A 243793-nucleotide genomic window follows, 5' to 3' on the forward strand; every position below is an offset into this window, starting at 1 on the left:
GATAATAAATACAAATAAATAAGGGCAACAACAGAGCAATGGAGAAAACAGTTAAATAATAAAAATAAATAAGGACATACAGAGGCAGTGCAGCCAACAAGCGGCAAGTGCTAATTAAAAGCAGCAGCGTGGTATAGTAACCCAACGTATGAAACCCCTGCTTATAGTAGCAATGACAGTCCAGAAGAGAGCAAAAGGAAGGAAGATGCCTGTAAATGCATACGAGATAAAGAAAAAAGAGGCGAGAGATGGAATATATCAACAGATATAGACAGAGAAATTAAGAGATGGAAAGGAGAAAGGGAAAGGGCTGATGAGGTAACGCTTGTACAGAACGAATGGATGGGAGGACAGATATCACTCAAGTTAGATGGGACAAAGAGGATCAGGAAAAGAAGGATAGGGATTGAGAAAAGCAGTTGAGGGAGGATGAGCAAGGAAGAAAAAGCAAGGTACAATGGGAACAGATATATAGAGAAGAAAAAGAGAAAGACGAAAAACAGTCAGAGGAACAAAGGAAGTAGAACAGTAGAAAGAAATAGAAGAAAGGGATAGGAGAGAAAGAAAGGGGATGAAGAGGCACTATGTGCGAAGAAAACAAGATTACAGAGAAGAGAAGAACGAAGGGAAGAAATAAGAATGGAAGCACGAAAGCAAGAAGACGAGAGGGCAAGGAGTGATGCAAGAGAGCGAAGGGAGGTGGAAAAAGATATAGAACAGATTAGAAGACAGCAAGGTCTTAATACCAGTCTCATTCTTAAGGAACGAGTAAGACCGAGCAATGAAATACAGGGACGATGGGACACTATAAGCGAAGTTCTCCCAATGAGAGAAAAGAGTCAAGCAATACTTAAAGTAGCACAGGAAGAGGAAGGATATGATGCAGAAAGTATTGGAGAGAGAATTGATAAAATATATCAGCAAACAAGGCAGAAAAGTGAGTGTGGGACTTCAGAGGGCGGCAAACGATCCCCGATACCTAAACCACGGGAGGAGGAGGAAAACATGTTCAGTGATGAACACAGAGCATTGTTGTTAAGTAGATTATATTTAGACAGAGAAGAGGAGGATGATAGTCACACCAATTGGGGTCTAGCAATATCAGATGAGAAAAGAGAGTCAGGTCTTGAGATTTAAGGGGATGGTACATGCGTCCCCCTGCGAAGTTAACATTTGGATAAGGAGGTAAGATGGTCAGATCTGGAACGCCCTAAGGAAAAAACACCAGATCCCAAACCATATCCCAAACTTTCCCGAAAACAATCATGTAGTGTGGGGGGAGAATCGCCACCCTATGTGAGTAGGTTAAGGTCTTTACCAGCACGACGATGAATAGGGACGATTAGCCCCGCATTGGGTAAACAAATAATGGGATCCAGTTATGGGATGGGGTTCTCACAGTTCCCCTTGCTAGAGAAGGGGGGCAAGACTGCAATATATTCCATGGCCCCAGACGGATAAGGATAACTTAAAATGTAAGTTACCTAGTTTGACTTCGGGGACTGGGAAATGGATATACGAATTAGAGAAAATGACAAGAGGAAGTAAGCTGGCCATAGGAGACATAGGTCTACTGGCAGCTATTCTTGGGGAGAGAGCTGACGACATTTGGAGACAAGCAGAATATGCGAGTGTGACGGCTCAAAATGGAGCGCCATTTAATAATTGCAGGGTAGATGTTTGGAGGGCTCTCAGGGTACAGTATCCTGATACGTCCGATATGGGTGCAGTTATGACACGAAAAATGAAGGACGACGAAGACCTTATTGCTGATATTCAGGATATCCGAGAGATGGCAGCTTGCGACGCATGAACCGTGGGAAAAGACAGTGGCACTATCACATTTTCAGCCTGATTCATGGAATTATCTGCGCGTAAAATGCAGATTTGCGCGCCATTCTGCCCAAAAATCCATGTTTGAGGTATGGGGATTTTCGGGCAGAATGGCGCGCAAATCTGCGTTTTATGTGCAAAAAATTCCATGAATCAGGGGCTTTGTGTCAGGGGTACAGACACAAATGAAAAAACAAGTAGGAATGGAAGCGAAGCCGTGGGCTGTAATACAGTTAACTATCGTGCATCATTATCAGTTATTACAAGAGAAAAACAGAAAGAAAGATGAGAACAGGAAGATTAAGGAAGCTAAGTTAGTTCAGAAATAATTGTCAAAATTTGCTATAGAAGGAGGTGCTATTGAGCAGCCTACAAAATGGCTGCTTAGCCTTTGAGCTCCGTGCCCAGCCATTACCTATCCGCCACCATCAGCGGTTTCCAGCACTATCTGGTACCTGTACATTTCTCCTTGTGTAGCTAACGCCTGGGGCTGCAATCGTACGAAGTGTGGAGGAAAACCGGAGCCCCGCAGCCACAATACGACTGGTCTCCTGTTCCTCCGTATGTGACTGGCTCCTTGCCTACTTTACGCCGGGCCGCGTGGGGACGCCGGTCGCCCATCGGAGTGTCGCTGCCTGGAGCCGCACTTCGCTATCCGCAACTGGGAGCTGCTTGGGACAACGACCTTCTGTTCTGGCCCAATCTGCCATGTGGGGCTTGCCCGCCTCTGCTCGCCCTTGATCCGGGGGCTGCGTGGAGCCGGGCCCGCCTGTGCTCAGGTGCATGCTGCGCCAGATTCTTGCTGCGGTGGGGGCTGTGGCCACCTGGTGCGGAGCGGGGCCCCAGGTCGGCGCGCCTTCTGCCTGACTGTCCCGCCATGCCGCAACGTATGGGTGGCCCACGTCTAGCCTGCTACTCACTGCGGGACCCCCGCAGCCCTCCTCTCCACCCTGCATCGGAACCTGGACTGTCTGTGCCGCAGGTGAGGAGTTGGGGAGCCTGCTTTGCTCACTACACCCCCCCCCCCTCAGTTGCCTGGCCTAACTGTCTGCTGCCTCTCTATCAGGCTGCTGGTCCTGAGGTGATAATCGGGTAGAAGAACTAGTAGCGTAGCTGTAGAGTTCTTCCTACCAATGTACCCCTTTGTATTTCTAATCAAACTACAAAGGAATCAATTAGCTGAAAGATGGAGATTTCTGCATCCGTTGTTGGAATGTTCAGACACCGTTGGTACTGTAGGGTTGGAGATTTCAATACCGTTGACTGTAGAAGAGGAAAAACCTGAGATCAGAACAAGATAATTTCCCAAGGACCAGAGCAAGAACAGGACACCAGAAAAATGCGAGAGATTTACTGAATTTCCAAATAATTCAAGAAGAAAGCAATGAGATCAGATTATGACTTACCACTGTGGGTCTTTGGCGAAACACTACCGAGGAACTCTTACACCACCCAACCTAGCCCTAAAACCCTGCCGGCAAGAGGACGCTTAGGCGGAAAACAGTCTCTAGTCCAGGATGCTACCCTGATGAAACGAGGATGCCTGCCGGCCTATGTGCCAATGATCACAGTCTCAAGTCCAGGTGCTTTGGGATTTTGGATGGTGTAGGTTCGCTCTAGGCAGTAAGGAGAATGGAAACCATACCCAAGGTGATCCGGAGAACGGTCAGCAGCGTATGGACAATGAAGGTACTGTAGTCGAATAAGTAGAAGCAGGTTGTTAGACGATCCGGAGTCAAAAGCGTGTGAGCAATGATGGTAAGATCCGATAAGAAGAAGCAGGTCGTTAGATGGTCCGGAGTCAGCCGCATGTGAGCAATGCAGGTAGGGTCAGATAAGCAGAAGTAGGTCGTTAGACGGTCTGGAGTCAGCAGCGTGCGAGCAATGCAGGTAGGATCCGATAAGCAGAAGCAGGTTGTTAGGGGCAGGCTGGGGTCGAGTACCAGGGGAGGACCAACACAGACGAAGGGCAAGACGGGTCAAGAACAAGAGCAAAACTACGAGCAGACACTAGCCTTGATTCAAAATCAGAAGCAGCGAGTGCGGCAACCCGTAAGTGTTTATAACAGGTGACTGCGGCCTCGCTTGACTCCTCTGTGGAACGCGATAGCGTTGTGCTTGTGGAGAGGATGCCACAATCGCCATGGTAACAATGCTGTACGAGTTCTGATGCGGCTGTGGGTGTAATGGGGTACTGAATGTTGTGTAAGGTTTGGAGAGGTTTTGCCAAATGGTAAAGATGACAAAGAGCGTTTGGGCCAATCCTGACAGTTCCCCACCTCAAAGAAGACCTCCCTCTCTGGGACCAAAATTCAGAAACTAAGAGTGGAGCGTGGATGTTGTTTGTAGGTTCCCATGTTCTATCCTCAGGCCCGTAACCCTTCCAATCCACTAGATGCAGCCGAACCCCTCTCCTAACCTTACTATCCTGGAGGTGCCTAACTTCGTACTCATCAGAACCTTGCACGTTGAGCGGGGAAGGACGCAAGGGCAACCTTATAGAGGAAAGGCAGGATTTCAGTAGAGAAACATGAAAGACTGGATGGATGTGCCAATTGTCCGGTAATTCCAAACTTACTGCTACAGGGTTGAGAACAGCCTTCACCCGATAAGGGCCAACAAAACGTGGTAGAAGGAAACGTCTGCCCAGAATATGTAAATTCCGTGTCGCCAGCCAAACCCAGGAACCCACCTTGTAAGCGGGTGCAGGAGCCCTATGAGAGTCCGCCTGTATTTTGTGCTGCAACTTGGCTTTTTGTAGCTGAGAGAACACTCCATCCCGAGTCTTGTTTAGATCACGCAAACACGCATTCGCAGCAGGGCTGGAGACCGACAGGTTTGGATGTATGGGAAGTGTGCGTGGATGCTGGCCGTACATAGCGAAAAAAGGGGAGGTTCCTGTAGAAGTATGGACTGAGTTGTTGTAAGGGAACTCAGCCATATATAGTAAGGACAACCATGAGTCTTGATGTTGCACATTGAGACACCTCAAGAATTGTTCAAGTGTGGCATTTAGCCTTTCTGTTTGACCATCCGTCTGTGGGTGGTAAGCGGTGGGAAAACTAGCCTCAATGCCCAAGGATGTGGTCAGGGCATGCCAAAAACGAGATGTGAATTGGGATCCACGATCCGAAACAATAATATGGGGAAGGCCAAAAGACCTAAAAACATGATGCAGGAAGAGTTTGGCCAAAGCAGGTGCCGTAGGCAGCCCTTTGCAAGGAACAAATAGGGCCAGCTTAGTAAAATAGTCTAACGACCCAAATCGTATCATGACCATGGTCACAAGGCAGCTCAACTATAAAATCCATCGAGATCATGGTCCAGGGTTTTTTTGGAACCGGCAATGGGTGTAACAAACCGATAGGTTTCGTTGGAACCACCTTGCACTGAGCGCATATAGCACATGAAGCTACGTATTTCAAGATGTCTTTGGACATCTGAGGCCACTACGACCAACGGCGTAGTAACTCCAAGGTTTTCCGACCTACAGGATGCTCTGAGAATTTGGTATCATGACACCAACGCATAGCTGTAGCGCGAGTGTTTGTGTCAGGGAGGTAAACCATTCCATTATGGTAAGGAAGGCCATGCAGCAATGTTAAATTCGAGAGTTCTAGAATGGCTTCTGTGAGAGCAGCAGCTTAAGGAAGCAGCTCCTGCCCTCCACCCTGGCAACCATTTGAGGCCTACTTGGAAGATGTCAAGCAAGAAGAAAACCGAGGCTTTGGACAATCCTCTCTCTAAAAAACCAAAGCAGTTCACAGATGATCCAGAGGAAGATATTCCCAGTAATGCTGAAATTTTTAAACTATTGAAGCAGGTGGCCAGTGACATGAGTGAAGTGAAGGCAACGCTGAATGATTTATCAAGTAAAGTCAGTGGTTTGGAAAACAGGATGGTGGATGTTGAGAGCAGAACGTCTGGACTTGAAAGGGAAGCCTCTGGAAGTTACAGGGCTTATCGGGATATGCAGAAAGAGATGTCAAAGCTGCAGTTAACAAATATGAATTTGGAGATACAGGCTAGGAGCAGCAATGTCCGCCTGGTTGGCATTCCTGAGAAGCCGGATCAACCCCTGACTGCTTTGGTGATTGATGTGCTGCAGGGCAGTTTACCCAGGTGTAACATTCAGCCAATTGATCTGGATTTAACTTTTAGAGCTGGCAGAAATGAGGAAGGGAAACCCAGGCAAATCATTGTGAAATTTGCACGGACATCCACCAAAGAAAGAGTGTTCTACATGGCAAGGCAGCAGGATGCACTAATGTGGCAGGGGAAACGTTTTCATGTTTTCCCCGATTTTCCAAAAGAGGTGGCGCTTAAAAGGAAAGCATTTTCTGAAGCCAAGCGCCTGGCTAAGGAACGTGGATTTAAAACAATTCTGATGAGGCCAGCAACTTTGAAACTATTCCTTCAGGATGGTGTAAAGGTTACTGACAACCCTGAACAAGCATGCGCTTGGCTTCAACATTTGCCACCTAAAATGTCTTCACCCCCATAGGTTTCGTTTGTCTGTCACCGTTTGGTTATCTCTGTTCTTTGCTTTTACATTTATTGTTCTGAGTTTCAGTTATATTCGTGCTATTTTACTGTTTAAAATACTTATAAAATACTTATAAATATAGATACTGTTTAAAGGCTTTATTTCATTTATACCGTTTAACTGTCAGGATGCAGGCGCGCGCATTTGAATGTGTTCCTTTTTCTCTCCGTATGATTCGTATTATCATTATTGTCATTAGAGGAGAGCACCGTTAGACGTGCCCTTGCGTGACGCTTTCGTAGGCTGAGCGTATGGGAACGTTTTACGATGGATGGCCGTCTGATGTTTTTTCGGCCTGGAGTCTTGGTATGGCAGAGGTGCACTTTCAGCTTGCACGAGGTATTTGGATGGCACAATGGCACGTCGTGGATGTGAGCATAAGGTTGGTTAATATCTTATTGTCTCACTGTGTTACTGAGGAGGGTCTCTTTGTTTTCTTTGTTTTCGCGGGTCACTGCATCCCATGCTATGGGATTCGCGTGATGTTGCAGCACCATCAGGTCACTAGAGGTCCCCTTTTTTTTTTTTTGTGTGTGTTTAAGAGAGGGCACGCGCTGCGGGGGTGACGTGCAAGGGGACCTTAATTGGGGTTTCATGAAACAAGATACGAGGCCGGATGGTATTCCAATCTCAGAGACAGATGGGGACATAATCTTACTCCTAAAACGCCATGCACCTCCACAGGCTACTGCTGATTTTGGGTTTTGAGGCTGTGGTTTGGTCGTTGATTTCCCCGCAATGCCCTCAGCTATTACAAGTTTTCCCCAGTAAAGCTTGTGTACAGGCAGTTGGCATGCATAGCACTGGGGCGTGGGAAACGGTAGAAATAAGTAGGGGCAAAGAAAATACAGGGTGGATTTCCCACTGTGGCACTCCCGCCACGCACAGTGTCTAAACTCAAGTGTTGGCCGTTCAGCAAAAGCCACGAGAAGATTGAACCCTCCCGGAGCCTCGCTGATATGTTGCCGTACCCACGTAATACATCACGGTCTGATTGTGCACTATATCTCGTGTACAGTACTGTCGGATCTAGCATGACCTGTATTTTTGCGCCTAGTGGTGAGTGCTGTGGCGGAATTGACATGGTTTTGAACTTTTAGTGTGCATCTGTGCCAGACGTTTTCAGATATAATTCATTCTCCTGCATGCTCAATTCAAAACGTTATCAACAGTGCATTCACGTGACATCCTGCCTATAGAGAGCTATGCCCAGATTTCGTAAAGAGCAAGTTAAAGATCTTTGATGGTAGTGGTCAGTATGAATCCCTTGATATTGCCAATGTCTGTAGTTTGTATATGTTCATTGTTGAGGCCATTACCTCAAGAAATTTCAAAAGCCTTACTGAATGCACTGTTTGAATTATATGTTTTGCCTACATATTGGCAGGACCTGCTAAGGGTAAGAGGTGTTTGTTTATGTGATTTAGACGTGGCCATTGTGTTGGTTCTGCCAAGGTGTGGTGCTTATTACTGGGTGCATGAAGATATGCGTAATGATTGATGGAAACCCAGTTGCTGAATAAGCCATCCGATGATAAAAAGTTAGGTTAATTTTATGTTTGCCTCAGTTCTGTGGATAGAATTCAAGTGGGCTTATGTCTGGTTCCTGCATTCTGTGTCTTTGCTGATCTGGTAGGCTTTCTGTACGATTGCAGGATATTGGAAGGGATAGGACATTATGGTCCATTTGGTTAATGTACCTGATATGTACATGGCGTCTATGAAAGAACTATTGCAGTACGCCGGGATGTATGAGTATTACACGTGTTCTCAATTACCAATTACCTCTGCCTTGGTGTATTGGGGCCCTCCATCTTCCTTTTTGGGTCATACATTCTTGTCTCACTGGGGTATTTGGACTTTTTTCCACAATTGTGTCGGGCAGTCGGGTGTGTCTGGTCAACTACGAAAGAGATTACAATGTGAACGGGAGCATAGTACATGACTAGCTAAACGCCATTTTAGGTTGACTTCGGCGGGGGAGAGAACTTGTGGTTCAGGACAGGAAGGTGTGCCTGCTCGACTCGAATGCGGATGAATATGTCTTTTGTGCATAGTAGCTTTCCTGCCATATAGTTCTGTTGGGGTTGACTTGGACTATTATTCTGTTGCTGACTGTAGTGGCCATGCTGTAATAATTTGTGGGAGGGGTTAGTCAGAGGATTGGTAATGGTTTATGCTCTGCTTCTTTACTATGGTTGGGTTGTCCATGTTGTACACGGACATTGTGTTGTTATGGTTTTTTATACATTGTGTAGGAATTTTGGGTGGGGGGGTGGGGACTTGGGTTTGGAATTTACTGAAAGTTTGGTGTTTTGCGACATTATACCTTTAGTTACCTTGCTGCTGTACCTGTACAGTGTGCCATCTACTTGTTACCGTTGTTAGTATATTCTAGTGGTTTACTGCCCCTTCTGGGCATGTGCTTAACCTTTTATCTTTCCTTTCTTTTCTTTTTTCTGTTCTATCTTTCTATTCTGTTCTTTGACTGTAATTGCATATGCTATAACATGTCTCGTAACTTGAATTGTGCCATGGGTACTAAAATTGTGGATCATCTAAATATTGTCTCGTGGAATGTTAATGGACTCAACAATGTGGTGAAAAGGACTAAAATTCTATCTCACCTGCGTTCAAACTCTTGTGACATTGCATTCCTCCAGGAGACGCATTTGGAAGACCCTGAAGCTGAAAAATTGAAAAGAGGATGGGTAGGGGATACTTACTTCAAGAATTACTCATCTAGCAGAAGAGGGGTTTCTATTCTTATCCGAAAGAATCTGCCTATATCAGTCATCACAAGCAAAGGAGACAAAGAAGGACGGATTATTTGTGTTCTGGTGAGGGTTCAAGGTGTGGACATTCTGCTATGCAATCTATATGCACCAAATTTGGATGATCCGATCTTTTTTCATGAAGTGGGTCAAATGCTTCAAGGTTTTAATATGGACTCGATCGTAGTTGGAGGTGATTTTAATCAGGTCTTGGACTCTGCTTTAGATCGATCAAATGGGGATTGTACTAGAACCCCGCACAGGTGTAGACGTTCCTTGGAGAATTTAATGAGGGAATTCAACTTGGCTGACATCTGGAGGCTGGAACACCCGTCGGACAGAGATTATAGCTTTCATTCACAGTGTCATGACACATATTCTAGAATTGACTTCTTTCTGACCTCTGGTCGGGTGACTTCAAGTTGCTATAATTCATCTATTGGACTTATTGCCCTGTCGGATCACGCACCTGTTTCGTTGCAATTGTCCTTACAGTACTCTCTGATTAAATCACCGAGGTGGAGAATGAACTCTTATATACTGAAAAATGACCAGATTAGGCAAGAGGTGGCAGAGGAAATTGACAACTTCATCCAAATTAATAGAACTGCCGATGTTCGAATATCAACAGTCTGGGAAGCACTGAAATGTTTTGTTAGGGGGGTGCTGATTTCTAAAACTGGCAAGGACAAAAAATTGAGAACTAAAGAAATTCAGAGACTCTCTTCTGAAGCGAAGTGCCTAGATGTTCTGTTTGCAGCAAGCAAAGATGAAAATACAAAAAATGAACTGCGAAAAACTAAATATGAACTAAATAAGCTCATTTCAAGCCAGGTTGAATATGCACTGTTTAGACAAAAGATTAACTATTTTGAGAATGGTGAGAAAGCGGGGAAGTTACTGGCACATCGGCTGAAGGTGGCTGACAGCGATCGCTTCATTGCCGCAATCAGAGGTCTTGATAACTCATTGGAGACACAGCAAAAGTCTATTAACAATTCATTCCGTGGCTTCTATGAAAAACTTTACACCTCTGAACTATCCTGTGCAGATGCAGATATTGACAGCTTCCTTGATTCTCATGTTCTCTCTCGTCTGACGGCGGATGAGGCGGCAGGTTTGGAAGGGAAAGTGGAAATGGATGATGTTCAACATGCAATTTCAAGAATGTCAGTGGGTAAATCACCTGGCACTGATGGTCTCCCTAATGAATTTTATAAAGCCCTCCCTGATTCCGCACTACAGCTTCTGTGTGATGTTCTTAATGATGCCTTTGAGTCTGGTTCCCTACCAGATACAATGAGACATGCATTGATTACGGTGCTGAGAAAGAAAGACAGATCTACTACAAGGTGCGAGAATTATCGGCCGATCAGTCTGATCAACTGTGACTGCAAAATATTGGCCAAAATCCTGGCTGTTCGCCTGAATAAGGTCATTTCGACTCTGGTGCATGAGAACCAGGTAGGTTTTGTCTCTGGTAGGGCAGTGGCGGATAACATGAGATGCCTGCTATTGACAATTGAGAAGGGCCATAGTCAACCAGTTGCCAGTGCGGGCATCTCCCTAGATGCTGAAAAGGCATTTGATCGTGTTGAATGGAACTTTTTGTTCGCATGCTTGGGGAAAATGAACTTTGGACACGATTTCCAGCGTTGGGTTAAACTGTTATACAATAATACCTCTGCAAGTGTGCTGACGAATGGACTTATCTCTGATCCATTTGAGCTTCATCGTGGTACAAGGCAGGGTTGCCCTCTTTCACCTCTCTTATTTATTTTATCTATGGAACCACTTGCAGTGAGCTTGCGGGCAGACGTACGTCTTCTACCTGTTATTGGAAATGGTCGGGATAATTTGGTTTGGTTGTATGCTGACGATTTGCTGATTGCCCTGCAAGACCCAGCTGTTGGCATTTCGTATTTAATGCAAGATATTCAATCCTTTTCCTTGGTGTCAGGATATAAGATTAATTGGAGCAAATCAGAGATCCTGCCTGTCAATGGGTTGTGTCAAAGACATACATGTGTTCAGTTTCAATTCAGGTGGTGTGCTGAAAAGTTGAAGTATCTTGGAATATGGATTGGAGCGGATATAGTGAAGTTGCCAGCCATTAATTTTTCTTGGATCCTTCCGATTCTTAGATCGGATTTGGTGAGGTGGAGCCTTTTGAAATTGTCGACCTGGGGCAGAATCAACTGTTTGAAAATGAACCTGGCACCTCGGATAAATTATTTGTTAAGCATGCTCCCAATTAAGATACCTGGAAACATCTTTAAAGAGATCAATAGGATTATGCAGAACTTTATTTGGAATGGGAAACCTCCGAGGCACGCAATTTGGAAGCTTCAACTCCCATTGAAATTGGGTGGAATGAACTTGCCTAATTTCTCAGACTACCATTTGTCGTTTTCCACTCGTCATTTGTGCAGAGTTATTGACTCTGGAGATGTACAGTCTGAACATTCTGACCTCTTATCCTGGGAATGCAGTGCTGTTTCCCAATTGGACCCGAAAGCGTTGCTGACTACTCAGAAGAACAAATCAAAAAAAGTCAGCTCTCTTACTTCATTCTTGCGAGACTGCTAGTGTGAGCTCTCGAATCGTGTGAGTGCTGACCCATATTTACACCCAGATGCCTCCATATGGAATAATCCAGCCTTGAAATATCAGGGTAAACCTCTGTTTTGGGTGGAATGGTTTGTGGCTGGCATCAAATATATTAGAGATTTGTTTGAGGGGGACAACTGGTTGACGTACGCTCAGCTTGGCCAGATGTATGACATGTCAGAATGCTCGTTTGCTGAATATAGGAAACTGAAGATTATTATTTCAGCTTGTGTTGAGATGCCACAATTGACTGGTCAAAGTCCTGCTTGGACAGCTCTATCTGTATGCTTGAGTGCCTCACACCCTGCTTCTACCATGTATGGAATTATAAAAGCTAATCGGAAGGGTGATCCGAGATTGCCTGCAATTTGGGCGGAGGAATTGGGGGAAGATGTTAACTTCAGATGTTGGCGGAGGTGCTGTGAAAACACTCGTTTGGTAAGTTTGGATTGGTCCCTCAGAGCTTCTCAAACTAAGTTGTTGTTCAGGGCCTATTGGACGCCGGAGAAACTATTCAGGAGACGACTTTTAGACAACAATCTTTGCTGGAAGTGTAAATGTTCGAGAGGATCTCTGAGTCATTTGATTTGGTCGTGTCCCAAGACGATGCAATTCTGGGATAAGGTTCGGGAGAGGTTGAGTCTGGTCTTAGATGTCACAATCCCCATGAATGCTTCATTACTGATTTTGGGTGATGACTCTTCTCTGGAGGAAATTGACTTTGGTAAGAGAGTTTGGTTGCTTCGTGCATGCATGGTTGCTAAAAAATTCATATTGAGGTCATGGAAATCAAGTACTTCATTTAACATTGATGACTGGGTGGAGGAGCTACTTACTGTTTCAACATATGAAAAAGCCATTTACAAACTCACTGGTGACATTGAAAAATTTTGGGACATTTGGAGCTGCTTTCTTGATGCATATCGATAAACCTGATCTTTGATCTGGGGTATTATGTACTTACCCTTGAACACTCATAATCTGTATAATACCTATAGTTTGTGTGATGGTTTTTGTAATGCCCTTTTGTCTAAGGTATAGTATTTTGCATTGAAATTTTTGGTTTATGTCTTCTACTCCTACGCTCTTATTCTCTTTCTTCCTTTTCTTTTTCTTCTTTTCCTTTCTTCCTTCTTGTTCTATTTTTGATGTTTATATGTTTGGATTGTTTATGGCGAATTGATTACTTTGCTTTCACTAGGTTGATATGTGTGAATTTCATGGACAGCTGTTCATTTATTTATGTTTGCTTACTGTGAAAATAAAAAATTTAAATTAGCAATGTTAAATTCATTTTGTGAATGATTTGTGGATTGACCTTCACCCATTTGAATAAGGCAGAACGTAAAGGAGTGTGAATTCCACAGGCACATGCCACCTGAGTAAGAAGAAGAACGTTACATTCGTCCACGGGAGGCAGAGAGACATGCATCCTGGAAAGAGCATCAGCCTTAGAGTGCCGTGCGCCCGGCCTATAGGTTACTTGGAAATTAAACATTGAGAAAAACTCATGCCAACGAGCATGTCTGGCTGTGGTACATTTCACCGATTGTAATGCCAGAAGGTTTTGGTGGTCTGTATATACCTGAACCGGCACAGCAGTCCCTAGGAGGTGGTGGCGCCATGCGAGGAAGGCACCCCGAATGGCCAATAGCTCCTTTTCTGTGATAGTGTAGTGTGACGCGTATGTAGTGAGTTTCCTAGAATGAAAAGCCACAGGATGTAGTTCCCCGTTGTCCTTACAGTGCTGAGAAAGGATAACGCCAACTGCGATATTCGAGGCGTCCGCCTCTACCACAAAAGGTAGATCTGGGTTAGGATGCATCAATACCGGGGCAGTGGTAAATGAAGACTTGAGACTTTCTAAAGCTTCCTGGTCAGCAGAATTCCAACAAAACGAACGTTTTGAACTGGTCAAAGACATGAGAGGGGCAACTATGCTCGAAAAGGACTTAATGATGCGCCGATAATAGTTGGCGAAACCCAGGAATGATTGCAACTGTTTAAGATTCGTAGGCGTCGGCCAGTCTAAGACTGCTTTGACCTTGGCGTCACTCATTTTGATGCCTTTATCTGTGATGTCATATCCCAAAAACTCAACATAAGTGACATGGAACACGCATTTCTCTAGTTTAGCATATATGTGATTGTCACGAAGTCTTTGGAGAACTGTAGACATGTGTTCTATGAGGGTTGAGTATGATGGAGAATAAATGAGGATGTCATCTAGATATACCACCACGTAGGTATCCAAGAGATCCCGAAAAACATCATTGATGAAATGCTGAAAAGTAGTAGGGGCATTACACAGCCCAAAAGGCATGACGCAGTACTCGTAGAGACCGTATTTGGTTTTAAATGCGGTCTTCAGCTCATTCCCTGAGTGCATCCTAACAAGATTGTAGGCGCCCCTCAAATCGAGTTTCGTGAATATTTTGGAATTGCCTAGCTAATCTAACAGAACCGAGAACAAGGGAATAGGATATTGGTTCCGAACAGTGATGGCATTTAATTCATGGACGAAGATCCCCTTCCTTCTTCGGTACAAAGATCATGGGGGAGGCCGCAGGGGACTGAGATGGGCGGATAAAACCCGTACTGAGAGCCTTGTCGATGTATTCTTTCAGGATGGCGTTGTCTTTGGCTGTTAAGGAGTACACCCTACCACTCGGTATCTTTGCCCCAGGGACCAAATCAATAGGACAGTCGTAGGGTCGATGGGGTGGCAAGACTTCGGCTCCTTTTGCATCAAAGACATCTTGATAAACATTGTATTCTGGAGGTAAGGACGTAGCAACCAAAGCACCCACCAAGGGCGCAATGTTTATGAGGGTACGACAGGGGTTTTCATCAGGATGTTGATGATTTTGACAATGTTTACCACAGAAGGTAGAATCAAAAACCACGATGCCCTTGTCCCACTCAATGGTCGGCTTATGCCGCTTTAGCCAAGGTAAACCCAAAATGAGTCGAAACTGAGGTGCGGTGATAACATCAAAGGAAATGATTTCCGTATGCCCAGAATCAATAGTCATGGACAAAGGTACTGTTTGTTCAGTAACCAAACCTGACAAGAGTGATGTTCCATCAACAGCATTAACAACCTCCGTATGGCTTTTGGCATTGAAGTTAAAGCCATTTTCCCAAACGTAGCAGAGGTCGATGTAGTTCCCGGTGGCAGCTGAATCTAGAATTGGTTCCCCAATCCAAGAGGGACCTGACATAGGCTGAAAAGAAGCCTTAAGCGTGACTGGATTTATCGATACGGGGTCCTGAGACGTGTGACTCAGTAGAGGAACCCCATCTACTACTGAGTCATGGCGTTTCCCGACTTCTTGGGTTTCTTTGGGCACGCTTTTAGAAAATGTTCTGCGGACCTGCAATAGAAACAAAGATTATTCAGTCGTCTCCTCTCTCTTTCGCTAGGTGTTAAAGGCCCCTATACGGCCCCTTTTTGCATAGGTTCAGGAGGATTGGAGAAGGCAAGAGAATGAGTAACTAGAACAGGCATCACATCCCTTTTCTCCCACTTCCTTTCTGCTCACTGGGCATCAATCTGTAGAACGAGATCCAGAAGTTAATGGAAGGCCGTTGGTACCACTGGTACTGTACTTAAGGTGTCTTTAAGAGAGTCAGACAGACCCTTATAGAACAGCGAGGCCTTCTTATCCTCAGGCCAGCCTGTTTCTGCAATCAGCTGATTGAACCGGGCTACATAGTTCAGGAGAGGTGAATCGCCTTGTTTTATTGCCAGTAATTCTAATTCAGTTGCTTGGATTAATCTCCTGAAGTGATAATCCGGTAGAATAACTAGTAGCATAGCTGTAGAGTTCTTCCTACCAATGTACCCCTTTGTATTTCTAATCAAACTACAAAGGAATCAATTAGCTGAAAGATGGAGATCACTGCATTCGTTGTTGGAATGTTCAGACACCGTTGGTACTGTAGGGTTGGAGATTTCAATACCGTTGACTGTAGAAGAGGAAAAACCTGAGATCAGAACAAGATAATCTCCCAAGGACCAGAGCAAGAACAGGACACCAGAAAAATGCGAGCGATTTACTGAATGTCCAAATAATTCAAGAAGAAAGCAATGAGATCAGATTATGACTTACCACTGTGGGTCTTTTTGCGAAACACTACTGAGGAACTCTAACACCACCCAACCTAGCCCTAAAACCCCGCCGGCAAGAGGACGCCTAGGCGGAAAACAGTCTCTAGTCTAGGATGCTACCCCGACGAAATGAGGACGCCTGCCGACCTATGCGCCAATGATCACAGTCTCTAGTCCAGGCGCTTTGGGATTTTGGATGGTGTATGTTCGCTCTAGGCAGTAAGGGGGATGGAAACCAGACCCAAGGTGATGCGGAGAACGGTCAGCAGCGTATGGACACTGAAGGTACTGTAGTCCAATAAGTAGAAGCAGGTTGTTAGACGATCCAGAGTCAACACTGTGTAAGCAATGATGGTAAAATCCGATAAGAAGAAGCAGGTCGTTAGATGGTCCGGAGTCAGCAGCGTGCAAGCAATGCAGATGGGGTCTGATAAGCAGAAGCAGGTCGTTAGACGGTCCGGAGTCAGCAGCGTGTGAGCAATGCAGGTAGGATCCGATAAGCAGAAGCAGGTTGTTAGAGGCAGGCCGGGGTCAAGTACCAGGGGATGACCAACACAGACAAAGAAGGGCAAGAAAGGTCAAGAACAAGAGCAAAACTACGAGCAGACACTAGCCTTGATTCAAAATCAGAACCTGGAAGTGTTTATAATGGGTGAGCGTGGCCTCGCTTGACTCCTCCTCTGCAGAATGTGATAGCGTTGCGCTTGTGGAGAGGACACCACAATCACCATGGTAACAATGCTGTATGAGTTCTGATGCGGCTGTGGGTGTAACGGGGTACTGAATGTTGTGTAAAGTTTGGAGAGGTTTTGCCAAATGGTAAAGCCGACAAAGAGCGTTTTGGGCCAATCCTCATATCCTCTACGCGTGCAGCTTGCCCCCTTGTACCTGGGGCCGGGACAGCACTGTGGCCCGGGGGGCGTTGTTCTGCTGATCTGTTCTCTCCCTGCATTCCCATCCGGACCTGCATCGTGGCCCTTGGGCCCTTGCTCCCTGTGAGACCTCCAGGATCTGCACGGCGACTTTGTGGCGAGAGCGCCGGCACTCAACTTTGGCACTCCCTCTGGGTGCTCTGGCCTCAGCCCCCCAGCACTTCCGTTATAACCAGGATTTTGAGGGAGTAGGCTCACCACCTATGCAAATGGATACAGACATTGGCTGTGGGACTGAGTCAGGGGCTGCCTAAACCTATGTTGAATGTCTTTGTGGAGACCTGTGGTGAGCTTGCACCATCATTTGGCTCTACACCCGGGGTCCCTAAGGCAGGGCACCCTCCCTGTTCGCCCGGCTGGTCGGTGCTGCGCTGGCCCCCAGTAGTCTGCATCACAAGAACCTCAATACCCCTATCTGGATTCGCCCTCGCATACGTTCTACATTCATCTCGTCCCTGTACCCTTTTCTTGCGCCAGGTATTTGGTGGATCTCCCACAGCTCCACATTGGACTATTGAGCCAGGGTACTGCTCCCCTAATCCCACACTGTGACCTAATTGGACCACCCCCTGCCTGGGCCCCGGCGCCCGACTCTGTCACCCGGAGCACCTCTACCTTCCAACAATACAACCTGCACCCACTTCTTCTTATTGCTCCGTGACCTGCCTGTCTCACAGGCCTCACTCCCCCGGTGGGTGCCCCAGGTGTTGCGGCGGGGCTCCCCACCGCTAATTGTACACGGGTGACGCCGTGAGAACTTGCTCCCTCCAACTACACGGGCCACATCCGCCTGCTCCGGTCTACACCACCAACCACCCATAACATGTCGAACAGATCACGTGGGGCTACCAAGACTGGGACTATGGACAAATTCACCAAGTCGGCACCCAGGCCCAAGCAGGGAAGCTCCTCCTCGAGCCAGGACGACACAGATCCACCGCCAGACCCTCCTCTGCCCGACCTCATGTTGATGATGGAGTCCATGGCAAAGAACTTCGCCTCATTTCACGAGAAACTGGACGACATTAACGCCAATGTGGCCTGCCTGAGAACCAAGTTGGACCAGCACTGGACCAGGGTAACTGAGGCGGAGACCAGGATTGGGGCCAATGAGGACAGGGTGCTCACCCTACAGACCACAATCGCGGAACTAGTGCGAGATATGAAACAGGTTAAGGTCAAGTGTGACGACTTAGAGTCTAGATCTCGCAGGAACAATATCAGCATCGTGGGTGTTCCGGAGTCCACCCTCAAGGGCAAGATGGAACTGGGTGTGGAAAATCTCCTCAAGGATCTCTTGGATACCCCTCAGCTCTCCCCATTCTTCACTGTTGAACGTGCACACTGGGCGCTGGCCCCCCGCCCTAAACCTGGCGACTTTCCCAGGCCAATAATTGCTAAGATTCTCAGCTATAGAGATAGGGATCACTGAGATTAGATTCACAGATCATCAGAATCTTCCCAGACTTCTCCGTGGGTGACCAGATCGAGCACAGGCAGTTCAATGTTGTGAAAAAGATGATTAAGGAGAGGAAAATCGAATACGCAATGCTCTTCCCTGCACGCTGGAAGTTTACCTTTCGTAATAAACTCTACTTTTTACGGTCCCGGATGAAGCCGTGAAATTCATCGAATCAAAAATCCCGCTTGGGGTTCCGGTGGATGACCTAATGGACAATGACTAAGGCGATGGATACCTGCTACCTGTGACGGGGCCAACCGGGCGAAACCATGTTCACTGTCAGAAGATCCTCCTCCCCCCCAATCCGTCACCATGGTCAACCAACCAAGCCCAATGTACTATAGACTGGGGCCATCCCGGCCTGCGGCGGGTGTTGCCCCGCTCCTCACTGCCACAATTATGCTAACGGATGGAGCGCCTGGTTCTTACACCCCCCTGCAGGCTCCTAACTAGCATCCATATCGTAACCATCATGGCTTCATCCTTCGCCTGTTACATTGCATTATAATGTTTCTACTGCAATCTAGATATAAATGGCCATTGAATGAATTGCGGTGCCTTCTGTACCAAGTTATAAGCTAAGTTGGGTACACGGCAGCGGCGACCCCCACTGCAGCTGCATTGCCTAATATGGCGGTCTGTTATCAGTTGTGCCCCTATTGGGCAGGTGAGCATGCGTTGCCTAGTTGGGTCCGGCACGCTATTGCCCGCTACTTGGGTGGGTGTCACTACACTGTTGGTTGTGGGAGGGCAGTGAGGGCGGGGGGAGGTAAAGTTGGGGGTTGTAACATTGAAAATGGCAGGAAAATGGCGGCTGTGGTGCGACAGCGTGGTAGCGGTATGGGTGGCACTGAAAGGGGACGGATTCCATTGTTGGGATGTTCCATAATGCTATACCATGACTGTTAAACTAATGACATGGAACGTCTGGGGGTTAAGCAACTTTACAAAAGCCCGCAGGATAACCACAAACGCCCAGAGACATGGTATTAAAATACTCCTCCTCCAAGAAACACATGTCCTTGGGCACCTTGCACGTTCTACACAAAGTTTTCCACCCAATCTAGAGGAGTGCTAACCCTGGTCCACAAGTCAGTTGAATTCTTTCTGCGTACTAACTAAATAGACTCGGGAGGCAGATATGTAATCCTACACTGTCTCTTAGCCAATACAGAGTGTCTACTGGTGAATACATATGCCCCGAACATCGACACTTCCGAATTCTTTGATGCAGTAACTGCCTTACTCATGAAATACATCAGCATTCTGATTATATGGGGGGGGGAGGGCATGAACCTGATCCTAGATAATGACTCGCCGGGCTGCGTCCCGGACTGCCAACCGCTTACGCATGCACATGGACACGCTGGGTCTGTGTGATGCGTGGAGAGCACTCTACCCAAACACGAGGGACTATACTTTTTACTCGTCTGTGCACGATAGTTCTTCTAGGATAGACTTGCTCCTCATATCGACTGAGTTTATGGGAGGGACTATAGATGTATAGATACTAGCACGCACACTCTCAGACCACTCTGCAGTGATGTTGCGGATCAGATTGGGGCCTGGCCCGCTTATCCACTCCGCCTGGCGCGTCAAATCAGAGGCACTGCAGGACATCATTTTCAAGGCCGAGATACTTTCCGACATTAACACCTTTTTCGACTGCAACAAACATCATGGGACCCGTTGGGAGGCATTCAAAGTATTTATCAGAGGTATGTGTATCTCCAGGGAATCCTGGGTACTCGAAGACATACAAAATAGCCTACAACGTTCCGAAACCAAACTCAAAGAACTCATTGGGTATATACATTCGCACCTACCCCAGCCAACCTAGCACAGATAAGATCGGAACTTGAAACCTTTGAATCCCACGCCCTTAGAGAGGTCCAATACTACGCCCGACCCCGGGCGGCGTGGAAGTACAGCGAGGGGGACAGACCGGGGTGAACCCTGGCCAGGTTGGCCTAAGTGGAGGGGGGTAGAACCCGCATTGACAACATTAAGGATGTAAATGGCATCCAACATTGGTCAGACAAACACATCCTGGAGACCTCCGTGGAATTCTACGCGGCCCTCTACGCCCCCCAGCGGGGGCACACTGCCCGCGACATAGACCTCCTCCTTGACCAGATCCCCATGACCTATATCTCCCGAGCCACCAGAGAGCAACTGGACGCCCCAATCTCCCTCGAAGAGATTACTGAGGCTATTTCCAGCCTCCCGAAGAGCAGGGCTCCTGGCCCGGATGGGCTCACCTCAGAATTTGATCAGGAATATGTTGCTCTCTTGGCCCCGAGATTACACGAAGTCTGGTCTGAATCGCTTTGTTTGGCTACCCTCCCCCTATCTCTGCGAGAAGCCCTAATTACGGTGCTCCCCAAGCCGGGTAAACCCCTGAATGACTGTGGATCCTATAGGCCCCTACCGCTTATAAATACAGATACCAAAATATTCGCCATGGTAATAGCGAACAGATAGCGCCCCATAATGTCACACCTAGTCCACCCAGACCAATGCGGTTTTGTCCCTAGGCGCTCAACAGCCCTTAAAATCCATCGGCTCTTAAATGTCATGGACAGAATCGATTCCAAAGCTAATGCGGTTGCAGTTACCCTGTATGCCCAAAAGGCATTTGATATGGCGTCCTGGAAATATATGTGGGCAGTCCTGCGGAAAATGGGAATCGGCCCATGTATGCTATCCTATATTAAACTACTGTATACAAACCCTGTGGCTAAAGTTCTGGTTAACTCCCTAACGTCATCACCCTTCTCGGTCCATAGGGGCATACGCCAGGGCTGCCCGTTCTCTCCTATTCTATTTGCACTAGTTATTGACCCCATGGCTGACAGCGTCAGAGATAAACACACCCGCAAGGGTATTCGACTACTCGACACACCGGAAATAATATCACTATATGCGCATGACGTACTCCTCTACATCAGGGACCCCTCTGTACACTTAGACCCAATCATCCGCGATATAACAAAGATTGGCACAATCTCGGGCTTTACCATAAATTACTCTAAATCCAAGATATTCCCACTCACTACTGCAACCCACCAACCGACATGTGAATTCCCTCTCCGCTGGTCCCCAGAGGGCATTAGATATCTCGGGGTTCAGGTATCCCTACTTCGATCCTCGCTACTAGCCGACAATTATACTTCTACTGCGCAACTCGTGGAGGTCAAGGTGGCGTAACCTTCCGCTCTGCTTATCGGGTAAGCTGCCCCTAATCAAAATGATAGTAGTCCCCAAGCTTCTCTATATCTTTGCAAATGTTCCGATGTGGCCGGGGAAACGGTACTTCACGAACTTGCACTCTGTATGTGCCCAATTCCTATGGCACTCCGGTGCGGTCCACAAGAAGTGGCTACACATGACTCTTCCTTATGAGAGAGGGGGCTTCAATGCTCCTGACCTCACCCGCTATTGGATTGCTGCACAAGCCCAGCATGCCACACACTGGTATAAACACCCCAATCCTCCCCCCCATGTGAAACTTGAGAAACGTACAAGTGAGGAGGTAAATATCATGTCCCTAATGCTCTATTACACATACCACACCGATTCCCCAGCGGATCCTGTCGCCACCACGATCACGGCATGGATACGACTACTGCAATCCCACCCTGAGCATTATCCATACTATAAGTGGCTACCCATCTGGCACTTTCCAGGCCTTACCCCCACACATTACAAACTCCTCATGCGACACTGGGTGGACCTGGGTTACCTGGCACTATCTGACCTATACCCTGATGGCAAATTCATCACCCCGCAGACATGGCGCCCTATTCACTCGGGTTCGGCGCTGGAGCTGTTATAATATTTTAGACTTAGAGCGGCAGTTCGAGCCATGTGGCCCTCTTATCCTGATGAGCCCCCCGACTCACTCGAAATCTGCTACATATCCAACTTGGCCGATGGTAGGGGTATAACGTCCTCCCTGTACAAAATGCTGATCGCCAAGTCGGCAGTTGCACCTCAGAAACCGCGAGACATATGTGGCAATGAACTGGGATTGGAAATCACAGATGTCATGTGGGGGGAAAATGTGCTCACACACACGCAAGGTCTCCCTTAATTCCAGATTCAGATGCATGCAATACAAGCTCCTCAATCGACTTTATTACACACCTCACAGGGTGGGGAAATTCACACAGAACAAGTTCCACGCTTGCCCTAGATGCAGATGTGCTGAGGCTGACCATACCCACATGTTTTGGTCCTCTAGTGCGCTGGCCCCGTTTTGGGAAGCAGTGACCAAAGCCCTTTCAGAGATAGTGGGGATTCATATTGGCCCTGATCCACTTGCTATACTATTCGGGGTGTGGGAGGGGGCTGGGGCAAAGAAAGTGTCTAAGTTCCTGAATGTTGGAGCCATGGTTGCAAAAAAATGTATACTACAGCGCTGGAAGCGCTGATCTACCCCCCCCCCCCCTCCTTCGAAATGTGTTTGAAGGCCCTTACGTGGACTCAAATATGTGAGGAATGCTATATTAATTCCCTCCCCATGAACTCTCGCCCGAAAAATGTGTGGATGGATTTTTGTAGCTACCTGAACAGTAAGGATGATATAGAACTGCTCTCTTCTCCCCTACCTGATGGATAGATTGAATTACGAACTCGACTGTGAAATGACTAACGGGCTGCTAACCCGCACCCCTGTGTACAACCCCCAAATGTACTGCTTAACCTGAATGTGTAATACCAATTGCTGATGCACTGTGTTGTGTGCCGGCTGCTGCTGTTCCTTGCCAATAAAGAAAGTTTTAAAAAAATGACATACAACCAGTGGATCAAAGTGGGTATGGGTTTTGGCCACGAGGAAGAGGTGGAGGATTTAGAGGAGCTGGATTTCAGAACATCCAAGGTATGTTTCAAAATGCCCAGGGTGGGAGTCAGAATACTCGGGGATGATTTAATGGTGGGTTTGCCAGAGGGCCACCCCCAGTGTGTTGGAATTGTTGGATAACCGGGCATATTGCGAGTGTATGTAGAGGAAATACACAACAAAATGGACAACCTTCAAGGGGACAGGGGGGACAGCTTATCCACCGCCATAGAGTACATAAACAGGAGAGGGCTTTGCGCAGGATCACAGATCCTTTCAGACACGGGTGCCACAAACACAGCAGGCAGAGCAGCATGATTCAGTGCAAATGCACCCACCGCAAGGGCTATCGCAACAAACACATATGCAAACACAACAGAATGTGACTGCAGGGCAAATACTGACACCTAGAATAGGGGGTGTCACTGCGGTAGGAGGGAATCCTTTCATAGGGACAGGGATGCATTTGTACCCTAAATAGAACAGCTCACAGGGTGACTCCATGTGTTCAGTACTATCATTAACACTGGACTCCCAAGAGGGTCGATCTGATGATCGGAGGCAAATCTTTTTCTTTTCTTGTAGACACTAGGGCGACTCGCTCTTGCATCAGGGAGGGAAAGTACCCAATGTCAGGTATTGGCATGAATGCTCAAGGGTTCTCTGGAGCTACAAATTTAGTTATTTTTACGGACAAGTTACCTGTTTCTATAGGGGAAGGTGACATGTCTGTCCCCGTGTCATATTCGCGACAAACGCTTGTTTACATTCTGGGTAGAGATTTAATTGACGAAACTTAACATGACGATTTCATTCACCGATCAAGGAATAGTGTCCTCCACTCCGGGAATACACTATTTAACTGTAGGAGAGTTTATACTGGCATTTACAGCACAAGTGGCTCTATGAGGAGTCATGGTAGATCCGGAGGTCTTCATGTATGGGGTGAGCAATTTATTACCATGGCTACCTGCATTAGTAGGGAAGATTGTGAGGATAACTGATGCATCTTATTTAAACCACATGTATGAGGAAGAAGGGCAGACTATTCCTATAGAATTGGAAGCAGCTACAGTACAAGTAGATATAGCAATGTTCGAATGAGTAGATAACGGAGAACAGTGATAGATCTTGAAGAGGGATACAGATTGACTGACATAACAGATGAAGATAAGTTCACAGATGAAAGTATAGATGATGAGGTAGTGTTTTTTATAAGCATTACATATTGGATAAAAACGGAGAAAAGGGAAGTCCCACAACGAATAGCACTAATGCAGCAACAACCAGCGTTCTTTCAGGAAGACCTAGAAAAGATACCAAGTGTCGTTTGGACTACGGGCCCATGATGTTGGCCTATTAACGAGAACAGGAGAGGTTAAAATAAAACTCAAGCCAGGAGCAATTTTAACCAGAGCAAAACAGTACCCTATGTCTCGAGAAGCTGATGAAGACATATTTAAAACTATTTCAGCATTGATGAATCCTAGTTCCATCGGAATCCCTGTGCAATACTGCTGTGTATCCGATAAAATAATCAAAAGGGGGTTGTGGAGATTTTTCCAGGACTTGCACCCTCTTAATCTGATTATAGAAGCAGAATTTCCATTAGTTTGAAATCCTATTATGTAGCATCCCAGTTGAAGCTAAGTACTTCACGATGAACGATTTAAAGAATGCATTTTTCTTGATCCTGTTGCACAATGACTCACAAGACCTTACTTTCTTTACGTTCAGACAAAAGAGACTATAACATACTCATTTACCTAAAGGGTACTGTGAGTCCACATCAATCTTCAAAAGGGTCCTACAGATGGATTTAAGCAACATTGAACTCGAGTGCTGTAATTCAGTTTGTGGATGACATATTAATCTGCAGTGAAACAGAGGATGAATGTAGACAAGACTGTACAGTTGAGGACTATATTGGCAGACAAGGGATACAAGCTAAACGAGGAGAAATTACAGTATTGCCAATAAGAAATGTTGTACATAGGTCAGTTAATTTCACATGAAGGAAAGAAAGTGACACCTGAAAGAGCCAAGGCTATCATGAAAACGCCAAAGCCACATACAGTGAGGCAAATGCAGCAATTCCTGGGCTTATGCAATTATTGCAGGGTCTGGGTGTTGGATTGCAGTGCATACACAAAACCGCATTTGCTAGTGTTAGGGAGAATTCTCTCTTTAGGCTGAATTTCCTAACCTAGTGAGTCCCCCAGCAGCTTTGCTGGATTTCTGGAGTTTGTTTTTTTCTCCTGCCAAGAGTGAGACTCTTTTTCTCCCACTCTTGGACATGATTTATGGTGTTCCTTTGACTGTTAATGTGTTTTGTGGGCTATGGGGTCCTTTACTCCATAGGGTCTCATGTGTTTTTACTATGTGTGTTACACAGCACCCTCCGTGCAGTAACACAGGGATGTCATAGTGACCCCCCCACCATAGACTCCATACCCTGGGACTGACTACTGTCTCCCAGGGCATGTAAAGTCACCATTGGCGTTACTAGTCCCAAAATATTAACAGAAACCAGTACAAACCATCATATTGTGGACGTACTGGTCGGGGCAATTCAATTGCCCCGGGGTCTGTTAGTCGAGGGGGCACGTCTCCGTCCCCCCTGATCGAGTTTTGGCTGGTGGCAGTGGAAACTACTTTTTATATTCGACCGCAAATATTTCCCTATGGGATTTTCCCATTGTTCGAGGCTACCAACTTTAATGATTTAATTTTCATAGCCTCGAACATACCGCCGGTTTATTTAATTAATATTAATTCGCCGGTTGGTATTTTTTGGCAGGACTTGATTCTAAAATGGCGTTTGTGGGGGTGGCGCTGTTGAGCAGCCCAAGATGGCTGCCTAGCTGATCAGCTCCGTGTGGCTCGGCAGTAATCCGCCAACATCTGCGCAACACAGCAACTTTGCGGGTCACCATCGACTGGTGCTGTTGGGGAGCGTCCTCTGCCTCATCCCTGCAAGTTTCGACTAGATCTGCCCACTGGGACCCTAACTACGGAGCCTCGTCCTGAGGCCGCCTGACCGCGAGTGGCCTCACCGGGACGTGCCTGGCCGCCGCGGCGTGCAGACTTGCGGGACCTCGCTACATTTCTATAGCCCATAGCCGTGTGGGCTCGCGCACATCTGCGGGCTGTCGCGGGCGGCGCCGCTGGGGTGTGCGGCTGGCCCGACGCTGGAGCGCGGCCGCTCTAGCTCCCTCCCGCCCCCTCCCACCCCGCTGAAGCCGGAGCCCCAGGACAGACATGTGCCTCGGGCGATCCCCGTGAGCCGGGGCTCGGGCGAACACACGCACCACACGGGCGCTGGGCTGAGACCCAGGCTCCAACTGATCCCAGGTGAGGAGCGCGGGGGCGGGGACACATTGCGCACGCGGCCGCCGCCGCACTGATGAGGCTACGGGCCGCTCCACAGCCTGGGAGGGGGCGCTCACACGCACCGTGCCCTTGAACTGCCCTGGGCCCCTGCTTTTGTGCTGCCTGGCTGTTCTGAAGGCCAGTGCACACCTGCACCGCCTGGGGGAAAACTACGTGGCCTGGACATAGGCCCCCCCCCCACCCTATTCATCCCGTACTTCTGGCTGCCTTTCCTTGAGAGCGGGTGTGAACCATTGCCCCTTACCCTCTTCTGGCTTCGCCTGGACACCACCTGGAGCCTGCCTCTGCTGGGGGCCACACAGGTACCGGGCCTGCTCTACGGGCGGCCTCTGCACGCTAGCACCAGGAACTGCCATCCACCTCACCCAGAGTTACCAGTGTCATCTGCCCCTACACCAGCAGGGGCCCGGCAGGCTTGACACCATTAGCCGGGGGCTAACTGGAACCCTGTGGCCGTCACCATCTATTCTCCCCAAGTGCGCTTCCCACGGATCACTCTGACATTTAACCACATTCCAGCATGCCGAATAAACAGAGGGGGTGCGCCAAGGGGGGAGCCATGGATAAATTTGCAATGGCCGTCTCGAGAACTGGGTCATGCTCACCGCCAACCCTGCAGGAAGAACCTGGGGCAGAGGCCCACCCTGGAACATCGGGGCCTGACCTCACCACTCTCATGGAATCGATGGCTAAAAACTTCGCCTCCTTCCACGAGAAACTAGATGACATAAAGGCCAACGTTGCATCGCTTAAGACACGTGTTGATCAAGCCGGGACCAGAATTACAGAGGCTGAAAGCAGGATCTCCACAAATGAGGATGAAGTACGCACATTGCAGTCCACTGTTGCATCCCTGTCACGAGACATGAAAGTAGTAAAAGCTAAGTGCGACGATTTGGAATCCTGCTCCCGCAGAAATAATCTACGCATTATCGGCGTTCCCGAGAACGCACTCAAGGGGCGCATGGAGGATGCTGTCGAGAGCCTACTTAAAGATCTCCTGGGCAATCCAGCTCTGTCACCGTATTTCACAGTCGAATGCGCCCACCCTGCTTTATCCCCTCGTCCCAAGCCGGGTGACATCCCGAGACCCATCATCGCCAGAATTCTAAACTACCGTGACAAAGACCTCATCCTCCGCCTGGCACGGGAGAAAGGGGACTTGCGCTTAGAAGCCAACACCATCAGGATCTTTCCCGACTTCTCAGTCGCGGTTCAACAGGAGAGACGCCAATTCCTTGGCGTTAAAAAACTGCTCAGGGAGCGCAATGTCCCATATGCCATCCTATTCCCGGCTCGACTTAAACTTACCCACAACGGAAAACTCTACTTCTTCACGGTCCCTGATGAGGCGGTGAAATTCATCGAGTCAGAAATACCACTACACAATCCAAGGGACGAGCCCGCCGACGCCATGTAGCACCAGATCACCTCTCTCGAAGATGCCCACACTATCTGATGATCCTAGATTCACAACGCGACCATGGTAATGTTGCTTTTTACCCAATACTGATATCTCCCTGTAGCAAGCGAATGGCTGCCGACCATGCTCCGGACTGGGTGTAACCCATTCTTCTTGATGCGCAGGACCACCTCTTGCATTAAACTCTCCTACATCCTCATCCTTGTCCTCATGTGCTTATGCTTGCCCCGGGGGGCCAAGAACTGGATCCGCACACTGCAGAAACCTACTGTAGACAGCATCTGCTGTCCGTCTCTGATGTCCAAGAAGCCGACCACACGGCAACAGCGCACCTCGCTGCATTTGCAATGATTCTGTTTAGTTTTGTTTGGTTGCCACTACTGATGGGCCCAGTTTGGATCGTGGAGGGGGCACACCCACGTTGGGTGCTGCCTGCCGACCCACGGCGTAATGGTGGCATTGACTTATCTGAAGCCACCTGGGCCTGGAGAAATGTTGGCATTCATGTTGGGAGGGGGGGTCACACTGCGAGTTGTGGGTGGGCAGTGAGGGTGGGTGGGGTGGAGCAGGGGGGTGGTCGAATGGGTTTGTTTTATGTTATGGGAAAAATGGCAGAGGTGATTTGGCGGTCCACAATGCATCGAGAGGCCCCTGTGTGGGCGGCTTCCGCCCAGGATTCACTATACAACAACCGTGGTGGGATACTACTTGAATCACTGACATGCCGGTAACGGCGTTATCTTGGAATGTGCAGGGCCTAAGCAACTACACCAAGGCTCGTAAAATCATGGCGTATGCCAACAGACATGGGAGTAAAATACTGCTGCTGCAGGAGACGCACTCAACGAGCCCCCTGGCCAATAGTATTGCTCCGTCATGGGGCCCACATAGATATTTCACTTCATACTCCACGCGGGCTAGAGGGGTGGTCACCATGTTCCATAAATCACTTAAGTTTGTCCTCCACAAGAGCTACATAGATTCTGAAGGGAGGTACGTCATATTACATTGTGCCATAGCCAACAGGGATTATTTGCTGGTGAATACCTACGGCTCCAATGTCGATTCTCCTGAATTTATCGACCAAGTGGTAGCAATATTACTGGGATATGTCGGAGTGCAGATCGTCTGGGGAGGGGACATGAACTTCATATTAGATACCGCAATGGACAGGACTGGTACAGCCCCTAGACCCCTGTCTGGTGCGGCGCGTAGATTGTTATCCCACAGCGCGACACTTGACATACATGACGCATGGAGGGCCCTACACCCACAAGCACGCGAGTTTACGTACTATTCGTCAGTTCATGACAGCTCCTCCAGGATCGACATGTTTCTTTTGTCCGGCCCTATGGTGGGCAGGGTAGTGGAAGCGCGGATACTTGCGCGCACACTGTCTGACCACTCCCCGATCTTACTAACCCTGGACCTGGGGACACCCGCCCCCACTATTAACACATGGCGATTTAAATCATCCGCTCTGCGGGACATAGTATTCAAGGCAGACATCCTCGCCGACATTCAGACCTATTTCGAACACAATTTGCCCCATTCCACTTCTGCCGGGGACTGCTGGGACGCTTTCAAAGCCTTTATCAGGGGGGCGTCCATCTCTAGAGAGTCGGGAGTCCTTAAATCCATAAGAGCCGTCCTATCCCGCTCCGAAGCTAAACTGTGTGACCTGGAACGTGCCCACCCGGCCTCGGTCGACCCTAGTGTCCTCTCCCAGATCAGTGAGGAGCTCAAAACCTTTAATGAACAGGCTACTAGGGAGGTACAGTACTTTAGCCGGCCACAGGTGGCACGTAAATACGGTGAGGGGGACATACCCGGCAAAACGCTAGCCGCACTGGCGAGGGGGGAATGGGGCCAAGCCCAAATAACCTGTGTCAAGGACAGTTTGGGAGTTATACAGTGGTCCGACCAACAGATCCTTGAAGTCTTCACAGGCTTCTACTCGGAATTATACTCCCAGCCCACTGAACATGGAGACTCCCAGATGCGCGAGCTCCTGGATCAGATACCCACCACCATAGTCTCCCACGACACAAGAGACCAATTGGACTCCCCTATCACTCTGAATGAAATAGTCAAGGCGATATCTGGTCTTCCTAAAAGAAAGGCCCCAGGTCCCGATGGGTTAACAGCCGAATTTTATCAGGAACACGTGGCAATATTGGCCCCCAAACTGCTCGAGGTATGGAATGAGTCACTCCCCCCGACACTCCGTGAGGCCGTCATCACGGTCCTGCTCAAGCCCGATAAGCCTAGCAATGAGTGCGGTTCCTACCGGCCCCTCTCATTGATGAACTTGGATACAAAAATGTTCGCTAAGGTGATCGCTAACCGCTTCCTGCCTATCATGTCCTATATGGTACATGACGACCAGTCTGGCTTTGTACCCGGGAGATCTACCTCTCACAACATTAGACGGCTTCTCAATGTCATGGCACGAATTGACCAGGGGGTGAGTGCGATCGCGGTCACCTTGGACGCCCAGAAGGCCTTCGATATGGTGGCTTGGAAGTATATGTGGATGGTCCTCGAGACCATGGGCATCGGGCCGAGGATGATCGCTTATATTAAGCTACTGTACACCTCCCCGGTCGCCAGGGTCCGTGTCAACTCCCTAACCTCCGATCTGTTCCCTCTATTCAGAGGCACCCGTCAGGGTTGCCCGTTCTCCCCGATCCTGTTCGCCCTGGCTATCGAGCCTATGGCGGACTATGTCAGGGAACATCAATTACGTAAAGGGATACGGTTACAGGGGGACCCCGAAATAATCTCACTCTAGGCGGACGATGTGCTGTTCGTCAGAGACCCCGATATTCACCTAGACCCTATCCTGCGAGACATCACCCGCATCGGCACATATTCCGGCTTCACAATTATGCCAAATCTGAACTCTTCCCCATCACGCGCTCCACAGTATGCCCCAATACCGAGTATCCTCTTCGGTGGTCCCCTAACGGGATCAAATACTTGGGAATCCAGGTGTCCATGACCAAAGACACTCTCCTGGCTGACAACTACTTGGCTGCTGTAGAACAGGCTGAATCTAAAATAACGCGCTGGCGCCCTCTACCGCTGTCCCTAGCGGGAAGACTCTCATTGGTAAAAATATTACTCACTAAGCTACTGTATATATTCACGAATGTACCTATCTGGCCTGGTAAGAAATATTTTGCAGACCTCCATAAACTGTGCGCTCAGTTCCTGTGGCACTCGGGGGCGGTGCGCAAAAAATGGCTCGCTATGTCACTTCCCTACGACAAAGGTGGTTTCACCGCCCCCGATATGCTGCGGTACTGGATCGCAGCGCAGGCACAATTTGCCTCCTACTGGTACCCCGGTACCCCCCCCACACCCTCATGTGAAGTTGGAGGCCCTCGCGGCATCTAATACCAACATAATGTCCTTAATATTACACCGTCAATACGAACCGGACTCACCTATTGACCCGGTTCGGACCACTGTGCAGGCCTGGGGGCGGATATTCGCCACTGGCGCCGAGGAACGCCTGTACTACAAATGGCTCCCCGCCTGGCACTTCCCCGGGCTGGAACCCACAAATGACACGGCCCTGGCACGACACTGGCAGTCCCTGGGATACATGGCCTTGACTGAGTTCTACCCGGAAGGGCAATTCATCACACCGCACACATGGAGGCCTGGCTACTCGGGATCACCGTTGGAGCTCCTACAGTTTTATAGGCTCCGCGCTGCCTTCCGCGATGCCTGGCCTGGGTTTCCCGCTGAACCCCCGGACTCCCCTGGAATCTCCTACATCGCCAACTCTGGTGGGGCCCGCGGGGTGGTATCCTCATTGTATAAACTCCTCCTAGCCTCTTCTCCACCGCAGCCCCTTGGGGCCCGGGACGACTGGGCGTCCGAACTAGAATTGGAACTCACCGACCAACTTTGGACGAAAATGTGCACCCACACTAATAAAGTTTCCCTGAACTTCCGCTACTGTACCATTCAATACAAACTGTTGAACAGGTTATATTACACTCCACGCAGGATCTCCAGGTTCGCTCACTCCGACCCAAGGCTTTGTCCCCGCTGCAGGGCAGAGGACGTGGGCCATCTGCACATGTTCTGGTCCTGCCCGAGGCTGGTGGCATTCTGGGACGAGATCCTGAAAACTATGTCAGTAATATGTGACATAGTCGTCGGCCCCAACCCCTGGGGGTGCTGTTTGGGGTGTGGGGGACTGAGGTACCCAGAGATGCCACTAAGTTTTTGAATGTCAGCCTTATAATTGCCAAGAAGTGTGTGTTGCAGAACTGGAAGTCCTCCTCCACACCTACATTCCAGAAATGGCTGAACTTATTGACATGGTCTCAGAACTGTGAGGAGGAGTACCTCTCTACCCTCCCAGCCCACTCCCGGCCTAAAAACATCTGGACCCCCTTCAACAGCTATCTTAATAGCCTAGACGCATCTTCCTCTGGAGACAATTCTTCCCAAGCATCTGTGTAATGTGCCTCAGCCCTAGGCGTTTCTGTGATTCCACATCCATGACTTCTATTGTATTACTGTTTTTATGCACCACTATTGTCAGTTGGAATATGTATTTTGCTAATCCTGGCTACTCTGATGTCTGTGTAAGCTGTTCACCTCTGCCTTCAAAAATAAAAGTTTAAAAAAAAAAATGGCGTTTGTGTTCTCTTCTGTGACTCCAACCCAAGTCGAGCCCTTTGTTCCACTTTTTGGCGGACTTCTCCACAGAAGCCTCCAAAAGTGGTGCCACTCTGTCTGGGTACCACAGGGGGTGTGGGAGGGGGTTTAGGCACCCTGAACTGAGTTACCTTGGTAACTCAAGTCGCACTCTTGTGTGATTGGCCCAAGTGGTGAGCCGGCCGGCTCACCACTTAGCATGTTTGATTGACAGCTAGGCTGAGTGAATGGGAGTATGCTGCATAAAAGCAGGGCTTTGGGGACTGGAACTTCAGAAGTCGCCACAGGACCTGAGAATCCGACGAGGGAGAAGCTGAGCCGACCTATCACGACGACACCACCGGTGGAGCCCTGCGGAATCGACTCACCACTTCCCGACGACAATGAAGATCTCCCGGCTGGAGAGGCTTCTTCCCCTGACTGGTGGGCACAACCAGTCTACCTTCTTCTCTTTGCACCCCAGACTGGTCTGTGGTTGAATTGCCCGTGCCAAGCACCCCGGCAGCCGGATAGCCACTTACCACTGGACCGCGAATCAACGGACTGCTCCTTGTACCTGAGAAACGCCGTGGCTGGTTTCTTCCCTGGCAGTGCAACGGACTCCTGTCTTCCTCCCCGACGAGATCCTCTCTTCCCCCGGACGAAGTACCGACTTGCATCCGCTGCCAGGAACAACTGCCCCCGCTGGAGTATTCTCACCAGTTTAGGTACCGTGTCCGCCAGGCCTCCCTTTCTAAAGATTGCTACAAGGTAATAATAACCTCTTAACCTTCTGGACTGGGCTGGCCACCTTGACCTTCTAACTGGTCCCTTTCTTTGGTCCAACTCCTTTTTGAACCATTACAAGACTTTGTACACTGCAACCGTGTGACCTTGGACACATTTCGTTCTGATCCTCTTAAAGCAGGATCCGGCTTACTGACTCTGAATTCACGGTGTTGCTTTGCCTTCCTCTCTTGTTATGTTCGTGAAAAAGTGTTGGGATCTGTTTCAATTTATTCTCTGCTTTTCTCTCCCTTTTTAAAAACGAATTATTAGAGTGCCATCTACGTTAAGCGCTCACCGCTGTCTGAAAATAAGTGGGGCTTTACTTAAGACTCGTCTAATATTCTTTTAAGGGAGTGTATATCTTTTAGTGACCGTGTTTTTGAATTGCTTACTATTAGTGCCTGTGTGTTTTTCTAGATGTGGTTTTAAATAAATAATTATATCTCTTTTACACCAAGCCCTGGTCAGTGTTTACTTGTTCCATTGTGTTCTCTTGACCTATTGTGAATACTCTGTATACTGCCTAACTCTTCTTGAGGGAAGTCTGACTGCTCAGCCACAGCTACCAAGTGAATCTGTGTGGTACAGACTGCTACCAAGTGGGTTTACTGCCAAACACCTGTAGTCCTAAATCTTTTGCAGTGGTCCCAGAGGGAACTGCACAGGTTTCTGCCTAACAGCTAGCACTTAAGAAAGCACATGTTGGTAAGGAAAAGATAGAATGGACTGAAGAAACGGAGGAATGATTTGAGGAAATAAAAAGAGCAATCTATACAGCTGCAGTTTTAGGAATTCCCAATTATAGCGAACAATTTTATTTGTTCTCACACACCAATGGGTCAGTAATGACAGCAGTAGTCAGACAAAGAACAACCCTATGGTATAAGCGTTTGGCGTATTACAGTGGGATTTAGACACAGTTATGGAAGGACATTTTCCATGTGAACAATCTTTAGCTGCTCCCGCATTTGCAATTGAGAAGTCCACAAGTATTACCATGGGCTGTGCCATGACTATACGTGGAGCACGCCTTATTTGCTATTTTAGAGACACCCAAAGGTACATTGACGTCACAAAGAGCATCTGCTTACGAAGTGATTATTTCTAATCCAGCGATTCAAACTGTGAGGTGTAAAATAGTGAACCCAACCACGTTTGTAGCTCAACCTGTAGAAGAAGGTGATCATGTACATAACTGCTTTAATTATGTTGAATTTTATGATATACCCTGTGTGAAAGAAAATGCTCTAGCAGTAGGGGAGATTCTCTTTATAGATGGTTCTTAGAAAATTGACCAAACTAGTGGGGAGAGGCTTTCAGGATCCGCAGATGTAAGACTGTTATGATCACTTGCAGGGTTTCTGGTTTAGGTTTAGGTTCAGTAGTCCGGGCCAGGCAGGATTCTTTGTACAGATCTGTAGGCTCTAGATGGGTTTTAGCATGGCAAACATGGCATTCTCACAGTCCACAGTATCAAGTTAACCATGGACTTCCATAGAAACTCAATAGTGTCCTAATACCCCTAAAATGGCCGCCCAGTGGGTCACTGTTAAGTTATCATAGAGAACCAGCCATTGGGCATTGATTGCAATATAAGCCCCGACTCCGCAGTAAGGCGCGCTTCGCTCAACTCACAGAACCTGCAGAATAAAAGAAAAGTCATTTTAATAACTTGAATCGCTCACAGAATATCTACAGACCACAGACTAGTATTACCTGACCAAAGTTTCAAGTCATAGTCCTCCGACAGATGATTTCTTCCTTCGTAGTTCGCAGTTCAGTCAACAGTCTTCACCCGGAGCCGCAGCATCATTCCGAGATTTTCAAGACAAAGGTACCATAGTTAAATAAGGAACATTACAGAATAAAGGTGAAGGAAAATAACTATATGCGCATACGTACCTGAAGCTCCTACAAGTTTTTTTCCTCACATTCCAACGCTGAGCTTCAAAGAAGAAAGCTTTAGTTTCAAAACTAACTCACGCTGTGCAGCGCACCTTTCCCTAATATGCATGCTTACTTACCACAATAGAAAACCCATAGCTTGGTACCAAAGGCACTCCGTTTTCGGGCTCTTTCACTATCGCAAGCGCACCAACTTACCTCAAAAAAAGTTTCATGTTTTTTCCTCGATAACGCCCGAGTTCTTCAGTGAAAGCTCTTTCTTCAGAAAACCTGCAAAAGGAAAAGAGAATTATTAAAGTCAGCAGGAGAGATCTCTCCAACCTTAGAACGTTTTTTCTCAGAGACACCAGCCTCCTTTTTCTGACAAAATACTTCTATCAAATATTAAGACACTTACCTTCAGATGTTTACCAGTTTAACCAGCATCATTGTCTTCTGAACCTCTACATCTATGGGTCCTGCGTGAGTGCAGGATAGTGAGCTCCCAAACCACAAAACACAGGTGAGGAGAGTGTGGGCCTTAGAAGTAAAAGGGGAAGCCATTTCAGGGTGGAAGGCAGGGGAGAGCCCTAGTAGAATCTACAATTCATATTAATTACAGTTCCCTCTTTCTTGCTATCTCTCTTTTTATGACAAGGGGAAAACCCTAAAAAAACCAGTATAGCAGATCAACAGGGCCTTTGGATCATTACGCTCCTGTGGAGACAAGGTAAGCATTACAAAGACACAGACTAAATGGTGAATTTGAGTTAGTGGCGAGTGCAAGACTACCGTCCCATTTTTCAGCACAGGGAGCAAAATTGGTAGCGCTTATTGTTGCACGCGAGAAACACGAAGGTCAGGAAGTTCTCGTAAACTGTTGCCAGATCTCCATCACCCCTTTCCTGGGAAAACTCTTGGAGAAGCTGCCTATCACTCAATTTATCCTCCTCACTGAATCTGTTGGTTGTCTCCATGACCATCAGTCTGGCTTTACAGCATCCAGAGGCACGGAAACTGCTCATATGAACACCCGTGTAGACTCCAACTCTCCCTCTGTCCTCATTCTTATTGACCTCTCTTGTGCTTTCAATTATTGTAAACCACAACATCCTGATCACATGACTGTGATACTCTGGGCATCACAGATCAGGTCCTGCCGTGGCACGCCTCCTTTCTCTGACCACTCCTCCCAGGTGCGGCCTTTCTCTCCTCTATCACTCAATCTAGTTGTGGTGTCCCCAGGGATCTAACCTATCCGCCTGGTTCTTCAATATCTACATGGCCACCTTGGCCCATAGGATTGCTACCTTTACCTCTAACTTTCAATGTTATGTGGATGACACGCAGATCTTTCAGGCTTCCCTCAGCCTCCTCCTTGCTCATCCCTGACTGTCCATCTGCAATTCAGACTTGGTGTGCTGCTAATGATCTCTGCCTGAATGCCAGTAAGACAGATCATACTCATTGGGACCCTTGCTCTCGCTTTCCCAGTCTAACACTGGCCGGCCTCCCTTGGCCCTTCACCTACCAATGAGGCAATACAATCTAGGGGTCATCTTCGACTCCACTCTCTCCTTCTCTTCTCACATCTCTGACATCTCCAAAATGTCCCACTACCAGCTGCACCTCCTCAGAGGTATTCTATCTTTTCTCACTTTCCTCAGAGGTTGGACTATTGCAACTCTTTCTCAATCTTTCTACTGCTACTCTGTCTTCTTCAACTCATCCAGAACAGAACTGCAAGACTTATCCTTGGCCTCAAGCCCATGGGCCGCATCTCTCCGGCGCTAAAATTCCCTCCACTGACTACCCATGGCTGCAAGCATCAAGTTCAAGACCCTCTGCATAACACACAAGGCTTTCTGGGGCCAGGGCCCACACTATCTACTACACTCTCTTCCTTAATACTCTCCCTCTAGAGCCCTCCACTCGTCCTCCAACTCTCTGCGGGTGAGCCACTTTCACAAACAGAGATTTGGGGGTAGATCTCCAACCTCTGCAGGTGCCTCCCTCTGGGACATCCTCCCTGCCTCTCTCCGTCTTGAGCCTGAGCACATTAAGTTCTGGAAAATCCTTAAGACCTTCCTCTTCTCTTACTCCTTCTCTCTCCCTCTCCCCTGCTAACCTCAGGTTCTTTTTCTCTCCACCCTGCTTCTCCTCCCTAACTTTGTTTAGTGTTGCTAACTGGTTGCCTGGTTCACCATCAGAGGCTTGCTGGTCCCATGCTCCCCCCTGCCAGTCTTTTGCACTTGCCTCCAGGCCACAGAAAGTGCACTAAGCGCAGCTTACGGAGCATAAGCTGAAAGTGCAGTAATGGTGAACATAGCTTCACCATTACTGCACTTTAAGCTTACGCTGAATGAATGAAGATCATGATTGATGTGAAGGATGAAACAGAAACCAACGGGCAGACTGAAACTACCATTAGAGACTGCATAAAAGCAAGTATTGTGGTACCCGAAGGAACGAAATTCCTGTATCAAAGAGATTATAAGAATTATGTGGGATGTTGGGTCTTCTGTAACCCACGTGGCAAATGCAATTACATGGCCTGGCGTGTGGACGAACATGTGCGGGCACCCTGAGGGGGGTGACGAAGATATGGATACCAAAGAAACCTTTCTTCAAGAAAAGATCAAAAGAAGCATGAAAACTCGAGGAGATGGTCGAGGACTTGACCAGAGGGGGGAATGTAGAGGAGCAGACGTATATATCTGCAGGAGATCCTACCCCCCCAGCTCCACTATATTGGAGTCATGAGACCATGCCCTGTCTAACCTCAGCTACTTAACCAATAATACAGTGAGCATATGGGGGACGGTATCCATTAAGACGACCAGATTGAATGTATCCTCGAGTAGATGACAGCCTGCAGGAGGAACTTCCTGAAAGAATTTGAGAAAGAGCTAAGAAAATGACTGATGACGTTATAAGAAAGTGTGCATAACGTCCTGAGATACTGAATGAAGAATATGTATGGGTCCTAGAGGACAAATGACGAAGTAAAGAATCAAGTGAACCTTAAAGTGTGAAAGAAGATTGCACATTAAAGTGCTGCAGAAAACAGAAGTTTAATGAATGTACAGATGCTGAAACGCAAGATAGATCAAGTCATCATATAAGCTAGCTATAAGTAGTGAATAGAATGCAGGCGGAGCCGCCATTGTATAGAAACTGGACATTGGTATCATGAAATAGTAAGCCAAAGAATCATTGAGAAAGAATGAAAAGCTGTGCCGCAGTATAACAGCATGTTATTGGACCTGTGTTGGGAGGCTGTCTGACCTGAAGTCAAGAACTGAAAAGTTGAGGTCAGCTATCTACTCTGAAGAACAACTTGTGTGCGGAAGATGAATCTGCTCACGTTAAGGTGTAAGAAACAACAGAAAGGAAGCCAAGTCTTAATTTAAAAGCTTGCAGAACAAACAGAATCGTGGTCTCTTGTCACGTGAGACAAGGATGGAAATAGAGTTTGAACTTGGAGTTCCCGACACGATAGTGAGTGCCCTCACTCCTGTGCATTCCCAGGACAAAAATACTCTGCAAGGCCAAGTACAAAGAGAATTTCATGTCAGAAGGCATGGGTGATGCGAGATGCTAGGCTAATTGGGTGATAGGACAGCCACGTTTCCTATCTACTTGCACCTGGGTCTTGGCTTACGTGCTGCTAATTGAACCGAATGTTCCAGACATGGCACAATCGTGCCAAACCAATTGTTTTAGTCTGTATAATGAAGGACCTTATATGTATGAAGCAGTAGGCATAAGTTGTCCACCTGATATCGGACAGCCAATAACAAATCTAGCTCCTATATGATTGTATATCTAGATGTGTCACTTAATCCCAACCCTTGATAGGTTTTTCACTATTGCCACGTAGTATGACATCAATCTGACACATAATGAAGTATGTGTCACACAGGTGTTGCCTGTTTTGCTCGATTCTTCTACTCTGCTCTCCCCCTCCTGCCTACTTCTGCAGGAATCTGTATCACCCTCATCGTTTTGTGGCCAATGCTGCATTTGATTTTTATGGACTTCATGGATTCATGGTGTGTGACCCTTTCTGAACTCTCATGCTGGACTACCTTTGCATCTTGTACTCATGGTGGCCCTGAATTATGCTGTTCCCCCTCTTTGCAATGCCCTTGCCTCTCGCTTTATTTCTAAAACCCAGAACATCTTGGACACCCGCTCCTCTGCTCCCCCTCCTTTCCCCTCTGCTTCTCAGTCTGTTGACCCTCCCTCAGCTACCCCCTCCCTCTTTCTCCTTCTTTCCTCTTTTCTCCCCTGATAAGGTCGCTAGACAAGTACGATCTATGAAACCCTCATCAAAACAGGTCAGTCCCTGTTCCTCTAAAACCATTAAGGACCACATTGATACCCTTGCTCCGGCCCTTGCCGATTTCTGCAACCTCTCCTTTGCCTCTGGATCTTTTCCCTCCACTCTGAAGCACTCCCTTGTGCATCCTCTCCTCAAGAAACCCACAGCTGATCCCTCTTGTCCAGCTATCGCCCTATTTCCATTACTCCCTTTTTGGGTAAGCTCCATGAAAAGCTGGCCATCTCTCAGCTTAACCTTCATTCTGACTCTGTTGGTTCTCTCCATGACCACCAATCTGGTTTCAGAGCTGCTAGAAGCACAGAAACTGCTCTGCTGAACATCCGGGAAGACCTGCTCTCCAACCTTAACTCTAGCATTCGCTCTTTCCTCATCCTTCTTGATTTTTCCTCTGCTTTTGACACAGTCAACCATACCACCCTGCTCAATCTTCTCCGTGGCAACCTGGATATCACTGATCAGGCTCTGGCCTAGCTGACCTCTTTCCTTTCTGATTGACCCTCCCAGGTACAACTTAGGTCCTTCCTATCTTCCATCTACCTCTCTACCTGTGGTGTTCCCCAGGGGTCTAACCTCTCACCCCGGCTTTTCAACCAATACCTGGCAACTCTCACCTACTGCATTTCCATTTTCTGCTCCAACTTCCAGTGCTATGCTGAGGACACCCAACTAATTTTCAGGATTCCTTCAGCCACCTCCTCTCCTTCCCTCATCGGCATTCAAAATTGGTATGCCGCCAACAATCTTTGTCTAAATGCCAACAAGACTAAGATCCTCCTCATTGGTACACCTTCACCATCCTTTCCCCTCACTCTCTGACCAGCCTTCCTTGGCCCTCCTCCGACCCCTACCTGCGAGGCTAAGAACCTCCGAGTCATCTTTGACTCCACACTTTCCTTCTCCGCATACATCTCTAATGTCTCAAAAAAGTCAAACTTTTTACTGCACCTCCTTAGCGGTACTCTGCCTTTCCTCTCCTTCCCCAGAAGCTCACTGTCTCCCAAGCTCTGGTACTCTGTAGGTTGGACTACTATAACAGCCTCTTTCTAAATCTACCTACCTCCACACTACACCCTTTACAACTAATCCAGAACAGGACTGCGAGACTTGTCCTTGGCCTCAAGCCCTGGGATTGTATCTCTCCAGCTCTGAAATCCCTTCACTGGCTACCAGTTGACGCAAGGATAAAATGTGAAACCCTCTACATTGTCTACAAGGCTTTCTGGGGCCTGGGTCCAAAATACCTTCAACTATCCCTCCGTAAATACCTTCCCTCTCAAGCCCTTCGCTCCTCTACTTCTAACTCCCTCAGGGTCAGTCGTTTTTCAAAGAAACAAGCTTGGGGTAGATATCCATCTTCGGCTGGGGCCTCCCTTTGGAACAGCCTCCCGGCCACCTTGAAACTTGAGGAGAACCATCTCCGGTTCCGGAAGCATCTCAAGACCTTCCTCTTCGCTTCCGCCTTTGCCCCTTTTCTCCCCTGCTGATCTGTTTTCTCTCTTGGCACTGTACACATGGCCACACTCTGTCAATCGGACCCAGGTACCTGCACACCCTGCCACCCTCCTGCACTGCCTCCGGCACACCCCTTGCAGTGGGGTCTGTATCGGTACCCATACAGTCCCCCTCCCACTTTTCTGCCGCACTTATCAGATATACCCTATCTGATTAATCTAGCACTTGCCACTTGCTGGCTGCACTACCACTGTTTATCGCCTTTATTTATTTGACTTATTATTTATTCTGTTCTCTCCTCTGTTCCGCACTTCCCCCCTTTTCCCTTTTACATGCACTTGTGCGTTCTCAATGTCACTGGGCCTAGTAAGATTGTTGTTTTTGTTCTCCCTTGTGCCCCTCCCTTTGCCTGGTTGTGCTATGAAACACTTGTGTGCAAGCGTGATATAAATAAAGTATCATTTAATTTCATCTTGTATCCTGGCTTGGAACATTATGTGTTACCTCTGACTTCTGCAATTGTACTTGCTCTCCCATCTTGCTTCTCCACTCTTTTTCACTGCTTACTCTGTTCTCTCGTCCTCTCCCTTTTCCTATCTCCTCCCCTCTATGCACTTACTCTATCAGAATTGTCCCTGGACCTAGTATGATAGCAACCTCGCTTGTCTCCTCCCCCTTCCCCTTAATTGTTCCCCCACCCCTATCTGAAAAGTCATCAGGCCTAGTACGATAGTTGCTTGTTTTGTTCCTCCCCTCCCTTTCTGCACCCCTCTCCCTCACCTTTTTGTTTTTCTTTGGCTCTACCAGAAATGTTGTCAGGCCTAGTATGGTAGCCGCCTGTCTGTTTCCATTTCCTTCCCACTCGCCCCCTCCCTTCATTACCTATGTCTCAGCTCTTGCACTATCTGAAATGTCATCAGGCCGAGTATGATAGTTCATTTCACACCCTTACTGTTAATGGCCAGTAAGAATGTCATTGTATTTTCTAGTGTTCCCTGCCTTGCCTTAAAGCGCTTTGAGACACATTGTGTATAGACGCTATATAAATAAACTATCATATCATATAATTGTATTTTTTGTGGAAATCACTGAGACTGAGCGTATGTTCGTTGTAACCTCTCCATTTTAGATAATTGTTGATAAAAACAGTAACTTGCCATCTTCTTGAGTTTGTCTGGTTATTTGCACTCAGAATTATTCTGGTGTAATCCCATCCAGTAACAGATGCACGTTCCAAAGACCATACACTCTGTATATTTTGGAGGGCTTACCCTATAAAGGAGGTCAAATATTTGTTCCTTTAGCCCAGCTTCAAATGCATATTGTGAAATGGTTTCATAAAGGGCCATTAGTAGGACTTTTAGGAACAAGGAAAACAAGTCAGCAGATACAAAAGCATTTTTGGTGGCCCCAGCGGTCACAATACAATAATGGGCAGAGAACTATGAGGTCTGTGCCCGAAACAAAGTCTCATCAAAGACAGATGGGGTTGCTGGAGCCATTACTGACTCCAAGTATTCCATGGGAAAAGGCATCTATGGAGTTTGTAACAGAACTGCCCAGATTGGGTTAGGATAGCATTTGGATAGTAGTGGATTATTTGACAAAGGTGGCCCACTTTGTACCCTGTAAAGGGGTGCCGATGGCTGGGCCATTGGCTGAGTCGTTTCTAAAAAATGTGGTAAAATATCATGGATTGCCTTCCGTAGTGGTCTCCGACAGAGGAGCACAATTTATATCCAAGTTCTGAGCTTTTTGCAGCCAATTGGGGATTGTAACGGGTAGATGATTTAATTTGAATTCCCAAAACGCATGGCCAAAGGAACATGTAAATCAATCCATGGAACAATTTTTACCAATGTCTGGTGGTCCAGCATGAGAGTAATTGTTTGGAAGTTTTATGGTTAGCTGAATGGTGTTACAATAATTCGGACCATGCATCTTTACAGATATCACCATTCTTCTGTGTTTACGGATATCATCCACATTTGTTATCAGATAAATTGCAACAATGCCTGCTGTACAAGATTGAAGTGAAGAGATCCAGTTGGGGTGGTAAAAGGCTCACCAGAATCTGGATAAAGCCAAGGAGGAGTATAAGAGGCATGCAGATGTTAAGAGGAGATCTCCTCCAGAGTACCAGGTGGGAGATAAAGTATAGTTATCAACAAAATATTTGCGGTGAAGGAGCTCTTAAATTACAGCCCTGGCTTGTGGTACCTTTTGAGATCATTAGAGGTATTAAAACCGAATGTGTTGCATTTGCAATTGACAGAAGGTATGAACATGCATCCATTGTTTCATGTATCTATGTTAAAACCAGCAGCGATAGAGGCCAAAATACAGGAACCACCAGTATGTGATCAAGAACCAGATGTGTATGAGGTGCATCGAATTCTCGATTCAGAACAAAGAAGTGGTACATTGTGGCATTTCATTGATTGGTTGGGTTATGGCCCAGAGGATCGAGCCTAGGAACTGGCAAAAAAAAAAAAATGGGTATGCTCCCCTGAAAATGAGGCAATTTCATCAACGTTGCCCAGAACAACCAGGTCCTCTGTCTGGGAGGGGAGGTACTGTGAGGGTTCGGGGACAGAGAGGTGGACAGGAGAGGGCATGCCGGTGTGGGACTTCAATCCCCAGAGGTAATCCACAGGGGCCAGTGTGGCACATAAAGACAGGCAGCGTGCCTTCCCAGTTGCTTGAGATTTTCACCAGAAGGCATGCACACCAGATAGACACAGACGCACTGAGTGTGCACTTTCTGCAACTACGCTAGTAGTAAGTCCGAGGCAGCAGCGGTGAAAGAGGCAAGCAGAGGAGAATTCCTGGGTGGCGGTAGGGACCATAGTTTAGCCCCAGGCAGTGGCAGTGAGCATATTCGAGCCCCGCGTAGGGGCAGTGAGCATATTTTGGGGCCCGGGATGCAGTGGTGACCTGCATCAGACGGTGGCATTTCCGGATTGCTAAAAGACACTTTGCCGCCAGCAGAGTGGAAGGGCACGCTGACATCTGCCTCAGTGGCTATTACGTCATATTCTATGTTCATATGATAGTGTATCAATATGACAGATATTTCTTGACTATACACTATTGAGGCATGAGGAGTGGGAACAAGTCCTATATACCTTTGGCATGAAACAATTGTGAATGTGCAAGAAACAATTGTGAAACAAGGTGCTGGGGGCTGGGCATCCTATGACAGGTTGCTGACACAAGCAAGAAGTACTGAGTTGGGGTTTCTGGAAATGTATGGTTATGTGGTTAAATGTAATGCAGAAATGCTTTAGAGAAGGAGGATATGGTTGCTGGGGCAATGTGTTGATTTAGAATGCATGGATATGTACAGAGCCATAGAAGACAGGACATTAGGGTACAGGAATGTGTCAATTATGCAGAGGTGGACCATTTTGTGAGTTCATAAGATGTGTTACAAGTGAAGTTTGGTGAACAGGTATTAGGAGGACAGATAGTCGGAGCAGGTGAATTTATCCTAATTCTCTCCCCCCCACATATCAACAATGTCTTCCTAATCCTCTCCCCCACCCCCAATTGGTTGCATTGAGGTAGGTGGCCTGTGAATCCTATTAGGCATCTCTTGTCAATCAAGGTTGGACGGTCGTGCACATGCAGCTTTCGTGGTTTGAGGGTGCGGATAGCACATTTCACGCACTCAATCTGCTCCTCCCTTTTCTGTGGCCCTTGCGTGCTGCTGGACTCTCGCCCACCCGTTCCTTCTTCCAATGGAGCCATCTGCTTCGGTCAGTTGCTCTCTCCACTGTCAGCCGTCAGGAATTTGAAGGTCCAGCCAGGGCGTCACTCCTTCCAACAACTAGAGCATTTTGTTGGTTTTCGGGCTTTGCGGATCTTCATCACTCTATCCCCCTTCCCAGTAGTGAAGCTTGAGTTGTGAACATGCAGGGCATAATTGGTCGTGTTTGCGGTGTCCTTTGGCACCAACCTACAAATTCACCAAATGAAATATATAGTTCGACACACAAGAGCACTTGCATCTTCAGTTTCACACAGCAGCATGCGAGCTTCACACACAGGAGGTCCCCAGTTGATGACTCAAACAGCTACTCGTGTCTGGTTCCATGAACACTGAATCTATACATGCATGGTTTCACCAGTGTAATCAGTAACTTTGGGGCAATCTATTAAAGATGGGCATTGTTGTGCATTACGTTGTAGATTAGTAGCAGGGGCTGACGTAGCATCCAAACTCGGTTGTGGGGATGTTCCAATTCCATGTTTTTAAAGACCATATTCTGAATGATTGAACAGGTGTATGGAAACGTGTAGATGTCACTTCACCGTCTAAACAGGCATGACAGTCATACTGTAACAAGGACACACTGTTCAGAAGGGAATTGGCCAATTTGACCTAAAATATTTTACTGTATGGCCTAGTTGATGGAATATAGGCTGTACAAAATGATCAAACAACCAAAAATTCAGTCAACTAGGCCAAACTGTTCCATTATGGGCAACAAGGCGAACAGAGGTTGCAGGGGTGTCCCCCGGCTCTCCTTGCTCACTATAATGGGATTGGGGGGTGCGGGAGAGTCCCCCACTTCCGGGAGATTATAAGTGAGGGACTTTAAAACAAAAAAAATAATAACAAAAAAAAAACAGAAAGGGTCCCTACAGCATCAGTTCTGACCCACGTTGCATGGACGGAACCGACGCCGCAGGGTCAGAATGAAAGCAGACGCTGAAAGGTAAGTGGGGGAGGGTGGGGATGTATTTGGGGGTGTGGTGGGCATGGATGTGTTGATTTTGGCCATGGCAAAATTGGGTTCGCGGCAAAATGGACTAGGTCAATTCCGCCATGAACAGTTATGCCACGGTCAAATCATACCAATCCTTTGCGAAGACGTGGTGATAGAGTTAAGCCTGTCAAATTAGATCTGTCCAACAAAAAATTTGTAGCAGACAATTGACTATTACTTGATAGTCCAATATTTTGTAGTTGCTGCGCAGCTACATCTTTGGGAACTGCAACATTACACAGAGACATAAGCAGATGTATTGCTGTGTCTCAACTGTCCAGGTGAGGTAACAGAGGTGGGTTCTGAGGAAGGAATGTAGGAGGAATGAAGAACACTAGCCATCCTTGCCAAAAGACTTAGGCTTTCCAGGTTTGTGACCCTAATAGACAGTATCCACCCATCAGCTTTTACAATATAATTCTTTGTTTTCTTCACTGCACCTTCTTCTTGTAGTTCACGCAACACTAGTTTTCCAGCGCTTCCCTGATTGCCAGATTCCACCAGTAGCTGCTTATCTTCCTCTGCCTTTCTTTTTAAAGTCTGAATTAGTCCCTCTGCAACACCACAATATGTTTTAATTATTTCTTCAAATGTTTTCTGTGTCTTAATACACAGTTTCTTGGCTGCAGTTATGAAAAAGGCAAGTTAAAACTTCAAAATGTGACTATCAATACAACAGACTTTTTGCTTGAGCTGTACACTGGGGTGACTCCCCTTAAGCACAATCCTATCCCTACCTTGGTCGTTTCATTTTTATTGATTCTTGTGCTCCTTAGCATTTTCCCTCCTGCTCTGAAATCCTTTTCTTCACATACTTCTCTTTCACTTTCCATCAAGAAGCTCTATCAACCATTTACAATTAACTTCACCAGGAATTACCAATGGCTCAAATTCCCCATCCTTTTTAATACAAAGAGAATTGTCAGAATCAATGATTTAAATGAAAGCAATGATCAGGCTGCGAGCAATGGGTTGTTTGAGAGAACTAAATAGATGGGGAGCATCTGACCACTGTTGATTAGAGAAGCCTTGGATGGGTAATATCTGCAACCATTCTCTGTGCGCAGAAACAAAACAGCAAATTTAATTTGGAGCCATTGTAATGTACCAGCAAATTAATTGTGATTGTTCTTCGAAGCTCAAAGTGCCCTGTGCCACCAGAAGCAGGAAGGCAGGAATCAAAGAGCACGTTCATCAGGGCATTTCAACCATACCCGGCCTGAGACTACATCTGGCAGTGTGTGCAGCGCACGCCGTACCACACTGCAGCTCATAGTCTGCCAAACACTAGAAAACGTGGGCACCCTTCATGCCAGCCAAACAAAACTGCGCTCCTTGGCACCCTACTTCAGAATGAAGCAATATTGAATATGCTGGGAATGTCGCATATGCTTACCACATCCCACACTTCAACAAAAATGACGAGCATAGCGCCACCACGCAGACCCATTCTCACAGGGGTTACGCGACACTGCAATGTTTTTAAGCAGATGACTGAGTCAAATCTTGAGTATAGCTGGGCCCATGTGACTCTTTCCTTCACAGTAAAGCACTGGAATTAGTCACTGTACACATAGCAACGCGGCACACAAGGGCACCGCAAGCACATGGATATTGGACCACTTTCAAAAAGTAACCAGAGATTTTGCAAAGAAGGTTTGTTTAATACTTTTAGCTTCCACCGTTCAAGCCCGTACGTGCACTGTCCCCTAGAGACCAGGGAGGGTGCAAGTGTTTTTGCACCCTTGCAATCAAAATATATGTTAACATATAACGGTGATAGCAATTATGTTTTTAGCCTTAAACAAAATATGTTCTTTATAGCAAGATGGCCACTCTACAGTATGGCTAGTTTTAAGGGGAAATACTTAATTGTTATCTTCTTTCAGGCATGACTAGGTAGGCGTCTGAATTTTCACTGTATACTAGGATAGTATACATGAACATGCAGGCATCTAGTCAGTGAGACTACACAGGGAAATGAAGGAACTATGTCTTATATAGACAGACAGCAGAAATGCCGAGGGGGGAGGCAGTGAATCAAGAAAGTCATCTTGTGGTACAGACAGACTCTGGGCGGTACAGTTCAATGCACTGCCTGTCAGCACGGAGTGGTAAAGTTAGGCACATCGCCCTGCAATCCTTCAAGCCAGAACCCCTCACCTCGTAAAGGCAGTAAAGTTACAGAAATCATAGCAAGGTAACTTCATGCCATAGCTCTCACACCCGACAACCCCCCTCCCCCAAACACTCATCCCCCACTCTGATGGCAGCATATACATCACCACCAGCGCAGGAGGGCTTGGGAGCCCCAGAGGCAGCCAAGCCTGCGTGAGCCTGTGCAGCAAAAGAAGCAAGCACGCACATGCAGTTGTGGTAAAAAATGGGATTGACATGGGGCTTAATTTCCAACTGGGCAAGTTCATTGATGTTCAAACAGTGAAAGCCGTGTTTCGCAGCTAAGGGTGAAAAAAGGTGGCATATACACTGTACAGTTTAGTAGAAAGCCTGTGAATACAGCAAAAAGCCACTGCCATTTGAAGGTGAAAACATGAAAGTACGCTTAAGCAAACCAATCAGACTTGCTGATAGTAAAATTTGCAAACAACATCGCCCTGAAATTCCCTCAGTGTGCGCTGCACCGCCATAAATCACTTCGGCTTGGGGGGGGGGGAGGGATGAAGAAATACTACTTACCAGCCAAGAAGATACACCTGCCGTTGCTGCAACTAAAATAGGGGGGAAAAAGCTACCGCCAGCTAAATATACCTGCCTGTGCATGGGCTGATGCACATGTTCTGGGGGTGTGTCCATGTACAAAGATTCTGGGAACGGACAAAGCGGGCCTTTAGAAAAGCTGGGATAACAAGATATGAATGGACCCCGAAGGAGTGCTTGTTGGGAGCACACCCCAGAGTCGGCAAATTTAAACATGTGGTTACATTTATGGACATGGCATGCATACTAGCCAAGAGATCCATAGCAATGGCGTGGAAGTCAGTTAAGCGCACTGGCACAAAGAATTTGAGCATTGGGCAGAAGCAGAAACCAGAGTCTGGAGTGAGGGAGTAGCCAGGTCTGAGGAGAACGCTAGCAGGACACACGAGGCTTGGAAAACGCTGATATGGGACATGTTGCACCCCTCGGACGACAAACCATCAGGAACACACACAGGTTTTTTGATGAGTGCTAAATCACGATATTGATAGAAAAAAATGCGCAAACGGTTGTGCACAAACTCTACCACCCTAACACAGACAATGGTTGCTACAAATAGACCCATACCTGCCGGTTTAGAATGTTAAAGGGATGTATAGCAAAGGCATGTTGCCCGACAAGTGAATTAAGTTTTAGTTTGTTAGTGTGTTAACCAGTTACTAAAGACAAATCACTATGTAAACGCAACAGTGGTCTGTAAAATGTGTATTGCTTACTATATATGTAACTGTCTTATTATAAATGCTAATAAAAACATTTTTTTTAAAAAAGAAAATATCTGCCCGTGCATGGAGTCCTCTTTCCTACATTATTCTCTTCCTAAGCACGTAGACGTCCTACGTGAAAAACGTCCATACTTCAGGACACCTTCAAGACATTTCAGAAAATGTGGCAAACTTTTAAACAATCACACAATGCGATTGGGTCTCATAGGGACTTCAAATGTGTTTCAATTGATAATGAAAGCAACATAAGGCCTCACTTTACTGTCGACACTAGTTCCCATCTGAGAAACAGACCTTTAGATGGCTAGGGCAAATTGTCCCTTTTTGCCCCCTAGTGGTCAAGTCCTGCATAATACTGGGTTTTAGATTCTTCTCACTGACAACGCTAGTCCCCATTACAAAAATTGCCCTTTTTGCTCCTAGTTGTCAAGACCTGCATAAAATGGGGTTTAGATTCTTCTCACTGACAACGCTAGTTCCATTAGACCAGAGGACCTTTCTGCTTACCCGGGTTGGAGGTCCGTTTCTCAAATGGTCCTGGTTCCTGTGGGAAGGATGGTCATTTTTTTAAAGGGGTGTTTTTTCTTTGGGAAATAGATGCACCATTGTGAATAGGTCAGTTGCCATTAGACGAGAGGACCTTTCTTCTTCTACAGGTTGGAGGTCTGTTTCCCTAATGGGAAATAGATGCTTCACTGTGAACAGGCTAGTTCCCATTAAATGAGGGGACCTCTTGCTCTCCTGTTTATCATCAACTTGTCACAAACGTACAATGTTCACAAAAACAATGTATAGCCAACCCTCTCAGTGCTGTAGCAAGCTGCTCAATGGTCTTACAATGTTTGTTGTCTGATGTCAAAATGATAACCAGCCAAAATGTTATTCCATTCACCAGGTAAAGCGTGTCTATCTTGGCTGTGAATGTATCGAACTAAGTTGGTTGCCCATCTTGTTGCAGACAGGTAGTTTTAAGAAATTCTTGTCAGCCAGACCTCAGTGCCTCTTTCTTTTTACTCAAATAATTAGGACCATATGCTGCCAACATATACTTCTGGAATCCTTCTTTTCATTTAATAATTTAGGAATAACCGAGTGCTCGGTCAGTTTGCCATAATCTTTGAATTAGTTTGTTGCTTCCCTAGTTTCGTGCTCTTGGTATTTGTTACTTTGTTCACAGGGACAAATGCCTATAATCTCCCTTTTAAGGTCCAATGAAAAAAATCCTCTCCGAGTAGCTGGCAATTGTGTTATGGCATGCTCCCTTCTTTAGGTGCGAGTGTCCCTTTCCATCACTACTCTGTATGTGGGAGGGGCACACCACGGAGCATAGTGCCCACAGTGAGGGGCCTTGCTACATAGCTAAGCAACAGACTTGTCAACTTAACGTAGCTCACATTTCAAGGTAACTGGCAACACAGAATGACGCGCTTTTGGATCATGCATACAGCTATGCTGCTAGGGGGCTTCCTGTGTCCTCATACACTCACAGACAGCCCAGTTACTGCCCGATACAGGCCTGCAGAGTGCCAACGAACCACCATTTGACTCAGCAACTAACCCTGTACCTGCTCAGCCAGGTCAGTATCTCTATCAGCAGCCACAATCGATGGCAAGTGCAGGCTTTGTCATTGTCGTAACTCATCTGCTCACCAATTCTAAAGGAAGTGAACCAGGACACAGCCATTATGTGTGACTTCATTTCCTTTTAGTTCATCTTTATGCGTTAATGACTCTGTCCTCACCCTCGCACCAGCCACGTACTACTTGCCTTGCATTCTCTTCTAGTGTTCTCTGTTCTCATTCCACACCCATAACATTCCCTCCTCTGACATGCCTAACACTTGTGAGGAGGCACTCTTCTAGAGGACTTTATGCCGGTGTCCACTTTCCTTATTCTAATAATACTCATCTCAGGTTGTGTTGCCCAGTGAGTATGGTTCAGTTAGTCCCCCTGTAGCGCTCAAAGACACTTTTTTGGCTCCTCTCAACACTTTCCTAAACAAGCATGGGTTGGTCCTCCTAGGATTGACAACGCATTGGCCCTAGTAGGCATGAAGATTTGTTTGCTCTCCTGGACAGAAAGACCATTTGTCCGTCATGGGCTTGAAGATGCCCTGGCACTCCAAGGCTTGAAGACATAGTTAAGCTCTTTCAGGGGCCAGAAACCAAAGGTAGGTACTACTCACCTCGGTGCTGAGAGTCAAACCATGGTTAAGTTGGTTTACCCAGGATACTGCGCTCATCTTTCTATAACCTCTCTCTACTTTGACTTCTCCTATGGGATAGTTATTAGGTTTAAGATGTACAACCAAGTGCCAGCTAGCATGCTAAAGGCCGTCTTCCACAGCATTTACCTCATTTTCTGGGTCCACCTTCTACACTGCTTCCTTCCTCCACCTCCCAAGTCTTCCTCATTGCCTCTCCCAAAATGTTCCTCCATGGGTGACCCTCATCTTCCTACACTGATTTGGTCTGTACCTTTCAAACTGTTCTCCAAGTAATTTCCTCCTTCCTCTTGTATCTCCCATCCATCGCTCTCCTTTTCCCCCCTCCTTGCTAGATGTTCCCCTTTTCATGCAGATCTCCCCTTATCCTTCTTCACCTTCCTCACCCTTCCCCCTTCCACAACCTCTGTCTTACTCAACTTCCACTCCCTTTGCCTTCCGTATTTATTTATGCATTTGTATAGCAAGCGCAAGGCATCAGGGTGCTGTGGAGATTAGGTTACACAGAGGCCACTGGGGCCAGAAGGCAGTTACCAATGGTGCCTTGAAATACATAATTGCATATAGACAGGTAGTATAGACGGTGCATAAATATTGCATGGTTACAGGTTGCATAGCTACACCTATTGCATTCTTTCATATAATAGAAGCGTTATAAACAATTCATATAAAATGCAAAAAGGGTCCGGAAGTGGAGGGCAGGCAGGGACATATAGATTTAATTGAATAGCCAGGTTTTTAGGCCTTTCTGGAGAGCAGTGAAAGTGTCTTCTGACCGGAGGTTGAGTGGGAGGGAGTTCCATTGCTTGGCTGCAATGACAGGGAAGCTAGAGCCACCTGCTTTGGCGCGTTTGAAAGAGGGTTGCACTAGCCAGTGTAGATGTGTGGGGGGGGGAAGGTTCCGACGGGCCTGGCTGATAATGGTTTGGGGAATCTTTGGGCGAGGTGTGGTGGCACCGATTTGGAAATGCATCTGTGTGTAATGCTTAGGGTCTTGAAGAGAATTCTTTCCTGGATGGGGAGCCAATGTTCCTTCCTGCGGACAGCTAATGTGTGTTCTGTTTAGGGGAGGTAGATGGCAGCTCTTAAAAGGCATTATTTTGAATGACTTGCAGTTTTTAGGTTGTGGGAAGAGGTGCCAGCGAATAAAGCATTATTGCAATAGTCTAGTCTAGCACCACCACAGTACGAGCAATTGTCAGGCAACTATCTGGCGCAAGGAAGGGGTTTGCAGCGTTAAGGAATGTTTAGGTGTATGCAGCTGAGCAGCAGATAGTGTTGACTTGAGTGTGAGCGATGCATCTAGGTAAACTCCCAGGTTTTTTACTGAAGTCGAGACTGGGATTGGGATGCCATCAATAGTGAAGGTCAAGTATTCAGAGTTCAGTTTGGTTCAGAGCTGTTCTGGGTCCTTTGATGAGTTTTGTTTTGTCATCATTCAAGCAGAGACCATGGGAGGCTACACATGCTTAAACAATGGTGAAGGTTGAATTTAGTGTAGCAGCATCTTCTGCGTAGGTGAGGGGGAAGAGAGTTTGGGTAGCATCTGCATAATTTCTATATGCAATGTCATGGGAGTCAACAAGACCGTAGAGGGGATTTGTGAATATGTTAGAGTGTGGGGGGGAAAACACACGAGCCTTGGGGGGCCCCCACAATTGATGGTGAGGGTGTTGCACTGGCACTCTCAGAGAAGACTTTCATTCTTCTACCTTCTAGGAAGGAGGCTATCCACGCTGTTGCCTATGGTGAGAAGGAGGTTGCTTGGGTGTGGTGATGGTAGAGTATATTATGGTCAACTAAATCAAATGCTGCTGAGAGGTCCAGTAGCAGCAAGTGAGACACTTTACCTTCATCTCCGATATCGTTCATTTGATTTTTAAATCAAGGAGGGCAGATTCGGTTCCATGCCCGGGGTAAAAACCGGATTCCAAATATATGGTTTGTGTTGTATTTGGAAGTACGCCTCTCGGTCAAGTATATTTAAACAGGAAGGGAAGGTCATGCTGGGGCGGTAGTAGTTTGGGGAAGTTGGATAAAGGGTGTTTTTTTTTTTTAAAGCAGTAAGATCCATGCTTCTTTGAGGCTTGAGGAATGTACGACTGCCATGATAAACGGGCCAGAGTTTCAGCGCAGTCTTATCATCAGGTGGGCTGGGCATAAGTCACCTTTGCATCTGAAAGACTTGAGGCTTTTCAGGATGTTTAGAGCGTCTTGGTTGGAAATGGTATTGAATTTGAATAGCAGTGTGGACGTGGGTGGCGCAGTGTGTGTGGCCTCAGGGACGGTGTTGGTCAAGGTGGGTCGTTTGGTGATTTTGTTTTGGAATAGGCCAATTCTACTTTACATGGCACTTTTGATACTGTCGCACCATGCATGATCTTTGTATAGCTGCCAGAGTGGGGTCTCCAGTTCCTTGAGGAAGGAGAATATTTCGCTGGTGTTTGAGGTCGCATTGGCAATTCCGGAATTGAATGTGTTAGCTTTGGCTTGGATAATTGTATTTTTATATTGTTTGGATACAGTCAGGAATTCTTGTGTGTGGGTGTCAGAGGACAGGTTTTTCCTGGAGACTTCCAATTGTCTCTTTTTAGCTCAGAAACGTCATAGGTAAACCAGGAGTTGGATGTGCTAAAAGGATTCTTTTTTTGAGCTAGTGGAGCTATTGTATGATGGCTTAAGCTAGAGTTTTGATATAGAGGTCAAGCAGACTATGTGTGAAGGCTGGTTGGGATAACTAGGTTAAGGGCTTCTAGATAGGTAAGGAGGCTTTCCTTAGTGAGCGTGCGGGCACAGGAGGGGACATCATGGTGGGAGTTAGTGTGTTGAGCGGTAGGGATGGTTAACAGAACAATAGGATGGTCTGACCATGGGGAAGCAGTGTTTGGATAGCTGACCATCACTGCCACATCAATATGTCAGTCTACGGATCGTCCTTTGTCATGTGTGGGGCAGTGGATGCAATGATTGAAGCAGAGTGCGGATAGCAAGTTTGCAAGAGAGGTGGCTGGTGTGTTAAAGTCATTGAGGCCCAAGTTCAGTTCGCCAAGGAGGAAAATTTGAGAGGTAGGTTTGGTGTTTTCTTTTAAGAATTGGGGGTCTTCTTCGAAGGTAAGGATGGGGCCAGGCAACCGGTAGACTAGATGGGTGGGCATAGTGTTGAAGGTGATATAGGCATTTTTAGTGATAGAATGTTACAGTTGTTGAGGGAGGTTTTGGTTTGTCTGATGCATAGGTGGTCTTTGCTAATAAACACCCCTGGGTCCAGTCCATCACTCCCAAGTACAGTGTATCCTGGTAGTATGGCGAGGAGCGAGCTGGTCCTACAGCTGTGTGGAGCCAGGTTTCCATAATTGCTAGTGCATCAAGGTTGTTCATAGTTAGGAGGTCGTGGATTTCTAAAGCATGAGCTGAGAGGTCGGTTGTCGGAGTTGCGGATGGCACAGGGAGAGTCTGGAGCAGATTCTGAAATAGCGCAGTTGCATAGATAGATATCAGGCGGCTGATAATGGAGCTGGGAGGCGTTTAAGTTATGTATGGCCTAGTGGTGTTCTGGATGAGATTCTCAGGTAGCGTAATCATGTGGATATTGGGCGGCTGGTGTCGGAGTTATGGGCCAGGAGGCGTTTTAAGTTGCGTGTGGCCCAGTGTTATTCTTGGGCCGATTCTGAGATTGCGTGGTTGTAGGGGGGCTAGTGACTGGGCTCAGAGGGGCGTGCAGCATGTGATGCTAGGCAGGGTTAGACATCAGTTGGCAGGACGAGGGGTAGGTGTGTAAGGTGGGCTGTTTGGGACAGTCAGGGCATTGAGGGTGAACTCTTAAGCTAGGAGGGTAGGAAAGTAGTTGGGGGCGGTGGAGGGTGATGAGTGGAAAATGGGGGCAGTGCAGTGGCCATACTGAGAGAGTAGGATTGTCACTTTCCCAGCGAAGCGGGAGCACGTACCGTGTTATTCCAGTGGGCAGGTAAGGTGTGTTCATCTTAGCTGGTTGGAGCAGCGAACATGGTGGCTTGATTCAGCAGCGCCAAACCCCTGCGGAGCACAACACCACACCCTTGTCCTACCCGGGCTTTGCCACAAAAACGATCAGGCGTGTGGATTTTATCATACTCATAGAAAAGGCATTGAACGGAAGGGCAAGTGTTGTGTAGAACAAAGCTTTGGGCAGCGTCCTTCGTCCACCATATTTTACTCCACTCTTTACTGCAAAACTGGCTTCCAAACTCCCATAATAGACCCTTGACCCCAAACCTCCTTTATAATACTGCTTATTTTGAAACAGACAAAGGAAGGGTGTTAATGAATGTACCAAAGTCCTTGAGTGGATGTGGCAAAGTGATTGACTCTTCACAGTAACTCATCACCTTGTCACATCTAGTAGTTTGGACGGGTTAAACATTTTCAGCTGCCAAATTGAAGTCAAGCATGGCTGTCATGGTAGCTCTGACCATGGTGCCTCCTGCAGGCAGCTGCACATAACTCTTGCCAATCATGAACCCCCTAATCTGCCATCTTCATAGCATACCATCAAGCAGATCTTTTTCACTATCTATCCTGCCGACTGTGTAGTCAAATGTACTTTTAGTTGGATCAAAGACCACACCCGCAGATCTTTTTGCCTTCTAATCCAGAGTTATCCATTCTTCAAATCTCTGCCAGGTCAAAGTAAAAAGTGGATAGGGTAGACACCTTGGGAATACCTTGCATACTGGCTATTACCTTTCTGAAGGTACACCCCCACCCACCACTTGGTCGTATAGCTCTATTCCCAGGTGTCCACCTAGAAACATTATTACAGTTCCACCCTTTTGTTACGCATTCACTCAATTAATTGTTGTACTCAATATGTAATTCTTTTCATTACCAGTTTCATATTCCATGAAAGTATGTATATTGTTAAAGTAGAACTTAATTTCATTTATTATATAACTTGCGTTCTCAGTTCATGGTTCTTACGTATTTATCATATTCAAGATTATAAACATTTAATTGAACCAAAGCGTAAGACAAGATATCTTATCCATTGGCATCATTATGGATGTGTGTTCCAATTGAACCTGAACTAGTTGCATGGTTTCCCAAATGTTTTTTTTACCAATTGTGTTTAATGTCAGAATGTGGGGTAGGCTCCTCCTCAATATTGCTGACTCTCTCCCCCCCACCCACTTTTTGGTGGTAAAAGAAAAGGAGGTAGCGGGTGAAATATCGATCAGTTTGGGGGGGCTCAACCAAAATACATGAAGCCATAATTCTGTTAACTGGTGTTACGTTCACTAATATTCTTAATAAAAATCAACACAATAAAAAAAAGAATAACAAACAGTAACTTAAATAGACAATTGGGAAATGGAAGTGTTTTTATTATGACAAGTGCGTACACTGTAAAGCAACAAATAGTACATATGCATGCGCAGACTGGATAATTTACATTTGGCAATTGCCTTTTTAAAACCAAAGATCGAATTGGTGGAGCCATATGGAGTGCACCTGCTTTACCTGGGGGATTGGAAGAAAAAGAAGCCCAAGAGTGACATTTGTGGAAAAGTTCTTCTCATAACTGCACACAAAAAGCTGCAAAAATTTGAGAACAGAAAAAGGAAACTTTATTATTGCAAATGTTCACAATCTTTTCTCACAATAGATCCTTCAAGGAATGAACCGATATCACAACTTCATCAGGTGCCCGCTGATACACAGTGCCTGAAGATTGTGACGCAATTATCAAACTATAAATGATTTGCTTTGAATAATGGTGCTGTAGTTTGAAAAAGTACTGGTAAACTATAAACAACTAAAGATCTTAGAAAGAACATTTCCAAGTTAAAAATGTCACTCGAAATATGGATTTATGACACCGAGTTAAAATAACATGTAAAGCAACTTGCACTGCCTAAAATAAAAAATGATTAGAGTGCACTCAGAAACAAAACCTTACTCAGACATGTGGCACTTGAAACTTTTCTGAAGAGCACCTGGCACTTTTTGAAAGCGGCTATACTCATGGCACTTTAGACAAGCATTTCCAAGATTTACAATTTGCCCATGTGAAGTAATATGGTTCTGCATCGACTTTCTTACGACGCATTTTGTACTCAGCACTTTTATATGGATGTATTTGTTAGTACAGGTGGCTTTGTCAGTATTTAACATGTATGTGTTTCGATATGTATTCTTGTTTTTATGATGAGCTCTATGTGTTCCGTATGCAGCTAGTGTTTTGGAATAAGCCATTGTGAGCAGGGAAAAATATGAGTGGTATGCATTTCTACATTATCTTGCACCTACATATATTTTTCTGCCATTTAATGAATTACGCTTTTATGCATTTATGTTTGTCCACAAACCATTCACTTATTTATGCTCCACACTATCTGAAGTATTGAGGAAAAGGACTCAAAGTAAATCAATTTATTTTTTAGCAACATTTATGGCTGATAAGCTAGTAACGTTTAGTCAATTAGCGACACTATATCCACAAAGTTCTTTGTACATTGGGCTTTGTTGCCAAGCAAAACACACTGAGATTTTGCAGAAATTGGTAGTACCATTTCTTCTTTGATGTGGAAGGCAGAAACCACCTTTGGTCGTAAATTAGGGTGCATTCCGAGAACCACCTTTTCCCTGTGGAAGATAATAGAAGGTTTTTCTGCACAGAGCACTTAAACTCAATCAGGCAGGCCCGGGTGACAGCAACCAAAAAGACCACTTTAAACGACAACCAGAAACAATTGGCAGTTCAAACAGTTTTCACATAAGCGCAGACAGAATCACATGGAGGACCCACTCGTTGTGCAGTATTCTCCTTGGCAGGTAATCTCTTTAGACTGTTATGTCTCCAAATTATTTGATTTTCTAATGACAGTCCACAGTTAGGTGTTATAATATGTCACTATTTCTGCCAAATAGGTTATACACAAGACCACAGACACCACTTTCCACTAATTGTGTGATGAAGGCGATATCATCCAGGCTTGCCTGCAGTGGGTTGTCACTGCCTAAACACCAGCGGCAAAAACACCTCCATTTACTTGCATACTGTGACCAAGTGGAATCCTTCCTAGTTGCCCTAATGCTCCCCATGTTCTTTTGAAGGGTCACAGGTGACCGTCACCAAGGTCCTGTAATGATCCTTCAGATGGCGTCCCTTCTCCCCAGGGGCTAGGGAGGCGAGGTCACTAAATGAAAATCCCCATAGGGCTGGTAACATGAGGGAGGAACTCCCCACCAGGGGAGAAGGATGAGTTTAGGATATGGCACCATTAACTCCAATTACAAGGGATAATAACACCAAACACTTCCTTTCACATGATAAAATCAGAGAATGTATTACAGACAGTCTCCTTGCGATGAGGACTGAGATGAAGAACCCAAGAACGCTACAGTCTAGCAGGTAATATTCAACCAGCTGCTCTCAATCCAGCAAGCGAGGATGCTACCAAAAAACCAGCGAGTAGGAAGCAGGGTGGTCTGAGGCTGTAGCGAGACAGCAGTCTGAAGTGCTGTAGTTGAACTAAGGGATGCGAGGGAAGAGTCTTGTCCATCAGTGGAGAGCCAACAAACCTGAAGTCGACAGACAGTGCAGTGGTGGCATGACCTGTAATGGCTGGTTTGTGTGATCCAAGAATGATGCCCTAACCATTAGAACTACCCTACAGCAGAACCGCACTGGCGATTGCATGGAAAGTATGTGAAACTGTGGTGGTTGCAAGACCTGTAATAACTTCAGTCCAAAACTTACGCCCGGACCACCAGTCATAAAGGACCAGAAAGTCAAGCAGGCCGAAGAAGAGCGAAAGGCCAGGTTAGCCAGCTGATGGAGTGGAAGAAGAAAGTAGAAGATGGAACCCGTGACCCCTGGCAAAACCAGTGAACTGGAAACAGACAAAAGTAGTAAACCATTTTGTAAAGAAATTCCCTGGTTGTTTCCATAAGACTGCGGCATCGGGTAGTTCGAAAGACTCGAGGAGCCTCTCCCTTGTCGCAGAGGGCCAAGTTGAAAGACAGTGTGGAACTTAGGGAATGCAGAACATTACAAGACTTAACACTCCTGGGTTGTGATAAGAACACTATGATTAGCTTAGTTGTTTGTGTTGTAGTGACAGGGATACTTTGAGTTTGATTAGGATGGAATATCTTTTTTTTTAAACACATTTTCAGGTGCAAGTTATAGTTTTATGAGGTAGGGAAACCACCTCTTTGTAGAGTAGCAGTTACATGCCTCTGCAGGAAATCCCGCCCCCCTACCTCCAACATGGTGGAGGCCTGAGATTGTACCAGGTTTGACACCAACAGTTGTGTCAATACCGCAGCGGATATTCAAAAGGTAGTATCCATTGTGAAAACCCTAATAAATGTATCCTCGAAGAGACAACAATTTGAGGAACTCCCTGAAGGAATATGAAAAGGAGTGAAGAGAGAAGCTAGTGACATCACAAGAAACATGCGACGCCCAAAGAATAATGGCTGAAGAGAATGCATGGATCTTATAGAAAGTGATGACGAAGTTAAGAATCAAGAAACCTTTAATGTGCAAGAAGATTGCACGTGTGTGAAGTGCTACAGAAAAATCAGCCGTTCAATAACTGTATAGACGCTGAAACGCAAGTAGACTAAGACATCATAGAAGCTGACTATATGTGGTGAAGAGGCTGCAGGCGAAGCCACCATTGTATAGGAGCTGGACATCATTTACTAAGCCCGGAAAAGGCTGAGACTCGTGTCGCAGCAAGAATAAGCAGAGATCGTGGAAGCACCTGGTGAGGCTGTCTGGCCTGGTATCAAAACTGAAGCAGCCAAGGTCTGTTATCTATTCTTGAAAGCAGTGAATGCGAGAAGGATGAATCATCCCTTGTTATGGTGCAAAGAAAGAACTCCAAGAGTGACAGGTTTTATTCATTTAAGACATTTAAATGCTGCAAAATGGACCAAATTGTGGTCTCCCGTCACGTGAGCGAAGGATGGAAATAGAGTGGAGCTTGGAGTCCTAGAACAATGATATTGAGAGCCTGCACTCCCATATGTTCCCAGACAAGGATGCTTTGCAAGGCCAAGTTCAAAGACTATCTCCATTGGTGATGGGCTAATTGGGTGGGGAGTTAAGTCCACCTCCTGGCACCTGGGTCTGAGCTTACATGCTGCCAAGTAAACCGAATATTCCAGACATGGCACAAGCATGCCAACCAATTGTAGAGGGCCTTATAGTGTGAAGACCAATGATAAACTGTACTTAGTGTTAAAGATCACATGTTTTTAGATGGAGGCATAAACGGTCAACCTGAGAGTGGGCAGCCAATCACAATCCTAGTTTCTATAGAAATTACATTTAGACATCTCTCAACCAATCCCAACCCTTGATAGGTTTTCTATTTGCCACGTAGTATGATGTCACCTCTGACATATTTTTGTTTTCAAGGATATTTTATGAGAAAATCTTCGAGAGCCTGAGTGAATGTCCATTTTAACCTCCCCATTTTAGATAATTTTTAATAAAACAGTACCTTTGCCATCTTCTTGAGAGTTGGTTGGATTATTTGGACTCAATTACTCTGCGCTCCCATCCATTGCATGCACTTTACTAAAGGGCCATAAACTCACGTGTTAGCAGTGCGGAGAGGTGAAAAGGAGCCTAACTAGTTTGTCTCCAGTGTTTCAGAGGATCGGGCATCCTCCGCCATTAGCCGGAAGATCGCAGGGTTTCTTGTGGAAGGTGGCCGATAGAAATAAGCTTGCAAGAAGAACCAAGACAGTGGGCAGTTCCCCTTTGACAAAATCCCTGCCCGGTTTCCACGGGCACTCTACAGACAAAGGCGAATTTGCCGGTTTGAAGGAGTCTATACCGAAGGCCTAGAGTCAATTAACAAATGGTGAGTAGACTAAGGGGAATAGCAAATACAGGGGATGGGATTGTGATAATTTTTTTGAGTAACAGGAAATATTGTGAAGAAAAAAGGTGGCACCTAGAAGTCCTGACTCAAGGGAGTTTCATAAGGAGACGTCTCAAATCCCAAAGCAGAAACATAACGCGTAATCAGGATTACATAAGGCGACATCTCAAACCCTGTATAGGGTTTGAAATAAAGGCAAGAGATAAGGTGATCAGTGTTTGTAAATGTGTAATGTTGGAGTAAAAATAATCGACGAGTGGTAGAAGTTGTGAAAAAAATAAAAAGTCAAGAAGCAACAGTGATTGAGCTTAGTGAAGTGATTGGGGCCAATCAGGAATATAGATATAGCCAATTAAAGAAATAGACGTATCAAATAAGAAAATACATAAACTGTTGAAATTGGAGGCTTGAGCAGCGATTGATGGTGCATGCTCATGTTTGTTTTAAAACATTGAAAAGTGGCAATTTAAGCAAAAGTATAAAAGGTTAACAGTCTGGTAAGTATTGACAGTCTAGTGAGAATCGTCATTATAGGAGACACTTCTCTTATGCACTTATGCCAAACATTACCAAAGCACATGCCCAAACTCAAACATAGTGCGGAATGGGTGAAAGGCACAGCAGATAAAATGTTCATGCATTGGCCACAAAGGGGGGGTGGGGGGGGGGATCATTGTCAAAAGCAGTATTGCAACCCACATACTGCCTACACGGGGAAGAAATCAGAGACAAGATTAGCGATTCTAGGGCTCTGGAAGATGTACCAAGAAGAAAGAAGAGCCGCACCTGAAGAGTGGATGCTTAGTCAGCGAAAGGAAGAAGGTGTTGAGCCTTCAGCTCCCCTTACCTCACCCAAAGCAAAACGTGCTAGTACGGAATAACTAGGGTTATATCCTTTAAAAGAAGTTGAAAGCGACAACGAGGTATAGTAATTCGATATAGTGACGATAACCCAGAGGAGAAGAGAAAAAGAAAACTCTAAGATCATACAAGACAAAGAAGAAAGGAGTGAGCGGTCAAATTGGTCGACGAAACAGACAGGGAGATTAAGAAATGGAAAGGGGAGAAGGATAAAGCTGATGAGATATCGCTCGTGCAGATGGAAGGACAGATATTACTTAAATAGATAGAAAAATTATCAAGGAAGTTAGGCAAAGAAAAGATAAGGACGAACAAGAAAGAAAAAGATAAGGAATGAGAGTAGAGATTGAAAGACGATGAGCAGAAAAGGAAGAGCAGAGATTGATGAGAACAGATACCAAGAGTAGCAAGAGAAAAAAGAACAGGCAGAAGAACAAAGAAAGTATGATAATAGACAGTGATAGAAGATGGGGATAGAAGGGAAAGGAAGAGAAGGAGGAAGTGCAAAGATTAAGGGACAAGATTACAGAGATGGAGGGAAGAGGAAAAAAGGGAAGGAATAAGAACAAAGGCAAGAGTAAGAAAAAATTAGACAGGATGCAAGAAAGGGAAGAGAAATAGATGAAGAAATGGAACAAAAAAGGAGACTAGGACTTGATAGCAGTCTCGTTCATAAGGAACTAGTAGGGCCAAGCCCAGAGATACGATGGGATAGAATAGAAGAGTTCCTTCCGATAAAGGAAGCAACGCCAGCAGCATCTAGAGTAGTATTGGAAGAAGAAAGATTTGATGTGGTGAGCATTGGAGAAAGGATCGACACAGTCTATCAACAGCTAAAGGAAGGTAGCAAGTATGGGATTCAAGGGAGGAGTGATCAATCCCTAGCATTTCAATTACAAAGCGAAGAAGAAAATCTTCAGTCATTGATGTAGAGCATTGTCTTCAAATATACTGAACTCGGATAAGGGTGAAGGGGATGATAGTCACACGTTGGGGAATAGACATGCCGGATGAGGAAAGAGTCAAGTCTTGGGGTAGGAGGGAGCATGTGCACCCCTGAAGAAAGTCTGCCAAATGGATAAAGAAGTGAGATGGTTGAATCTGGAACAGCCTAAAGATAGGACACCACATCCCATAGCACATCCACAGCGTCCAGGACGTCGATCGTATAGTGAGAAGGGATAGAGGCCTCCATATGTGAGCAGGATATGGTTGTTACCCATGAGGAGATAAGAGACGATGTCAGGAAAAAGGGGGAGCACGACCACAGTATATCCCATGGCCACATATGGACAAGGATAATTAAAGTGTAAGCTCCAGATTTTGACTTCGGGTGCTGGGAAATGAACATACGTATTAAAAAAGTCCCCTGGCAGCTATTCTTAGAGAGAGGGCTGATGAAGAAAAGCAGTGTGACAGCACAGAACACAGTGCATGATGGAGCGCTGTTTCATAATTGTAGAGCAGATGTCCGGAGGGCACTCAAGGTACAGTATCCCGATAAATCAGATATGGGTGCAATTATGACACGTAAGATGAAAGAAAATCCAGACCCTATTGCTTACATTCAGAATAGTCAGGAGAAATGGCAGCTTGAAACTCACAAGCCATGGGAAAAGACAGTGGCATTATTTTACCACATTTTGTGTCATGGATTGCGTGAGCCAGTAGAGAGGCAGATGAAAAGTCAAGTAGGGATGGAAGCGAAGCCATGGGCTGAGATACAGCAGACAATCTTACACCATTGTCGGTTATTATAAGAGAAAAATAAGAAAGATGAGAATAGGAAAATTGAGGCACCAAGTTAGTTCAGATTTTTTTTTTTTTTTAAATATGCTATAGATGGGGCACTATGGACAAGCGGAGGAAGATTGGGAATGCAGGAAGCAATGGGTGCATCACAGGCGTGCAATCTGCACCTGATGGATCAAGGTGGGTATGGGTTTGTGCCACGAGGCAGATATACAGGCTTTAGAGGAAGAAGAGGTGATGCCAAAATAATCAAGGTGGGTTTCAAGGTATGCAGAATGAGAACCAGAGTACTCAAGGAGGATATAACGAGGGCTTGTCAGACGGGCACCCCCAGTATGCTAGACTTGTGGGATGATAGGGCATATTGTACGTGTATGTGGATATATTTAACATCTGTTAAATATACGCTAAGGTGAAAAACAGTTTAGTTGGACTGAACTGGGAAAGAGATACCGAAAGGTACTGAATAGGTTACACTACACCAATTGAGAGATTCTCCCCCAACACTGAGAACAAATGCCCAAAATGTGGGAAAGGGTCTGCAGATACCATACACATGTTCTGCGGCTGCCAACAAATATGGGAATTTTGGCAAAAAGTGGCTGAGGTATTTTTTTCAAGGGGTCTGTTTTTTTTCTATGGGAAATGGATGCTTCATTGTGAATAGGCTAGTTCCCATTAGACGAGAGGACCTTTGCGTCTGCTTGCATTCACTAGGTCCTGGTCCCTGTGGGAATGAGAGCAATTTGTTTCCAGGGGTCCGTTTTCTCTGTGGGAAAGGGATGCTTCATTGTGAATAGGCTATTTCCCATTAGACAAGAGGACCTTTATGTCTCCTTGGGTCAGGGGTCCATTCTAAGCTGAAATAGATGCATCATTGTGAATAGGCCACTTGCCATTAGACGAGAAGACCTTGTTTCTACAGGTTGGAGGTCTGCTTCTCTATAGATGCTTCACTGTGAACAGGCTAGTTCCCATTAGATGGAGGACCTCTTGCTCTCTTGTTTATCATCAACTTGTCACAAACATACAATGGTCACAAAAACACTTTATAGCCAACCCTCTCAGTGCTGTAACAAACTCAATGTTCTTACAATGTTTGCTGTCCGATGGCAAAGTGATAACAAGCCAAAACGTTATTCCTCTTACGTTAAGCGTATCCATCTATCAAACTGAATCGGTTGCCCATCTTGATGCAGACAGGTTGTTTTAAGAAATTCTTGGTCAGCCGGACCCCCAGTGCCACTTTCTTTTTACTCAAATAATTAGGACCATATACTAAAACCATACTTCTGGAATCCTTTCAATTTAATAACCTAGGAACGACCCAGTGCCTGGTGCGTTTTCCATAATCTTTGAATTAGTTTGTTGCTTCCCTATTTTCGTGCTCTTGGTATTTGTTACTTTGTTCACAGGAACAAATGCCTATAATCTCCCTTTTAAGGTCTAATGAAAAAAATCCTCAGAGTAGCTGGCAATTCTGCTATGGCATGCTCCCTCCTTTATGTGTGAACGTCCCTATACGTCACTACACTGCATGTGGGAGGGGCACACCACAGAGCACAGTGAGGGCCTTGTTACATAGCTAAGCAACAGACTTGTCAACTTAACGTATCTCACATTTCCAGGTAACAACTGCCAACACAGGATGACGCACCTTTGGATCACGCATTCTGTTGCATGCATACACAGCTATGATTCTAAAGGGGGGGGGGCATCCTGTGTCCTCATGGGCTCAGACAGCCCAATACAGGCCTGCAGAGTCCCAATGAACCACCATTTGTGTTCAGCCAGGTCAACATCTCCATTGGCGGCCACAATCGATGGCAATTGCAAGTGCAGGCTCTTTGTCATTGTCGCAACTCATCGGATTACCAATTCTAAAGGAGTGAATCAGGACAAAGCCAGTATGTGGTACTTCATTTCCTTACTAGTTCATTTTTATGCGGTAATGACTGTCCTCACCCTTGCACCAGCCACCGTACTACTTGACTTGCCTTCTAGTGTTCTCATTCCACACCCATAACATTCCCTCTCCTGACATTCCTAACACTTGTGAGGAGGCCCTCGTTCTTCTAGTGGACTTTATTCCTGTGTCCACTTTCCTTATTCTAATACTCATCTGAGGTTGTGTTGCCCAGTGAGTATGGATCAGTTAGTCCCCCTGTAGTGCTCCAAGACACTTTTTGGCTCCTCTCAACACTTCTCTAAACAAGCATGGGTTGGCCCTACTAGGCATGAAGATTTGTCTGCTCTCCTGGACAGAAAAACCACTTGTCTGTCACAGGCTTGAAGTTGCCTTGGCACTCCACGGCTTGAATACAAAGTTAGGCCCTTTCAGGGGCCAGAAACCGAAGATAGGCAGCACTCACCTTAGTGTTGAGTCAAACCATGGTTAAGTTAGTTTACCCAGGATCCTGCACTCATCTTTCCACAACCTCTCTCTACTTTGACTTCTATGGGATAGTTATTAGGTTAAGATGTACAACCAGGTGCCAGCTACCATGCTTGTTAACTGACAAAGGCCTTCTTCCACAGTATTTACCCGATTTCTGGGGCCCTCTCCTGCACTTCTTCCTTCACCTCACTGGTCTTCCTAGTTGCCTCTCCCAAAATGTCCCGCCATGGATGGCCCTCATCTTCCTACACCGATTTGGTTTGTACCTTTCAAACTGTTCTCCAAGTCATTTCCTCCTTCCTCTTGTGTCTCCCATACATCGCTCTCCCTTCCCCCCCACCCCTCCTTGCTAGATTTTCCCCCTCTTCACGCTGCTCTCCCCTTCTTCACCTTCCTCACCCTTCTACAACCCACCGCTCTATGTCTTACTCAACTTCCACTCCTGTCGCCTTCCTTATTTATTTTTGCATTTGTATAGCATGCAAAAGCCATCAGGGCACTGTGGAGATTAGGTTACACAGGCCACTGCGGCCAGAAGGCGGTTACCAATGGTGCCTTGATATACATAATTGCATATAGACAGGTAGTATAGAAAGTGCATACATATTGCAGTAGTTACAGGTTGCAAAGATACACAGATTCAGTTGTAAAGGTATGACAATGCATAGAAAATGCTAGAAGGGTCCGTAGGTGGAGGGCAGGCAGGGACATAGAGTTAATTGAATAGCCAGGTTTTTAGGCCTTTGCTGAAAGCCCAGTAAGAGCCTTCTGACCTGAGGTTGCGTGGGAGGGAATTCCATTGCTTGGCTGCAATGACAGCAAAGCTAAAGCCACCTGCTTTGGCACTTTTGAAAGAGGGTTGCACTAGCCTGTGTAGATGGGGGATTCTGATGGGCCTGGTTGATAGTGGTTTGTAGCATCTTTGGGCACGGTATGGTGGTGTCGATTTGGAAATGCATCTATGTGTAATGCTTAGGGTCTTAAAGATCATTCTTTCCCAGATGGGGAGCCAATGTACCTTCCTCCGGGCAGCTAATGTGTTCTGTTTTGGGGCAGTTGAGGGCAGCTCTTAAGGCATTATTTTGAATAACTTGCAGTTTTCTTTTTTTATGGTTGTGGGAAGAGGTGCCAGCGAATAAAGCATTACAATAGTCTAGCACCACCACAGTACGAGCGATTGTCAGGCAACTATCTGCCGCAAGGAAGGGTTTGCAGCATTAAGGAGTTTTGTGGTGTGTGCAGCTGGGGAGGCGATAGTGCTGCCTTGTCTGGGGCATGCGAGCAATGCATCTAGGTAGACTACCAGGGTTTTTACTGAGGCGAGACTGGTATTGGAAAGCCATCGATAAGGTTGCGTATTCAGAGTTCAGTTTTTTCCAAGCTGTGGGTCCTATGACGAGTTGTTTTGTCATCCTTCAAGCAGAGACCGTGGGAGGCCATACATGCTTGAACGATGGCAAAGGTTGAATTTAGTGTAGCAGCATCCTCTGCGTAGGTGAGGGGGGGAGGCAAGTGGGCATCATCTGCATAATTTGTATATGCAATGTTAAGGGATTCAAGGAGATCGTAGAGGGGTTTCATGAATAGAGTGGGGGGGGGGAGAACAACCCTTGGGGGACCCCACAATTGATGGGGAGGGTGTTGCACTGGCACTCCAGAGAAGACTAATTTGGGTGTAGAGGAGCACTCCTTAATTCTATGAACCTTAATGTAAACTCAAATGCTTACTTGTTAGAACTAAATACAAACTTAGGTGCTAAACAGAGTTTGATTCTGGGCTACAGAATCGGAATAAACAGTGGTTTGAAAGATCACTTCAGCAAAAATGATCATACTCTGTGCACACTTTTAGGCATAAACATGCAAAACACATTATCTTAGTGCAATTTTTGCTTTCACATTTTATTCTTAACCAAAAACAATGACCCTTGAAGGTCTGGGTAGTATCTCTATTCAGTTTTGTTAGTGATTCAAAAAAATACCCATTTTACAACAAAATGTTACATGCAGTCTCGCGTTTAAAACAATTTAATAAACCAGACAATATATCCATGTTTTCACAGCTTTTTCAATCCAAAGGTGTTTCTAATGTCTCTTTAAAACTCTTTTTCTTGTTGATCTTTACAGTTTAAAGTCCATAGTTCTCACATGAAATCAAGGGACTATTGATCAAATAGTCTCTTATCTTTTCGTTGATGCACAACGCGTTTCGGGCTCTCTCTTAGCCCTTCATCAGGTGCGACCAAATTCTATACTTCAATCTGATAGTTAAATATATATTTCTATTTAGACCCTCAGTTCATGTTCCATATAGCTTAACAATTTCTTTTGACTAAATAGACCAATGTACATGTAATGCTGTGGATCTCTCCCATCTGTCAGTCTCTAATACTTGTGACTTTCATTCCAGTATCGTTTATTCATCCACTCTTGTGTTTGTCTTGAATATTACGCCCGATCTGTAAAGAATGAATATGACGTGGTTTTTCTACATGAATTTTGAATGTTTATGAGCGGGTTTGGTGCTGGGAACAGTCGCTACATCATAGCGCTGTGCCCCAGTCACCCAACCCTAATTCAGCGTTTTTCATGCTTTACTTTCATATCGTGTCCCCGTTCTCACACCTGACTATGTGGACCGCTGTCGGCTACTTTCTTTGGCTTGCCGTACGTGCAAGCTCGTTGTCGTCCGCTCAGCACTGCCGCAAGCCGCTCGCGTTGCTGTCTCGTGCCGTTCACGATTTTAATTTTCTCCTTCCCTTGGTCCACGCTCTCCTGTCCCATTCACAGCATGTGTGTCTCCTTGAGGTAGCTCCACGGTTGCCTTGATTGTGTTTCTTTGAACTCCCTAGATGTAGTCCCTTCTTGCTTTCTACCAAGCTGTCAACTGGCTAGTTTTCCATGATTGCATGGCCACCATCTTGGAATAGTTTCAATAACTGTGGTTTAAATTCCTGTGGTGTGGTGGTTGCTTCTAGATCGTCGCTACAGAAGTCTAGGGATGTTGCTAAACATGATGTTTGTTATTTTAAGTGTTGCATGGCTCATTAGAGAGCACTCAAAAATGTTTTTTATTTATTTCATATGCATTTGTTTTGTACCAGCCCGATTTTTTTACAGATACAATTCTGTACGCGGGGAGCTATTTAGATTCTTGCTGTCCGGTTGGTGTTTCTGTGCTCTTTTATAGAAAGCAACTTAAATCCCAATCTGCGTTCTTACCATTGGGTTGCATTGAGTTCAATTTGTCGATCCAGTATGTTTTTCTTTGCAGAAGAATTTTGTTTAGATTTCCGCCCCTTCTTGATATTTTTATCTGTTCCAGAATGATGAATCTTATTTGAGAGATAGTGTCTTTCTTTTTTGAAATGTTGAGTAACTGGTGATTTTATTGCTCCTGTCCTGATGTTTGACTTGTGTTCGGACCACCTTATTTTCGCCTTCCTCATTGTCATGCCTACGTAATAAATTCCACATGGACATTTTATACCATAGATTACATTTTTTGAATCACAGGTCGAAGAATGATGCAAATTAATTTTGTAACCTTTATGGGGGTGAAGGATGGTGTTGCCCGTTATTAAGTTATTGCAATTGTGACATGGGGTTGTACCTTTGTAGGTTTCCTGGGTTCGTTTTTCTGCTGACAAATCTGCTTTTATGAGATGTTCCCTCATTGATTTACTCTTGGAATAGGCAAAGAGTGGAGTTTCTGGAAAGAGTCTTTTCATCATTGGGTCCAAGGTCAAAATTGACCAATTCTTTTTGATAATTTTTTTGATTTTCGGGCTCTGTTGGGAGAAAGTGGTAACATATACAAGTTTCTCCTGTTCCTCCTTTTCTTTTGGCTGTAACGCTCCTTGTCTATTGATGCTGTTGGCTTTTTCAGCACATGTTGTGATAATGGATGGTTGATAACCTCTTTTCTCAAATTTTTCTTTTAATTCTGCTGTTCTTTTGGTATATTCCACTTCTTCTGAGATGATGTGTCTGTATCTTAAAAATTGACTGAAAGGTATGCTTTCTATTGTCCTCCGCGGGTGAAAACTATTCGCATGCAGTATGCTGTTCCTGTCTGTTAGTTTCGTAAATATTGTTGTTTCCAATTTGCCTCCTTTCTTGTATATTTGCACATCAAGGAATTCAATGGATTCTTTGCTCGTTTTAGATGTTAATTCAATCCTTGGTGCCATGTTGTTGAGATGCTGAAAGAATGCCAACAATTCATCATTTGAACCATTCCAAATCCCAAATATATCATCTATAAAGCGGAACATGCATTACAGGTACATTGGTCTATTTAGTCAAAAGAAATTGTTAAGCTATATGGAACATGAACTGAGGGTCTAAATAGAAATATATATTTAATTTTCAGATACATCAGATTGAAGTATAGAATTTGGTCGCACCTGATGAAGGGCTAAGAGAGAGCCCGAAACGCGTTGTGCATCAACGAAAAGATAAGAGACTATTTGATCAATAGTCCCTTGATTTCATTTGAGAACTATGGACTTTAAACTGTAAAGATCAACAAGAAAAAGAGTTTTAAAGAGACATTAGAAACACTTTCGGATTGAAAAAGCTGTGAAAACACAGATACATTGTCTGGTTTATTGAAAATTGTTTTAAACACGAGACTGCATGTAACATTTTGTTGTAAAATGGGTATTTTTTGAATCACTAACAAAACTGAATAGAGATACTACCCAGACCTTCAAGGGTCATTGTTTTTGGTTAAGAATAAAATGTGAAAGCAAAAATTGCACTAAGATAATGTGTTTTGCATGTTTATGCCTAAAAGTGTGCACAGAGTATGATCATTTTTACTCCAGAGAAGACTTTCATTCTTCTACCTTGTAGGAAGGCGGCTATCCACGCTGTTGCTTATGGTGAGAAGGAGGCTGCTTGGGTGAAGTGACCGTAGAGTATATTATGGTCAACTAAATCAATCGCTGCTGAGAGGGCCAGTAGCAGCAAGAGCCAGTTTACCTTTATCTCGGATATCGTCCCATTTGATTTTGAAATCGAGGAGGGCAAATTTGGTTCCATGCCCGTGGCAGAAACCGGATTCCAAGTATATGGTTTAAGTGTTGTTGTATTTGGACCACGCTGCTCGGTCAAGTATTTTTTTTACAAAAAGGGAACAGTGATGATGGGGCGGTCGTTGTTGGGGGGAAGTTGCATAAAGGGTGTTTTCTTTTTTTTTGGAGCAGTGAGCCCCTTGCTTCTTTGAGGCTTGCTGGTACCACATCTGAGGTGAAGGAGGAATGTATGACTGCCATGATAAACAGGGCCAAAGTTTCAGTGCAGTCTTTGATCAGTGGGGCTGGGCATAGGTCGCCTTTGCATCTTGATGGCTTGAGGCTTTTCAGGATGTTTAGAGCGTCTTGGTTGGTAATGGTATTGCATTTGAATAGCTGTGTGGACATGGGCAGGGTATTGTGTGGCCTCAGGGTCAGTGTTGGTCAAGGTGGGTTTTTTGGTCATTCTGTTTTGGAGTAGGCCGATTTTATTTAACATAGCACTTTTGATGCGGTCGCACCATGCATGATCTTTGTATAGCTGGGATGGCGGGGAGACTGGGGTCTCCAGTTCCTTGAGGATGGAGAATATGCGGTTGCATTGGCAATTCTGTAATTGAATGTCTTAGCTTTGGATAATTGCATGTTTACACTGTTTGGATACAGTCAGGAATTCTTGTTTGTGGGCGTCAGAGGGTAGTTGTCTCCTGGAGACTTCCAATTGTCTCTTTTTAGCTCAGAGGCCATGGTAAAACAGGAGTTGGAATGTGCTAAAAGGATTCTTTTTTGGAGCTCCATCGTTTCAATGGCCTTAGCTAGAGTTTTGGTGTAGAGGTCAACCAGACTATGTGTGAAGGCTGGATGGGATAACTAGGTCAAGAACTGAGAGATAGGGCAGAAGGCTTTCCTTAGTGAGCTTGCAGGCACAGGAGGGGGCGGGGGGGAAGCGGGGAACAGAATATGATAGGATGGTCGGACCATGGGCAAGCAGCGTTTGACATGATATCGATGTGGCAGTTATGGTCGGCTATTCAGTCTAAGGATCGTCCTTTGTGGGACAGTGATTGAAGCAGAGTGCGGATAGGGAGTTTGCAAGAGAGGTGGCTGGTAGGTCATTGAGGTCTACATTCAGGTCACCAAGGAGCAGAATTTGAGAAGTAGGTTTGGTTTTTTCTTGTAAGATTTGGAGAAAGTCTTCTTCGAAGCCAAGGATGGGGCCAGGCGGCCGGTAGACTAGATTGGCGGGGATAGTGTTGGAAGGTGATATAGGCATTTTTAGTGCTAGGATGCCACCGTTGTTGAGGGAGGTGTTGGTTTGTTTGATGAATAGGTGGTCTTTGTTAAAAAGGAGACACCCCCTCCTTTAGCGTCCAGTCTATCACTCCTAAGGCCGGTGTATCCTGGTAGCATGGCAAAGGAGCGAGTTGGTATGGCAGCTGCATGGAGCCAGGTTTCCTTAATTGCATCAAGGTTGTTCTTAGTTAAGAGGTTGAGGAGGTCTAAAGCATGAGCTGGCAGGGATAGGGCATTGATGAGGGCTAGTTTGAGCGAAGTGTTCTTTGGGAGGGGGGGGGGGGGGGGGTTGGGTGCATCTGATGTGCAGTGGTTAGGAGTGGGTGGCGGGGTGTCCATGCTGGAAAGGGTGCACAGGTGATGGCCGTAGGTGTACTAATGGACAGAGGTCGGTTGTGAGAGTTGCGGGGTTGCATATATAATCAGACAACGGATACTGGAGCAGCGGGCTGGGAGGCATTGTTCAAGTTGTGCATGGCCCAGTGGTGTTCTGGATGAGATTCTGAGGTTGTATAATCATGTGGATATTGGTCGGCTGGTGTTGGGGGTTATGGGCGAGGGGGCATTGCATGTGACCCAGTGTTACTCTTCGGCAGATTGAGATTACGTGGTTGTAGGTGGGATAGTGACTGGGCTGGGGATGTGCGGAATGTGATGTTGGGCAGGGGTAGGTATGGTTTGGCGGGACAAGGGGTAGGTGTATAAGGTGGGCTGTTTCGGACAGTCAGGGCATTGAGGGTGAACTATTGAGCTGGGGGTAGGAAGGTAGGGGGGGAATGAGAGGAAAATGTGGGCAATGCAGTGGCTATAAAGAGAGCACGATTGTCACTTTCCCAGCGAAGCGGGAGCATGTACTGTGCGAGTCCAGTGGGCAGTTAAGGTGTGTTCATCTTGGCTGGTTGGAGCAGCGAGTGGTGGCTCGATGCAGCGGCGCCAAACATCTGCGGAGCACAACACTGCACCCTTGACCTATGTGGGCTTTACTGCCAGAGGATCGGGTGCGTGGATTTTATTATACACAGAGAAAAAGCGTTGAACGTAGTGGCAATCGCCGTCTAGAACAAAGCATTGGGCAGCGTCCTTCCGCCATCATTTTACTCTGCTCTTTACTAGGCTCTTGACCCAAGCCTCCCTTTATAATCCTGCCTCTTTTGAAACTGACAAAGAAAGGGTGTTAATGCCAAAGTCCTTGAGTGGATGTGACCAAGGGATTGGCTCTTCACAGTAACCCATCACGTCAAGATTTAATAAACATGTAATTGAACCAAAGTGTAAGAGAAGATATTTTATCTATTGGCATCATTATGGATGTGTGTTCCAATTGAACCTTAACTAGTTTCATTGTTTCCCAAATGTTTTTTTACCTAATCGTGGTTAATGTCAGAATGTGGGGTAGGTTCGTCGTCCTCTTCCATCATATTACCTGACCCAACCCACCATCTACCTTTTGGTGGTAAAAATAATTGAGGCACCGGGTGAAATTTCAACCAGTTGGGGCTCAACCAAAATAAATGAACCCTTAATTCTGTTAACTGGTGTTACGTTCCCTAATATTCTTAATAAAAATCAACAACAAAAAAAAATACAAAAAAAAATAAATACCAACAAACAGTACGAAATAGACACTTGGGAAATGGAAGGGTTTTTATTATGACAAGGACATGCACCGCAAAGCAACAAATAGTACACATGCATGCGCAGACTGGATAATTTACATTTTGCAATTGCCTTTTTAAAACCAACGATCCAATTGGTGGAGCCATTTGCAGTGCACCTGCTTTAACCTGGGGGATTGGAAGAAAAAGAAGCCCAAGAGTGACATTTGTGGAAAAACTGTTCAGATAACTGCACACGAAAAGCTGCAAGAATTTGATAACGGAAAAGGGAAATTTTATTATTGCACAAGTTCAATCGTTTTTCACAATAGTTCTCAAGGAATTAACAGATATCACAACATCAGGGGCACGCCGATACACAGTGCCGGAAGTTTGTGACGCAATTATCGATCTATAAATTATTTGCTTTGAATAATGTTGCTGTAGTTTGAACAACTACTGGTAAACTAAACAACTAAAGATCTCAGAAATATGGATTTATATGACACCGAGTTAAAACATGATAAAGCAACTTGCACTGCCTAAAATAAAAAATGATTAGAGTGCATTCAGAAACAAAACCTTACTCTTTGACCACTTCAGATGTTTAGGACTACGATTCCCATCAGACCTAGCCAGCATAGTGAATGGTGAGGAATAATGTTTTTCACAGGAGTGAAAACTTTAATCTTAGCACAAAAGCACTTTCCTCCATAATCTTGAGATGTTCCATGGAATTGGATCAGAGCCTGATGCCATGCTCATCAGTCTCATACACCACTTCATAGAGTGGCAAGAAGTTAACATTTTCCAAAAAACAATCTTTTAGATAGAATTTTCTACCCTGGGGAAGACCAGGCTCTGTGCGCTTCATCGAAACAATCCAGTCCCTCGTCTATATGATGGCTAGAAAGGGGATTTAGTCAGAGTGAACACTACAAGATTTAATATGGTTCTAGCTAGTTGCCACTTTTTGAATGACACGTGGCACCTTTTCAAACATGTGGCACTTTTCTGAAGTGTCCGTGGCACTTTTTGAATCTGCTATACTCTTGGCACTTTAGACAGGCATTTCCAATATTTACAATTTGCCCATGTGAAGTAATATGGTTCTGCGTCAACTTTGACGCATTTTGTACTCTACACTTTTATATGGATGCATTTGTAAGTACAGGCGTTGTCAGTATTTTAACATGAATTTATGTGTTTTGATCTGTATTCTGGTTTTTATGAGCTCTATGTGTTACGTATGCAGTTATTGAAATTAAGTCATTGTGAGCAGGGAAACATATGAGTGGTATGTATTTCTACATTACCTTGCAGCTACATATATTTTGCTGCCATTGAATGAATTACGTTTTTATTCGTTAGGTTTGTCCACAAACAATTCACTTATGTATGCTCCACACTATCTGAAGGATTGAGGAAAAGGACGCAAAGTAAATACATTTATTTTTTAGCAACATTTATGGATGGTTTCAATAAAGCTAGCAATGTTTGGTCAATTAGTGACACTATCTACAACGTTATTTGTGCATTGGGCTTTGTTGATAAGCAACACACTGAGATTTTGCAGGAATTTGTAGTGCCATTTCTTCATGGATGTGGAAGGCAGAAACCACCTTTGGTCGTAAATTAGGGTGCAGTCCGAGAACCACCTTTTCCCTGTGGACGATAATAGAAGGTTGTTCTGCACAGAGCACGTAAACGCACTTATCGAGCAGGCCTGTGTGACAGCAACCAAAAAGACCACTTTTAACGACAACCAGCAACAATTGGCGGTTCCAACAGTTTCCACATAAGCGCAGACGGAACCACATTGAGGACCCACTCGTATTCTCCTTGGCAGATAATCTCAATAGACTGTTAAAATGTCTCCAAATTATTCGATTTGCTAATGAGAGTCTGCAGTTAGAGGTTCTAATATGCCACTATTGCTGCCAAATAGGTTATATACGAGACCACAGACGCCAGATTCCACTAATTGTGTGATGAAGATCATCCAGGCTTGCCTGCAGTGGGTTTTTGTCACTGCCTAAACACCAGTGGCAAAAACACCTCCGTTTACTCACGTACTTTGACCAAGCGGAATCCTTCCTAGTACCCCTAATGCTCCCCATGTTCTTTTGAGAGGGCCCAGGTGCCTTCACCAAGGTCATGTAACTATCCTTGAGATGGCATCTCTTTCCAGGAGGCTGGGGTGGGGTGGGGCGGGGCAGGCCGCCAAACAATAGTCCCCATAGGGGTTGTGAGGAACTCCCCGCCTGGGAATAAGGATTAGTGTTTGGGATATGGCTCCATTAATTCCAATAACACCCAACTCTTCCTTATGCATGATAAAAATCAGAATGTATTACTGTAAAGTGTCAGACAGTTGTTCCTTGTGACAAGGACTGAGACAAAGAAGAAACCAAGAACGCTACAATCTAGCAGGTAGTATTCAACCAGCTGCTCTCAAATCAGGCAAGTGAGGATGCTACCACAAGCCAGCGAGTAGGATGCAGGGTGTTCTGAGGCTGTAGCGAGACAGCAGTCTGAAGTGCTAGAGTTGACCCAAGGGATGCGAGGGAAGAGTCTCGTCCATCAGTGGAGAGCCAACAAACCTGAAGTCGAAAGACACTGTGGTGTTGGCGTGTCCTGTAATGGTTGGATCGTGTGATCCAAGAACAACGCCCTAACCATTCGAAATACCCTACGGCAGAACTGCACTGGAGATCGCATGAACCTGGTGGTTGCAAGACCTGTAATAGGTGAACTGTTCAGTCTGGAACTTGCGCCCCGACCACCAGTCATAAAGGAGCGGAAGGTCAAGCGGGCCAAAGAAGAGCGACAGGCCACAATGGTTAGCCAGCTGGTGGATAGTGGAAGAAGTAGAAGATGGAACCCTTGACATGCAGGTTATCAAGATGGCAACATGTTCATCTTCACCAGTAGCCAGTGGGGAAGCAAAAAGCCTAAATGACCACTTAAGAAAAGATTTTCAGTTTGCTTTGCCAGTTGCAGCAGGCCTCCACCCCACCCCCTCCTCTCCACACGTGTGTTTGTGTTTGGTGGAAGCAAGGCATTTCAGTGGAAAGTATGTTGAAAAGCCCAATTCTGGCCCTGGGTGCCTGGTTTTGTTTGTGATGATAAATCTGTCAATTTATGACCTTTTAGAAAATATTTGTTAAGATCAGTTAACTCCACCTGCTATACCGCGATAACCATGATATACCGTCATTTGGAAAGAAGGTTATCGTACAGTCATAAAACGAATACCGTGACACCCCTACAAAGGTTAGCCAGCTGATGGAGTGGAAGAAGAAAGTAGAAGATGGAACCCGTGACCCCTGGCAAAACCAGTGAACTGGAAACAGACAAAAGCAGTAAACCATTTTGTAAAGAAATTCCCTGGTTGGTTCCATAAGACTGTGGTATTGGGTAGTTCAGAAAGACTTGAGGAGCTTGTCAAAGAGGGGCCAAGTTGAAAGACAGTGTTCAAGTAAAGAGAACACCAAAACATTGGAGGGATTTAAAGCTGAAGTATACTTAAGAGGAATGTGTAAACTGGGCATTTGCTAGAAGGGAACGGAACCATTCTCCTAGTTTTGTTACACGTGTGCAACTTTGGGACTGCAGAACATTACAAGTCTTACACTCCTGGGTTGTGATAAGAACACTTGATTAGCTTAGTTGGTTGTGTTTTAGTGACAGGGATACTTTTTTTTTTTTTTTTTAAAACAGATTTTCAGGGCAAAGTTAGTTTTGATGAGGTAGGGAAACCACCGCTCTGTAGAGGAGCAGTTGCATGCCTCTGCAGGAAATCCCACCCCCTATATGTTGGAGGCCTGAGATCGTACCATATTTGACACCAGCAGTTGCGTCAATACCACAGCGGATATTTGAAAGAAGGTATCAATTGAGAAAACCCTAAAGAATGTATCACCCTGAAAAGACGACAATCTGAGGGAGGACTCCCTGAAGGAATATGAAAAGGAGCGAAGAGAGAAGCTAGTGTCACAAGAAACATGCGCGACACCCAAAGAATACTTGCTGAAAAGAATGCATGATCTTACAGAAACTGATGACGAGGTTAGGAATCAAGTAAACTTCTATGTGCGAGAAGATTGCACGTATGTGTAGTGCAACAGAACTCAACCGTTCAATACCTGTAAAGACACTGAAACGCAAGTAGACAGACATCATAGAAGTTGGCTATATGTAGTGAAGAGACTGCAGGCAAAGCCGCCATTGTATAGGCGCTGGACATCAGTGTCATGAATTTAGTAAGCCTGGACCCATGGAGAGGAAAAGGCTGCGACTGTCGCAGCAAGAATAAGCCGAGATCGTGGCGGCGCCTAGCCTGGCATCAAAACTGAAGCAGCCAAGGTCTGTCATCTATTCTTGGAAGCAGTGAATGTGCGAAGGATGCATCATCCCTTGTTAAGGTGCAAAGAAAGAACACCAAGAGTGCCAAGTTGTATTCATTCAAGACATTTAAATGCTGCAAAATGGACCAAAGCATGTCTGGTCACGTGAGCCAAGGACGGAAAAGAGTTGAGCTTTGAGTCCCAGAACAATTATAGTGAGAGCCTGTACTCCCATATATTCCCACAGACAAGGATACTTTGCAAGGCCAAGGTCAAAGACAAATTTCCATGGCAGAAGACATTGGTGGAGAGATGTTGTGCTAATTGGGAGGGGAGTTAAAGTTAAGTCCACCTCCTGGGTCTGAGCTTACGTGTTGCTAAGTGAACCGAATGTTCCAGACAATGCATGAACGTGCCAACCAATTGTAGAGGGGCGTATAACGAAGGGCATTATAGTGTTAAGACCAATGATAAACCGTGCACTTAATAGGGCTAAAGATGACATGCTTTTAGAAGTAATAAGTGGTCCACCCGACAGTCACAATCCTATAGAAAGTATATTTAGATTTCTCACTTAGAAAACCTATTCAGGGTTGGGATTGGCCATTTGCCACGTACTATGACATTTTTTGCATACAAGGATGTTTATGAGAAAATCGTCAAGAGCCTGAGCGAACGTTCGTTGTAACCTCCCCGTTTTAGATAATTTTTAATAAAACAGTACCTTTGCCATCTTCCCGAGTTGGTTCGATTGTTGGACTCAGTTACTCTGCGATCCCATCCATTACATACACGTTAATAAAGGGCCATAAGCGCATCTCCTTGTGGGTAAGATAGGTTTTGCATACTTTTGCACCTCTATCCAGCCTCCTGATTGGAGGACAATCGCATCTAAAGAAACAGCCTCCCAGAGCTGGGAGATGAAGCCAGCCTGTTTTAAAGGCCCATCCCAGTTTCTGCTTGTCCCTGAGCGGACTGCAGAGCCAGCCACCCTGCTATTGTCAGCCGACAACTCCACTGAGCGCACATCGCTGAATCACACTGCAATCCAAATCAGTCCCAGCTTCACCCTCAGCTACCCGAACACCACCTGTGCTGCTGATATAGGCTCCGATCCTGGGTATACCCTTATCAAATGGAATTGCCTCCTCTGCCACCTGTATCCCTACTGCCAGAGTAAGGAGGGCAAGCTTTCATGCTCCCCATAATGTATATTTTGCCTTATTCCACTGTCCACTTCGTATGGACGAACATATGATATGCGACGAAAATATACTATGCAGTATTTTGCTCTTTATGGTCCTTGCACACTGCATCCAGAGTATGGACTTCCCTTACTGCGCACCTGTTGCCATTGCTGCATTTTTCCCTAACTTATGACACCTGTATCTGTATGCCTACTGCAGCCCCCGTGCCATGAGGCGTAGCTGTGCTGGACTATGCATTTACCCCAAATTTGAACCTTTCAAGTACCACCTTTACGCTGTAATGTAGGCATGAGCCTGCATTTTGCAATTACTGTAACTAGCGCCCCAATACCTGAATGTTTGGTGCACCGCTACAAATGCAAAAATAAATCCATAAATAAAAGGTTTGTAACCAAAACCATGCCTGCTTTTGGTCAGACTTCATTCCAGTTCACCACAGTCGTCCAGGACTAGGTCATCAAGGAAATATTTGTGCTTCGCTCCAAGACCACCATCACCCCCTTCCTGTTTGAGAAGATCCAACCTCAATGGTAAACTCTGCAGACTTTCCGAGCTCAGTGCCTTCTGGTTTGAGTAACACAACCTCTTGGGCCAGTTTGGTGAAATCAGGATTAGATGGCAGTTGCTGGTGTGCTTCAATTTGTGCAGGGCACTAGACGAGACTGGTAGAGTCCGGCCATCTCAAGGTAGGAGAAAGGCATCCCCATGAAAGTTCACCCCATTTCAAGATATAAACAGAGTACACATTTTCTTTCGAGTTGCAAAGAGGTGGAGAATCAGCATACCACCATTTCAGAAGATTGGCTAATGTTTCCCATGATGGTCCCTGTTCCACATTTGTGGGGATGGGGAGGAAATTATTGAACTCAGAACATCTGCCATACATTCTCCCCTTTCGCCAAGTGGGATGTTATTGGGAAAATATTGCAGGCGCCAGCCCCACAACTTGAGTGCGAAAATGCATTTTGCAGACCTCATGCAAACATAAAAATGTTCCATAAAAAGCATGATGAACTACACACCAGGCCTTGAACTGAAGGCGCTTGGCCACGGATAGCCAATGAAGATGTTGCAGAATCGGAGTAATGGTAGCACATCTAGGTGTGAAAGTGGCTGCAGAGTTCTGCAGGACTTGAAGGCACCATAAGCAGAAGACAGGATGTGCCAGAAACGGGGCATTATAGTAGTCCAACCCTTACTAAGTGTTTTCAGTTGAAGATAACCACTTTGACATACTGTACTCATCGGAGTTTCCGCAGAGAGAGGCTGGCATCTTTACCCCCAAATCCTCCACTAGCAGAACAGGGCCAAAAAGGGGTTGGGGGGTCCAAAAGGCAGTAGAGGAGGGAGGGCATACCACCAACACCTGTTTTTTCCTCATTCAACTTGAGCCAGTTATTACACATCCATGCATGCATGCATGCATGCATGCACAGATTCAATGCAGGCCATGAATCTGGTTGCTTTATCGACAAGTGAGACATCTAAACAGAGCAGAATCTGTGCCATCTGCAATGAGAGCAGATAAGCTTGGTAAGAGGTTGCATGTACATGTTAAACAAAACTGAAGAGGGAGGAACCCTGAGGGACTCTACATGGGCACAGAGTGAAAAGGGAGGGCAAAAGACGGTTAGATCGTAGAGAAATAAAGAAAACCAGGAAAGAACAGCACCAGAAAGGTTGGCCCTGTCGAAATGGTCGAGGGTATCAAGGCAGCAGATACGTCAAGTAACAAGTCCGTAACAAGACACAGACGCTGTCCGAGTAGCGCAGACAACCCAGATTGTCAACAGAGACCAGCACCCCCTACGTGCTGCGTTCTGGATTGGAAAGTGTGAAAGAAGATGGATTACTCAAGAAAGGAACACAGGAGATAGCAGGCCAAGGCTTCAAGATAATTCATAAGCAATTGAAGAAGCAAAATGGGACAAACATTAGCCACAAGAGGGTCTAAAGGCTTTTTCAAAAGTGGAACAACCAATGCCTGTTCGAGAGAAGCTGGGATCTGACCAGTGAGAAAAGTATTAACAGCATGTGTGACCAGAGAAAAAAGTTGTGGGAAGACAATCCTTCAAGATAGAGGAATATGATCTAAAGTGGATGCTGATGTATGTGTTGCCACCGATTTCATCAGAAGTAAACAGACCAGCAATGACCCAAAGCATGGATAGTGGCCACCACCCGAGAGGCCATAGAACAGAGTCCTGAGGGACAGATTTTTTTTTCTCTTGAATTTTGGTCATCTCAGTGAAATACGAGGAAAGTCAGAGATTAGGACAAGTGAATAGGCTGAGATGGAACCGTAAATGGAGAATGTTAGGCGAGTTAATAGAGTTGTCCACTCAAAGGGAGCAGCAGGATCATAATTTGGAGTGCCATGTGGGTTAGACATACCTGCGTTGGAGGCAAAGTGCAAAAAGTTAAACATTAAACCAGGGCTCTGAAACACAAGTGTTTTGAGAGGGGCAAGGTGGTCAGCTGTTGCAGTCAGTGCTACAGCAATGGTATTCAATTCATGAGCTACAGTGCAACAAGCTTCCAGCCAAGTAGAAATATCACTGGCCAGAAAGCGCCAATTCCGGTATGGAGAGGCTTAGATACAGACTTAGAAGGGACCAGTTTCCAAGAGAATGGTATAACCAGGGGATAGGGAGTGCAGCGTTAACATTAGATTTAGAACCAAAAAATGATCCAGTGTGTTAACCAATCGATGAGTAGGGACACTAATCAGCTGTGAAAAGACCAGTTCATTCATGGGAGAAATAAAATGTCAGCAGGATCATTAAACTTTAAGATCAAAATCACCAGCAAACAAGAGGTGGCCATGCAAAAGTTGTTAATCAGCTGCTAATTCTAGAAAAGGGTCACACAAAGAGGCTGACCCTAGAGGACAATAACACAACAAAAATGAATGGACATGGTTAAAAGGAAATAATAAAGCGTGCAACCAGTGCCTTCACTTGAATATTCTGATTATGAGTCAAAGTCCCAGTAAATAATAGCTACTCCACCACCAAGGCAGGGCAAATTACGGTCCATATGGAGAATGCCAACGCTGGTGGGCAAGAACTGAACAATGGCAGGACGCGAAGACTCACAGAACCAAGTTTCAGTTACACAAAATCAGGAAGATGGTCATATAGTGGCAATGATCGGCATGTGCAACGAGTGAGCAGGCCTTGAGGAGAAAACATTTCAAAGAATCAGAGGGAGGAGGAAGAGGGACATCCTCACCAGTGGGAGAGAAACTTATTGGAATGGGGCGAGTTACCCAAGCTGGTAACACAACTAAACAGGAGTAAGAACATTGGTAGGTTCTCCCCACCCCCCAAAGACTGGCTTGCCTTTAGCTCTCCTTCGGTTTTCTTCATAATGCCATGTGCAGCATCACAAATCCAAGGGGTGTTTCATTTTACTGCTGCAAACGTGGAAAATAGATATACTGCTAAAACAACTTTGTACAACAGCCGTAGTTTCAATATCCTTTCCGTCGGGAGGTAAACCCTCCCGTGCACTCAATACCGTAATGTAGCCAATATATTGGAACCTCTGAGTGGGCATGAGGGTAGACTTTTCCAAGTTGATTGTCGGGCACAGAGCAAAAGGCAACATGACAGTTCACTACTCGAGAAGTAGTGGATGCACAATTTAGCCAATTTTCCAGGTAGACGTGCATCCCCTGGAATAGCAGTTGGTAGATCACAGCATCAGTCACCATGTAACCCCGCTCAGTGTCAATTAGGCTGAATTACAAGACAATATCCATAGTCTGTGTATTGTGAAAATCGGAAGCGTAGAAATATTCTGTGTGCCTCCAAATAGGTATGGGCATGCATGCATCCTTCAAGCCCAGAGAGCAAAACCAAACTCACTAGATGAGAGATGTCAAGATTTGGCCATGGGTAACCATCTTGAACCTTTTGGCTGGAAAGCATTGGTTGAGCTATCAGGGATGGTCCTCCAACCAGACTTGCCCTTCTTAAGCGGGACAAAAAACAAAAAAACTTTTTGGGGGGATTTTTAAAAACACAACGCAAGAAATAGTCCTTTGGTGAGACTAGACATACCATCTCTTATCGCATCCAACTTCAAGAGTCTCCATTCTTTCCTCCAGATTTGATGAATACTTGAAGGGAGAAGGGTGGCGCTATCAGCTTGTCCAATGGACTGATGCTATCCCACCCCCCCCATGCTGAAACGTAGTCGGATACCTATACGCCCATTGGCGTATGATGCTGGGACTTGTGGGAGAGGAGGGGCTGTCAAGCTTGAGCTTTTCAGCCTGTCTAAACATGGTGCTCAAGAAATGTTTTCCTGTCCACTGATATTTTTTTTTACTTTGAGGTTCCGAGCTCCAGCTTGGTCTTACCCTACATTGAAACCATGCCAGGAACCCACCAAAATCCGATGAGGTCGTAGGGCCTCTCAACTGTTCCAGTGCTGCAGGCTTAGAGTAGGCTAAAAGGCTTCCAACCGCGAGACTTTTTAGTCAACTCTTCAGTCGTGCGGTGAAAGTATCAGGCCATCTAAGGGCAAGGCAGTGACCTTTTCCTGCACTTCTAAAAGTGAACTGTTCCTGAGACAGGCAACTCTGAAAATCCAGGCCCATTCACATTAATGTCAGGGGTAATCATACTAGCATCCTGAATGCCTGAAAAGAATTGTTGCTCCCGTCTCCATTTTGATCAAATGCAAACTCTTCCATCTTTCTAAAGAGAGATGATTGCACATCGCTAGTATGGTGTCAGTTTGCCTTCCTCCGATATTTTGAATGCACTGCCCAGGTAGATATTTCTTTCATCCGTGTCAAGGACATTCTCCACCTAGCCCGATAAGGTAAGCGAGGGGGGTGCCAGACCATGATAGGCACACTGACCTGCAACAGAGCAGCCGAAATACAGCAGTAGGGCAGTGACGGCACCAATAAACATTGTTGCGGAAGGCGTCAGTAAAGGGTATCCAAACGCCTTACGTATGGGACGTACATTGCAAAGTGTCAACCAGCTTTTCTTTGCCTCAGCAAGAATATCCAGCTGTTGAGGAATCCGTTTTTTCTGGCCCCTTTGCGAGGACCCTCTGCCAAAACCCTGGTCTGAGGCGGGGCCTCAGCAATGGGTAGTTCCAGAAATTCCATTATGTCCCCTACTTTCTTGTGGAATGCACGGATTGACTGAGGCATGTCATGTCCCTCTTACGCAAGGTCAGCAGAGTCTGGCAGTTCAGAGGGTGGTTGTTCTTGGGGATCGAACATCCTTTTTTTTTTATTAGTAATGTGCCAAAAGCCAACAGGCATTGGGGCGCAGAAACATTTACACAAAAGGACAAATCAATAACAGGATGATATAGATTCCAGAAGGCAAGTTTAAAGGAGAGATAAGTTAAACAACAAAGTTTTTAAAGTTTCCTTGAAAACTCGGGTTCAGTTCTCAGTACAATAGGTAGTCGGTAGCTGTTTTTACAGGGAAGGATCTTCCAAGTACATTTACACATCTGTGATCCAAGCAGATAATCTGCATTATGTTAGGAGAGCGCAGTGCTCTGGATCGAAAATACTGTGGAATTAAGGTAAGCAGGACCATGTCCATAGACACATCTGTGAACCAGAGTTCCTACTTTAAAGTTGATGCGTTCCTGGATAGGGAGTGTAATGAACTCATGGTGGCAACAGTAAAGAGACAAGTGATCACAGTTCAAGGGTGTTATTGAACTTTATAATGCGCGAGAAACACCTAATCTAAACCCAAATCTAAGCTGGGAGCAAGCTACGACCATCAAATAATAAAAGGCAGTCTCAGTCTTTTCAAATAAAAAGTGCATATACCAAAACAACATTTAGCAGAAAAGAAATACATTTTTACAAAACGATGATGGAAGGGCTGGGTCTCCCTTCACCACGTTTTTAGCATGGGAAAAGGCAGGACTTCTTGAGCACAGTACACTCCTAGTCCTCTCCAGCACGAGGTTCACAATTTCAGCTCAACAATACCAGAACATTCAGGGGCCAAGACTCTTCTCTGCAAAGCATCTTGCCATAGAAGGCCCGATGGATCAAAGCAAACCGTTCCTTTTGTATTCTTGCAACTCTGGGCGACTGCTACTCACCCCTAGGATCTCCCTCGGAAGGGCTCCGATCCTCTTTACAACAATGGGCCTCCCTGTATCAGGTTCACTACGTCCTCTCAAACATTGCTCTTAACAATCAGGAGCAATAATGTATTTTTAAACAAACACCACTGTGTACAACCCTCAAACGGGTTCACTCCCGTTGATGCACTGTTCGTGGGTGTATATACTTCACCCCTACTCATAAACAGCAAACAAAAATGAAGTTTTCTGTAATCTTGTACCTTGGCTGATTGATCTTCACCCCTTGGATCTCTTTCCGCCGGCCTCGGATCCTTCTTGCAAAATGGGCCTCCCTCCGTCGGGTTCACTACGACATTTCAAATGCAGCTTGAAATATTTAAGAAACTAACACCGTTCATGATTTCCCATTACAGTTCGTGATTTGCTTTGTCTCAACAGAAAATGTGCATTCCTTTTCCTAGTTTTCTTTTGGCATCGTGTTGGGTTCACACTTGCCAAATATACAGTTCACTTTATTTTCTCACAATGCAAGATTCATTTCCCTTAACTTTCTCTTGGTAATGGGTCAGACTTTCGAGTGTGCAAGGGATTTGATGTGACCCTTGTAGGACCACTCGACATATGTCACCACCCTTTCCTAGGGCCTTTTGGTACTTGCCGTTTCAAAAAGGGACCAGCTAGAGTCCTTCGAATGAGCACTCCTACTGCGCCCAACCACTCTGCAGCTGGCCCTTCTCTGGGTTTTCCTCAAAAGTTCAAACACACAAGTTATTTGTTAGCAGGTCTGAGTTGGCAAGGGCAGTTCCCCCTCAGTCGTCCTTTAAGGTCTTGCTGCCTTTCTCCTCTGTTCGAACGGCCGGTTTGATGTAACCGCGCCCTTGTAACATTCGGCCTTGCTCGTAGTGTGCCCTTGTGCTCTGCCTTTTATCCCTGTGGGGGAAGGTAAAGGCAGTAAAGTATGTGTGATTATGGTCAATTAGCTGATTCTGTCTGACCCTTGTGTTGGGACAGGTTAGGTAAACAGCCCTGGTGTTAGTCCATTCTGTTACAGTGTAAAAAAGTATTCTTGTTGGAAGGGACTGTAGAACTTCAATATCCTAGGGGATAGGATGGGGATAAGGGAGTACTGCATCTCAACCTTCGGCATCCCACTCCCACATCACGCCCCCATTCAGGTCATTCTCCCCCACTGGTCCGGATCCAGTTCGTCCACATCCAGGAACTGGATCCAATAGCGATGGCCGTGTCCTGGCCACCTGGATGACAGATCCCCAGGGGACTAGCAAGTGAGACGCCGTCAGGTGTCTCACAGGAGCCAGTGGAGATTTTGTCCATGATGAGATATATGGTCACGTCTTGAAACTTTGACTATGTGCAGCCCTTCAGATAAGCTGCATAATTGGCCATTTTACGCATGTAATTATGGCCATTACAGAGCATTTAATTTTCTTCTGCATACCGTTTACGCTTAATTTATTTTCATTAAAAAGCCTACTTTCCTCCACTAGATGGCACCAGAGTGCAAAAGGTGTCTTGGATCTGCACCAACAAACATTTTTTATCAGTGGCAGAGCTCTTCATATGCATGATAGTTCAAGTGAGCAACTCAAAGCGCCCACTTAATGATGTTTATATATATTAACACCATTAAATGGGCGCTTTATATATCTATGATGTCTGCTAGATTGACACGCAAAAAAATAAAGTTGCTTTAAGTCACTAATCAAATGTTTTCAACACCATGAATAACAACGAGCTGGAGGTTTGCGGCAAAGAATCTCCATATCCGAGTTTATTATATAACATTTTTATTACATGTCTTAAATCACTGAAATAACTATGGGGTTAACTAGATCTTTCACGTTGACATTATCTTGCATTCTGGGACTTATAGTATACCATTCAGGACGTAAAAATTAAAGCCACGATGATATTCTTTTGGCTTAACAGGATGTCGTGTGGCGTTATTATGCAATCTGTGTTTTTTGTAAGTGAACTCTATAAGACATCATTACTGTTTGCCTTGAAATCCAAACTATTTGTACCAAATAAATCTTGGAGGCTATGTGGTCAAATTTGCAGAGTGGATTAAAATCCCTACTTCACAGTTCAGGCAAGGTTTGTGATCCTGGTCCCGTCCCACACTCCCCCCTTGCCCACCCGCCCCATCTGTCTGGCCACCCCACTCCGTCCTTTTTGGATGCAGCCAGAGTACCAGTAGTTCCTTTCCCCCCCCCCCCCCACTTCCACCACTCTTTAATCCCCCTGATGTGATTAGTGATTACGGGCTAAATTGGATGTGATGCGTGTCATGCCAGAGATGCAGATTCTTGACTATCTTGGAAGAAATCTTGAGGGCAATAAAGACTGCTCACCTATGATGGAAGTAGAAGATGGGGGAGGGGCAGGGAGGTACAGGCGAGTTAATACTCGAGTAGTTCGTGTGAATTTGTAATAAAGAAGCAGCAAAATGCTCAATGAATTAGGCCCTTTGTCATGCGCATTATATAAATTGTCACTACTATCAATGGTATAGTTCAAACAGTGGAAAAGGGGTCAGTCAGGCTTTTTTGAGTAGTAACTAGTTGGCAATAAATCACTTGTTATAGACATTCCTGTTTTTGCTAAAGAAAAGGGCACAGTGGCAAAATTAGTTGCCCAGGATCACACACTTAGTGGTGAAGCAGGGATTTGGGACTTGTCTGCATTTCTTCCCAACTAATTGCCAGAATCATGTCTTTGGTTTTGTACACAATGTGGGGACCCACATTAATTTCCTGCAGCAGACAGCAGGGAAGGTAGCTTAGCAAGTTCCTGTAAGTAAATCATATGCGAACACTTGCTCACTCACACTCCCTCTGCAAGCAATACATTAGTCTCTATCTATAGTAGTTCTTAACAGTTTCTAGGGTCCAGAATTTTGAAAATTAAGCTGTGTATGTAGCACGTAGTTGCAAGTTATTTTATGGCAGAATATTTACCATAAGTTACAAATGCCATATCATATTCATATCATAATAAAATGGATCAAGGCAAGCCAGACAACTTTGATCTACAACTCTTTTGGTCTACGGGTCCGATTTTACGTATGCATTGCAGAGGAGAAAACTCATTTTTACTCTTATTTACTCTCTAATTTGAAAAATCATGCGTAAAATACTCCCACCTCAAAATCTTATCCGGAGCACTGACTATGTGTACTGCACTGTTTTGCAACACATGGTATTTTTTTTTTATGTGAGGCTCCAATCAATAGGGAATTACAGTAATCGAGCCTTGAAATTATTAGTAGCTCAGGCAACGCTGGAACTTTTCTGAAATATTAAAGGGCAGATGCTTCTAAGGTGAAGGTGGCAATTACAATTTTGGATCAGCTGTTTGATGTATGCATCAGTGTTCAAAGAGGCCTCCAGCTGACTACCTAAGGTTTACGCCTTAGTCTGTATGGGGATGATGTCTCCAATTAGAAAGTTCTTGAAATCAGGGCTCTGTTTTGAAACAAAAATAAGAAGTTCCATTTGGTTGCCATTAAGGCAGAGCCAATTTGTAGACAGCCAGGATTCTATATTAGAAAGAATCATTGAATGCGATGTATAATCAACCAGTAGTTTCTATAACCAACTGGGTGTCATCCGTGTAGTTTGAAAAGAAAAACACCGAAGTTTTCCAGAAGGGAACATTAAGTCCGGATGTATACGTTGAACAGAACAAGGAGATACGGTTACCCCCTGGGTGACTACACCAAATTGGGGTTGTTGGAGAGCACGCCAGACCCCTCTGGAGTTTTAACCCCCCCCCCACCCCATCAGGGATGGAGCAAGTTAACCACCCCGCTGAACAATGCCCTAGATGACATAGGGAGTGAAGGAGGTGGTTGTGATCCACCAAACCGAAGGCTGCTGACAAATCCAGTAACCCGGTTTTTAATTGCCTTGTGATTTTCAGAATATGTAAGTGAAGGTCTATTAATGCTGTATGTGCTGTAGCAGGGACAAAAACCTGATTGCCTATAGTGGAGAATGTTCTTCGATTCCATGAATGCTTGAAATTGCAAATAGGCAAATTTGTCAAGGATCCTAAGAAAGTTGCATTTTGTGATTGGTCTAAGGTTACCAGGATCCTTTGGATTTAAGTTCCATTTCATCAGCAACGGGGTGACAGAGTTTTAATTGAGCAAGGAATCCTGCCATCTCTAAACGATGATTCACAAATCTAGTCAAAAATGGAACCAATAAGTCGTTACCTTGGTCTGGCAGTCCAGTGTGGAGCCCCGAAGGGCCCGCTATTGGTGGATTTGTGGGCATTTGCGGTGGTTCGACTTGGTGTTGCCATATACAGCTTCCTGGTGAGTGCTGAACAGTGCACCCATGATTCAAAGCCCCTGTAGGAGTCATGCTGGGAGGTGCTGAGCTGGTCGGTACGGTTGGTGGAACGGTAATATTCTCTTGTACTGAAACCTGTGGCTGCACAGCTGGAACATGCCTCCTGCACGGTTTCCCCATCCTCTTTACACGCATGCACAATGCAGTCTCAGCAGAATTAGGGGATTCCTCTGGCTCCACTCCCAGCCACTCCAACAACAGGACACAAGTGTCAGTCTTGCCTGTTGGTTTGTGTCTCGGGACACCTGATCCATCCAAGGCTCCCAGTGAGCCCATCCATGTGCGCACAGGGCAGATGAATGAATGCCTTTGTTTCTAGTTTCTTTCTGTGGCATCTATGTAGGTAGCTGAATCAGCACGATGACCAATCTTAATACTGCAATAGGTGCGCCCTTCCATCTGGGGATCCAGCTAGTGGCAGCAAGCGCGGTTTCCCATATGCCAGTGACAGCCAGAAGCTTCTTTCTCTGCCATACCTGTGCTGCTAAGTTCGGGGTCAGATCATTGGGCCAACATGGAGAAGTGCGCCCCTCCCCCCATGTGTGCGTATTCCTCAACCCTGGCCTTGTGTTGGTGTCTAACTGCGCAGTCAGGAGTGTCCCCATCACCAGTCGTGGTGACTCACAGGTGCACCAAGCAAAGAAACGCTGCAAGCCTCTTCCAGGAACATAGTTTGGTATAGTGGTGCTGGGGGCATGGGCAATATACAACCCCTCCCACGTGGGTGACACCCCAGCAGGATGTCCCCACACAAGGTACCCTTGAGAAGAAGTTTCCTCATCTTTCCTTGGCTTTTGATGTGTCACTCTTCTACATCTCACGGAGGTGGCTCGCCATCTCCTCCAACCGTGAAAGCCACTGAATGAGTGTCCTGAGAGTGCACCACACACATCACAGGAGTGCCAGGCGTGACCGCCCAAAACGTGCAGGTAAGCAGAAGAGCTCCATGGACAACCCACAGTGCTTGCACAGTTGGGCATGTGACATGAAGAAGAAATGTATGTGCAACTTGGAGCCGCTGTAGAGGTTGGTTCCGTTATGTCAGATGTAGAGAAAGGGACCGATGGATGGGTGCCATGAGCAGGGGTGTAGTCTGCGTACACCGTCAGTGCTTGCAGAAAATTCTCAGTATGGGCTGCGTAGAAACAAAAGTATAACGATGCCAGCAAATGCAGAACAAACCATATATTAAACAATAAAACACCCTACTTTTAGTAAAAAATACCTGCAACCATTTTCCTTTAATTTCTTTTGGAAGAACAGGGATGTCACCTTCGTTCAGAAGTGACTTACAATAACACACAGATTAACAGACGGCTGAGGCATTCCCACGAAGGGCGTCTGTACAATAGAATAAAAAGGAGAACAAGTGATGTGCCAGTTTAGGAGGGTGTAACAATAGTGGGACATAGTCCAGGGACAACACAACCAATTATATACGAGAAAGGGGACTTTAAAAGAAAGGTGTATTAACCCAAGGGGCTAAGTGCTTTAAACTAAGGAGGAGTACTATTTAAACACACACAATACAATGTAGTACAGAAAAGCATAGCCCTCTAGCAAACACCGAATCCAACCGAAGGAAGAAACTCAGAATGAGTCACAAGACTCGAATAGCTAGGAGGAAAGACGAGTTTAACTAGGCTCTCCGAGTTTCCCCTTAAATACAGCTAATATATTTGCCTTTATGTGTATGGTCTGGAGTGAGACCAGAGTGATTGTATAACCAACACCATCTGCCCTACCCTCCCGCCTGGCATGCCTACTTCCAGTCTTCGTATTATACAGAGGTATTCCCCTCCACATCTCAACAGGAAGCCCCTGAGAGCCAGGAGAGAAAGGGGTATTCACATCTGGCACAAACAATAACCAAGTTTCCTCTACTTCTCAAGTTGAGAGGGCAATCTACTCACAATATTCTGGCAAAACCCCCAGACAAGATTTGATCCCATCGGACAGTTTTAAGAGCAATGTGGAAATGTGGGTCCCTTTTTTAACAAAGCTTTTTAATGAGGGTATTAGTCCGTACTCTGCTCCCCCACGCCCCCTTCCGGCATAGTTACAAGGGTTGAAATTACAATACTGATATACAAAAAGGGTGACCGCCAACTACCTTCGAACTATAGACCGATTTTTCCAATGGACTCTGTTAGGCAGAAACCTGTGCAGTTCCCTTGGGGAACACTGCAAAAGATTTAAGACTACAGGTATAGCAGTAAACCCACTTGGTAGCAGTCTGCACCACCCAGATTTACCTGGTAGCTGTGGCTGAGCAGTCAGACTTCCCTCAAGAAGAGTTAGGCAGTATGCAAAGTATACACATTATGTACTCAGACACAATAGCACAAGCAAACACTGACCAGAGCTTGGTTTCAAAAGTATATAGTTATTTATTTTTTTAAGAACACATAAGTTGAAAACACTCTAGCAAAGTATAGTAAAAACACTTAAAACACAGTTATAAGGAAAGCAGTTTCAACCCTTACTCCTATCTAGACAACTCTAAGTTAACCCCACATAATTAAAACAGAGGTGAGCGCTTAACGTTAGATGACACTCTAGTAGGTTTAAGGAAGGGATAAAAAGAAACAGAAATGGGTTAAACACACCACTCTAAGGTCCAGAACACTTGCAATAGGCTCAAAGAAGCACAAAGTCACAGGTGAGCAAAAGTCACTAGGCAGGGCCCACTCTTAGAGTAGCCGGAGCGAAAATGTGCCCAAGATCACACTGTTATTAGGGATTCAAAGTCTTGCAAAGAGTTAGAAAGAGTTTAGAGTGGCTTAGAAGTTTAGCCAGGGTATTCCAGGCACTCCCAGGTTCGAAAGCCGGGGGCTAAATCTACCCCGTACAGTCGGTGGCAAGGGAAGCCAGGCGGAACACGGTACCTTAAGCGGAAAGGATCCTCCAGCGGTGGCAGTTGTTCCGGGCAGTGGCAGCAAGGCTCGACGTCGGTCAGGGGAGAAGAAGTTCTCGCAGAAGAGCAGAAGAAGAAGGTCGTTGCACTGCCCGGGAAGAAACCAGCCGCGGAGTCCTCCGGTCAAAGGGTTGTACCGACTTTCGTGGTTGGGGTAAAAGTGGTGGGGTTCCGGTTGCCGGGGTGCTTGGCACTGGCAAGGCGGCCACGAGATACCTCGAGAAGCGAAAAGAAGGCGAAAACTGGTTGTCCCCACCAGTCAAGGGAAGGAGCCACTCCGTTAAGAGTTCTCCTCGGTCGTCGGGAAAAGTGGTGAGACGGTTCAGCAGGGCTCCACCGGGTGGTGTCGTCGAAGCAGGTCGGCTCAGCTCTTCCCTCGTCGGATTCTTGGTCCTGTGGCGACTTCTAAAGTTCCAGTCCCCAAAGCCCTGCTTTTATGCAGCAAACCCCCATTCACCCAGCCTAGCTGTCACTCAAACATGCTAAGTGGTGAGCCGGCCGGCTCACCACTTGGGCCAATCAGGACGGAGTGCGACTTGAGTTACCAAGGTAACTCAGTCCAGGGTGCCTAAACCCCCCTCCACCCCTCCTAAGTACCCCAGACAGAGTGGCACCACTTTGGAGGGCTTCTGTGGAGAAGCCCGCCAAAAGTGGAACAAAGGGCTCCACTTTGGGTCAGAGTTACAGAGGCGAACGCCAACGCCATTTTAGAATCAAGTTTTGGCAAAAGTCCCAACCGGAGTTATAATAATAAATATATAAACCGGCGGTATGTTTAAGGCTACCGTAAATAAATAATTAAATGTGTTAGCCTAAAACAATGGGAAATCCCATAGGAAAATATTCGCGGTTGAATATAAAACGTAGTTTCCACTGCCACCAGCCAAAACTCGATCAGGGGGGACGGAGACGTGCCCCTCGACTAACAGACCCTGGGGCAATCGAATTGCCCCAGCCAGTACGTCCACAATATGATGGTTTGTACTGGTTCTGTTCAGGATTCAAGACTAGCAAAGTCTTTGGTGACTTTACATGCCCTGGGAGACAGTAGTCAGTCCCAGGGTATGGAGTCTATGTTGGGGAGTCCCTAGGACACCCCTGGGTCACGGCACAGAGGGTGCTGTGTAACCCACATCACAAAAATACATGAGGCCCTATGGAGTAAAAGACCCCATAGCCCATTCAACACAAGGTTTAACCAAGAAAAAAAACACTCTTCAACATGTCCAAGAGTGAGGGTAAAAGAGTCTCACTCTTGGCAGGAGAAAAAAAGAAACCCCAGAAATCCAGCAAAGCTGCTGGGGGACTCACTAGGTAGGGAAATTCAGCCTAAACAGAGAATTCTCCCTAACACTCGCCCCCCCCCAGACTAAGGGACAGGAGGATTTAATCCACTCCTGGATGAACCTCATACCTCTAGTCGATGATATACATCCTAGAGAGTCCATCAGCATTTTGATGGTGACACCCTGACCTGTGCTCAATGGTGAAATCAAACCCTTGCAGGCAGATTGACCATCTCAATAGTTTTGGATTTTCCCCTTTCATTTGCATTAACCATCTCAAGGGTTGGTGGTCAGTCTGAATAACAAAAGTAGAACCATACAAGTATGGCCTAAACTTCTTCAGTGCCCACACAATAGCAAAGCATTCTCTTTCGATAGTTGCCCACCTTGTCTCAGGATCCTTCAGTTTTCTACTGATGAAGCAAATGGGGTGCTCCCTACCCTTCTCATCCAGTTGGCTTAGAACTGCACCTATACCTACATTGGAAGCATCAGTTTGTACAATGAAAGGTTGGTGGTAGTCAGGAGCTCTCAAGACTGGAGCTTGGCAAAGAGCTCTCTTCAGTTTTTCAAAGGCCTGATTGCACTCCTCATTCCATTTTACCTTTTTAGGGAATTTGGGAGAGGAGATTACATTCAGTGGAGAAGCTATGGTCCCATAGTTCTCAATGAAATTCCTGTAATATCCAGTGAGGCCTAGAAAAGCTCTCACTTGGGTTTGAGTAGTTGGTGTTGTCCAATTTTGCACAGCTTCAATCTTGCTGGGCAAAGGCCTTATTTCTCCACCTCCTACCTCATGTCCAAGGTAGACCACTTTACTTTGACCAATCTGGCACTTACTGGCTTTGATTGTCAAATGGGCCTGTTCCAGAGCCTGCAACACATGTCCTAGGTGGGTCACATGTTCTTCCCAGGAGTGGCTGAAGACTGCAATGTCATCCAAGTATGCCATGCAGAAGTCTTCCATCCCAGCCAGAACTTGGTTCACCATCCTTTGGAATGTGGCAGGTGCATTTTTTAGTCCAAAAGGCATGACCTTAAACTGGTACAAGCCAACTGGGGTTGAAAATGCAGTTTTCTCCTTGGCATGGTCTGTCAGGGCTATTTGCCAATAGCCTGACGTCAGGTCAAATGTGCTGAGGTACTTGGCTGCACCAAGTTTATCCACCAACTCATCTGTCCTGGGCAAAGGGTGGGCATCAGTCTTGGTGACTGCATTTAGAGCTCTATAGTCCACACAGAATCTCAAGTCTTTGGATCCTGCCTTTGGTACTAACACAACTGGGCTAGACCATGGACTAGTAGAGGGCTCTATTACCCCGAGATCAAGCATCTTCTTGACCTCTCCTTTGATGTGGGTTCTGACATGTTCTGACATTCTGTATCCTCTGCTTTTGACTGGCAGACAGTCACCAGTGAGTATCTCATGCTGACCCCAAGGGGTCAAGCCTGGTGACAGTGAGAACAGGGAGGCAAACTGATTTAACATAGATTTGCACTCCTCTTGTTGCTCAGGTGTCAGGTCTGAAGAAAGATTGACTCCTTCAACTTTTTCGTCTAAAGGCACACCTCTGAGGAGATCAGGGAGAGATTCACTCTCTTCTTCCTCTGCAGCTGAAGCTAGAAGCAAGGCTCCTACATCAGGTCTGGAGATGTATGCTTTTAGTCGGTTGGTGTGGAAGACTCTAGGAGCTTCCCTGGGTCTGCCCAGATCCACCAGATAGTTGACCTCTCCAAGTTTTCCCACAATCTTGAAGGGTCCCATCCATTTGTCTTGCAAGGCCCTCTGCCTTGTTGGGAGCATAACTAGAACTAGCTGGTCTTGAGTAAACTCAACCATGTTAGCCTTCTGGTCGTGCCAATGTTTGACCAGAGCTTGACCAGCTTTCAAGTTGTCACTTGCTTCTGCCATCATGTGTGACATTCTCCTCCGGAGACCTATCACATAGTCAGTCACTCTGACTGGCTTGAGGGGAGGAGCACCTTCCAATCCCTCCTTAATCAGGGCCAATGGACCTCTGACTGGATGGCCATAGAGAAGCTCAAAGGGAGAATAACCTACTCCCTCCTGAGGGACTTCTCTATAAGCAAAGAGAAGGCATGGCAGTAGAAGGTCCCACTTTTTCTTAAGGGGTTCTTCTAAAGCACCTATCATGCTCTTCATGGTTCTGTTAAACCTTTCAACCAACCCGTTTGTCTGAGGGTGGTAAGCGGTTGAGAACTTGTAGGTAACTCCACAGGTTTTCCACATGGCTTTCATGTAGTGGGACATAAAGTTTGACCCTCTGTCAGAGATTACCTCCTTAGGAAACCCAACCCTGGTAAAAATACAGAGGAGGGCCTTAGCCACAGCCGGAGCTGTAACAGTCCTCATAGGAATTGCCTCAGGGTACCTAGTAGCATGGTCTACTACAACAAGGATAAACCTGTTGCCTGAGGAGGTTGGAGGATCAAGGGGACCAACAATATCAATCCCTACCCTCTCAAATGGGACTCCCACAACTGGGAGAGGCACTAAAGGTGCCACATTCTTGGAACCAACCTTACCAGAAGTCTGGCAGGTATGGCAGCTCTTACAATATCTATCTACTTCAGCCCCCATCTTTGGCCAATAAAAGTAGAGTGAGAGCCTTTCCTTGGTCTTCTTGAAACTCAAGTGACCAGCCAAAGGTATCTCATGGGCTAGTTGTAAGAACTGTTGTCTGTTCTCTTGTGGGACTACAAGGCGTTTGTAGTCTCCAGGTTCAGACTCAGTGGGTTCACTGTAGAAGAGGCCATCTTCCCAGTGTAACCTATACTTCCCAGGCTCTTGCCCATCAGCTTGAGAAGCTGCCTGGTGGCGGAGACCCTCCAGAGTTGGACATTCTCTTTGCCCCTTACGAAAAGCTGCCCTGCTAGGCCCACCTTCTGCCAGTAACGACTGCAGCTCAGGATGGTCCTCAGGGTCCAAATCTCCAATAAGGTTGGGGCCTCCTTCTAGCTCTTCCTCAGAGTCTAGCTCAACCACAAAGGGTTGTACCTCCCTCTCAGCCTCAGCTAGAGGTGGAGTTACAGGTGTAAATTTGGACAACCTAGGGGAAGTCCTTGTTGGAAGCACTGGGGTGCTTGCTGCTGGCTTTTTCCTAGGAGTCTTGGGTTGCCCCTTTGCTCCTGATCTGGTAGTTACTGCAGTAAGTTGCTCCAGTGGGAGAGGAGTGATCTCTGTCATCATCTCCTGAGATAACCCTCTCAGGGTTTTCTCTCTTGCAGGTTTTGTGAGTTCCTGTAACCTTTTGCTAGGGGGTCTGGGGGTATGAGATACAACTCCAAGAGCTTTGAGGTCATTACCCAACAGAACCCTACCTGGCACTTCACATTGTACACTGACAGGTATTTTTACAGCCATATCATTACATTGGATGAGAACTGGTAACTGGGGACACATCTGCACAGGCCCACCAGCTAACTTGGTGAGGCATTTGGGTGCCTTAGCAACATCCTCTGCCTTGAAAAATGATTCATCCACCACAGTTATGCTGGCTCCAGTGTCCCTAATGGCAGGAGTCTCCTGACCATTCACCTGGACACTGTCCTTATAATACTCTTTAGTATTATCTGGGATAGAGTTATAGACATCTAAATTCTGTTGTTCCCACAACCCCAGAGAGACTAAAGAAACACTAGCTGAGACTCCAGTGGGTTCATCAGCTAGTAATAGAAAGTTTCCACTTGCCATATGTACTTCCTCTTCTGGAGCGAAGGCTAAGGAGGCAAGCTGGACCCCGGAAGGTTTACCCTTACATCTGGGATCTCCTTTCACATGGTCAGTAGCCTTACAAACAAAGCATGAGCCAAAGGCTCGCTGGAATGGAGGCTTGTTCTGACCTCCTTCTGGTCTGGGACCAGGAGGTATACTAGCCTGATTTGGTTTCCCTGGTGGCTTACCCTTATAGTTTTGTTTGGGGCCCTCTTTGGAATTTGTAGTATTAGAATTCTCTTTAGAGTCCTTTTTAGACTGTTTCTCCCCATCCTTCTTCTGAGTTACCCCAGAATCCTTGTGAGGGGCCCTGTTGGCAACCCACAAGTCAGCAGCCTTAGCTAGTTTCCGGGAATCCAATTCCCTGGAATCAGCCAAGTGTTGTCTGAGCTCAGGAGAGCAGGCATCATAAATAGTCTCCAACATAAACAAATTCTTCATACCCTCATAAGTGTTCACCTTGTAACCCTTAATCCATCCCTCTAAGTTTTTCAAACATTCATTCACCCAGGTAGCCCAAGGGGTACCATCATGCTTTTTGAGGCTCCTAAACCTCTTAAGATACTGGGAAGGGGTCTTCCCAAACCTAGCTATCAAAGCTAGTTTCACACATTCATAGTCCTTCCTATCCTCCTCCCCCATCTCCATTACCACATCAGTTGCAACAGGGGGAAGCCTAGAGAACAACCAGGTGAGTAAGTCATTTCCTGTGATGTTCTGGAGCCCATGATTATATTCAAACAGAGACAACCAATCCAACACATCCAATTTAGGCTCATACATACCAACCAATTCTTTAGGCATCCGGGGTCTTTTAGGACTGGAACTTCTAGAGGAGCCGGAGAGAGAAGCATTCTCAACAGATAATTTCTTCATTTCTAAGTCATACTTGAGCTCCATTTCCCTTAGCCTTAGTTCTTTGTCAGTTTGAGCATTAAGTTTCTTATACTCCAATTCTAGCTTCATTTTCTCCAGTTCAAAGTACTGAGGACTAAATGTGGGACCTGGTAAAGGTCCAGTAGGTACAGCAGGTAGAGCAGGCAGAGGCCTAGGGGGGACAGTCACAACAGCCTCACCCTCCTCTTCTGACTCTTCCTCAGAATCATCAACATTTTGCTCCATGTTAATTTCAATACTGTCATCTACAGTTACTGGAGTGGTAGGTTCCTCTGAACCATCACCCAGGCTTTGGTTAGCTAGCAATCTTTCAATCAGCTCCATTTTCTTGCCCTTAGTCAGGAGATCCTTATGTTTACAGAGCACTCTTAAACAATCAGCAGTTTTGGCTGCAAGGGACTCTTGACTATAGCTTTCTATAACTGACATGTTAGAGGATTACTTTTACAGTGCTAAGCTTTGTGGTTAGTTGCACTAAGGTATCTAAAGCACAATAAAATGTATACTCAATACAAATCCCACCGCTGTACACCAGTGTTAGGCAGAAACCTGTGCAGTTCCCTTGGGGAACACTGCAAAAGATTTAAGACTACAGGTATAGCAGTAAACCCACTTGGTAGCAGTCTGCACCACCCAGATTTACCTGGTAGCTGTGGCTGAGCAGTCAGACTTCCCTCAAGAAGAGTTAGGCAGTATGCAAAGTATACACATTATGTACTCAGACACAATAGCACAAGCAAACACTGACCAGAGCTTGGTTTCAAAAGTATATAGTTATTTATTTTTTTAAGAACACATAAGTTGAAAACACTCTAGCAAAGTATAGTAAAAACACTTAAAACACAGTTATAAGGAAAGCAGTTTCAACCCTTACTCCTATCTAGACAACTCTAAGTTAACCCCACATAATTAAAACAGAGGTGAGCGCTTAACGTTAGATGACACTCTAGTAGGTTTAAGGAAGGGATAAAAAGAAACAGAAATGGGTTAAACACACCACTCTAAGGTCCAGAACACTTGCAATAGGCTCAAAGAAGCACAAAGTCACAGGTGAGCAAAAGTCACTATGCAGGGCCCACTCTTAGAGTAGCCGGAGCGAAAATGTGCCCAAGATCACACTGTTATTAGGGATTCAAAGTCTTGCAAAGAGTTAGAAAGAGTTTAGAATGGCTTAGAAGTTTAGCCAGGGTATTCCAGGCACTCCCAGGTTCGAAAGCCGGGGGCTAAATCTACCCCGTACAGTCGGTGGCAAGGGAAGCCAGGCGGAACACGGTACCTTAAGCGGAAAGGATCCTCCAGCGGTGGCAGTTGTTCCAGGCAGTGGCAGCAAGGCTCGACGTCGGTCAGGGGAGAAGAAGTTCTCGCAGAAGAGCAGAAGAAGAAGGTCGTTGCACTGCCCGGGAAGAAACCAGCCGCGGAGTCCTCCGGTCAAAGGGTTGTACCGACTTTCGTGGTTGGGGTAAAAGTGGTGGGGTTCCGGTTGCCGGGGTGCTTGGCACTGGCAAGGCGGCCACGAGATACCTCGAGAAGCGAAAAGAAGGCGAAAACTGGTTGTCCCCACCAGTCAAGGGAAGGAGCCACTCCGTTAAGAGTTCTCCTCGGTCGTCGGGAAAAGTGGTGAGACGGTTCAGCAGGGCTCCACCGGGTGGTGTCGTCGAAGCAGGTCGGCTCAGCTCTTCCCTCGTCGGATTCTTGGTCCTGTGGCGACTTCTAAAGTTCCAGTCCCCAAAGCCCTGCTTTTATGCAGCAAACCCCCATTCACCCAGCCTAGCTGTCACTCAAACATGCTAAGTGGTGAGCCGGCCGGCTCACCACTTGGGCCAATCAGGACGGAGTGCGACTTGAGTTACCAAGGTAACTCAGTCCAGGGTGCCTAAACCCCCCTCCACCCCTCCTAAGTACCCCAGACAGAGTGGCACCACTTTGGAGGGCTTCTGTGGAGAAGCCCGCCAAAAGTGGAACAAAGGGCTCCACTTTGGGTCAGAGTTACAGAGGCGAACGCCAACGCCATTTTAGAATCAAGTTTTGGCAAAAAGTCCCAACCGGAGTTATAATAATAAATATATAAACCGGCGGTATGTTTAAGGCTACCGTAAATAAATAATTAAATGTGTTAGCCTAAAACAATGGGAAATCCCATAGGAAAATATTCGCGGTTGAATATAAAACGTAGTTTCCACTGCCACCAGCCAAAACTCGATCAGGGGGGACGGAGACGTGCCCCCTCGACTAACAGACCCTGGGGCAATCGAATTGCCCCAGCCAGTACGTCCACAATATGATGGTTTGTACTGGTTCTGTTCAGGATTCAAGACTAGCAAAGTCTTTGGTGACTTTACATGCCCTGGGAGACAGTAGTCAGTCCCAGGGTATGGAGTCTATGTTGGGGAGTCCCTAGGACACCCCTGGGTCACGGCACAGAGGGTGCTGTGTAACCCACATCACAAAAATACATGAGGCCCTATGGAGTAAAAGACCCCATAGCCCATTCAACACAAGGTTTAACCAAGAAAAAAAACACTCTTCAACATGTCCAAGAGTGAGGGTAAAAGAGTCTCACTCTTGGCAGGAGAAAAAAAGAAACCCCAGAAATCCAGCAAAGCTGCTGGGGGACTCACTAGGTAGGGAAATTCAGCCTAAACAGAGAATTCTCCCTAACAGACTCCATCTAAAAAATGCGTAAACTTCTGTTGCATCGACTTGGAAGAAGGAACAGACTTCATATACTCCATAGCCTAGGCAGGATTTCATAACAGGCCTTTCAGACGTTTCCGAATTCTGCAGGTTTGTGCAATGGGTCACTTCCATAGACAGACTGCCTTTGACACCTTCCCAAGAAAGGGACTGTTGCAGACTTTGGAAGAGCTCCAGCGACCCTCTAACCTGTCTTCCAATAACAAAAACTTAGGTTCAGGCACCAAAAACATAAGCAATTACTGTTCTCAAATTCAATTTTGAAAGCCATTACATGGTACCAAAAGCCACAGAAACAAGGATGCATTTTTAAAATGCCATTACTATGTACCTGGTCAAAACAAGTCACGGGAGTGTGATGAATTGGGCAACAGTCACTGATCCTCTGGAGAGGAGCTCCTCCTATGTGGCCATGGAACAGCAGAAGCTATCCGACTGAACCTTGGGGTAGCTATCCACCGGAGGACCATGGCAGGAGGGGGGTGGGGGAACTCCAGAGGGACAAGAAAATACTAGACCGAAATAATCTTGCAGCCATCCTTTCTAATGACATCCAGTAAACCGTACAACATACTTTTCTGGCTTATTGTAATGTAGATGAAGAACATCCAGGTATTTCCAGTCAGGGGGAGGGGCGGGAAAGAGGGACAGAGAATATTTTGTGATTGTTGGTCAACATGTTCTGACTCTGATCAGAACACTGGAAACAAGCAAGCCATAAGAAGCAGCAGTGAGGCTACCCCGAACGGCGTGCAGAGAAGCCAGAATGAACAAAGCTTGCTGCTTAAGAGGTTGAAGCAGTGGCAGCTGTGCACAGCAGAGGAAGGCAAAGCAAGGGCTAACTAGCTAATGGGACGCACATAGTCAGCAAACGTAGGACAGAGAGATGCAAGGAACACCAAAGCTGCCCGGTAAGTGCAGGGAAAGCAGACGGGGTACCGGGGTGCCTGAAAGTGTACACCTGTCATACATCGCTATTCATTGTGGAAGAAATGGAAACTTCATAACTAACTACATCCCTCCACCAACACGGCTTCTAACGAGTCTGCACTCCCATTCACCTTCTACGGTCCAGTTATTTCATCATGGCAGCCGTTACTCCGCTCTCTTTAAAAACACTCTGTGGATTACATTCTATGTGTTGCTACAACATTGACTTCATGCTACGACTTCATACTTCGCTGCCCAAATTCCTAACTAGTAAGTGCATTGTTCTTTCTTCCAGTCTCTCAGTTCCCACATTTCTTTCTCTCCCCGCCTTCTTTGTTAGATTAGCATTCACAGCGCTGCTGCTCTGTGACCATTCTGCCGCGGCAATAGTGATTACACGTTTCTTATCCCTTCCAAACATAACGCTGTATTACTGTGCTGGAAACTGGTTGTTCAAAGACTTACTTCACCGTGCTGAAAGGCTATCAAGTCTACCAATGAATCTCTTCTACATCCTTTCCCTGGACACCAGTCCTTTCTACTATCACAGGTTTCCTTCCCCGGAGGGTTTCCCCGGCCTTGCCCCTGCCGCCGTCTCACCACCTCTGGGCCAGGGGTGGAGACAGGAAAGCTCCCCACCATTCTCCAAGCATCCACTTTCCAGCAGGTAAGGGTTCCGTGAACCGATCCAAGATGAAATGTTGTACCAATTGTATATTTGCTCTTAAAAGTCAGACCAATGCTGTGCCAGCGAAACAGCACAAGAGAGACACACAAACTGCCTGGTAAGCCCAGGGACAGCAGACGAGTTACTAGGGCACCTGAAAGCATGTGTTGTGTCACAGAAAAGGGCGAGAGACACAAAGTGAAGCCTTTGAAGATATTCATACATTCGTGAATACCAAAAACCAGTCGATGACCCAATTCCTCAAAGAAATCAATGTGAATGCGAATAATTTTTGAAAAAGGGCAGCGATCCAAGGTTTGAAATAGGGAGTGAATATTGAAACGAACTGCGATAAGCAAGGGTCAGTGACCCAGTATTGGACAAATATGTCATGGATAAAAGGAAAAGTGATGAAGAATGGGGAAAGCTCTGGCAGGTTAGCGAAGCAGGAAAGCCATGAATCTGGGACTCAAATCCAAGAAGGAGACTCACTAATGTGATACCATGGCAGTAGAGTAAACCAGGAGTGGGAAGAGAAACAATTTGGGAAAATAGTGGCATGATATACTGACAGAGTAAACCAGGAGTGTGGTATTGTGATAAACTAATATTTAAGGGAAGAATCATACCCCTTCTTTGAGGATTGTTGAGAAAGTGGCAAATACCCAGGCAGCAGATTATACCTGGGGTTTAAGGAATAAGAACAATGGAAAAGGGGAGAACCATGCCCCTTTAAAGTCAATGGAAATATAGAGGATAGGAATCTGAACATTGGAGAAAACCAAGGCTCAATGGAAGGGGCACGCACCTCGAAACAATCGTGAACTGTGATAAAGCAACCTTTCAATTACCAGAAGAAAGCTAGGGAAGGGAGACCCCTTTTCTGGTGGAACTTTATATATTCTACACCATAAATGTTTGTTTTTGGAACTCTGATGAAAAGTGTATAGCTTGCAGAAATTCCCTTGTGCACATTATATACAGTTCAGAGTTGGACACAGGATGGAGGACGCTCTTATTTAATATCCAGACACAGATGCTCCTTAGGTTTGCGGAGGCAGGGAAACCCAATAGTTTAGGGCTAGATAGAACTACCCCCAACCTTATTATTTTGTTGATTAAAAGTTTATAACCAAATCCCAAGATGTCCCTGTGTCCGAGTCTTACTCTTGACCCCTTACAGGAGGCCAGGTCATGGTCTCTGGTAGCTAGGGATGGTTGCCCTGGAGGTGGTACACTAGTGACACCTCGGTGCTTGGAAATGCGACTCCCAAACAAATGTAAACAGACACATGAAGGAATTGTAGTTCTAACAGTTGCCAGTCAGTGGGGAAATCCAGTCCCTTTGCCAACTCCGGTGCTCCTAATTCAGCAGTGAAATTCCCCATTTACAACCTAGCGAGGAGTGTAAAAGTACTAATGACAAGAAATTATGTGAGAGTTAAGAGTAGGTTGGAAATAGGGCAGAAGAGCGAGAATTGAGGGATGGCAGAGTAGAGAGATGGGACAGGGCAGAGTGGCAAAAGAGACGAGAGAAGGGAGAACATGCAGAGGAGAAATAAGAAAAAAAGGGAGGAGGGTCCCCAAAAAAAAATAGGTGAACACCTGGCAGGAGAAAGAAGACTGCGAAAGAACATCTAAAAAGGAGCAAGATATTAGGAGGGTTCCCCGGCATGCGCCGTGCATGCCAACCTCAGGGGGGTGTCTCCACAGCAACGCTGTGCTGCTGGCTAAGGGTTATTTAAAACCCTCTCTCTGCTGAGCATGTCTTAATGCGCTCAGCCAGTTCCCTGCCTGCAGTCTCCCGACTTCCCTTTTGTGAATTCCTGCCTTACTTTTTGTCCGTCGCCTTAGTCACCCCACCACCAACCCTCCATTCCTGCCTGCTCTTCTCCTACTCCCCCCGCCTCTGCTGCCACCTTGCCCACACTTGAACCATGCCCCTTCCTTGTCCTGGATCCTTTCCTGCTTCCTGTTGGTACAAGTTCCTTTCCACAGACTTATTGTTGCACGTCTGCTGCCGCTTCAGTTGGAATCCTGCTACCATCCCTCAGAGCCCCCCCCCCCCCAATCATCTGACAAGAACACCCAGCTTCCTCAGTCAGTGTTCGCACTGTCCTTGGATCACAGTAATCAGTAATCAGGGGAAGCAACCACATGGTGTGGGAAGTTGGTCCGGTATCCATGTAGCCTTGTTCTTGGGGCTGTAGCCCCCCATAAAATAAAACAAAAAAAAAAAACACAGGACGGACCGAAAATGTAAAACAGGTAGGCAAAGTGAAATGCGGTTATTGAAAAGTACTACGGTTGGCTAGAGGGTTGGGAGATGCCTCCGCCGCCTTCTGCTCCCTTACATCTGGCATGATTGGGGTTAAAGTTTAGTCAAGTAAAAGGAGAGAAACTCTGACAATCCCTAGATTTTGGGGGGGAGGGGGGCGGACTCCCTTTGCCGCAGAGAAGGGCAGCCCCTCAGCTTAGGACCCTGAGGCAAAGAACAGCTCCAGATTGTGTCTGCCAGTGTCAGGTGAAGCAAGCAGCAGTCAACCAGCAGCGACATACAAAAGTAGGTGTGGTGGGGACAGGGGGCACAGCAATCACTGGGCCCTACCTCATCTTCACCACCCATGAGCTTGAAGCCTGCATGATGTACCAATCTTTTTGGCAACTGTAACCATAAATATCCACCAAGCGGTCAACTGTATTGCCTAGCCATCTCTCACATCTAGATGAACTGTACCCTGGCTGTGGTAGCCACTCCAGAAAGAACTGAGTATTTGCCTGTGCCACATTTAGAAAGAATTGTGAATATGTGTCACATCCAGACAGGATTTGTGAATATTAGCTTGCATCACATCCAGACAGAAATGTGGAGATATTCACACGCCACATCTAGAGACACTTTGTAAATTAGCAGGCTCCGGATCGGGAAAGAATTGTGAGAATGAACATGCATCACATCTAGATGGCGATGACACGAACCAAACCACTAGAAAATCTCAGCCTTCTGCATACACCTCTCAAACCCTAACCAAACACAACCACACTTCTAAAGCACACCACACTACACACACTTCACTGCAACAAAACCGCACATAACGGCTACCAACCGAAAAGTGCACCCAAGCTCAGCTAACAGCGTTAACTGAATTGAAGCTGCCAACACCACATCAGTGCTCTTGCACTTTTCCCGCTCGGCCCTCCTAACTCACTTTTCCTTTTCAGATCCACCAAAGCGCAAGGGGACTCTCCTGTAGCAATAATGTTAATGGACGTTTCGCGCACCAACTTCCACATCTCATTTTAAGAGATATGGTGACGCAAAAGTATCCACCGGTCTATGCCAAGAAAACCTTTACTCATATACCCTTACAATACAAACTATAAAATAAAGCATCCGCATCCTTGTCCCAGGAGAAGGGCACCGTCCTGGCTTTAGGGTCCATGGCTTGTGAAAACCAGTTTTCAGTGTCGTTACCAGGGGGAATGACCCCCTTCCCCAAGTTCTCAACTCAACTTTTATTCTCCTTCTGGATGGACCACAAAAATGTCTTCTCCTGGTGTTCGGTTTCACAAAGTCTGGGGGAGTGGCTCCCTTCCCCAGACTTCTGGACTTTCCTACTAGTCTGGTTTACCAAAAGAACGACTCCATTCTCTAGGTAACATACCCCAAGAAAGACTTTAGGCATTGGAGGGAATTGCACACAGGAACAAAACTAAAATATACAATAGTGATCCCAACACTGCACTGTAATGGTAAACAAAAACTAAATTGAGATGGATAAGTCTAAAACTAATAACATACCTGTCTAAACTTAATAACTGAATCAATAAGGTTCTGAAACCAAAGAGCACAACAGATTAAAGACATGTTATTAACATCATCATAAAATCAAAAATGTCAATTACCTCATGAAAGTGACATGTGCAAACAAAGGTGACACACATGACAGCAACAATACATACATATAGAAAAAAACCTAAAAAACAAGAGAACCTAGGCTAGTAGTGACCCACTACCCAAAACACCAAATTGGATTTGAAAGCATGGAATAGTTCTAAAGTGTGCTCTTAGGTCTAGTAATACCAGAGCTACTAATAAGTGGGTCCTATAAATATAGGAAGTTAGATTGAAATAACTGCTGAACAATGCAGTAAGCAATAACCCCATTCTCCTGGTATCAGTTACAACCCAGAGGAATGACTCCCATCATATTTTTCTTCAAACTTCATTCTTAATCTCTAAGCTTTATTCCACTTCGGTCTGCCTTTCTAGGTACACTTCCCTGCTAAGAACTGCAACGAGAAAGGACTTGTGTTGCAGTTATTTTGGGTACCAGACCCTGTTTTTTCCGACTTCGCTCACTCTGCTGCTAAGTACCGTCACAAGGAAGATCACTCGTACTTTGTGTGTCTAACCCTCCTTTGGTTGTCAGTGGGCTTTCCTCTACCCATGTCGTGAGGGACTCTCCCTTTCAGATTTGCTCTCTTGGTGAGGCCATCTAGCCCTCCTTTGGTTATAAGTTGGCTCTTCTCTGCTATGGTTGTGAGGAATCCCCCCACAACCCCTCTATGGGTCTCCAATATACCTCTGGGCCTTCACCCCTGCCGTGCCACCCAAGCATAGTGCTTGCCCAGAGGCTGAGAGACAATGGCTGGCACCCTCTTATTGAGCTGACCAGCGTCCCCTCCAGACCCCCTATCGTATTTGGGGTATCAGCACGTCACCGGGGCTACCTGGGCCAGTGAGCATTCAATTCTGCAATGGATCGTTTCCTCTGCAGCTCTGAGTTGGCGTTCCAGGATGCTTTCTGCGTTTCTTCCTCTTTTCGACAGCGGCAAAGTTCTGCTCCTGCAAACTCAGACTATAAGACATGACAGATCGCCAGCGGCCTTTGAGTGCACAATCTGTGTCAGTAACGTGGATTTGAATATCTCACTCTCGCTGATCAGCACACCTGCAGCCTTGTGCGGCTGCCCGTGACCGTCTCCCTGCGTTAGTCCATCGTAAATCTTCATACAATATTGCCAGCTGTCCATATGATCCTACCTGCATTACTCCCAAGAGGCCCACTCGCCCCAGTATTTAGATTACACAGGCTCCTGTGGTTTTTATTTGTCCCAGTACTTTCAAGGATCTCAGGATATTCAGCCCTACCACACTACATAGCTCTACTGTCTATATAGAAGAGGAAAGTGGAGCTGGAGTGTGTGGGAGTGAGATGTGTTCATAGGGGCTGTACCCCAGATGGTCTCCCTTATCCCCAGAGGGAAGAATCCCTCCCCATGAGATCATCCAGCATTATACCACCCCAAGGGGGACCATCTGGTAGCGGCCTCACCTGCCTTGCCTCGTGGGAAGGCACTCCCCCTCAGGGAAGAAGTGAGAACGCCTAGTGCTTTGTCCCACACAGCTCTCCTATGCCAGCAATTAGAAAGTGCAAAATGAAATTCAGTTAGTTCCTACGTATCGGGAGCCTGGGCCATACACATCAGTGTGCCAGCAGGCACGCACACCGAGTGCTGGCAGGCCACCACATGGGGCTTAGACCTAGCATCAAAAGTACAGAGAAAGGAATATAGTTTTGTTTGAGGGCCATCCATGAGCGGACTAGAAGGGGGAGAACTTCAACTATGTTTGGTTCCCCACACCAAGAAGCCCCGATCTGTCCCTCTAGACCCACAGCATCATGCCTCCAGACAAACTCTCCCTCTACCCTCCATCCACAAACATGCCCATCCTTCCCTCCAGACCACACATGCAACCAACCTTCCCTCCAGGGTCACATTACTCCCAAGAATGGTGGGTTGAGGTCAGAGACAAGGCGCTCGCCTTAGAAGCAAGATGACATGAAGCATCACAGGTTTGATCCCCAGGCCCGCGCTTAAAAGCCTTTGGGCATTAAGCAAGTTATAAATAACCCATTACAATTCCATTCACATCCAGACGCCCCCAGTGCCTTCTCCAGACCTACATGCCCACACCTCCATTTACACTCAGATGCCCCACCCTTCCCTCCAGACCAAATAACAGGTGCTCCAGTCCTATATGCCCAATCCCTCCAGTCACACCCAGATGCTGCCTCATTTCCTGCAGACCTACATGCCACCATGCTTCCATTAACACAGATACCCTCCTCCCTCAATTCAAATGCCCCCGTCACTCGCTCCAGATTAACAAACCCCATCCCTCCAGATATCCAGGCCTCATCGCTCGATTCACATGCAGGCGTCACAATCCCTCTCCAGACCTACATGCTCCCATTTACACAGATTCCCAACCCCACATTCACAGAATTGCCCCATCCCACATTCTTCCCCACCTTGTCCATACATACCCAGATGCTCATCCCACCTTTCCCTTTAAGCACATGCTGCACATTCACATGCCACCAATCTTCACACCTGGCCCAAGTGCCAAATCCGTCCCTTCAAACCCAGCCACCACCTTCTCCCCCTCCCTCCAGACTTGCATGCCCCACACCTCCATGCCCCCACTCATAAGCAGATGCCCCACCTTTCCTCCCAAACAACATTCTGGATTCAAATGCTACCATCCATCCCTCCAAACTCGCATCCCCCTCTACAGAGGGACACCCAGATACTTCACCTCCACCTCCAGACTCACAGGGCGGGTGGCGCCACTCATGTGTCTCTAGACCCAGGGCCAGGTTACCCCACCCCTTCCTCAACACCAACATGCTCCCACCCCACCCATAAACAAACATCCTTCTCTCCAGACATACACACCCCATCTCTCCATTCACACCCAGATGCCCCCATCCTTCTCCACCAGAGTGCTTTGCATGTCCCCATTATATGCCCCGTCCCTCCATTCCAGATCCACAATGCCCCCCCACCAAGATGACCCATTCCATCTTCACAGAGCAAGATGGCCCCATCCCTCTGATCCAGGCCCCAAGATGGCCCATACCTCCATACCCATACCATGAAGCCTCCCCCCTACACACAGATACCCACATGCCACTCTTCAGACCCCACCAAGATGGCACCATCCCTCCAATCCAGACCCAAAGATGCCCCCATTCTTCCTCTAGACTCATAACATGGTGTCCACATCCCTCACCACAGGCCTGCAACAAGATGCTCTACTCCCTCCATTCAAAACACCAAGATGATCCCCCCCTCCCTCTGATCCAGACCCCAAAATGCCCCATCTCTCACTCCAGACCCATATATAACACGATGTCCCCGTCCCTTGATACCAACACCAATGTGCCCCCATCCTTCCATCCAGACCCAACCAAGATGCCCCACCATCACATCTCACCAAAATGCCGCCCGCTCTAATCCAGCCACCAAATCATACTTCCTTCTAGACACCAATACCACAATTGCCCATCCTTCCACACACCCCTCCTGCCCTCCACTCATCCATAGATGACCAACACTCCACACCGAAGCCCCCCTCCAGACCAAGATACCCAATCTCTCCCTCCAGACTAATACTATGCCTCCCTCCATCCACTCGCACTGATGCCCGCATGCCACTCCACAGACCACTCCAAGATGGCACCATCCCTCCAATCCAGAACCCAAGATGCCCCATCCTTCCTCTAGACCCATAACATTGTGTCCCCATCCCTCACCCCAGACCTGCACCAAGATGACCCACGCACTCTATTAGTGACCCCACCAAGATGCCAGTCATGATGGCGCGGGTGTGTAGCATGTGACTCTGTGAGGGCATTAGTGGGTTCTGGTGGAATGTTGATGCATGGAGTGACCGTTGGATTCCGGGCTCCCCACACCCCTGGAAGCCACCTACGATCTCCATTCCCAATGCTCAATTCCAACGGTCACACCACGCACCAACATTCCACCAGAATCCACTAATACTCTCATGCACCATAATCATGACATCCTCCTCTGTTACACTTAACACGGAAAATGGAACGCTGAACTGCAATGCTCCATTCTCAAATCAAGACCAAACACTACAGCCCTATCATTAAGTGGCCAACTAGGCAACAGACCTGAAGCACAAAGGAAAAGACAACAATCTACACCGAACCAAAACCGGACCACAATACTGCAGCTAAAACTAACAGTTTTCCTACAACAGACAGAAACCACCATGTTGTCCCACTAGTAACCTAAACACGCGATCACCTATCCAAACCACAAAACAAATGAAAGGATGGGACCCATCGACACACAGAAGGGGCCCAAAAATAACATCCCACCAAACAATCGCAGACCAACAGGAACCCTTGAGGACAAAACCAACCACCGGTCTTGAGCTCTCCCTCAAGACCCCAAGCATGCCACACCTGGACATTCCACAACCCATTACGGGCAACTACCCAACCAAAACAAAAGAGCACATACTCCTTCCGCCCTTGTCTGCCCTCCAGGGCCTTAGGCCTGCCACGCCCAAGTGCAAACCAGCTCGCCACGAGCACACTCAACGTCAGCCCGGGAACGCTGCACCAATACACTAATCCACCCAAAATCCCATGAGACAACACCCCCAATACATGTTACGCACCTCCGCACACACTACCAACAGTACGTTATGAACACACTACAAATCCAAGCGCATACTCGACCAATGCCCTACTGCTTAGTAAAATCACCAAATGCTGGCAAACTTCCCTTGCCAAGGAAAACCGTTCCCCAAAACGCATCAATCCCAATGAACAAACCAAAAGGAAAGTCAAAAGCTAAAACCCAATACACTGAGTGACAAAACTCACCAGCCAACCACCGATCGGTACCCTGCACTCCTCAGAATGCAATAACACCCAGTGCAAACTTTAAAGCACTGTTACCTGCCCTAAGGATACTCCAGCTGATCCTAGCAACACACCGGACCGCCGCTAACAGAGCTCCCAACAAATATCACAAGACAATTTGAAAGTGACATACCTCTTGTGCTGCGCAATGCACAAACAGGGACTCCGATTCACACATATGCATACAATGACAAACTAATCCAAAATGAATATATGGGTACAAACCGCCCCCGACCCACAGGTCCAAAATACCCTACACGTGAAGCTTTCCACCCGCATGTTTAAACCGAAAAAACAACACTGTCCTTAGTGTTCAACGACCCTACAGTAACTCCCCTAATGTTCCATCAACAGTGGCGGCTTTGGAACCCCGCCACTTGTAAATTAATTGCACCCTGGCTCCTTTTGGAGCCCCGTAATATGCCGAAACGACCTTTAAGCCCCTAATTCAGGGACCCCCAACCTGAAGTTCAAGTCCAACCGCCAGACCCAACAATATAATCAGTGGAAACAACATGAACCCGGGACAGAATACATGCGGCCACAACATACACACACTAGACGTGACAACAGCGCCCCACTACTAACGCCCGACCCAGGGGCAAGAGATCCTAACCAGTGGTCGAAGTGCGTGGGAGCGGTGCGCCTCTACTTCTTTTAATTTAGTTTTACTGTTCCCATTCAGAACAGTTTTGCTTTAAAATAAAAAAGTGTAGGAGAAGTTGAAACTTTCAGTGCACTGAGTGTTCCCCTAAACAGCAGGAGCATGTGTTTTGGGGTTTGTGTTGTGCGTGGGAGGGTGCGGACGATGGGGTTTGTGGGGAGCGGTGTAGGCCAGTAGGGAACATAGTTCTACTACTTCTTTTCGTACACTTAGACCACTGGTCCTAACCCACAAATTAATGAGCCACGAACACCACATCAACCGCAGGCCCAAACACCACCTACCTCCCCAAAGGCAATTTAAAAGTTGCGTCCTCCTGGATCCTCAAACCATCTCAAAGCGTGGTCCAAACCGGTCCAGTCCCGAGAATCTTCAACCCCTGCGGGACACCACTGGACCAAAACTTCTCGATCCAAACCGAAGCGGACACCTCCTTGACCACACCGGCTGTCCCAACGTGAGGCCCCACTCGCCGTCACCTCCACCACGCAGTGCACAAGGCAACAGCCACGGGCACACCAACGGTAATACAATGCACCAACATTCCACCAGAACCCACTAATACCCCCACTGAGTCACGTGCAAAACACGCCTCATGACAATGCCCCCTCCCTCTGATCAAGACCCGAAGATGTCCCATCTCTCCCTCTGGATCCATACATAACATGATGCCCCGGCCTCTTGAGACCCAACCCTCCAAACAATATCCCACGAAGATGCTGCAACCCTCCCTCTAGACCCAAACCATGATGCCCCATCCTGCATCACACAGCAAGTACCCCTATCCCTCCCTCTCAGACCTACACACCAAAAGGTGCCCCATTCCTCCCTCTCAGACACACACCAAGATGTCCCCATCCCTCCATTCCAAAGTCCACCAAGCCAGATGCCCATCATTATGTTGCATCCCCCCTCTAGACACATCAAGATGCGCCATCCCTCCATTCCAGAGCCCACCAACCCTTCCTCTAGACCCATAGCATGATGCCGCATCCTCCCTCCACACAGCAAGATGCCCCCCTCCCGACTCAAATCATATCTATCGCCATGCACCAAGATGCCCTATCCCAACCTTGAGACCAGACAAACGTGCCCAATCCCTACCTCTAGACCCAGGGGAGTATGCCACACTATCCCAATTCTTTAGATACACCAAGATGCACCTATCCCTCCCTACCCCCAACGCACCCCAGTCCCTCCCTCCAGACTCCCCCCACCATCAATGCACCCCAGACCCTCCCTCCAGACCCCCCCCATCAACAATGCACCCCAGTCCCTCCCTCCAGACCCCCCCCACCAACAATGCACCCCAGTCCCTCCCTCCAGACCCCCCCACCAACAACAATGCACCCCAGTCCCTCCCTCCAGACCCCCCACCAACAACAATGCACCCCAGTCCCTCCCTCCAGACCCCCCCACCAACAATGCACCCCAGTCCCTCCCTCCAGACCCCCCCACCAATACACCCCAGTCCCTCCCTCCAGACCCCCCCACCAATGCACCCCAATCCTACCCTCCAACCACCCAACAATGCACCCCAATCCCTCCCTCCAACCACCCCCCCCCCCAACAATGCACCCCAATCCTACCCCCCCAACAATGCACCCCAATCCTACCCTCCAACCACCCCCAATGCACCCCAATCCCTCCAGACCCCCCCCCCCCAACAATGCACCCCAATCCTACCCTCCAACCACCCCCCCAATGCACCCCAATCCCTCCCTCCAGACCCCCCTCCCTGCAGACCCCCCCAACAATGCACCCCAATCCTACCCTCCAACCACCCCCAATGCACCCCAATCCCTCCAGACCCCCCCCCCAACAATGCACCCCAATCCTACCCTCCAACAACCCCCCAATGCACCCCAATACCTCCCTGCAGACCCCCCCCAACAATGCACCCCAATCCTACCCTCCAACCACCCCCAATGCACCCCAATCCCTCCAGACCCCCCCCCCCCAACAATGCACCCCAATCCTACCCTCCAACAACCCCCCAATGCACCCCAATCCCTCCCTGCAGAGCCCCCTCCCTGCAGAGCCCCCAATCTCTCCCTGCAGACCCCCCCCAACAATGCACCCCAATCCCTCCCTCCACCCCAACAACAATGCACCCCAATCCCTCCAGACACCCACCCCAACAATGCACCCCAATCCCTCCCCCCCCCCAACAACAATGCACCCCAATCCCTCCCTCCAGACCCCCACCCCAACAACAATGCACCCCAATCCCTCCCTTCAGACCCCCACCCCAACAATGCACCCCAATCCCTCCCTTCAGACCCCCACCCTAACAATGCACCCCAATCCCTCCCTTCAGACCCCCACCCCAACAACAGTGCACCCCAATCCCTCCCTTCAGACTCCCGCCCCAACAATGCACCCCAATCCCTCCCTCCAGACCCCCACCCCAACAATGCACCCCAATCCCTCCCTCCAGACCCCCACCCCAACAATGCACCCCAGTCCCTCCCTCCAGACCCCCCCCACCAACAATGCACCCCAGTCCCTCCCTCCAGACCCCCCCACCAATACACCCCAGTCCCTCCCTCCAGACCCCCCCACCAATGCACCCCAATCCTACCCTCCAACCACCCAACAATGCACCCCAATCCCTCCCTCCAACCACCCCCCCCCCCCAACAATGCACCCCAATCCTACCCCCCAACAATGCACCCCAATCCTACCCTCCAACCACCCCAACAATGCACCCCAATCCCTCCCCCCCCAACAACAATGCACCCCAATCCCTCCCTCCAGACCCCCACCCCAACAACAATGCACCCCAATCCCTCCCTTCAGACCCCCACCCCAACAATGCACCCCAATCCCTCCCTTCAGACCCCCACCCTAACAATGCACCCCAATCCCTCCCTTCAGACCCCCACCCCAACAACAGTGCACCCCAATCCCTCCCTTCAGACTCCCGCCCCAACAATGCACCCCAATCCCTCCCTCCAGACCCCCACCCCAACAATGCACCCCAATCCCTCCCTCCAGACCCCCACCCCAACAATGCACCCCAGTCCCTCCCTCCAGACCCCCCCCACCAACAATGCACCCCAGTCCCTCCCTCCAGACCCCCCCACCAACAATGCACCCCAGTCCCTCCCTCCAGACCCCCCCACCAATGCACCCCAATCCTACCCTCCAACCACCCAACAATGCACCCCAATCCCTCCCTCCAACCACCCCCCCAACAATGCACCCCAATCCTACCCCCCAACAATGCACCCCAATCCTACCCTCCAACCACCCCCAATGCACCCCAATCCCTCCAGACCCCCCCCAACAATGCACCCCAATCCTACCCTCCAACCACCCCCAATGCACCCCAATCCCTCCCTCCAGACCCCCCAACAATGCACCTCAATCCTACCCTCCAACCACCCCCAATGCACCCCAATCCCTCCAGACCCCCCCCCCCAACAATGCACCCCAATCCTACCCTCCAACAACCCCCCAATGCACCCCAATACCTCCCTGCAGACCCCCCCCCCAACAATGCACCCCAATCCTACCCTCCAACCACCCCCAATGCACCCCAATCCCTCCAGACCCCCCCAACAATGCACCCCAATCCTACCCTCCAACAACCCCCAATGCACCCCAATCCCTCCCTGCAGAGCCCCCTCCCTGCAGAGCCCCCAATCTCTCCCTGCAGACCCCCCCAACAATGCACCCCAATCCCTCCCTCCACCCCAACAATGCACCCCAATCCCTCCAGACACCCACCCCAACAATGCACCCCAATCCCCCCCCAACAATGCACCCCAATCCCTCCAGACCCCCACCCCAACAATGCACCCCAATCCCTCCCTTCAGACCCCCACCCCAACAACAATGCACCCCAATCCCTCCCTTCAGACCCCCACCCCAACAGTGCACCCCAATCCCTCCCTTCAGACCCCCACCCCAACAATGCACCCCAATCCCTCCCTCCAGACCCCCACCCCAACAACAATGCACCCCAATCCCTCCCTCCAGACCCCCCCCAACAATGCACCCCAATCCCTCTCTGCAGACCCCCCAACAATGCACCCCAATCCCTCTCTGCAGACCCCCCCAACAATGCACCCCAATCCCTCCCTGCAGACCCCCCAACTATGCACCCCAATCCCTCCCTGCAGACCCCCCAACAATGCACCCCAATCCCTCCCTGCAGATCCCCCCCAACAATGCACCCCAATCCCTCCCTGCAGACCCCAACAATATACCCCAATCCCTCCCTGCAGACCCCAACAATATACCCCAATCCCTATCCCTCCAGACTACCACCAACAATGCGTTTTATGCTCCATTCCGTCTCTGCGAGCCGCCCCTGCCCATTTCCTCCATTTAAAAAGATGCCAATGTGCCTCTCCCGAACCGCACAGATAGCCCCAGCCGCCCTCCTCTAAACCACCCATCCCAAACATTAAATTCCCCTATTAGCGAAACGCAGCCATCCACTGCACTGCTTCTTTTCTTAGTCCTCCATACCTACCACGTTAAACAGATCAACATGATGTTTAAAGTAAGAGTAATTTTACGATCCGCCGTCTCAATCTGGTGTCTTGCAGGAACTTTCATGGTATTCCGGAGAAAACGCCGACCTTAATCATTTTCAGCCAGCCAAGAACACACAGTCTCCGCTCCACCATCTCTATCTGGCGTCTTTTAAGAACTTTCCGGTACTACAGACACGTCTTCTTTATTCCGTTCCCGTGAGACCAAGCACACCCATCAGCTAGATTCCAGTTGCTCTTCCAGGCTGGAAGTTCCAGGCAGCCGACGCCTTCGTGTTCCCGCTCACGAATATCACAATGATGACGTTGAACGCTATGCGAATGGTAGGGAACGTGCCCAAAGTCACGTGAAGGATAGTGGGCGGGGCGTTGCTATGGTCCGTTTCTCGAATGGGAACTAGACTACACTCCATTTACCGAAAGCTCCTTTTCAGTTTACAGGCAGCATCCGGTGAGTGCTTAAGATCCAGCTCCTGTAATTAATTTTATATGCATTTCTTTTAGCATCCATTAAGTCAGTTCGTTCTCACCCCTTTCTTGGTAAGAGGTGCCTTTTGCAAACGTTGAAGAGGCTGGCTGAAGCTGTAATTCGTTGTATTGTACTTATCACATGTTGAAATAAAAAAATGGTAAGTACGTGACTTTCTAAACATCTGGTTTTGAAATTACACAGGGCAGCCTCTTGTTGGTATTGTAAACACAGTAGCGGATCCGAATATCATTTACTTACGGTTCAGGCTCTGGAATGATCGCAGACGCAGTAACTGCTGTGCAGCTACTACACACTCCCTGCTCTGGGCAAGTGACTATATATTGCAGACGTGCTACTGTTTCCAGTTCCGGTGCCTACTCTGTAAGTAATGATTCCACAGGGATAATGGCTGCAGATCGGGTACTTTCTCTGGGTCTAACGACCCTTTTGTGAATAATAACTGCAGTCACAGTGTCTGTTCTAGGTCTAATGGCTGCAGACACAGAAACAACACCCCCATGAATAGCAGCAGGCACACCTTCTCTCGTGCTAATGGTAAAGGCTCTTCACATGCTCTGCTTGGAGCGAATGATTGCAGACACAATACCTGCTCATGATCTAATGACTTCCGATACAGTACGTACAGTGGAGTAACTTTGCTGAAAATGTTGGGGGGGACATTACATCTGAAGAAAAGGTGCCCCAGCCAAATGAATGGGGACAAAATGGTGTGCCATGAAAGTTGGGGGGACAAACGCCCCTGTCCATCCATAAAATTACACCCATGAGTATGTACCTGCTCATCAGCTGCATCTGACAATACCTACCCTGGGCAAATAATTACAGACGTTACCGAATCTGGGATACCGATTCCAGACACAATATCTGTCCTGGAACTAATGACGTTTGATACAGTACCTGTTAATCAGTTAGATATGACAGAATACCTGCCCTAGGGCTTATAACTACAGATAAAATACCAGCTTTGCCACAATGGCATGTGGGGCTAACAATTCCAGTCACAGTATCTGCTCTGGGGCTAATGGTATTTAACACGAAGAAGTGTTTCCCCACACAATAACTGCGCCACACTGTTGATTGTTCTTTGTGAAAAAGGTATTTTATATTTTGAAAAAACAAATTTGACAAAAGGAAGAAATATAGTGGTGCCCAAAGGTTTACACGTGTTTGGGCTACACAAGAGCCTTTTTCGAAACAAATAGGGCTTGAGTTCAAATCACATGTTAAAGTCACATGTTCTAAACGTAGTACTAGTTCACATGTCGCAAGTAAATACTGGATGAATAATGTCCCAGGTTATAATCCCACCTGGTGAATGTTAGTTGAAATCTCAGCGCGTCGGCTGTGCAGTTTAACACAATACCTGCTCATGAGCAAATCTCGGATTAGTGACTGCAGAAACAGTAAAAACCCCATGCACCCTTTCCTTCCCCTTTGTCCATTCCTAATTCCCCGGACTCCTGGAACCACACTCTCTGAAATGAACGTACATCGTATGAAGTGATCAGTAGGGATACACCATCATGCCACGTTTTTCAAAACTTATTTGGTGCAACCGATTGGATGCTTATTCACTTCACTTGCGCCAAAATTATGATGAACCATGCACAAAGAACACTGAAATGTGTGCATTATAGTTGTGCATATTGAGGTGCTCTTTTCCCTCTTTTCGGACCAAATGCATGGCAGGGGTTGGAAAGAGGGTTCTGGGCATTTTCAAGTAAATTCCGATTTTCAAAACAAAGAGGTGCACTTTTCAAAGCTCGGGAACAACATTTTCCTGTGCCTATTTGCAACAGATGCAGGGGAATATAAAATGTATGGGAACGTGACTTCTGATCCTCTCATGTAATGGCTGAGTGAATGCTGTGTGTGAATAAGTGAGTGAATGTGGAGTCAAAGAAGGTGTTTTTGCTGGGCCAGGGAGCTGATTTTGGCTGTTCAGGGCAGCACAGTAACAATGCACTTTTTGTAATTGGTGTGCTAGATGCAAGTACAAAATGCTGTTAATTTTTTAGGAAGGATATTTGGTTTATTTTTGGCTGCACTGGCATTTTGGGGCACACTGTCTAGCCATTCTTTGCTGTGGCCTGCCATTTTATTTTTAACTTGGAGTCTATGATAAAAAGCAAGCATGATAAATGTTATTATGTGTCTAGACTGGCATTTAGGGTAGCCAGTCAAGCCATTTCTTACTGTGGTGTGGCTTTTTTCACTGGGCATCAATGATAAAGCAAACACGATAAGCGTTATTACGTATCTAGACTCGTCTGCATTGTGCAGTCAGTTTGGGCATGTTTTCTTATTGTGACGAGACGTTTTTTAAAGGCAATGCCAACAGAAGTGTGTGGCAGAGACATGGTGGGCATGTTTTCTTATAGTATCATTATTGGCATTATGCACAAAGCAAACATGAATACTGTGTGAATGAATACCGCGGTATCCGGTCATTTTTTCAAATGCATTTCGATTCTTCGAAATGCAATTATGTAAAAAATAAAATTAGCCGAAAAAAAATATTTCAAATGTATTATTTTTTCATGTAATATGTTTTAATATTTGTTTTTTTGGGTATTGAAAGTAAAAAAAAAGTGTTTTAAAAAAATGGGGAGTTTGAGGGGGGAACCCCCATTAAAAAAAAAAAAAGACATTCAAAATATTTTTTTTCGGCAACATTTTTTCGACATAATGGCATTTGAAAAAATGCCATTCGAAAAAGTCACTATGAACCGAATACCGCATTTCATGGGTGGCTCAATGCACAAAATCCATCGATTCAATTCAACATTGAACAAAAAAAGTGAGCACAAAGTGCCTTTCTTAGATCTAGAAATTAGCAAAATTAATCATGGCACTTTAGAAACAGTCCTCTACCGAAAACCAACAGATAAAAACATGCTTTTGGATTACAAAAGCTTTCACCCACAGAGCCTGAAGAAGGTCTTCCCTTTGGACAGTTCCTGCGCATTCGCAGGAACTGTACACAAATGGATAGTACAAAACCCACGGTAAAATCATCAAAATGAGGCTCAAAGATCGGGGGTACCCAAAACAAACTATACAATGGGCATACAAGAGAGCACAACAAACTAGTTGGGAAACCTGTTTGAATCCAATGAAGAAAGATGCTCTAGAGAAAATAACATGTGTCCGTACATTTAGTCCGATAAGTAGCGCTCTACATAAAATAATACTTAAAAACTGGTACATGACTAAGACGGATGATTTTAACCCTCTTACACCGCGTTTTGCTTTTAAAAGACAAAAGAATTTAAGGGACACACTTGTCCACACATACCCTTCACAAAACCATGAAAGATCAAGCCAGGCCACACTATGATGCCTCCCACCTGTGGCGGGATACCATAGATGTGGGAGGTGTTTAGTGTGTCCTCAGACCAAGGACATGAAAAGTATCCCTCTAAGTAAGAGGCAGTGTTTTTCAACTGACATTGTTCACAAATTGATTAACAGAATGGGCAGTTTATGCCATTATATGCCCTTGCAATTTAGTATACATTGGAAAAAAAAAAGACGGATAAACAGAGGATATGCGAACATAAATCTTGCATCAAGAACAAAGTTGATAATAAACCTCTTGTAGCCCACTACATACAAAAACAACATAAATCGACAGATATGTTGTGGTGTATACTACAGGTGATCAAACCTTCTCCTAGAGGCCGTAACAAGGATGTAACATTACAACGCTGTGAACAAAAATGGATATAGGATATAGGCACCGTGAAACACGGATTGAACATATCGGTGGAGTGTGTTCCTTTAACTTGTAGGCACGCTGAAAATAAAGCAGCCAATAATCTGCTTATAAAGAACCCGTGAAGCAAAGACAGGAACTCTGTCTTAGTTCGAAATCAAATAATAAATCCCCTTCTAAGAAAGTTCTGGTTTGTAAAAAAGAAAAAAATATTTTAGAAAATGTCACAAGGCTGAAATTGCAAGTACTGAATTCCACCTAGAGAAATGCCACTTAAATCTAAGCCAACATCAAAAAGTCTTATTTATATAAGACAGCATTGTGAACTTTCTTAAATAAGGGAAATTGAACAAAATGTATATGCCAAGCAACACTGTGGAATACGGTAGGGCTCATAGACCGTTTCCATTATGACATTGTCCTTCACTACTCACAATATAGCAAGAGGACTTGTGCATTAACATCGAATAAATCATTTAGAGGCATCCATTAAAAATGCTCTTTTGCAATATAAGCGGGTCACGTGATTTTCTGACATCACGGGACCAGACTTCATTCTCCTGATGTCCCAGTTTTGCTACCCTTACAAATTGGATTGTGAAATAAAGATTGTAATATGAATATTTAAAAATAGATCTTTACTCGAATTTCTTTGAAGTTCGAGTTTAGTTTGAAATGAGCCATGACACGTGACTGGCGATCACGTGACTCGGCATCAATTTTTTAAACAAACCGCGGCGCGTAAATGGAGATAACGTGACTTTTGAGGACAGAGCGTATTCAGAAATCTGTTACGTGCACAGACGACTGAGACGCCACTAATCGAACATCAACAGATACGTTCTGCTTTTCGAAATGAAGGTAAGAATATGCCTTTAAAAGAATCCGTCAGGCTATTGATGCAAAATGCATTGCTCGAGGCACAGCGAGAGGATACTTCATTTTAGAAGCATGACACTTGCTGACGGTATGCAGCGGTAACATAAATAGAAAAATATCGATAGTAAGTGCAGTGCTCTTTATTCTCAATGGGCGGCATATAAAAGATTTTAAAGCATGGTTGCAAATAAGATAAAGACGTTCATAAGTAACATGGATAATGGTCAAATCGGAGAAGAAAAACAATTGTGTTTTGTCTCCATAAGTTACTGTGTTTCACAACGGTCGAAGGTAGAAAAGCACCTCGACTCCATCCAGAATCATCAGATATTCTTGGAATTGGCATGAAGAGGCACCTCGAGATGGTGGATTAGAGAAAAAAATATTTTTTCCATATAACCAACAACAAAATTGTTTGCCAGAACACCTCTCTAGGACACACAATTAATTGCACAAATAGACAGAGAACCATAGTCTGGCTTTTTGTGTTTTACAGGTAGCTTGGCGCACCTGAGACCGAGATTGCTTCATGGTCCAGTTTTGAATTCTTTCAATGTCCCTAAGTTAGCATTGTGAATTCCAGGCCAGTAATTGTGGGGTAAATTCTGACTGATACCTCAGACATTGCCTCAAAGATACTTTTGAGGGTTTTAATAATGTCACTTTAAGTAAACAAATCAATTTCATTTTTTTTGTAGATTGATGTTGAAGACGCACCTATGTGTGGAGGAATTGAATTCTTTAAAAAATCATTTAGTCCTGAAGATGGCCCTAACACTAAATAGACCAACAGCACACGAGATTGTGCAATATGTGTTTGAGTGGCCGAAACATATGTCGACTTGAAAGGAAAACGCCTATCTACCTGTTTTTCTCTATCTTTATCTGCAACAATGAGCTACAGGTTGCGAAAATGAACTGTATTGTTGACCCTAACTATTGATAACATCAGTAAGCTAAGGGAAGATAAGAATAACATCAAACATTAATTATGAAAAAAAACTCCCTTGCACTATAGATATAAATAAACAAGTGCTAGACTGTTTGATATTGGTCGACATCCACAATTTCTTATAATTCTATCCATAGGTTTTTCAAAATAACTGTTTGAAAATGACTGTTGTATGTTAAAAAATAGGCCTACAAAAAAACAAAAATGTATGTTATGATGTGATAACCCACTAACTTATTTAGTGGAAAGTGTGTCCTTTTTTGATTCATGGTTTTTGATAAAAGTGACTACATGTTTTTTTAACTATTTTTTATAAAATTAAAAGAGTGAAATGAAATAAATATACATGTTTTTTGGAAACTGAGAAATGGTGTACCTCTACAATGTGCTGATTGATCTGTTTAACATATAAACAGATAAATAGGATTTACTGTAAGGTTCTCACTAAAGGGACAAAAGAGAGCAGTAGTCGGTCTGTTGTTCTTGATTGTGCTAGAACCTTGATTAGACATACCTTTATTTTGTACTGTTGGACTTTGCTGTTTGGGCTGCTACCATTTTACATTCACACCCCTCTTGAAAGTATAGCCTTCTTTCAGCCCACATTGCCATAACAAGCAAATGAGGTATATCTCCTAATTGTGCCTTTTTACCTTTATGATTGGGCTCACTCTTGGTTTGTAGAAGTGTGAGGGCTGAGTAGACACTTTTGCCACTACTCATCCTTGTACACCTGCAGGGAAGAGGTCAATTCGTCACAATCCCCTACTTCACTTCTTGCAGATCCCAAAGTTATGAGACAATGATAAAATGTCAAAAAGAGAGTTGTACAGGACTCAGTAATATACCAGAAGAGGGCATAGAAAAGAGTTTCACTCTCTCTCAAATGGGTGGCAGAACTCTGGATGGCCCAAGCAACTTGAGTGATTTGCAGCAACCGGGGATGCAATCAATGTTCGTTCTTGACGCTGCTAGTTCGCTATACTAGACCCTTCGTCCAGGGACTCCATGGTGAGGTTAGATATCTGCTTGTCAAATCAAGTAATATTATTTTATTTATTTTCATTTTTAAGGCGATCACACAGCCCAGGGGCACTGTTGCAGAATGTGTTGCTGTTGTCTTAGTTGCATATTTATAACGCACTTAAATACCCACAGGTTTCTAAGCGCGAACCGGGGGTCGAAGCTGTGTTGCTTCGTGTCGTCTTGCTTCCAAGGCAAGCACGTTGCCACTGAGCTATCCTCCCGGCACTATATCAGATTGAGTAGTACCAGGGTAAAAATTATGTGATTTTAATGTGAAATCCCCAGGGGCCACTAACAGGAGGACATGGGGGGGGCACACTTTTGTTCCTAAAATCATTAAAACTGCCATTTTAAGGTGGTTTTTGATCCAGTATTAGGATCTTAATCTCTTCTATTCGCTCCAGTTTTTGCAGTTCTCCCAGTCATATTAAATTAATTGTCCATGATCACACACTTTGGTTAAGCATTGAAGCCAGGATTTTAACCCACTTTGCAATATCTCTACCTCTCGTCTGTCTCGATTTATACTGTGTACTGCTTTTTCTGTCCCCTGCCCCCTCCTCCATCCATTGGCTGCAGCATTCGCCTGACTTGAGGAACCAATCTTCAACCGTCCTATGACCAGGGGCTGGTTCACACACAGGAGAGGCTTGGAAAAGTCCTCTAAACCCACTCTCCTCTTTCCAAGCAGGGCTTTATTTTTTGTTTACAGTCCCCTCTGATGATGTGGTTGCAGCCATAGGTTCAGGCTGTTCGTTCTTCCTGTGGCTTACCTCAGGTGCTGGTGAGTTTTGTTGCCAATTCAGTTTGGTTAGAGTTTGTATCTCTCCTGTTCCTCTGCAGCCTCTCCTCAATCCCAGGTCGTTTTCTATTGCCCCACCATTCACCTGGGTTGGCAGGTCAGGTGCTGGGTGCCTCTTTTGTGTTTGGCAGGGGAATTCCCAGTTCATTCCCTTGCTGTTTTTAATTCTGTTCTCCTGGATGCAGTCTGGATTGTCTTGGTTGCTCCTATCTGCCATCTAGGAGTAGCTGTCCAGAAAAAGAGAACACAGACCAGAAAGAGTACTGGGAGGCATTAAGTGATGATGAGGGGTACCATTGATGATATTTGTGGCACAGGGCGGTCGCGGCTGGGCCACCTAACTCTCACTCCACATTTGGACCCTGCCCCCTTGACAGAATCATGACCCAGTCACGTTGTTCTCACTCATCACAGCTCAGAAGGTGAGCAGGTCCCTTCACCAATGACTCAGAATTTTGAAGGGGGCAAAGCCCTATAAGTCCAATTTATTTAATTTATTTGTAATGTGCATTGATGGGGCTCTTAAGCTTAATAGCGTTGGGACAAGACAAAACATGGCAGGCACAAAGAGGGGGGGTCAATGGTGGGGGGGAGTTCACCTAAAAAGAACAGTTTTAAGGTTGTGTTTGAATTTCCAAAAGCTTGGGCAGTCTCTTAGGTCATGGGGCAGGTCATTCCACTGTCTAGGCACCGTGTGGGGAAAGGAGCTCCAGGCCACAATAGCCAACTTTGCCCTGGGGATACACAAAAGATTGGAGTTATTAGACCGAAGAACTCTCATTGACGGTAGCCATGGCTTTCCCGGTGAAGACATTGATACGTGGTACAGAGTCTGATATGCCACTCTCCTCTCCAACCGATAGCCATTTAAGATTCCGCCTGGTATTGGAGACATGATCAGATTTCTTCAGGCCTTCCACCACTCTCACAGCGTTGTTTTGAACAACCTGAAGGCGGGCCAACTCACCCATATAAGCGCCCTGTAGAAGACTTGCACAGTATTTTATGCGGGCTCCAATAACAGCCCTGGCGATGGTGGTACAATTAGACCTATTCAGAAAAGGCATGATTTGTGGCAATAATTTTAAGTACTCTGCTGAGCTGGAAATAAGGCTGTCGGTGTGAGCTTTCATAGTTTTTCCTGGTCAAAAATGACCCCACCGTGTTTTAACTTTGGGGAGAGTTTTAATCAAGCAGTCTGAGATGTGAAAAGCTTGATATTCATTCCTGAGTTAATAAGACATAACGTGCCTGTACACAAGTGTTTCTTGGCGCGCCAAACCAAGAGGGAGGGGGGGACAAAGGGAGGACAAAACAACAATCTTACTAGGCCTTGTGTCATTCATATTGTGCGGGGAAGAGGGAGGGGAGAAGTGCCGGGCAGGAGACGAAGGGAGAAGTGCAGGTAGCTCAATAATTGCAGCCAGGGGGTGGCTCATAAGTTCAGAGAGAAGGGACTGTAGGGTTGGTGGTACAGACCCTTAAGTGTTAAGGGAGCCCAGAGGCAGTTCGATGGCAACTGGACATGCAGGAGCCCAGGCCCAAGTTCAGAGGGTGACCAGTGCGCAGAGCAGTCGGGGACATCAGCAGGGGCGTGGAAGAGAGAAATGTGAGAAACCTGAAGGTGTCCTTCTAGCTAGTCCGCGGGGATCTGTCATCCATGTGGCCAGGACACGGCCATCGCTATTGGATCCAGTTCCAGGGGGTGGACCAGCGAGGGAGTATCACCTGGATGGGGGTCCTGCGGGAGTGGGACACTGATGGGCGAGACGTGTTATCCGCCTTCTTTCAACACCTTTTCCCATCCTACCACCTAGGATATTCCAAAACACTGCCCCCCCTTCCGGCACAAACACAACATGGAAGACAATGGACTAACACCAGAGCTGTTGATCTTACATGTCCCAATACAAGGGTCAGGCAATTAACCAGAATCATACACACCTGCAGCCTTTTCCCTTCCCCACAGGGATAAAAGGTGGAGCACCAGAGCACAAGACGAGCAAGGAAGACCGCACAAGGTGAGAGCTAACTCAGCACATCAGGTCAAGAGGAGGCGAAAGACGGAGAATACCGAGAGGGTGACAAGGAGAGAAGTGACCTTGACCTTTCCGATCAAGGCCTGTGAAACCACTGCAGATGAAAACATAAGACCGAGAACAAAAGCCTGCATGTGTTGCAGCAGATGTCTACGGTACGCAAGACCCTCCTCCGCTGATATCCAAGCTGGGGAAGGATGCTGGTCTTGGTGGTACCAACCTTGACTCCAACAATAGAGAAAGGCAAGTTGTTCATCAAAGCCGGTGAGTTGAGGGGAGAATCGATAAGAAACCAAACCGTATTAAACAAAAATGTGAGCTTTAAAAGACTTAAAGATGTGATTGAGGAAAGAGGGGGGAAACCAGCAACAGAGAAATCTGGCACCACGTGGGTGCTCAGGCAGGAAATTCTGAGTGATTACCTGAAGGTAGGAACTACAGGAACCAGAAGCCCTTGGGAAGAAGCAAAAATAGGTCAAAGTGGTCATACAGGGGTCTTGTAAAATCCTCTGTACCGTAGAAAGTCTTTGACCTACAGATGATTGAGAAGCAAAGGGAAATGAATCCCGCTTGGTGAAATGAGCGCATGAACAGTGTGTTGTAAAAGTTGGCGAGAGTGAACCCTGAAGAGGGAAGCCAGCAATCAGGAACGAGGCCTGAAGTACTGTTTAAAAAGACATTAAGACATGTGAATGTAACAGGTATTGGAAGACCTGGGGAAGTGAATTGTCCCCCTTGTCAAGTGGGTACGAGCCCAGTCGAGGGAGATCCAGGGATGAAAAGCTATCACCCAAAGTTCATTGAGAAAGGAACTGTTCAGTTGATTGGTTGAATACGATACGTGAGTGGTCGGCGCCCGGAAGAGGGGGGACCCAGGGGTGAAGCCATCACCCAATGTGAAATGTGGAAAATAACGTTTTGTTTGTTTGTTGTGAAATACATCAGGCCTCGAAGGCAAAAGACTTTTGAGAAAAGCGGCTTGGCCATCGAAGAACCTGATAGTTGATACGGAACTGTTGGCTCGTGCTGAGAACGCTTGAGCGTCTGCTTTGCTCCACGGTCCCACCTTGTGCCATGCTGAAAACATGGAGAAGGGAGACCCCTGGCAATCACATTCTGATTTATGATTTGAGAACACTTCTTTCTTTATTCAAACCCTATCCCACACTCTTTCTATAATTAGTTCAAGGCATACATTTGTTTTCAAAAATTTATTAGCAGAGTTTGCTAATTGAATTTTTCTTGATTAGCAAACAAACCCATTTGATTAGCAATTGTGTACTAATGTTTCTAATGCCTCCAGAAGATACTTGTACCCAAGATATAAAATTAGCAACAATAGAGCAGTTTTGTATACCGCTGAAGTAAGACATTGGTGAGATAAGTCAGGCCTTACAAATTCTTTCTGTAAAATGGTGTATGTCACCACAAACCCACTTTAGTTTGGCACACTGCTGCCACCCAGAGGCCGCCATGCACAGTGAAACTTTTATTTGACATTTACTGCAAACAAAGTAAAGTTTAAATAAGTTTCCAACATCCCCTGCAAATAGTACTGGCCCTTATGATAGGTTATTTATACATGCTTAATACCCAGAGGTTCCTAAGCGTGGACCCGGGGATTGAACCTGTGTTGTTCCATGTCGTCTTGCTTCCAAGGCAAGCACGTTGACCCTGAACTATCCTCCCAAGCCCTTCTTAAAATCTACTCGACTATACAAGTGGGCGAAAATGCTTTGCGAGCCCTGGATGAGTGTCTGTAAAAAGGTTAGCTGCATGAATAGACACAAATAAATAGATATGATAAAAAGGCTCTGAAAACAGTTTGACCAGCTCGCTCTACTGTAGGTGCAAATATATAATGCAATCATAATCATAGAGCAAAGTGAGCTCTGGAGGCCCACTACAGTATACAGTTTTGCAGTAGGTCTCTAGATGTACAGACTGGATGAAACTATTGATCGCTACTTTACGTAAATATCAAGTTAGCTTTGTGTATTCATTATGTAAAAGACTAAGCATGGTGGATGGCATAGCAGGCAGATAACTGGTCAAACTAGGCAGAATATTGTAGTTTGCGGCCATCTCACTTTCAGGGTAGCGGGTATAAACCAACATGGTAAGATAGAATGTCAAGGAGTATGGGATCACCTCATGGGTTGAGCACCAGTTGCAACCTATATGTAACCAGCTGTCATGAGTCCTGCCCCTCATGTCCCCAGCCATCCAAGAGGTCAGGCTGGAGCCAGGTCACAATCACCTACATGGCCCTCAAGGGCCTCTCCATCCCTCCAAAGACCCACTTGGAGTCAGACTTGGCGCTTGTGGCACCAGCCTCACTCACTCCCATAGGAGAACATTGGGTATTGGACTTGTAGTGCATTGATGGGGACAAGATGGATGCCCCCACATATTTCGGTTCACAGAACTGCATGTGCGGTCTAGTCTTTTGGGAGTGGTTCAGCCCAGAGGCACCTGGGATACCCAGAGACTATTTAAGCCACACCAAGGCTGAGAAACATGCTTTGCGTTTTCTACCCCTGCAGCGTGACTCTCACCGTGTTCGGATCGGTCTCCAGTAGGCCTGCATCTTTCTTCTGCGCTCAGCTCCTGCAAGAACAAGAACACCGTTAGGAACAGCCTTACCTTGCGGCGCTTCTGCCCATCAGTCATCGCTCCTTCTGTTCTGCGGGCATCTTCGGCGGTGTCATTCCCATCCCGGCACGCCGCTTCCTAAGGAAAAGGGAAAAGAACAGAAAAAAGGCATTAGTAAGCATTCTGCAAATCTTCCCTTATTTTTAAATACTGTACGAGCTTCAAACGCTTACCTGAATCCTAGCCGCTGTGGGGGAACCCTATCTCTGGAACGTCTCATCCATCTGCAAGAGGGAAAAGACACTCCAGGTTAGCATGGAAACTTCTAGAGGCACCGCGCTTACCCATCGCATTTGTTCTTAATAACCGGCATCCACGCTGAAAACGTCGCGGCACCGAAAAGACCCAGAAAAAGAACTCAGTTCAATGCAAATATGAAAGGGGTGCATCGCGCATCACGCTCTCACTCGCCTTCAGCGCTAAACATCTCAGCAGCACGCCGCCATCCCCGGAAGCCGGCCATCATCTAAGGAAGGAAAGGAACGAAGTTAGAGAACTGTTCAAAAGACTCATTATACTTACCTGTCAGACTCTTGCCAGTGAAGTAACTAGGCAGCAACGAGCCTGCATCAATCAACGCGCCCCTGCGCTGAAGGCAGGACGGAGAGCACACTATCCAAGAAAACAAGGTGAGCTGTGGATCAAAGGGAAGCGTTGGACCCTGGGGAGGAAGGGGTTCAAGCACACAGAGACAATAGGGAGTTAAACTCTACCAGTCCTGTGTTTCAGGCCCAGTCTCCAGTCGAATAGTCTCCAGGGAAGGGTTTGAGGTCGTAAGAGGTCAGAAGAGGCTCAGCGACGTCCCCATGGATACCAGGTGAGCGTTACACCAGCAGGCCACAGGACTAGGTTTACCATCAAAGCATTTGGCCGCATGGTCATGTACATTTTCAAATGTGTCCACTCGTCAATATGATGCATCTTTCCCAACAAAATGAAATCTAGCTGAGATTTAGATGTACTTCACTATAATTTAGATGCACTTCACCGTAAAGCATGGAGACAATGCAGTGTTTTACAGTAGCAATTATGTAACCTATTACATTTTTAGAAACGGAATTGAAAGCCTTTTGTTAAAAAAAATGAACACATAATGGTCTTTGGCAGACAGGATACAGTTAGCTTAATAACAGTATTATCACGATTATTTTTGGTTTGCAATTATTTTAAAAATAAAATGTGCGTTGCACTCCCACACAGGCCATTTGGCACATGAGTGAAGGGGATGTTTACTGCTGCACTCTCTCCATTAGCCCCTTTGAACTTGCAGTAAACAGAGAAAAGAAGGTGGAGAGAGCTCTGAAGGCAAGAGAGGAATACAGGGTGAGCTTTGCTTTCATTGAACTGGGTAACTTAAATAGCTAACTTTGCTACACAAGTGCCAATTTAATTAGAAAACCTACAGAATTGCATAGAAAATTGCTCGGCGACACTGCTTATTTTATGCCTTGTATTTGTAAGGACTTGGCAATAGGTTTTTCTTAGTATAGGACCTTTTATTTGACACAACGCCACTAGGACTGCCTTATTTTTCATTTGCTGGTTGACGGTTGCTGCCATCTTAAATTCACGTTTAGGTCAGGAGGCGTTTTTCCACCCTGCATTCATTATTCAATAAATCCCCTTGAACTGTTATCACTTGTGTCTGTCTTTTCTGTTGCCACCATGAGTTCCTTACAGAAACCGGAAGCAAAAAGCAAGGTCTAGAGTTGCTTCCGGAACCAGAGGTGGTTCTGTTCAAGTTTGAGAGAGGCTGTTTTAGAGTGGAGATCTGTCCCCACTCTCTGCTCGGAGAGGCGTCTGACCCTCAGAAAGTTGGAGGTGAATGAGCGGAGAGCTTGAGAAGGAATATGTTTAGGAAGAGAAAGTTGGAGGTAGTGTAATCCCAGGCCCCAGAAAGCCTTGTGGACGATGCAAAGGGTCTTGAACCTGATCCTTGCAGCCACAGGAAGCCAGTGAAGAGATTCCAGAGCTGGAGAGATATGATCCTTGGGCTTGAGGCCAAGGACAAGTCTCGCAGTCCTGTTCTGAATAATTTGTAAAGGTTGAAGAGTAGAGGCAGGAAGATTTAGAAAGAGGCTGTTGCAGTAGTCCAGCCTAGAGAGGACCAGGGCTCTGGAGACAGTGAGCTTTTGTGGGGAAGTGAGAAAAGGAAGAATACCTCTAAGGAGGTGCAGCTGATAGTTTGACTTCCTAGAGATGTCAGGAGAGGGTGGAGTCGAAGATGACACCAAGGTTCTTATCCTCACAGGAAGGAGCAGGAAGAGGGTCCAGAGTGGCCGGCCAGAGGGAGAGAGGGGAAAGGAGGGAGCAGGTCTCCCGCTGAGGAAGATCTAGGTTTTACTGGCATTAAGGCAGAGATCATTGGCGGCACACCATTCCTGAAGTGTGGCCAGACAGTCTGGTATGAGAGAAGGAGCAGAGGTGGTTGAGGGGAGCCTGAAAGAGAGCTGGGTGTCATCCACATAACATAGAGAATTGGAGCAGAAAGTAGCGATGCGGTGGGCAAGAGGTTCCAGGTAGTGGTTGAAAAGCCAGAGAGAATGGTTAGACCCCTGGGGAACACCACAAGTAGAGAGAGATAGAAGAGACGAAAGACGCCAGTTGGACCTGAGAGGGTCAATCAGTGAGAAAGGAGGTCAACCAGGCCAGGGCCTGATCAATGATACCTAGGTTGTCACAGAGGCAATTGAGTAAGATGGCATGGTTGACCGTATCTAAAGCAGAGTATAGATCGAGGAGAATTAGGACAGAAGGAAGAGGAGTTAAGATTAGAGAGCAGGTATTCACGGATGTTCAGGAGAGCAGTTTCCATGCTTCTGGCAGCTCTGCAGCCAGATTGGTGGTTGTGGAGACAACCAACAGATTCAGTATGTAGATTAAACTGGGATATGGCCAACTTTTACAGGAATTTGCCCAGGAAGGAGTGATGGAGATCGGGCGATGGTTAACCGAAGAGGAAGGATCAGTAGAGGGCTTCTTAAGAAGAGAGTGCTTAAGGGGCAGGTGAATGTTCCAGTTGCAAAGGAGTGATAGCAGAAATCGGCCAAGGCTGGAACCAGGGTGTCGATGTGTTGCTTGATGTTTCTGGATGAGCAGGGGAGAACCTGGTTTGACAAGACTTTCATAGATCAGACCTTTCTAGAAACAATGTCCGTGGTGAACAAGGGAAAGGAGGAGGAGAAAAGGCCACAGATGGGCCAGGAGTGGTAGAAGAGGAAGAGGAGGTAGAGGAAGAGAGGGTGGACAGGCTTTCCTGAGTTTTGGTGGTGAAATGAGAAGCCAAGGCTATGCAGAGGACCTCGGAGGGAACAGGAAAGGTAGAGACTGCAGCAGGATTGGCCATCTCCTTGCAGATTTTGAAAAGTTCGGACGAGTTGGTAGGTGCCGCAGAGATGCAGGCTTTGATGTAGGATCTCTTCTTAGAGAGGACTGAAAGTCTGTACTGCCTTTGGAGCAGGCAGCAGGCCAGTTCATCAGGGGGTGCACCTGATGCCCTCAACTACTTCTTAGCCGATCTACACTTACGTTTAAGGGTGGCAAGGTCGGAATCGTACCAAGAGTTGCACTTGGATTTGGGCTTCAGGCGAATCATCATGACAGGCGCAAGGACATCCAGGGTGTTAGAGATAGAAAGAAGAAGGTTAGAGAGGGCTGTGTCAGGGTGCGGGTCAGCCAAAGTTGCAGGAGGAAGAGAGAAATTAGCAGCGAAAGTCTCAACTGACACATGCTTCATGGGTCAGAGGACCGAGAAGGCAGGTGGCAGTGCTGGAGTCAGCTTGACCTGAGGGGTAGCGGGAGAGAGGTGGGACGAAAGGTGAAAGTGGTCACTCCAAGAGAGAGGAGTGGTGAGAGGGTTAGAGAAGGGGAGGTCTGAGGTGATCAGAAAATCCAGGGTGTGCCCTGCAGAGTGAGTCGGGGCCAGAGGGCAGATTAGTGAGAGAGAGAGTCGCACAGGTTGCGAAATAGATCCGAAGAAGGGCTAGTAGCAGCCAGGTGGATGTTCAGGTCTCGGAGGAGGAGAAGTTGAGAGGAAGAGGCAAGGAGGGAGGAGGAGAGGTCATCCCACTCAGAGAGGAAGAGGGCGACGTGGCCAGGCGGCCTGTAGATAGTGGCCACAGTGAGAGAGAGGCCAGGAGAGATAGAGGGCCTGCAGACCAGGCATTCTAAGGAGTAGTCGTCCTGTGTTGGAATGACAGAAGTAGCGATCCACTCCCTGAAAATCAAGGCTACACCCCCACCGGGACTGTTGGTTCTGGGTTTGCAGAGGATCTTCTAGCCATCAGGAAGGAGAGTGTCAAAACTCGTGACAGAGCTGGCCGTGACCAAGCCTCAGTGAGACAGAGTACATCCAAATCAAGCTCTTCCAGGAGACGGCAGATGTCACGATGTGGAGCAGTTTGCCACATTTGAAGGACTTCAGTGGAGGGGCCACAGGTACGCCCTGCAGAAGTGTTGGAGTTGTCCGAGGATGGGAAGAGAAGGCAGGGTAGTCCGAGAGGAAGAAGAGTGTGCCAGAGAGGTGGCAGAGGAATGAGGCAACAGGGTGGCCTAGAAAAGCAGCACAGGGTGTCGAAGAGGTGGCTGAGGAAGAGGCGACAGAGTAGCCAGAGAAGGGTAAGTAGGGATAGCAGGAGAGGAAAGGAAGTTGATAAGGTGCAGGAATCGTCTATCAAAAAGGAGGAGATTGGCCTGAGGGCCCTGTACCAAGACTTTGCCATTTACGTAGACATTAATGATGAACTTGGAGAAGTGGAAGGGGGGCAGGAGGGCCTCCCACCAGGTGCCACCATTAATGGGAGAAGAGGAAAAAGGAGAGAGAACTGATACCATATGAGGGGTCCATAGGCCTGGAGAGGGTACGACGAAGAGGATGCCAGTAAGTCTGTTTGGAGGAAGCACTGGTGTAGGTATCAGCAATAGGAAGGCCTGGGTTAGGGACCAGCATATCCTTTTTGAGCTTCTTCCTGCCAGACTTGATGAGAGGGATAGGATAGTCGATAGAAAAGCAGTTAGAGAAGATAGGTGAGACAGAGGGCACCATAGAGGGTGCAGGCATAGAGGGTGCAGGGAGGAAAGAGGGGGAGGTACAGTGGAGCCCAAGCAGGGGAGAGGGGGTTAGCGCTGGGGGGCAGACAGGAGGAAGGCACAAGGGGGGGGGACACAAAAGGGAGGGGAGCACAATAAACAAGAACAACAGACCTGCAAAATCGGATGCAATACAGAACCCAATGCAAGACGCACAACACAACAGGGAACCTAGAAGTAAAGAATGCATGTAATGTAGTGCCAAAGACCGTAGCGGACAGTACAATATCAAACCTGTAGAGAACAGCTCAAAGTCAGTACCTCAACAAGGCACAATACACAACAGGAACCTAGAAGTAAAGCATTCCGGCACGGCAATATAATGCCAAAAACCATAGAGAATAATCCACTATCAATACCATAGTTTCCTTAACTTGGAGGCTGTGCCCGCAATAATTAGTTCTGTTTTTTTTTGTGGTGAGTGCAAGACCATGGTCCCTCATCCAGGACTTAAATTGGTTATAGATGTAGTTAACCGTGGTAGTATCTTTCGCATGGTTCCCAGAGAGGCTGAGCAGGCACTGAGTGTCGTCAGCGTAATTCTCATACAGGGTACCATCTTCCTCCAGCATTTTGAAAGAGGGGGATGGTATAGATGTTGAAGAGCGTGGATGAGATGCATGCCCCCTGGGGTACCCTGCACGAGACCAGGTAACTATTGGCCATTGCATCGTTGTGGAAAACATTGGCTAGCCGACCTGAGAGGAAGGAGTTGACCCAATTAGCTGCGTTGGTGGAGAAGAAGGCTGTGTCACGGAGCCTCTGCAGTAGTATTCCATGGTCCACCACATCAAAAGCTGAAGACAGATCAAGCAGCATTAGCATAACCGTGCTGCCTTTATCAAAAGGCTATTTTACTCAAGGTTCAATAATGTGGGCTCAGTACCATGGGCCTTCCTAAAACCGGATTGTTTGTGCCCGATAGATTGTGGAATTCTTGAATATACATATTGGCCACCTTATCCAGGATCTTTAACAGAAGTGCGATATTGGTAATTGGGCCGTAGTTCTCGGGTAGAGCCGGGTCCAGAGATGGTTTCTTTAGAAGTGGTGTTGCCTGTTTATTCTCTCGAAAGCAGCAGTTTATAAACTTAGTAATCGGAGGTAAGAGTTGTGCTGCACAGGCCTTGTTAACCACCGGAAATAATGTCCAATTTTTTTCTCTTTTTTTTTTTTAATTTGGGGGGGATCCCCACCCCAAACCCCCCCACCCTTTTTAATCCCTTAGCCCCACCCCCATATATACTTTTACCAAAAATTCTACATTTCGTTTATTTATTTTTCACTAAAAATGCTATTCATTATTTTCTTTTTCGTTATAAACACTGTATACCGGTGAAAAGGTTTGAGATGGTAGGTCTTTATTAGCAGTGACCAAGATGGAATCGGGGGCATTGCAATTGGCCTTTACCTTCTCTCTAATTCTGTCAATTTAGCTTATCATTGCTTCCTGTTTGCCGGTAAACCATGTGGCGTTTTTAACAATTTCAGTAGGAGCAGGATACAAGGATTCAAGTTATTTTAGTATCTTAAACAATTCTCTGGTGCTGGGCGAAGCCCCAGTAATTCTGTTGTCTTACAATTGTTTTTTAGTCTCACAAACTGCCATTTTATACTGTTTGGCAGCGCTGGTATAAATGTGTTTGTTGTCCAGGGATGGGTTATTACTCCAAAGCTGGAATGCCCTTTTCTTGAGAGTTCTAAGTTTTAGGATATCAGCAGAAAACCAGTTCTTGGATGGTGTAGCTTTGGTGAGACGTGTTTTTTCTGGAGCAATTGTTTAACTGCTGTAGTGAGCATGGTCTGGTAGGCTTCGGCCAAGTCATTGTCACTGCTGAGATTTGGTATATTATTAAGCATGGGTGAAGTGTATAGTTCCAATGCGGCTGATGTGAGCTTACGTAGGTTCCTGTATTTTTACTAACTTCTATGACACTTGGTTTTTAGTATGCTGGACTGTGTACAGCAAGGACAAATTTATAAAGGAGTGGTGTGACCAAGGATAGGGTATTATTTCAATATTCTCAAGGTCGACCTTGTGCGTGGCCAGCCAATCCAGAGTTCTTCCTTTATCATGGGTGCCTGACTGTACAAACTGGCAAAATCCCAGTGCGGTCAGTGTTGAGTTGACAAGATGAGCCATTTTATCATTGCGGTCCAAAAGCCCCAGGTTCAGGTCTCCCAGAAGCATCAGTTTGGCTGAGGGTTTGAGAAGGGGGGGAGAGTGAAATCATTCAAATGGCTGAGGAAATTGAGCATTTTGTCAGGGGGATGATCAATGAGAATGATGGTTGTGTTGGGGTCCAACGAGAGTTTGACAAAATGTTTCAGTCTGCCACCGCCATGCCCATAATTTGGTGGATCTGAAGCGAGGCACTGTAAATCAAAGCTACTCCCTCCCTCCTGCCCTCCTACCCATGCCCTATTGGCGACCTGCCTGAAGAATTTTGTAACCTGGTGGAATTGCTAAGGCAACTGCCGGGCCAGCGGCGGCATGATGCCAGGTCTCTGTAATGGCACATAGGTCCATGTCCAAGTTCTTAATGTACTCTGCCGCTTCTGTGACTTGCTTAACCATAGAACGGGTATTGACCACCATACATGCAAAGTTGGTCTTTTGTATCTGGGGGCACGGATCTATACTAGGACTGTTGTTAAGATGCCTAGTCCCAGACTGTGAGGGGGAACCTGGGTTCGGGGATGGTGAAAAGGATGGTATCTTATTAGTTATGTTTCAATCGCACTGATGCAGGCTCCCCTGAAATCCCGCCCGACGGGAGCCTTCTGTGGACGCCGTACTACTGGGAGCTACGGATAAATTGGGCCTTGCGGAATCGGCGGACATGTTGGGGCCCTGTTTGTGTTTGGCACACAATGTTTGATCTGTATAATTATTAGATGTGGGAAATGGGGAAAAAGTGGAATGTCTAGATATCTCCCCACTATACCAGATATTTTCTTGGAATGCCTGACATAAAAGGTATCTGAGGCAAACATTATCATGCAATGCAAAGGTCAGAGCAAGGCAATACGTGGCTAGCAGCAGAATATATACAAATGCAGCTCCTTCCGCACCCCGGATGCAAACCAGCAACATCTGGCCTCTTCAAAACGCGCCGCCGACGTGATGAAGAGTGCTGGTGTTGCCGGGAACTGTAGCGGCTCAGATAGAAAGAACTAAGCAGAGCGCTGCCTGCTCACGGTGACCGCATGCCAACTAATGTAATCAGAAGCGAGCACGCACAAACGCAGCAAATTCTGTTAGTAACAAGAATAAATGCAAATGACATCACAGTGTAGTCCTTACTGCATGGAACAAAGGCACATACAAATAAATACAGTGACTTCCTTACTGATTTGGGAAAACATTTATCTGCTGTTCCAGCTTCTTTTCCAAAGATCTGTTACTACGTTTCTTTGTAAATTTGCCTTTTTTTTCTTGCACAAAGTAGAGACATGAATGTTCTCCCAACATAATAACTTTGTCAACAGGGCCCTCTAGCAGACTCTGGCTACTATATTAATTCCCTCCTGCCCCGATGATGGCGATTCAGTGCTCCTTTTTTTTGTTTTAAAGATCCTTTTGCGATGATGACCAGTTCTGATCACTGTAAAACTGCTGTAATGCAGAGAAAATATGATTGGCGTTGCCCTACGACTTATCCTGGTCACAACCCACATAGTCTCAAAGTACCATGGCTCTGTTGTCTAGGCATTACTTTTGAGCACCTGTTTTTTGATTGGATGCTGTACGAAAATAATGCTGGGAAAAAAGTAACAGACCTATATGGCACCAAGTTGCAGTGAGTTTTGAACCTTGAAACAAACTCATTGTGCTATGAGGGATATCGTTACAATGGAGAGAAACCTATTTTTGCATAGGACTCCTAATATGTTTGGTTAGTTGACATTTTGGTTGGCATACCTCTCGTGACGTGCTGCTCTTTAAACATTCCCTTTATTTAGAGGCCCCAGGGTGTGTTCACAACCCGGGAATAAACCTTTTATTTGAGTCCTTATGGCACTCACAAATTGCTTACCTTCTATTATTACATAAATTCTTAGATCAGGTATTGGGTGCAAGTCAAAAGAAACTGTGGTATCAGACTCTTTATATATATCTTTGGATTCTGACCTTTTTCTGTCTTTTCCAGTCCAGAGACCCTGGAGATTGAGTACCAGCCTCCTAAGAGATGAGGTTTTTGTTCAATTAATTGCCGGCACTATGTGGATGAAAGTGAAGGCACAGTGGAGGATTACGTCATTTTCTAGGGAGCTTTTATGGCAACGATTGGAGGGGAATATGAACAGCTATACGTGGCATGGTAGAAGAGAAGTTAGCATGCATCTTTAGAATCCTCACACAGAGCTAAAGATGCCAGGTGGTGGCCAATCCTGCAGAGGTAAACCAGACATTCCTTCGTGTGTCTGGGAATTCGCTGGACTCTTTGTTGCACCAAGAAGTAGAGGGTAATGTCTTTTATACCAGGTTGGTGTTTGGCGGTGGGGTGAGGGGGAGACATACAGGCTTGCACCTGCCCTTTTAGAATAGTTGATTACATCATAGATGAGGATCAGGTGTTTGTTTTGTTTAATGTAACTGTATTCTTTGATTACTACTCCGTTTTTTTTATTCTGCTGTTGCAGAACTTGGGCACTAAATGTTTCTTCGATATTTCTGTTATTCCCAAGTTAAACTCCAACAAGCAGTTTTAGATTCAAGAATTTTGATAGAGTAAGTGTGGCCTCAAAGCTTATGAACCTATTTAGTGCCCTGGTACTGAGTTCTAGATAGGATTTCATCAGGTTTCTTCCCAGGCAGTGAAACTCTTCAATTTAAATCTTCTGTTGTGCTGTTCTTCCTCTACCCATGACTGAGGCTGAAATGTCTATAATTTCCAAACCCAAAAGGTCTCCCACCAGCTTTGCCCATTTCTGCTCGATATCGTTTTTTAATGTGTTCATGTGATCCTGAAATTGATTCATCCCAACCAAGTTTGTTTTGTTAAGGGGCATCATGTGCTCAACATTATACACAAATTGCGTGATGTAACCCTCCACCATAAGAACAATAGCAGATCTTGTGCTGTGGTCAGTAAACAGTTGATAGAGTTGGGTGGAGTAACCTTTCCATTCTGCTAACGAGGTTCAACTTTGGTCTGCTACTTATTCAACGGTGTAGGGCTCTCTATAACTGCCCTCTGCACAGGTTGGAGTCAATAGGATTCATTCAACTGTCTTTTGCTTGTGATGCGGCAGCTGGCACGGTTTTTCCACCCCTTCCCATACCCCTTTAATCTAGCCATGAACATGGAGCCCTTACCAGACACGATTCGTAGCAACCCAGCTATCACAGAGATAAGATATAAAGATGTCTCTAATTTTGTTTGCAGATGATCTTATGGCCCTTCTCCCATCTCCAGCTACAACAGGGTTGTTCCAGCTGTTGGATGTATTTGGGCTCTATCATACTTTGGAACAAATATAAATAAGACTGAGATCTTCTCTGTATCCATCGTTGGAGTTCTAGTTAATGGTCTGGACAATAAATGGGTGGTTGTATGTGGATAGGGTTATATGTTACTGGGGAAAAAGGGTCGCCAGCTAGTGGGCATCTTACAAACAAATATTAAATCTCTCATGGAAAAATGTATGCTTGACTGCACAAGGTGGAGTAAGTTACAGATCATCATCATGGGGTGATTTAGATGATTATTAGTATTGAAAAGCTATTTGAGAAATGTTTGTGGGGCAGGTAAAATAGCAGCGGTGTCCCAATTAAGTCTTCAAAATAAAAGTTGACAGAGGAGTCTTTGATTTTCCTTCCGCAGGGCGCTACAAGAGAGCTTTTTCATGAGGTGCCTAATGGATTGATTATCCGGGGTTGGTGCAAATGTTCAAGGGTGGGTGCAGGTTGTGTTCTCAGTTGCTCTCATTAAACTAGATACTTTTTTGTCGATGAAGAAATGCATTGGCAAGCATAACCCATTACCATTACTCGGGGTGCAAAATTTGCACTAGCCATTGGCTACTAATGTTTTACACTTGTCAAGTAAGAAATGATGTGCCGTGTGTGTGTGTGTGTGTGTGTGTGTGTATGGAATTGATGTGATGAGTGACTTTATATGGCTGGCTAGTAGCTTGCAACATGAATCTCTGCCTCTGCCCTTACTGATTCATGTTAATGAACAATACAAGAGTGCAGATTGGACCATTGGGGGGGGCGGGTAAATGAGAGGTTGCTATGGGGGCAACCCAGCACTGAAGGTGTGGAACAATAAACCCAATTGGAATTCCTGGATGCTGGAAGGCTTTCCAAAAATTAGCGTCGTCTGGGTGGATGGCTCCCTGCTTTCCTTTTGCAGTTTTACAGTTGAAAAATAAACTGAGGAACCGTTGACTCAGTAGGGATGCATGATTTAACTTGTTTTTGGTGCTGCACAGTTATCTATGATCATTCTCTCTCTCTGCTGTGTATAGGATGGTGGGAAAGGGGAGTGCTGCTCTGATTGCGGCTTGTGCTTTTAAATGAAGCTGGGAGGGAGAACTGGGCCTGTAAATCAGGAGAGGCAGCTTGGTCTGAGGTTTGTAGGTATATGAAGTGTATGAATGTCTTAAGGCTCCTTTCGATATCCCTAGGACCTTTTTTGCTATGTTAAATACAATTGCGAGTGGATTTATATGGGGCCGTGGAGGCGTAAGGTGGTGCTGAATACCCTGTGTATGGAATACTTGAGTGGGAGGTGGGGGGGGCGGGGCTTTGAAATTGCTGCCCTTTGAAACTACTATTTGGCAAGCCGGATGCCGTTTGTGGCAGGCTGGCTGGCGGACAAAGTCACATTAGATGCAACATTATTGCAAGGCACAGTAAGACCATGCCTAATGAAATCAGTGCTATGGATTGAAGAGAAGAAAGTGCGCAACAGCCCACACATATCACTGCTTGGCAGGAGGTGTGGTCTACGACCAGAAAGGTGTTTGGGGTTGGTGAGCCCTACCACCCCTTCCCCGTCCCCCTCGCTGTGACTTATGGGCAGGGAAAAGGTGGCCTTGACCCGGTCAGGCGCCACTGTGGAAGAAAAAGGTGTCATAATATGGGGAGGGGGTCCTATTCCAAGAAGTGAAGATACTGGAGTTCTCGGGAACTGATGCAGGGATATGGGATTCATGTTGGTCAATACCTCACATGCACTAGGCTAATCAAAGTAGCTAGGGTTAGATGGAAGGGATTTCCAGATCAGATGGAAGAAAAGGCTGCATTTGCACGGTTCTACGACCTGACAGAGGGAGGACATGTGGTCTCTAGATTATAGGAAAGGAATGTTGGGTAGATGGAATAAAGGGGAACTCAAAGTGAAAACTAAATGATATGATAGGTTATTTATAACGTGCTTAATACTCAGAGGTTTCTAAACGCGGCACCTGGCGATCGAACCAGTGTTGCTCCATGTAGTCTTGCTTCCAAGGTGAGCACGTTGCCTCTGAGCTATCCTCCCGAAATGGGAGAGTGTAATATGTAGAGTACTTACGGAAACAGAGTTTATGTCCGAGTCAGTAAACTTTGCTCCCCCCGCCATCCCTGGTGGTAATGTACGGAATGTTATTACGGCCTCTCTGCTTACCGATAGTGCCAAGTTATCTGTGGTCTAGCAAGGTATTTCAATTTCCTTTGAGCAGGCTCGCTAAAATTGTCCAACTCCTGTTCAAGATGTTCTTTCAGTTGGGATGTAGGATGCACGCAACATGCTGCATTTCAAGCTCTTTAAGCCGGCCTTCCGCAGTGTGAATGTCTTTCCATATTTGTTTAGTATACCAAATTCAGTGGACATAGCCATCCCACGTATAAAGACCTGATCATGCAAGTTCAACTAAACCTCCATGGGACCACGCAACCACTCCCCAGGGAAACATCTAGCACCAATTTGATGGGCGAGTGATCAGAATGCGTCTTGGGGAGGATATCACTCGACACCACCCTGCTTAATAGTTGGGAAGCTACAATCCAAAAATCTGTCCTAGAGTGCATATCATGTACCAAAGAATAGAAGGAGTAGTCCCTAGGCCCTTTGTGCAGTATCCTCCACACATCTAAATAGTCACCCTCTCTCGTACCCCATCGCTCGGACCGCATTAGTTAAAGATCTGGGTGCTAGCCTTTTCCTATCCAGCGGCACATCTAGGATTGCGTTAATGTCACCGCCCCCCCCCCCCCACGATCAACTATGCAGTGGGGTGGTTCCTGCATATGTCAAAGAGCCCAGTGTAGAAGTCTGCATCGTCCACGTTTGGTCCGTAAACATTTACTAGCAAAACGTTTGTCCGGTTCACTAGCCTATGCACAACCACGTATCTACCATGGTGTCTATTTTGATGTCTACTGATTGGAAACTCTGTTACTTGTGAACAATTGTCATTTCTGCCCTGGAACGTGACTAATAGGACATATAGTATTGATGGCCACCCAATTGTTTAGCAAAGGATGTCGCCTGGGTGGCCATTACATGCATTTCCTGGAGGAATTACACCTGGGCACCATGCCTCGGAGCACGTGACAGTATCTTTCTGGCATTAATTGGATTGCCCAGCCCGCGTACATTCCAACTCTGGAACATAAGTCCCCTGGCTAATCTACGTGACTGCTCCATTTGGATTTAATGCATCATGTACTAACTCATCATCATGGTACTCCTTATTCTCAACCACCCTGCAATCAATGACCACCTTTTGCCATTTTCATGCTTCACCCACAAACACTCAACTGTATCCTCCTGCCCCACACTCGCTGCAACCCAAACAGGAGCTGTGTGTATTACCCTACACCCAACAACATGAACCCAAACAACAACTATGCAATCGAATGGGGCATTAGTTGGATGTGCGCCAAGTGGAGCCCATCACGAAACAGAAAAATAAACCTCAAGCTTGGCACTGAAGGCACTTGCCAACGTTTCTTCCTCTATGAACTTTCAAGCAGGCTCTGCTATAAATACTGACTTATCTCCCCTCAGGGGCTCCTCGAGTACCGGGCTGTCGGGAGAGGGATTTTGGTCACAATGAAGGATACCACAGCCTCCGGCACCGTAAAGAAGTTTCAGGTGCCCAGGAAAAGCATAGCATACTGAACATTTTGTTCTTGGAGGAGCTTTTTAACCCCCAGAAAGGACCGTCGCCACAGAGTAATCCGGTTAGAGATATATGGTTTTGGATCCATACCTCAGAGTCTTCTTTTCATCTCTATCTCTGTAATTGAGGGCAAATATGGGTACGGGTAATCGGCAGGCTTGGGCTTGAGGGCTAGGGCACGATGCCCTCTCTCCACTGTAAAGTGCGTTGACAGGGGAGGATTATCCAGCACCTCCCGTAGAAGGCCTTCCACTGCGTCCATATTGCTCTGGAGCGCCTCTTCACTGCCCCCAATGATCCGCACATAATTCCTACGCGACCATGACTCAAGGTCATCGCACTTCGCTTTAACCGCCTTCATGTCTATAGTTAAAGCGTTAGAGTCCTGCATTGCCGTGATAGTGTCCTCCGCTCTGCTGATTCTATCCTCCGCCGCATTATCTGTTGTGACTTTCTCGAGCTGGGTCCGGACCGAGGTGCTATTGGCCATGATCTGATTTCTCGTTGAATGAGTTGAATCCCCTCTTCATGGAGGTATCTGCTGAATGTTGTGTGGGCCAATTGATTGCGTGCCCGGGTGTCTCTCACAAACAGAATCTTGGGATGGTTCCTTTCTTGCGTTAGCCACTGGATGTGCATATTTCTCCATGCCTTCTTGTTTTTTGCCAGTGCCCTTCATCTTCTTGTCCAAACTGATGGCAGACTCCCTTTTCTTGCATGCACCGCACTCCGACTGTATGTCTGTGGCAGGATCCACTGTACGTGCCTCTCATCACAGCAGGCCAACAACTGGCACGTGGAAGTGGAGTCAGTAAGGCCAGCTCCTCCTGGGAGACAGGCCCTGATGGGCAGCAGAGGATGTGGACACCAACTACAGGGCGTCGGTGTACCCACAGGGGGAGGCTCTCACACAGGGAGCCTGCAGCAACCTGCCGCTACAGCACGACACCTGTGCGGTCTCTGCTGATCTGCCAGTAATGACGGTAATCCCTGGCCTCTGCCCCACGCCTCGACATTGGGGGATCCGCTAAGGGCTCACAGCTGCCTGCAGCACCTGACACCAGTCTGTGGTGCCACCCCATAATGACAGTTTGTCCCAGGGCACCAGAGTCTCTCTAGAACTGCGGGTCAGGAGATCACAGCCGAAGCTCGATCAGCAAGCGGGGGACTGGCTGCAATGCAGCGCCCCACCGCAGCGGACGGTCCTGGTCTCCTTGGTCCATCACACCTCTTCCTCACAGTGGGGCACCCTCCAAAGGGCTTAAGCTATTCACGGCACAAGTCGTCGGACCGGGGAACTGCAACGGGCTGTCCGTACCCGACTGCGCGCCAGCCACCAGCGCTGCTCTTCCTCTCCCGCAACAGTGTGTCTGATGGCCCGGCCCAGGCTCAGACAGTAGTCTGGTATCCGGCTATGTTATGGACACCCTGCATGTTCCGGTGCCAGCATGGGTATGTCAGACGGTTGCTGACACTTAACAATGGCAAATGGCCACAGCGAGCACCTGGATCGTCTTCAGTCACCACTTCACTGCTGAACTGTTCTAGAAATCTGCCATTTTGCTTGCGTCTTAAACGCGCCCTCCCCCACATTCCTTACAGAAACAGAGTGGGCAATGCGATGCCCGGTTTAAAATCATTCAGCTATGCGTGCTACACAGGGCATATTCAACGCTGAGTAGGTTAGCAAGATTCCTAGGGTCAACACACACTTGTTGCTTTAGATGCGCAGTTGTAGGGCTGATATGCTACATATGCTTTGGAAATGCCTAAGATGCAACAATTCTGATCTGAGATAGACATCTGGATAGTTAGAGGGGGAATTACCAAGTTTGTATGGCCTCTAGAAGCATGTCTGTTGGGATTGTTCCCTCACTCGCGCAACACTAAGCACATAACCTAGATGGTGATTTGGCCTGTATACTGGCCAAGCGCAGGATTGCGATGGCATGGAAGTCCCCAACTGGTCTGAGAATTGAGGCATGGTGGAAAGGACGGTTTGGTATAGGGCAATCTGTAGTGGCATGCGAGAGGAGAGTGATGATATTATGGCTTGGAATGCACTGGTACAGTCAATGTTCACCCTGTCTGATGATGAGCCCCCATGAAAATGATGGAGAAGAGTTGTGAAGTCAAATTGGTACAGTGAACAGATTGGGAAGGGAAGCCCACTAGGTATGAGATGCTAAGATATGATTAAAGGGGAAAGGTCACTGGAAGTGACTATTGGAAAGGTCCAATGGCCCTCCAGAAGAACGAAGATGACCATGGGCTTGATGCAAGTATGTTACGCAAGCTGTAGTTTACGTAGGTTCGTTTTGTTTGTTGTAAAGATGAGTGGTATACATTGTAATTGAATGAGAAGTGTTACAATCTGCACTGAATGTAAAAGGTACAGTTTAAAATGTGAATAAACAGAATTAAAAAAGAAAATGAAGTGTATGAATGGTGATCTAAACCTTAGACTGTGTCAGCACAAAGCAGTCAATCCGTTTTACTGGTCTCCAGTGAGAATGTTGTTTTTTAAGCGGTGTCTATCACATGTTTACGCATGCAGGCAAAGTGTGGGTTCCTATGTATTTTCCCTGGTGGGCGACTTCTGGAGGAAGGTATTTGACTGAATCGCCATAACTCTTGGCTTTGTGGTACTTCAACACACATTCCCGGTGAAACTGGGCGTCCCCCATCCCCAGGCTTTGAACCGCTTGCATTAAGGCCTGTTATGGATCTATAAGGCTGTGAATGTGGATAAACGAGATCCTAAGGTCTGGATATCCTCCAGGAACCATCTTGTGAGGGCTGGATAACTTGCATGTCTCTGATCTGCTAGGAAGAAATGATCACATCTATTTAAAAGAAACCATTGCTAGGGAAGCACAAGGCCTTGTGGACCTCATTGAATGATTTGTGCGTGTTATCCCATCTTGTCACTACCCTACCCAGGTCCCTCTCTGCATCTTGTGTTTGAGTCTAGTCGCTTAGAATCCAAATTGACTTTTTCACTCATCCTTCACCTTGGGCACCTTGCTCCCAAGGTCCTGTTGGTTGGTGTCCGGTCAAATTGATACACGGGCGCAAACCTGTTATCGGCTTTATCATTAGAAGTGTTGTGCCTTTTGGTCAATTTGAGTTCCTACTCAATCATACCTGGGTGTTTGTAATGAAGAAGGTGGAGTGGGGAGCGTCCCATATTTTCATGCTTATTTCTGCTATGTGCTCTTCTCTCCCCTTTTTTTGTGTTCAATAAAAATGTGTAAAATAATATACACATTTACAACAATGTTGTCTTTGTAGTAAATAAACATGAGTTTCTTACTGTACTGATATCCACATGGCAGGCCTAAAAATATGCACTCCCATTTAGTCATTGGCGAGTAAGAAATGGTGTACTGTGTGTATCTGAAGAATTTAGAGGGTGACTTTAGCATTCAAGTGCAAAGGTATGGGATCTAAATGAAACTGTAGCTTAAGAAGGCCACAGGGGTGAGTTAGTGCGTATTCATCCCTCCACGCTTACAGCAGGGAGAATGTGCCTTGTTACTAAATGCTGAATTTCAGACAGTGTGTAGATATGGGCCCCTACCACAGCACCTCACTGAAATGCAAGGGCCCGATCAGAATCAAGCCCTTGGTGTTCTGCTCCTTAGGTGCACAGAGGTGCCTGCTTCATTTGGTCCATTAGCATTTTGATGGTCTACAAAAGTGGCACAAACGGAGGAATTTCATGTGCATGGAATGCTATAAGCCTGTCATGGAGACGGGTTGTTCAATCCATAGCAACCTATGAAGGGCTACATGAAGCGCTTTCAAACCGCTCTTCTTTTATAAGGGGCCAGTGCTGGAAATGGAAAAAACATTTCTATAGGTAGTCACCACTGGTTTGGGAGTGGTGTGAGCGATGGGGTAGGAGTTCGGGGTGAAATCATGGCAGTCATGATTACCGTTTTATAAACTACATCATAAATGGAAGACCACAAGTAGAAAGATGTAAAGGATGCGTGCCTAAACACACAAACTAATCTTCACAGTTTTTATATTGTGATTTAAAGTGGAACAAACAACAAAAAAGTACTTTGGTACAGTAGTGAAAAACTAAAATTATGGCAGGCAAAAATCCCAGTGGATGTTGCATCTGAGGCATCCCACCATAACACAAGTAAAAGTGTGGTATTTCTTTGGAACAGAAATGTAGATTGTTGATACTGAAACAATGCCCCATGCCTTCCGTTCGAGATAAGGCTTGGGAAACCATTGGTGCCGGATGCCACCACTTGCTATGTGATGTAGGGCCCGAGTAGGAATGGAGAGTGTTCCCCAGCCTATCTTTAACCTGTGTTGCTTGTCGCAGCACTCTCTGCACTCCCCCACCTGAGCAGTGCACGACTGTTGGCTGTCATTACTTACGCCAAACTCCATTGGGGCTTCCACAAGAGGATTGGAGCACCTGGCATTGTCAGATCGGGGGTAGTGGGTGTATGGGAGGGGTGAAGAAGGAAGCACATGAGCAGAGTAAGGAGGTCAAGTGAGACTGTTCGAGAGTGCAGGAGGAATGGCACAGGCAACTCTGGAGCAGGAAAAAGAGAGGACAATTGTTAACAAACCTTTGACGTGGATAATAGGGAAGAACAGGAGCTACTCTAAAGGTGGGCAGTGAAGCTGAGGGGGGATATAGGGAGAACCTTTAGGGGGTGGTGTGGAGGCCATAAAAGAAAGGGGAACACAGAAAGGCTGCCAGAATGTCCCAGGCAGAGATTCAGGAGCAAGCTAGAGTGGGCCAGGAACCAGAGGTTTGGAAAGTTGCATCCAACCAGGGACGGAAGAAACCGGGCATGTGGGGGAGGCCCATGGTTCTGATCTTTGTGTGGAAAGGAAAGTGTGCTAGAGGTAAGAAACCAGCAGACATGGGTGATCAGCCCAGGAGAGCAAGGATCAATCAGGGAAGCAGGGGGGGTTATGGGAGCACCTGTTCAATTTCTTTTGGCACAAAGGTGGCAGAGCGGTTTGCCAGCATTCTGGGGTGCAGCCATGAAATTCCAAACCCCCTCCTCCCCCAGGATCTGGAGAAACCATACCTGCGTGTAGCATAATTGGTAGGAAGCCCGGATCCCATGTGTCGAGCAGGTGAAGATTGCTCCTTAAGGAGACCTCAACATCATGATTACAGCGATGGCAGCAGAAAGGTTCAAGCCAACCATGAAAGAAATGTAGGGGACGCATAAAACCTTATTGACATGAGTGTGTTTTTGCTTGACTTCCAGGAGGCAGAAACCCAGGAAAGAGGGATAGACGGACTATGGTCCTTAAGCAAGCTGAAATTGCTGATATTTCTTTTGATTGTTTTTATGCCTTCGCAGTCATTGTATTCACTTCACCCCAAAACTCATGATACCTTGCCAATCCACGTATTCGCTTCAACCCAAGCCCCATGAATGTTAAAGGTGTGTAACAAACCTGCGTGACCAATATTCTATCAATCAGGCTTGACATTATGTGAACCGAAACAATTTCTGTATCGCAAATAAAAGGTATGTGTGGCATATTTGTAACGTACATCGTAGATTACCTATGTTATCTGCATGACATACATATAATTGATAACATGTATTTCATCATTTGCAAGAAGTACTGCATGACAGCGGTCCTGCTCTAGAACAAAATAGCTATGCACAGACGGTGCCTGGAACCTGATGTAGCGAACCCTTCTGTCAAATTTCTCCATTGCATTCCCAGGGATGGAATGGGCCAATAAAGACAAACCATTGTAAAGTACTCAGATAACAGACAAAGTACGCAATGTGCCCCTGACCCCCCTCCTCTAGATACCCAACACAGCACTAAACCCAATCAAAATCAGGCCCGCCTTTGATGATTTATTCTGTGTTTGGATAGTTCTTGTGTTTGGTTTACATTTAGTTTGAGGGTTTCATAAAAGTTGCTTGTAACATTGTAGATTGGTGCTTGATATCTGTCCGTAAAATAACTCTAAAGCTACTGTACCGGTAAACAATAGATACAGATGCAATCAACGCTGGGAAATGGCAGGAGTGCATTGCTGTGCATCCTTCTGATCCAGTCGAACAGAGACCCATCCAGCCCACCTTAAAATTAAGACTCATCCTGGGACTGGGGGTCCCTGTGTGGGGTTCAGGGACAAGGTGGTGGGCAGTAGGCTGGTGGCACAAGCCCCTCCAGGAGTCAGTAATGGCATGTGACCTGGCAAGTGTAAACTGAACAGTTTATATTGAAAAAAGCTGGGGGTGGGGTGTTAACTCTGATTTGTTCTTGAATAGCACACAACTTTGAAGAGGATCATGGTAGAAATGTTATTCCCACCTTCTCAAGCATTGGCAAAACCAACACTTTTGACTTTTTAATAGACATGAGATGGGTAGTGTCCAGGCACTGCCATAATGGTACTACCTGGCTATAAGATTGCAACAGTTGAAACGTAGTGGGAGTACTTAAGCGTAGGCCTCAAATTATGCACTCACCAATAGCCATTGGATAGCTATATTTGACGGTTTGCAAGCAACAAATGTAGTGCTGTACACATGTGGGGAAATTATGTGGGCGAGTGACTAGCAGTGGCTATTAGCTTCTAACTTGAAATGGTTAATCCTACCTAGACATATGTCATTGCCTGGTAAATGCCTATCTAATACCTGTACACAAGCCCAAACTTTGGCTTTGACAGTGCTTGTTTTTAACAGGACTTCAGTCCAAAGGACAGATGCAAAGACCTGGAGAGGAGGAGCATGAGGAAAATATGAAAAAAATAAAAATTAACGGAAGAAACCAACGAAAGAAAGGATGGCGTGGGGGGTGTAGGTCTCCCGGCCCTCGCCCCTCTCAGGCTTGAGCTGGATCTCCTTAAGTTCTGGAAACTCCACAAGACCCTCCTTTTCTCCTCCTCCTTCACTCTTCCCCCTCCCCTGCTAACACCTTCTGCCTCAGCGACGGGCTGCCTGGTTCCCTCTGTGTACTACAGGGCTCCAGCCCCTCCCACCCAGTCCACCCCCCTTCCCTGCACTTACCTGCATTCCCTTGCACTTGCCCTCTGGCCCCCCTTCACCTTTTCCCTTCCCACCATAGCACTTTGTTTTTATTTAATTTATTTCATTGTTTTTTTTATAACACGCCTAATACCATACCTGAGTTCGGTTTCTAAGCGCAAATCTGGGTTTCAAACATCTGTTGGACTGCGTGGTCTTGCTTCCAAGAACCAGTTTTTGCGCACACCAGCACTTCCCACCCTCCCTCTAACTTCTTGTTCTGCACTTGTATGATCAGAATGTCACAAGGCCTACTAGCACCGTTATTGTATCTTTCTCCATTGCCTCCCCCCGCCCCCTTTTGTCGTGTGGTGCCTTGAAACACCATTTGTTATATTTCCAATAAATAAAATAATGTCTGCAGGCGAGCAAAGTGCAGACCTATGTGTGGGTATTGTTGCAAATGTCGACCCAGGCTTCTTGTTAATAAAAAAATAAAAAAAATAAAATAAAAACATTTTTGCTGTGCTATGGTCCTCTCCTCGGCAGACCGATATCCCAAAGGTATTAAGGTAAGGGTACGAGACTTGAGTACGAGACTTAAGCGTTCCTTTGGATGGCACCTAGCAATCGAGGACTGAAATTCCTGGTTGCTATACACCGAGTAACATACTTGCAGCAAAGGTATTGAGTCCATATAGGACTGATCTAATCTAATTTCTCCAAACGTGTTCTCTCTTTCTGCCAAAAAACAGAAATGGATGCTGCTGGTTGTTACCGTAAATGCCCCTTTCTGCCCCCTTCCGTTCTCCAGAAATGATTGGAACTTTTTTTTTGCCAAGAAGAATTGTCTGTATTGTCTTGCACAGAATCACCAGAGAACTTGTTTCACAGCACCAAAACTTGCATAGGTGTTAAACTCTTTTGCCCTCATCAGGGTATCCAGCGCTTGGTGTGTGGAGAATGGGGAGAGCAGGGAAAAATGGGAAAAGAGGACGCGTAAAGTTGGTTTAGTGTTCGACAGACTGTTTTGGAGGGACACTTGCATGGATGAAGACATGGGTAATTTTAGTTATTTTTGTAAACTTTTTTATTTTTTCAAACTTTTTTTCCCCAAAACATTTTTAGTTTAACAGGTTGTGGGTACATAAGCAAGCATAAGGACAGGTTCAGATTAAACCATTCAGGTGACAAGGGACAATATAGAGCAAATGAGATACATTACAAGACAAAGCCCAGTTCCAACCACACCCCACACCCAATATACACTGTCAGACAAACTACCATTCCGGTGGCAGGAGAGTCTAATAGGGAGGACAAGTGCTGCAACAAGGGGGGCCTGCCAGCAATCGCAGGATAATTCTCTGTAAAGTCAATGAACGGGGTCCAGACCGAGGTATATTTAGCGTACCATCCTTCACATAATGTCGTCATTTTATCAGCAACCAAAATGTCCCTCATCCTGACCCAACACATCTGAGCCACCAGGACATCAGCTGACCTCCAGGTCCGGGCAATAGTCAAATTCGCTGCCAGATAAAAATGCCCAATTAGGGTGTCCTTTGGGCCAGTGAGAGGAAACCGACCAGCCCTGTGTCCCCCCAGAACCACCACCCATGAGTCCATGGGGAGAGACAATCGTGTAACATCCTTTACTTTCGAGAGTACCTCCCTCTAAAAGAGGCCCACCCTGGGACACGACCACACCATGTGAAAAAGAGAGCACACTGCATCACAGCCCCGCCAGCAATTAGCGGAATAATCCTTTACCATGTGATGCAACCTTTCTGGAGTGAGATACCACCTGTAACAAAATGTACAGGAACATTCCCTATCCGTGGCGCGCCTTGAGGATTTAAGCATCCTACCCCATATCCTCAGCCATTCCTCGTCCTGAATGGGCCCACCCAAGTCAGCTTCCCATTTAGCCATATATGGTAGGCGCACAACAGGGTCCCCTGTGTCCAGAAGCTTATATAGCTTTGGGATCCATCCCCTTGGAAACCCCTCTTGCAATGTTAACTCGAGAGCAGAAAGCGGTCTAGTAGCCCCCTTCTTCGTGAGTGGTTGAGAAGCCCAGTGCTGCAATTTTGCATAATGGAACCGTTCAGTTTCCTGCAAATCAAAGGTACGTTGACATTCCTCAAGTCATTGGACTACCACCTTCATTGAGCTGTTGTAGGTTCACCAGTCCACTGGCTATCCACAGCTCGAAAGGCCCCACGATCACAACCAGGCTAAAAACACAGATTGTCCCATATAGGTGTAAGAGGCCCCAACCATATGGACATACCCCACCTGTGAAGGGCCCTCCCCATGTAATAAAGTATATGTTTGGTTGTTGCTAACGGAGAGAATCCCCTATCCTGCCCCAGAGAGCTCCTGTCCTTATAAGGTAGTTGACACATGTTTACCACTGAATGTGCCTGTTCAATCAGTTTCCACTTTGGTAGCAAATCAGGCGCATTCCAGGTAAGAGCATGAGAGAGCTGCGCTGCTTAGTTGTAGCGGGAAACGTCAGGGACCACGAAGCCCCCCACACGTATTGGCCCTAACAGCACTTTCCAGGATTTTGTAACATGCTTATTCCCCCATAGAAATGTAAATATCTTCCCCTGAAGTGTGAGGCGATTCGAATCGGGGATCCTCACTAGAAGCGCCTAACATAGGTATAGCAGACGCGGAATCAGATTCTTTTTGACCGCTGCAATGCGACCAAACCAGGATATCTCCTGGCGTCCCCACCTGCCGAAGTCCTCAGCCAGCTCCTGAATCAGTGGTGGAAAATTAGCCCGAAAAACCTCAGTGACCCTACTAGGAATGCTAACTCCCAAGTAGGGGATGGACTCCCGGGACCACTGTATTGGGGCCAGGGCCCCGATGGCACACTCTCCTGGGGCTTCAGTGACACATACATCCCATGCGATTTATTATAGTTTACTTGGAAACCAGATGCCTGGCCAAAGTCATCCAACTCATGTTGTACCGCCTCCAGAGAAGAGCAGGTATTACCCAGGGTAAGCAGGACATCTGCATAAAGAGACACCTTATAATCCGCCTCTCCAACCCGGATGCCCTCTATCGCCCCATTAGCTCTAATTCGACTAGCAAACGGCTCTATAAATAAGGCACAAATCAACTGGGATAACGGGCAGCCCAGTCTTGTGCCCTTGGTTATTGACAGTTTGTACAAAAGTGCCCCATTAACCCTAAGGTGTGTAGATCGGTGTTGGTAGATTGCCATAACCCAACTAATAAACCCAGGGCCAAAACCGAAGCGCAGCAGGACCCCGCAAAGGTATCCCCAGTCCACCCTATCGAAAGCCTTAAGAGCGTCCAGTGCGCTAATGCCTAAATCTGTACCCAAGCAACACCCCGCTTCCAGCAGACCCAGAACCCATTGCACATTATCCTGTACGCTACGACCCACAATAAACCCTGTCTGATCACTGTCTATGAGCCCGGGAAGAGCCTCCTTCATCCGACGGGCCACGATCTTTGAGAAGAGCTTTGAGTTCATATTAGTGAGGGTGATGGGGTGATACAAGTCACAAAGTAGCAGATATTTACCCGTATTGGGGATCAGAACGATCGTAGAATTCCCCATAGATGTAGCTACCGTTCCGGAAGTAAAGGAGTTAAAAAGATCTACCAAGGGGGGAACCAGGAGGTCACAAAACATCTTGTGAAAGGGAGCGTGAAACCATCGGGATCCGGAGACTTATTCTTCAGGGTCTTAATTGGCCATTCTAATTCACCTGCTGAGATCAGCGCCTTGAGAGACTCACAATCCTTGCAGGAGAGACTGGGCAGGTGTGCATCTCCCAAGTAATGTGCCTGGGCCTCCATCAGTGACTGAGCTCGGCCCGAAACGCCAAACTAAAATGAGCGTCAAGATTCCCCATTTTATCGACCTCTCTCCGCTGCACCACCCCTTGCTCGTCACGCAAGGCGAACACTGAATTCCGGTTTTGAAGCTTGCGCAACTTGGCAACCAAAAGGCGAATGGCTCGGTCCCCATTGGCATACTAGAACTGTCTGGTTTTTAATATTGCCTGAGCTGTCCAGTCAGCCAGATACACCTTTAATTGCTTCTGCGGCACCCGGACTACGCGTAATGCCCTGCGAGAGCCCAACCTCTTATGCTCCTGCTCAGCTCGGGTAACCTCCTAATCTAATTCTAATCTCGCCCGAACCAGTTGCCTTGTTCTAGTGTAGGCTGCTGTTTTGCTAATGAGCCCCCCCCTCACTACTGCCTTCATAGCGTCCCACACTATATCCCTTGAGGGTCTAGATTCCTTGTTTTCCCTAAAGTATATGATATATTATTTATAGCGCACCCATACACAAGTGTTCCAAAACGCGACGAGGCATAGGGAAGGAACAGGGAGGACAAGACAGCGATCTTACTATGCCCAGTGACATTGAGATCACGCAAGTGCAGGGAAGAGGAAGGGGGGCAAGTGCAGAGGGAAGGGGAGGAGAAGTGCAGGACATAGGATCATAACATCAAGAAACCAGAAGTGCGGCCAACAGGTGGCAGTGAACGGTTCAATGCAGAACGACAAGTGATAGTTGGTGCAGGTAGGGGAATAGTAGGATTACAGATACAGCCACAAGTGCAGGGTTGCCCGGAGGCAGTGCAGGTGTGCAGCTGGAAGGGCAGGGACCTGGGTCTGTGGTTCAGAGGGTAGCTGTCAAACTTAAGGTTACTCTAATATGGTTAAGGTAAAACTCACCTGGACCATAAAAGGATACAGGTTGGTTCTTGGCCAATAATCCCTGTAGAACCGATATCTTCCTACCCGTTGTACAATGAAGGAGTCAGGTGGAGACGGTATTGCTTGAGCAGACCTTCCAATTGATGAATCCCTCTGGCTGATGAGTACTGTACGGCCAGAGCGATGAATCAATAGAAAGGGCACAGAGTACAATAATGATAACGCCAAGCTGTATAAGAAGAAACAATATTCAGTGTCCACCCTAAATTGATGACAACACTAACTCAAATTCCAGAAGAGAAACTAACCTGTTGACGTCTTAAGGCAATTCAGAAGGGAGGATCCAGGAGAGCAACTCGGAAGGGAGGATCTAGGAGAGTCTTGCAAACAAAGTCCAAAAACGACAACAACCAGGGAAAGGGAGGTTAGTACAGAAGCTAGTCCCCGAACGGAATGAGGGTCACACTAGGACTGGGTTGGTGCACCCCTGGTTAGGGTCCATAAAGTCCGGTGCACATAGGAGACAACCAAAAATGAGGAAACTGAATTTGGTTGTGAAGTAAAAGTTTATTCACTGCAATAATGTTGGCACTTCGTACCTTGTGATGAAAATAATGTCTGAGTTTGAGAGGTTAGAAATCCAATGCCCTTGAGAATGTCAGGAAACAATAAGACGTAGCTAAGTGCGGGCTAGCAATAGTTCCGTTCACTATTGCTGGCACTCCGCACGTGTGTTTAGGGAAACAACTGAGTCCGACAAGACTGACAAAACTGTGCGGAGAGAGTCGTTGGAAGACAGCTGGCAGTTCGGAATGCTCTGGAGAAAACGTTATCCCAGCACTAGTTTCAGCTTGTCCGCTCGATGATTATGAACGCGGAATAATTGGCTGTCAGAAGTCGGCTGTGGTAGCACGCGAGCAGAACTGACAGGTTACCGCTCGGGAACACAAACGCGGAATGCGAGGCTGTTTAGACGTCTGCTAGAATACACAAACACAGTATCTATACAGCTTAGCGGAAAACTGGATAATACGTAACAAGCTGGATCCGTAGTATCCTAAGTTTCGAGCAGGAACAATCAGAAGCAGCGAACGCCACCAGGCGTGCATCTAAATATGTTAGATTCAGCACCATGTGACAACTGGAATTAGGCAATCACGTGATTAATGTACAGCGTCGCTGCTGTAAACGCTGTTTCCCAGTGTCAAACAGACACAAGCGCGAATAGAACGGCCTGACTGCCGATCGACGTGCATATTGCCTCCCTTACAGTCCTTTCCACGCGGGCTTGACCGCCGGACCAGGAGGTGCAGCGGCAGGCATGATAGTAGCCAGGTAACAAGTGCAGTATCAGACAGGCGATCAGCTGGGTAGAGGAAGAGAAGGCAGAAGCAAAGAGGTAAGTCTTGAGCTGCTTCCGGAACCAGAGATGCTTCTGCTCAAGTTTAAAAGAGGCAGGGAGGTGCCCGCAGGAGAGATCTGGCTCCAACTCGTTTCTTGGAAAAACGCCTGAACTCAACCAGTTGGAGATGGAGGAGCGAAGGGCTCAAGTAGGAAGATACTTCAGAAGAGAAAGCTGGAGATACTTTGGTCCCAGGCCCCAGAAGGCCTTGTGGACAATACAAATGGTATTGAATGTGATCCTTGCAGCCACTGGGAGCCAATGGAGAGATTTCAGTGCTGGAAAGATTTCAGTGCTGGAGAGATGCGATCACTGGGCTTGAGGCCAAGGACAAGTCTTGCAGTCCTGTTGTGGATGAGTTGCAGAGGGCGGAGAGTAGAGGCAGGCAGATTTAAAAAGAGGCTATTACAATAGTCAAGCCTAGAGAGAACCAGTGCTCTAGAGACAGTGAGCTTCTGGGGGAAGGAGAGGAAAGGGAGAATACCCCTGAGGAAATGCAGTTGGTAGTTTGACTTCTTAGAGACGTCTGAGAGTGTGGAATCAAAGATAACCCTGAGGTTCTTAGCCTTGCAGGTGGGAGCAGGGGGAGGGCCAAGGGAAGCCAGCCAGAGAGTGAAGGGAAAGAAGGTTGCTGTTGCGCCAATGAGGAGGATCTCTTTCTTGCTGGCATTCAGGCAGTGATCATTGGCGGTGCACCACTCTTGGATTGCAGAGAGAAAATCTGGGATCAGAGAAGGAGAAGAGGTGGCAGTGGGGAGCCTGAAAGCGAGCTTGGTGTCATTCGCATAGCATTGGAAGTTGACGCAGAAAACAGCAATGCATTGGGTTAGAGGTGCCAGGTATTGGTTGAACAACCAGGGAGAGAGGTTAGACCCCTGCGGAACACGGGAGGGAGAGAGAAAGAGAGACTGGGAGAGGGAGGGGGAATAGGGGGGGGAAGGGTGAGGGGGAAAGAAAACACACACCTGGGAGGGGTCGATCACAGAGGAAAGAGGTTAACCAGGCCAGAGCCTGATCAGTGATCACGGAGCCGGTTGAGCAGGATGGTATGGTTAACCGTGTCAAAGGCCAAAGGCAGAGGGGAGATTATAATCCAGGTTGGAGAGCAGGTCTTCACAGATGTTCAGGAGAGCAGATTCCATGCTTCCGGCTGCTTTGAAACCAGATTGATGGTCATGAGACAGCCAACAGATTTGGTGTGAAGATTAAGCTGGGAGATGGCCAGCTTTTCCAGGAGTTTGCCCAGGAAAGGAGTCCTAGAGATTGGACGATAATTAGCCAGAAGGGAGGCGTCGGCTGAGGGCGTCTTGAGAAGAGGGTGCACAAGAGAGTGCTTCAGGGGGAGGGGAGTAGGATGAGAGGAGATGATTGGAGATGAGCTCACACACCTCGCCAGTCAAGACTGGGTGTCTAAGCACCGGGTCATAACTTACTTGGGCGCCTGGGCCTCTCGGGCCTATATAGTATTGCTAGGGCCACCGACCCAGGGGCATGATCAGGTAATGTGCGTGTACCCATCCCCACCCCCTGAACACTGGGGTAGAGCGCACTAGGAAAAAGGATGAGATACAATCTATAGAAACCTCCTTGAACATGTGAATAAAAGGAGAAGTCCCTTTCCTCCCCATGTGCCAGCCTCCACATGTCAACTAAAACCAATTCACGGAGAAATGGGCCAAAAGCTGTGGAATGTTTGAGGTCTAACTTGGTTAAGGGGAGAGACTTGTCAACGAGAGGGTTGGGTACTATATTAAAGTCCCCTCCTAGCAAAACCTGCCCCTCTGAGAAAGGGAGCACCTTAAGTAAGAAGTTTTCCAAAAATGCATTTGGCCAACATTTGGGACATAGAGGGGAACCACTGTGAACATTCGATCCCACAATAGGCCTTTGACACATACATAGCGCCCCTGCGGATCCCAAAGAACCTTGACCTTCGAGATCGGGATTTGCTCACCCAACAAGATGGCCACCCCCCATTTTATCTCACCTTCATGGGCAAAAAACTGGCACGGGAATGCCCTTTTTTTCATTCGCTTCTCGTCCTGCACAAGCAGGTGGGTTTCCTGTAGGAACACAATGGAGAGAGGCATGTCCCTTAGTTTGTCCAACACTGATTTCCTTTTCACAGTGGAATTCAAGCCCTGGACGTTCCATGTTCCCATCACCATGAGGTCCTCCCCCCTCAGCAACAACCACTACATCAGCCAACATTTCCCCGAAAATCAAGACCACCAATCTCCCATCACCACCACTTGACCTTCCCACACATTAGTTTGATAAAATAACTGTCCGATCCACAGCAAACAACCCTCCGCCCCTTACCCCAATCCCCAACCATGCTCAAATATGAGCGACTTCCAGACATCCGGAAACTTTATCGGGAGCCCGACTTGGAGGGCGGAAACAAGCCACATCAACTCAACTCAATCCCTAAAGGCGCCCCAATAGCTTAATCTCCAGGGAACCCCACACGGCAAACAAATAGCCGCTCAAAACCACAGAGTATCCAGGTCTTTCTGATTGGCCCCTTCACTCACCCACCCCTGCCCACCTTGCGCCATTTCTGCGAGGGTGCCATTCAGTGCCCTGACTAAAATCCTGTTCACCCTCTGGACCCCTGACCCCCACTGGATTCAGCAGGCTCTCTGCTTCCTTCAGTGTTCGTACTACCCAGCGCCTCCCCTGATGAGTGAAATAGAGAGCAGTAGGATGCCAAAATCCTGGTACAGGGAGAGTGACGTTGCAAAAAGTGATGGAAGACCAGGGGCTAGCTTCAGCCATTATGCATTCCTAAGTTTAAAGAAATGAACCCGGGACTGCACATCAGCAGGCCTTTCCTGAGGTAGGGTGAGACGAGATCTGGCCTGATGAGTCCTGTCAAGGTCAATCTCCTGATCCTCCGGCAGTTCAAGAATGGAATGAAATAGGTCAGCCACAAAGTTGGGTAGGTCTACATCCCGGACTTCCGAAGAGATTCCACGTATGCGGATATTATTTCTGCGGGAACTATTTTCCTCAGCCTCCTGTTTATCTTCCAAGGCCTCGCAGCGGGCCTCCAAAGACTCCAGCCGAGTGGAGCACTCACCCACCTCGTAGGACTGCTCACAGAGTGTATCTTCCACCTCCGATACCCTGTGCTCAGCCTTAGAAACTCTTTTGTCAAGTGCCAGGATCTTGTCGGAGAGTTCATCTGTGCTTTTGTGAATTTCTTTCCGAATTTCAGCCAACAGGTCCTGCAAGTCAGACTTTGTAGACATCTGTGTGAACATAGTTGGGAGGGGGTCAGCCCCATGTACTTGGGCCATTAAAGGAATGGTTCGGTCAACATTTTTTTATTGCCCCTACGGGTCGGCCATGTGTTTTTAAGCCTAAGTCGCTCGATTTTAGAAAAATTTCCTACGGACCTTACCCAAGTTTTCGTCTATTAAACGCACGCGAAAACAGGCACCAGAGAGCTGCCATTTTGTGATAATCCTATCATTTCCCCCATCGCCCTGGCTGACCTGCTTTTGCGGCACTAAATCATATCCCCGCCACCCTGAGCATGACATTATCAAAACATTCATATTCCCCGGCTCTCTCCGTGACGTTACTGTGCTGCGTAGGCAAACGCGCCCAGTCGTCTTCTACACGACTTCACACAGAACCCGGAAACAAACACAGACCAGCTCACAACACAGCGCGCCACAATTCGGAATATGAAACTGTACTTTAAAATCAAACAGCAACACAGTAAATTTGGTAAAGTACATTTATTTGACATTAAATGTTTATAGAATATTCTGCAATTGCCATATGAACTCCGAAAGTAATTTAGTAATTTATTTTCTTTTATCTCTATCCGCAGATCCGTAACATTTTATCGTGAGTCACCCGCTGTTCCTTTATGGTACACAGGGTGTTGGTTTTCATTCAAAGAAGCACTTTTGTCGCACGTTGAACCGCAAGGCTGTTCCATCAAGTAGGCACTAGGCCAGCGTAAAGGTTGATATGTTGCTTCTAGCCGCTAGTACCGCGTAAGAGCATATGGGCCCTTGGCGATCGTCCCAAAGATCATCAGAATGGTGCAGTTGTTTACATTAAGCTGCAGCTGCCGGCTGAAGAAACCATCTGCCGGTGTCTGAAACTGGTGGCAGGGGCAAAAGGGAAGGATATACTTATTTTGAAAACATAAAATTTATAATTGGTCTCGCCAGCCGATCTTTATTAATATTATTCATTTTATTTATGATGGCCGAGCTGAAACTATTAGCTTTCAAGCATAGTGCAATGGAGTATGTTCGGCTCTAAAATCAATGCGAAAACTAATGAAATAAATCGAGGTTAGTACACAATGAGAAACGACTTTTTGTCTACATGCGTGTGGAATGTGGACCTGCATGCCCATGTGCCCGCTACAAGGACGATCGCACAAACCTTTTCAAAGCTCTTCATTCATTCATTTATTCATGCATCCATTCATTAATTCTTCATTCCGGTATAAAAGCGTCTAAAGAGTTACTTACATTATATTTGCAATTTCCATTGTGTCTCTGCGTAATGCAGTCCGTAAATCCCACTGTGCTCTTAACAACGATTTTTCGTATACTGAACTAACATGAAACTCGGTCTAGTTTAAGAATTTTCTGCCTTATCGTCTCTTACGTTATTGACCCCCCAAACCCCCTTCAAATGAAGTTCTTTCTGCATGGTCCCTGTCTCTCAAGGTCAAAAAACAATAGAACCTTATACTGCCAGTACGAGTTGTGGGCCTCTTCAGGGCGCGAGCTGAAAATCAAAGCCGCTGACCTTCACTAGAAATGAGCATACATTCTTTCTTTGCAACATCCCGTAGTAAAGCCATCTGTGAGAACTGGAAGTTTCGAATCCATCTATGTAGTGCGCCTCAATGTGCAAATGGGAACTGGCTTCTCTCCCATCTGCAACGGCTCGCTTGGTGCATTCTAAGGCCCCAATTTTTTCCTCGTTGTCTGCGAGCTTTGAAGCCCCAAAGAACCATAACTATTGAGACTTTTAATTTTTTGGGGAAGGTCAGGGAAAGTATAAAGTACCCGAGGAGTTGAGTTGAAAGTGAGATTTATTGTTTATTTGTTTTATTATTTGCAATACGCAAGCCTCCCCGCGGTTAACAGTGCCCAGCATTTATAAGAGATTGTGAAAATGAGTTACATCAACAAAAATATATACATACACATATAGACAAGGTCAGCAATATGAGTTGAATAGAGAGAGAATTCCAAGATGACACCCAGGTAGTTCGGCACCCAGGATGGTGAAGGGAGGGGTTAGGGTTCGCGTACTTTGTATGCACACTGTAAAGTAAAATTTATTTACAAAAAGACAATCATATTACAATTATTTAAACCGGGATTTGTACTTCACAACCAGCTCTCCTTTAGGTGGACATGGCACAGTGGCAATGTTGGGTGGCAATGGATCAGTGCTCTGCACAGAAACATTCAAAATTCCATATCTGTGCTTCTCTAATACAGCAACAATAAGGCTTTTGACAAAGTTGAACTCCATTTCCTCATAGACTGGTTTGATCACCCATTGCTTACTTCTTTTTGAAAAGGCCTTAGTGTAGCGAGGCATCCTTACATTACCCTTAGTCCTAGATTGTTCACAGCCGAGATTCTCGTTGTGGGCCAAGACAGCAAGTAGAGTCCTATGTCTCATACCCTGTATGCTGAAATGCAAGCGCTTTGGCCTGTACTTTAGGCACATATTGTGGAACACCTCCAAACCTCCTGTGTGGCAGAGTTCTGTCAGTCCCCTCAAATCTCTTGATAGAGTTTTATCGAAAACAATCTTCTCAATGGCTTTGTGTGTCGGTGAAGAAGGATTCAACCACTTGTTCCGTGCCACCACTGGGGATAAAGGGCCATGTTCACATTGGTGGAAATGTAGGTTTTCTGTCCTGAAAGTGGTAGGTGCAGTACTTGGCAGAAAATCCAAGGCTGTCACACTGTCCATCGCCAGCTAGCCTGAATCGGTACTTGCTAGAGACAATTGTTCAATTTTCCAAGCATCACTAATGGTCGGAAACAGATAATCATGTTGGTATTTGTAGTACTGCGTTTTTGAAATGAAATGGAGTCCCACAAACTGAAAGAAAGACTCTAACTTTCTAAAACTGGAGCCACTAAAAAGTGATGCAGCTGCACACAGTAGATTGCCTGCTGGCAGTTTCCCCAGCATCGGTTGTGCAGACCATGAGAACGTATGATGTAATCTACAGGCGGCATGTATTGTGACGTTACTGCCTTGTTTTTGATGAGTTACATGAATCAATGGCTTCCCACATACTTTCCCTCTGCCGGAATGCCCACATTTCAGCATACTTATAATATCCATCCAACAACTGTCGAATACTATGTATTTGCCCTCTTTCATTAGACAGTCATCCTGCGTCAAAGTTGTTTCGGCCTGTGACGTTGAGGACATATCACCACATTTGAAAGAAATATCGCTGCTATCAAGTTCTGATGTGTCGGTGAATGCTGCTGCTGGTTCATTCTCTGTCATTTCAACATCTGCTACCTCAACATTGATGGGAGAACATAACAATGTCGACAGCTTTTTTGGTGGCAATTTTTTGGCGGGTGTAGATTGTGTGAATTGATCTGCGACTGCTTCAGAGCTATCTTCAATACATCCAGTATCATGTTGTTGCGGCGGTACGGTCGTACTGTAGCAATGGTCCAATACAACTTTGCTGGATTCTCCGGACACATTCATTTCATGTTGTGGCCATTGGACATGAGCATCCCGAGTCTCAACATGCCGCGTCTGAATTAATAGTTCCTCCATAGTGTAAATGGTCTGGCAAGCAAGATCTCTCATTCGCTTCACTGTCTGTGTATGTATAGTTCGTAGACCCACGGGTAACTCGAGGACAGATTGGAAAAGGGATGTTCAGTTTAAACACAAGATAAAGTATAGTACAATTGACTGAAAAAAAACATAAAATAGTCCCCAGCACAAAAACATTTCTAAAGTTATGAACTGTTTGTAACTAGCCTTATTTTTGTTTCTTTTCTTTGCAACATTTTTGACATCTGCACGCTGTTGCTCCGATACGTATCCGCATGTCTCCCCTTCCTCTTGCCCTGCAACGACTATATTTTCTGTATCCACATAGACAGCACGGAATGAGGCTCCATCGACTCCCTGAAACATAGTATTTTCATTACTGTGTATCAAAATATTGTTAGCTTAAAACGCACGTGAGGACGAACACACATGTACATCTCAATAGCCAAACACGATTTAAACATTGTGTGGAACAATCAAACGACAAGTATTCGAGCACTGATGACCTAGTTCGTTGGAGATGTCAGTATCCATACCTCTGGCTCTACATGGACTGCCACGAATGATTGTATTGAAGAGGAGGCATCAGCAACTCCCTGAAACACAGTACTTGCGTTAGTATGGTTTTCAATATCGTAAACATAACACACACTTGGGGTCGACGGCATAGGTACATATAAAGAGATAACCACAAATGTTGCATTGTCTAAAAGAATCAAGGAATATTTAAAAATGATCAGATTTAATCGACTTATTTCTCCGATTTCTTTACATCTGCATCATCTAAATGGGATCTTGTGATTGTAGTGGAAGCTCCATCATCTCCCTGAAACACAGTACTTGCGTTAATAGGGAAGAAAGTATAGCAAATGGAATCACGTTATATGATCACGCTCGATGGAGCTGTCAGTATCCATACCTCGTGCTGCTGAAGAATATCTATGGATGTTGTAAATGTGGTGCGCACTTCTGAAAGCTGTTGCGCCGATTCGTATACGCATGGTCCCGCTTCCACTTCCCCTGGAATTACTTGAATGTCAGGCTCTGTATCAAGTGTGTGGGTTGACGTTTCAACAACTGCCTGAAACATAGTATTTGCATTAGTAAGAATTACAATATTGAAAACACAACACACGCTTGGGGTCGACTGCACAGGTACATATCAACGGCTAACCACAAATGAAACATGGTGTAGAACAATCAAACGACAAGTGTTCCAGTCCTGATGATCACGGTCAGTTGAGCTGTCAGTATCCACACCTCGGGCTGCTGAAGAACATCTAGGGCTGTTGTCAATGTGGTGGACGCTTCAGCATCTCCCTGAAAGATGATACTTGCATTAGTATGGATAACACTAATTATAACTGAAAACAAACACCAGGGAACGACAACTAAGGTGTATATCAATTGGAAAGCACTAACCAAACAATTGGTAAAATAATCACACAATGCATACACACTATTACTTGACATGCATAAAACAAGTCTGTAGCGGAATAGCCAAGTATGATTACCTGATACGCGCTAGAAGTGGTTGATAACTGCGAGCACGTGACGGAAGTAGAATGTTCTTGCTTCAGATTCAAGGGATAGTCAAGAAGTTGTAAAGGTAAATTGTTTGATAATGAAATGCCAATATTTAAAATGGCCATGTAAGGAGACAGAATACTTGAGTAATGCGCAATATAGCACAGTTCCCTGTGCCCATATATAGATTTTGTTTGTGGATTATGAAATATAAAAATAATATATTGATAAATGTCATTATTCAAAAATCTATACACTCATATCAATGTCGAAAGTATTACAAATTGGAAACAACACCTAAAATATCAATGAATCCATTCGGCTACCTACACACTACCGCAAGGCCTAAAGCTAAAAACGGACACTTGACTCACCAGTGGCGGATTGTGGATGAATAGAGTGGGAATAGCGTTTGCGAGCAATTTTCGTGTCGATCGCCGTTTGTTCTTCTTTGTTACCCAAGATGTGGTGTACATGTTCGAGGGAAAGTGCCGGCTGCAGATGCGGTTTCGATCACCCCTCTTGTCCTCAAAGACTTGTTGGACTCTACTTTCCAGCTCATCCAGTGGATATCCGCAATGTCTGACCTATTCTCTTATTCGATCAACAGTTTTCGGGAATACATGCATTGTAGTGCCTTCAGATTTAGCATGGGTCTTCGAAGGGCAACCGCTAATCGAACAGGCAGGCATTGTTGAAAATTCTGAAAAGTAAATATCAAGATTATTATAAAACCTTGATGAATAGAAATGTCATAAAAAAGTAAATGAACCATACCATGCTCAATGCAAGGTTTGTTTTGGTCGCCGGAACTATACCAGTCCATCATGTGCGGCTTAGTATTTGCATAAGTTACTGACATTTCTGTTTTGTCTTGCACGAAAAGGAACCATGCTTACATTATAGACTGGACCCCAGAAGGATGCAATTCGATGACAATTGACACAGATGAAAATAAATAGATCTATTGATAGCATAACAATTGAAACTCAAGTCAATAGCAATGAGACCAATGACCATAGCTCTATTGGGTACTGTAATAGCAAACAGATTGAAATGTAAAAATGAACGAAATATGACTAGGATACATGGCCTTACCTTGACCAACAAACAGTTGGATTCAGCAGGCCGAGCAGTATTTTGCAGGAGAACAGGTAGATGGCCACAGGTAGCACACTGACGAGTTTGCTCGAAGCGGTCACAGATAGCATGGCGGCGAGCAGATTAGCATAGATCTCAGTGCTTCTCAGGTAGAAGGTTCAGGAGTTGACTTGCAAAGCACAAAGATGTTCTCATGAGACATATCAAGTGGTTTATAAAGTATTAGAAACAGGGGTGTGTTTGTGAATGAATGACGTGTGTATGTCGTGGTATTATGTTTATTGCAGGGGGACGGCCTGCCTCAGGGGAGGCCTGCCTGGAGACACGGGGTCTAAGGAGGCCATGTGAGCGATGGCCCCTGGGCGTGGGATACCTTTTGAAGTGTACATGCTGTTTGGCACCTTGGCCGTTTGCGCCCGTCACAGCCCCCCATGCCAGCACTCATCCCCGGGTGCGAACCGCCTTTGATAGAGGGGGTGGGATGGATGGGCCTGGGGCGTGCAGATAAGGCACAGGAAGACTGCTGAATGGAGACACACTTATGTGGATTGCAGGGGGGCGGCCTGCCTCAGGGGAGGCCTGCCTGGAGACACGGGGTCTGAGGAGGCCATGTGAGCGATGGCCCCTGGGCGTGGGATACCTTTTGAAGTGTACATGCTGTTTGGCACCTTGGCTGTTTGCGCCCGTCCCTTGCCCTTATGTGATGTTAACTTTGCATGACATTCGCGTAGATGGGAACACTGAGCAGGACACGGGGCATCCATTTTTGTACCCCCTTTCCACTCCATTTTGGTGACCAGGCCTCTCTGCGATAGTACAGCGCGCAGAGCACATGGCCCACAGCCTCGTTCCCACTCTGACTGGAAAACCCCAGAGGTATTTGCAACAGCTAATAAATGTAACACATAACTCTCTGAGATCACGGTCCTGCATGTGAACCTGCCTGAACCAAGCACATGGCTCGTTCATCTCCACAAACGTGTCCTTGCCCACACACCCTCGCCAGTGGAAAGTTACTACTATTCTGACTCTGTGTCCCTGCAAGGTATTCTCTTCATGTGCCAGACCACTGACCTCGCCATGATGCCCACCTAGCAGATCCCCCAACTAACATTAGACCCCTACTGCAGTATATCGTTGCCTATCAATAACAAATGCCACATATCGGAGATTCTTGTGAGCACAGACCCACACTTCAAACAGTGTATTATAGTGGTCAAGACCCTTGACCTAAGGCCTGTATAATCCAATGTTAATTGATAGTATTGATATATGTGTGACTTTTATAGAGACATAACCGACTGAAAGACTTTGAACAAGTGTTATTTAGTGCATGCATTATTGATAATATATTATGTTAGCTTAGATAGTGACCACCCCGCTTCACAGCGACCTGAACTTCACCCATTCCGAGCACAGGTGTCTGACATCCATCCTTGAATGGAGACACACTTGATTGATTTAAAAAATCGAAACAACCGTTGTTAAAATATATGTGATGCTTTATTTTGTAGCTTATTTTGATGACGCAAAAATACAAAACTTTACACATTGTACAGTTCAGGTTGCAGCACAGCGAGAGAAAATCCCCTGTACTGACCGCTGTCACTCGGGAACGTTTCTCTTATGGCACGAACGGCACAGGCGGGTTTCACTCTTCGAACGCGGTGTCCAAGCCTCCCGTGAATCCACCATGTAAACGAATGATAGGCCACCAGCCTGTACCACCTGTGAAAAGGAATGAAACAAACTGTTTTTAAATGACCAAGATAAGTTTAATAAACATTTGTTGTCAATGACAATTCTTGTAACTAATGGCATTCTGCTCGGACAAATGCTGTCTAGACACTGCACACTATTGAACGACTTTCATGCGTTACAATGAAATGTATATGTAATTTTGGATATAGTAGAAGACCATGAAATAGGAGTGGCATGACAAGCAGAGTATACTTACTCGTTACTCGGATTACGAGGACGAACAGTTGCGCGAAGTTCGTGCATAAGCACCATCATTATCCTCAACACGGACCATGTGAGGCAGGCTGCCCTGAAGTCTGGCAGCTCGGTGATGCTGTCATCCGCAACCGCTACCGCGGATGGCGGCTCCTTCCACGTTGGAGGCTCTCCGGCAGGTAGAGCCAGTTAGTCCTTTCTTTGTATCTAGTACCTACCACCACCGATCACAGCACTGCCGGCAGTTTATCTGTCATCCAAGCCCGACAGTCGCTGCGTTTCAACCGTTGCTGGCGCTCTCTCCAGCGGCTCGTGTTTTTGCGCTCTCCAGCGTTGCCCTCTGCTAGCCTCGACTTGCAGCGGGTCTCCTTTGCTTGCTCACTCCTCATTTTTGGTATAGGAGTTCTTTTCCTCTTACCTATTTCGCTGTTTGATTACAGCGGCAGTTTTTTTTGCTTTTTGCAGCATTTTGTACTTGCCGATCCTTCGGCTCTTCTTCGTTTTTTCTCTTTCTAGACTCGCCGCTCCGGCGGCGGGCGTGCTATTTTTATCCTTTCGCTTTGCCGCTCTTTTCTCTCGCGGCTCTCCAGTTTTCCTTTTTTCTCTGTCCATCAGTTTTCTCTTCTCTTTCTCTCACCGCTCCCAACTTATCCGTGGCCTGGTTCCTTCCACCATTCTTTGGAGCATTGGATATCCCTCCTGAGTTCTAACCAGTGGATCACGCATCAGCTTCCAGTTCGATTCGTCCCACTCCTCTTTACCAGAACTTCCTAAGGGTTTTTTCCCACTTGTGGGTTTTTCCCTTTCTTGTCCGGCCTGTTCCCGGTCAAGGGGTCCCAGGACGGCTGTCCAGTCAGCGGTCACTGTGGCTTCTCACCGAGACAGGCAAGTGCTACCTAAAAAACAACGGGATTACCTGAGCCGGCGAAACCTACAGAACACCGGTGACTCTGAGGACTCAGGTGAGGAGAGTGTGGAGGGAAGAAAAGAGAAAGGGGAGACACAGCTTTCACAGCCACGTAAATCACAGATTGAAACGCCATCTAGGACCAAGATGTCTGCCGAAGAACAAGTCCAAGAATTATGGAAGGCTTTTCAGGCCATGTCACTGGAATTACAGGGGGTAAAGTCGGAGAATGCCCTTCTAAAGCAAATGGTAGCGGTCCGGGAACCCTCACATCCTCCGGAATTGCCTCCTATGACTCTTTCGTCAGGAAGATTTGATGGCTCACCTAAAAGGGTGAAGGAATTCCTGGAAGCCTGCAATGTATATTTTACCTTCAGACCACACACCTTCTCTACAGATCAAGCCAGAGTAGGTTTCATGATCTCCAATATGACAGGGAATGCTTTAGCCTGGGCTACTCCGCTAGTTACGAGCAGCAATGCTATTCTACAGGATTGCTCAGGTTTCCAGAACCTATTGAAACAGACTTTCGAGCGACCTGAACTATCTTTTACTGCAGGTGAGGACCTGCTGGATGCACGACAGGGTGCACTGGATGTGCTGTCATATATTTCCTCTTTTAAGACACTGGCGGCAGGAGCAGGATGGTCCGAACAAGCACAATACGCTGTATTCCGAAGAGGGTTGAGAGAGGAGATCAAAGATGAGTTAGCCAGATCTCCACGCTCTCCCACATTTCCAGACTTACTTGCTGCCGCGCTCCACATTGAATACCGTCTCCAAGAGAGAAGGACAGAACGCAGGAAACAAAGAGGACCAGGAAATCTCATGAACCCTCCTTCACACTCTCCTTCTGGACGATTCACCTCTACTCCAAGCGAAGAACCGATGCAGATCGGAGCTACCAGAGCACCTCTATCGTCAGCGGAGAGAAGGCGAAGAAGAGAAAATGGGTTGTGCGCCTATTGTGGTTCCGATCAACATGTACTGAAGGACTGCTCTGAAGTACCGGAGAAGAAGGTGGGAAACGATTACCCTCGGCGCCAATAGGGACGGGCAGCCGGGGGTATTCAGATCTTTTTCAGCGTCCCTATGTCACACTTTCGGTATCAGCGTCAGAATCCCAAGAGGATTCCAGACTGATGGTACTATCTGTTACCTTGAATTTGAATGGAAGACTGGTAGAAACATTAGCCTTATTGGATTGTGGAGCGGCCGGAAACTTCGTGGACACTCTGTGGGCAGACAAGATGGGGCTCACACGGATAGTACGGAAGGTGGGTCAGAAGGTAGAAGGAGTGGACGGTACACCTTTGTCATCCGGATTAATCACTCATACCACTGAACAACTCTCCATGGTCATCAACCAACACACAGAAAACCTGCAGTTCGACATCATTAGAGCCGCACATTTCCCCATAATCTTAGGCATTCCCTGGCTGCGCAGGCATAATCCGTATATCGACTGGACGGAAAATCGACTAAGCTTTTGCTCTACTTACTGTTCGGTACACTGTTTTCCTCCCGATACCAGGGCGGATCAACAGTCTATCAGAGTTCTCTCCAAGGATCATATAGGTATTCACGCGCTTCCTAGTTTCTGTGCAAGATATTTCGGGGTATTTCAAGAGAACCTTCACGCTCAGCTACCTCCCCATAGACCAGAAGACTGTGCAATCGATCTCGAACCTAATGCACTGGTACCATTTGGGCGCATGTTCTCTCTCTCTCAGGCCGAGAAGAAGGCATTAAGAGTCTATCTAGATACCAACTTGGAGAACGGTCTTATTAGACCTTCGAAGTCGCCTGCTGGCGCCTCCCTGTTCTTCATTAAGAAAAAAGACTCGACTGATCTTCGACCCTGTATCGATTACCGGGGCCTCAATAAGGTTACAATCCGTGACCGGTATCCCATGCCACTCATAACCGACATTATTGAGGCAGTACAAGGGGCTCGAATATTTACAAAATTGGATCTCCGAAATGCGTATCATTTGCTTCGCATCACCGAGGGGGACGAATGGAAGACGGCTTTTCGAACTCCATTCGGTTTGTTTGAGTACAGAGTAATGCCGTTCGGCCTAGTGAATGCACCGGCTATATTCCAAAGGTTCATGGACAGGCTATTCTCTGATCTGCTGTCAGTCTCAGTCATCATCTACCTCGATGACATTCTGGTTTTCTCCCCTACCCAGGAGGAACACGTTCAACATGTCACACAAGTACTGTCTCGCCTTCAGAAAAATCAGTTGCTAGTCAAGAGCGGGAAGTGTAAATTTGCAGTATCCTCAGTTCACTATCTCGGATTCATTCTTTCAGAGGAAGGGGTGGCCATGGACCAAACCAAGGTGGATGCGATTCTGGATTGGCCAGCTCCTACTTCAGTCCGAGAAGTCCAGAGATTCCTAGGACTAGCCAACTACTACCGCAGATTCATTTCAGACTTTTCAGAGGTAGTATACCCGATTACGCGCTTACTCAAGAAGGAGGCTATTCCTTTTTTTTGGTCTGAGGAAGCAGAGAAAAGCTTCAACTTTCTCAAAAGATTGTTCTGTACTGCTCCCATTCTCCAGCATCCGGATCAATCAAAACCTTTTGTTCTGGAAACGGACGCGTCTGCGGTAGCTGTAGGAGCGGTGCTTCTCCAGTTTATCCAAGGAGCGGAACACCCCGTAGCCTACATGTCAAAGACCCTTTCTCCCAGCCAGCTCAACTATTCGGTACTGGAGAAAGAACTTCTGGCCATGAAACTAGCCTGCGAAGAGTGGCGCCATCTCCTGCTAGGAGCCAGACATCCTTTTCTGATTAGGACCGATCACAAGAACCTCAAGGTATTACAAGAATTGGAATGTTCAAATTCCAGACAGGCCAGGTGGGCACATCACTTCGCACAGTTTGAATTCCAAGTCTCGTATATCCCGGGATCCCAGAACAGTCTGGCGGATGCCTTATCCCGCAAAGACTCTACCAAGGAACACTTGGAAGTAAAGAGGGAATCCATGTTCAAACGCAACCAAATTCTGGCCTTGGTTGGTTCTTTCCTCAAAGAAGTGAAGACTGCCCTCACTCAGGAAAGACTTCAAATACCCCTACGTAACACCTCTCCTTTTCAACAAAGAGGTGACTGGTTATTCTACAAACAGAAATTTTACATCCCCACGGGTCCTCTTCGTTCGAGAATTCTAAAGTGGAGTCACGACTCTCGCTCGGCCGGCCATAGAGGACCTGAGAGTACTTTGGAACTTCTCTCTAGAACATTTCTTTGGCCAAATGCTAGAAAGGAGACATACGAGTATGTCAACACTTGTCCAATTTGTGCCAGAGCCAAGTACCGCCTAGGAAAACCATTGGGTCTGCTCACTCAGGTCAAACTTCCAACGCGCCCTTGGGGTCTTATATCGACCGATTTCATAGTTGATTTGCCTGTTTCGGAATCCTGTACCTGCATCATGGTCACAGTAGACGCTTTTTCAAAGTTGGCTCATTTTTCTCCCCTTCCTGGTCTGCCCACTGCTGCTAAGATGGCGGAGGTTTTCTCTCGAGATATATTCAAGCTACATGGTCTTCCCGATAAGATAATCTCGGATCGGGGAAGTCAGTATATCTCAAAGTTTTGGACCGCCTTCGGCCACCGTTTGGGCATTGAAAGAGCTCTGTCTTCAGGTTTTCACCCAGAGACCAATGGTCAGACGGAACGCCTTAATGCAACACTGGAACAATACTTAAGGTGTTATATTTCTCAACATCAGGACAACTGGGTATCGCTGCTTCCCACAGCGGAATTCTCATACAACAATACTAGACATTCCTCGACAGAACTCTCTCCTTTCTACTGCACTTACGGGGTTCACCCTCGTGCAGTATTTCCGGAGGTTCCCAGTTATACTAACTCCCCTACAGTGGAAGAGGTATTAGGAAATATCAAGGAGGCCCAAACCTCTGCTATGCGGAGTTTAGAGATTAGCAGAAGACGGACGAAATCCAGTGCCGATCAACATCGGAAAGAATGTCCTGTTTGGAAGCCAGGGGATCAGGTGTGGTTATCCACCAAGTTTCTACCTAGATGGACAAGGCCTTCTAAACTGTCTCCTCGTTTTCTGGGACCTTTCACTATTCTCTCTAAAGTGAATCCTGTAGCTTTCCGCCTTCGGCTTCCTTCCTCTCTTCACCGCATTCACCCGGTCTTTCATTCCTCTCTTCTCAAACCTTACCATCCCGATCTTCACCAGAGAACTATCCCCAGATCTATACTAGCAAAGTCCTCGGAGCCTGAGGAATATGAGGTATCTAAGATCCGTGATTCCAGGTATTATCGTGGACGTCTTGAGTACCTTCTGTCCTGGAAGGGATACCCGGAGTCGGAGGACTCATGGGAACCGGCTTCTCAGGTTCATGCACCAAGGTTATTGGCTACTTTTCACCGCCGCTATCCGGGGAAGCCTGGGGCGGTTAGGTGGGGAGGGGGTCATACTGTCATCCGCAACCGCTACCGCGGATGGCGGCTCCTTCCACGTTGGAGGCTCTCCGGCAGGTAGAGCCAGTTAGTCCTTTCTTTGTATCTAGTACCTACCACCACCGATCACAGCACTGCCGGCAGTTTATCTGTCATCCAAGCCCGACAGTCGCTGCGTTTCAACCGTTGCTGGCGCTCTCTCCAGCGGCTCGTGTTTTTGCGCTCTCCAGCGTTGCCCTCTGCTAGCCTCGACTTGCAGCGGGTCTCCTTTGCTTGCTCACTCCTCATTTTTGGTATAGGAGTTCTTTTCCTCTTACCTATTTCGCTGTTTGATTACAGCGGCAGTTTTTTTTGCTTTTTGCAGCATTTTGTACTTGCCGATCCTTCGGCTCTTCTTCGTTTTTTCTCTTTCTAGACTCGCCGCTCCGGCGGCGGGCGTGCTATTTTTATCCTTTCGCTTTGCCGCTCTTTTCTCTCGCGGCTCTCCAGTTTTCCTTTTTTCTCTGTCCATCAGTTTTCTCTTCTCTTTCTCTCACCGCTCCCAACTTATCCGTGGCCTGGTTCCTTCCACCATTCTTTGGAGCATTGGATATCCCTCCTGAGTTCTAACCAGTGGATCACGCATCAGCTTCCAGTTCGATTCGTCCCACTCCTCTTTACCAGAACTTCCTAAGGGTTTTTTCCCACTTGTGGGTTTTTCCCTTTCTTGTCCGGCCTGTTCCCGGTCAAGGGGTCCCAGGACGGCTGTCCAGTCAGCGGTCACTGTGGCTTCTCACCGAGACAGGCAAGTGCTACCTAAAAAACAACGGGATTACCTGAGCCGGCGAAACCTACAGAACACCGGTGACTCTGAGGACTCAGGTGAGGAGAGTGTGGAGGGAAGAAAAGAGAAAGGGGAGACACAGCTTTCACAGCCACGTAAATCACAGATGCATTGCGGTGGTGGCTCGCCTTCCGAAATGTAGGCCACGCATCCCGAGTTTTCACAGCAGCAGCAGTTCTCCTCCTCGGTCGGCATTAGCTGCACCAGGTGGAAACACCGTCCATGCGACTAGGTCCAGTGTCTTCATCTGTTGATTCGTCCTGCCAACTGCTGTCTGAAGCCCCATCGTTTTCGCGTGTTTCCCTTTCCAATAGTTCCTCCTCGGTATACTCGGGCTCGTACATATAGGGCATTATTGTATCCATTGTGTCTTGCACAAACTAAAATAATTGATAGCGCTGGTACTGGTATCTGTCCACATGGGCTACAAGCAACGAAGGTAGCTGACCAGAGCACAGAAACGAGTCACAGAATAATCAAAGTAACACAGAGAGAGGAATGGAATCGAAAATCTGCTGCTGTGTGTTGTGAAACGGTCTGTTTATACTTATTGAGGAAAGAGGCGTCCTGCCATTTCCATGGCGACACGTCATGAGCTGAAGCGCAGCAAATGTTGACACGAGACGTGCTTTGGCGTTGTGAAATGGGCGGTACGCGTCTGCTGATGACAGGCTCAGGGGCGGGGGATATGATTTAGTGCCGCAAAAGCAGGTCAGCCAGGGCGATGGGGGAAATTATAGGATTATCACAAAATGGCAGCTCCCTGGTGCCTGTTTTCGCGTGCATTTAATGGACGAAAACTCGGGTAAGGTCCATAGGAAATTTTTTAAAAATTGAGCGACTTAGGCTTAAAAACACATGGCCAACCCGTAGGGGCAATACACATTTTTGACCAAACCATTCCTTTAACAACCTCAGTGTGCTTGCTCTTCACTGTGGACTATCGCATTGTAGAGATATCCCCCTGCTTCCCTGTTTTCAGAGTTTTAGCCATGAAAAAAGTTAGGAGGCAGCAGCTGTTCCAGCCCGCCTGTATTCTAAGCTCGTCCCACCAGAGGACAAGTGGAATGCAACCAGCACGGTTTCCAGCCAGGCAAGACCCTCACTCAACAGGTGCAGAGTTAGCCAGTGCTACCCCCAAAGTGAAGGTGTTGGCATCAGTGGCAAAACCTCAATAGGGGCGGAATGTATGACAGAGCTTTAGAGGAGGTTGCAAATATGGCCCGGGATCCGCAGCAGCCAGGGAAAACAACAAGCTTGGAGCCAACCCCTTCAATCCCTTACCAAAACATCCTGCCCACAGCAAGGGTGTAGAGCAAGATGCGCCAAGGTAACCTAACAGGCAATGGGGACAGGGGGTGGAGGGGCACCAGGCGATGTTCATCACCCACCTCAGATTGGGCATGAGGGACCCAATACAACAAGCTGACTGCTAAAATGTCACATTGAATACACTGTGTCCCCTACAGAGTGATCACAAAATGCTGCCAGTACCTCAGAATATGCTGCAGAAGGACCAGTGAGCCCCGGGCACTGCACTGCAGCAGTGGCCGGCTTCACATATCATTATGTGCCCCTGTCTCTGACCCTCCATCCACCACGCTCATTCAGGCTGTCTCTCAGTGCTGCCTGCACTTCTCCACAATCACCTGTCGACAAAGATCCTCATCAGCGGGAGACCAGTGCTCCCGAGCCAGCTCGAGGAGGAGCCCTGGCAATCCAGCAGACCCCGCCAGGCACCCCTGCAGCATAGGCGCCTCCAGGCGCAGCCAACGTGGCCAAAGACAGCCGGAAGGGGCTGCGCTCCCACACGCCAAGCCCCAGGCACTGCGATGCCGGTGCTGGCAGGAAAAGGCTTTGGGGGAGGGTTGGAGCATCTCTCCAGGCACACTATCACCAATGCTATAGCCCGGGGGCTCTTCCGACCCTGACACTGGTCTCAGACAGCCTCACGTCCCCACCGCCGAGCGGGGGAATCTCGCCTGGAGCAGCGCCGCTGATGGATTGGCAGCTCTCACCCCGCCACAAGCTTTCTAGGTGGCAACTCCGACACAACATACCAGTCGGACCCGCTAAGCAGATGCACATTCCCCTTCACAGCCCGGGGGTTCCAGCTTTTCGCCCGGCCTGCTACACACAATCTGGGTCGTCCTAGGAGCGGAGGCGACCAAAGAGCACCAGATTACATGAAAATTACATGAAAATGTTGCCGTTGGGCGCCAGATCAACCTCCTGCCCTTCTTGCTTTATTTAGGGCGCTGTGGCGGCGTGCCTAGCCACGCCCCCTTTTTTGAAACTTTAATTTTTATGAACTTTTTCCTTAACGAATACATACATCAATAAAAATATTAACAAAACACCTCCACTTTTCATCCCCCATCTCCTAAAACTGTCCGGGACATCAGTGGTCTGGTGGGTAACGTTCGACCTAATACTAGAGTTGGTGGTGCAGGTAGTTCTGTAAAGCAGGTGGGTGGTGACTTTGGGAGTAAAGGGAATAGATTGTCAGTTTTCCTTAATCTCCTTCCTCAGAGATCATCTGAGTTCACTGCTCAAAATGGAGGATTGGGCTTGAACCCAAGCCAAGATGCAGGTTCCCTGCAGCTGGGTTCTAATTCAGAATGCTAAGGGAAGATTGTCTTTGCTGCCCATTCTCAACTGCCTTTCATCAATTTCCCCTACTAGGTGTAGTCAAACTTTCTTTGGTTCCCTTAAGGCCTCTATCTATTGAACTGAATCAATCTAAAGCAGCAAGCAAGAGTTGGCGAGAACTTCAAGCAACTAAACCTGGAGGGAGCGCAGCTTTTTGGTTAAGCTTTGAGTTTAAGCACTGTCTGGATTAAAATACAGTTGGGTGTGAAGTTGCAGCATTGCAGGCAAAGAGGAACAGTTTGTGGAAACAGCACGTTATTTAGCAAGCTTGCTGGGTCTGAATAATTTAGTCTGCGCTGTCTGAGCAAGCATTTAAAAGTGTTGAAGTAATTTGAAAGAAAGTTAAGGAAACCATTTAAGGACTCGCGTGTGATCGCAAGTTCAGTAGAGTGGGCGGAGTAGCTTAAACGCCAGAATAACTTTATTTGGCAGCCTTGTTTGGAAGTCTGCTGGTGTTTCTTTCCGTCACGCTAGTACTTTAGTGAGCGTGAATGCTGAAAGGCATGCAGCCGCGTTAAACAGTTTGCAAAGGAGCTGTGACCAGCGGTGTTCGAGCGTGAAGGCTCGTAAACTAAAATAACTGTTTCCTGACTGAAGCTGCGCTACGCAGTTAGCTTGTGTACTGCGGCCGGCGGTGTTCGAGCGTGAAAGCTTGTGAATGTTATGGCAGTGCACAGACTGTGAGATAAGCAGGAGAACATACCCAGGAACGCCGGACTGTGGCAATACGCAGTGTCACTTACGCTGCCCCCGGCTTGAACATTAAAGCAATCTCTTCTTTCTGAGTACGCGCATGCGTGCAATTTCATGAGGCAGTCCTTCAAGCAGTTCTGGGGAAACGTAGTCAACAATGGTGTATTAGTGTTTTAGGTAGTTAGGTACTGAATAAATGACTAAGAAGTTTTAAAGCATTTGTTTAAACGTTTTAAACTTGAGAAAAGAGAAAAACTGAAAACAGAAAAGCATTTTCCCAAAGCATATTTTGGAATTTGAAATCTTCTAATGTCAGGTTTAAAGGCTGGACATGAGTTCAGCATTCTGACTTTTGAATATGAGAAAACCTGGTAGAGAATAGTCCACAGTAAGAAGGTTGTTGAGAAATAATTGGACAGTACAGTGTTTTGAAACAAGACCCAGGTTAATTAAAACTGCAAAAGTTGAACTTTAAAAAGAAAACATTTCCTCTAGGCTTTTCGTGAAGGAGTCACAGGTATTTGGTGTAGAATTGGAAGTATTTTGAATATGAACATAAAAGTGTAATTGTGTATTAACTCTTTAAACCCCTATACAGGGAGCAGGTGAAGAAGGCAAAGATGTGAGAAGAGCTCCTGTGTTGTTGTTTTGTCCCATTTCCCCTTTCCCCCTCTAGCTGAGCTGAACTCCACAGTGTCTTAGTTTGTGGGGCAGTGAGCAGCTGGCGAGGGACTGTGGGGTCCAGCAGCTCCTACAGAAGGCTTGAAGAGAACATGACCGTATGAAAGGCCCAAGGTGATTTTTCCGTCTGAGCTGTCATGGACCCCACGGTATTACCCAAATTGGTCGTTTACAATTGTTCGAATGAACAATTGACCGAATTTAAAGGGTCACAATTGACCTTTTCACAATTGACCGAATATATATATATATATATATATATATATATATATTTTTTTTTTGGGGGGTTTGGCGTTGGGTGGGGGGGTTGTGGGGGGTTTCCCCCCACATATATGGTACATTTGACCTTCACAATTAGGTCAATTGTGAAAAGGTCAATTGTCATTCGAGCAGTTGTAAAAAACGATCAATTCGTATACAACCGGACCCCACAGGTCTCGCTTAGTGCGTTAGGGGAGGTGTTGTCAGATATCAGACAGGAGTTAGGGGAAGTCAGGAATGACAATAAGTTGTTGAATTTGAAGGTGGAAGGTTTAGTAGAGAAATCTAGTGTACTACAGGCACTAGAAACTCATTTACCAGAGGATTTAGTGGAGGATTTGGGTCCACCAGTTCTTACGCACATGGATGAGCTTGTGGTCAGGAGCAAAAAAGAGGAGTTGAGTGGGAGTAGGGAATGCCATCAGTTACCCATTCCTTTAGCGGCTCTGGGGCGGTGATTCCAAGACATTTTCAGTGTTTGTTACTCAATGTCAACTACATTTTTTATGTTGACCAGAAGTTTTTACCACAGGAACTTCGAAGGTGGCATTTATTTTGTCCTACATGTCTGGTGATGCGGCGGCGTGGTCTGTCCTACTGGTGAAGCAACATAGTCCTTATTTGGAGGATTAATTCAGTAGAATGTTTGATAAGCGTTCTTTTTCGCAGGAAGTGGATACTGAGTTATTGGAGTTACGGCAGGGGAGTAAAGACTTGACTAGCTATATTACCCAGTTTCAATCTTTGATATTAGAGTCCAATTGGCCTCAAGAAAAAAAGATCTACATTGTTTTATAGAGGGTTGAGGGATGATCTCAAAGATGCTTTGTCCACCATTTTGGGGAGACCTTCATCCCGTGAGGACTTGATCACTTTGGTTATGCAATTGGATTTTAGGTTAAGTGAACGTAGGGGGGAGCAAAGGAAGGTTTTTGTGAACGTCAATCCTGGTTCAAAATTTGAAAAACCTAAAGGAATGTTTGTGAGCAGGGAGTTTAGACCATCTTTAGGAAGTAAGGAGGGTTCTTCTAGACCCAGAAGTCCTTTAACTAAGGAAGAGAGATAAAAGAGAGTAAAAGAGGGCTTATGTATGCATTGTGGAAGGGCAGGGCATTAAAGGATTGTCCTAGGATTTCTCGGAAGGTTCCTGTATGCTCACCAAACCCGCAACTAGTTGCCAATTCTGTGCAGAAGGCGGTTCCTCACCTCACCTTGAATGTATCCTTATTTTTGGCTGGGAAGGGACCTGCAATGCTGGATTCAGGTGCCACAGGAACGTTTATGGACTGGGGGTTGGCTAACTCCCTAGGAATTCCTGTCTGTGTAAAGGATAGCCCAGAGCAGGTACGGCCAGTTGATGGTACGCAGCTCTCTTCAGGACCAATAACTCACAAGACAGTTCCCTTGTGGTTAGAAATTGAAGGTGGACATAGTGAAGAGCTGGCTTTTGAACTGATTGATGCTCCTCAATTGTTATTGATTTTGGGCATGCCTTGGTTAACGCAGCATAATCCGACTGTTGATTGGGAGAAGCGGTCAATCAGCTTGTTTCCAATTTTTGTGTTTCACATAGTCTTGAAGGAGGAAACAATTTTTAGGGAGGAAATCTTGACGGTCAAGGAGGGGGAAGTGAATGAAGCCTTTTGGTTGCTTAAAGTGGTACAGGGCAGGCGTGTATTGGGGCAGCTATAGGACAATTGCCTGGGTGCTATGAAGAATTTTGGACGAAGTGGAGGCTGGGGAGTTACCACCCCACCAACCTTACGATTGTAAGATTGACTTGGAGGCAGGAGCACCCATTCCTTGTAGTCGTGTGTACACTTTAACTGAAAAGGAAAATTAACATCTCAAGGCTTATCTAGATGAAAACCTGGCCAAAGGGTTCATTAGACCTTCACAGTCCCCCGCGGATTTGCCACTTTTTTTTGTTCCCAAGAAAGACAAAACTTTAAGAACTTGCATTGACTACCAGGCCCTTAACTGTATAACCGTTAAGAACTGTTATCCACTCCCCCTAATTTCAGTCATGCTTACCCGATTCAGGGGGCTAATATTTTCACCAAATTGGACCCATGGGGGGGCCTATCATCTCATAGGGGTCCGTGAAGGGGAGGAATGGAAAACTGCTTTTAAAACGAAATTTGGTTTATTTGAATATCTCGTCATGCCCTTTGGTTTGTGCTACGCCCCAGCAGCGTTACAATTTTTCATCAGTGAGGTCCTCAGAGAATTTTTAGGACATTTTTGTAATAGTTTACATCAATGACATTTTAATTTATTCTCAGGATGAAACGATACATCAGGAGCACGTGAAGAGAGTTTTACAGAAATGGCGAGAAAATAACCTTTTTTGCTAAATTGGAGAAGTCACAATTTTATACTAAGGAAGTGGAGTTTTTGGGGTTCGTGATTTCTCCTCCGGGTTCAGAGATGTATGCCCGTAAAATTCAAGCAGTTTCAGACTGGCCGTCGTCAAGTGTGAAGGAGGTGCAGAGCTTGTTGGGATTCGCTAATTTTTTTATCGTCGTTTAATCATAATCAAAGATTTCTCTTTGAGGGTGTCACCAATCACTAGGTTGTTGCGAAAAGGAGTTACATTTGAATGGTCTGAGCAGGCGGAAATAGTGTTTCAAGATCTAAAGAAGAATTTTACTGCGGCCCCAATTTTGAAATCTGATCCGGCTCAACCATTTTATTTGGAAGCGGATACATCAAATGTTGCGGTGGGTGCAGTGTTATCCCAAAGACATCAGTTGACAGGACAGCTGCATCCAGTGGCATATTTTTCAAAAAAATTGGCACCTGCGGAGTTAATTAATCGATTACAGATCTTGAACTGTTGGCCATTAAGAAGGCTTTTCAGGAGTGGAGACATCATCTTTTGGGGGCTCGACGCACAGTGACCGTACTTGCGGATCACAGAAATCTGCTTTTTAAAAAAAATAGGCCAAGACCCTTTCTCTGCGTCAACTCGGGTGGTCCTTATTTTTCTCGGAGTTTGATTACGTCATTACTTTCAAGCCGGGATGACAAAATGGAAAGGCTGATGCTCTATCTCAACAGTATCCAGGAAGTTTGAAGGTGAAGGAAGACCTCACTGCACCTGTCTTGGAGGCTGAACATTTTGCGGTGGTGGTTTCCACAAAAAAATGGGACTTTGGCGATTTGGTTAAACAACAGATGTGAGAAGATCAGATGCTCGAATGGGATACGGAAAGACCCGACGAGGAGAATTCAGGACGGTTTACCCAAGAGAGATGATAAGTCTATATTTACCATGTGCCGAATGTTCGGGAGGTGGCCTTAAAGGAATGTCATGACACTAAATTAGCAGGTCATTCTGGTTATCGGAAGACTCAAGTTAATTCGACAGCATTTTTGGTGGGAAGGAATGAGGACTGATGTATTGAATTTTGTGAGAACCTGCGAGGTGTGTGCACAAGCCAAAGGTGAGCATGGGAAGCCTGTGGGTTATCTGAATCCTTTACCTGTTCCACCGCGCCCTTGGCATACCATCTCCTTAGATTTTATTGTGGACTTGCCGGAAGATCAGGGATGTATGTCCATATTGGTAGTGGTAGATCATCTGACTAAGGCGGGACATTTCATTTCATGAAAGAGGCGGTAACCGCTGCCAGTTTGCGAATGCCTTTTTACAGAATGTTGTTAAGTTACATGGCTTACCTGTACAGATAATTTCAGATAGAGGAACTCAAATTGTGTACGTTTTGGAGAGCCTTTTTGTAAAGAACTGGGAATGGAAATAAATGTGTCTTCTGCTGATCATTCCCAAACTAATGGTTTTACGGAAAGAGTTAATCAACAGCTTGAAAAATATTTAAGGTGTTTTTTGCATTCTAATCAAGGTTGGGTAGATTTTGTTTGGTTGGCAGAATTCAGTTATTATAATGTTTCTAAAGATTCCACTCGGATGACTGCCTTCTTTTGTAATCAAGGCCATCATCCTCGATTCTTGAGAGCGGAACCCTTGCGAGAGGTTTCCTGTCCTGAGGCGGGGGAGAGGATTCAGATTATGAAGAAGAACCTGGAATGTGCAAAACGTGCTCTGTTAGGTAGCAAGGAAACTATGAAATGATTTGCTGATCGACACAGAAGAGATAGTCCTGAGTATCGAGTTGGCGATTATGCACTGCAGGTCATCTAGGTGAGCACCACATACGGGCCGGCTAGTCGGAATTGAACAGTGGCACCAGCCCCGAACTGGAACGCTGCACACCTTCAGAAGGTTTGTCATGGACTACCTTCTAAATCAAGACCACTTATTGGGCCAGCCCCCGAGGGAGGACTGCAGTGCCATGGCTCGTGAGGGCCTGTGCTACTGCAAACACTCAGTCCAAGTAGAAGCCAGATTCAGACCTAGAGGCCAGGCTCACTGCTCCACCATTTCAAAATAAACATACCCCAGTCCTAATGAAATGCCCCCACACAGTCATCAACCATTGCTGTCAGTTTTTCAACAATGTTCCACACCTTATTCATCCAGTCTGCTTTCGTTCGTATTGTCGCGGCCTTCCAATTCTGGGCTATTGCCAATCTCCCCACTCTCAGCATGGCCTCCCACATTCTGGGAAATCTGTACTCCTCCCTGACCTCCCCGGGATACCCAGCAACATTTGTAAGGGATTCAGGCTGAGAGCAACCCCCACTACTTCCTTAATCCAGCTAAGGACCTCGGACCAATACACTTGAATAATTGGGCATGCCCACCACATGTGAAGCAAAGACCCAGGTAGACCACAAGCCCTGGGGCAAAGAGGCAATACTACCTCATGCATTTCTGTTTGTTTCAGGGGATCCAAATGGCAGCCGTGAAGCATTTTAAAATTCTGTTCCATCGCGAGGTGAAGAGGTTGCCCTGAAACATAACCTGATAAACGTTCTGCCATGTGTCGTCCGGGATTTCCCTCCCAGTCTGCAAGGTCCAATATTCCTTGTAGTTTTGTCTCCCCGTTGTGGTGTCCGCTGTCACCACACCCTATATAATTTAGATGGTATCCCTTTCCTAGTGCTTTCCCCATTGATGGTTTGGTCAAAGGACCAGCTTGGTGCTCCATATGGGGTCAACTAATATACCTTCCAGCCGTAGGTATTCAAACACGCTCAGTACCTCTTGCCCCAGCATTTCAGCTACCGTCTCATAGTCCTTAAATACCCCCTCTGAGAAGAGTTGCCCCACCCTCTCGAGCCCTCTATTGGACCATGCCTGTGTGTGCTGAAATCTGTGTCTACCAAGGTCCAGCGGTGCCTCCCAAAGTGGGCTCACTGGTGACGGCCATGTAAGCCCCCCCCCCCCCTCCCACAGGGACCACAATACTCCCAGGGAAGGGTGAGCCCTCACCCTATCAGAGACAGCCTTGATTGGAGACCATAACAGGTCTTTAACTTTTTTGGGGTGGGTGAATAAGTCTTCCAGGTACATCCAGTACGTGGCCATATCATCACTCATGTGGTCTAGGAGAATACGTAACTGGGCCACCTTGTAATGAAGCTGAATGTTTGGGAATCCAAATCCCCCGAAGTCTCTAGGTAGGGTTAGGGTTGTTCTTCTAATCCTGGTTCCCTTCCCTTGCCAGACAAATTTGGACACCATGGCATTTAAGTTCCTAAACAAAGGACTCTGGAAGTGACGTTGGCAGGGAAGTTAACAAATATAGCTAACGCGGCAGAACGTTCATCTTGACTGAGGTCAATCTCCTATACCATGAGAGGGTAAGGGGTGCCCAACAGGAGAGGTCAGATTTTATTGCTTCTATCAGAGGAGCATAGTTGACCTCGATCAACCTGTCCAGGTCATTCGGTAATGCGAGTGCCAGGTAGGTAACTATACCAATTTCGAATCTCATCCCTCTTATGGTTTTCAATTTCAGGATGCTAGAGTCTGTGAGTCGCAGCAGAATCGCACTGGATTTTGCAACATTTATCTTAAGGCCCGCAAAGTGACCAAAGGAGTCCCTGGATTCTCCTTAATCGCGATTGCCAGCAGCTCCATGTTCAGGGCGTATAGTAGGGTGGGAGATGGGATAGCCCTGCCTAGTACCTCTAGTTAAATGAAAGGGAGCCGGCAGTACCCCATTCACGGATACCTTGGCCATGGGATCCCTTTACAAGGCCGAAATCCACTGCCTAAAATTCTTCCCCACCCCCATTTTTTGCAGCACCGTCCCCCATATAGCACCACTCCCCCTGATTGAATTTTTTTGCCGAATCGATGGAAACCAGGCATGCATCCAAGTCGAGTTCCTGAGCGCTGTGCATTAAATAGATCGTTTTACGAACATTGTACAACCCTTGATGCCCCAAGATAAACCCAACCTGGTCCCCATGTACTAGTATTGGCATTACTCGTTCGGGTCTGGTTCCCAATAGCTTAGATAGAATTTCTACATCCGCGTTTAACAAAGAGATCGGATGGTATGATTGACATAAGGTGTGATCTTTTCCCTCTTTGGGAATCGCCACTATAAGCGCACCTAGTAGAGAGTCCGGGAGCACCCCGGTCTCTAATGCCTGGTTAAACATTTTAGACATGAAGGGTGCTACGGTCGAACAGAATATCTTAAAGAAGCACACTGTAAAGCCATTGTCACCCGGAGACCCGCTTTCATTTTCCCTATGGTTCGGATTACCTCCTCCTCTGTCACTGGGGCTTCTAACTCTGCCGCCTTCTTTGAGGATATGCTCGAGATGGGTAAACGATCTAGAAACCTATGGCTGTGAGGTCATCATTATAGACCATGTTACCCCTCTCTTGTCGTATAGCCGCCACCCTTCTTGCCTTCCTTTTTTCCCATAACCTCCAGGCCAGGATCTTGTCCACCTATTTCCCCCCCTTCCTTTCCATGTATTTTTGTTTGAGGAACTTTCATCTTTTTTCTGTCTGGTATACCAATAGGGACTTCAGTTGTGCTTTGTAGTGTCTAAGCTTCCCACCGGGTCTCAAGGCATCCATTTTAACCCTTAAGTCTGCCTCTTGTTTGGCCCATATTCTCTTTCTCTGTGCACCCATCCTCATCAGTTTACCCCTGATCGTTGTCTTCAAGGCTTCCCACACTCTCGGCATCCCCACCTCCCAGGTATCGTTAAATTGGAAGTATTCTTTCATGGTCTTTAAAAGTCTATGGGACAGCTCTCTCATTCAGTAAGAGATTGTTACAGCTACACCTACCCCTACATCCCTCACTCACCCACTCCCCAATATCAGCTCTCACTAAGCCGTGGTCTTACCATGGTATGGGTTCTGTGGTTGATTTCGAAACCTTACCTTTGAAACTGACCTCCAAGAAAATGTAGTCTATTCTTGAATATGAATCATGTACCTGTGAACAGTACATGAACGGGGGGTCACCTCCCTCCTCCCAGTCTAGGGAGTTAACCAACCCAAGTTCTTCGTTGATTTGCTGAAAATGCTGGGACTGCCTCAACTGGACCTGGGGCACAGTCGGGGGTTTCAATCTCTTCCTATCCGCCGACAGGTCTTGTGCCATAAGTCGCCCTCCCCATCAGAAGCATTCCCTCGACGAATAACTGGAGTTTCCCCTTTACTGAGCCCCAAAACGGGTGTCTGGTATCGTTTGCACAATATACTGACCCCAGTGTGACTCTATTTCCTTTTAACATTCCTTTAATAAAAATGAAGCAACCCCCTCCCCCCGGGTCTTTTAGTTCACCATCTACTACCGAGCCCAATTTACTAGCCACCACAATCGCCACCCCCTTCTTTTCAGATGAACCTGACGCCCAATAGACTGAATCTACTGGCCTCGCCTTCAGCAACGGTTCTCTATCTTTCTGCCAGTGGGTCTCTTGCAAAAACATAAGGTCCAATTTCAGTCGGTTAAACTCATGAATTGTCAGGGAAAGCTTATCTAGAGAGTTCAGGCCCGCACATTTAGGGAGCACACCTTAAGGGCGGTGTGTCTAGCTGAGACATGTGGTCCCTTCCACAGCCTCAAAGTACCTCCTCTGGCGTACCTACTCATCTTCTCGCCCGTAGCTGCAAAATTCTTCACCTTATTACTCCTTCCCCAAGCAGCCCTGCCAAGTGCCTTACTACATAAACATCCCCCGACAAGAACAACAAATCCCCCCCCCCTGCCCATTAGCATCTGGTCTTGTGATGCTACCCTTCGCATAACCGGACCAGATCCCCTACTGCCCCTGACCCACATGGCCTATTAACTAAGTCTCCTCTCAGAACCCCAAACCCCTGCATCACATTGGCCCTCCAGACCCCCTTTTGTCACCTGCCCGCCTAACATCCCCCCTCCTCCCCTCCACCGGACCTCAACACTGGGCCTCCTCATGTGCCGGCCTAAGAGGGATTGTCTACTTCCTCCACCACCACAGCGCCCCATGCATCTCTGCCCCAGTTGCAAATAATAAACAATCCGCTCATATGGTTCCCCAGGGAGTGGGGAAAGGATGCTTAACATCATGAAATCCTCCTGCCCCCCCTGTCGGGTCTGTGCGGGAGATCGAGGGTGCAGTTTCTTGAATTTGTGAAGACCCAGGACTCGACATCCTACCCCGGCCCTTCTTTTCTTGAACCAGCTCCTACCGCCTCATCTGTAGGTCAGGTTGGGGGCCCTGTAGCCTCCTCTCCGAGCAGATAATGGGAGATCCTGTTGCTGTCATCCTCTGTGCTCAGTTTGTTTTTGGCTCCCTCATATTCAAATTCCAGAGAGAAGGGGAAGCCCCATCTAAACCTCATTCCTTTGGTGTAATGCCATTTGGTAAGGGGGCACATAGGCGGCCATCAGTGTGCACACCGAGAGATCTTGAAAGATGGTTATTTGTGCTGCCCCTCTGACATCAGCCCTGTCGATTCCATGATGATGCAGCGCTTCTATGCTGGGAAATACGGCCGGGGCTCTTGCAAGGGATTCCTCTCGTTAATCCAGCCGCTCCCTTCGGCACTGTGGTCCCCACCTCAGGGTTGTTCCCCCTGCGGCTGTTCTGGTGGAAGCAATGGTGAGGGACGGGTGGGGCGCAGAGTGTATAACGGACACTGGGGCGCTGCAGCCTGTTCCCTCTCTATCCACCACGGTTTAGGTAAATCATCAGACCACAGGACATGCATACACAGTGTGAGCAATCCGTACACCTATGTACTGCCAAGCTGTATCATGCCTAGTGCGGAGGGTCCACCAAAACTTGGCCTGTCCGCCTTTACTTCTGCTGCAAATCTGCGATATATATCCCTCCCCGCTGTAGAGTCACTTGGTTGTATCTTCTTTATTTTTAGGCTTGGAATCCTGAAATTTGGACTGAAGCAGCCTCAGGGGGTTCCTCTTCCTGTTGAGGGGGGCGGGGGGTCACTGAATCTGTAACTCTGGCACTGCCTGGTGGAGAGGGAGCTATGCAGAGAAACTACTGCATCCCTGGTGGTTGACCCAAGGGTCATTTTTGAATGCATGAATGGTTCGTGGGTGGATTGTGGAGAAACTACAGAAAGGATGCCAGATATTATGTCCGTACTTGTGAGGATGTTTTTCATGAAAGCACTTTCCAAGTGATGACTTGCCGGTATTCAAACGAAGATTTTCCTGATCAGGCATTAAAAACTGTTCTTAGGCAAGGGCATCCCCCGGAAAGTAGGAGCTACCCCTGTGTCGGTGTGCTGCAAATTCACACGAAAGATTCAAACTAAGTTTGTGTCCACTGTCACTGATAGGACATTTTGGACCAAGAAGTAAACCGAGACCAGGTGCTCAAACTGAAACATTTTTATCAGAAAACGTATACAGGAGTGGGCCAACGTATATTTAAACAGGTTCTTCCCCAAGAAAATAAAAAAACATAGTATGAACATCCATAAATGTCTCTTATGACAGCTTTCCCAATTTTGCAGTGATGCGCCAGGCTTTTGAGTCTCGGCCTTCACTTTGCAATTCCATGATGTTCCTGCAAAAATATCGGCATGCAAAAAATTCATCGAAAAATTGCAGTTTTTTGCAGAGACATTATTACATGGAACATGCAGGGAACACCCCTGCAACTCCTGCACCCCCTGTTTCTATATATATGGTCACCCATATAATGTTGCCACAACCTTTTCCCAGCGTCATTATGTATGTCGACCATATATATAGGGACATTATTACCTGACACCACTTTGCAGAGTCCCAGCAGAGTTACCTTACTCTTCCCCACAGCCTCCAGCATGTACCAAACCCTTGTTCTGCTCCTTTGAGCCTAGGTGCAGGCTTTCGGAGTGCCTGTACTCCGACTAACAGTCCTTGATGTTGCGCAGGACACCTTGTGTTCTCTTACAACTGGCATTGGGGTGACCCGGAGAGTGGTAGATGGACCAATACTTACTAGCCTTCCTTTCTGACTCTCGTCTCCCTGCCACCTCTCTGAAATTGCCCCAGTCTTCCTGACTCCGCCCACCTTTTTAGATCTGCCTAGGGCCCGACCCGGCCTTCTAAACCTCCTAGCAGACTAACCTGCTTCTGATCTCTTTTCTCCAGTACTTTCTTCCATTCTTCATCAACCCCTTGCCAATCTCCTTCCGTCTCCTCGTCTGAAGACGTATCGTCCTCAGTCTCCTCTCGCTCCCTCTCTCTCTCGCCTACCTCCTCCTACCACTGCCTTTAACTCCACTACAGGTTTGAGCTCATCCCTCCTTTCTGCTCTTGTCTCCTCCCGCTACTTCGCTCCTGGTTTTACTTCCTCCTTTTCCTGTTGCTACTACCACTTCCACTCCACTCCTGATTTTGCTTGCTACCTTCCTTTACCTGTTCTTACTACTGCCTTCCAATCCACTCCTGGTTTCACTTCATCCCTCCTTTCTCTTCCCTTTAACTCTCACCACGTTTTTCTTCTTGCGTAGAAATCACATCATCCTCTCTCCTGCTGCAACATTTCCAGCCCCCACTGCAGCACTCTCCAATTTCCAAGTCTCTGCAGCACCTCTCCCTTCCAGAAGTCTTCCCTCTCCAGTCTTTGCCAAACAGGAGTGGCCTGCTCCTGACAGGCAACACACTGGACTGGGCTGCCTGGCTTATATAGTAACCTGCCCCTTCCCCTGATTGGAGCTTGGGCTGATGGTCTGCGGGTGTGAGCCCACAGAGTGTGAGGTTTGGGATTGACTAGGCTCTCCCACTTCCTGATGGTTACAATGAAGTTGAAGGTGCTGGGCTCAAACTATAAGAGCCCCAGTGGCCATTTTTAAACTCTGTGTGCTGAACAAGTGCCTTGTGTGGAGGTAGTGTGCTGCACTGCTGTTGGGAAGGCTAGTAGTGTCCGGGGGGTGGGGGCTTTGGGGTGTTTAGGTTTACTCCATTGTCTTCCTGTCTTTGAAGGGTTTTTCTATGGCCTCCCTGTCTTTAAAGCGATCATTTCATTTCCATGAACCATTCTGGGTTTTCCGGTTGGGAGAGACTGACATTGTGGGAGATATCCATGTGAAGGTAGTTTTATTGTAGAAAATCAGTGTTTGTGCTGTCCCTGGTTCATGTGGCCTGACTGGGCGTTTTGCTAGTGTAACAGTCTGCCTTGTCCCTAATTCAGTTTCCCGGATCCTGTTGGGTTTGTTTTGTTTCCCAAGGGGCATTATCAGAAATGTATATTTCTCTAACTGGTTTGGCTAGGTAACCAGATTACCTGGTTCGTGGTCCCCTCACACCACTTTATATGACCCAGTATGCGTTATCTGGCTTCTAGGTGTGTCTGAATCCTCATATGTGCACCTTGCCAAACACACAGTGATACTGTTACATAGATACAAGAAAGGAAGTAGGCACCCCTCTCTCGAAAGAACACGGCATGATAACCTGTTCAGTGGTTCTTAATCAGCCATCTGCTTTTTGCTCACTGTATCCTTCACAGATGGGAAATATCAATTTGCATATCAGTCTTTGTCCCGCCCACATGGGCAGTCCAGAACCGAAATGCTATGGCAATTCCCTTCTGAACAAGAGTAACAACAGCAACCCCATACACTTGTTTCAGCCTTGTTGGCCCTCATCAGTGAGGTGGAGCTGGGCCTTTCTGAGCACAGTGAGCAGGGAGTCAACATCTAGTTGCCCCGTGATCATGCCGTGTTCTTTCGAGAGAGGGGAGCCTGTTACCTTTTTTATATACTGTTACTTAGCCATCTTTTTATAGTACCAGTTAGTCTGGGCTAGCAAAGATAGCGCCTTGTAGCCTTTGGGATAAAGCTAACCAGGCTCTTCTATTGCACAAGTTGAGCTAAATAGCTCCCAGCGATTATGAACCCTAAACTGTCAGTAGTGCTTAATTGAATCATGTGCTCAAACAACCTTTGTAACGTGGACACTTATTTGTTTGGGCTTGCAGTTACTGACTCAAAAATTAATCTTGCTATACTAATTCTGAGACTTACAAAACTGGCTACTAAAAATGGCAGTCTCAAGAGTTGGTGGTGTAAAAGGAGAATCTGAAAAGAAACATTAAGAATAAGCAGAGAAGGTATGAGTAGTATTCTGTACATTGATGGACCGTGAATGTTTGACAGTGTATTGGACAGTCTAATCAATGAAGCTGAGTAAATGTCTGGCCTGTGCTGCTTCAGGTTAGTCGACATAACGTGATATGTCCTGGCCTAGCAACGTGATATGTCCTGGCCTAGCATAGCAAAACAGACTATAATTTGGTAAAAAACACAAAGGCCTACCGTAAGATTTGGGAGAGCGCAAAAGTAGGAAAGTAGTGTAGATAGTGTGAATTAATAGAGCAAACTAAGACAGAAACCTGGCGTCTAGGTTTGAAAATCTCAGCAAAGAATGTGACTGGTCAAAGGCATGTCTTGGCCTCATGACATAATCGAGAAAGTGGTGCCACAAAGGTACATAATTTCACCCAATAATGTGACAATTGTATGCAATGGCGAGCAATAAGTGGCAACCGGCTTGTGTTTCTCCTACCCTAAATCGAACAAGAAAAGGCCAAAAGACAGGGTTTGAATTTGAGGGGAGCTGTGAGCTATTTTGTTATTTGCAAAACCCTATGTAGGAAAAGACTGCAGGGACCCCCAACTCTGGCAAACCAGGCACAGCAAGACAAAGGGACCTGCGCAGGATTACATACCCCAGACAAGGTTTGAGCCCAGACTTCAATCTGGACACCTTAGCACACACTTTCTCAGCCTTAGTTCTCAAACATGTGTTCAGCTTTCACAATACTCTACCCTACAGAGATGACTCAACATACGCAAATCACACCAAACCACGCAGACAGACCTAAAAGTCACTAAAGAAACATGGCAAGCAAACGACCATGTTCGTGCACCACTCTTCCATCCCAAATGTAAGGACACAAACACTGGAATGGTGTTCAGCCTAAGGGCAGAATTGGCCTCCATGAATCTGCAAATGTACCCTCAAGGCTCAAACACACAACAAAAGACAGTGCGAACAAGGTAATGCAGCTGCTGCTACTGCTCAACACAGGCACACCACATGCATATTAGAGTTTTTTTCATTTTAAAAATGTATATTTTCTCAGTCACCACTGCAGTGGCCTATTGGAAAAGAGACGAAAGTTGCCCTGCCAGGCTCATTCAGACCTCAATCTGCAGAAGAACAGAACAAGTTATCAGACATGAGAAAAGAAAACGTGGTCAACAGTCAAGTCTTAAGGTATATTAGTACCCGGCGAGAGTCAAGCAGAATGCAACACGCATTCTGATTGGCTCTCGCCGGGTCCTTACCCGGCCGAGAATCCTTCAATTCTCGGCCGGGATTCCAGCCGCCTTGTCCTCGGCGGGGGGCGTGGCAGCCCCTCAACCAATGAGGAGGCTGGAAGTGGGGCCATCCCTGCTCCGAGCCTCCCTGTGGCCGAGAGGCTGCCTCTGCCCCCCGCCGGGGACTCGGGTAAGGCTTTTATTTTTTAAACTCCCTTTCCTCCCTCCTTCCCCCCCCTACTCCCACTTACCTGCTTTTTCCTGCTTCCCTGGCGAGGGACGAGGGAAGCCTCCAGCCGTGTGGCGACTCGGAGCGGGGCCATCCCCGCTCCGCGCCTCCACACGGCTGGAGGCTTCCCTCGTCCCTCGCCGGGGACGCAGGTACGTTTTTTTTTTCCTTCCCTCCCAACCCCCCTTACCTTCTGCTTCTTTTTTTTCTATCGGGAGCGGACACGCTGGGAACACTTGTGTTCCCAGCGCGTCCGCTTCCGATGGCCGCCATGGAAAGGGAAGACTGACTCCGTATTCCCTTTCCACGGCGGCCACAGCGTTTCGGGACAGAGAAAAATGCTTTTAGTGCCCCGGTCCCGCACATAATGCGGGCCGGGGTACTAATAGCAATATAACCCTTGCGGCGGAGGCATTACCAACTCGGGTAATGCCCCGGGGCCTTTGTTAAGGCCCCGGGGCATTACCTGAGTCTGTAATGCCCCCGCCGCAAGGGTTATATTGCTTAATTAGATTGCAACGGATACCAGCCTTTTGCATGCTTGTAGATGTCATGAAAACTGTACGTTGGAGCTACTTATCTCAACATAAAAGAGCACCATGTAAGGTTATATGTACATGGCCTGTATCTGGCCTGCCCTTGAAACTCCTCACAAAATAAGTATTATATTTAGCCAAAGGTGCTAGATTTTGGTTTAGATATTTCAAAATACGAGGACACAAAAGTTGAACTAGTAAACCTGTTTTAATACTGTCTAATGTAAAGTGGTCTCATAAACATCCCTTCTGTCACTTTGTTGGCCTTGCTGCTAGAGGCTCTGTAAGAAAGGGGGTGGTGGTTAGTGGGATAGCAGGAGAGCAGATCCGAAACCGGTGGTGACGGAATACAGCACTTTGGATCTGGTTAGCCGCTGATGGTTAGGAATGTTATAGGGCTACTGAGAGCTTGTGATAGCTCATATGGCCAGAGAAACACAAACCTAAGTTTGAAGTATTTTTATAAGGGAACACTTGCAATGTGGGGGTAAAATAATAGTGCATAGGAATGAAGCATAGCTTAAATGTCAAGTGTGTTACTCTCCAGTGTTTGGGCAGTGCTGCAGAAAGTCTACAAAAAAAGGGGTTTATCTGGAAGTAGATCCAAGTTCCTAATTCTTGGTAATTCAGGGACCAGGTTTCCCCTAAATCCTACCATTGTAAATTTCCAAGGATTTCCGAACCTCTCTATCTTTCTCTTTCTTTCTTTCTCTTTCAGTCTGATAATTTAAGGGTTTTCTGTGCCCTTCTTTGTAATGTTACCTGAGCAGTCCTTCCCCGGCCTACAAGTTTCATTGGGATGCCTTGAGGAACTGATAGTGCAAGAGCTACTGCTGCAGAAGGGAATCGCTTCCCCCTGGTATTTTGGCTTCAAAGATTACTGGTCCCCTGCCATTAGGCAGAGCCACGGAGGTGGGTGTTCCTGTCTCCCTAGGAGTAGATTTATCTTAGACCTGCCTATCCCCACCACCTGGGGTCTAGATCTTGTTCACTTTGTTTGCCTTTCTGAGTCTCGAACATGCTTCCTGTCATGTACTTGTTCTTCTTTCTGCCTCTAATAAAACAGGCCTGCCAGAACTGTCCTGTTCCTTTTTGTCTTGTGCAACTCTTGGCTCTTCTTTCTCCTGGTATCCTTCAAGAACCTCTGATATTCTCTGAATGCCTCCTTCCTTCCTCCGGCAACTTCTGGGTGTTTGCCTGCTCCTCTTCAGCTTTGTCTTTCTGTGTCTATCCCTCACGTCATCCGCATCCACTGCAAACTCCTCCCCAATGTCTGTTGGCTCCTCCAACTCCAAACTGACATATCTTGATAATCTGAAACTTCTGATGTGCACCATCAACCCCATGATGCACTTTACAAACCCCCTTTTCTCTATCACCAATCTCCTCCTCAGCCGACTTCTACTTCTCACTGGCCACTGTAGTCACTGTTCTCCAAATCTTCTCTTTCCCACCGTCTTCACCCCTTTGGGCACTTTCTTTGTTACTCTGAGCTTGACTCGTTCTCTTTCCAATCTTAATAAACTCCATGCCTCTTTCAGCTACTTCATCCCTTTGGGTCCCTTCCTCCCTCCTCTGATCCCCACCGTTCTGCACTCTAGGTTGACATTCAGGGATTTATAGGCCTAACACGCTTTCTTCACCCCTCTGGGCACATTCCCTGCTCTTTAGGGTACCACCCTCTTGCCTTTTACTTTCCAGCTCAATGGACTGTGAGAAATCAAAGGGTGCCTCACTTACAGGTCCCAGGGATTTCTCTCTCAGGTGGCCTGGGCACGGCCATCACCTTTGGATCCAGACCCTGGGGGTGGACCAGTGCGGGAGGATCACCTGGGTGAGGGGAGTGGGGGTGAGGCAACCGATGGTGAGACGCGGTATTCCCCCCTTTCCCGAACCCATGCCCCATAGGATCCTCCAATGGCCCAACTCCCCCCCCCAATCCCCCTTTCTACACAAACACTGGGCCGAGGAAGAAGGCGACTGAAAGTAAAGGGGCCAAAAAGTACATATCTCATTGGACATGTCCTGCTAATCAGGTCTAGCACTTGACTTTAATCACATATAGCTGATACCCATTAGCTCTCCCCACACGGATAAAAGGCGGAACATAGACCCACACTCTGAGCAAAGTGGAACACGAGAAGGAGCAGAATTTATGGGCAAAGGCGAACCTACTGGAGCAGAACGACCGATCGAGGGATTAGAGCCAAGGGTAGGGAATCCCTGAAGATCCCTGCAGAAGGTTGTTGCTTCCGGGAAACCGTTGAGGAGCCGCAGAGAAAGTCGAATTGCAGACAAGAAGAAACCGGCATTGTGTTTCAAGGACGCCAGCGACTCTCCCGGGTGAACGACAGAGTAGGGTAGGTGAGACCAAGCTTGTGGCATTAACATTGACGGGTGAATCAAAGCTGCAGAGACAAGAAAGGAACGCGCACAATGGGTGAGTTAGTGAAAGACATGAAAGGCCGGTTTGTGTCAAGTAAAGATTGAAGCCACAACAGTGTTTCCAATGGATTGTGCCCTGCCACGTATTCCGCACCTTATGATTATTATCCTTCCAGCTTTAGCTGCTTTGGAATTTTTTTTTTTTTTTTTACAGTTGGCACAGTGTGCTGTCTTGTCGATGTCCCTCGAGGGCCTGCTGTCGACGTCACCATCATCAATATAAATAGCGCACGCAGCGCCCATTGGCTTCAGTTAAGTTTTATTGAGCTAACGCTTTGAAGAATTACAGCGCGTTTCGGGGCTTCAGTGAACTTCGTCAGCTATTTTCGATCAGCGTAAATGTCTTCCCCGTCGGCTCCATCAATGCCTAAGACAGGCTTCAAGAAGTGCCAAAACTGTGGATCAAAGATGTCGATCACCGACCCCCATCGCATATGTCTGTGGTGTCTTGGTACCGGTCACCGTACCTCTGACTGTAACTCCTGTCAGGCGATGACCGAAAAGGCTCTGAGAGAGCGTTAAGGTAAATTGGTGGTGGGGAGGTTGCCTTCGAAGTCTCCTTCGAATAGCTCAAAAAGAAAGACCCATGAGTCGAGGAATTCTACTTGATGGGAAAGATCTATAAGATCTCGATCGAGAAGTCGATCGCAGTATTCTTCTTCGAAGGCCAAGAAACGGCGTCACAGGTCACCTTTGACCTCTAGTGATTCCTCGGGTGAGGTAATCAAATTTCCATTTAAGTCGGACTCCCCAGCAAAATGGAATGCGTTTCGTAAAGAAATGCTTAAAATCTTCGAGAATGCAGCCCAACCCCCTCGAAGGACAAGCAGAAAGCCCATGCCCCTGGTGATCTGCATCAAGACGACAAAGTGAAGTCGAAGACGAAATCTTCGAAACCGAGCCATAAGCCGGTATAGCATCGAGAAAAATCTCGATCTGTTGAGAAATCGTCGAGGGTTTCGACAAGTCAGGAATCCAGTCTATCGAGAGTTTCTTCGAAAACGCATAAAAAGTCGACACCGCTGACACCTTCGCTAACACCATCATCATTGGAACCGTTGACGCCAGTGTCGAAGTCGACTCTGACAAAATCGACTTCAAAGTCAAAGAAATACTTTAAGTGTTTAACCTCTTCTATGAAGACAGTGAACCCTCAGATGATAACACACTACAATTTGGGTTACAATATGGCACCCCTAATGTGCCAGAGGAATTCATCTCAGAAGAGTCTAGGTTAAAAGACTTGTCTGATAACCTTCAATCAGCCAGTGGTTTAGATACCTCTCCCGAACTGGAATTTGGTAAACCAGAGCCTACCGACCAAGCTGACTCCTCATATAGGAAGCTGATGAGCAAGGTGATGAATTTTAGGTTGGAGCAGGCCTACCCTTTCTTTCGTACAGTTTGAGCTGACAAAGATTTTGGATCAGGGCCCCCAAAAAGATCCAATGTTGCCTTTTCATATTGCACTACAAAAAAGGGTCTCAGCAAATTGGGAGGCACCAGAGACTGCAGCTGCAGTGTATAAAAATGTTGCTAAGAAATATAAGCCAACCAGCAGTGACCCAGAGTACTTAAAACATCCAACACCAGAATGTTTGGTGGTTCAAGCTGCTACATCTACTAAGCAATCGGCATACCCTTCTATCTCCCTCTGATTGGGATGATAAGAGAGTGGATACCTGGGCGAATTATTTACTGCTGATGGTATGGCGTTAAAGCCAACTAATGCAATTTGTACCTTGTCAAGGTTTACATTTACGTTTACCCTGTGGGACTGCGTAGCTATGGCGGCTGACCACATCCCGGAAGGTGAAGAAAGAGACCGCTTCCTGGCTATCATCAAGGATGGTAAGGAGGCAATGGGTGAATGCCTAAGCCAGGTCTGGATACTGCAGACTGCATCAGCAGATCGATGGCAACTAGCACAGTGTTGTGCAGATTTGCGTGGTTGAGGAAGTCCGGATTTGCACAAGATGTGCAGTCTAGACACCTCAATATGCCCTTTGACAGCTCGAGGCTGTTTGGCAGCAAGGCTGATGAGAGTTTGGAAAAGCTGCAGACCTCGAAAGTGGCGGCTAATTCCCTTAGCACTGCCATTAGACAGCCTCAACACCCCTACTCTTGTTCATCTTCTTGGAGGGGTAAGTCCTTTCGATTCTACTCAATTGGAAGAGGAAGAGGACAAGCCAGGCAAAGAGGTCAGAGAAGATTCCCTCGTGGTGGACGAGGGAGAGGTGCTAAGCCAGGCCAAGCAGCAGCAGTTGTACCCTCAGCTGCTGCTTCAGCTACCTCAAAACCACTCTGAGGCCTTGACTCACAAGACCGCAGTGGGAGGCAGACTTAATCAGCATCTGAAAGAATGGCGGGGCATTACTTCAGATGCTTGGGCACTAGAAACTGTAGCCCACGGTTACTGCCTTCCTTTTCAAAACAAGCCTCGGGATCATCCACCGGGAAACAACTCTTTCAAAGTTCCAGATCCACTCCTTGTGCAGGACATTTTGACCCTGCTAGAGAAAGGTACCAGTACCTGTGGAGGAAAGGAACAAGGGTTGGTACTCCCCATACTTTCTAATTCCTAAGAAGGACGGAGGATTGAGACCCATCTTGGACTTAACAATCTTGAACAAGTTCCTCAGGAAGGACCAGTTCAAGATGGTTACCCTTTTTCAAATTCTTCAGGCTCTCCAACTCCAAGACTGGATGGTGTCACTGGACCTTCAGGATGCTTATTTTCATGTGCCTATCCATTACAAGCACAGAAAGTCCCCAATGTTCGCAGTTCTCTTTATCAGTTTCGAGTTCTGATATTCGGGATGACCTCAGCCCCAAGGGTTTTTACCAAGTTAATGATGGTGGTGGCAGTGAGGCTCAGGGGGGGCGATTCACGTCTATCCCTAACTGGACAATTGGCTTATCAGGGCACGTTCACCCGAACAAGTCTGGGAACATCTCAGCATAACCTGCCATTCTCTCCACAAACTGGGCTTCTCTCTCAATTACAAGAAGTCCCACATGATACCATCTCAAAGACTCAAATTTATTGGAGCAGTCCTGGATGCTTCCTCAGGGAAAGTGTTGCCACCCGAAGTGAGAGCTCAACATATTCTGCAGACGGTCACCAAATTCCAGAGTGCCCAGCATCTTGCGGCCTTTGATTTCTTTGAGGTTGCTCGGTCTCATGGTATCCTGCATTTTTCTGGTGCCAGACGCTTGCCTTGGAATGAGGTCCCTCCAATGGGCTCTTGGGACTCAATGGTCCCAATTCTCGGGCAGAATGTTAGACCACCTGAAAGTTCTGAGCAGAGCCTCTCAAGACCGTCTGTGGTTGGCTTGCAAGGACAACATTCTCAAGGGAGAATCTTTTTGGCAGCCATGGCTGGAGATAACTGTATTGACGGACGCCTCACTCAAGGGATGGGAAGCCCACGTCAACAAGCTGACAATCGGCAGTCGTTGATCTCCATCGGAGTCCAAACTACACATCAACCTTTTAGAGCTGAGGGCAATCAGACTAGCGCTGAAGGCGCTTCTGCCCTCTTTATGGGCAAGGAATGTCCTGATAATGACGGACAACACAGTGGCCATTTACTACCGCAACAAGAAAGGAGGCGTATGGTCACTACCACTGTGCAGAGAAGCAATGCAGCTCTGGTTCTGGGCAATTCAAGAAGGAATCTATCGGCAGTTCACCTAGCCAGAGAGGAGAACATGGCGGTGGACGCTCTGAGCAGGCAGAGCACAGTCTCCCGCGCGGGGGAACTAGCTCAGGAAGTCTTTCTAGAGATCTTTTTGGATTTGTTCGTGACCTGTGTCAACCGGAAATGCAAACTGTTTTGCTCCAGGGAATTTCCTCCAAGAGGAGCTGTACGAGACGCATTCATAGTGGACTGGGAGTTTCCACACTTGTACGCGTTTACTTCAGTCCCTGTCATTCCTCATGTGATCAAGAGGTTGAGAGAGTTCAGGAAATCCATGATCCTATTTGCTCCGGATTGGGTCAGGAGGATGTGGTACCGGACCTTCTGGACATGTCCATCTGCACTCCAATGCGTCTTCCACAAAGAGAGGATCTTTTCTCGCGTGAGGAGGGTCGGGTTCTGTTACGCTCACCTGGTTCCCACAGGGGCGTCGATCGGACCCGGACAGCTGCGGTCTCCACCAAAGTGATGCGTAGTGAAGAGATGACAGTCTGGACTGGCCCGCCTAATCTTGTCTGCTGGACTTGTAGAAGTATTCTCTTGCAAGTGGAGAAAGGGATTTAGCCACCCCTGGACTTTAGTGATGGCCCCCCAACAGTTCTCGTTCTCCCCACTAATCCCCTCCGATATCCCCTTTTGGTAATCTCACCTTATGTTTTTAAATGATGAGCTCTCCATCCTGCATGGCATGCAGGGGCGCGTAGATACCAGTTACTTCACTGGGTTGAAGGTACTGGAGGAGTTCCGGAGGAATATTAACTCCAGTGTCTATAAAGTTCAAAGAGTTCAATATGTCCGATGTTCACTCTTGTTCCATTCCCTCGTTAGGTTGCAGCTGGGTCCAAAAGAATATTGCCTGGAGGCAGCTGATGGCGTTCAGGTAAGAGTCTGTATTACCAAACACTGTCCGGTAAAAGTTGCATGAGTTTAACTTGCTGTTTTCTCTCCCTTTATAGGTGCGGCATAGGAAGATGCGGCGAATTAAAGAATAATACCTCCGGTGGTAAAGCAGGTAAGCCTATGGTGGCAAAGAGATTGTCTTTGTCGGTTTTCTCGGCTCACCTTGTTATTCCTTTTGTTTTTCCCCCAGGTGCTGGATTTCGACGAAGAAAATGATGGAGGCAGCGCCGAGTCGAAAGATGCGGTGGACTGGTGAGTATAACGCGGCGCTGCTGCTGGCGAAGCGACACGTGCTGAAATAATGTCCTTTTCAGGCTCGGAGATGTGCTTGGTCCGGAATCAGGTAAGGAATCAAATAATGTCCGTGATCTAACCTCTTCTCCTTTCTTTTCCTTTTGTCTAGGAGCTCTGGATTCGAGGCGGGCGTGGCAGGAGACTGGATGCTGACTTGCAGACACGGTGAGCGTCACGCTGCTGGATGCAGAATAACGCGAAGAATGGGCTGCTGTTCGGGCGTGGTTTAAATAGCCTGCAAAGTAGTCCCAGGTAAGAAGTTCCCCAGAACCACACCCGAGTGAAAAATAGTCCCTGTAATAAAATAGTCCCATCCAGGCCTCACGTTGGCTTGGACTCATTTGCAGCATAGTCTGCATAAGGTAAGTAAAGTCTATGAGCCTGGCGCCTGTGGCGCCAGGACTGTTTTCTATGATGAGCCTGGCACCTAAAGCGCCAGGACTGAATCCAAACGGCCCCCAGCCGGGGATGTTGGGGTTTTAATGAGTACCTGGATGCCTGCTCCCGGGGCTGATGGACACGATCCGCATGCCCGGGGGTAGGCATCATGACAGCACGATCCCCCACCCCCCTCCCCAAGGCCCCTCCTAAAGTTGTTTTTCCCCTTGGCCCTGGCTTGTCTGGGAAGTCCCGATGGAATTTTTTCACCAATCGAGGAGCATGAACGTGGCCACTAGGTTCCCATGACCTTTCTTGTGGTCCGTAACCCTTCCAGTTGATTAAATAAAAAAGTCTTGATTTAACCATTTTAGAGTCCAGGACTTTTTTTACCTCAAATTCAGGTTCTCCATCTATTATGATGGGGTCAGGTGGTTTGGTTAATCTTGTCCCGGGTTGAACTGGTTTTAGAAGTGAAACATGAAAGACGGGATGAATCCGCATATTAGAGGGTAGTTCTAATTTGACGGCCACCGGGTTGATAATGGCCTTAATCGTGTAAGGTCCCAAATATCTAGGATTAAAAGTCTGAGTTCCTTTCAGAGTTATATGTCTTGTAGCCAGCCAAACTTGGTCTCCGATTCGATATGGTGGGGTCCCACTTCTATGTTGATTAGCATTTTTCTTGTATTTCTCTTTTGATTGTTTCAAATGTTTTGTTGCCTCTTTAAAGGCTTGTGTAATAGTAGAATGCAGATGAGTTACTGCCGGCATTTCTAAATGATGGGGCGAATCGAGTTCTGAGGTTCGAAGATGATGTCTATATATGGTATAAAAGGGACTTTGTCCAGTTCCTGAATGTACAGAGTTGTTGTATGCGTATTCAGAAATCCATAAAATGTCCTTCCAATTACTTTTGGTTTGGTGGAGCATACAACGTAGGTATTGTTCAAGAGTCTGGTTGGTTCTCTCCGTCTGACCATCGGTTTGGGGATGGTGACTGGTTGATAACCTTACGTCGATTTGTGCCAATTGACAACACTTCTGCCAAAATTGCGAAATTAACTGACTACCTCGGTCAGAGATCAATACGGAAGGAAATCCATGTATTCGAACAATATTTTCGAGAAATTCCTTGGCCAAGATTGAAGCAGAAGGTAATCCTTTTAAAGGAATGAAGTGGGCTATCTTGGAAAAAAGATCCACAATAACTAGAATGGTGTTGAATCCATTACATGGCGGTAGATCTGTAATAAAGACAAAGTGTGCCATGGTGCGGGTGGGTGGAATATCTAAAGGTTGTAAAAGACCAGCTGGTTTCTTCTTTTGACTTTTGTTCTGGGTGCAGATTCCACAAGACAGTACAAATGACTTTACATCTTTTCGCCAGGTGGGCCACCAGAATTGTCTTTTAATTTTAGCTTCAGTTTTTGCAATACCTGGGTGCCCTTCCATCAGAGCTTCATGGTAATTGGAGATGCCTTGTTCTTGTAGTTCCTTGTGTGGTAGAAATAGACGCCCTTGATAGTAAGGTAGGTCATTGACAACTGAATAATCTTGGCCCTTTTTAACCCAGTCCTGCAGGGCTGCTGAATCGAAAAGTTGTTGGATCTTTAAATGAATATCTTCTAAGGTCTGTAGAGTAGTTCTCCCAAGAATTCTTTGTTCAGGAATTATAGGCACCGGTTCCGGGTTCGAATATGCTTCTCCCATCCCGATTCGGGACAAAGCGTCTGCCTTACCATTCTTACAACCTGGTCGATAAGTGATCACGAAATTGAATTCGGCAAGGAATAAGGCCCATCGAAGTTGATGCGATGATTGGACCTTGGCTGTTTTTAAATACTGCAAGTTCCTGTGATCAGTGATTACAGTAATGGTATGCCTGGCACCGAGAAGATAATGCCGCCAAGCCTGGAAGGCGGATTTGATGGCTAACAACTCTTTATCGGTAACCGCATAGTTTAATTCGGGGGCCGAGAAGTTTCTGGACCAAAATGCTACTGGATGAAGTTGACCGGTTTCTGGATCCTTCTGGGACAGGACAGCCCCCATGGCTAAACTGGATGCATCGGTTTCAACTATGTATGGGAGCTTGGGGCGTGGATGCTTTAAGACAGGTGCCAACGTGAATTTCAATTTCAGTTCTTGGAAGGCTTTTTCAGCCTCTTCGGTCCACAAGAAGCGTTTGTTTTTTCGCAAAAGTGCTGTGATGGGGTGTACAACATATGAGAAGTCGGGAATAAATCTGCGGTAGAAATTAGCAAACCCAAGCATGCTTTGCACCCCTTTGACTGAACTGGGTGATGGCCACTTGAGAATTGCGTCCACCTTTAGAGAGTCCATTCGGACTCCTTTTGGAGTTAAGATAAATCCAAGGAATTCAACTTCTGTAGCATGAAAAACACACTTTTCCAATTTTGCATTTAACTTGTACTGGCGTAGTTTCTCAAGGACTGCACGAACGTGCTTAACATGGTCTGATTCTGAGGAGGAGTACACTAGAATATTGTCTATGCATACGACAACACAGATGTCAGTGAGTTCACGAAGCACATCGTTCATAAAATACTGGAAGGCTGCTGGTGCATTGCACAACCCAAAGGGCATAACCTGGTATTCGAATAATCCGTACTTGATGCGAAAAGAGGTCTTCCATTCGTCGCCCTTCTTTACACGTACCAGATGATATGCCCCTCAGAGATCTAATTTAGTGTAGATGCAAGCATCCTTTACTTGGTCTAGTAGTTCGGGGATCAGAGGCAATGGATATCGGTTCTTCACCGTGATCTGGTTTAATGCGCGGTAGTCTATGCACGTTCTGAGGTCACCTTCCTTTTTGGGCACGAAGAATAAAGCTGAAGATGCAGGGGACTTAGATGGACGAATGAAGCCATTAGCAAGGTATTGGTCCAAGTATTGTCATAGGTGACCGTTTTCGGGTTCCGTAAGGGCGTAGATTCTACTGCATGGAGGTTGTGCACCGGGTATGAGGTCGATTTGACAATCGTATGATCTATGAGGTGGTAAGGTGTTTGCCTGTTCTTTTTGGAAAACATCCTTCTATTCTTGATATTCCTTAGGTAACTGCATGACTGGATTAGCGACTGTGGCCAGGCTTTTGTTTAAGGTTTTTTTCCAGGTAACAGGTGTGTGCACACTACGGGAAGGTTACACTCTTCTCTCGCCAATCAATACAAGGATTATGTGTTTCCAACCAAGGTATCCCCAGTATTATTTGGAACTGCGGGGCTTTGATTAAGTCAAACACAATAGTCTCTCGATGCCCATCTGGACCCAACAGTGTCATCTCTGGGGTGGAATGAGTTTCAGGCCCAGAGGCAATTTCAGTTCCATCGACTGTGGTGATAACATCCGAAGAGGTCTTTTTGCAGAGAGGTAGATTCATCCTAGAAGCCATTTCGTGGTCCACATAGTTTCCTACGGCCCCGCTATCAATGTATGCCCTAACTGCGTTCACACGTGATGGCTGCCTTGGATCAATAAGAACCATTGGATGATTAGGTGTGAGGTCTGAGTGTCCTTCTTTAAGCTCGGCAAGCGGACCTCTACGCTTGTCGGGCGTGGTCGTTTCCCGAATAAGGCTCTGTTTGATTTCTATCAGCAACTCCGACTACTTTCTTTGATGGTTTTATAGGGCAATCCCGTAGAAAATGTCCTGAGGCCCCACAGTACAGACACAACTGCATCTGTCGTCTCCTTTTTCTTTTTGAGTTAAGGGTCCCTTAACCCCCCCCTATCTGCATTGGTTCTGATGCATCTGTTCCTTTGGGAGTAACATTGGGTTTAACCAATACCCGATTCTCGAACTTAGCTCGATCAGCTTTTCTATTCTGAAGTCGGTGGTCTAGCTGGACCACTAGGTCTATATATTCTGCGCAATCCTGAGGTGGGTTCACAACTTGGGCCAAAACATCTTTGAGTTCACCCCTAAGTCCACGATGAAATAATGTAATTCGCTTTACCTCTGGCCATCCGGTTTCCACCACCAACCTATCGAAGGTTGCGATATAAGTTAGCAGGTCCTGGTTTCCTTGTCGTAGGGATAGAAGTTCGTTATCCAGGGCCTGTCCCTGTGAATGTCTGGCGAATAATCTTTCCATGCTCAATTGAAAACCCTGAAAATCCCAAAGAAGAGGGTCATCCTGGTTGACTAATGGAATTGACCAGTCGCTGCGCTGCCACTAAGGTATGACAGTACAAAGGCTACTTTGGCTTGGTCGTTTGGAAAAGCTCCTGGTCTGCATAAAAAGTGCAAGCGGCATTGGTTCATGAACACGGCGAACCTTTTCGGGTCCCCAGCAAAGCGTTCGGGTGGAGCTAAAGGAATGCTCCCTGGTAGAACCACTTGCACAGGGCTGCTCGATGAAACGGGGGTTGAATTCCCCCCAAGTCCAGCTAGTGGTGTTTGCCCGGCTTGGTTTTGCAGCAGTTGTCTGGTATAAAAGGGACTTTGTCCAGTTCCTGAATGTACAGAGTTGTTGTATGCGTATTCAGAAATCCATAAAATGTCCTTCCAATTACTTTTGGTTTGGTGGAGCATACAACGTAGGTATTGTTCAAGAGTCTGGTTGGTTCTCTCCGTCTGACCATCGGTTTGGGGATGGTGACTGGTTGATAACCTTACGTCGATTTGTGCCAATTGACAACACTTCTGCCAAAATTGCGAAATTAACTGACTACCTCGGTCAGAGATCAATACGGAAGGAAATCCATGTATTCGAACAATATTTTCGAGAAATTCCTTGGCCAAGATTGAAGCAGAAGGTAATCCTTTTAAAGGAATGAAGTGGGCTATCTTGGAAAAAAGATCCACAATAACTAGAATGGTGTTGAATCCATTACATGGCGGTAGATCTGTAATAAAGACAAAGTGTGCCATGGTGCGGGTGGGTGGAATATCTAAAGGTTGTAAAAGACCAGCTGGTTTCTTCTTTTGACTTTTGTTCTGGGTGCAGATTCCACAAGACAGTACAAATGACTTTACATCTTTTCGCCAGGTGGGCCACCAGAATTGTCTTTTAATTTTAGCTTCAGTTTTTGCAATACCTGGGTGCCCTTCCATCAGAGCTTCATGGTAATTGGAGATGCCTTGTTCTTGTAGTTCCTTGTGTGGTAGAAATAGACGCCCTTGATAGTAAGGTAGGTCATTGACAACTGAATAATCTTGGCCCTTTTTAACCCAGTCCTGCAGGGCTGCTGAATCGAAAAGTTGTTGGATCTTTAAATGAATATCTTCTAAGGTCTGTAGAGTAGTTCTCCCAAGAATTCTTTGTTCAGGAATTATAGGCACCGGTTCCGGGTTCGAATATGCTTCTCCCATCCCGATTCGGGACAAAGCGTCTGCCTTACCATTCTTACAACCTGGTCGATGAGTGATCACGAAATTGAATTCGGCAAGGAATAAGGCCCATCGAAGTTGATGACAGTCTGGGCTGGCCCGCCTAATCTTGTCTGCTGGACTCGTAGAAGTATTCTCCTGCAAGTGGAGAAAGGGATTTAGCTACCCGTGGACTTTAGTGATGGCCCCCCAACAGTTCTCGTTGTCCCCACTAATCACCTCCGATATTCCCTTTTGGTAATCTCACCTTATGTTTTTAAATGATGAGCGCTCCATCCTGCATGGCATGCAGGGGCGCATAGATACCAGTTACTTCACTGGGTTGAAGGTACTGGAGGAGTTCCGGAAGAATATTAACTCCAGTGCCTATAAAGTTCAAAGAGTTCAATATGTCCGATGTTCACTCTTGTTCCATTCCCTCGTTAGGTTGCAGCTGGGTCCAAAGGAATATTGCCTGGAGGAGGCTGATGGGGTTCAGGTAAGAGTCTGTATTACCAAACACTGTCCGGTAAAATTTGCATGAGTTTAACTTGCTGTTTTCTCTCCCTTTATAGGTGCGGCATAGGAAGATGCGGCGAATTAAAGAATAATACCTCTGGTGGTAAAGCAGGGTAAGCCTATGGTAGCAAAGAGATAGTCTTTGTCGGTTTTCTCGGCTCACCTTGTTATTCCTTTTGTTTTCCCCCCAGGTGCTGGATTTCTACGAAGAAAATGATGGAGGCAGCACCGAGTCGAAAGATGCGGTGGACTGGCGAGTATAACGCGGCGTTGCTGCTGGCAAAGCAACGCGTGCTGAAATAATGTCCTTTCTAGGCTCGGAGATGTGCTGGGCCCGGAATCTGGTAAGGAATCAAATAATATCCGTGATCTAACCTCTTCTCCTTTCTTTTCCTTTTGTTTAGGAGCTCCGGATTCGAAGCGGGCGTGGCAGAAGACTGGATGCTGACTTGCAGACACAGTGAGCGTCACCCTGCTGGATGCAGAATAACGCGAAGCATGGGCTGCTGGTCGGGCGTGGTTTAAATAGCCTGCAAAGTAGTCCCAGGTAAGAAGTTCCCCAGAACCACACCCGAGTGAAAAATAGTCCCTGTAATAAAATAGTCCCATCCAGGCCTCACGTTGGCTTGGACTCATTTGCAGCATGGTCTGCATAAGGTAAGTAAAGTCTATGAGCCTGGCGCCTTAACAGCCCCCAGGCGCGGCTGTTGGGGTTTTAATGACTATCTGGATGCCTGCTCCCGGGGCTGATGGACACGATCCTGATGCCCGGGGGTAGGCATCATGACAGGTTCTCGATCCAGAGGTCAAGACTTTCAAACTTCACACATGGTTTCTGAGAGGCTGAGATACAGGATTGCGACCTCCTGCATGACGTAATGGAGATCTCTCTTTCGGTCAGAAGGCCAGCAACTAAATCTTTGTACCGCTGCCGTTGGAACAAGTTCAGCAGTTGGTGTAGGTATAAGAATGTGGATCCTTTTCTATGTGACACACCTATGGTGCTTTCTGTTTTGCTACATTTGGCGAATTTGGGGCTCCAGATAGGAACAATTAAAGGTTACCTGGTGGCGCTTTCTATTTTCAAGTGCTCTTCAGAGGAAGATTTATATTTTAAAATCCCTCTGATTATTACATTTCTAAAGGGTTTTACTAACGTATTTTCACCACTTCCATTCCAAGTCCCTGCATGGGATCTTAACCTGGTGTTAACATTTCTGACATGCATTCCTTTTCAACCTATACACTCATGCCCATTAAGACTGTTAACACTGAAAACTGTTTTGTTAATAGCAATAACGTCAGCCCGCAGGTTAAGCGAGTTGCAGGCACTTTCCTGTAAACCCCCACATGCTATAAAGAAAAGGTTGTTCTCAGCGTGAAACCTTCTTTTCTACCTAAAGTAGTCTCTGACTTCCACTTGTTGCAAAAAGTCATTTTGCCAACTTTCTATCCACCTCCTCATCCTGGAAAGGAGGAGGAAAGATTACATAGGCTGGACCGAAAAAGGGCTCTGTTTTTACATATTAAGAATGGCTAAATTTCGTCGAAATGACCAATTATTCATTGGCTATACAGACCCTAAATTGGGTTTAGCTGTTAGAAAACAGACCCTATCCAGATGGATGAGCCTGGTTATTGGGGAATGTTACAGGTTAGCGGGCAAAGACCCGCCGGAAGGCTTGAGATTACATTCCACAAGGGGCATGGCAACTTCTGCTGCTCTTCAGAGAGGTGTTCCAGTCAAAGGGCCTGATCACGACTTCGGCGGTAACCCTTAAATCTGGCGGTAGCGCTAATACCGCCGGATTTAAGGGTCCGCCGAATCAGGTCTTCGGCGGATTTCGCCCCAGCTCTGAGCTGGGGGAAATCCGCCGAAAATTCGCGCGATTACCGCCGGCGGGAAATCCGCCAGCGGTAAGAGCGTGGAAATTCCCCATTGAGCCCAATGGGGAATGGGGCATTTCCGAATGGGCTCAATGGGGTACGGCGAATTACTTTACCGCCGAACTTGTGATCTGGCGCTATTAGCGCCGGGGAGTTCGGCGGTAGGGCTATTACCGCCGGCGGTAATGGCCAAGTCATGATCAGGCCCAAAGACATTTGTTCAGCGGCCACTTGGTCGTCTGTTCACATGTTTGTGAAACATTACTGCCTGGATTCATCTTCCAGTCAGGAAGAACAATTTGGAAAAGCAGTCCTTCAGTCCAGGACAAATATAATTCATACTCCCACCACCAAATTATTACTGCTTTTGGAGTCTATCATAAGATGAGGAATACGTGGGAGGACACAATCCATTCAAAGAACAAGTTACTTACCACTGGTAACGTTCTTTCAATTGGACGTTCCTCATTGCCCTTCCCAGCCTACCCTGTCATAGAATGTACGTGTTCTTACACTTTACACTTTCTTGGAGCCTACGGTCTATAGTATGCCTGGTAATTCCTCTTCAGGAGGGGAAAACAGAACTTATTTATTATAGAACATTTATACTGATGATGACGTTGACAGTCGAACGGAGGCCTTTGAGGGACATCGACTCGACGAGATGGCACCCAGCGCCCCCGGTCGTAAAATAATTCCAAAGCAGCTAAAGCTGGAAGGATAATTATCATAAGATGAGGAATATGTGGGAGGAACATCCAATCGAAAGACTGTTACCAGGGGTAAGTAACTAGTTTATCTCACAAGTGAAGGTTGCGCACATGCTAATGAGACGTGAAAGAAAGCTTTTTATTAACCAAACACAATAAAAAAGAAAGCTAACCAGTGATGAACTTTTAAGTGGCTGATAACTGTGATGCCAATGATGCAGAGTAGCAGAGTGGTCCGGCGAAAGGAAGTTGTCTACTTGAAAATCTCTGCGAAAATGTGAAATGTTTTGTTATAAAGCAGCAAAGTGAACAAACTCTGCAATGCGTAGTGATCAAGATTAACCCTGGCAAAAGCGGAAGTGAAAAGGTGAATGCTTGAAGAGAAAGATTTCTTTGAACGTTTGTGCTTGTGGTACTGAACTACAAAGACCAACATACACTAGGGCAAATAACATGAAGAGAAAGTCAAAGTGGTCCTGTGGAGGTCTATGGTAAAAGCCTTGCACACGCAAAAGTCTTCGACATCAGTAAAGGGTCAGAGCCCGACTGAGGGAGACCAGAATTGTGAAAGTTAGGAGAAGGGAAACCCCAACGATTGTGAATTAAGCTTGGGGAAGGGAACCCCTGCAAGTATTGTGATTGCGAGGTCCGTGCCTGGCTCAGGGAGATCGGCGTTGAAGCAGGTACTTGTTGATTGAGAGGTCTGAGGGAGACCTATGTGAACTTTTTGTTGAACTGTGAAAGAACTTTTGGAACGCTGGAATAAGTGACTAACGTGGAAGGCCAGGTGGGCCTTAATCCGTGTTTTGAGAACCTGAGCCAGAGTGTGTCATCATGTCTACAGGGGCCTCCTTACTCCTTGCTGTTGTTACGCTCGCCTGCTATCCACGGGGACGCCACCAAGCCCTGGTTGGATGATTTGAACTCTCGAACCCTCTCCCAGTCCCTTGGTAAAGCCTCTGGTTAAAGATGGGTCTGCAATATAGGAGAGCTGGATTCAATACCAGATTGTCTTTCTTTTCCCACCTCTCTTGGCCTCAACTCCTTCCTCCCCCTTGGGCCCTCTCCTCACCTTAATATTGTAAAAGGTGGATTCTCCGTCCTGCTCCTCGTGGAAGGGGCGCGTAGATGCGGGGAAGCAGCGACCAAGTTACTTCACTGGTGCAAGCCCCCCCTCTGTGGGAATCCAGGCCTGCTGCGACTCCGTAGGTTTGCTGCTTTACAGTTTTTGTGTGCAGTTCTTATGTTTCTCTTAGTTCGAATAATAATGTCTTGCTTCTTTCCTTTTAGGTATGGTAAGGTATTTTGGTGTTGTCATGCAGTTTGAATATGAGCATGGGCCGGTAGGCGAAAGCGCGGTGTGCCCGATGCTGTCCGGTGAGTAATGCGCGATGCGCGTCGCTGTTTTGCTTTTTATATTGCTAACCTGTGTCTTTTCTCTCCTTGCAGGTTGCGATGTTCCTCACCGAGCGCCGTAATGTTCCAACAATGATACTGACCAGGAGATGACACCCATGTAAAAATTGCGTGGCTTTCTTCATTCAGGAGGAAACGTGAGTAAACGCCTACTAATGCTGTCTTTCTTTCTCCTCTTTTCAGGTTGTGGTATTCCAGGATGCATGCGGTGCCGGATGATGGAGTTCGTACCTAAAAGGTGAGTGGAACTGAAGTCGGCGATGGATTGAAGACAGGATACTGTTCCAGGTAAGTTTCATAGTGCTTTTTCTCTCTCTGCAGATCCTTGGTTTCAGGTAAGCTGGCATCAAAGAACTGGACACGGTGAGCGTTACGCTGCCCACAGCCGAACAATGCAAAGCAAGTTCTGCTCTTTGGGTGCGGTTTAAATAGTCTCAGTTAAAGTAGTCCAGGTAAAATTGTCCCAGGCCCGCCACACCCAAAGTAGTCCAGGTAAAGTAGTCCCAGGCCTGCCACACCCAAAAGACTAGACCGCATAGCTCAGTTCCTTGTAACTGAGCTATGTGTGTGCCTCCATGTTGGCTGAACCCCCCCCCCCCCCCAAGTTAAATAGTCCCAAGTAAATAGTCCCATTCTTATGTTGGTCTTCATGATGGTTATGCGCCAGGACTGACTCCAAGAGAGTCTTGGATGAGGTTTTAAGGCCTTTGACCTGGCCCTAACTGGAAGGCTGACTTGCCAGTGAGGGCCAGGGGCAATGGTCATGACAGCACCCCCTCCAGCCCCCCGAGGCCCCTCTCATGGTGGCACTTCTGTCTGGTCCTGGTTTGGCTGGGTAATTCTGATGGAACTTTTTTAATTAAGCAAGGTGCATGGATGCATTCACTAGGTTCCCAAGATCTGTCTTGAGGGCTGTATCCCTTCCAATCAACTAAGTAGTATAGTTTGGATCTGGTGTATTTTGAGTCTAGGATATCCTTTACTTCAAACTCTGGTTCTCCGTCAACTAATTCTGGTTTTGGTGGTGTTGTAACCAGAGTACTGGGTTGTACCAGTTTCATGAGTGATACATGAAACACAGGATGAATCTGCATAGTGGGTGTTAGGGCTAATTTAACTGCCACTGGATTTATTATGGATTCAATAGAATAAGGTCCCAGATATCGGGGACGAAAGGTATGAGTCCCTTTTATGGGCACATATTTTGATGCTAACCAGACCTTGTCTCCAATTTGATAGTTGGGGGCTTTACTACGATGTTGGTCAGTGAATTTCTTTTGCCTGTTCTTGGCTTGGAGTAAATGTTCTGCTGCTTCTTAGAAGCCCTGGGAAATAGTCGTATGTAGGGTTTTAACCGCTGGCATTTCCAAAGGGGTTGGGAGATCCAATTCTGAAGTAGGTGGATGCCTACCATATATAGTGTAGAAAGGGGTTTGTCCAGTTCTGGTGTGTAATGAATTATTATAGGCATATCCATAACAAGTCCTTCCAATTTCTTTCCACTTGATGTAACATGCAACATAAGTGTTGCTCGAGGGTGTGGTTTGTTCTTTCTGTTTGGCCATCTGTTTGAGGATGGTGACTTGTGGATAGTCGAATGTCAATTTGGGCCATTGTACAGCATTTCCTCCAGAAGTTGGATACAAACTGACTACCTCGATCTGAGATCAAGACCGATGGAAAGCCATGTAGCCGTACGATTTCCTCCAGGAGTACTTTTGCTAAATTGGATGCATTTGGAAGACCCTTAAAAGGAATAAAGTGTGTCATTTAAGAGAACAAGTCTACAACTACTAAGATGTCATCAATGTAAACCAGGCCGCAAACGTCGATTAACTCCTGCAAAACATCATTCATAAAGTAATGGAATGCAGCAGGAGCGTTGCAAAGTCCAAAAGGCATTATCTGGTATTCATACAAGCCGTATTTGGTACGAAAGGCGGTTTTCCATTCGTCTCCTTTCTTCACTCGAACAAGATGGTACGCCCCCCTAAGGTCCAGTTTGGTATAGATTTGGGCATCTTTGACTTGATCCAATAATTCGGGAATAAGGGGCAGTGGATAAGGAACAAGTTACTTACCTGTAACTGTTGTTCTCCAGCATGGGTCTGGCATGGATTCACATGCTCATGAATATTCCCCGTCGTCAGGCTGGGAATCCTCGGTAAAGAAAAAAACCAGTATCAGTTTCGTTTCTGATCTGTCTTTCGTAGTAGTAACCAATCACTGGTCTCTGCGTCATACTGACCACCGCCAATGACTGCCCTCTACCTAAGCCCCGCCTCTGGCAGCCATCTTCAGATTTGGAAGCACGTGAAGTGGCAGTATGACCAAGTGAAGAGCCGCAGAGGGGTAGGCGGGAGGGTTCGCATGTGAATCCATGCCAGACCCATGCTGGAGAACAACAGTTACAGGTAAGTAACTTGTTCCTTCTCCAGCATGGGGTCTGGCATGGATTCACATGCTCATGAATAAAGAATACATAGCAGTACACACATGCACAACCACGGGAGGTGGCAAAGGCTCAACATTAAGCATTGCATCAAACTCAACATTAAGCATCTTACCTCCTCACCAGGCTCACCTCAGGCGAACAGGTTGCGCAGCACTGCTTGGCCGACCCTGGACTCCTCCCTGGAATCCCGATCGACGCAGTAGAACTTCGTGAAGGTGTGCGTCGACCTCCACGTAGCAGCCCTGCATATGTCCAGCAGGGGCACACCAGAAAGGAACGCCGTGGTAGCTGCGATCGCTCTGGTGGAATGGGCTCTCGGACGGCCGGGCAGCGGTCGGTTTGCCAACCGATGACAGTACATGATACAGCCGGAGAGCCATCTGGAAATGGAAGCCTTCGAGAGAGCCTTCCCCTGATTGACAGGTCCAAAGTTCACAAAGAGTTGTGACGTCTTCCGAAAACACTTCGTGCGGTCCACGTAGAACTTCAGCGCTCTAGCCACATCCAGCGAGTGCAAAGTCCTCTCAGCCGGCGACGAAGGCGACGGGAAGAATACAGGCAACACCAAGGGTTCGTTGAGATGGAAGTCCGACGGTACCTTGGGCATGAAGGAGGGGTGCGTCCTGAGCACCACCCTCGTGTCGTGAAAAGTCAAGTACGGGGCCTTGCAGGAAAGGGCCTGGATCTCTCCCACCCGTCGTGCGGAGGTGATGGCCACAAGAAACGCTGTCTTCCACGACAGAAACTTCAACGGGGCCGAGTGCAGAGGCTCGAACGGAGGTCCCATGAGCTTGGTCAGCACCACGTTGAGCTCCCACGCCGGGGCCGGAGCCTTCACCGGCAGGAACGATCTGAACAGTCCCTTCATGAACTCTTTCACCAGACGATGAGACCACAGGGACGTCCGTCCCGTGGTCCTGGTGTATCGGGAGATCGCAGCCAGATGAATCTTGATGGACGCGTGTGCCAGTCCAGCTTTGGCCAGCGTCAGCAGGTACGGCAGAACTTGGGGAGCCGTAATCCGTAGAGGGTTAATCTTCTGTGCGTGGCACCAGACAGAGAACCTCTTCCATTTGTGTCTGTAGCATTTAAGAGTCGAGGACGCCCTGGCCTTTGCAAGAACCTCTCTGCAGTCGGCCGGTATGTCGTATCCTCCAAACTCTAGCGCTGCAGGAGCCAGGCCTGCAAGTTCAGCGATTTCGGGTCCTGGTGGAGGATGGCGCCTCCTTCCCTGGAGAGCAGATCCGCGTCCACCGGCAGCTTGATTGGCGGGGACGCTGACAAATCCAGAAGGTCCGGGAACCATATCTGCCTCGGCCACGCAGGTGCGACGAGGATCATCCTGCACCGTGACCTCTTGAGCTGGTTGACGAGCCGGATTAGCAGTGGCAAAGGAGGGAACACGTAGAGGAACAGGCCCTCCCAGGGGAAAGAGAAAGCATCGCCCATGCTCCTCGCCTGGGGAAACCTGCTGGCGAACCTCCGGCACTTGGAGTTCGTAGCCGTCGCGAACAGGTCGATCTGGGGAGTGCCCCACCGTCGGAAGAGGCGATCCACTAGATCCTGCCGTAGTTCCCACTCGTGGCACGAGCGCAGCTCCCTGCTGAGTGAGTCGGCGATGGTGTTTTTTATCTCTGCCAGATGAAACGGCACCAGAAACATCCCTTGGGCGACTGCCCAATGCCACAGGTCCTGCGCCTCCTTGGACAGTGCTGGGGACCTGGTTCCGCCCTGTTTTCTGATGTAAAACATGGTGGTGGTGTTGTCGGTGAAGATCCTCACCACCTTGCCCTTGAGGGATGGAAGGAAGGACCTGAGGGCCCAAAACACTGCACGGAGCTCCAGGACGTTGATATGTAAAGATTTCTCCGTCGGGAGCCAAAGGCCCCTTGCGTGTAGATTTTCGGTGTGCGCTCCCCACCCTTCCAGGGAGGCATCCGTGGTCACTGTCTCCTGGTGGGCTGGGGTCTGGAAGTCCATGCCCGCCGTCAGATGCGCGCGGGTGTCCCACCACCGGATCGCTCGTCGGAAACTCTCGTCGAGTGTGATCCTTTCCTCGAAGCTGCCCGTCGTTTGGATCCAGCGCGCGTCCAGGAACTCCTGCAACGGGCGCATCCGGAGCCTGCACATGGGAATGAGGTAGATGCAGGAAGACATCATTCCGAGGAGGGACTTGATGGACCTCACCTTGGCCGCGTCGGCCACCAACATCCGTTGCACCTTGCCCAGGATGGTCCTGGTCCTCTCCTCCGACGGGGAGGCCAGAAGGGACATTGTGTTGAGCCTCGCTCCCAGAAACAGAGCGTCTTGCGCGGGTACCAGGTGGGATTTGGCGTAGTTCACGGAGAATCCCAGGTCCGTGAGAAGTTGGACGGTCCTTGCCGTGTGAACCACGGCGAGCTCCCTCGTCTTGGCTCGGATGAGCCAGTCGTCCAGGTAGGGGTAGACGTGGATCCCCTCGCGGCGCAGCTGCGCCGCCACCGGTGCGAGGCACTTGGTGAACACCCTGGGTGCCGACCGTAGACCGAAGGGGAGGGCTTTGAACTGGTAATGACGCCCTTGGACCACAAACCTGAGGAATTTTCGGTGCCCTTTTAGGATGGGAATATGGAAGTAGGCATCCTCCAAATCCAACGACGACAGGAAGTCTCCTTCCTCCAGCTGACCCAGGACGTGCTGGAGGGTGACCATCCGAAGGTCCAGGATGGGGCGCCATCCCCCCGTCTTCTTCTTCACGAGGAAGTATCTCGAGTACACTCCGGAGCCCCGAAGCCTCTTTGGGACGAGTTCGATGGCGCCCTTCCTGAGCATCGCCTTTACCTCCAGGAGAAGTTGAGGGACGTGAAGTTCTTTCCTGGCCACGGGGGGGACGCGTGGACACCTTCTTTGAAACTCGAGCGCGTGGCCCCGGGCCAAGGCGTCCAGCACCCAACAGTCGGTGGAGATGGACTCCCACACGCTGACGAAGCTCGCCAGCCGGCCTCCCACCGGGGTGCTTCGGTGGGGGCCCGACCCCACGGTCGGTTCAATCCTGCTTGGACGAGGCTTTGCCGCCTCGACCTCCTTGGCGACGACGGCGGAGTCCGCCAGACTTGCCTCGTCCTCTGTAGGCCTCCTGAGACGACGAGCGGGCCGCTTGACGGTAGGTGGAGAAACCGCCGCCGGAACCTTTGGAGGCGCCCTTGCCTCCGCTGCTCCGAAAGGGCGTCCGTCGTTGCTGCAGAACTCCCAGGGCCCGGGCCGTCTCAGTGTCCGCTTTAATGGCCTGAAGGGAATCGTCCACTGTTTTGCCAAACAGGTTGTTCCCATCGAAGGGCATGTCCAGGACTCTGGTCTGAACGTCTTGGCGGAAGTCCGTAGCCTTGAGCCATCCACGCCGCCTAAGGCAAACGCCGTTGCCCAACTGGCGGAACCCAGTGTCGGCGATGTCCGTCGCAACGGTAATGGCGTGGTCCGAAGCCACCTCACCTTCCTGCAGGATCTCCAGGGCCTCTGTCCTCTTGTCGTCCGGCAGGAAGTCCAGCAGGGGAGCCAGTTTGTACCAGAGCTCCCTGTCGTAGCGGGCCACGATAGCCAAGGCGTTGGCCGCTTTAATCGTCGAGATGACTCTGCGTCCCATAGCGTCCAATTTCTTTCCCTCACCGTCCGGTGGGGAAGTCGATGTGGAGGCCGCACCCCCCCCGCTTTCTTCCTGGCTGCCGCGGAGACGACGGAGTCCGGGGTAGGCTGCGCCCGGAGGCACAGGGGGGCCGTGTCCGGGACCCGGTACTTCTTCTCGTACCGGTCTCTTCTAGCTGGTGTCGTGGAAGGGTTCTTGAGGAGGGTGAGGCCCTCATCCCAAATGTCGTCCAATAGAGGCACTGAGAGGACCGTCTTCCTCTTGGCCTCGCGCCGCTGATAAAGGAAACCTTCCTTCTTCTCCTCAGGGCAGAGTTGAAAAAGCTCGGATGCCCTGGAGATCATGGAGTGGAACGATCCAATCTCGTCGGGCGAGAAGCCCTGGTGGGAGGCGACGACGGTACATCCTCGTCGTATACCTCGTCGTCCGTACCCGTCGCTGCCGTGTCAGTCCCCGTATCATCCCCTCGGGTGGACGGGGAGGAGGGCTGGAAGGGGCGCGACGGCTGAAAAGGAGGCGGAGGGTGGATCCTTCTTTTCTTGGTAGGGGGAACACCAGAAGGTCCCGGTTCTGGGTCCCCCGACGGGAGAGGTTCCGTCGGCAACGGTAGTCTCGTCCTTATCTCTGAGCATAAGGACTGTATAGCCAACAAAATGGCCGCCGAGTTGTCTCGCGGCGCTGGCAGAGGGGAATCCGACGGGCGATCAGGGACCCCGTCGGTACCCTCGACGATGTCGTCGTCACCTGCGTCGGGATCCATCCCGACGGGTCGGTCTTCTTCCACGCCGAGGCCGTGGCTTAAGACTTCGACCAGCTCCTCCTCCGAGGTTGAGGCCGAATCTACGACGACGCCCTGCCCCCCCTTTTTCTTCCCCACGGGGGATTTCACGGGGGTCCTATCGATGGGCACAAAAGATGACTCCCTCCGAGGTGGCAGGGAGACTCTGAGCCCCGAGGTCGCCACCACTGGTGTAGCCTGCCCAGGCTGAGCCAGGGCCGCCGCGACAGTTTCGATAGAGGGCTTGGCCGGATGGATTAAGGCCTTCACCACCTTAGGTGCGCTCACCGCCTTATCCTTGAGGGGGGGGGACACCGCCTCGCTCCCCCTCCGATGGGGCCTTCGAGCTCGACCGGGGCCTCTCCAGGAGCTTCGCCGGGTGCTCGGCCTTCCTCTTACCCGACCCAGAGCGTTGGCTCGTGGTTGATGGTGCCGGGGAGGGTGCGCCCTGCCTGGCGACCGTAGAGCCCGACCGTTCGGCGCTCCCGGTGCCAGCGGACTCGCGGTGCTTGGCCTTATGTTGGACCCCCGTCGCCGGGGCGTCCTCAAAGGACTTAGAAGACCGCTCAGATTTCTTCTTCTTCTTCTCGCCGGACGGGCTCTTCCCTTCTAGCCAGTTGGCGAGACGTTGATGGCGGTCCTTCATGGTCCGCTCCGACATGTTGCCGCAAAACGCACAGTCCTTCTCCACGTGCGTCTTGTCCTCATGTAGGCAGTAGAGACAAAAGGAGTGTTCGTCCTCCTTGAAGACGTTCTGCAGCTGGCATCCAGGGCAGACCCTGAACAGCTTTCCGGGCGTCGAGCTTCCCTTCTCCTGGGCCATGACCGGGCCTGAGAAACTTCTGGAGTCCTCCAAAAGCGTAGCTCGACGAATCTTCACCCTTGAGGGGCGCAGACGAATCCGACACGGGTCCCCGTTGATCGGATAGTGAGTCGGTGGAGCTTGAGGCTCTTTTGACCGAAAAAACGAAGTTTTTGAGAAAAAAACGTGAAAAAATAGCACTAACGCTCGAGAGCAATAGCACGAGGATTCCAACACATGAACATGCGGTAAAAATCTGAAGATGGCTGCCAGAGGCGGGGCTTAGGTAGAGGGCAGTCATTGGCGGTGGTCAGTATGACGCAGAGACCAGTGATTGGTTACTACTACGAAAGACAGATCAGAAACGAAACTGATACTGGTTTTTTTCTTTACCGAGGATTCCCAGCCTGACGACGGGGAATATTCATGAGCATGTGAATCCATGCCAGACCCCATGCTGGAGAACCTTTTTTTACTGTGATCTGGTTTAATGCGCGATAGTCGATGCAAGTCCTCAAATCTCCTTCCTTCTTTGGTACGAAGAATAAGGGACGGGCTGCCGGTGATTTAGATGGGCGGATAAATCCATTTGCCAGGTACTGATTAAGATAAGATTTCAAATGGAGGTTTTCTGGTTCAGTAAGTGCATAGATTCGACCACAAGGAAATTGCGCACCAGGTATGAGGTCGATCTGACAATCGTAGGGCCTGTGCGGTGGTAGAGTATTGGCTTGTTCTTTCTGGAACACGTCTTAAAAATCTTGGTATTCATTTGGTAGAGTACTAGTCACACCTAGTACAATCGCCTCTGTACGGAGAGTCGCAGATGTACATAAGTTTGTTTTCCCCTTTTCTTGGTAATAACAGGTGCGAGCACAATCATCGGAAAAGGCCAACTTTTTGGCACGCCAATCTATTAGAGGGTTGTGAGCTACCAACCATGGCATCCCTAAGATTAGTCGAAACTTTGGAGCTTTGATGAGATCGAATGCAATAGATTCTCGGTGTCCATCCTGGCACAGTAGAGTTAGTGCTGCTGTGCATTGGGTTACTGGTCTGGAAGCTATTTCTGTCCCATCAACAGTAGTAACTTTTTCAGTCGTCGACTTAGAGCATAAGGGAAGCCCCATCTCTGCTGCCAGATCTTGGTCTACATAATTCCCAACTGCTCCGCTGTCTATGTATGCTTCGACAGCATGCATCTGAGACGGTTGTTGGCGATTGATCAAAATTACTGGTAATGCAAAGTGTGAGGTCTGTGGCTCATCCTTCTCGCTCGACAAGCGGACCTCTACGCTTGCCGGGCTTGGTCATTTTCCGACTCCTTGTTATTATCTTCCTTCTCTGTGGCTCCAACAGTTCTCCTTGGTGGTTTCACTGGACATTCCTTGAGGAAGTGGCCTGCTTTTCCGCAATATAAGCATAATTGCTGTTGCCTTCTCTTGTCTCTTTCAGTTTTAGTTAAAGGGGGCCGTACACCTCCGATTTGCATGGGTGGTTCTACCGTGCTTTCCAATGTACGTGGAACATTATCCTTTGACCGGACATAGACAGCTCGGGTGTCTAACCTTATCCGGTCCGCTTTTCGGTCTTGTAATCTGTGATCTAATTGCACCACAAGGTTGATGAATTCTCCACAGTCTTTAGGTGGGTTAACCACTTGAGCAAGGACATTCTTTAGTTCCCCTCATAGACCCCGATGAAATAGTGTGGTCCTTTTTTCCTCAGGCCACCCAGCTTCAACGACTAGTCTGTTAAATGTTGCAATATATGTAAGCAAGTCTTGACTTCCTTGACGGAGTGACAAGTTTGTTGTCTAATGCTTGGCCTTGGGTATGACGAGCAAAGTGTTTTTCCATTTCCATCCGGAAACCCCCAAAGTCATGTAACAACGGGTTATCCTGATTTACCAAGGGTACCGACCAATCCGCAGCACTGCCACTCAGATATAACAAGACAAAAGCAACCCACGCTTGGTCGTTAGGAAAAGCCCCAGGTCGGCAAAGGAAATGATGACAATGGTTCATGAAAATTGCGTACTTCTTGGGGTCCCCTGTAAATCGTTCAGGTGGAGCTAAAGGAACTGCCCCAGGAAGGGTTATTTGTACTGGATTGGTGGAAGAAGTTGGTACAAGTGCTGGCGGAATGTTACCAGGCAATGGGGTCTGTCCTGCCTGTGATTGGAGCATTTCTCTACTTATTTCATCGGGTACGATCCTTAGTAACAATCAAATCCCTCCTAAGAGCATTGGTTTCTTGCCTGGCTGAATGTACCCAAGCGCGTAATTGTCCCAACAACTGAACTAACTGGTCAGTCTCTGAAATCTCCATGACGCCCAGGTGGATTATATTATTGAGGCTTTGCGTTCTGTTACGCTCACCTGGTATCCACAGGGACGACACCCAGCACTGGTTGGATGATTTGCACTCTCGAACCCTCTCCCGGTCCCTTGGTGTAAGGCCTGTGGTTAAAGATGGGTCTGCAATATAGGAGAGCTGGATTCAATAACAGATTGTTTTTATGTTTTCCCACCTCCCTTGGCCTCAACTCCTTCCTCCCCCTTGGGCCCTCTCCTCACCTTAATATTGTAAAAGGTGGATTCTCCGTCCTGCTCCTCGTGGTAGGGGCACGTAGATGTGGGGGGCGAGCAGCGACCAAGTTACTTCACAGGTGCAAGCCCCCCCCTGTGGGAATCCAGACCTGCTGCGACTCCGTAGGTATGCTGCTTTACAGTCTTTATATGCAGTTCTTATGTTCCTCTTAGTTCGAATAATAATGTCTTGCTTCTTTCCTTTTAGGTATGGAAAGGTATTTTGGTGTTGTCATGCAGTTTGAAGAGGAGCATGGGCCGGTAGCTGAAAGCGCGGTGTGCGCGATGCTGTCCGCTGAGTAATGCGCGATGCACAGCGCTGTTTCACATTTTATATTGCTAACCTGTGTCTTTTCTCTCCTTGCAGGTTGCGATGTTCCTCGCCGAGCACCGTAATGTTCCAGCAATGATACTGACCAGGAGATGACTAACCAGGTAAGAATTGTGTGGCTTTCTTCATTCAGGAGGAAACGTGAGTAAACGCTTACTAATGCTGTCTTTCTCTCTCCTTTTTTCAGGTTATGGTATTCCCGGATGCATGCAGTGCCAGAGGATGGAGTTCGTACCTTCAGGTGAGTGGAACTGAAGTCGGCAATGGATTAAAGACAGGATACTCTTTTAGGTAAGTTTCGTAGTGTTCTTTCTCTCTCTGCAAATCCTTGGTTTCAGGTAAGCTGGGATCAAAGAACTGGACACAGTGGTCCTCATTACACGTTAGGCGGTGAGCCATGGCTCTATTAGCGCCATGGCTCATGCCGGTAAAATACCGGCACCGCCTTGGCGGAAAGAGGATTTCACCGCCCCATTCCAAGGTTGGAGGGGCGGTAAATCCCCCTTCCACCATTGCCCTTCCCCATTCCCATTTCTGCCCCATAGGGCTCTATGGGAATGGGGAAGGCGCTAATTACGGCACTGCAATTTTGCGGTGCCGTAATTAGCTCCGAGGTCCCTTAGCGGGTTGGATTTTAACGCCTGCAAAAAGCAGGCGTTAAATCCCCCAACCCGCAAAGGGACCTCGTAGTAAGGCGGTAAGGATTTACCGGTACCGGTACTGGTAAATCCCTACCGCCATCCGTGTAATGAGGCCCAGTGAGTGTAACGCTGCCTACAGCAGAATAACGCAAAGCATGTTCTGCTGTTTGTGTGCGGTTTAAATAGTCTCAGGTAAAGTAGTCCCAGGCCCGCCTCACCCAAAGTAGTCCAGGTAAAGTAGTCCCAGGCCTGCCACACCCAAAAGACTAGACCGCATAACTCAGTTCCTTGTAACTGAGCTATGTGTGTGCCTCCATGTTGGAACCCCCCCACCCCCCCAAGTTAAATAGTCCTAAGTAAATAGTCCCATTCTAATGTTGGTCTTCATGATGGTTATGAGCCTGGCGCCAAAGGCGCCAGGACTGACTCCAAGAGAGTTTTGGATGAGGTTTTAAGGCCTTTGACCTGGCCCTAACTGGAAGGCTGACTTGCCAGTGAGGGCCAGGGGCAAGGGTCATGACAGCTGTCCACTGTGGGGAGGAGAGCTGACTCAGCCACTTTGATCCTTTATGTTATAACACTGATTTTCCTTTGCATACATATTCCCCTTTACACACTTTTTTTTGTTGAGAGATAGGGTAGGCATTACGTTTTGTTAGTATATGCATTTTTGATTTGACAAAGACTGACCAGGACCGTTTTCTTTATTATTTGATGATAGAGATTACTCCCGTCATAGCTGTAGGGCAAAGTAGGAGTTTCTCTAAACCCCAACTCTTGTGTCCATGTCATACGTGTGATACCATGATTCCCTTACAGGACTTTAGATCTCTACCACCTTCTATCCCTCCTCGAGCAGAAGCTTGTTTCCCAAGAATGTCACCCTCTTTGGCAAAACTGCTCCCACTCCTTGCCTTTTGCTCCAGCTCTCTTCACTCCTAGGTCTAGTCTCCTTGGTCTCTCCTCCATCCCAAACCCCCGGCATCTCTCTTTCAGTCACCTGATTCTTGTTCAGTTGCTTGCTCTTTCCTCCCTCCTTCACCAAAAAACCTCCTGTCTACTGCTTCTACTCAAAACACACTCAACCCGAGTTTGTAGGATTTTTATAGGGCTTTCACCCTGCCTTCCAGCCTCTGAGGTGTGAGGGGACTCAAGTGTGTTTGCCTGGATAGGGATTGTCTTTTGGGCTCTGACCTGCGGATGGCTCTCAGCCCTGATGTGGGACTTGGGATTGGCTAATCCCTCACCTTGGTCAGTCCTTTCCTTGCCTTCCTTCTCTCTGGGGCAAGGTTATTCAGTTTCTCTCTTCAGGCAGCTGGTGTTGATTCGCTAATGTGTCCCATGGCTGCGGATGGCTTCCGGTTCGAATTTACAACTTGGGGCTGGCCAGCCCTTCTGCTTGGGCGGTCCTCTCTCATTGTCACAGCATGTTGCCCCCCACCTCCCATGTTAAACTCCCTTAGCCAATCTGTTCTTTACTATGTGAGAGTGGAGACCTTGTGTTTTAGCTGCCTTGAGTTTCCCATCCTAATTCATACCCCTCGCCTACCATATGTAGAATTGTTTAGTGTTCCTGAACCCGCACAAGGGAATTTTTCTGTACAGATGCTACCTGTCCTGAGGGACCGCTATTCTTCAACTCGTGTAAAAGGGACGGAGTGCCTGTAGTGGCAATGTGACCGTACTCTGCCCAGAGTGTGTGAGTAATGGAGGTGACAAGGGAATCCTCACCATAAAACTCCCAGGCCCATCCACTAGCTTGGGGAAGGCACTCTGCCACCTCAATCACATCACTGGAGGTCCCCAGAGTGCGGCCGGGGGTTCGTCACAATACTTAGGCAATGCATTTTCAGTTTTTCTCCCATTTGGACTACTTGTGAAACAGGATTAAATAAACTGAGATTATGGTTTTTGGCATTCTGTGACCTAATTGCTTGTTAGGTAATGGTCCAGTAGGGTATGTGTAAATAGCTGATCAGGGTGTAAAATGTGTACTTTCCATTGGCTAGTGATATTGTCTTTGTGTGTGTGTAGAATTGAGTTGGCAAGTGACTTTTTATGGCTGATTATTACTTTGCAACTTGAATATTTGTACCCTTGAGCATATAAGGGGAAAGTATATTCATAGCATTGTTTGGTTTCCAATTGTAGGGCAATTGCCACATGTAAGTCAAGATTTATAAGGGAGTTATTCCGAGCCCTCATGTCTGGGTCTTTCAATGTCTACCTTGGGTCCGCCTATAATTATTTGGTCCTGTACGACCGTCTCTCTCACCCTTGCTTAGGGCTGCTCTTCCTCCTTCTGCCTGGTAGGCTTGTGATTTTCACCCTGATTTGGGGTCCTGCTTCTAACACCCTGCATGGTGCTGTTTCGCCTTTCACCCAGACAGTGGAATATTTTTAAATGGAATTTTCCTTAATACCTCACCAAAATTAAATGTAGGAAACTGTCAGAACTACCGTTGACTTCCTGTTCCTCACTTGATTCAGACAATTCACCCTTCTCCTCACCTGATTCTTCTGATGTGGATGGGATAGTCTTGCCCTTCTTTCTCTGGATAATCGGCTTTTTTCAGAAGAGATACAGTCTCCCTCGGGAAGATGCCACTATGCTGCCTGTGTATAAGAGGCCGGCAAGGGACCTGTTCCTGAGAATGCCAAGAAGAGGAAAAAGCCAGCGGCAGAAAAAACCTTGATGTTCACAGTTCTTGAGTGAGTTTTGAAAGTCCAGGTGCTTCAAAAATCCAGGTGCTTGAAGTTTCAAGTGTGGCGGGGCAGATGGGGTTTGGGGGTATTCGGCAGGAGTGAACAGTCCTCGAAGATGAACCTTCCGTATGGAGACAGGGAGGCAAGCGGGTAAGAACAGCAGCCGCCCAGCACTCTGTAACTGGAAAGAGGCGGCAGGCACAGAGAGTTCTGGCGGAGGCAGCCAGAGGCGATTCCGACACCCGGAATAGGTAAGCAAAACAAATGCTGAAGAGCTCCAAAAAAGGAAAGGGTATGAAGCCGTAAAAGGAAAACAAAGCACCAAAGAAAGGAAGAAATAAGAACAGAAACAGGGGAAAGGCGAGGGCCCCGAAAGAAGAAAGCAACAAATTACAGCATGGAAGAGAGGCGTAGACCTTGATAGAAGGGCAGAGTGAAAGCCGGCAAGCAAGGAAACAACGACTAGGCAGAGCGGGACGAGACCCGAGTGGGGCGAGGCCAGCGAACAGACAAGAAAGTTGAAGCTAGTTAAGGAAAGCACAGAGAGAGAAAAATACGAGCGGGTTGAAAAACAACCGAGGGGAAAACCTCTGAGCGTCGGACCCGAAAGCAAAGGTACAGAATGGGTTGCAACGCACGGTTGGAAGAAAGGGGAGTGGTTAAAAAGAGAGGAAAGCGGCCATAGCAACCAAAGACTAGAATGTTGCGGAAGGCAACGTAGGTGACGTGAGATGCTTCCCTAATGGCGGCGGAATCTCCAGGTTTTCCATAAGCGCCAGGGCGGCAGGTGCGTGACGGAAAACACACAGGCACCTGTGATCATGTTATGTTCTGTTATGTTATGTTAAAGGTACTTGTATAGCACACCGTCACCAACGGAATTGGTCCCGAGGCGCTCTGGTGGATCTGCAAACAAGGTGGGATGAGTTAGTAAGGTGAAGAGGGAGTAGGATAGTGAGAGGAGTGGTGTACTGTTGGCAACCTCAACTCGGTATACATCGGGTGCTGAGTTTTGGTGCGAGTATTGGATCGGTGTCAGTCCGCGTGTGCTGTTGGTGTGGCGTATGTATTGTTGAGGTGCAGTGAAGTGCGTGCGGCTTGTTGTGCGAGAGATGGTTTGAGTTTTTTGAGTGAGATAAGTATGCAGTGAGTTTGAGCTTATATTGGTTAGTGGGTTATATGACATTTAACATGCGAACATTCACGTTCTGTCTAAGTGTAGCACTTGCTGACCTACGTAATTCTGTCTAAGTGTGGCCCTCGCCAACCTTCACAATCCCATCTAGATGCGGCGCAGGCTAGCGTTCACAATTCTATCTAAGTGTGGGACATGCTAGCATTCTTAGTACCTTTTTAAGTGTTGCGCTTGGTAATCTTCTTAATGTCATCTAAGTATGGCACATACTAACATCGACAATTCCATTTAAGTGTGTCAATGGCTAGCCTTCATACTTCAGTCTAAGTGAGCCTGCTAAAATTTACAATATTATCCAGGTGTGGCACTTGTTGACGTTCGCCGTTCTGTTTAGATGCGACACAGGCTAATGTTCACAATTCTATCTAAGTGTGAGCATGCTAACATTCACAATCCTATCTAGATGTGACGCAGGCTAATATTCACAATTCTATCTAGATGTGGCAGATGCTAACATTCAACAATCCTATCTGGATATGACAGAGGCTAATGTTCATAATTCTATCTAAGTGTGAGCATGCTAACATTCAGGTTCCATCTAGGTGTGGCATTTGCTAACATTCCCAGTTCTATCAGGATGCGACGCAGGCTAGTGTTCACCATTTCTTCTAAGTTTGGCGCTTGTTGACCTAGACAGGTATGTGAGTAGTGACAAACAGGCTGGCCTGCTGGACTTGTAAATTTAAATGTAGTCTTTGACCTTTTTTAAATTACGGATGGAAAGAAAAATGTCAAAATTATTAACAGAATACTTCTTCTGGTTTTCCTTCTGGCTTTAGCTGGGCTCTTCTCCTGTTGCCTGACCAGGAGATGCAGTAAGGACTTGTTTGTAGCCTCCTTCCTCTAGCCCTCATAAGCCCACAGGCTTCCCGCAGCTCCTGTCTCCACGTCTGTCTGGCTCTGCAACATAAACGAGAATGATCCGTCAAACCCTTCTTTCTCTCTGGTTTATATAGCCATGGCTTAATTGACCAATCGGCAACGTTTTCATCAGACAGGTTATAAAAATAAAAACAAGCCCCACCCCTTTTCTCCTGAAACGAAGCCGATGGAAATGGCTTACTATTTCCTTCCCGACTGCATGCACCATTCATTCAGCTGCCTGGAACCCCATAATATAGGTAAGTGTGAGGGCCAGGGTTTTCCACTCCTTCGTTGTCACTGCCTGGGTGTAGCCCGTTGGCCTTGAAGACTTTCTCCTTCCCCGGCAACTGGGCATCCGTGAGAGGTGGCATGGCTGTCGGCCCACCGCAACATGGAGTCTCAGCCGAATTTAGGCAACACGGCTTCTCTGCCGACCTGTGGCAATGCAGCGTCTCTTCCCCCATCTCAGGTGGGAAGCCACAAATCGGGTCAGCAGGGCCCAATGACTTGCGGCTCCACCATACCCCGGGGTTGCACGTATCTGCCATTGCTGGGTCTTCCCTAGCCGGCCCCGTGTTTTCCTCCGGGGCCTTACATGAGTAGTGCAAGGCAACATCTACAGTCCAGTCATGGATAGGTTCAGGCTGGTGGTCACAAATCTTTCCAATCATGCCTGGTGTAAGTCTGACAGTCTGTTATCAGAAAGTAAGATAGAGTGGCAGGTGCTTTCTGGGGTAGAGTAATTGCTCATACCCCCTGCCCCCCAACCCATGCCACACTTACAGTTTGTGTTAGTGTCTGTTAGCTGCTGGCTTCCCCTGCTGACACGTGCCGACACTGTTTGGAGCAGCCATTGTAGGAGCCGCCCTTTGCATAGGGGCCGTTAGCCGCAGGAGCTGCACAGGCAGAGGGCTGCCCTGCGGTGTCCTTGATGAGGGTGTGGTGCACCAATTAGTGCGGGAGGGCATTGAGGGAGGTTCAGAAAGCAGGTTAGGAAGGGGAGAGGGACCACGCGCAAGTGCGCTCATCGTGCTTTTAAGCACTGGTGCAAAAAGACTTTGAAGGCCATAAAATGCCAGGGTCAGGGGGGCACCTACCTGATCAGCGGCTCACGTCCAGATGGGACATCAGGAAACATCTTTCCTTTATAAGAGTGTCTCTGGATTCTCCAGAAGGTTGCAAGGCATCCAATGTCCTGGGCCCAAAAGAAACCTCAGTGGAAGTAAACATACATTAACAAATGTGGATTAAAGGCCTGCAGGCCCAGTTGTGGTTTCTTTCCCACAGAGGTTTAGTGGTAGGTGTAAATTAAATAGGTCCATGATTTTGGTCTTTGGTGAATACAGAAATGTTCTCTTGAGAGATGTATAACACACACCAGGGGATTTTTTGTTTAATTCTACTGTATCCACATTGTTAAAAGGAATGAAGCATTTACTTTTTTTTTTTAAAACGGAATGCTCTTTAATTCAATGTGTCTGTCTAGATTGACAAATGCATTTCTTTAACTTCATTGCTTATAAAAACCAAATATACAACACAGTATATATGTTCATTACAAATCAATTTTACAAAAGCACAACAAACATAATTGGATCCTAACCATCATCTTTTAATCAAAAGCAAATGGGGGATGGAGCTAAACAAAACAACTTGTATTTTTAGTTGTGTCCTGACCTTGGCTTTTGGAGCCTGTTTTACATACGATCCATGTGCACATTTACTTGCTTTTAGAAGGAACAGCAATGCAACTGTTTGAGTCCTTATTCATTTTTTGACAAAAGTCAGACTTGAGAACTTAAAGCAGAGGGATGGACATTTTGAACAATACATGATAAACTGGCTCTAATTTTCAACCCAAATTACCAAACACAGAAAAAATGTGTTTTAAAATTGCCAGCCTCTTTTCATTTTCAAACAGAAAACATAAGCATATTACAACTACATCTCATCAGTATTTTCCTTAGTTTGCAGGTTCTCGTATTACCCAAATGAGACTTAAGGTACATAGTTGGGTTTATTTTAGTAGGAATGTAGTAGTGATGCATAGCTAAAAGATACACTAAATCTTATCCCCTCTATACATTTCTGCCTTCCTGTTTAATAATTGTGTATCCGTCTGCATGCAGTCTTTGAATTGATGTGTAACTACTGCCCTCACCTAACATACTACACTTTTTATGTATGTTCCCATCACTGAAATTCCTCATGAGCCCATAAGAAATCCTTAATTTGATAGGTTTGTGCATGAGGAAATATTGTCCTGTTGATGATTTCTCTAAAATAACTCTTAAACTTTTTTCTGCAGCTGGTCATGATCCTGTGACTGGAAACCTGAAGTTAAAAGAAGGATGTCCAGATGATCTTCATCCCGAAAATATTCTATGAAATCAAGAAATATCCTTCCCTTGTGTCTGTCAGCATTGGACAACCTCAAAAGAATAGATGGCCAAGAAATGAAGGAAGACAACCTTGCAGGGAACTCAGCAGGATCATTGACGCTTTGTGCCATGGAACCAGAGTCCCTCTTAAACCTTCCTGGGCAGGAACATACTCCACAGAGTGTTGGACATTCATCTACTCTTTGTGAGAGAGAACTCTGGAACCTCTGTGAGAAAGAACTCTGGAGCCTAGCAGAAAACCTTACACGGCAGAGCATGTCTACAGAGAGTTCTGCAGGCTCACCCATTCCCTGTGCAAAAGAACATGGAAACCTAACCGAAAATCTTACAAAGCAGCCAAATAACTTGGGGTTATCCTCTCCCAGTGAGAGACAACGCAAAACCGAAGCAGTCAGCCAAGCCGCTGGAAAAAAGTTGGCCAGCCAATCTAGTAACTGTGAAAGAGAACATGGGAATATCAAAGATAACCATACTGGAAGAGAAACGTTGTCTAGGAGCTCCACAGACTCATCTACCCCTTGTAAAAGTGAACCCCAAAGCCTTGCAATACGGGTTAAACCTGAAGGGAGTTCCGCAGAATCCTCAATTTCCCGCAGGCGTCCACCTAGGAGTCCGGCTGAGCTTGCTGCAGAAAAAGAAATTCGTAGAAAAAAGGGTAGACTACATACCTGTGATGAATGTGGAAAAAGTTTCAATTTTAAGTCGGTGCTTGTGAAACACCAGAGAATCCATTCCACAGAGAGACCATTCAAATGCACTGAATGTGGAGCTGCTTTTAAACAGCTTACCTGTCTTGCTGGTCATCGTAAAATCCATACTCTTGCAGGCGCGTTTGTCTGTCAGGAATGTGGAAGGCGCTTCAACTGTAAGAAGAATCTTTGCACACACCAGTTAACTCACACTGATGCAAAGCCCTTTGTGTGTGCCGAGTGTGGTAAAGGCTTTACTGTCAAAGAGAGTTTGAAGGTTCATCAGAAAGTACATGACAGACCACCAGACTACAAGAAAGAGAAGACCTCCCCACTCAAGTGCAACATTTGTGGGCAAACTTTCAAGTTCAACAACAATCTCAAGGAGCACGAACGGATTCATTCTGGTGAAAAGGGTTTTAGTTGCATACAGTGCTGGAAGGTCTTCTCCTGCGAGAGATCACTGAGTAAGCACATGAAACGCCACACCAGAGGACCCAAACCACACAAAGAACGAGGTGAAGATGCTTATTCCTGTACAGCATGCAAGAGGACCTTCCAGTGGGAGACAAGCCTTCTAGTCCACCAGTGCAGCGCTCGTGCTGAGCGCCCATTTAAGTGCACCACTTGTGGACAAACCTTCAAATATGAGACACACTTGGAAGCGCATGGGCAGGTCCACACTGGCGAAAAGTGGTACAGTTGTGAGGAATGTGGGGAAGGTTTTAACCGGAGAGTGAGTCTTAGAAAGCATGAGATGACACACACGGGGCACATACCATATGAGTGTTCTCAATGTGGGAGAGGTTTCTGTAATAGTTATGCATTGAGAAGACACCAGAAATTAAATAGCACAATGAGAACTGAGGATATGGAGCAAGGTAAACGAGGAGGGGATACCCCCTTAACCGAGAACTCTTCTCAGACGAGAACCCCTGAGGAGCTTAAGCTCCTCAAATGCAAAAGTTATGGTTCTGTGAAGAGCACTTTTAAGGATCCAAATCTGCCCAAATGTAAGAGTAATCGTGGGGGCAGCAAACCCTTTAAGTGCTCAATCTGTGGGAAATGCTACAATCACGAGATGAAACGGTTAGTGCACGAGCGCAGTCACACCAATCCACAAGACTACACTTGTATAGAGTGTGGAAAAGACTTTAAAAACAATAGAGCTTTATGGAGCCACCTGGGTTTACACACTGAAAAGAACATCTGTAGTGAATGTGGGAAGGCCTATGCTTTGAAATCCTCCTTGATCATGCATATGCGTGTCCACACTGGGGAGATGCCCTACGAGTGCAATGAATGTGGAAAAACCTTCAGATGGAGTAGCATCTTTAAATATCACAAGAGGACCCACACGGGAGAAAAACCATGCCAATGTAGCCAGTGTGGCAAAAGGTTCTCCAGCTCCAGTGCCCTCAGCATACATCGGAAAATCCATGCAGCAGTGAGGCCTTTCAAGTGTCCTGATTGTGTGAGGACCTATGCAAATAAATCAGAGCTTCGACGTCACCAAGTCACACATACAGGAGAGAAGCCGTACCAATGTGCCCAGTGCAATAAGCGTTTTTCCTGGAGCAGTGCCCTCAGCTTACATCGAAAATCGCACACAGCAGTGAAGGCTTTCAAGTGTGCAGACTGTGGGAAAACATTCAAATGGAGACGTGTCTTTGAGGACCATAAGAGGACCCACACAGGAGAGAAACCTTATAAGTGTGTCGAGTGTGAGAAAGGGTTCTCTTCACGCAGTGCCCTTCGTATACACTGCAAAAAACATGCAGCAGGGAAGGCCTTCAAGTGTCTTCAATGTGAGCAGACCTTTAGCATGAGGTCTGAGCTCACAAGCCACCAGGTTTCACATGCAGGGGAGCCGTTCTCGTGTGGGGAATGTGGGAAGAGCTACAGACGTAAGCGGTCTCTTAGAAGACATAAGAAAATCCATTCTGGGCAAGTTAAGTGTGTTTTTCCTGAATGCTCAAAGGTTTTCCAGCACCGATTAGCCATGGAGAAGCACCAGAGAGTTCATAGCCGAAAGAACTTTTTCAAATGCAGAGTGTGTGAGAAAAGCTTCACTAAGAGGAGCAGCCTCTTCCAGCATGGGATGATTCACACCAGGAACCTTGAGTGTAGGAAGGGAAACACCCGGAAAAGTGACCTAGTAATGCATGAGCGCACCCACAATAGGGAGAGGCCTTTCTCATGTACAGACTGCGGAAGAAGCTTCATTCACAATAGAAGTCTTCTTTTACACCAGATGAGTCACACAGGAGATAGTCTGGTTTCTTCAGCCAAACCTACTGCTACTCATTCTGCTGCTGTCACATGTGCCATTTGTGAAGCTAGCTTTGACCAAGTGTCCAATCTTGCAGACCATTTGAAAATCCACACTAGCTACAAAAGCAATGCGCCTGGAAGTCTGCACCAAGAAACTGCTACACAGCAAAGTGGGCTTACTTCTGAGAAAAGATCCTTTTGGTGTGCTGACTGTGGGATGAACTTCACAGACGAGTCTGTGTTCAGTGAACATCACAAAGTGTGGCACGTGAGCAAGAGGCCAAGGCCCTGTTGGCAGTGTGGGGAAAAATTTAGCACAAAGTTTGACCTTGAGAAGCACTGGAAAACGCATGCAACATACACTCCTGCTGCGATTACGCCAGCTGTGATCATGTCGCGTACAACACCACTTGTGATGATAAAGCGTGTGACCCTGTCTGGAGCTTCGATTTCTACTGCTATGAAGCTAGTTGCTGTAGCCAAGCGGATTGCAAGAAAAGCTGCAACCAAGCCTTCTGCGGTCACACCTGCTGCTGACATAACTGCAAATAACTCAGCTGTGGGTGTTCCTATTGTAAGCATCTCTGATGCTATGCCTATTCCCTCTATCGACATACCAACTGCTGCCAATGTAAGCTGCAAACGTAATGCACCTCAGAGTCTCCCTCTGCAAACCTCTCCACAGCCTTGTGCAAATTCTACTGGTGAGAGGTCTTTCTGGTGTGCAGACTGTGCAGAGGGCTTCAAGTATGAGGTTCTGTTCATTAAACATCAGACCCTGTGGCACAAGGTTAGGAATCTTAAGCCCTGTCAGCAATGCGGGAAGACCTTTAACACAAAGTTTGACCTTGAGAAGCACAGGGGAACACACGCTGCTGGCACTCTTTCTGAGAACATGCCTACGGTAATTGTGCCTGCTGTGTCCATTCCTAGTTTGACCAAGCACACGTCAACCTTGCCTGCTACCACTCAAACTGATAGTAAGCCTGCTTTGATGGGGATTAACGATGCCAGGTCCACTGTGTTAACATCTTCCCCCAAATCTTTTAAGGATTCACCTGATACGAGCAAACCTACCAGGATTGTCCCAGTAGTGAAGATACCCGCTGCAACCACATCTTCTGGGATGAAGCCAGCTGAAGCAGGGCTTGCTAACTCCCTTATTCGGAGAAAGTCTGCTGCGAATATATGTGCTGCAACTACACTTACTGTGGCTACATCTTCTGCAACTGTTTCAACAATTTCTGCTGTGACGGAGCTTAAATATTCGAGGATTTGTGTCGGCATCCCTTCTGCGACCCCATCTTTACCTGCAACACCTTCTCTGACTCAGTGTTCAGAGGCCAAGCCTACTATGACCATGTCTGCAGAGACTAAGGTTAATGATGCCAAGCCAACTGTGACCAACCCTACAGACAGGCCTTGTGAAGATTTGCAGGGGGTTGCCGATACCAGACTGATTGAGGGCAAGACTGCAGTTGGCAAGCCTCCTGCAAACATTCCTCTTGCTCCCCTGCCTTCCACAAAAGTAACTATTCCCTGTTCTGACACAGACTGACACCATGCATACAAGGGAAAGACTGTGGCCAGAAAACCTGTTGCAGCGATATCTGCTGCTGCCATTCTTGCACCATCCCAGCTTCTGTCACACTTGCCGAGGACATGCAGTGCAAGGGAATTCTGTAGGGTGTACTTGTCGTACGCTAGAATACCCGGTCCAGAGGCCACACCAACATGAACACAATGATGCCCTCTGCGTTTTGAAGATCTCAATGTCTTAAGGCTGACCTAAACCAAGTACATTTACTTAAGAAATCGTTGCATTAAAGCAGTATGACTTGTGTTGCAGAATATATATATATATATATATATATATATATATATATATATATATATTTTATTTTTTTTACCAAGAATTCTATTAAGCCTTGGTGAAATAGGTTGCTCAACTGCAATACATCTGGATTGAACCATCCCACCCCCAATGCCCCCCTCCCCAGCTCTTCTCTTATTCAGCCCTTTTAACACTGACTACTAGAGGACCAGAGACACTCAACTTTACACCCAGATAATGCAGTGTTTTCTGCAGGATTCTGTTGCTTTGCCAGCAGATCAACAGATTCTGATCCCTTGCATGACTGCACGCAGCACCGGCACTGAACCAGGATTGGAATGGTAAACGTGAAGTTTTGAATTGTAACTAAACTTCTTTGTTTAGGCATTGGTGTGAGAGTATAGACACAGTCAGCAGAGCAGGTCAATACCTTGCATATCTCAACTGTGATTAAAAGATATTCTTTTCTTCACTGTTTTTTTTAAATTTGGATCTGACTAGCGACTGAGAGGCAGAACTAGAGCTTGGCGAGAATTTAAACAACAGAAATACCGAAGGAAAAATGAATAGAGAATGATAGCACCTTGGTGCTAGAAACAAATCGTAACCGAGAGAGATTAAAAGTGAAATATAGTTTGGGGAGACAGAAAGACAACCAGTAAGAAAAGGTTTGAGATGGTGAGCAAGAGTGGCAATCCATAATCGTGTTATATGCTTTGTGACTTTTGGACACCTCATGTGACAGCTAGTCAATAAAGCTCTCAAATATACAACACGTTATTCAAATAAAATAATCCATCAAAGTGCAACTGCATACGATATTAGTACAGTTTCTATGTACAGCTAAAATAAATTCCAATAAAGCCATACGATATTACAGATAAAATCTAGAAATAAAGTAAAGGGACAATCAAGCCCAAAGCCCATCACTGAGATTTTCAAAAATGATGTTAAGTATTTTCCACAGGAGTAAATACATTTATATGTTCAGCTAAAACCTAACGTTTCCATTTCATCAGCTTTGTTCAAGTGTATATTAGTTGTAATGCAGATCACAAGTAAGTCCGCAAGATCCAAGCTACTAAAGGACAGTCAATTTTCAATAAATAAACTAAGGCAGGTCTGCATTTTGTGAAGCCTAGATGACGGTGAAGCGGGGTGATCGTAGTCGTTCTTATAATTGTATAAACTGGACAAAAATAAATTGCAACACATCCTCAAACAGTGTTACAAATCAAACAGACGCAGACGTAGCAGTGTCTGTCCATTTGCAGTAATTGCTCTTAATGGGGCCAAATTAAATCTTGCTGTGGTAAAAGGCAATGTTTCAGGTTTAAATCTAGACCACTGGTGTCATTTTTCTAAATTGGATGGGTGTAAATGTTTCCCCTGTGTCTGTGGGAGCGACTGAGTGCAGCGAGGGAGCCCGAACCAAGCAAGTGTTTCAGGGGGTTCTTGCCCCAGAGAAATGTTTTAAAATGTTAGGTAAAAAGCATGCGTTTTCAATACGCTTTCTGTGAACAATTGGGTAAAAGGACACAGTTTGCAATGGGTTTTGTGGGCTAACACATGAAAAAATCCAATTGGTGTAAGCCATCAACATTGCACAGGAGCATTTTACAGCTCATTTTTGTGATGCCTTTGAACAATATATGTAAGTATGAAAAAACATGGTCATGTTGTCTGTGCCCATGCATGTCCATATAGGCTGAACCAATATATGCCAGTATCACCATATAATAACATACTCCTGTTGGCTTTGTCAGTAGCAAATGCTATGCCACGGCAAGAAAATATGTCCATACCGGACCCACCAATGTGGACCAGTACCATGAAGGAATGTTGATCATGTTGATTTTACCATTAATGCCCAGTAAAATTTGCCATCCAAGAGTGAATATTTGTCTATACTGGACCCACCAATGTGTGCCAGTACCACATAGGAACACTCAATATGCTGCTTTCAATCTTGAGTCCCAGTTATACATGGCCTTATACAGTAAAGAATTGTGTGCAACATTGGACCCGCAAATGTGGGCCAGTACCACATAGGACCACTCATGATGACTTCACCCGATGCCCAGTAAAACATGCTCTACCTCTGTAAAGAAATATGGGCCCACCCCTTGTTGCCCATTAAAAAAAATACCATGAAACTGAATATTTGTCCAAACTGGACACACCAATTAAAAAGTTCTGCTGGCTGCCGTGCCACCAGTATTCCCCCAATAAGAGACCTCTTGCACAGCTGACACACATATCCACATCACATCGTGATCATCAATAAAACCTTCACACATGTGAAACACTTGTGTACGAACGCGATTTAAATAAAATATAATTTCATTTCATGCATCACCATTCATACAGCAACATAAATTATTCAGTCACACATTCATACGGCATTGCATCATTCATTCGCTCTCCCATTCCCAGATATGGATTAGCATTTATGTGGCATCATTCATTCTTCATTCCCTTCTAATCCCTCTTTCGCGATCCAGTACTTGTGTGTGATACAGGTACTGTGATGAAGAAGAGTTGAACCATGAGTAATGATGATTACCAGTAAGTAATCCTCATATTCCCTGTCCCAATCATTTGTAATCTATAGCCATCCTGCACAGCGCCCACTTGGTAAGGAGTTTAGTGCCTGTTTGATGTCTTGTTGGAGGGATATATCTGTGTTTTACAGTTATTGCCGGTCTGATTTTGATCTGTACTGCTCCTACAATGCACTGTTTATGCCCTAGTCCGTGGTTTGTATCTGGCTTTTTTCCCATTTCCCCCTCACTCTCCTTCTCCTAAGCACTGCTCCTAGAGCAGCCACTGTCCGGGCAGTCGGGAGAAGGGCAGTGGCAATGGGTGCCTCCGGTTAGCCTGGTACCCCAGTCCAAAGTGCCATCACTGTTTGGGCAGAGAAAACTCATCATACAGGTAAGGTGAATCTATGCCTACATTTCCCCCTGATTCCTAGCATATAACTTGTCTGAATCTACGGCCTGTCTGCATCTGTACCAGTAAATCTGTTTTTGATCCCGATAGCTATGCCATAGTACACAGCTATATTAAATCTGTATGCTAGCCACACATATGTATGACTAACTACAATGCAGCCCACATCTGGCACACAAACTGGTCTTGTCTTACTGTGTTTTTGCCTGTATACCTGACATAGTAATTTTAGAATTGTTTGTGTATGCACACCCAAACTGTTTAACTTGTAATATCTGCCCCTGAACACCTAGCACTGAGCTCTATTGAATCATTGTGTTAGCTGACACAACCATTTTAATTGGTATAACTATACTGCTGAGCCCATTATACTGAGCTAGATTGATTCTTTGCTGCCTGAAATACTAGTTTGAAACCTTTCCGACCCATTGTGTTAAACCACATGACTAGCAATGATCTAGGACGAATCATTGTTTTGGCATTCGCTACATCTGAAAGGGTCACTTTATTGCCGACGCCATAACATAGCTAGGTTGACCCTGTTTTTGCCTGAAGTCCAACTATAATCTTGACCAACTGTGTTTAGACTAGAAATTATCCAGAGTGAACCTGTTTAGCAACCAATACATCTGCTTAGCTCATCATACTGCTGACCCGTAACACATAGCTAGACTGACTAACTCTGTTTTTGTCTGAAATTCCACCTAAAAATGTTGACTCATTGTGTTTGAACTGCACGTCTAGCAATTGTCTAGACTAAATCTCTGTTTACCATTCACTACATCTATACAGCCAATTATATTACTGCATGAATACATAACACACAATTTGCTTCTCATTGGGTTAATCATCACAACAATTCGCTTCTTACTATACTGCTCACTTTCATTGATATATATATATATATATATTATTTATTTCTATCTTGCTGCTTTATTTCTAACTATCTACTTCATAGCTAACATATAGCAACTTTTACCTCTTTGTAATTGCCTGCATACCAAGCAGATAGCCACATAGACTTTGTTGGTGAGCACATACACACAACACAGATCTAGTTTGAAACATTGCATTAGCCTCACACTAATGGCTTTTTAAACTACAACCACCCATATCTAGCATATAACTATTACATTCAACCACTACTGCATAGTTTACTCACTGTTGTACCTGCTGTCTAGCACATAGCTAGATGAACTAGATTGTATTTATTCAGGTGTCTATAACAACTTAATATCAATACATGAACACCTGGCACACAGCCATATTCGATGTGTTGTTCTTACCTGTATACCAACCACATTTGGAGCTTTCTCATAGTGCTTTGCTCGTAAAATCCACATAATAGGTTAACTTACTCCTACACCTGCCTAACTACTGCATAGCTCAATCAGACGCATGTATCCCTTGTAATTAGAGTGGTTGAATCAGTGTTTGTTCCTCCAAAATCACTGCAGACTTATTACTGCTGCCTATATACCTAGTACATAACCAGTTTACTTTTAGTTGTGTCTATGTACCAAACACATGTAGGCTTTGCATAACAGTCACCTACAAACCTTAACTCACCGTACTATCCCCATAATAACTACGTAGCTTGTGGTATTTCAACTGCACCCCACTGCATTACTGGTTGAAGCCACAATTTCAGCGTGAATCAACCAGCACCAAGTTTAATCAACGCACCTATGCTGTTATCTGTCCTTTCTCAATTAAACTAGGCCCTTCACACATAGCGTATCGAACCCAATCAATTCCTCATGAATTCTGGAATCATAGCCACATGTACTGCTACACCGAAGGAACCCTTTCCATAACCTGACCCTTGGGAAATCATCCCATCTGTATAGTCTACAAGCCAATTGGCCTATAAATGCCCGGAACATTTCCATAATTTCCCAACTAAATATTGTCAAGGAGGGATAAGGAAATCCTTACACAAACCAATCCACAAACACAGGCCCGAAGAAAGTCAAAAGGTAAATATCACCCCTCTCATCTCGCTTTACCTCATTTCCCCCTTTTTCCATTCCTCAACTACTACAGTGTGGAAAGATGCCTAGAATCAGAAAGGAAGAAGGAGCAAGGAGAGAAATGGAATCAGCCCTCACTACCCCTTCCGCTCCGGGAATCTCAGGACTAGAGGCTTCTGTAAGGGAGGCATAGAATCACAATTATGACACTGACACAAGAGAAGTAATTTCAAAACCTTTATTCAATTTTCGAGATTTCAAAAAACTCCTACTTTGTCCTTTAGCTATGATGAGAGTAATCTCTACCATCAAACAATAAAGAAAACACAGTCCTAGTCAGTCTTTGTCAAATCAAAATGGGCTATACTAACAAAACCTATTGCCTGCCCTATCTCTTATACAAAAAGTGTGTAACAGGGAATATGTATGCAAAGGAAAATCAGTGTTATAACAAAAAGGATGAAAATGGCTGAGTCCGCTCTCCTCCCGACGTTGGACAGCACAGAGTAAGGCGCCCCCCATAGACAGTATGGCACACTCTGGCTAAGGTTCTCAAAAACAAAAGGCAGTTCAAATCGTGGATCAAGGCCCGCCTGGCCTTCCACGTTAAAGTCACTTATTCCAGTGCTCCAAAAGATCTTTTATAGTTCAACAAAAAGTTAACATAGGTCTCCCTCCGTCGGGCTTGGACCTCTCAAAGCTTTAACAGTTCACAAAACTGTCCCTCAACCAGGCTGAGACCTTTCAATCACAGCACTTGCAGGGTTTCCTTCCTCAAGCTTAGTTCACATTTGTTAGGAGTTTCCTTCCCCTAACTTATCACACTTCTGGTCTCCCTCAGTCAGGCTCAGACCTTCTTACTAATGTCAAAATCTTTCAACTATGCAAGGCTTTTACTATAGACTTCTGCAGGACCACTTTGACTTTCTCTTCAGCTCACACTCTTAGGTTATTTGCCCCAGTGTCTCTTGGTCTTGGTAGTTAAGCACTGTAAGCACAAAAGTTCAAAAATCTTTCTCTTCAAGTATTCACCTTTTAACTTACCCTTTTGCTGGGGCTAATCTTGACCTTTTGCGCATTTTAGAGTTTGTTCACTTTGCTGCTTTATAACAAAACATTTCACGTTTCGTGGAGACTTTTGAGTGAGCAACTTCGCTGGACCACTCCACTACTACCTATCACTGGCTTCACAGTTATCAGCCCCTTAAAAGTTCATCACTGGTTATCTTTCTTTCGCGTCTCATCAGCATGCGCGCAGCCTTCAATTGTGAGATATATTGTTGCAACTGCAATCTTTCCTTACACACACACCGGCCTTTCATCTCGTTCGCTAACTCACTAGCTGTGTGCACTCCTTGCTTGTCTTTTTCAGCTTTAATTCACGAGTCAAGGTTAATGCCACAGGCTTGGCCTCGCCTTCCCCTCTGTCGTTAGCCCGGGTGGGTCGCTGGCATCCTTGAAACACAATGTCTACTTGTCTGGGATTTGGCCTTCAACGCATATCTTCCACGGCTCTTCGGAGACAACAACCTCCTGCAGGAATCTCCTGGGGTTCTCTACCTACACTTTGCTTTCGTCCCTCGATTGTTCATTCTGCTCCAGTAAGTTTGCCTCCGCCCCGGAAGATCTGCTCCTTCTCGTGTTCCACCTTGCTCAGAGTGTGTCTCTGTGTTCTGCCTTTTATCCATGTGGGAAGAGCTAATGGGTATCAGCTGTATGTGATTAAAGTCAAGTGCCCGACTTTGCCTGACCCGATTAGCGGGACATGTCCAATGAGATTTGGAAGGGTTAGCCTCTTTACTCTGTCGCCCTCTTCCTCGGCCCAGTGTTTGTGCAGAAAGGGGCCGGTGGAGTTGGGTTGCCAGAGAATCCTATAAGATAGGATGAGATATGGGAACAGGAAAGGGGCAATATCGCGTCTCACCATCGGTTGCCTCACCCCCACTCTCCAAAGACCCCTCACTGAGGTGATCCTCCCGCACACATCCACCCCAAGAGTCTTTAGCCAAAGGCGATGGCCATTGTGAGAAACCTAAGGCGTTTCTCCCAGGTTATCCCCGAGGATCCTTTGTTCAGGTGGCCATAGGATGGCCTTCGCTCTTGGATCCCAACCCTGCGGGCGGACGAGCGAGGGAGGATCACCTGGGTGAGACGCGGTATTCCAATTTTTCCAATGCACCCTTCCCTGATATCCCAGCAGTCTTTATGGGATGTTGACACCAAAATCCCACCCCTCCAGCACTTTTCACTATGGAAAAGCTGCAGGAATTTTAACGAATTTTACCTTTCCACAGAACTACAACTCCCATAATCCCATTCCCCCATTGAAATCCACAAGGACTGGGAAGAGGCAGATGGGAGTCATGAGGATGACCCATAGGAATCAAGAGGAGGAGGAGTTAAACTGCTCCCCTGGGCCAGGCAGGCGAACCCAGGTCTTGGAGGGGCAGAGAGAGACCCTGACCTCCAACACGCATCCCCTTTTGGCTCCTGCAGCTCCCAATGACAAAGTGCCATTTCGGGGAGCAAAAAAAGAAGTGGGAGCAAAATCAGCACAGTTCATTCTGGGACTAGAAGTCCCATGCCCTTTTTTGTTAAAATTGTGACTTTTGCAAGCAGGGTCTGTCCCGGAAGAGGTAGGCCTTTGTGAACCTAAAAAGGGGTGCGGGCACAGTTGAGGGAGACACTGTGGTGAACTATAAGACACAAATGAAACCTTCAAGACCAGCTGCAGAGTGTTCGGCACCACGTGGGTGCTTCTGTGAAAGACTCTTGCTGATCCCCCCCCTTTGTTTTGCATTGAAACTACAGATACCAGAAGGCCGTAGGAGAGCCGACAAAGCAGGTCAAAGTGGTCATACAGGAGGTCTAGCAAAATCCGTCTACAAACGAAAAGCTTTGATCTACAAACTGTGTGAAAGCAAGGGAAGTGAATCCTGCATACCTTAAGAAGAGAAAAGCAAAGGTGAAGTGGCAAGAGTGAACCCAGCGGAGGGATGCCAGTAAAGAGGGGTGAAGTCTGAAGTCCCAAGAAACAGTGTGTTGACAAGAGTGAACCCGGCCGAGGGATGTCCACTATGAACTGTTTGAAAAGACATTGAAATTCGAGATGGGTTTGCGCCTGGAAAAGGGGGACCACGAGGTGAGGAACAATCACCTCAAGTGCAATCTGAAAGGATCTTTTTGTTTGATGTTTTGTAAACCTATCAGGCCCTTGGAACTAGGAGACTCAACCACAGAAGGCCCTGATATTGATAGGTATTGTTTTGAGATTCGAGAAGGGTCGGCACCCAGAAGAGGGGGACCCAAGTCGCATTGAACCTGGTGAAGGGAAGCCGAAAGAATCGGAAGGGGTCTACGCCCAGAAGAGGGAAACCCAGGGGTGAATCATTACTGCTACACTACCGTGTGAATGGAACTGCACGTTGAGGTAACGAGATGGGTCAGTGCCCGAAAGAGGGGGGGACCCAGAGGTGAACCATTATCACCCTAAAGAACTTTTGGGGGGAGAAGAGAGAGAGAGATCCATCCATCCCCGGGAACTAGTCGGTGAGACACCCTTTGGTTTCTCACGCTTCCCAGTGCCTCCCCTCAAGAGACTATTGACTGCGTTTACCTCCAGATACCTCACGAACCATCCATCTAAACCACATTACTATGACGTATCATTGCTCAGAGAAACAGGGCTTGCCAACAAACTAACATCCTTGCTTGCATTTACCCTTACAGCCATTCAACCAACCATAAGAAGGAATCTGCAAGAAACAATACCAGTTACTCCGTTCATCACTAGACACCCTGCACAATCCACTACAGCCACGCAGCCCGAACTAAGAGATGTGCCAGACCCCAAGAAGAACCTGCTAAGCCTCTTTGAGTCTGAAAGCCTTATTGTGGAGCCCTGGGAAACTAATGAAAGCAACCTTGAACAACCCAACAGCACTGGCCCAAGCAGCTGTACCTACCTGGAAATGACAGGCACCAGATGTCTCCTGGTTAATGCACTTTCTGTCTTCAAGCACTCCTCTGGCATTTTGACCTTCTCTCTGAAGACCAGAGAGCCTTACTTTTTATCACAGAAACTTGGCTCTCCAATGATCAGTCCCCAGTTACCCAAGAGAGTATCCCATCAGGCTCCGAGATCATCTGTGCTACTCGCAACAATAGGAGGAGGTGGCATAGCTCTGGTGCACAGAGACTCCATTATAGTCTCAACATCCTCCATGACCCCATCCCAGACTGTGAATCTCTTGCTCTCATTTGCTCCAATTCTTCCACAGCTTCACTAAGCTACCTCTTAATCTATTGACCTCCCTCCTACAGCCCTCACTTTGCTGACAAACTCACTGACGCGGATGCCATCCTGTCTGTAGATCGCCATCTACTAACTATTCTTGGAGATTTCAACATCTGTCCTCCAAAAGAAGACAATGCTCATACAAAGCCACTTGGAGCGAACCTTTCTGCATTACACCTCAAACAGATGAGCAATGGTCTCAC

At 46.8% G+C, this 243793-nt stretch overlaps 2 protein-coding genes across 2 annotated transcripts; one reads left to right on the plus strand and one right to left on the minus strand.

Annotated features, from left to right (window-relative positions):
- Positions 1-68304: 68304 nt before the first annotated feature.
- Positions 68305-117670, minus strand: LOC138567592 (uncharacterized). Its single transcript, XM_069645971.1, has 2 exons — positions 117375-117670; positions 68305-70611 (listed from the first exon to the last, which is right to left on the minus strand). The coding sequence occupies exon 2, from the start codon at positions 70597-70599 to the stop codon at positions 69625-69627; it is 975 nt and encodes a 324-aa protein (XP_069502072.1). The 5' UTR covers positions 70600-70611; positions 117375-117670; the 3' UTR covers positions 68305-69624.
- A 75-nt stretch (positions 117671-117745) lies between these two features.
- Positions 117746-235703, plus strand: LOC138567590 (zinc finger protein 721-like). The gene is made up of 2 exons (XM_069645970.1): positions 117746-117847; positions 229475-235703. The coding sequence occupies exon 2, from the start codon at positions 229551-229553 to the stop codon at positions 234087-234089; it is 4539 nt and encodes a 1512-aa protein (XP_069502071.1). The 5' UTR covers positions 117746-117847; positions 229475-229550; the 3' UTR covers positions 234090-235703.
- Positions 235704-243793: the final 8090 nt, after the last annotated feature.

The sequence above is a fragment of the Ambystoma mexicanum genome, chromosome 2p (genome assembly GCF_040938575.1).
Source record: "Ambystoma mexicanum isolate Mex_15411 chromosome 2p, UKY_AmexF1_1, whole genome shotgun sequence".
Classification (NCBI taxonomy): domain Eukaryota; kingdom Metazoa; phylum Chordata; class Amphibia; order Caudata; family Ambystomatidae; genus Ambystoma; species Ambystoma mexicanum.

Bases quoted from the DNA above. Each gene is read 5' to 3' on its own strand.
- LOC138567592 (XM_069645971.1), bottom strand. From the start codon at position 70,599: ATGGCACCAAGGATTGAATTAACATCTAAAACGAGCAAAGAATCCATT.
- LOC138567590 (XM_069645970.1), top strand. From the start codon at position 229,551: ATGAAATCAAGAAATATCCTTCCCTTGTGTCTGTCAGCATTGGACAAC.